This window comes from Siniperca chuatsi, linkage group LG8, assembly GCF_020085105.1.
Source record: "Siniperca chuatsi isolate FFG_IHB_CAS linkage group LG8, ASM2008510v1, whole genome shotgun sequence".
NCBI classification, from domain to species: domain Eukaryota; kingdom Metazoa; phylum Chordata; class Actinopteri; order Centrarchiformes; family Sinipercidae; genus Siniperca; species Siniperca chuatsi.
The window spans coordinates 22,381,914-22,637,920 of NC_058049.1; the positions used below are offsets into that span (position 1 = coordinate 22,381,914).

Here is a 256,007-nt window from a genome sequence, read left to right on the forward strand (position 1 = left end):
TGACTATACTGAATCATGTTCAGCGGTATAAAAGGTGATGTGTTCACTTGCTGAAGTGCTTTTGAACAGTGATGCAACCGCTTAGCTTAGAAAAAAAGTGAACTAAGTAGTCGTTGTCTATGAATCTTTGAACTGAACTGAAAGAAATGATTTGACTCAGCAAAGTGATTCGTAATGTACACCTCTAATCCTTGCATCTAAAATAACACCAGAGGCCTTATTTTCTTAGAGGACTGTCTCACTTGGCTTCCTCACACATTTTCCCACGCCACACCACAGCAGTGCTAAAAAGAGGCCTGTAGTAACCCTGCAGGTTCAGAGTTAATATAACTGGCCCCTCTAAAAGAACAGCTGGCCCCGTTTTTTTAAATGGGCCAGAATCACCACCACTGGTAGCTAACTAAAAAGACCTGCATGTTTGCAATGTTTTCATTTGCCAGGTTGACAGAGGATTAGTATATCTATCACCAGTGACTCCCTGTCCATGTGATATCTTGCCAAAATATCACCCACATTAACTCTGACACCTTCACACGGAGATCTGTAGTCCTTTAATAGACAAATTAAAAAGAAAGAGAAAACGGGCAACATAAAAATATTCTGAATGCTTGCTTGCCTTGCTTAGAAATGTACATTAGCTGTTAGAGTATAATAGAAGACATATGTTGCTGCTGCTGACAGTATAAATCACATGTACGCTTTTTATCTGGAACAAACCATCTTATCTAGTTTGCCAGAAAGGAAAGCCTTTAATGAAAGAGTTTCTCTGAGATGTGTGTGTGTGCGGCGGAAGTCACACGGGGCACCTCCGAGTGTACGGGGGTTAGCACAACAGCTCAAACCCCCTGCACTCTTTCATCTGGCTGTTTCAACATCCCTCCATCCCCTCCACCCTTTCCACTCCACTCTCTTAAACAAATCCTCTTCTTTCTGACAATCTAATACACGCACATGCACACACACACACACGCGGACACACACACACACAAAGAGCCCTGGAGCAGAACTGTGACCTATCCAGACTTTGACCTGTGTGGGTGAAACAGTCAAAGTCCTCGTGGACCCAGATGTCCTCTTGGCTTTTAAAACTGCACAGTCTCTCCTTTACTTACTTTTCTCCTCTTCCTTGCTCTCGCTCCTTTCCCTCCAGCTCCTCTGGAGACTCAGTGATAACCAGGGTAGACGGGAGGAGGAAGGGAGCGGAGGAAAGAGGGATGAAGGGGTGGGTGGGTGGCGGGGTGAGAGGGAGTTGTGATGTCCCGACTCAGGGATATTTAATCCTCTCTGTGAGGGGCGAGCGTCTCTCTCCCTCTGTTTGGCTTTGCGAGATCAAAGAGGCAGTTCAGATCCTGGCGAGATCGCTCGCTCTCTCCTCCTGAGTGGACCAGAGACTCACTCACACACACACACACACACACACACACACACACACACACACACACACACACTTAAGTACTTGGGCTGACTGGCAAGGACGTCGGTGGTGGTGGTGGTAATGAGGCAGTGATTGATGGGACTTTATGCTTCTTTACTGCAGTGTCTTAAACCACCAGTATATATGAGTACACTCCAAATAAAATCAAATCTGTGTGCAGAAGAAAAATGGCTGGTTAAGACAGAAAAGAAGACCCACATTTGGCTTCTATAAACAATATCATGTGATTTTCTTTGGGGTTGAATTTTAGCTTTACCTCCATAGAGTTACACTAGCTTAAAAGTTAACGTCTTGCTTTGAGAATCTTTGTTCTCCAGTATGCTCCCACTGTAACTCACAAAGCTTCTTCTTTTGGCATGGACACGATAAAACAAACACACCTGGAGTATACTGATGGCTTCAGGCCATAACCATAACGCTAATGTGGATACATTTGAAAAACCATCCTTTTTTTTTGCTTTGGCCGTCCACCCACACTAAGTTGATAATTCATCCACCAGAAACAGATAGTTTTGAGAGTGTTCTCCAAAATGAAAACATTAGCAAATTCTGGAATTACAGTGTAATGTCTAAGGGGAAAGTTGAGTTTTCTGAGAACACTGATGTGTGACTGTCACATGGTTTCAGGCATCTTATTGTCATGTGGTTCACTTTTGAGAAATCTGACATTCTGGTGCACTCCAATGCCATAAAATGGGGGTGTCCCTTCTTTGGCCTAATGGTCTAAGAAGTGGTAATCACAACATCATCAATTCGATTTTGGTGGCAAGCTCTGATGCATATCTTGCTCTCTTTTTGCTCTCTTCCCAATGTTTCTTGCCTATGTGTAATGACAATGCCCCCCCCCAAAAAAAATACATGGCATAAAGCTGCTGGAACACAGGGGCATGATTGAATAATTGTAAGCATTTTTCCATTGTTTGTCATTTCAGTGTGGATGTTAAACCACGAGGAGAGTTTTTCAGACTGAAATATCTCAACAACCACTATATGGATTGCGATGAAATTCTCTACACATTCATGGTTCCCAGACAATGAAGCTGTCTGACTTTGGCGATCTTCTTACTTTTCCTCACAACATTTGTGATTTTGAGTAAAACAACTACCTGATGGATTGCCATGAAATTTATTACAAACATTTCTTCCCCTCGTGATTTGTGATCACTTTGGTGATCCCTTAACTTTTCATCTAGTGCCATCATCAGGTCAAAATTTCACTTTGTCCTTTGGTTTATGAACAAATATCTGCAAAACTAATGACATTCCCATCAGCCTCAGCTGTACTTTGTGTTTATTGCTAATTAGCAATAGTTAGCATGCTAACATGCTAAACTAAGATAGTGAAAATGGTAAACATTATACCTGCTAAACATCAGCATGTTAGTTTTGTCACTGTGAGCATGTTAGCATACTGATGTTAGCATTTGGTTCAAAGCACAGCTGTGCCTAAGTGCAGCCTCACAGAGCTAGCGTGGCTGTAGACTCTTGAAAGCATGAACCTGTTCGGTTGACATGGTTGTAAATGGTCCTCTGTGTCTTAGGGTTCCCTGCATGGTAATATTTAGCTTAAATGAAATAAGGTAGAACAATTTTTATTAATTTCTATGTCAGAGAGAAATGTTCGCTGCAACACTATCACCAAGAACGTCAATACTGGACATTTAGCAAAACCTCGAACTACATATAATTTTTATATCCAATGCCAACATTTTAAACAACAATACAAATATCTGCGGGATTTAAGGCTGATCATTTTTATACATATAGTTACAGGTATAGGTGGTGGTCTACAACATCAGGTGTTATCCCTGGAAATTCCTACAGACTTGGCTCAGAATTAAACATGTTAAACAACTCTGTGAATGTACTCATCAGAGGCAGAGCGATTTATTGTTGGATGCAATAATGTTTTTCTCATCTAATGCCTGAAATGAGTTTCACACCCTTGCCAAGTGTTTATAATATTACCTAAAAGATATTCTCTGAATCATGAAGTGAGTACATTTTAGTGTTTTCTGTTTCATCACCCTGGAGGAGTTTAACAGTGGGCGCTAAAAACCATATAGCTGGCGATAACAAAAGTGATGATTCCAATGTTTCCTTTCTATTTGTATTTTAATTTTATACCAATCCCCTGAAACACACACACACACAGACTCATGCACTTACACACATTCACACACATACTCACACAAATGTAAACCCACGGCTCCCCTGCCACTCGGCTTCTGAGGTTTGCAGGTCTCTGATAGGAAGCCTCTGAAATGGAAAACAGATAAGAGTAAATAAACAAACAAATACAATAAAACCGAATTTGTGCTGGTTCAGTGCACACAGAGGGAGAGGGGGAGAGGGAAATGGAGGGAGTGCGCCCTGCAAGGCCTGGCGACAAACCTCACAAAGATGCATTCTCAATAAAGCAAAGCAAGGTAAATACCTAAGTGAATTCATGCAACTTCCATTTATTCAGTGAAATCTGTTGAGACTGTGCACTGATAGAGAGAGACACCATTTGGCTCTCTAACAATGGAGCTATCAGTTACTGCCTCTGTGTTCCCTCGATATGATCTCCGTCCATTTTATACAACTGAATTGCTCCAAAAAAAAAGGCATTTTATTTCCATCACAATAATGTCATTCGGTGTTGTCAGCTAATTCTCAATGGCACAACAAGCTTTCTTTCAGCCCATGTCGATACCTTAGCAGAGGAACCGTGCTAAACCAAATGTTCCGCACAGCCAGTCTGGCTTTAAAGCAGTGCCACAGGCTTTGATGTGCGCCCACACCAACACAGCACTCCAGCAGCCTTTCTTCTCAGATGTTGCTTAATTACACTATCATAGTCTGTTAATTACCTTATCAGTGCTGCATAATCCCATGGTCAGTGTCTGAACGCCATGTATCAAAGCAAAGCGACTCTCTTTCATGTGGCCTTTTTGGTCCTGATTAGTGAATTCAGTGGCACCAAACAGAACTGTAAAGACGACAAGTTGCTGTTTTAGGCAGGGTTTCGAGTTGAGGCTATTTTTTGATGAATAACAGTTTCCCGTCCACTATTTCAGTGCAGCAACTCTCTGTGCGAAACCTACCGACCTCACAGTGACAATAAGACTCAGAATAGCTGTGTGTGGTCACTGCGGCCGGCTGTTGCTAGCAAAGAAATAATTACCGCACTAAACTACCCTGTAACAACATAAATAGTCGTTTTTACATTTCCTTTTGTGTATGATTTAAACAAAGATATAATGTGCTAATTACTGGGCTATTGTTAACTTTGTTTTCTTTTTCAATTTAACTTCAAAAAGAGCCAGGCTAGCTCCTTGCTTCCAGTTGTTATGCTAACCTGGTTAACCCTTCCTTACCACAGTTCTGTACTTGTTGCACAGACATGAGATTTATCTTTATATTATCTTTAATCCTTACGTCTTGGAAAGAAAACCCTTTTCAACAAGGCGCAGGCAAGGCTAGAGGAGGTGGAGGAAGAGTTATCTCCTGACTCATCTGCTGTAGCAGCAGATGAGTCAGGATGTGAGAGTGCCACTGCCTCATCTACAAGCTAAGGTTGGTGAAGAAGAGGGGTCTTTAGCTAGCTAGCTAGTCTAGCTCAGTGGTTCTCAAACGTTTTTGTCACAAGGCACACCATTTATGAAAACAAGTATTTCCAAGGCACAGCTTTACATATGATTATAGCTATGTAAACCATCAGAATTAAGACTAATTACAATGCACACCTGGCCAGCTCCAAGGCACACTGATTTTGTGATTGACACATGAATTCCACTCAGAAGGGAAGCTAGCTAGGTAGCTACCAGGCTATCATAGTTCATTTTCAATAGCAAGTTGAACTGTTATTTTTGTCATGAGTACTTATACACGGCAAAAAAAGTTACATAATTTTTTTTTTTCGGAAAAAGACTGATTTTTCTGAGCTTTTGTACCGTGAATAAAGGCATCGACCAATCACGTTGTGTGGAATGGACGTCACATCACAACTCCTAATGACAATGGCGGACCTGTTAATTTGTTTTTGTCCAAAGAAGCACAGACAGACATTAATGATCAAGAGAAGATTTCTGCAGCAGCGTGGTGAAAGCCTGATCCTCTTGAGAGAGAGAGAGATTCCACCTGGATGTCTATGATGTTGTGACAGCTCAGACAGGCAGAAGTCTGTCATAGAGGTGGTGCTGCTGACCATCCTGTCCTGAGTGTCTGTGTGGGCAGAGCATGGATGCGGCAGAGGTGAAGATCATATTACACAGACGCACCGTCTACTGGAACAGCTCCAACCCCAAGTGAGTTTTAGTACGAGCTGGCGCGAATCTTTTATTGAGCAAGTGTCGCAATTGTCGCAAATTCGGATCACTGCTGGAATGAATAGTTTTGATGCAGAATATATTCGCAAATTTAGCATTTTTGTGCCCTTTATTCGTCACATCTAAAGATTTCTGGGCTATGCCCCCAATGTTTCAAGATCCTAACAACGCCTCTGGTTTGGAATCATGATTTGACTGTAAACACTTCTTGACTGGCATCTGTATGTTTACCTTGAGTGCATCTGATGTGTTGCATAAGTGTGGATTTTATCTCCACACAACTCTGTTTTGTTTTGGAGACGTTAATGAAGAAATAATTGGAGGGGCAAGAGAAATGTTTCTCAAGCGTGGAAGATGCATGCCTAAATGTTAATTCCACTCAGAATATGTTAACGTATGCACAGATGTTAATGTAGACTCCACGCTGGGCTCTTGTTGTGCACCTCAGTGCTTTCCCTGCTCGCATGTGTTCTTCCCCTCAGCTCTGCCAGCAGCCTACTGGATCTGTCAACTTGGGGAAAATTTCCATTTTGCAGCTAACTCTGCAGCCTTTTGATGGATATGTCTTGCCGACTTTTATCTCTCAGCGCGTCTGCAAACTAATTAATATTTTTTTTCTCTCACTCTCTCTCTCTCCCCTTCAGGCAAATATTTGTTTCCTCAGAAGTGAGCGTGGGCAAACCTTCCTCACAGCTCCATATGCTGCCAGCTGCCAATCAAGTGGGCTGGAACCCTGAAACTAATCGCAACCCCCTCTTCCTCTCTCCTCTTTCTCCTTTTGCTCTCCTTCAGCATAAATGAAAGAAGTTGTGTATGTGTGTGTGTGTGTGTGTGTGTGTGTGTGTGTGTGTGTGTGTGTGTGTGTGTGTGTGTGTGTGTGTGTGTAGGGGGATGTTTAAAGAAAATAAAGACATACAGTAGAGAAGAAGAAAGAGAATGGTTGAGACACAAGCCCAAAGCAATGTCTCCTCTGTTCTTCCTGTCCACTCAGAGCTCTTCCTGCTTGTCGCTAAGCTCTTTGTTTTTATTTTACTGTATTGTATTTATATATTTGTTGTTCAAATGGATTGTACTGTATCTGTACTGGATTTGGTTTGTTTGCCAGACAGCTCCAAGAGTGAACAGTGTGTGTGCACAGGGATTTGTGTGTGCCAGGGCCAAAACACAAACACAGACCGGGCAAAAACAGCATTACATTCCCCTACAGATCAGCAGCAGGTGACTTAAGAAGGCAGCGGCAACAAAAATGATTAATGTTGTGTTATATCAGTCACGCTGCTGTATTTACTGGAGAGTTTGCCTCTTAATCTGCCAGCTCTGTCATAGCAGCTGACCTCTGGACCCCAACACAAACACATACACATGCACTCTGTGTTGGCTTGGGGCATTTTGGGGGACATTTAGTTCCTGGGCACTTAACCTAACTTAGCTGACACATAGTTTTAGTTTTACATAATGTTTACACTAGACCTAGTGTCATTTTGAGACATTAAATTGTCATGGGTGGTCCTAAACTGCACTTTGTTGCAAGATAATTGGTGTTCTTGGTAAATATAGCACTAGAGTGGGCAAAATGGGGAGAAATGTTTGCCTTTATTAGATATTGTCAGTACAGAGCTGTCAGGGAACAAGAGGACATATGGGGGACAACACGCAACTAACACTGGGACTTGAACCGTGGACTCAGCTACCACAAGGTCAGCGTCTTAATCATCAGGTCCACCAGGACCCTCCAAGCAAAACGCTTTAGAGGGACTTTTTAGACATGGCTGAGTTTTCCATCAGTGGCATATAGCTTGTAAGTTAGTTTGACTGCTTTGTCATTTTTGTTTGTCCTCAAAAATGGCAACAGAGATAAGTTTTTACGTGGGATAGTCAACCAGTGAGAGCAGCACTTCCTCTCAGTGTGTGAGTGCCAATAAATTCAAATACAGAGCAGCACCTTGCCAGTGCTTCAGCCCTTTTCTTTGGCATTGCTGCTATCTAAACCTCGCCTCACCAGTCTATAGCATTTCCGTGCCAAATGAAAAGACAGGCTGTTTCCATTTACTTTACATCCAGTATTTCTTTTCTTAAGACTACACTCAACAGAACCGTGATTTTTTTTTATTTCTTGACTGTTAATTAGCAGCAAAAACAACATCTGCTGACTGTGCTGTAACTTTTGAAAACACATTGTGTTCAGTAGTTTGAACAAGGTGGGCGATACACTGGAATGTTTGCACAAGACATAGTATACAACATAATGTCCTTCACTAATAAGTTGACTATTGTATCATGCCTTACTATGTAGTAGAGCCTGCCTGTTGTATACAGTAGATATAGCAGCCATTCAGACACACACACACACACACACACACACACCTCTTTACTTTTTCCCTCCTGCTATCATCAGATGTGTGTGTAAGTGATCCTGTCTTTGTGAGGTTAATTGAAGGCAGGAGCTCTGACTGTCTGAGACATAATCTGTCTGCATGAACAGTGTGTGTACGTGTGTGTGTGTGTGTGGGGTTGAGGGGAGGGATGTCTTTAATAAGACCACACTAGTTATTTATACAAAAATAGAAAAAAGAAACACACACAGGAACTCTTCTTTATCCCTCCACCTGCTCCCTCTCTACCTCAACTACCCCCCAATACAGATTAGCAGTGTGTGTGTGTGTGTGTGTGTGTGTGTGTGTGTGTGTGTTAGGTGGGCGAGAGGGTGGGGCTTTTCCTGGGGATTTGGGGTGTACAAAAGAAACAAAAAAAGTGTGATGCCATAAGGCTTGCTATTCTCTCATATCAGCTCTTATTATCAGTCATTTTTGACAGGAGAAAAACCTTTATCTGGGAGAAAATGTATCCACCCGGCCCTGCCCATAAGCACACACTCATGAGCGCGCGCACACACACACACACACTAAAAAGCCATGCTCGGGGGCCTAGTGGGCTGGGGTCACACACACAGAGCAGGTAATCGGCTCACTAGTAGAGTTAGGGGGTTAGAGAAAGGAAGGAAAGAGCTCTCACTAAGTGTATCCCCCTGTTTGACTGGATTAGAGCCCACCAGTATTTAGTCCAGGTGCTCTGGTGGACAGAGGGGTGAGGGGTCCACGTAGGGTTAATTTTCCCTAGTGTGAGACCACATCCTGCTGTTTGCTGTCTGACACATCACTTATATGGGACCTTTAGCAAAAACTGGAAAATTAGCAGCGAATTATGCTGCCATGCCTGAACATATACAGATCCATGCATTGTACATCAACACATACACACACATACAATACACACTCATTACCCCTAATCAACAAGACGTATGTTCTTTGGGTTCCTTGGGTCTGTTGGGGTTAATTTGCAAACCATTTATTCCTTTATTATCATGTCATGTCTTAATTCATGTGATGCTCGCTATGTCATACGCATAATATTATAACGCCATAATTGCTGACACTTCAAGTGCAAGATTATTTCTTCCTTAAATGAAGTGATAGTGTTTCCATTGTTGTGGATGACAGGGGAGGAGACGTAAGAGTTAATTAACTATGATTAGGAAGAGCTACAGTCACTGAACAAGCCAGGGTTCTAGCTCAATACTCTGCTCAGTAATTGCTTCCTTTCCTTTCCTTTCCTTCACTTTCCTTTCCTTTCCACTCACTGCTCCCTCATATTTTCCCCTTCTGTCCATCCAGGCATGGGAGATTTTCCCTTTAAAGAGGAGAGCTGGAGAGCCCTCTGCTGGCTGAGTGTGGTAATTCAACCACAGCCATGAATTAAGTGAAGATGAGGACCAGTTGCCAACTATTAATAGGCTGTGGATAGTAGCTCATTACTAGTTTGAATGTGAAAAAGAACAGAACAAGTAATTTGTCATCAATCCATCTTCCAGATTTTAAGTTGTTGTGGGTTTGTTATCCAGATAACAAAGATTATCCATTAAAGCATGCCTATTGGAACATGCTGGGGCCTGGAGCGTGACCTTCTTTTTACACTGGTATCAGATTATGGCCATATTCAAAACAAGACAGAAGTCAGAAACAGAAACACTCTCTTCATCTTTGTGATTAAAATGAGAATTTTTCATCCAGTGCCACCTTCAGTGCAAACTACATTGTAGCCCCATTACTGGTAAGGCTCTAAGAATAGCTAATTCATAACTGCAGCCGCGGTTCTCGGCAATTGCAAGAGCCAACGTTGCTTTGGGATTTGTACACCGATAAACTTCCCATCTCTGTTAAAGAGCAATGCATAGCTGCTTCCCTAAACTTTGCAATTGGAAGCATCCAGGACTGTCTGCCATGCAATGGTTAAGATAGTCCCAACTAGGCTTGTGAGTTACTAGGAATGCCAGTGACAAGCACACCCCTGGCATCTCATTTACCACCGCTGGCTTTCACTTTGTGGCTGCCAGCCACTGCCAGTAGTCCTATTTTGGCAGTCGTACGGGTTCATAAAGAGAAAAAGAAAACTCTACACAGAAAGGACCAGAGCTCCTACAGCACCTCTGCTGAGGCAATGGTGCTAACCACTGAGCCACTGATGCGGCCAGTGTGTGTTGCACTAAAGAGTACCACCTGCATTTCATTGCTCACACTTACTGCGTTTTCTTCTTTTTTCACTGATACATTTCCACTGCCACTTCATATCCTTTCAGTGCTTGCACCTCAACGGAAATTTCCGCCTCCCTTTTCAGTGTCTCAACTGACACTTCAACTCCTTTTAGTATTCATAATTCAACTGACACTATAACTCCTTTCGGAGCTTATACTTCAACTGACACTTTTAAGTCCTTTTAGTGCTTCAACCTTAAGATTTTAAACTGTAATTTTCCAGCTGAAGCAACCCCAAGTACACTTCAATCAAGAAAATGTAGCCTTTTCTAGTTGTTGTTGCTCCATCTCTTACTTTTTTGTATAATATGATCCTATGAATAATCTTTTTTTACTGTTCAGGCAGAAGCTATTGATTACAACTTAAAGCAAAAAAAGTGTTCTGACTTAACCTTAGCGGTATCTAGGCATCGAAATAGTTTCAACTTTAAGTGCAGAGGTTTTGACACCTCTGCAGCCACCTCAAAACAATAGAGGTAAATTAAATTTTTATTCAAAGCATCGAACAATATGAAACAGTGGTTTGTTTTTCTATAAACAATGTTCTGGTTACTCAGAATAATCCAGATCTTAACTGGTAAGAGGTAGACATGCTGCTGCTGAATTTTTAAATGTAATTTAAATGAACCACAAACCACATTTCATTTAACTCCATTGTTTTGGGATGGTGGCAGAATACAGAATACGATATTAAAAAATATATATATATATAATGCTCTGTATTGTGCTGATTTTTCCCCTTATGTTCTTTATCTTTAAATTGCACACATTCATCTCTCCATCAGCTCTGCTAAATTGCACACCTCAGATTCTTCAGATGTGTGTTTTCTTCTGTTTCTCTCTTTATTTTCTCTTCCTTTTTTTTCTTACTGTCTTAAGGCTTCTTCTTCAGGAGTGGAGTGTTATCTGGTGGTTAAAATGCTGTCAGATTAAAACTGAACTCAGACATGAGAATTCCCTGCTTATAAGGCCTAATACTTTGTGATGTCACAGAGGAGATGAGATATTTACTTTTTTGTTTTGTTTTATTGAAACACTTTTATTTAAAAACTTACAAACAATTAAAGCATTATTTACCATGAAAGCTTCATTGAGATTAAAACAGTTCTTCCAAAGTTTCCTAGCCAAGCAAGGCAGCAATCATGCTGTTGCAGACAAATTACACAGACTATTCTATATATCATATAGCTGTCATGTTTATCAGAAATTATCATCACAGACTTAAATAAAATCACGTGTTGAATAACCAGTAACAATCATGTAAAAGACCACAACCACGATGTACCAAAATTAGAGGGTATCCTCTGACATCACAGGCAACACAGTAAACTCCTGACCTATAGCATTTGATGGCTATGGTGTAATATTACAGCATTACACTCACTCAGTACACTTTCTTACACAAGTCAGATCTAGGATCCGCTGTGTATGTGCAGTTAAAAAATGCAATTTCTTTCAATAATTAACATTGGTGTGTTCTGGACAGTTTGATCACAGCATGTGTGTGTGTGTGTGTGTGTTATTGAACGGGTAGTTTTATGTGTTTGATCAGTGAGTTCTTTGAAGCAAACATCCCCCACCCCACCACCTCCACTCCTGCTCCTCAGTAGAACAGATGAAAGCTGATATGTGTGATTGAGAGTCCACCCGCTTGTTTCCACACGCTGCCCATTCAGACCAATGAAAGAGTAGGATGATCTAATATTGTGGTAGTTATGATACAATCACAAGTGCTGTGCTTCCCATTTGGATAAGACTGAGGAAAAGAAAGAACAGTGGGCCATGTTGTCTGTGTGTGCAATGGATGTGTGTCAGTAGATTAGATCTTTTAGAGGCAAGGGTTTCTGAATTTTAGGGGTAGGGGTAATAATAAATGTAAATATGTAGGGTGGGACAGAGAAATATAACAGTGTGAGTCAGAAAAGAGAGAGCATAAGGATTTCAGTGAGGGAGTGAAATGTGATTGGGGTGAAGGGGGCAGGTGGCCAGCCTGCTGTATACCAACCAAACCCACAAACAGCTGTTCATTTCTCAAAGCCCCCTTGTGCCCCCCTACAAGCATCAATTCTTTCTCTATCCGCCCTATATCCATCCCTCTCCTGCTCCACCCCCACCCCCACCCTCTATCCAAAGCTACCGTTTCTGTCCCCAGTTCATCCAACCATTCCTCCCTTACTTTGATCGTGTGCCAAAATCAGGATGGGGGACACAGCTGGTTCACCCATACATTTCTCACCTATAATATTATTACTCATGCAATATTGTTTAGGAAAAAAAACAGTCTTGGCACATCATATATTGCTCACTGTCATATTCTTATCACACTATATTAATCAAAATGTAACAATGACTTATTCTGGTATTATTATACTATAATACTTACTGATTTTTTTATAGAAAACCAGTTATAGAAAACTGATACACCAAATCAGTATCTCTGACTGCATGCTACTTGACATCCAAAGGGTGGTGCTGTAATATTGGTCATGTCTTTCCAGCCAGTATTTACATCCCACAAGTGTTCTGCTGAGTCCCAGTTGCAGGACGTAAAAAGGTCAGTCCTTTCTTCCCCTACAGGCCAGATGGCAAGCTCACTTGCTGGCATGCAGCGCACGGCCCACCAGCATGAAGATCAACCCAGAGATGAGCTCCAGAGGCACGCCGGCAGCCGCCACCATGAACGACAGGCCATACAGTACTGAAACCTGTGCATGTGGACATGCCTCTCCTCTCTCCTGCAGCATGTAGCGCTTCACCTCCACCACCTCCATCCACAGTACGTAGAGCAGCAGCATGAACAGGAACAAGCAGGCTGGGGAGTGATTTAAAGAGTATCAGAAAGACAGGGAGACACAGATAGAGGCTGTCACTGCTAACACCAGAGGAATGCTGCTCCTACTAATCTCTACTGTTACCACGGTAGCAGTGTTTAAACCTGCTGTTGTTATAGCGACATGTTCTGCAGAGTGACATCTGCTGCTCTGTGTGTTGGGTATGTGGTTGTCATGTGACAGGTATGAGCAGCTGACAGCAGCAATGGCTGCAACATGTGTTTGTGTCTGTACATTCACCTATTCCCCTGGCAGCATATTTCACATTGCAGATAAATGCTATGGTTATGAACTCCACACATGCACATAGAAAATAGAATATTTTACCAGCAGTGATGAGGAAAGCGCCGCCCAGCTTGTACAGTTTGTGGCTGATGAAGGGAACACCACAGACCAAGAGGAAGCCTCCAGTTAGAGCTGCGACCAGGCCAAGGATTATCAGCACGGTCCAGAAACCCCGAAACACTGCAAGTACAATCAGGACACCATCAGAGCAGTCACCTATCTGTGTTTGCATTATTCTCAGTATTTTTTCTGCAACCTGAGGGGTATGACATTCTAAAATTAAAGAAATAGTTTGACATTTTGTGAAACATGCTTATTAGCTTTTTTGCCGAGAATTAGATGAAAAGATTCATAGCCTACCTCTCTCATATCTGTCCATCAAAAACTGTATGAAGCTACAACTGAGAGATGGCTAGCATAGCATAAAGACTGGAAACACCAAGCCTGAATCTGTCTAAAGGTAAAAAGATCTGCCTACCAGCACCTCTAATGAATACGTTATATCTCATTTGTTTAATCCATACAAAAACTGAAGTGTTAAAACAACAATTTGTCAAGGGGGTTATATGCTGGACTATTTCTTGGCTGGGTGCAGTGACTTAATCAGTGAGCGGATTTTATCACTTTTGGGCAGAGCCAGGCTAGCTGTTTCCCCTTGTTTGCCATCTTTATGCTAAGCTAAGCCAACCTCCTCCTGGCTATAGCTTCATATTTAACGGACAGATATGAGTATTTCAGTATTTTTAGACTAATTTGACTACTTTTGGGCCAATACATAAATAAAGGATTCAGTATTTCTCTACCAAACTTTTATTTGTTTTGTTTGTTTGGGGGGGGGGGGGGGGGGTTACATTGAACACTGAAGCCACAGCCCTAGCTTCTCACTGTTACTGTGTAATGTTAAAGACATGCTTGTGTGCCTGTGTGTGTATACACAGAAGAGAGAAGAAAAAATCTGCATGGAGTGTCTTAGTAAGGTGTTAAGCCCAGACGAACCTTCAGAACAGCTTCAGTGCTGTTTGGCATAGAATATACAAGTCTGTGGAACTATTAGAGAGATGAAACACCATTCTTCTAAAAGAAGATTTCATACTCATCAAACCATTCAGCAAGCCCTCATGCCCTGTATGGAAGCATCTGCATTCACTATTTCACTTTAACTTATTTGTTCAGTTTTTTCCTTGAGTTTGTCACCTGTCTGTAAGTACATGTGGGAGTGCGTTACCTGCTGTAGCATCATAACTTGGATGAGGCACCTGTCCAAGTGCAACAGGCAGAGGGAAGAGGTAACCCTGAACACAGACCTTGGATTCTGGCTGGTTTGCTACATGGAAAGATGAGGTAAAAACAAGTATTTTAAAGCTCAAAATAAACTACAGAGTCAAAAAAACAAAACATAATGTGGTTCTAAAAAGGAGACATGTACTGTATGTAATAAAATACAGGAGAAAATAAGAAATACCACACGAGAGAAAAGCCAAAAACACCCCATATACTGAAGTGAATGCCAACACATTCTTCTTGCTCTCCTCCTGTATGTCAAATATCCAAATTATAGACATTGTTCTTTCCTGCACTTGTTACCATGTCAAGCAGACCACACAGCTGAGCATGAGACGTGCAACCACATTGGACAAGCCCCAACAAAAATGTTTTGCCGCCTCAGAAGGCCTACATACTGAAGAGAGTGGCCAGGACTGCATGTGCTGTGGGCTCCACCTGAAACACACATCGCCAGAAGAAGCCCTCGTGGTGCAGAGTGAGAGATGGAGGAGAAACAGTGACAGCTTCCACTAACTGGATCTAAATGAGAAAAAGAGACAGACTGACATCAGCAGACAAACAGAGAGATGGACGCTCAAATGTCGGAAGATGGATGAACCTTAATTTCTGTCGGCTTTGTCAACACGTCTCCGTTAGCCGCTCTGTGTGATTCTGAACTTCAGTGGTGCCACGGCATCAAACGTGGTTCTGATTATGGCCTGCTCGTCTGTGAGGTTTTCAAGGGGAACTCATGAAACACGCATGAGCGATACTCTCCATTTGCTTGTCAAAAATATGATTGATGGTGCTGAATAACACACAGCAACTTTAATCATCCTCTTTTATTGAAAATGAAAGACTTTGTTGTGCTGTGATGTTAGGGAGGAGTTCACCGGGGGATTAGCTTTTATAAATGTATCCCTTACTTTGCATTTTGTGAACTTTCTCACAAATGTGGCATGGAAGAATAAACTGGAAAATTAAAGGGGCACTCCAATGAGTTTACACATGAAGACCAGTTGACTTGTGGAGTACTACACTGCCTGTGAAAACAGTTGTATGATGGCTCTGGAGGAGCTTTGTCAAGTCTGAGAAAATAACTCTGATGAGATCACTGAAGAATTTATGAACCACACAGGAGTTGCAAGAAGTTGGTCGGTAGGTTAGGGAAAGATTGCGCTTAAATGCTGATGAACACGTGTCTCGAGTCACTTTGGACTTTTTCTGTTTTAAACCGATCACGACCATCTTTCCCTAACCAAGAGCTGCCAGTGCCTAAACCTAACCATGAAAAAGTTTCATAATGCGATAATCACTACAAGCGGATATTGTATTGCAAGACTGAATATTTTGGAAAACAAATTTTTTTTTTTTTTTAAAAAGTAAAACATTTTACTTTTTATATTTTTGCAACTTTCCAGATAGGGTAATTAACAACATTTCCTCATTATGTTAATATAAAAACGTAATCCGGTCGGCATTACGTTTCCCACTAAATGTTTCTAGGAGACAGGGTTGGGAATGCACGTTAATAACCACCAGACTACCAGTGTACTCGGAGGCTACACATTTCTAGCCATGCTAGTGGCATGGCTCTGGGATTGCAATGTCTGGTCAGCCAGTTGGTCCACCACTTTGGTCCAGACTGAAATATCTCAACAACTATTAGATGGATTCCTATTAAATTTTGTATAGACATCCATGGCTCCCATGGTTTAAACTAATGACATTCCCATCAGCCTCAGCTGTACTTTGTATTTAGTGATAATTAGCAAATGTTAGCATGCTAACCCACTACACTAACATGCTGAACAAGGTAATCATTATACATTCATAGCATCTGCGTGTTTGCATTTTCATTGTTTGCATGTTAGCATGCTGACATTAGCACAGCAAAAGAAAAGCCTTATATAGAGCATGGCTGTAGACTCTTAGTCTTGTTTACAGGGGGGCATGACATTTGAAAGACGGGCGTTTACCACAAACAGAGGGTCTGACAAAAGGATTCTAATGGCTGCATTATGAGAAGCGCAGGATCCAGTGTTTTCGGAGCTTGACCCATACTAAAAGTCATTAAAGTCAAACTAAAAGTCAGGATGTATTCACCTCTGTCGCACTGATTTGATCCATTCTCTTTTAAATCCATGTCACTTCCCCCAACTTTATATAAGTGCAAGATTAAAGTATTTTGGTACCTCTTTAAATATCCTATAGTGGCATAGCGTGCACACCACTGTCTACACAGCATCTGATCAAGTCACACTGGTATTTTTGTGGTTCTTACATGTGATGTTTCAGTGATGAAAATAATGTACTGCTGTGGCTATTATTATATACATTTGTTTAGCTGGAGGTCACTGACCAATTCTGACAGCATGCAGTAAGGTTCAATTCACTGTATGTATTTGTGTGAATATCGCCAATTACGTGCACAGGTGTCTGTCCTACCTCAGTTCCATTGGCATCTTTTTCTCCTGTCAGTGTTGTTTGTGTCGACCATGTATACGGTCCACAGTCGTCACTGGCTACAAGCCAGTAGTCTGTACCAAAGGCTAGGAAGAAACACAAAGTCCCAACTACCCCAAATATCCCCCCAGCCAAAGTCACAGCTCCCACCCTCATAACTCCAGCCTAAATCCTCCTTCACTGTAATCTTTCTCCTCAGCTTTCAGTCTTCAGGTCAATTACTCTTCAGCTCTTCACTGGTGTCCACTCTGCAACTCTCTGCCCAGCCCCAGTCCTAAAGAAAACAGCCTGGCTCTCCCTGCCACTCCCTGGCATGCTGGGAGCTGTGGGGAAAAGAAGCTTCAGTAACTGAGGGGGTCAGGCGGGGGGAAAGGAGTTATTTTAGGAAAGCAGTGAGCCTGTCCTCGTCAAATTACCGGTGGGTGTGCAGTGCATTTATAAAGGAAACAAGGAGAGGCAGGATTGGTTTGTGTGTCTGCTTATAATGTGGACAGCAAGTATCAGTATTTATGACTGCAAGGTATTTCTAAGGTAGGTGTTACACTTGGAGCGCCACTTTGAAAATGAATTAGACTAGAGATGCAAATGACCCTCCAACCTTCACTGAAGGTGTTCAAGAGGTGAATCATGGAGCTAAGGAAAGCTTTATTATAGCTGGCAAACACTCAAAATGATAAAACCAGAAGTTGAATTATTTAATCCTTTTTAATTAATTTTAATATTGGAAGATACCCTTGAAATTGTTAAAAAACCTTTCATCAACCCAGAATTGAAACCCACAACTCTATGGCTAAATAAATATGAGGTACTTATCACTTTATGGAGCCATTTTGAAATTACTGAACACACTGAATTCATTGGTTTACATTTCTTTTCCTGTCTTTCTGTCTTTCTCACAGTCTGTCTTCACTGCTGCTTCTCATTCTCCAAAACAAAGCTAAGTTGTTTCTTAGGGGCTCTTCCCGCAGGTGCTTGGTGTTGTGGAGAGATCTGGTCCTTTCTGGCAGCTGAAGAGTTTGGATCCACTGGCCCTGTCTGAGCTGAGGCTGCTGGGACTGATGAGTCCTGGAGGACGGGCCTCGGGCTTATGGAGCACACTGCCAAGAGAGGCTACAGTGAGTTCAAGACCCACAAAGTCAGAATTGTCACACCACAGTTGTCAGGGTCAAAGGTCAGGAGGTGGAGAGAGACGAGGGACAATCTGATGATACATCTCTATATTCTCAGCCAGTGGATTTTAGTGAATTCTGAAAGCTTGAGAGAAAGCAGAGGAGTGGAGAGACAAAACTAGAAATGTGTATAGATAAAAACGGTTACTTCCTGAAACATAATTTTAGTAAAAACAGTCTTTCTGGTGAACTTCCTGTCATCCATTTACCAGTGATTGTCCTTTTCCATAGTGGTATCTTAGATACAGACACACAAAGAAACATAACATACGTAATTACATACATATCCTTGGGAAGCTGGGATAGAGGAAACTTGCATATTTTGTCTAATATGTGGCTTTTGTATATTTATATGTCTTGAATTGTCTTTCACTTTACCTGTGTGAGACCTGCTGAGTCCTGCTCTCACTCTCCGTGAGCCATTGAACTCTTCATCCTCCCCCTGTCACAATAGAAGTATGCAGTAAAACATACTGCAGGCTGGAGGACAATCTTATATTAAATCATATTAAGTCTTAATATTCTGTTTTAAGTCATTTGAACTAAATCAGTTTGATGAATAAATTAAACTCAGTCAAGCTCATTGACCATTTTTGAGTAAAGTGGCATTTTCTTGACACAAATAATGATCTATGTCAAAATAGTGACACTTGCTTCAAATTTTATCACAAATAAATGTCAATCTCTTTTCATTTCCATGAAGTGCTTTCATGAAAAGTGCGCACATACAGTGATTGGTTAGTTTTGAAATATATCTTTAAGGCATTTGCTTATAAAAAAAAGACATTTTTGAGGATAAAATAATTTATGTTTTTCAGTTGCCTGATGAATTTTACCCTGAGAATGGTAACAGTATGTAGCATTTTGGAGTTGAACCCCTCCAGAATCAGAAAACGTGAGAGTGAATGACTTGCAAATGTGCACTTGTGAGTTTACATGGATACAGTACCTGTGGCCAGTGTGTGATTGTATTATATGTGTATCTCTCTCCGAGACTCTGGTGTCTGTGAAGCGGCTTCCTTGTTCTGTCCATGGTGGCGTCCTGGTGCAAAGTGTGTCTGCTGTAGGCTGGTGTCTGCTGGAGTGCCAACACGCACATGAACCCAAATATTAGATAAATAGCACATACCTGTAGTGCACGTTCAGTGATTCCTTAATCAAAACAGAGGTACACAAACCAAAGCTGTGAATTTACCTTGTTGTTGAAGTTTTGAAGGTTTCTGGAGAGAATACGCCTGATGCTGTCCATCTCCTCTGGTAAGAGGGGACGGCTGTGGGAGCGAGGGTCCACTCTAAAAGTGAGGCGTGAATATTCACATCAATTTAGCCAACACAACTGTGTTGTGAAGACTGACATATTTAATCAGTTTTCAGTGGCATGATTGGCGTTTTACGTAGGAAGAACCCTCAAAATTGACAAGGTAGGTGGAGATATTCTGTAACTTTTGACTTTCAAAAAGATGCAAATATTGCTGTAAGGGATTCTCATGAACTTGTTGTGATGAGGATAATGGATTTTTTAAGATTTGAATTGGCACAGATAGCCACGATGGCCTTTCCTTAGTTTTTTAGGAACCTGTGGGACTCCTTCAATGAAGTCCTGGAGATCCCTGAGCCCTACTACGGGAGACGTTGACATAAAGTTAAAAAAATGTTTCCTCACAGTGGTGGCGCCTCCTCGTCTCTCCTCTGCTCCCTTCTCTCCAGCTCCTGGTAAACTCTGAGGATGCTGGAGCGAGCCTGGTGATCCTCACGGATCAGGAAACGACGAAGGTACTTCTTGTTGAACTGCTCAAACCTCACACACACACACACATAAAATACATTACAGTAACCAGTCCTGACTGTGGAAAATGATGCAAAGAACTTTTGCATGTGGTATTTGCTGCCACCTATTGGTAATTTCAGGTTCTTTTTTATGGCCATGCAAACACTTTCAGGGGAAACACAAGCAGAAGGTGAAGTAAAAGTAAAACAAGAAAAACTAACTTGTCTTTCCAGTAGTGCTGCCCCCAGTAGCCAACCACGTCCTCTATTCCTGCTAGCAGGTGATCAATGAGCTAAGAGGAGACATGATGTAAGTATATCATTCATAGATTTGTTTTGCCTCCATATATCATTTTCCATAGATTATGATGCATGTGTGTCATGGTCTGTGTTTCCAAGTGGGTGTCCATCTCTGCATGCTGCATATCTATTAAGAAAGTATAATCAGAAAACAGATTGCACTTTCTATGCTGAACTGTCACTATTATTTTCATTTTCACAGATGAAAGGAAAAAAGTCACAAAAGCAGAAGATCTGTGTTCACACACAGAGGCCATGACACCAGTGCAACATGAAAGACTCGTTTCTAAACAACTGAATCAACCGGAGAACCAACGCTCATCACTGTGGCATCTTTACTTCCAACTAAGATTTTGCACTTAGATACTGTACGATGAACCAAAACAGCAAGAAAAGTCTTTGAAGAAGGTTACATTTGAAGCTACATGACCTTCTACATTCTGTCATATCTGGTCATTAACACCAAATTAATCCTCCTTCTTTTTGAAGATCATTTTCTTTGATAAATGCATTGTGTGACAGCATGATTCCAAAAGTAAAAAAATCAAGAATACAGAGAAGTATAAGAATAGTAAGAAGAATAGTAAGCACTTTTAAATGAAAAAAAACAAAACAGCGATAGATCATGTTGGTTAGTCAACATTTTTAACCTTGTTATACTAAGATAATGTCATATAAATGAAAAATATTGTATCAGTAAATCTCACTGCGTAATCTTTATTACTAAAAACAGCTGAGATGTTAAGGATGTGCACCTGAATGAATGATGTACTGAGCAGACCTCAATTATTTTGGTGTACACATTCCTATCACTAAAAAGATAAGATGACTAACACCTGGAATACACCATACTAATAATACATAATGTATATATGTATATGTATTCCTAAAAGACCATATTGCAGGCCCAGCACCTCGCTGTCATTTCTCACCCTGCTGTGGATTTCCTCACTGACAGTAGGCAGCGCTCTCTTCTTCCTCTTCACATCCAGCAGCTCTACTAGAGGCTTAATGGTCATCCCCTGGAAACCAGACAAAACCAAACTCAACAAATAGAGCCAAACAAGTACTCCATGAAGCCAAGCAAATGCAATGCAAAGAAGAAAAAATCCTATCTGAAAATACAGGAACTGGTCTTTCATCAAAATCTCCCACCTGTACAAAGACAGTGAAGAGGATGACCACAATGGTTGTTGTGATAAAGAGTCTTTTCTTTGGGAAGTCATCAATCAGGAAGACGAGGGAGAAACAGATTGCCCCTCTCAGGCCTCCGTAGACAATGATGAACTGATCTCGAAAGGTCACGGTGTTCCTCCGGAGCTTGTTTACCACAGCAGTCAACAGGAGAACACCTTCAGAGGAGGGGAAATGTGTTGATTCCGCTGTTTTCGCAACTGTTTATCAAGCTCCTGGTCAGAGCATCATTGTCAGCTTTTTTAAAGTTCAGCAAAGATTTTTTAAAGCTACCTGTGGCCCTCCAGACGAGGCAGAGCAGCAGTGTGGAGCAGACAAAGGGCCAGCTCCACATGTGGACATCCTGTATTGTGGACACGCCCAGGAAGATGAAGATTAAGGTTTCACTCACGCTGCTCCACATCTTCAGGAAGTACTGGATGCTGGTTTTGCTGCGCTCAGACACATTAGCCTCCACATACTGCTTCATGGTCACAGCACAGGTCACAATGCTGCAAAAACAGTTAAAAACAAAATTATAGGACATAATCAGATTTTACCAAGCTAAACATTTACAAAAGGAGATCTTTGAGTTTCAGTTGATGCTCAGCAGCACTCACGCCATGATACCAGAGAGGTGAAGCATCTCTGAGGTCAGGTAGGACAAGTAGGAGTAGAGGAAGACAAAGAGTGGGGCAATGACCTGGGCTCTGGAGGTGAACCGTGAAGTGAGGGCCGCCACCAGGCCAAAGAAGAGGCCCACACACAGGCCGCCGAGGCCCACTACCACCACCCTGCACCCCCCAAGCAACACATCCAGCCCCGACACTGACGGCAGACGGAGGAAGGACTCGAACAGCTTGTAGAGCACCTGAGAGGAAGAGAGATGTATTATGCACAGAATAAGATATTTTATTATATTTTGAGATCACCTGGTGACCACCTCTCCCCTCACCACAGTAACCGCGTCATTGAGCAGTGACTCTCCAAACACCAAGATATGCAGCTGTTCGTTAACATGCATCTCCTGGAAGACAGAGAGCACGGCCACGGGGTCGACAGCAGCGATCAGAGAGCCAAACAGCAGGCAGTGGAGCAGAGAGACATCTCCCAGAGAGCTCTGGGCCAGCAGACACACACCGTACAGAGACAGCCCGATGCCCAGCACATTCCATAAGGTTCCCAGCACCGCATACCTGGTGATAGAATCAGCAGTTTTACAGGAAACAGGAATGATACTGCATGGCAAGGTTCTCAAGATAACGTCAAAGAATACTTAACACCACTTGAAGCCAGGTGTCCCCAATATAACTCTTAAATTTTCCCTTAAACCTGCATTAATTGATTTTTTTGGTCACTTAAGCACAACAAGCTGTAAACGCAACTCTGATATATTTTCACCTTAGTTGATATGGCATTGACATTTGGAGTCGTGTTTCTGGCAACCTGATGAATGTTAGTCCAGTAGCCTACTTACTCCATTTTAACTGATGGGGATGCCACAAGTTTTTCAAATATCTGGTCATAAACCAAAATATTAGACACATTGTGACCTGGCGGTGGCACTAGATCAGAAGTTTTCTAAGTCTGAGACTGTGGGCCTCCCCTCAGACAAAGCTTGGAAAAAGGCGGCCCCTCACGCCCCCTTAGTTTACTTGTTTAGTTTTGCTCAATAGCTGGATGCCTATGGAATCATGATTATGTTATTTGATCCCATAGACACTATTGAGCCAAGATAGCCTAACATTGCTGTTTGACATAACTTCAGACTACACCAAATTCCTTAAAAAGGTCTGTCCTTAAGGCATTTGTTAGTTTCTGACTCTGGGAAAGTGGGAAAAACAAAAATTCCTCAAAGCTACTGTATCTCTGAACTATCTCTTAAACCAGATCACGCACATTTAGGCTATTCTATGTGATCTCCTTTTGATAACTAATGTAATAACTAATGTAATGTTTTTTCACTTCCATTCACTGAGCCTCCCCAGAAACTGTCTGGAGCCCCTCTGGGGAGGCTCGCCTCCCACTTTGAAAACCTCTGCACTAGATGTCAGGGGATCACCAAAGTCAGTATCCTCTGGAATATTTGAATGTCCCCACAAGATTTCATGGCAATTCATCAAACAGATGTTGAGAAATCTTAGTCTGGACCGAAGTGGTGGACTGACCAACAAAGTTGCCATCTCTAGAGCCACACTGCTAGCGTGGCTAAAAATATTGATGTTAGCAGCTTTAAACAGATATTATATATTATATTTTCCCTCCTGTTTGACAAGAATGTTTATTTTTATCTGCTTGTTTCAGGGATTCATTGATGCTATATACTGTATATACAGTATGTATATATACATACATATAAGTTGGGTGGAAAATGTGAGATGTATGTGCATTTTATATATATTTTATATATATTTCCCTGTAATTAAGACATATTTGGCACATTTGAAAACTTATTCCCAACTGGGGAATTGAATTTTGAATTTAAAATAAATCTCTGTCTACTAGTATGTTCAAAAGGTATAAGAAAAGTGTATTCAATAGTTTTTGCACACAGACCCACACAAGCATACACACACACACACACAAAACATTGTCCGTGTACCAACCAGAGGATGGTGCCAAGGTTTTCAAAGAACAGTCTCCCTGGCAGGAAGTATCCTGCGTCCAAGACGATGGGCGGGAGCAGAAAGAGGAAGAAAGCATCAGCGCTGAGAGTCGGGGGAGCGGAGTGGCGAACACCATAGATAACCCCTCCAACCAGGAGGCCCACCATGATGAGGAGACAGCTCTCTGGGACAACTGCTGGGACTCGACCTGACCAGTGGAAACCTGGAGGTTAAAGACAGAAAATATAAAGGGGGCATCATGCTAATTGGATTCAACAATATTGTGACTTTTTGAGCTGCAACAATTTTTACTCTGTCACTCTGACTGAAAGCACAAAATTGGAACTACACCAATGGCTCATACACATATAATATGCACAAACAGTAATGGGATGCTTTTATTGGCTTTATATATTCTAAATATAAAGACAATTTCAATACATTCTCTTAACATCTTGGGAAGAATGATACATTTTTGAATGGGAATACTTTTTAAAGTAAAATTCAGAAATTCATAAAGCCAGGGATAGTGGGATGTGTTCCAGTTCTTTTAAAAATGCAGATTTTTTTTCCCTGTGTGCCTTTATATTGTAAATATCTAAATAAGAAAAATGAAAATAATAATGATTTGGTGAACCACTTGGATGACGTTACTCATCCAGTAGTTGATAAAGTAACTCGTAACTACCGTAACATAACAAATCCTAAAGCATTTTCAGTTAACTTTAGAATTTAACCCTCTAATAAGATCTAACTACCTCCAATAGCATCCTAATGTTGGCTTTTCATGTATGACCAGAAAACCAATTGAAGCTTACCCAGCTTGGCTAGTGAGGCCAGCATGATCCACAGCACAATCTCAAAGGGAGCCTGCACATGGTTATAGTCCACACTGAAAACCCTCAGAGCCATGGGCAGATCCACAGACAGGCTGCCATCGCTGCTGTTGAAGCCTAGCAAGGGGGGCAGGTTGTGGGGCTGAGGGAGCTCAGCAGTGGGGGTCAGAGCCAAACATGCAGGCCAGAACAGGCAGGCAGAGAGCAGCAGAGAGAGAGTCCACCGAGCAGCCATTCTGCAGCCATGCTGGGACAACAGGAGAGAGAGACAGGGAGAGAATAGGCCAGGGGTTATGGAGATAGGGGGAGGGCGAGCAGCACATATTCATACACGCACACACACACAAAACAACCTGACCGCAACTCATGCAGCCACTAATGTGCACAGGAATCCCTGAGCTAGCAATGATATCCAAACAGCAGTACAGAGCTCAACACACACACACACACACACACACACACACACACTTAGGCAAACTTTGGGGACACATGTAAAAACTACTCCTCTTCGAGGACACCACTTTCTGAGTGGTTTAGAAGGAAGATTAACAGCTCAACAGATTACAAATGACACCCACATAATGAAAATCACTTCATATTTCAGATACAACATTCTTTTGCTCCATGTGAAATTATACCTTCAGTTTGGGGACAAGTATCATTTAACCAACCTGCAAGGTCACATGGTACACGCCAAACCTACTTTAGGAGAACACTTCATGTCCTTTTTTTAACCATTAAAGGCTGTCATTAGGTCTGCCAGTAACAGTTATCAATTAATCTATTGATTATTTTCTTTTGCATTTAACTTATTATGTCTTTGGCCTGTGAAATGTAAACCATGATGACAAGTGCTCATCACAAATTTGCAATATGATGTCTTCAAATTGCTTATTTTGTCTTGACAGACAAAAACCTAAGAGAAACAATGACCTGATCTTTATAAATGACTAAGATAAGAAAAGATCAACTTTATTGATATCACACAGAGAAATTGAAGAAAGGAGTGCGACAAGGAAGGAGTAATGGGACTGATGTGATTATCTGATTATCAATATTGTCATGGATTGGTTTATTGACTAATGTTTCAGATCTTAATGCCTCTCACCCCAGGGCCACGATTATAATAACATTAACACTAATTGTATTTTCCACAAATTGTTTATTGCTCATAAACACCAGCTCAACCTTAAACCTTAAGAAGGGTCAGTAGTAAAAATATTTAACTTTTAAATAAAACAAATCATCATGTTAAGAGCCAACACAACACTTGATTTTTAAGTATTTATAAGGGTTTACAAGTTCAAGAAAATTATGTCCAATATTCAAATAACCATATTCAAGTTGCTTAAATTTTATTTTCAGATCTAAAAATTCAAGTCAAGTCAAAAAATCTAGTTGCTCAAATTGGATTGGTTAAATTTAGAACCAAAATTTCAAGATGAAAAATTTCAAGCATAAGCAATCCTATCAGGTTAGGTTCTCTGGAAGACTAAAATGACTTAGATACATACATAAATGAAATAAATACCGAAATAAATGTCTTTATTTATTTCTACATTTCTGCCCTCTACATATATCTACCATATTTATTTTCATACTTCTACTTTTTATTTCTTCTATAACACCCAGCCCTTTTGCACTTTGCACTGCTGAAGCAAAAAAGCAGGTCCTTAGTCACATGCCTGCATTATTTTTCTCAGTAGAATCTTTCATTAGGCTTGTGTCTTTTTCTGTCATTGTGCATTAATGCTGGAGCGTAACAATCTGTCTAAGGGAGGACATCATTATGTCATTATCTGACAGCCTACAGTGGACGTGTCACTTGTCACTGTCATTCTGTACAGTCCAAGTGTGAGCTTTCTTCTCTGTGCACAAACCTTTAATTGAGCATTACACAGAACATTTCACATTTTATTTTCATATGATTTAAATAAGCATAAGATAAAAAACCTTAATGTCAATATGACAAACAACTTATCTCAGTTGTGACTGGACAATACTTTGTTGCATTCTTTAATACACAAATGTACTGATAGCAAAACTAGATTCGTTAATGGATTTGGATTATTATTTCCTCATAAGAATTATTAATTTCGGTTTACTTATCCATGTTTGAGTGTGACTATCGCTTCATACTATATAAGAGGGAAATTGTATCATTATGTACTTGTCACAACCTCTGCCTCTCTGCTGGTTCCTGTGTTTTGACCTGTTGCCTGTTCCTGACCTGCTCACCTGTCGTGTCCCTCTGGATTTGGTTGTTCGGACTGCCACCTGTAAGCCTGTTCCTTACCATCGCCTTGAGTAAATATCTCTTTATTCTTCCTGCTTTCCTGAAGTGTATTTGTCTGCGTTCCTCCCTTTGTTTGCTGGAATTCACTGGTCGTGTCAGTATTAGCGAACGGGGGTCTCCTGTCAATCTGTGCAATAAAAGTGTTGATCTCTTTTTTCCGTTGTGTGCATCAACAAGCAAATTGCATTCCTATATGGAGTAGATTGAGGATACAAGTACATTTCAAAATTGACTGAAATCCTGTGCTTGTGGTGTGCTGGTCGGGGTAGTTTTTTGGGGGACTGAACAATTTTAAAGGTCTAGTAAAAGTCTGATGTTAGATGTTTTTTGAGTCATTCCTTTAAATGAACAGAAATGTTAATTTAAAATAAATAAATAAATACTGTTCAGAAGAATGAACACGTATCTACTCTCGTGGAAACAAGCGTATTTGCAGCCAAGACAATATCTTTCCCTTCCAGTGTCTTATTCTTAAATTGAGGGGTTTTTCATCTTTCCACATAGTCCTTATTTAATTTAAATGTGCTTGCAGTATAGTCAGTTTTATGGCCAACATAAGGGCAAGTATCAGAATAAGGCTTCTACTGTATAATTACCCAAAATAAAGCGAGGGCTTACTTGTACTGGTCAGTTACACACACAAAAATAGCTGTTAATACTAAAAATGTGTTGCATGTGCAAGCTTGTGTGACTCGTTCCCTTTTTCCAGAATTTCAAACAGATGGCATGTGAAAATATTTATTTTTCTTCAGTTTCTTCAGCTTTTAGAAAAGTTGTTGCATGTTCTGCTCTAGTCCAAGAGAACAGCTTGAACCTGAGTTTGTCTTTTTCTAAAATCTGTTTTTATAATAAATCAAGAATGAAACAATAACCTGGTTAAGTTTGCCGGAGCACCACGTTTTCATTTGTTCACTGTGTAACTGTAAGTGTGCCTATATGTTTACAGTGAAAACTCACATGTATAAACAGTAACATATTAGAAAGTGTTGATAATCAGTCTACACCACACTTCTAAACACTGGAATTTGAAGTTGTGCAGCCTCTACAATTGATAGCTTTGACTGAGATGGAAGTGCTTTCTGCTTTCCTTCAGCCCAGTTAGTGGACACTTTAAGGTCACACTGACTGTGACTGTCTCCATGTGTGAAGCCCTCTGCAAAGCTAGCATAAAGTTAGCTTGGCTCTCCATGGGTCCTCATTTAAACCCTTTCCGTTCAGTTCACTTTCTGATTTAAGTTCACTGCAAGTGGCAGGAAAGCTCATAGTTGAATTTAATCTCTTTTTCTGATGTTGAGTCTCTTCAGCATCTTTTTTTTGTGTTTTCTTGCCATCTCTTCAACAGAAGATGTAAACTTACTAGTGTTTTTTTCCAGTTTCACCATTTGGTTTTGTGTGTTTCATTTATCGGAAGTCATTCTCAGTTGATTCACAATTGAGAATGACTTCCGGATGGGAGCCGAAACGATTGATTCTGAAAACAGTGTCCAGATGACTACGACTGAAACCTTTTCTACAATAGAACACTCCTGGACGAATGAGGAACTACACCGTCTGTGTTTCATTTAAGTAATTTGTGTAGTTTTCATTCAATTATTTTGCTTTTAAATTGCATTTAAAATACTTTTTAGCCTGTAAATTACTTTTATTTTTGTTGTTTTGTTTTAATTTTGTTTTTTTTATAATAATTATAATTGTGTTTTCACCTATGTTGCCTAATTAGAACTCTTCTCAGGACTGAGGGCTTGTAAAAACTGTGCTCCATAGGCCTTTCTCACAGCAGACATTTGACTTAAAAGCAAAAGCACAGGTGTTACTAATAAAATTAACAACGATCTCCATTCAAGTGTCCCAGTAAGTCATGACAGTGTGACAGTGAGCCAGCATGCACAGGAGCAGGACCTTGAAACCAAAGCAGCCAAATGGAATTCAGCCATAATTGTTAATTAATTAATTATACCTGTGTCTTTCATACTGTGACATGTCAAAATATCTTAAGTGAAAAAGTGGCCTATTGACATCTCCCTCACTTTCCTTTTAGTTATGAGCCACCTGTTAGCCACCTCCCACCTTATTACAATAGTAAATGGACTTTGGTGACCCAATTCCCCACACAGCCACACCCAACTTCAACCTGAGCAGAGGTGTAACTAGCCAGCTGAAAGCACCTGTGTAAGCACACAGGACAGGGCCTTTAAGTTGTCCTGTGTAACAGTACTAACAGTAGTAACTGACAGAATCAAGCAGTCTCTACCTGCCCACACAGTCCTGAGAAGAGTTCTAATCAGGTGACCTAAGTGAAAACACCTATGAGGGCTTGTTTCTGTTGGCCCTCTAATACAAATATAGGTACAATATTATCAAAGTGATGGAGGGTAATCTTTTTGTTGCTGTAAATTTGGGTATTATCGTGTTGTTACAGCTGCATTTTAAAGTAAAACGTTTGTTTTATAATCATGTTACTGAAGCATTTTTAGTCTTCACCCTATGACTATTGAGGACTCCATTGATTTTTAATGTTCAAAAGCAGCTTCTCAGCATGAAAAGTACAAGATCATAGTTCCCCCGTAGCTCCAAGGGGTTTCAACTTTGATTCATACATCTCCCAAAGGTAAAATCTCCTTTTCCCTCCTCTTCTTGTTTGTATTTAATTTTTAGATTAGCAGTTGTAAATTACCTGGAAATAAAATAAATAAATACCATAATCTCTAGAAAGAGGCTGTATGTAACAAAGCCTGATTAGATACTGTCTACTCAAAATCTGTTAAACCTTATTGAATTTCTGTTTTCTATCTTTTTGTACAGATCAGTGAATCAGCTCGTGTTTCCAAAAAAGCCCACTGTGTCAGTGCATGTTGATAGATCATCATTACCTTCACTGTGGGTACAAAGGGAGCCCAGCTGTGAGGATTTATCCTTCACAGGTCACAAATCAACCTTAAACAGGTAAATGCAGCATAAATCTTAGGGCTATTGTTTTGTCAGTTCATTCTGGACCACACTGTGATGTGCAGGTGCTTTTAGGAATACTGATTACTCCAGCCGAAGAGACTACATGGTCAAAATTTGGAGTCTGCCAGGATGTGATGCACAGCTCCTCATTAAAGCACACCATAATAATGCCTCCACTTGGATATTTTAGCAGGAATTTATTGGGTAAGAACTGTCAATTTTTATTCATTCAAAACTTCTACCATTTAGAGTATTTATAGTGTACTTACAGTGTTACAGTGATGTGGACACTTTGGACAGGTCTCCAGTCCTTCACAGGTTAGGGTTAGTAAGGTAAGTGACGTTAGTGAGGTAACACAAAAAGGCCTGGTAGTAACTACTGGCTTCATCATATTGCCTCACATCAAAGGGAAAAAAAACACCCTGAAACAGAATTAACATTGTGCTATTCTAATTATACTTGACATATATATGTGCGTGTTTTGTTGTTAAATAAACCTTTAACAGTATAAGAACACTTAGATTTTGTTGTTATCTATAGTTAATGAGTGTGTTAAAAGACAATTAAGCTAATTTGAGAGTGATATCAGTCTTAAATTGAGATATGTGATGTGGCAACACTTTAAACATCATTTACCTTTGTGCTTTAGCTCACATTTTAACATATTTTTCTGCTGTGTCCTGTTTGGCACACCAAATGGACTTCTGTCCTTATCAGAGGAGTCACCTATATTTAATTTAACAGCCTGAATAAGGCTGTTTAATGCTGGTTTTTCTATGATGGGCTGCAGGAAGGCCTTCTGTCATTATGTTGTACGTTGAGTATGATCACACAGACTCCTGACTAATAAAGTACTCTTACCATTGCTTTATGCACACCGTAATGTCGCAAACCATATGTCATTTTTAAAGTTCAATTTGTAGTTATTATGTTTCCAACCCTGATATAATATAACATAACAGAAACACCTTAAGAGACAACAACAAAACAAACTACATCCCAAAATACCCTAAAATTACACTCTGACAGTCGCACAAAAGCCTAATGTTGTTATGTTGTTGTATTACATTGCCCCTGTTTGTCTGAACTGATCTGGGGACATAAAATGAAAAAGAAGCATCCACTTCCAGTCCTCTAGGAAATCATTTCAAGAAAGTAACTGGCTTGCATTGTAAATGTAAGTGCCTTAATTATCTCATATTAAACTCATCATATGAATTATGCAGTCAACCCACTTTACTTTAACCATTCAATATATTTCATGTATTTCTTTCATTATTGAAAGCAAAACAAGTCATGGGTGCACAATATTGAATTTAAAAATTTCTTGAAGAACTGAATTCCCTTCTCTTGATAAATACAGAATATAAGACCGAATAGAACACTTAGCAGCAAGTATATACAGTACAATTAAATTCAAAAATAAAAATAGACTATTGTTTGTTGACCCGAATCCTGATTTAATGAATATTTTATTTTTATTTTTTTAGACCATATGGATTAATTTACACTAGGTTACATCTCTATTCACTAAGCTTACACTGGATCACAATTTGCTTCAATATAATACATACCTTACACACACCCACTGATAATGTCAATAAAATAAATTCTCATGCATGTCAGGTAAATTCAGGATGGTGTGGTACTAAAATCTAACAGCAGATGGCACATGGGAGCAGGTACATTTGAGGCATCATTTTATCAAGCAAGTAAACAAAGACATTGTGTAAATACAGGTAAACAAAAATAAAAGCATGCATCGATTTACTGAATTGCACTTGTTTTCATGTCTCAGTTGCATGCAGGTATGTGTCAACTTGGAAGTGTAGAAGTGCAGAAGCAAAACACATAGTTGAGCATCACATTTAATACTTTTGCAGAGTGTCTGCATGATTACATTCATTACAGATGAGTATTGTCAGCCTCTGAAATCCTCAGCACAGGGGAGCTGAAGTTGGATGAACAGGGAAGTAAGTTCTGGGTGCTCAGATAACTAATCTTCTTGCCGTTGTCCCCTCCTGACGCTTCTTCCAGACTGGCCTCCAGTGAGTCGGGCCCCTGCAGCTGGCTGCTAGGCTGCGGCGGAGGCACCAGGCCGTGCAGGAGGCTGTTCCCCAGGTCGGAGTTACATCGAGCCAAGTTGTCAGTCAGATGCTGCATGTACACCTCCTCCAGTTGTTTGTCCAGCAGCCCATTCAGCACAGAGTTAGACATAGGCTCCAAACCTGATCCAGGTAGATCCATGCTGATATTCACACTGGCCCCCATAACCAGATAACCCTGGTCGGGTACAGATGAAACAGTCTCACCTTGCTGCACCTGTTGGACTGCCCATTCTGGTTGACACCATGCGTTAGAGACAAGACCGGGCTGGGTGATGGTGGCTCTCAGTAGGTTGTGTGAGATGCAGCCTGAGTCAGCCACCTGCAGGTCAGGATACTGTTGCAGGAGGCTACAATTGTCTAAGCAAACTGTAAAGTCAGGGTCCAGGGTGAGGACAGGTGGACACCCAGGGATTGAGAGGCCTACTGAACCTTGAGGCATCACTTTCAGTCCCTGGAATTGGGTTGGGTCTAGTTCTTCCTTGTTTGAAACTGATTACAGAGAATAAACTGGTTATTTAGAGGTTTTCAGTTTCATTTAGTTTGTTTAACATTTTTGCTATTTGGCATGAATTCATCAGCAAGATTATATCTGACAAAGGAAGAACATTTTAGTTAAAGGGAGGAGACTGTGTAAAGTTAACGTTAGTACATGAAACCAGTATAGAAAGCTAAACTTATCACTACATCAGGCAGTTTGTATGTTACAACATTTTATAAGGCTGTTTACCTGCTTCAGCTGAATCTGTCTGTAGGTCTGTAGAGTTTGAGTCGGAGAGAATACAGTTGAACGGATTCGTACAATGAGTGTGTGTCTGCGATCTCTTTAGCTTGGAAGCAGAGGCAAACTTTCTCTCCTCCCTGTAACGCAGCACTCTGAGAAAACCTTCAGCCAACATGGCACAGAATGACTGTCCTCTTCTTTTCTGTCTCTTTTTACCCCCTTTTGCTTCTTATGATTGTCAGTCTTAAGCCCAAATGTGAGGCACAGAGTGAGTATGTCTGTAACTGTAAAGTTCTACTGGCCTGTTTCACTTCTGCAACTGGCCACTCCACGCCCACCACATACTTCCTTTATTAGTCTGTAACTGAAAATCACAGTTGAGAGAAAAGAGAACTGTACATTTATACACAAGCTGAGAAAACATATTATGGTGAGAGGGGCAAAAGTCTTCAGATCCTTTACTGAAATGAAAGTACCAATACAACAATCCAAAAATACTCCATTATAAGTAAAAGTCCTGCAGTAAGAATCCTACTTAAGTAAAAGTATGGAAGTATTATCAGCAAAAGTCATTTAAAGTATCAAAAGAAAAAGTACTCATTCTGCATAATGCCTGTGAGTGTTATATTACGATATATTACATTATTAGATTGTTAATGTGTAAACTGCATATTATGGTTGTAAGCTGGTTAAGTTGGAGCTACTTCATGTACAGTTAGTTAGTTTAGTTTAGGTTCCCAACTTAATCCAAAGATGAATCTGAATGATTACGAAAGAGGGAAAGAAGAAGAAAAAGTTTAATCTATTTGGGCCTCAAAAAGTTAATTAAATGAAGCCATCTGAAAAGTTTAGAGAGGAAATCACTCTTTGGTGGAACTGCGGACAACTCACTGACATCTGAAACAAGACAAGAGGCCTCCACCAGACGGTACTTTTTATAGAGGTTTTATATTAATCTTCAAATGGTAAATGGACTGTACTTATACAGCGCCTTTCTAGTCTTTCTGACTACTCACACACATTAATACACCAATGGCAGAACTGCTTCACACCCTCAGGAGCAATTTGGGGTTCAGTGTCTTGCCCACTTCGACATATGGGCTGGGGGAAGCCGGGATCCGATTGGTAGACGACCCGCTCCACCACTAAACCACAGTCGCCCCCAACTTTAATGAGTTAGTAGTTGTGTGCGCATCCACAAAACCTCAGGTGGGATCAATATAATCACAATGCAAGGAGTACCTACACACTAGAATCACAGCTCCTGTTAATTTTATTAGCGCCGTTTCGGTTTCAGTATACAGGAGTAATCATCTTCACTATATTCAAAAATCTTGCTCACAGTAGACGTGGCATTCTCTGCCATAGTGTCAATAGTGAAGCGGAGTCAGGAGAGGAGAGCTATCATGAAAAATCTGAGTAGTCATGTGGGTATCCACAAATCCTCGGTGGGATAGGTAGCGGATACAAAGGGAGCTGTGATTCCAGTGTATGGGGTTCTCCTTGTATTGCAATTTTATTCTTTAATATTGCGTAAGCTTATCATGTTATTTATATTTTTTAAATCTTAACCTGAAAAGTAAGTAGTTACAGCTGTCACAAAAATGTAGTATGAAGTACAACACTTGCCTCTGAAATGAAAGAGTAGAGTACTGGTGAGTAGAAATATAAAATAGCATAACATGGAAATACTCAAGAAAAGTACAAATACCTAAAACTTGTATGACAATAAATGTTCTTTGTTACTTTCCACCACTGCCAAGAAGCACTTTGAGAAGTTGGATAACGTTCTGGGGAATATCTGTAGAATTCTGCAAATCAGAAATATCAGTAACTCAAGGAGGAGTGATGTCCTCTTCATGACACATCATACTGTCTCTTTCACAATGTTTATATTTCAAAACCAATGAAATCCCCCACTCGAAATGCTTGAATGCCTGCTTATCACAGCACACAATGTCAAGCCATGTTCAATGAAAGATTAGTCGCATTCTGTAAACTTAAAATTATTTATTGTGCATAAAAATAAGAGTTATAAGAAGGCAGAATTTATTTCAAATTTGTCTGTGTCATTATTGAAACCTATTTCATGACAACCACCAAGGAGTACTGAGAGTCAGGCTTGCAGTTTTACTTGCAGTCTTATTTTTATTTTATTTTAGGGAACATATCAACTTATGTAAGACAGGAATTACCAACACAATGTGAAACAGAATGCTTATAACGAAATGAAACAGCTCCCCTAAAAACAATAACAGCAAATAAAAAAAAAACAACTAAATTTCACGTCCCTCTGTGACTTGTAATTTTGGCATGTATTGTCATTTTTAAACATATATCATCTTGTAAAAAAACGTTTGCTATCAAAACAGCATTAAGACAATATAAAGTAAATAAAGACAGAGAATGTTTGTTATTGATTATGATTGTTACAGAGAACGTTTACAGAAGGTGCTGCAGTTTTGGCGATGACATGACTGGCAGGAGTACAACATTTGACTTAATGTTTCCAGGATTCAACAGATAAGACTTGTACTAATTAAACCTGTCAAGTTAAATAAATGATGATAATGTTTTATGGTCTAATGTTAACATGGACGACATTCTGTCGGCCAAGTGAAGAATCTCTGTTACAATTTTCAAAGTGTGTACATTTTGTTTTGTCTGATGATTTGTTCTCAGACTGCAAGCTACACAATAATGCTAATGGTTGATTGACATGTCATTAGGCCAATAGGGTTAACAGGCTGAGGTTAATGGGAGGAAGCAGAGCTGTTTGTAGATACCCATAAAGCTCTGCTTTAGTACCTCCCTTCACTACGGCTGACAAGGCACAGCTGAACACAGATTAATAAAAAAAAAAAAAACATACTGAAAAGAGTAAATCAAAACCGTCCACATATTTATAAGCTGAGTGAAATGTTGCTTCTTTTTTTTCCTGGATCAGTTCCAGGTCAGTCTGGGTCCAGGTCTGGGATTTATGTCTAGGCCTGAGGTCTCAGGTAAGGAAGGGTGGAAAGCTGCTACTGCTGTGCTTTCTTGGCTAGAGCCTCGGCCTCCTGCAGAGAAACAGAGACAGAAACAGAGCGGGAGAAAGGAGGAGAAGAGGGAGAGTGTGTTATTTTAAAATGGAGGATATTGGTTTATATATCCCCTGCCACAGCACAGAGGAAAACCCCTCTGTTTCTATGGTAACTGGCACACCTCCCTGCAGTTCCTGTTGTGGCAGAGAGGAGGCGCCAGCGTGCAGGAGTGAAAGGACAAGGAGAAGAGGCCTGCATGGCTGTAAGGATATCATGAACAGATGTATTACGTAATCTGTGTGTTTTCTGTATGGAAATCACACTGTGAGGATATATATATATTTTTAGGCACATAAGCTGGTGTTACAGGAATTATGGTTAGGCTGTAGGAATGCAGTTCAATGAAAGGACAGATATCAGTGTGTTTTTGTGTTCATGAGCTTACCTTTGAGCCCGGGGGAGCAGTCAGACCCAGAAATGCATACACAGCGTTGTCCTCTCTGGCATCGAAGAAGGCCTCGTAGTTCTGAGAAAGAAGAAGACACAGAGAGAACTTTAGATGCAGATCGATCAGAGCAGATCAGCTCATCTAAACCTGAGGAATGATAATGTGAGACAGACTTTGGATCAGTGCCTGAGGGCGACAATCTGAGCGGCAACACCACATGGAGAACTCTTTGTGAGAAACAGTCGAGGTTGTGTTATTTGTCCAGGGACAGGCCTCGGTAGTCAATCTGATAGGGGGGTATTGTCTTTAAGAATGTAACCCAGAGTAAACAAGCTAACACATTCACCCATTTACTGTTTAGTTGTCTGCAGTCTCTTTCATTCTTGATCCCTCACTCCTTCTCATTCCTTTGTTTTCCCTCGATTTTCTCCCACACACACATACCGGTACACAGACAAACAGCTGCAAGTATCCTGAGAAATGCTGTTCTCTTTGTCTGTGACATTCAATACAGCCCATCCTGCATGTGCAACTTCACTTCCAGCCATCCATTAGCTGCAAAGCTTGACGCCTCAGTGCGCCCAGGCTAAAGGCCCTGTGTCTTTCGAATGGGTGTAAACTAGCATCTGCTCACACAGGACAGAAGGCTGGCACATGGGTACACGATAGATCTGAACAGGGTTGTTGCCAGGACATGAGAAATACAGCAACCCGCTCCCTCTAATACGTTTCTGAGAAGCTGTCCAAAAGCTGTGGGATTTTCTGATTCTTTTATTTTTTCTCATTTTATTAATTCATTAAACTGGTCAGTTCTGTAAATGTTAACTCCACACGTTTAAAGGAATAGTTTGACATTTTGAGAATTATTCACTTTCTGGCAAGAGTTAGATGAGAAGATCAATACCAGTCTTTTATCTGTCCATTAAATATGAAGCTGGAGCAAGGTGACTTAAGCTAGGTTAACCACAAAGTTTAGCATAAAGACTAAAGCAGGGGGAAACAGTTAGCCTTGATCTGTCCAAAAGTAAAAAACAATCTGCCTACCAGCAGCTCTAAAGCTCACTAATTAACAAGTGTTAATTTGTGAGCTTTTTGTTTAATCAGTACAAAAACGTGAAAGAACGACAAATTGCAGTTTTATGAGGGGTTATGTGCCTATTTCTTGTTGCTTTTTTATTTTGTTTTTTGTACAGATTAAAACAAACGAGATATAATGTGAGCTTTAGGTGGAATTTCTTACCTTTGGACAGAGCCAGATTGGCTGTTTCCCTCTGTTTCCAGTATTCATGCTAAGCTAAGCTAACCAGCTTCTGGCTCCAGGTTCATATTTAATGGACAGATATAAGAGTGGTATTGATCTTCACATCTATTACACGCTTTTCCCAAAATGTTGAACTATTCCTTTAAATGCTGTTTCGAAGCCTTCTTCCAGGATACATTTCTGGTAGAGAAATTCTAAATCTCTTATATTTTAATTCAATTAAATAATATTTGAAATTCAAAGCAGCCGTAATTATTATTTTTTGGCCACTTGGGGGCAACAAAACAAGCTAACATTGACATATTATCTTATGGCTAACGTGTTAGCAAAGAGTTTCCTTTTTACAAAATCCAGCAGATACAGAGCAACATTAGCATTCTGTTTCTGTCCACCTGTTGAATGTAAATCCAATATTCACTCTCCTTTTAGCTCTTTTTACATCTCCACCAACTCCTGAAGGATATATCTGGCTTGTTGGCTACTAAATTCTCCACTATGTTTGCTGCTAGTTGCTAAATGTGTCTCTTCACACTGGTGCTGGACAGATAGAAAACATCTGGGCTGTAAAACCAAAACAATGGGCTGAAAGACATTAAAATGCGCTTTACAGCTGAGGGAAACTGCACAGTCAGGTGATAATTCTCTGTGGTTTCATCACTACGAGTGACACCTTTCACATTACAGATAGTAATTTGATCTATTGTTAATATAAAAACGTAGCTGCAGTGCAGCTTTAAACACTTTTAGGCATCAGAATCAGCATTCAATACCTACCATGCATGACTTGTGTGTACTGAGAACATAAGCTTGATGTCCTCAATGGTAGCTACAGCTCTGTATGTGACCTATCAGAATAGTACTGTAACTACATGAACAATTATGTGGCAATAATTAAGAGAATCTGTGTGCATGTGTGCCTCACCCCGCAATATCCGCTTTCGTTAAATATCTGTGGGGGGAGAGGGTTCCCCGTGGCCGGCCTGGACTCCTCCGGAACATTCTCTCTCATCCACTTCCTGTTGGCCTCATTGGCCGCAATGTCACACTCCTCGAATTCGATCTTATTGGCAGCCAGGAAGCCCATCACATCCTGCTGCTGCTTTTTAATCTGCGTGCGGGGGAGATGAGAGAGGGTGACAGAGGGGAAGTTGTCAGTTAGACATGTGTTAACTTCAGCCTTATGAGGAAACGTAAGGGCCTCGGTTCACCATAGTGTCATCAGTCTGCTGCAAAAATAAGAATACTTCCTCTCTGCTGTGAGAAATGATGCCACAGAGATCACTGGCTTACCACTCGTTTTACTGGCAAGTGAATGAAGTGACACAAGAGTATTAAAGAGGGTGAACTCAGGCAAGGATACGCAGGGGCGGATTGTGTTTTCTCTGCATAGAAAATGCCAGATAGTGAGGAAGACGGCAACTCCCAAGACTGGACTCCCGTCATCCTCCAATAAATTGAGCATATTCCCCACAAAGAAAGATTGTGTTGGCAGTCCACACATGAGAGTTTTTGCCTTTCTCATTATCTGGCATTTTCATGCAGATGTGATTATTTTTGACAGGCGCCCCATTCTCACAAAAGGCTGTTGCTTTGGCACAGCACTGTATTTAATACTTTTAAAAAAAAGTCCATCCTGCACGATGCAAAACCACAAGCTTTTCATCTTATCTCATCTCATCTCTTTTCATAAGAGAATGCAAATAACCAAGTCTGCAACTCAACAGGAGTGTATCAAGAATGACATGGTGACATCCTATGGGATCTCACCTCTTAGTAGTAGTAGTAAAGTATCCTATCAGGTGTGTCCCAAATACAGTCACAAAAAAACAGATAATAAAGAAGTTACAGAATGGATAGAAATGTATGCTTGTCTGGATGTGTTATTTCTTCTTCTGCCTCTATCTACTGTACATGGATGTGTGTGTGATTTAGTGTATGAAATTGTGGTCCAATGAGGTCTCAGTGCGTGTGTGTAAGAAGGAGGATGGCCCTACAAGGCCAGACGGAAACAAGAGCTCCTCTGGGACTCGAGAGGAGGTAACTGGTCAAACGCGAGCCAAATAAGGCCTGCTGCAAGGAGACACACACCCAGTCTCAGCTGCACACACACACTCTTTCACACACCTAAAATCAAACTAAGCCAGCTTCAGGGTAAAAACACTACAATGTTGTATGGATGATTATGAATTTATTGTGTTCCTGTCAGTCCAGACACCTCCATGTGAGGGCTCCTCCCAGCTTTATGGCGTGCAGACGAGGCAGGTGGATTATTTAACAGCCGTCTGCTGAAACAACACTGAGGCATGGAAATGAGGGAGCTGACAGTGCTGGCAGATTAGCCGTGGTGTAGTTTGAATCATTTAATGGCTGTTGCACTACCGAGGCCAAAGTCCTAAAACCAGCTCTTTCCCCACCTGCTGTGGAAACCAGCACAGGATGAAGTAATGGAGTGGAACACCATGAGCTCAAACTCACTTTAACTCACTGTGTCTCTAAACACAGACAGTCCTCTCTCTGATGGAACAATCTGCACAGCCTCCTCTTTCTCCCTTTTGACTTACATTAGCATAGTACACAATAAGCTGGTAACTCTAATCACAATAAACTAACTTCAACCTAAATTACTACAATGACAAGTTTAACAGAAGGATCCACATTCTCCTCTTGTCTCCTTTCATTTGGTGCACTCTGGCCATTCCCCCAGCAAGTCTGCATTGTACTGTTGCCAAGCAAAATTAATTTGTAGGGCAAACTGGCCCCGTGCCATCTGCCCCTAACTCTAATTGCACAGTGACAGTTCCCAGCTCTGCCCCTTTTAGCCCTTTGCATTGCTGATTTGTGTCTTGAGTGGCGCTCCTGGTGATTTTTATATGGAAAAAACAGACTGTCCCTGGCTTTGGGAGCGGTAATAAACAACTACTCTGTTACCCTGTTGCCTTGTATTATTCACTCCTTATCTATCTCTCTGGAATGATAGAAAATTACTCCTCAGTCCTTACAATAAAGAGAGTGAGAGAGATCCAGAGAGCCAGTGTCAGGCCTGCAGACAGTAAACAGGAAGAACCTGTAGGCCACAAGTCCTGATATCCATAACCCATGCTTCCTCTCACAATACCTAAATAATTTGCCTTGGTATGCAAATATAAAATGCCATTAGACTTAACAAAATGCAAAAGCAGGAGAGACATAGTCTCTGTGTTGTTTGTTTTGTCTAGACATGGATCAGGAAGTAACTCGCAGGTGTTTTTAGTCATGCTAGCAGCCTGGCTCTACTGTATGGATGGCAATATTGGTTGGTTGGGCCACCACTTTGGTCCAGACTGAAATATCTCAACAACTATTGTATAGATTGCCATGAAATTTAGACCAGACATGGCTTTGGTGTTTCCTTGACTTTTCCTCTAGCACCATCAAGTTGACATTTTTGTTTTTTAGTGAAATATTTTTAAAAATATTGGATGAGTTACCACAACATTTTGTACAGAGGAGGAATCCAGATAACTTTGGTGATCCCCTGACTTTTTCTGTAGCACCACCAGCAGGTCAATGTTTTCACTTATCCTGTGAAATAACTCATATACTAGATGGAATGGCATTCATGACATTCATGGTTCCCAGATGATGTACCCTAATGACTTTGGTGATCCCCTGACTTTTCCTCTGGCGCCACCATGAGGTTGACATTTTTCGATTTGGGGGAAATTTATGGACATTGAATGGATTGCCATGAAATGTGGTACAAACATTTATGTCAACCTCAGGATGGAATTATAATAACTTCAGTGATCCCTAGACTACTACTCTAGAGCCATCATCAGGTCAAGTTTTAATTTGTCCAAAACTAATGACATCAGCCTCAGCTGTACTTTGTGTTTAGTGCTAATTAGCAAATGTTAGCATGCTAAATTGCTACGATGTTGGCACTAAGATCGTTAACTCGTTAATTTTATACCTGCTAAATATCAGCATGTTCGCATTGTCATTGTGAGCATGTTAGCATGCTGATATTAGCATTTAGCTCAAAGCACCACTACACAGCCCTCACAGAGCTCCTAGCATGGCTGTAGACAGTCATATTTAATGAATTAGGATCATGAAAATATTAGGAGTTACTAAACTGATTTCAAATGTTTTTAGTACACTGATACAGAAACTGCATGAAACAAACACTTGTAAACACTATTTGACACTAATCTGTTTTTTACTACACACATACCAATTTTATCAGCACTGACCTGGCACTCTACTTATGTGTTATCACATTCCCAAGACAGTCCATGTACACACCCATGGAAGGACTAAAGCAATCATTAGATGATTCAGTGTGTCCACAAAAGTAAGTAAGTCTGAAATGACCAAAACTGCATTTGGGTATACATGCAACAATGAGTGGTCATCAGCACCCTAAAAAGTTTCTGATTCATGCAATAGCTGTTATTTTTTAATTCAATTTCAAACAACAATTAATTTACAATGTATTTACTATAGAAAATAAGAGGAAATAAAGCAATACATCTAAGACATGTTACAGAGAAACATGTCTATTGTTGCATGGATCAAGCAGAACCTAAGAAAACCACAGATGTAGAGAAGGAATCTGAACCATATGCTCTTTGGTTTACATTCCACATCATCATCATCATCATGTGAAAGTTGTAGCAGGGCAATGAGATCAGATCCAGACCTGATCAATCCCTGAAAAAGGGCAGAACCCTGGCAGACAATGGCAGGCATTGATTGGATGCACTGTATCCACAACACAGGCTTGGATCAATATGGTGGAGACTGATTCAATCAGTTATGTCAACTCGGGGTTGGTGTCAATTCATGTTCAATTCACTCAGACTGAAGGAAAAGACATTTAAACTGAATTTGTCAAAACTTCTTCATAGATAAGACTAAATCTAATGGCTTTGAATGCAGGAAAATCCACTGTCTGGACTACAGGAAACATGAATCAACCCCAGCCCTGTGCGTTTGTAAAGGGACACAGGTTTTGTCTTGATTAGATCAAGTCTGATTTGTCCTGAAAACAGACGCTTACTGGAATTTTAGATCCAGCAACAGAAGTCTCCACCCAATCCCGAGCTCAGTCAGCATTACAACATTGTTACAAAAGAGCCCTACACTGCTGCTCTGGCTTTGTTCCCTCACTGCTGCCTAAAGGTGAAACAACAGCAAAAGGCCAAAAAACAACCTGTTATACAAACTAACTGACTCACTGTAGCAGATGTACACCTCAAGCCTGACCTATAGACCCCAATGTCCAACCTACAGTGGCAGAAGAGCAGAAGACATACACTGTTCACACCGAACAAATAAGTTATCACAGATTCTTAATACATTTATTGTGGCAAGAATTAAATTGTACAATAGTGTGGCAGCAGTGCATAAAAGGAACTGAGGCAGTAAATGTGCTGTGGTGCAGGCCAATGTTTTTGGCTCTTTCCACAGACTTACTTTCAGTTTTAAGTTGGCCTAGTGCTCCAGTCTGGATACATGGTGTGTGTGTATTTACATGTGTATTTAAAAGAAAATCCTAGTTTGGTATTCAAATTTGGCCTAAATGTAACCTAAGAACCAAGTAAAACAAGAAGAGGTGGTACTATTCTCTCAATGATACTTTATGTACAAATATAATGTATTTATTGTTTACCTTTTTGTCACAGATAAGGTTAATATAAGGATATGGGTACGTAGTATGACCTAATCTTTAATCTTTAATCTAAGTCTCTCTGGAGAATTCACAGCGAGTCACAGCACCATTTCTTCAGGTGACTCAAACACTCTGCTTCTCAAAAATATGTGGAAATATGATGATGTCAGCTCTCGTTCAGTTTGTGAATCACTGTGGCAGGGAGCATACCTGAATTAATAATTTTTTGTATCTTATAATGTTCCTTTTTTCCTTCAGAAAGGTGTTGATTCCACATAATGATAATATGTGAGACTGTAGTTTGTGGTGTTTTGCTAAATAGCATTATATTATAAGGCATTTATGTTATATTCTTCTTCAAACTACAGCATCAAAGTTTCACAAAGATAACATTTATTCCAGGACTAATATATTGGACTGCAATATGTATACCCTTGTATCTATTGAGCCAATTGACACACACACACAAACCCAACCTAATCTATTCACCATTCATGCAGATGGGTTGTTGTGGACAAATCATGGTGACACAGCTTGCCTCAGTTCTTGATTATCTGTAATTCCTGTACTGTACTTCTCTGTAACTGACCTTTGTGCATTATTACACATCTTTTGTCAATCAGCTGTGGTTGTCTTATATTAGAAATTGAAGAGTTCAGTCCATTAAACCTTAAAACACAAGGTTCTTGTTTACCTGCCTTGGTGCTGCATAGAACCATTTCTGATAACTTCCGACTGTCATATGGATCAGATTCTGCATAAAATCAAAAGGCGTTAAACGCTATAAATGTGTTCTAACATGGAACAGAACTTTATGTCTTTAGAAAATACATCTACCTGAAAAATCTTGACTGTTGAAGCTTGTCAAGCACTGAATCTGATACATCCCTCTGGCTGATTTTACACTGACCTGCAATCGTTTCCTCAGTAGAGCAAAAGCTTAAAACGTTGTTTTTGAAATACTCCTACTTGTCTCCCTGTTCTTGGCTGTTGCTCCATCACATGCTGAACTAGATTGGAGTGCAGCAGACACAGCTGGATAGTGGAATGCAATCACATTGTTTTGTAGTCACTGATGCTATCGATCTGCAAGCTTGGTAAGGGCAGAGGGTTTCCATCGCAATTTGTCACTCAGCAGCTTTTTACTGGTCTGAATGTCTTTTCTTAATGGTATTACTATAAATGCTGTATAAATCAGACGTGGAGCAAGTCCTATAAACTTGGTAATGTGAATGGTAAATAAATCCAAAGAAATGAGTTACCATAGCAGAGCAGATAAAGATAAAACAGACATGTTTTATGGCACTTTAGTCAGTAACACTGATGCTTTTCTTCCTACTCTAAGAAAAGATGTTAATATGAATGTATCTGTGCAGCATTTAAGAGGACATAAGCTTGTCCACTTGTTCTAGCAGACTCTACTAAAGGCAGATCAATGAGAGGTAATGCATTTTCCCAGACAGGCTCCAGCACAGTGATGGCATCACTGGCTCTAAACTGCGACCGCTCTGATTTTACAGGAAGCTCCCGTCCTGTAAGACTTGCTGCTGATCTTTTGCAAATGTCATTTACTGTTCGGGCAATAAAGTTACTCAGCGCTGTCCAGCTGAAAAGAGGCTCTGTGCTTGATCACTTCCTCTGCATGTGAGCAGTGAAAACAAGCTGCTCAATGAGGATAAGTCACCCTGAATGTGATCTAAACCACATGACATGACAAGGGACTTCAATTTCTACTGGGTATTTTTATGTACAGGGCTGGCTTTACTGGCTTTTTGTATAATTTCCATTAGAACACTTTCAAATTTGCACAGTTGAACATTTTAAAAACAATTCAGACCATGAGAGACCCTAAGTGAATGCTAGTAATATTTTACATCTGTGCTTGGACCGATTCTATTCACCTTATATATGCTTCCTTTAGGCAATATTATTAGGAAACACTCCATAAACTTTCATTGTTATGTGGATGATACCCTATTATATCTATCGATCAAGCCAAATGAAACTAATCAGTTAGCCATACTTCAAGCATGCCTTAAGGACATAAAAACCTGGATAACCTGCAATTTTCTGATGTTAAACTCTGACAAAACTGAAGTTATTGGACTTGGCCCCAAACACCTCCGAGACACATTATCTAAAGATATAGTTACTCTAGATGGCATTGCCCTGGCCTCCAGCACCACTGTAAGGAACCTCGGAGTTATCTTTGATCAGGATTTATCCTTTAACTCCCACATGAAACAAACTTCAAGGACTACCTTCTTTCACCTATGTAACGTTGCAAAAATCAGGCACATCCTGTCTCAAAATGATGCCGAAAAACTAGTCCATGCATTTGTTACTTCTAGGCTGGATTATTGCAATTCCTTATTATCCGGCTGCCCGAATAAGTCCCTTAAGACTTTCCAGTTGATCCAGAATGCTGCGGCATGTGTACTGACAAGAACTAGGAAAAGAGATCATATTTCTCCAATATTAGCTTCTCTGCACTGGCTCCCTGTAAAATCCAGAATAGAATTTAAAATCCTTCACCTCACCTACAAAGCTCTTAATGGTCAGGCACCATCGTATCTTAAAGAGCTTATAATACCTTATTACCCGACTAGAACACTGCGCTCCCAGGATGCAGGGTTACTTGTGGTTCCTAGAGTCTCCAAAAGTAGACTGGGAGCCAGAGCCATCAGTTATTAAGCTCCTCTACTGTGGAATCAGATCCCAGTTTGGGTTTTCGAGGCAGACACCATCTCCACATTTAAGAGTAGGCTTAAGACGTTTAAGACGTATAGTTAGGGCTGGCTTGGATGAGCCCTAAACCATCCCTTATTTATGCTGCTATAGGCCTGGACTGCCGGGAGACTTAATTGATGCACTGAGCACCTCTCTTCTCCTCTCCGTCTCCATTTGTATACATTTTTATCCCATAAATGCATGTTACTAACTCGACATCTCTCTCCCGTGGTTTTGTGCTTTCTCATCTCTCTCCTGTCTCCTTCTGTCACTTTCAGCAGGTATTTCTGCCTCCAGAGCTGGAGAGTCTGTATCTGTGATTGCGGGCCACCTGCTGCCCCCGTGTTCCTGCTCGACAACTGCTACTACAATTGTTATTATTAGTCTTATTACTATTATTATCATTTTTATTCCTGTCACTATCATTCCTATTATTATTATATTAATATTAGCACTACCATTACATTATTATTATTTTAAAATTCTAGGTGGAATTTGCATTGTGCTTCTCTTTCTCTCGCTTTCTCAACCCAACCTGCAGCGGCAGATGGCCGCCCACCCTGAGTCTGGTTCTGCCCGAGGTTTCTGCCTCTTCCTCGACGTTTTTCCTTGCCACTGTCGCCAAATGCTTGCTCATGGTGGGAATTGTTGGGTCTCTGTGAATAATATTATAAAGAGTACAGTCTAAACCTGCTCTATAGGAAAAGTGCAATGAGATAACTTCTGTTATGAATTGGTGCTATATAAATAAAACTGAACTGAATTGAATTGATTATGTTGAGAATTTTGCAGTAGCTGTAAGCAAAACTGTATATCCCTACAATTCCAGACCTCCAACAAGTCAGAGCATAAGTGTTCCAGGGCTGCAGCTGCAGGTCTAAAAAGGGTCCCTGGAGAATTGCATCACCATCATTCCCTCTACACTCTGGAAGAAACTGGCAAGAATGAATGCTGAAGGCTGCAAAACAGTGAAGGCAACACTCAAGACTCTGCTTACTAGAGCAAGTCAGATATGTCCCCCTATCAAACACGCAGACTGTGAACCACCCTATCCTGGCATCAGATGACAGATAAGACTATTCTAAGCGCATTTATGGATTTTACTGAACGCCTTTCCTGTTGTTCAGCCTGGTTTAAGCTGCAAAAACACTAAACTATCGTGCCAGGAAACACTGTGACAAACCACAGCTGAGAGAGAGATGTGTGTGCCCTACCTACTCAGTTACCAGCCTCTAACTTCCTGTCTCCTTCTTTGTGACAAAGTTAAAGGCAAAGACAGAGAGGAAAAGACATTGAGAGACCCCATATGTGCCCAAAGTCTTGAGGAGGGCAGAGCAGCATGCTTACTGATGAGTCAGACCACTCCGCATTGAGGGGATGACAGGCGGATGGACATCAGTTAGTGAGTTCAATAAAAGTTCAACTGCCTTTCTATTGCCTAACAACCGCTGGATGCTGCAGATGAATCCAGCTAAAACCTCACATATAAAAGCAATGCCATTCGTTTATCCCTTACCGAAGTGGATCCAGAGGACGATGCTATGTACACTTTGATCACCATGTTAAATCCCTGATGCTGACACGAGTCCGGTAAGCAGCGGTCGGTTGCCCTGCTCCTTGCAGACACTTTGCAGGCGGATTGCTCGGCAGCGGGACAAAAGGCAACAAAAACAAACTTCCCCGGCTGAAACGCTGTGTGTCTGTTGAAGGCAGCGCAGACTATCTGCGCAAATGCTCCTGTTCTCAGCACTGGATGGAGCTTTGCATTCCTCCTCCGCCTCTACTCTGCCTCCCCGCCCCTTCTGGGCCCCCCTCACCCCCCTTTCTCTGTAGAGCAGGAGCACACGGAGACACGTACAATCACGCGCAGAGAGGCAATAGGGCCATCATGATAGAAAGACAACAGGGTTATATTGTCTAAATATTTCAGCATCGACCCCATTGTCTGCAAGCCAGGCACTTGGCTAGGCACAGGCTATTGTTCTTTTAACCTTGCAAATGTGCACTGTTGCAGGTTTTCTAGAAAACTGGTGTTTTATGGTAAGTGAATGTGGTGGCGGGGTGAAAAAAAACCCAATCCGCTGTAATTTTGAACACTTCTCGGCGCTTTTGTGTAACAGCGCAACCTCGGAAGCGCCAGCCACATCATTACACGGGCTTTGTGGGCCCCCTGCAGGCGTCTGGGGCAGACGACGCAAGGCTTTTCCCCTGAAACGAATTTAGGAAAGCCGACTGACAAACAAAAAAAAAAATGTGTCGGAGAGGAGTGGGCGCCATATTGGACTCAAACACGAAGTGTATTTATGGTGAAATTTCTCCTTGCTGGCCGCTGCAGATGTGAGCTCTGGTTTTTAGACAAGCCAGCGAGGATGCAAGGCTTTACACTCGGGCATGTTGCCTGCCGCCGCGGCCTGTACAGCGGTGCATACAGGCCAGCCGCGCGGCCTCTCTCTCTCACTGTAATTGAACACACTGGTATGAAGGCAATATGTCCTCGAATGCAATCCTTTCATTCTTGCAGGCTTCCTCCCATCTCGCCCTGCAAGAAGCCATTCGCGCAGACCCCAGATCATCACCGGCTCCAAAATTCCAAGTGTTCTGCAGCCCCGAATGTCGTCACCTGATTGGCTGAGCGCCTATCAATCATGCCTTTAGCCGCACCCCTCCCCCCATTCAACCACTCGCCTCTCTGTTCCAGTGTGTTTACTACACTGCCGAGCATAAGGGAGACACTCGTCTTCACATGCACTGAACCCACTGAGAAAAACTGTTTTTAGTTGTATTTGTAAGAAAACCTCCAAGAGATCAACATGCCCAAGAGAAAGGTACGTATTCTCAAAATACTAAAACTAGTTTGAAGGGGATATCAGCTATTAATGCAATGCAAGAGATTGTGAAGACATCCCTCTGAGACATTACTTAATTATAACGCAATGTATAACCGTTATTTATGGCTGGTAATTTTTGCCTATTTTCTAGATATAATGTACATTTTTTATGTGTTAGAATGAATATTTTCCTGCTCGGACGCGGCTTATAAAACGCGTTTTCTTCCGAGAGCCGCTGTCCTTTGGAGAGTCAGAAGTCTCTTTCGGTCTCCATGCAGTTAAAGCACAAGCAGCAGCCATGCTTTGCAGCTCTTGTCCACCTTCGTCGCCGACCTACCGAGAACAACAGCTTCACTTATCGCTAATTCGCCACCAAACCGGCTAAAAGTGCCACTAGAAAATGCTTTAGTGCCTTTACTTTGCATTTTGGCCGCAAAAACAAACATTCGCCGTCGCGTTTCGATAAAATTGTATATTTTCTCTCTTTGTTCATAGTCCCAAATGGCTGCGATGGCGTGGCTCTGCCGCCGGGTGGCGCGCGTGAGCCGTGGCAGGTCCCTCCCCCTTCTCAAAGACTCCCGCGCCAGCTTTCAAATCTGAGCTTCATGCATTGAATGAGAGAAAGAGATGGGGGAGTGAAAGGGAAAAGCAGGGCCTGGGCCCTCAAAATATGGCTCCAGAGGCCCACATGGCTGAGCTCTCACAGCCTATTACTGAAATCATGCATTACCCCAACATTTCTGGCCTGTAATCCTTTAAAATGACCTGTATTTCTAATAAATTTTAGTTTTCACCTGAAACAGAAAAGTTTTTTCAGCAGGTCTGTAATTATTCGTAATATCCACCTGAAGCATTTAGCAACTGTTTCCTGTTAATATAAACACTATTTAACCTCTTAGTAATGCTATTTTTTAATTTTTTCTGTTTTAACCTGTTATATTTGTGTTTTTCAGTCACAGGGAACAGAAGGAGGAGAAAAGGAGGAGGTAAGAGGGGGGGCACGTTAAGTAACACCTCATACATGTGATTAAAATTACATTTATGTGGGATATGTGATGGCGTTATCAGGAAGAAAGTACTTTTAGTATTGAATTCAAATGTGTGTTTCCTGAATACAGTCCCAGTCAAAATAAATGCCCAGTGATAACAGTCTTTGTTCTGTTTCAGCCCCAGAGGAGATCAGCTCGGTTATCAGCGGTAAGAAGATGCACATACAAACTCAACCAACTCATTTACATGAACAGATTCAGTTTAAAAAAAACATGTAAATCATGGTAGAATGCTTAAAAGTAGTCACACGAATGTAACTAATTAGATAAACCAATACTTTGCTTTTAGAGAAGTAAAAACAGGTATAGAAATAGGCTTTCTGTTTATAAAATACTTAAATTTGATTCCTAGCAGTACAAAACCTCAAAAGGCGTCATTTTTACATTATTAAGCTTAAGAATTAGTTAACATTATTTAAGTAGTGAATTGGGTTGTAATTAAGTTGACAGAAATACTTTAAAGCTAATATAATGCATTATTACACAAATAAAACGTGATTTAAAAAGGTTTTTGCAAGTAAAAAGCACAGGGCTGGTCCATTACATACTAAATACCAACAGCGGACATAATAGAGGCTCTCAGGATTACTACTTTTAGTATCTTAATATTGTCTAAATTTCTTAATTAACCCAGTTAGGGTTAGTGATATTAATGTTATAAACCCTCAAACAATGTCTGTATTAAAAGAAGTTTCCTTGTAGGGAACATTTTAGAGTTTGATTCTTTGTCGCCCATTTAAAAGTGCCTTATGGGAGCCAAAGTCTTCTAGTACCTTCAGAAAAACAAGAAAAAATGTAAATTAGCAAAGAAAATACTATTGCATTTAAATGTAGCCGTTCCTTGATCCCGATCCCTTTCTTTTCACAGAAACCGGCCCAGCCCAAGCCGGAACCAAAGGCCAAGAAGGCAGCAAAGGTAGGAGACAGAGGCCCCGATTCTGAACAAACTTGCATCACAAAGCAGAAGACACAGGTAGCGTGTGAATATTCAGTCTGCTTAACAGCCTGTTTTGTGGCCACTGCAGAAAGAAAAGGCTGTGAATGATAAGAAGGAAGACAAGAAGACCAAGAAGGCGAAGGAGAACGCAGAGGCAGAGGCAAACGAGGAAAACCACTCTGAGAACGGAGAGGCCAAGACCAACGAGGTGGGCAGACTCAAAAACAAAAAGGTTCTTAACCGCAGGAGAAGTTGGTTGTTTTAGACTTCTCGTGTACAGATTCAACTTAAAAATGGTTCAAAGTTTTGACCTTGGCCTTGTCTGCTCCGTCCCCCAGGTGGAGGCAGCCCCCGAGGAGGCCAAGGAGGAGGCCAAGTCCGAGTAGCACCACTGCCCAAGCTTCCTCCTCCTCTACAATCCCGCCCCAAACCCCCCACCCCACCCCACCTGAACCCCCAGCCAGCCAGCCAGCCCCCCCAAGTCTCTCACATGGTTTCCCTCCAAGGCGTATTGTTAACAGAGGAATATTTTTATCAATGATTTTATAAGTATCCGTACAGATTTTTAGCACAAAAAGCAAAGCTGATTATGGAGCGCCTTGCAGATTTGCAGTGGTCATATCAAGTGTCTGCAAGCAAGATGAACACACTAAAATCTTTTTTAAATGGCATTTCATGATTGTTGAAGGCTTGTGTGGTGTAGAAAGTGCGTCCCTGCCGGATTGGCTATGTTGTGAGTTGTGTATTCCTGTGTTTTTCCTCCTTCCCCGATCTCCCCCCTCCTCCCCTCTTCTTCCTCCACAGATTAGACCTTCCTCCCCCCTACAGTTCAGCCTTTATCCATGTTTTATTAACGGTTCAGCCATGTTAATGTGGGTGATTCTTTTAGACCTCTAAATGTGCAGTGAGTTCCCTTTGCTTCTGTCTCTTTTTTTTTTTTTTTTTTTCATTGAAATCGTGTTTTAAAAAAAAAGCGTGTTGAAGTGTGTTGTCTATAAGAAAGAGGAAGACGAACATGTGAAACATTCCGGGAACAGCGATTGCCTCCGACCTGTCTCCTAGACGACCCTGCGTGTAAAACAGCTCCTGCTCCATCCACGCTGTCACGTCAGCTTTTCTAAACACTCTGGTTTTTTTAAAACAATTGAATTTGGAAACCTTCTCTGACAAATGCAGGTGTCTGATCCCTCTCTTATGTTCTGAAATTCTCTTAATAAAAAGAAGTCCTGGGAATTTTCCTCGAATCGGTGTCTCCAGTTTGTTTCTTTAAGAGATATGAAGTGAAAACTGTGTGTTAACTTTGTAACCATGGATCTACAACCACAGTCAACTTCAGTAATTGCACAGCTTTTCGGTGTTGTTCTGTTTAGGAATCTGTACAGATTCTTAACAGAGGCGATTCATCCTATTTCTCCTATTTGCTTTGTCTAAGTAAAGTTTGTTGATCCTCTAAACTTACCGTAGGTCGGTTCTCATTAGCCGAGGATTGAAACCAACGTGACTTATCCTACAGATCTGTTTCTACAGATCCACAGGGAGGGGGGGTCGGCAAAAGGTCAGCCATGGTTGGGACACTATTCTAAGATCCCCCTGTTAAAGAGTGTGTGTCTTACTGGGAGACGTTTGCCTCTTCATCCTTCATCCTTAAAGAATGATTCATCCTTGTTGTGAATCACTAAACTATTCAAGTAAAGGACGTTATACTCAACAAGTGAATAAAGGCCTCTACTGAAGCCTGTGGCTTTAATGGCCCTGTCCTGTAGCAATCACAGGAACAGAGGGAAGTTATAGTGCTCTGTATATGTTTTCCTACAGAGGCCTGTACCACTGAAGGAGCAGACAGTGTCTATCCGCCCTGCATCTTTATTCCCCTGTAGGCTTCACACACTCAGATTTAACTCTACGTGAACTCAAGGCTGAGTGCTGTGACCCACATTCACCTCAACCCTCCAACAAATGACAGATATTACTTAGCAACATCATATAGAGAGAGCTCCATATTCAGTTTATGCATACAAAGCTGATTGCATCCATTCATGTTTGAAGCCTGGCAGGAGTAGGCATGAGAAAATGCATGTAGTCTATTAAGTAAACACAGTATGAACAGGCTACTTTTTCTGAGCTGTGTGTGTGTGTGTGTGTGTGTGTGTGCATTTGCCTCCAGCATTGACAGTGTGTGAATGTTAATGCCTATGCATGTCTGCTGTATTCTTCCAAGCCCAGCCATCACTTTGCTGTGCGTTAAAATATGCGAGTGAAGATTTTTTTTTTTTTTTTTGGATTATATGGTGCAAACGATTTGCAATGCCCTCTATAAAAAAGATTAAATAAGATCTCATCAGCTGCAACTGACTGCAGCAGGCCTTCTTCCTTCAAGACTACAGCTCTTGCGAGTGTTCATTTAACTATGAATCACTGCCTGCATTTTCCACAGAATATGACGCTATGATGTTTTTCTTCCACTGTTTTGTGCAGCGGTTGCAGCCCCTCTGACCTGCATTGTCATGGCCGTGCACCGGGCTCCATTTTGTCGATATTTTGTTGTGTGCAGAGCGTTGTTGCAACGGGCAACCACTAGATGGCAGCCTTGTCTTATCTATATTCCTGCAAACACAGGGGCGCTTTGCTCATGGCGAGCTTTGATTAACCTTACATCTGATCAACTGATGTATTAAAAGGTGTTATTATTGTCCCTGAGGCATATTACTGGGAATATTTGAATAATAGGAGACAGATCGTAGCCTACATTTCATCATGAAAAAGATCTGCAGGCTTTCAAAAAAATCTCCATCTCCACTTTCATTCAGATCTCTCCTCATACTTTCTTTTAATCATCTGTCAGCATTATGTTCATGTTTGTTTACTTTCCTGTTTAACCTGTATTCAACCAGACGGTTCAATTAAGAGCAAATTCTCAAGCCCAGGCTGTGAATTCAGCATCCTCTGTGTGAGATCTGTTGGTGAAGTGCACTGACGTGAGGGGGAAATAAAAGGAAATACATTATTGATCAGACAGAAAGTTTCTGATCTCAGCCACGGTGGTCTCTCTTTTCCGCGCCACCTTCTTTCATGCTTGCAGTCCTTGTGATATTCCTCGGCTCCTACACCTTCATTGATCCGTCCATTCATCCTGTCTCCTGTGATCAGCCCTCTGACTCGTTAACGGCTTGATGCAGACACACATACACGCGCAGACACAGAGCCCTCTCCCGAGGCATTCTGACATCAAAGAGCTAATTACTCCAATGTTGTTTTATCTTTCGTCTGTGCATGCTTGCTGCCTGGCCTGCCTGAACCGAATGTTTGTCTGCCTGCTTAAATGTCTGTCTGACCATCTGCCAGTCTGTCTGCTTGTCTGCAGTTCATCCTCTTCTGTCTCTTTTCACTGTTTAGTAACCACAAGGGAGATGCGCCCTAGCCTTGCTCAAACCCCCAGCGTGCACTCTCATTCTGTCCTCTCTAACTCTCTCTGGGTTGATGGGTTATGATTTGTTGACTAAAATAGCTCCCTTTCCCTTTTTAAACATGTGCATTTCCTATTCTGTCATCCCACGCGTTTCCCCTGTCTCCTCCCCACACTCATCTATTCGCATCCACTGTCCGCATCATTCTGGTCAGGGTCTCGCACGCACGATGGGCTGAATGAGTGTGTGCGTGCGTGCGTGTGTAGTAGCAGCTAAGAAAAGGTAGTGTGGAGAAAGGGGGGGTGGAAGGAAATTCTCTGCGTAAAGGATGAGGATGACCTTTTACGAGGAAGGGATTTAAATGATGTCCTGGCGTCACCAGGGATACCAGTGTGTAAATGTGGATGAGCATTTGTTGTGGAAAGAACGTCACACTTTTGCACATGGTTACACACACACACACACACACACACACAATAGTAAGAGGACAGTATGCGCACACACACGTTGCCAACAGGTACCAGGTACACATTGACATTTTGTGTGGAAAAAGCCTGAGTCAAATGTTCTCCCTCCAGACCGGACCTTAGTGTTGCTTGAAATGAACAGATGTTTAGTGGCGGTTCACTAATATGCTACTCTGAGAGGATGATGCTGTCTGGTTGTCTGAAATTGTTTGTGTTCGACTGTCTTGTTTATCTGCGGGGCTGGCTGCACTCTACGGGGGTGGCATGTACAAGAGCGAGTGAATGGGAAGAGGCAGGGAGAGAAGGAGAGGAAGAGAAAGTACCGGGGGGGGCAAAGAGAGGAGAGGAAGTGTGCAGGGGGAGAAGAGTTGGATGCAGATGGGGATCTATTCTCCCCGCGCATGCAGACAAGATGGAAATGAGTGGGCGTCTGTGACGTCAATCAGTGTACACACACACACACACACATACAGACAAACAGTGAGACACTCCCCTCCTCCTCCAGTCCCATGCTAATACATGCTTCACTGCAAACAGCAGCAGTGCTATGGATCACAGGCATAAACATCAGCACACACAAACAGCCCCCCCCCCCAGCTTTCATTTATCCCATTCATACCATACCATAGGCAGAATTAGTAACCAGAGAATGGCAGTCTCAAAAGTTTTCACATAAAGGCAAACATGTAGCATCGTTACATGGGTAAAGGCAGTCAACAACAACAGTGTAAAAATACCCAAATTCCAAGTCCTGCATTCAAAATCATACTTTAGTAAAAAAAAAAAAACAAACAGGAGTATTATCAGAAAAATGTATCAGAAAAGTATCAAAAGTAAAAGTGCTAGTTCTGGACGGCCCCTGCTAATTTATAGTTTATTATTATGACGTTATTAGATTGTTAATACTCATGCAATACTGTGTAAATAGCATTTTGTTGTTGTAGTTGGTTGAGGTAGAGCTGCTTTGAACTTCTTTATAATCAGTTCAGTCCAGTTGTTCCCAACCTAGGGGTTGGGCTCCCTCCGAAGGGTCACAAGATGAATTATGGGGGTTGTGAGATGATTAATGGGGTAAGAAAGAAGAAAAAATAAAGTTCTGCTACACAAATCTGTATTAATGTTTAGGATTTTTCTCGAATCTTTGCGTTTTTAATTAAATATTGGATAAATGTATCTATTCTGGCATCAAACAGCTGAGGATGTCAAAAAGCCATCTGAGAAGTTTAGAGCGGACACCTCTCTTTTTGGTGGAACTGCTAACAACTCATAGATATGTTGAATGTGACAAGAAGCCCCAACTACATTCTGATTTTTTTCAGGAGTTACAAGCCTAAAAGATTTGGAACCAGTGGTTTAATCTTTGCTAATGTATTATATTTTATATATTCATTGCTTATCACATGTTTTCAATGTCAAATATTAATCTTAAAAGTCACTGCAGTGACTGCAGTAGTGAAATGTAAAAAGTACAATATTTCTCTCTGAAGTGTAGTGAGTAGAAGTATGCATGACATATACTCAAATAAAGTACAAGTACCTTAAAATTGAGTAAATGTGCTTACTTACTTACTTTCCACCGCTGTTAACACCATTGTACCAAGATTAAAGGGGTATTTCAGCAATTTAATATTGCACCTCCATACATTTTGGGAACTTGAGAAAGAATGGTCAAAATAGAAGCAGCAGAGGCAGAGATATTCTGACTTTTAGTTTCTAGAATGGGTCAAGCAGCTGGATCCTACATTTCCCATAAGGCAACTGGATAACATCTTTGATTGGAGCCTATCTACCTGGTAAACACCACCATCTTTCAAACGGCACACCTGCAGTTTGTTATGCAGGCTTTCTGTCAAAAACTTGCAGTCTCCAGCACAAACTTAGAGACCTCTGATGACATCACTATGACATCATCAGGAGTTTTTTTTGCAAGCTCCTCTAGAGCCACTGAAGACAACTGTTTTTACAGGTTCAGTAGTTATTCTCATGACAAATAAACAGATTTGTATGTGCAAAATATTTTTATATTATATTATCGTATACTATATATATATATCTTACACAGTGGCACATGTGCTGCTGTGTGAGGTAAGATAATAGGTAAACTTCTACACCTGCCAGCTGTGCTGCCTTTCTCAGTAAATTGTACCCCTCATGTTGTTGTAAATCTGCCTTTCTGTCCGCCTGATAGATTAGCTGTTATGTAAGTTTGTGTTTTTGTCACACGGCTGACATTAAGATCCATTATGCTGCAATTAGTTTGTGTGATCCACAGGTTCCTGAATGGATTTGATGCCTAAGAGACAAGCAGACAGGAGGCACAGACACCATACAGGAAACATAATCCTCTCCCACTATATTCTGCATCACTGCACGATTTGGACTGATGTAAGAGGAGTTAAAGTAATGATGGTACAGCCTGAAAATAGCACAGATGGATTGAAGTCGTAAGTGGAATAACAAAATAATATGATGGACAGGTTTGATTCCTCAAGGTTTTCTGATTCAGGCTCCATGTATGGCATGTATTTGGCAAGTTCGCCTTTAAGAAATCATCCATCCATGTCACAGAGTTGTGACGACACAGGCTTCTATCTAGAGAAATGAAAAACTATTTTTGAAACACTCTTCCCTGCCTTCCCGATTTTGCTGTTAAGGATGAATTAGCTGATAAAGTAAAAGTGAATTAATTTCAATGTGGGGGCGGTGTGTGTGTGTGTGTGTGTGTGGTGTGTGTGTGTGTGTGGCGGGTGGCATTAGAACTAAAGATGCAGCAGCCACTTGCCTTGCCAATTGCTCTATTTCTTTGAGTAAAATGGTTTTCTTGGCTGTTTTTCATCAAGGTTTTTATCCTCTTGTACCCTTAGCTGGAAGAGGACTGAGTCATAGCAGTCAAGGAAGGAGGTGGGTGGGAGGCGCGCAGTAGGTGGGGGTGGGGGTTACAGGTTAAGGGGGAGAGAGGTTGTAGTGAATGAAAAAAATTATGAATGGTGAATACTATGGATCCATTTTATCACCTGGTTTTCATCAGTTACAGAAACAACAATTATTTCTGCAAGGGAGCATAAAACCCTCACAAATGATTATGGTTTCTATTAGTTATGTGCCACTAAGTGTTTTATAATAGCAGGTTCAGTGGTGACTATCGTGCCATTCAATAAACACTACTCTCACATGAGACTTTAAAGGGGCTGGTAATTGAAAGTTACAGAGGAATTCATTGGACAAGATGAAGGGAGATCCAAAAAAGTTGGCGTAATTATCTCGATTCACGCTTTACTGTAGATAGAGCAACTTGATGCTTTTGTTTTCATTTATACTGCAGAGGCTGCATGTGCCCACAAACCATTCCTATTTTAACTCTGAGGTATGAAAAGATTTGGAAATGTGAACAAAATGAACAGCCTTTTACTTGTTTGTCAAACCTGTATGAGAGATTATAAAATGATACTGAGAAGACAAATCAAATGTATTGGCCAGAGCATGTGAGAGACAGAAAGAAAGATGTGTGGGTGATGTTCTCTTTTTGTCTCAATGAGTTTGAAACAGTTTGTTGAGGGTGGATGGGTGGGCAGGCCATTAGGAAAATTGATGTGCATGCATGCATGTGTATGTGCGCGCGCTCGTACATATGCGTGCGCTCCTGCTTGAACATCACTGCTGCCGTCACTGCAGCCACCTCACAGTGACTCCCCTGTGACTGAAGGCCTGACAGCCTCCCACACTCTCCCCATCAACTCCCCTGCTCCTGCTCCTCTCGCCTCGCTTTATCTGTAACCTCACCCTGCACTCACTCTCTGTCCTTTGTTTTCTGTCTCCCCCTCAACTCTATTTTCTCATCCACCCATCTCTCTGTCCACTATCTCTCTTTTATTTCACCCACCTTTTTTCTTTTTGCTTGTTTTCATCTCTCACCCCCTCATTTGGTGTGTGGGTCTTCCCTGTCTTCCATCATGCTCTCTGCACCCACCGTGCTGCCTGTCTCTGTCTCTATGGAAACCCCGAGTGGACAAGAGTGGCTCAGAGGTCTGTGAGACAGACTGATACAGACCCTATTAGATCACACGCTCTCTTTATCTCCCAGAGAGCCACATGCTTGCAACCTTGTACACACAAGCCTATACTGTGTGTAAATTGATGTTGTGTGACCGTCCCACTAGCTGCCATCACACACACACATGCCCCATCTCCCCTTGTGCCCATGACGTATCAGTGGTGTGAAGTGGGAGGAAAGAATTGAGGCAATGAGGGAATAAGGAGCGAGCCCTATTGTTTCATTATACTGTAGGTCTCTTCAATTACTAGGTGGAGAAGGGGACCACCTGATGCCACCTCTGCACATATATTCCCATCTAAAGCACACACACGCACAAAAAGACACACACGTATACACACACTCTCAGGCCCCCTCCTCTCCTGTCTCCCTTTTCAGTCTCACGCCTCACAAACCATATTCTCCTCACATTTACACATTGTTGAGCCTGCTGTGTTGCGTAGACTGTGCGTCATTCGTGTCCAAACACATTTAAAGGACAGGTGATTTGTGATAAGAGGCCTCAGACAGACAGAATTTCACAGCTTTGGGTCGCTCTCCTGGGCACCATCGTGATTTGACGGTCACGCTTAAGTGGATCATTGCAGAGTGCAATCATGGGGAGGATACGTAAGCTGTACAGCATGTCGTTTAGGGGAAAAGTGAAAGGGGTGGGGAGGGGTGGATGAGACTGGCGCAAAAAGACAAGAAAGAAGTGATGTTGGAATTCCTTTTCTCTTTAAAGTCAAGGCTTTTGAAAGAATTCAAATTCTCTCACATCTTAAGGTTTGTTGAGTTTCCCCTTTATTTTTTTTATCAAAATGTACATGAATAAACTACAACAAAGGACTACATTAAAGAAGACATCAAAACAGGCAGCAATAACAGGGGTCAACAACTGAACACACACCCAACCCAGCCCCTGGCCCACCCCATTAACACCCCCAGTGCAGTGAGATAAAGACATGCCAATGATGTCTCACATTTAGGCACTTGATTTCCCAACCAAACCATCTTTGGTCATAGTTGCTGTTGGACATCTTTGAACTTATATTCAGACAGGTTTGAGGTGGATTTGAACTTGTTTCATGTTGATCTGTGAATTAGAGGATGCTGATTCATGCTGAGAGGAGTCACACAACTTTGAATGTAATTCCTTCGGTTTACACAGATCTGCATCTGCCATGTTTAGAGATGACCCAAAGATGGTTATAACCTGACCACCTCCACAGAGTAAACTTTAGCATTAAATAAATCAACACTAGATGGTACAGTACTTCACATGATTACAGAAAGGACTCCACAAGGAAAAGGAATCAAGCACTACATCTTAACACAATTTACCTGAAAACAATGCAGTGTGTCCGCACACGATAAACTGTAATCAATACGCTGTACAGCCTATTGCAAAGGCATGGTTGTTGGCATTTTTCTGTAGGAACTAACCAGTCTGTTTACCACTGAGGATTATCTTGGAAAGTCTTGCAAAAATAGATCAATTTTTATTAAATTAAAAGCCTTTGCTTTGATGTGATGTCTATATATTTAGCTACTCATGCAGTCTAACTTTGTGTGCATACAGTATACTGTATGCATGTTTGCGTGTATGTATGTGTGTACATCTTTGTGTGTATGTGTGGTGCATGCATGTCTGTGTTCGGATGAAAGTACTGTACACACTGGTAGACTTGTCCCTCAGTATTTTTTAGAATACACCCCTTCAGTAAAGGATTAACAAAGATACATTAAACTGTTCAAGAAGCATAGTAGTCACACAGTATTTGGCAGTGAGAGAACAGTCCTAATTTATCCATGCACAATATCAACCACAGGCAAGGTCCACATTCTGAACAAACCCATTAAGAACAACACAGTAAGAACATGAAAAGAGTGTACAAGAATTCAAGAACCTGGAAGTGTGTGTTTTGTGTGTGTGTGTGTGTGTGTGTCCGTGCATGTGTGTGAATGTCAACAGCACAGTTGGTTCCCCAGGGAGACCAAAGGGCTATGACTCATGCAGTGCATACAGCATTTTCTGGAATTTTAACAATATCGGAAGAATTATTATTTTCCCACAAAGCCCGGATAATTACATATAATCATGTTAGAACCTTACAGAGTACTCAGGGAGTTTACTGTAAAAACCCACTCAATCCCACCCCCATAGGTCTATTATAGACCAAACAGTTTATCCCTGGATTATATTTCCATTCTTCAGCTCTTTCTTCATGGCAAGCACCTTTCCCTTGCTCGACTGTGTGTTTTGTGTAATTATGTGTGTGTTTGTGTGTGTTTTAGACTAGTCCAGTCTGTGTGTGCAGGTGCAAGGGATACGGTTGGTAAAGCAGAGTTGATCCCCCTTGGGGTATGTAGTAGCTGCAGTAGCTGGGTTCTGCTAAATAGGGTGCACTGTGCTCGGCAAGGTATGGGGCAGGCTGGTAGAAGCATGTCACATGGTCTGTGTTGGGAATAATGTTCTGCTCTCCTAGAACCTTCAGTGCTAGCACTGTGATCATGTTCAGCGTCTGACGCCTCTCATGTCCCATCAGACACACTGTGCTGTCGTCTACCACACGACGCAGCGTCATCAGGTACTGGTACTTGCTTCTCTCCTCGCCGATAAAGTGGTTCTTCAAGTAGGACAGGATCTTCCGCTGCTGCTCCTGCACATCAGGGAAATCGATGAAAAAGCGCGAGCACATGTAGCGCTCCAGTGTCTTTATCTGAGTCTCGCTGGCCGGTCGGTAGTCCCTGACCAACAGGTTGCTGTATTTTAACAAGCCACCACCTCGAATCTCCTCAGGATTCCTTGTAGCGATTAGGCGGTAGCGCAGGTGGTCCATGGCTGCCTCAAAGTCACCATACATGCTCTCTGCCAGAACCTCGACAGTATGGACCGAGCCAGATGCCTGTGGAGCGTTGCTCTGTTCAGGCATTTCTGTGGTTACCTTAGGGGCCTCTTTGTTCTCAGGCACAGAGTTGGATGCCTCATCGGCTTTTGGAGGGGCAGATTCCCCTGGGCCTCCAGACTGAGAGTGAGGCAGCACATGTGAGGTTGAGCTCGGGATTGTGATTGGAAAAGAGACAGGCTCTGCAACCCGAGGCAACGATGAGATATAATCTTGTTCCTTTTTATCCTCCAACTGTAGGAGAGGAATTCCTGGCTGAGGGGAGGACTCTTTAATCTGTTCCTCGCTGTCTGTGTTCAGTATCAAAGGCTCCATGTCTGAAGATACCTGAGGTACAAGGTCCTCTGACTCCACTGGTGGAGTGAGGCAGAGGAGGGGAGGGCTGAGGCAGGGGGAAGGGGGGCTATAACAGAGTGGAGGAGGGCTGAGGCTAAGCATAGGAGGGGTAAGGTAAGGAGGTGAGCTGAGGCAGGATGAGGTAGGGCTGCAACTCAGGGGTGGAGAGCTAAAGCTGGTAGCAGGGCTGTTGGTGCTCAGCATCGGAGATGGGAGGCAGTGAGAGGGTGGGGTCAGACATGGGGGAGGGCTGAGGCTGGGGGGTGAGGGAGTAAAACAGGGAGGGGAAAGACTGAGTACGGGAGTGGTGAGACAGGAAACAGGAGGGGTGACACAGTGAGAAGAAGAGGGTGAACTAAGTGCGGTCTCTTGTAGGCTGCCGTTTGGCGGATTCAAGTCCATCTTTTTGGTCGGTAGTTCTCTGTTTTCATCTTCATCACTGAGCTCAACTTCTGAGGTATGTACAGGTTCTTGGGTGTTTGAGCCGGACGTATCAGTGTGTGAAACTAACGTGTCCACTGAGTCAAGAGGCTCTGACTGTTTGGGTGTAGGGACAGTTTCTCTAGGGGAGGACTCACTTTGCTTATCAAACGCCACATGTGTAGATGGTGTTTCTTTTAGACTCTGAATACTTGTATCACATGAACTCTCTGTGATTTGCTCAGAGGATAGTGGCTCTTGAAGTAAAGCAGGCATGGGATCCACAGCAGAGATGGAGATTATTTCAGGGGCTGGATCAGGAGCTGAGGTAAGGTCTAGGTTTGAAGCTAGGTTACTGGAAGGGTTGGGTTCAGGCCCAGGGTTTGTTTTAGTAGAGATACTGGTTGTTGGGGTAGTTGTAGGGTCTGAACTGGGAGCTGTTGGCTTTTGGTTAAAGGCTATCTCAGGTTCAGGGCTAGGGCAGGGATTTGGATCTAGACAGAGTGCTATGACAGGTTCGCTTTCTGAGACTGGACTGGGGTAAGGATTGGGGGTAACCTTCCTACACATCCTCCGAGGGGGTTTGGGAGAGGTGTGTTTGAGCACCACCATGTGAAATAGTCTATCTGAGGCCTTACAAGAGGGGGACGAGGAGGTCTTTTTGTCAGAAACAAGGCTGGGTGGTGCAGGTAAAATATCCTGAGTATCCGGAGGGCTGACGGCATCAAGTGTGTTAGGTGCGTTATCTGTGTGTAGTGTGCTGTGCATCTCCAGTGTATCCTGTGTGCCAGTAGGCTGTGTGTCGTGAAGTGTAAGAGATATGGAAGAGGTGGAGGAGGAACAATCAATACCCTGTGTGTCTTCTAGGTTTTTTGCTTCTGATGCTAAAATCTCTTCCGTCATTTCACTTATTTCTGTGTCATTTTCCCTCTCTGCTTCCTCTCTTGTCTCTGTTTCTACTTTTCTTTCATCTGCTAACTGTGTCTCAATCTTTGCATGTGAAGATGTGCTAGACTCTGGAGCAGACACATGTTGTGTTTTATCATTCTCGTTGCTTCTCTTATCCTCACTGAAACACTTAGAGAAGTCTGTACTGTGCCATTCTTCTGCCAGATTTAGAGACTCTGTCTTGGTTTTGTTTGAGGTTTTTGGCGGCTCGGCCTGTCCCTTCTGCTCTGTGAGTTCTTTCTGTTCATCAGGGGGTTTCGTGTGGTTAGATTGTTCTTTCTGGACAGAGAGTTCCTTGTGATTTGAATGTGCTGGTTGTTGGCCATCACAGGGCTGGGTTTGCTCTGACTGTTCTACCTTCGTTGAGCATTTGGTCTTGTCCGAGAGCTCTGGCTCATGTCTGAGTTCAATCTGAGTTGGTGATTCAGTTTTCTCAGATGTTTGTTTCTTTTCTGACAAAAGGTTTAGAGATGTCTGGTCAGAGAAGTCTGTCTCATTGACGTTTTCTCTGTGTTCTGATGCTTCTTTCAGCTCTGCTGGTGTTTTCTCTTTGTTGTCTTTTTCAACTTTGGAGGGTTTTGTCTGGTTTGAATGTTCAGTTTGTTGTGAGAATTCTATCTGGGACTCCTTTTGATGTACCTCATCTCTCTGTTGTATCTGGCTGATGTGAGCCCCATCATTGCTGGATAAGTCTCTGCCAGTGGACTTCTCTGTTTCTGGAGCAGTGGCCTGTTTGAGCAGAGAGGGAGAGTCTTTATTCTGATTCTCTGCAGGCTGGTCCTTAAGATCAACGGTATTATTTTTCCGCGACTCCTGCTGCATGTAGGACTCCAGGAGACGATCCAGAATGATCTGGAAGGAGTCAACGCTAAACTCAAACTGCCGCCTCAGTGTGCTCACAAATTTGAGCTCCAGGTTTTTGCCACTGTTGTTTGAGAGTGAGATGAGGCTCCAGCGGTCGTGTTCATTGAAGACCTTGACCATTTTCTGGACGTAGGCATCCTTCATTGTAGCACTGCTGATCCGCTCTCTGTTGACCCCAGCAGGTAGGCAGTCCAGCAAGCAGCCCAGCACTGACTCTTTGATCACCTGGGAGGAGAAGAGGTCAACAACATGACAGCTACAACTAATGACAATGGCAATCTGACGGCAATTTTGCTTCTATCATTGACTGAATATTGTGACACTCTTGTGGTTTAGTTTTCTGTATAATGCAGTTAAAAATATTAAAAATCACTACTGATTCAGCCTTATTGTAAAATAATAACATCATTATCAGTATATCACCACAAAAATCTTTACTGCAACACACTAGAGATAGTGGACATTCAGCGCTGTGCTCAAGGATAATACAGCAATGATTGCAGGTTAATTCAGGGGATTAAACCCCAATGCTGAACTCTTACATTGGTCATTACATTGACCTGCTTCCTTTTCCTAACCAAGCAGTACAGTAATCATACCTGGAACTCCTCCTGACTGGGCAACTCCACTCCAAAGATGATGTCCAGGTCCTTGTAGCTTGTTCCGTTGTCTCGGACGAGGACGTGGCTGGCCGTGGAGCCGTTCAGACGAACATCTCTTACTGTGATTCCCTGCTTCTGCAGCCTAGCCCGCACAGCTATGATGATGTCTCGAGGACGCAGCTCCAATGTGGGAAAGTTCCCGCGGCCGTGGATTGGAACCACTTCCGACAAAACCTGATGGAGAACTTCCACCTGCTCAGCATTCAGGCTGTGGAACCGCTGACTGGATTTGGTTTCAGACATGCTGCTGCCCTGAAGGGAGGGAAGGAGGTTGACAATGAGAGTTTATTACAACTCCTCAACAAAATGTGCTATGTGTTTAACTCTCTTGCTCTCTCTGTCTCACACACACACACACACACACTTAGCACACTCACTCAAACTCATATGCACACTCCCTGCCAGTCTGCTGTCTGCAAGTCACAGCTTGGCTGACAGCTTTTCCACAATGCTAATGTAACTGCTGTGTTGACAAGCCGACACATGGAGCGATCCACATAGATGTGCTTTGCATAAATATTCTTCCACTGCTCAACCAGATCACAACAAATTAAGAGGGCGTGTTTGACTGGAATCACAGAATCTGAAACACATTACAGTATTTACTACCCAAGGCTTCTATCACATCAATTAGTCCCTTTACTCATACAGTACACAATACATAGCATATCTGGTTCAGTTCTTTTAAAAACATTACACAGAATAACACTGAAAATGGACAACAATAATAATAATAATAATAACTAAACTAAATATAAACTAAATCTTTGTTTATTGATTGTTTCCACCAGAGGAGCAAGGGTTAAGCTGAATGAGTCATCACCAGCAGACTGCATTAATCACACCAACGTCACTAATTAAAGACACACATCTGTTTTTGTGTCCGTGTGTGCACCACATGATGTGTATACAGTACAAACAATGATTCCCACACACATTCATGTGAGTGCACACAAGCTTTTGTAGAACACCTTTTGTAAATTGGAACACAAATTGGAACAAAGTGGGATTTAATATCAGCCAATTATTTTTGTTTGGCTTTCACATGTGTAATCCTCCTGGCAGTTACGCAGGCAGCCTCTGCATCCATCAAGTCCATCAATCAATCTCTACAAACTAGACATATTTTTCAATAAACCAAACAACATTTGCCTAACCAAGTCAGTCAGAAGAGTCTCTGTTATGGGATTGAGTGTGTGATTGCGGGTGCATGTAAAAGGGAATGAGTGCTCGTGTTTGAGTGTGCAAATGTGGTTCATAGCAGCCCATTATGATCTATTGTTTGCTTTAATCAATAGATGCCACTCAGTGCTACAGCTGAATGCTGCTGATTGCTATGATTTGTCAATACTAGTAGGGTAAACATTGGGATACTAATGAGCAGTAATGGGATGCTTTCTGGTAGCAGTTTGTCAGACATCAGAGGGCTATAGTCTGTAACAACCACAAACAATCTATTATAGTAAGTGTTTATAAATCCTCTAATTCATGTTGCACACATTTCAACAAACACTAAATAAGGGTACTTTACTTCATTGCATCTGTAAAGCTACAAAAGGCAAACTCTCTGCTCATTTAAGAAGAACTGAGTATGCTTACCCGAAGACAAAGAAGTTGAGTCTGAGAACACAAAGCTCCTAAACAGTTGTTGTGGATGACACATCTGTTTGTACCTTTTAAATATGGTGAACTTCAAGTTGCAAAAAATAGAAATCATACATACAGAGGCGATAAATCCAGTTCCAGATGTTGACACTGATCATATATACAATGATACAATGTGTTGAGGAGGCAGAGAGGCACTGTGGGACTGTTTTCCAGCTAGCCACTGTATCTCTCCCCCCACTCTTCTGCAAACTTGCAGTCTGAGTGACTCATCCAGGCGTATCGGCTCAGCTTGCATATAATCTATGGCCATTGAACACCCAACAAATCAAAGGGTCTCATATACACAGGACAAAATCTAAAACAAACACAAACAATAATGCTCTGTAAACTTAGGTCGCTGTCTCCAGTATAAAATCTATAAAGTAGTATATAAGAAAAACAAAAACAAAAAACAAATCTGTCCTGTGTATAGAAAACTCATAAAGCCAGAATAGCTCTAGACTGTTTTAAATTATAGTGATCTTGTATGTATCTAAATATCCATTTTTCTCTTCCATCCACTTAAACAACTATGATCCCATGAACTATGGTTTAACAACTCACTATTTGTTGTGTTACCCTGAAAAATGTAATTGCAATATCTACTAGAAATTGTATAGAAAACATATCGAGTATAGGATCTTGTGAAATGTTACTGCTAAACTTATACAATACTTTTCTAAAAAATAATGGGAGTTGTTTCCCCATAACCAACTGGAGGTTATAATTTATCTTCTGTACTGTTTCACAGTCCATCACTACTGGAACTGATCCAGAGCCCTGCTGAATTTCACTCTGCCCTGCTGGTCTTCACTCTAATCACCTAAGCACGCACTTACTTACTCCTAAGATACCAGGTGAAGGCAATTAACCGCAATTAAGTGCCTGCCAGGATAAAGGGCAGATGTAGTTCTGAGTACCAGAATTAAAAACACATCAGATACCGGTATGTATGAGTGAATTATCCAACTTTACAGAGCTGAAGGGTCTTACCTGTTGCTGTGGCATTTGAGGGAGCGACTGGCTCCTGGCTTTACAGTAGAAGGAAACCTTGAGTATCCACCGAGCTTCGGGTCCGGAGCGTATCTGTCTCTTGTACGTGGGTTTGTTTTCCCCTACCCACTCCGGTTAGACTTGGTGCTGATGCGGCTCTGTCCCTTATAAGGCATATGAGACTAGAATCGGTGCGCGAGTTAATTCGGGCGCTGTCCAGGAGCTCGCGTGGTGCTGAAATGAAGACTGAAATGAGTCCTCGCGCTCTTGTTTTCTCCTCCGGCCGCCCGGAGCGTAACGCAGTTTCCATAGCGACCTGCCGTCATTCAGTTATGACTGGGAAGTGTGTGTGTATGTGTGTGCACACACACCGGTCTACGGTCACAACAATGATGGTGGAGTTGTGCTGGTGGCGCGGGGGGCGTTAACAGGTGTAATATAATTCGAATATGTGTGCCAGCTCCATGTGTGTCCGTCTTAAAAATAAAAGTTTAAAATACGAGCTAAATTCAGAACAGAGAGAAGGAACCTTTAGCTAAAGCAAACTCGCAGGGTAATTACCCTAAGTAAGCTGGCTGAATGGAGAAGCACTTTATTGTGTGCCTGTTCTGGTTGTAAATACGGGGAGTTATAAGGGACTGAAACCACAGTGCCACCTCAAATGTTACCCCATGGCTGTGCTGGGGTTAAGGCCAAGACTTCTATGTTTGGGTTAAGGCCAAGACTTCTATGTTTGGGTTATGCAGCTAGCGACAACCTCGGAGGACCCTGCTATTAAGCCGCCAGCTGAACGGATAGTTTTGAAGAACATTTTTGAAACACCTCTCATTCAATTCTTTACTCTCCCGCACGCACCCATTTATATCTAGTGATGTGTCCATTCAGAGTATCAGCAGATACAGTATGAGTCATCCATGCTGCTCCCTCCCCCTGACCCAGCCGTTAATCCCCCTACCCCAGCCCCCTTCGGCTGGCAGGTGCACGCACGCACCGGAACCTTTTTTCTCTCCGGACAACCAATGATCCCGTTTCTCCTCATGCTGCATTTTCTTGCCGTCTGTTCCATCTCTGTAGCACCAACTAGCCTAAATCCCTCTATGTTCCCGTCTGTGTCCCCGTCAGCTCACAGACCAGTCCAGACTACCATTCTCTCCATGCAAAACAACGCAAACAACGGTTACAGATGTTACATAGCCTACTCGTTGATGCATCAAAAATAAAGTGAAAGAAACATGATTGAACGCGTTAAAGCAAACGAGTGGCTCTGTAGAAAAGGTCAATTTACTCCTTCACCGAAAATGCACAAATGACGTCACTAGACGTGTATACCACAACCTACCAATACCGGGTACAAACTATTTTTAGCCTGGATGGAACTTGTCTGCTTTGGACACGCGCGCCCGTCCACTTCTCGAACAGCCGTGACGTAGGAGGCGCGAGCACGCCATGCAAAATCGTGACTGGGTGTGACGACGGTGAAAGGTAGACAGATAAGGATAAGTCAAGATAGTTCATATATCATGGTCTAGCCACATGTCTGTGGGTCCAACCATCATTCCAGCGAATCGATGCAGTTATCCAGTAGAAGCGACAATTTATATCCCACAATGACCCGTATGTCTAATATTACGTTATTTATTTTTAATTAACCCATAGGCTAGGTATATAATACAAACAGTTAAGATATGAAGGGAAATAGTCAGTTAGACTTAAACGTCACTATGCTGCGCATGCGTCACATGAGAGCGTCTAATTTTCAACGTTTAATAAGCGGTTTACGTTTTTTCTTACCTGAATAAATGATAACAGCTCTACCGAAGGGAAAAATATTTTTCAACAATTACGAGACAGTCGTTTTGACTGCAAGATAAATGCGGAACTACCACTCTGCCTAACTGATTTTAAGCAAATGCGGAAGTACGTATAAAGTGAAGCCTCTTGCCTCGCTACAGTGACGAACGTACGCTAGCTTGAAAAAATCAAAACAAACAATTCTGGAAAATAAGTGAGTGGCTGGATGTTACTTTGTATCTGTACATAACCATATTGAGTATTTGTCTCTTAAAGAGACCTTCATCATGTCGAATATGGAGAGTATCCTTTCACGTGAAGTCTGACATGCATAACGGTTACCTAGCAGTATCTAGACAAATGTAAACTGGGTTTGGTAGCTAGTCCTCTTATGCAATAGCTTGTAAGTTCTGCCCAGTCATTCAACGATGAAGGGAAACAATGGTATGCTAGCTAGCTCGCCTAACTAATTTGATGACTTTGGTTACATTTTTACTTGTTTACGAAAAACTATTTGTCTTGCCTGCATTGAGTTGGGTTGAATTAGCTCAATGTCTTTGGGTGCTTCAGTTTATATTCAATAACGTTATATGTTTAATAATTCTAATTTGTTACCATTACTAAAATTAACCGTCCCTTGACTAGCCATACAGAACACTTGTTCAACCTCAAGTTTGCTGCCAAGGAGCTACAGCGCAACTCCAAGAAATGTGACAAAGAGGAAAAGGCAGAAAAAGCTAAAGTGAAACAGGTTGGCTTGTTAAATTTGGATTTACTAGAGACCAGGATCCAGGGACAAGCTCAGCAAATAGTGCTGCTATAGACTGTATTATGTTTGTGTATGTACTCCTCTTTCAATTGTTTCTCAGGCCATCCACAAGGGTAATATGGAGGCAGCCAGGATCCATGCAGAGAATGCCATCCGTCAGAAGCATCAGTCCATTAATTTCTTGAGGATGAGTGCACGTGTGGATGCTGTGGCTTCTAGGGTCCAGACTGCTGTCACTATGAACCAGGTCAGGATTGCCGGTCAATAGTTTGTAGAAGACTTGCCTTGCTTTTGATGTTATGTAAAGCAGTTAAATGACAACATACCTAATCCTTTTGCTGCAGTCACCCATCCATTTTTCAAGATAACCTCTTATTCAGAGTATTGCCAGATAATTTTAAAGTAGAGAAAATGCAAAGGTTTGTAATGTCTGCTGTAGTGAAAAATCAACTCCACCACAAATGATAATTCCATCATGTTTCCTGCATTAAAGGTGGGGTATGTGATTCTAATCCAATACACGTCTTTTTGTCAAATTCAGCAAATATCTCTTCACGGTCCGCTAGCTGTCTGTTCAATGTGTGCGCTGAAAAACCCCCCCTGTGTTTGTACACAGCCGTGGCTCTGTAAATGAAAAATAAACGAAGTGGCTCGGACCGAGCCACACAACGCTATTCCAGCCATGATTTGTGTGTCAGGTAACGTTAAATGACTTGCTCATGAACATTCAGCTTACTTTCTAGTTTGCCAAGATATGCTTTTGTTGTGATGTTAGCTATAGTAGCAGGAGAGTTGTGAGTATCGCTGTCTAGAGCTGGTGTGCTGGCTCTGGGAAACGTCTCGTCCTCTCTGGCTGTTAGCTACGCAGCAACCGTAGGGACAGTTTGCTAACCCACAGCCTAGCTAAGCTAACCCACAAACTAGCTAACTTTAGTTACACGACTTGCTGTCGTTGTTTACTCTATATCATGGTATTTGTCATGGTATTGGATTTCTCCAGAATGGCATACCCCACCTTTTTAATGTGGTTGTACTTTACCTTTAATATCACTTGCCTTGTCAACATTCTAACTTCTTTATTGTTGTTATTAATTTTGGGGGCATTTTCTGCCTTCATTCGATTGCAGTAGTAGAAAGAGATGAATAGAAAAGAGGCAACGCCAACATTGCAACGTCTGAAAACAGCAGACCCAGTAGCCACCCACTTTGTTAACCCACTTTGGGTTTGGGATGTGTAGATATCTTAAGAATGACCCCCTTTATTCACTGACAAAGATGTAGAAATCACATGGCTTTTACCTCATAGTAGTTATTTTGGCATACATACATACATACATACATACATACATACATACATACATACATACGTATAAACATACATACATACATATGTAGATACATCTTTCAGAAGGTGAAGAACTGCAGAGTGTAACCATTTCAGGGTAAAACTTCCAAAGTTGTCTGATTCACTCAGTCAAAAGTCCTACACAAAGGAAACAGAGGGAGTGAGAGCGAGCAAGGCTAGCAGACATGCAAACAAAAAGCCACCAATTACATAATGTCATTAGATGTGCTTCAGACTTCAGGCTTTTAGCTTCTCGCTCTTATGAGAGTGACAGCCTCTTTAAATTGCTTTAATTCAGGTTGACTGTAGGACAGGCATTATTTCATAGAATAGAACTTAATAGTGTCTTTAGAAATGGCAGCACAGTGTGAGATGATATAGCTGAAGTACACCTCTTAGAACCTTTGTATGTTGTTGTAATACTGCTGCCGGTCTCATAAAACATTAACACAAAAGCATTAATGATAAACCCCTTTACCATAATTTGGACAACTACTGGTAGGTTGGTTTTAACAAGATTAATCCTTGAAATATTAGGGATGCTTTTAGGATGAGAGGTAGTCATGACAAAGTATCTGGTTAAAAAGGTAAAAGTGACACCTAGTGGAAATATAAGGATACATCACTCTAAGCTTTGCCATGTCAACAGCCATCTCCCTGTCTGTCTTCAAAAAATAATAAAGTGAGAAGACAACAGAGGCTTCAACACTTTATTTTATGTGTTTTTTGCGCAGGTATCTAAGTCCATGTCGGGAGTAGTCAAGTCTATGGATGCTACACTGAAAAGCATGAACTTGGAGAAGGTAAAAAGCTAACACGAGCGCAGACAGACACAAAGTGAAACAAAAAAAGTTCATAAGATTTCTGAATGTTGTTTTCTGTATCGATCTTTCTTTACAGATTTCTGCATTAATGGACAAGTTTGAAAACCAATTTGAAACTCTGGATGTGCAAACAGCTCAAATGGAAGACACAATGGGCAACACCACTACTCTGACCACACCTCAGGTAGCTGTCCTCTTACAGCCAGGGAAAACTATGCTCCTGCGGCCTCTTATGAAGGCAGGCTAAACGCCAGCAATAATTCAAACATTGAATCCTCTAAACAAATATTTTTGAAATTATCTTTTGCTTGGTCCTTAGAATGAAGTGGACCTGCTGTTGCATGAGATGGCTGATGAAGCAGGGTGAGTATGGGCCATACCTCCAAACATAAGTAACAGTTTATTTATACTTTATTTAAAGGACATTCCTTGTAGTACAAACAGCCCATTAAGATGATTGCTACGATTTTAAAGAAGCTGTGTTGTGAGGTCAGAGTGACTTTAATAGCCTCCATTTTGTTGATTTTCTTTAAGAGCTAAGCAGCCAAGCAGAAATTGTGGTGAAACTGTTCCTGCCCCCCCCCCCTTTTTTTTTTTCTTTTTTTTTTTTTAGGTTGGATCTTAACCTGGAGCTTCCTGCAGGCCAGACTTCCTCACTGGCTTCATCTGTGGCATCAACAGAGCAGGTAACACATCCACTTTTATCATTATGCTCTTGCCATTTTTTATTTTTTTTACATCCCAGAAACAGAATTCACACTTTCTTTATTGTCGTTGGCAGTCTCATTGTTACACAAGTAAGTCATACTCCACTGAAGCACTCACTTGAATTGAAGTATGTAGGTTCTGACAAGTTTTCACAATGAACAAAAATATTAAAATATCCATATAAAGTTCTGAAAACACTCCTGCAGCTCAGTACACGCTGCTCAACATGTTTAAAAACAATAATTGTTTTCCCAAGAATGGCTAAAAGACACGGCCTCTGGTAGAGCTTTGGAACTTCATGGAGAGTGATGGCGTGACACAGGCTCCTTTTTTCACCTAAACAATGACTGTTTGGAACATTCGGATCAACAGCGGAATGGTGGATTATTTGGCAGGAAGTGTTTGAGTCATTCCTTAAGATGTTTTGATACGTTTTCCATTATGACAACTCACCTGTGGAATCCACTGTAACAAAATAATTCAAGCTGACCATGGCCGCTGTTTGTGAGGGACATAACTACAAACTTTATGCCTTCACCTTTCAAGCCTACAAGGGTTGAGTGATACTCTGAGAAGTATCACTTTAAGTGCAATTTCTCGAGCTGCCCTATTGACAAATGTTCTCTTTTTTTGTTTTGTTTTTAAAAGTGACTGACTTAGAGAGGAAAATATTTGTCTCAAAATATTGTACTGCTGGTGTTTTGTAAGACCAATACAATTTTACATTTGTTTACATCTTCCCTTTTACTGTTTTACCTGTTTTGTGTTGTTATCAGGATGAGCTCTCCCAGAGGCTGTCCAGACTGCGAGACCAGGTGTCATAATGTAGAAAATGACAAGATCAGGAGAAGGGAGAAGAGCAGGAGAAGCTAGAACTGACAGGGAGTGAAAAAGTGGAGAATAAACAAAAAAAGGTGCCATGTGCCTGCAAGCTCTGTGCCCTCCTCTGTGTTCCAGGTTTGTTCTTTCGTGAGAAATAAAGAAGGCGTCTAACAGCAGAAGAGGACCGAGATGGGAAAAAACAGGATATATACAGTCCTTCATTGGCACACTTATATTTAACATATATTCTGATTATTTATTAGCTCAGCAATAGGACACTACTGTGCTGGTATGTATTTTATTTAATTTATTTTTTTCAGGCACACCTTGGATATATTCTTGAATGGGATTTTTTTGCGCTTATTGTTGAGGAAAAAAAAGTGTATTGTTTAATAGCTAATACCTCATTCTTAACTGGTTATACACTATGTATAAAATGCAAAGAGCAAGCAATATATTTATTTATTTATGTGTGTGTGTGTATTTATTTATTTACTGACTGACTGGGTATTGCGAAGAGCATGCTTGTAACTGTTATGTCCTACCTGCATGACTGAGGATGTAGGGACCTCTAGTATTGTTGCCTTGTCCGTTTCTGTTTCGCTCCAAATTTTGGCTGTAGTGCTGAAACTCAAACTTGTTATATTTTTTATATTTTATCCAAAAAGAGGGCTCGTTGTAAATGTTTGACATGCTTCGGAGAAGGCTGGAATATTAATATAATAAGGCTGATTTTCTGCATGTAACGGTAACCACTCTAGTGGCTCACCACGCACTTACATGACAGTCATTAAAAGCGTTTTTAACACGTTTTACGCGTCACATTTTTTGTCAGTTTATTGCTGCGTTTTGGGCAAAGTATGCATCCCTGCATGCCTCTCTTCCATCTCCTCTTTCTCTCCTCCAACAGGGAACAGATGAGAGGTCAAAGGTGTCACCTGTAGAGGAAGTGGCCTTCTGCCGCTCGCATGCCAGTGCCTCATTACACACACACACACACACACACACACACACACACAGTTAACCATATCCCAGGGGGGAGACTCAGCTGGGAGCCATTACAGGTGCTGTCCAAGCACATACAAATATCTATACATGAACACACCCGCAGCCCTGTAGCTGATGGGAGTCTTCCAGAGTGACACTCAGCCACCTCTGACCCCTTTTGTGTCCTTCCTAATCATCATCAGCACACACTTAACTACATTCACAATCATCATCAGTGCCCCCAGACTGACACAAGTCTCTATTTTGCCTATTACACACATATTTCTTCAAGTCATCAGTCGTTATAGTTATCCGAAAAACACTGGCCCCAGTGATCCAACAGCTGTCAGTCATTTCTGCCAGGAGTTAGATCACCTGAAATTAAAATTCCATGTCCCTCTGTTGTCAGAGCCATAAAATCAATTTGGTAAGTTTTGTTCTAAATCTATTTTTAACCTTCAGTGGCCATGTCTTTAAGTATGATTAAAGCCTAGAGAGTCTTTCATGGCCTATTTTTTCTCTGCTTTGTGCATCTCAACATATGTGCAGGGATGCTTCTTCCAGATGTGCTGGAGACAGCTCCTGCATGAGCACTGCTCTGGGGGAAACCTGTGTTTGTATATGTGTGTGGGTGTCAGGTGTTGATACCTAGTGGCTTTCTTCTCTATTCCTAGAGGAGTGGTACTTGCTGACAGGCAGGGATCCGGTGGGCCGGTGGTCTTGTCCCCGTGGCCGACCTGCCTGCTTCTGCACGGGTGGGGGGGTGTACTGCTCAGAGCCACACACACACTGGCTTGGTGAAGAAGCTCTAATTACAACAAGAGGGATTGGTTAGACTACTGCATGATTCACACACAGGATATGAAATAGTATGTCCAGACAGAAGTTAGTCATGAGCTGGGATTCAGCAAGAAAAGATACATGTTGTTTTTTTATCCCGACATTAAAATTTTATGTAACGCTATTTTACAGGTCTGTAATTTCTGAATAATTTCCAAGAGGTTTTCTAGAAACAACTACGTAATTTGATGCTTATAGGAAAATAGAGACAGTGTTCACCAGAAAAACGTGCCATTGTTTATTTCAAATTAATTGGTGAGTCTTTTGGTCAGTGCACACAGCAGGTTAGCTGGACATTGAAACATTTGAAATTTGTCTATGGGCAAGCACACAGTTACACATACAGTATATTAGGAATAAAGTTTCCAATCAACGAATAAAGAATGAAAGAATATTTGTCTGCGTTTTCGATCTGAAACAATAAATCAATTAGTTGATTGACAGAAAAGTCATTGGCAACTGTTTTGATAACTGAATAACCGTTTCAGTATTTTTTCAAGCAAAATTGAAAAATTCAAGAAAAACATCTGCTGGCTCCAGCTTCTCACACGAGACTTGCTGCTTTTATTTGACTTACATCATTGTAAACTGCATGTCTTCTTCTGCGTTTTGGACTTCTGGTCAGACAGACTAAGACATTTGAAGATGTCACCTTTGGCTCTGGCAAGTTGTGATGACATTTCATAGACTAAATGATTAATCGGAAAAAGAATCTGCAGAATTATCAATATCAGCCCTACTTGCTTAAATTGAGCACTTCTTTCTACAAAATTCCCATTTTCCTAGAATTAGTACCAAATTACATAGTTCTTTCCAGGAAACTTTAAAATTATCAAGATATATTTTTAGAAAATGACTGACCTGAAAAATAGTTTTACCAGATGTCCTTATGTGAACTTAAAGTCAAATCTTAATGCTGCATATTTATAGTACATATTATAGGTTTCACTTTCCTGGAATAAGAATTTTAAGAACATTTAACAAGAACACGTGCATATTGCTTGTTTTTGTTGTTTATTCTTTTTATGTTATACCTTATAAAGTTGTTTTATGGTCACAATTCTTTCGTTACAGTGTATCATCAGTTGTGAGTGTAGCCGGTAAAGAGACTCAGCATCTATTTATTTCATAGAATGAGGTAGCATAGACTCCTTTTTCCTCTTTTCCTCTCCTTGTCTTCTTTCTCTTCCTCAGCCTCCCATTTGAAATATTCTATTACAATGCGTGAAGGGTCAGGTCAAACACAGGAAGCCAAGCTGATTGGTTCTACTCAGATATCGACGGGCATGTGTGACCAATCGCTGCTGCCCAGGGCTTTCCCCAGTCTCCATCTGCTGCTGCTGCTGCCGCTAAGTGTGTGTCTAATCGCTCCAACCCAAGGCTCTCCCCAGTTTCCACTCACCTCTTGACCATTGCTTCCTGTCAGATGTGTAAACGCTGCTTTTAATCAGTTTTACTGTCTTGTGCACACATACACACACACATGCGCTGATACAGCTGGCCCTATCCATCCCTGCTCTCCAGAGCACGCTTCATTAAGATTTCACCTCTCCCATCACCCACCCTGATATCTCTTACAGTCAAACAACCCGTGAACATGGACATGTAGCCTTGTCTTTTACTCTTTATTGAGGCTATCTGCACAAAGACTGGCATTATGGAATGTGTGCCACGCTTCATTTATTATAGTTCATCACCTCACTGAGGCAACTGTCGCCTCAGGCTAAATCAAACAATTAAAGAGTTCTCATTTACCCTCTGTGCTTCAGAACTGTAAAACACTTCATGCCTTTTCTTCTTTTCCTGGTTTGGCTCTCTGGAGTGCTTTTTTGGCCGAGCTAGCAGCGCAGCAAAAAAGAGTTGTCTCGACTACTATTGGATGGATTGTCATAAGTTTGGTTCAGACATTCATGTTCCCCTCAAGATGAACAGGGATGACTTTGGTGGTCAAAAATTAAAAACAATAAAAACTTTGGTGTTAATTAGAAAATGTTAGCATGCTAACACACTAAAGTAAGGTGGTAAACACATGGGGTATACATTATACCTGCTAAACATCAGACTTGCATTGTCTGTGAGTACAGCCTCACGGAGCTGCCAGCATGGCTGTAGACACTTAGTCTTGTTTATATGTCTTTGTGAATATAGTGTGCTACTTCAAAACAATGAAGTCTTTAACATAAATGTAATCTTTAACATGTGATATCTTGTTTTATTTTTCTTGAAAAAAAAGTCCACAGAATGTTAAAATGCAATTCAAATTAGAAATAATGATAGTTAAATGATTTGTGGTTGTATTCACTCTGCTGTTGTAACCTACAAAGTTTCACAAAGCTTTTTTCAGATTGAACATGCTGTGTGTTAGTTGATTCTGGGTTAGGCAGTGAAGTTGAAGGGGTTAATAAGGTGTTACTCTGCAGTTGTTGACAAGATGACTGTCTCCTGATAATGAGAGAAACAGGAAGAGAGGAGATCTATTAATAGGATTTATACCTCTGGAATTACATTATTATTGTACCAGTGGATATGACCGTTAAGAGTGTGTGTGTGTGTGTGTGTGTGTGTGTGTGTGTGTGTGTGTGTGTGTGTGTGTGTGTGTGTGGTGCATATGGTAAAACACTCTGCAGGTCTGCTGTTAGTCACACTCCCGCGTCTCAAATTGAATTAGCGTTGACAGCACACAGCGCCAGCCGCGTGTATGTGTGTGTGCAGTGGGGGCACTAGCTGTTGGCAAGCTGTCTGTGTGTGTGTGTGTGTGAAACAGAAGAGAAAGAGGGCCTTCCCCCCTGAAATCAATTAAGCGAGTATAGGTCTGTAGATGTGGGGGCGAGGGGGGCACATCCTGTAGAGGGCAGCCCAGATAGACAGCACCATCTGGGGCAGCAAGCGGGTCGACCCTGGGTTGAGACATGAAAGAAGCAAGGCAGGGATAAGAGGAGAGGAGAGTACAGACCAGCATTAAATCACTCTTTTCTCTCCAGCCCGTACCCTCACCCCAGCCCCTCATCTGCCATCCGATACATCAGCCAAGGAGCATCATTCTCACTCAATCACTCTCCATCTCTTTCCTTATTTTCCCCTCTCTCTCCCTGTATCTGTCCCAGGAGTGATAACCTGTCATATACAGGAAGCAAAAAGAGGTACGAACGATCTATCCTTCTGTCAGAGATAGGGGCAAAGAGAAAAAGAATAGCTCACATCTCTTGTTCCAAAAGGGTTGATTTATAGGTCTGTATTAAATAAAAACACTGCCAGAGAGTGCACCCCCCCCTCTCTCTCTCACACACACACACATGCACCTGTAGTATCCTCCTCAGGTCCATCAGACAGGGAAGGAATTAGCACACACACACTCTCTTTTAGGGGGAGGCATGGCCTCGTGTGACGGACAGCCAGGGTCAGTGTGTGTCAGGGTGTGCGTTGTGTTTGTTGGTCATGAGCTGAGTGCTGACAGCCCTCTTCCAGCCACCCTGCACCAAAACACACAGCTCCACTGATGACAAAACAGTCGGCTGGAAAAACGGGTAAAGATATTAAACTGTTCTAAGAGGCCATGGTAAAACATGATCATTCATGTGACTGTGACTGTTATAAAGTAAAACCTGTGGTGGGTTTAGCATATGCAGGAGCATATACAGTATGCAGCACTAAATGCTCAAGTTAATATGGCAGTGATGGAAAAAGCAATCAGATCCTTTAATCAAGTAAAAGTAGCAACACCACCATGTAAAATACGAAAGAGTGTTTAAGTATTATCAGCAAAAATGTACTCATCAAAAGCAAAACTATGCAGGCAAAATGGCCTCTGTCATAGTTATATTATTACTACAGATGTATTAACATGTAAAAAGGATTTTAATTTACACTTCTTAAGCTAAATAAACCATGTAAAAACCCAGCTGAAAACAAGGCTGTTTTTCTTTGACCATGGAAAGCTCTCATGCAGAATGCCCCCTGCCAGTGTTGTATTATTATTACTTTGGATCATTATTATTGATGCATTAACATGTAAGCAGTACTTTAATATTGTAGTTGGTCGATATGTTCTGCATGCAAACTCTTAATCTGAAAAGTAACTAGTAACTATAGGTGTTAAATAAAAGTAGTGAAGTTAAAGCGTGCAATATTTCCCTCTGAAATGTAGTGAAGTAGAAGTATAAAGTATCATAGCATTGAAGAAACTCCAAATTGTTCTTAAGTACATGAACGGAGTAAAGGTTCACAGTTGCTTTCTGCCACTGTAGTACAGCAGTGCTTTGTTTTGAATCTATTACACAAATCAGAGACGTGCCTGTAAAGTGTTCACTTCACAGAAATGAGAAAGGTGAAAACAGAGAGGTGTGAGGGAAAGTGCAAGAGCTGTTTGGATCATTAACACTTTCACTGATAATGGCATGAGTGTGACGCCCAGATGGAGCACTCAGAGGAAACCCCAACACACACACACACACACACACACACACACACACACACACACAAACTTGCAGACCAGGTGCCAGGCCACATGTTAAAGCAGTTTGTCCTCCACTGATCTAACCTCTGCTCCTGTAAGACAGGGGCCTGTCAGGGAGCACATGCCTATGCAATGCCCCAGTGACCTGTGTCTACACACACTTGTGGCCATACTGCAAGCAGTATGCATACACACACACACACACACACAAATCCACAGATGCTCCTGGTTCTGTCAGCACTTCTATAATCTAATGCTGCAGGACTTCTGATCACAACAGAAGAGGATCTCAGAGTCTTGGTCCATATTTAAAACTAACTTGTTGATGTTTCCAGCAACAAAGGGCGTCTTTGAGATGAAAAAGGAAACAGTGGTGGGATGAGAGGAGAGGAATTTCACTATCCAGGAGGCAAAATGTAGTTTGATTGAGCAGCGTATGCCTGCGTGATAGGGCAGTAGAAGAGCGCTTAATAACTGTTAAACTGCCCTTGCTTTTCACATTACTCACTCAGTGTAATTCAATTTCAGCCACAGCTGGTTTCACTTTCAACTTTACAGCTGAGCTCAGTCACGTCCCATAATCTGACCTGATAAATAACCAGCTTTTATTGAGTTCGCAGAGAAAATAGCGTCCAGTATAAACCTTCACAAGAGACCCACCGAGCCAAATACGAGCGAGGCTGGAGGGCAAAAAGCTGACTGGGCAAAGGACTGTGTGTATGTACGTGTGTGTAGGTACATCTGCGTGCTTGTAAGCGAGTGTATGGCAGCTATTATTAGGAGACAACTGACGTATGTGTGTTTGTGCTCTGTGTGTGTGTGTGTGTGTGTGTGTGTGCCGTGTATGTTAATCTAATGAAGGCAGAGTATATTTACACGTCCCGACTCTCTGCCGAGCTTCTCTCCTGTTTCAGGATGCCATTTCACATGATTGGAAACAAATGACTTCAGGGTCAAATTTCTCCCTCTTTACTGCCTGTCAATCACTCCGGAACGGCCCAGAAACTTTCCTCCTTGTGTTATTACAGAGTCGAATCAGCACAGTTTCCATGTTATTCCAGCCACCACCTTCAAGAGGATTATGTTGACACATTATCAAGCAAATTAACAATGTGGGGGGACAAACAGTGTGGTAAATCATCGACAGGCTGATAAAAGGTTAACTTGTGGTTTTCAATAATAATGGGAGTTTCTTCTCATCTAACTCTCAGCAAGAGAGCGAAAAAAGGTATTTCCCATAATGTCAAACTATTTCTTTTACTAAAAAGGCTGTGGAGTGCCTCATATATTGTTACTCACTGTTTCATCAAGCACCATTTGCACTGTTGCAAAATGTATGCATAGCAGTATTTAGACACTAATAATGACATGCTCTCGTCTCAATCTATGTAATGTGTGTTTCTGTATTACTCTATTGGAGAGCGGCAGGTGCAGACTTCAGCTCTACTGGTATGAAAGCAATTTGTCTAATTGAAAGATCTGGAATTAGTTGGGAGTTTAAAATGATTGTCCTACATAGCCAAACATGGAAATGACAGACAGTATCAAATAACCAGCACAGATTATGTCTGTCTGCAGACAAAGGGCAGGCTGTTTGATAGCAGCGCACCTGACCGCGCGGTGAAACCCGGGCCATCCCCTGCCTGAGTTCCTCAATTAACTCCTTCCTGCTATTTCCATGTCCAGCGCGCATTAGCTCACTGCCTTGCTTGGCCATGACAAGTAAATTGCTGTTTGGTTATGACCGTTTGTCGGGAAACAGGCCATTTCCCCCGTTTTGCCTAAACCGCTGTTCCTAGCTCTGCTGAGAGGGAGGGAGGGAGGGATGGTGCAGGGTTTTGAGTCTGAGCTGAAGGCAGGAATTATCACATCAGCGGCTGAACGGGCGTGCCCCCTTTGGTATGGACAAAAAACACAGCATTATGTTGGCCCACAGTAGTGAGAGGTTTTCATTCAGCACACTAGAATTCCCACAGCAGTATTGATTTACTGTTGATCCTGGAACAATGTTACGACAATGACTACAATAAGGATGACACGGCTGCTTAAGCACATTTTAGAGGGCGAGTAGCCTTATTGCAGTCTTGTTATAGACTGCCTAATAAAGGCCTGTATAGAATAACCCTTTCACCCCCATGCGTCTCTGATTAGTCCTGTTATTGGTAATACAGTACAGGAATGGAAACTGGCGAGCTGTATGCTGGCAGCTGTTGTTCTTCCCCTAAAATCACAGAGACCTGATGAGCTCATGTTATTAGTCAGGGGTGGTCAGAGCTTTGAAAAACACAAAACACGCTTTTGTTTCATTTCTCATTCAAAATCACTTCCTGTCGCAAAATAGCACAAATGTGTTTCTGTTTGACTTTGAAATACACTTTATATTCATGTGAATACAACTGAAAAAAACATGGAAAGGGTGTTTACACTTTCACTTTGTTTATTCACACTGTATGTAGGGAAAAAAAACGTTTTGAATGCATGTGTATGATCTGAACAAAAAATGTGAAAAATACTTTAATGGGCACTTATGGTCAGTTTAACAATCATTCTGTTCATGTTCAATGTTCATTAATATTTATATTACATACCTCAGGTCCTATTGCAGATGCTCTTTGGTAACACCACTACAGCATGTGAAGTAGTTAAGGCGGGAAAAGAGGTTCTGCCCTGCTTTCCGTCCCAAATGAAAAATCTACATCCTGTCTACATTTCTGTTCAGTCTTTTTTGGCTCTAGTTGAGTGTGTACAGTGAAGAGGAGCAGCTCATGATCTGCTTCAGGATCAGTTTTTGTGCTGGTAAATCCAACACAGCGTACAAAACAGTTTTTAAATACAAAAAAAAACCCATCACCACAGCCACAGTTCTGTCTTTATTGCTCCTTTGAGTCTTGCTCGAATAGAGAATCAGCCCTCTCTGTTTTGTTGCAATAAGCTTTGGCTTGTTACACTCAATGGGCCGGAGCCTAAAAGTGCGGTCCAGCTGTCAGAGGCAGTGGTTGGTGGTCGGGTGCCACGGAGACTGGCGCAGCAGACAGTCTGTGGTGTCTTCGGCTAGTTTGGCGTGCCGGGAAGTAGCTGTGAGTTGGGGGTTGAGGGGGAAGCTGTAGCGGTAAAGACAGTAGGGGCCCACAGTATCAGAGAGATGAGGGAGGAGAGAAGGCCCCTGAGGGCTGAGGGGGCTGTGGAGGGGAAAGAGGCAGGGGGAACTCCCCGGAGACCCGTGAAGACATGGGTCCCTACAGTGGGGAGGTTTCTTTGCCTGCAGCGCAGAGAGGAGCGGGAGGTCTGTTAGCGGGGACAGCGTGGGCAGGCCTCTCAGTCTGTCTGCTCCCAGAGAGGAGAAGGCTCTGCTGGGCAGCGGGGAGGCGGGTGAGGTGGTGGAGGCCTTGCCATAGAGAGGAAAGGCGAGTGTGTGGAGAGCAGCGTCCTGGCAGGAGAGCGCGGAGACAGAGAACGGGTGAAGGGATGAAGAAGAGGAGAGAGGGAGGAGACTCTTCACACTGCTGGTCGGCGACCCTGAGCTCCCTGTTAGAAAAAGAGACGTCAGAAACTTGAATCACAAAGACAAAAACAGCTTGGAGCAGAGACGTAATAAGAGCTGGAGCACAGTACCTTGGAGCTGTATGGCGAATGGCTTAAAGTCCAAGCTGAGAGGGCCTCTCCAGGGATATGACTCCAACAAGCCATCCAACACTCCCCTACACGCACACAAACACACAAGCATATACTGTAGCACTGAAAAATGTTATTCCAGGTATTTAAATATTGATTCTGAGAGGTGTGAAATTCTGCACTATACAGTTCAACTTCATTTGAAAGTTTTACGTGGTGTCAAATGTCAGTGGTTGAACCTTAAATCCCTCTTGGGTCCTTTAGCGGAGTACTTTCTGAGCTGAAACAAGTGTCAATGTTTGGTGAGGTTTTCTGTACCTATTCCTTCCTGGATCTCTGAAGCCCTTGGCGAACGGGTTCCTGTCGATCTTTAGTTTCGTGATCTTGCCCAGGAGAGAGGAACAGACATGGGTTAGAGTGGACATGTCAACCGCTGATGTGTTAAACTAACAATGAGCTCAGCTTTACAACAGTATGGAGAGTGGCAGAGCTCTCCCTTAGGGACAGCTTCTCCCAGCAGCACCCAGGGCGATCGGCCATGTCAAACAGGGTTCTCGGAGGTCGTACAGTTTTATTTGGTGCTTTAATGGGCTGCGGACTCCAGCAGTCGGCCCAGTCACAGATCGTTACTGAGTTTCTGTAATAATACGTTCGCTGATCGTAAAATGAGCCCTGATGAAAAGAGCTGGCAGTCTCTGCGGACAGCTCTGTTACTGGAGGAATGGTAGCCAACAGTGGGGTCAGCTCCCCCGCACAGGAACACACACACCCGCTCTGAGCAACTGGCCTGGCAGAAACTCAGGACACTGCAATTTATGATTTTGCTGAGACCGCAGAGAAGTGGGCCTCATCACCTTCATGATGTTCAGATTTAAGCTTTTTTGAGCTGGTGATTGGATCAATGAGGAATATTACAGTCACTGTGTGCATGAGCTTTGAAAAGATTTGATGTTTGCTTTCTTAATATTTCTGGAACATGAAAGGATGGAGAATGTAAATACGTAAAATCAGTAGTTTTTTAACAGAAACAACAATTCAGTTGTTTAACAGCAAATAACCAAACGTGTTGAATATATCGCAGTCTTCTGTGTTTCATAAAATTGTGTGTTTCAGTGCAAAAATCTCCAAACCCGTCGGTCATATCCATTGTGTGTGATCATGTTACAAAGTATTTTACTGCTCTACAGGACCAGTTAAAGTTTCAGTGAGCGTTACCTGTTGATTCTGATAGGCTGTGACTGTGGTGAACTCAGTTTCTGGGAAGGAGAAGCTGTGCACTCCTTCAGCAGGCAGCGACTGGATCTGTGACAAGTCCATCCGAGGGTCGTGCCGGATGATGTGCACACGTGGCTTGTATTTATGCATCGACTGAAGGATAATCTGGATGAAGAGATGAAGAGGATAGTTTAAGTTGTACAAGCTGAACCTTAGTTATATCATTGTCTTTAAGTTGAACTGCGGAAACAAACATATAGGGCTGTAACTATGGTTTAATGTCATTATCAATTCATCTGAAGATTTATTTATTTTTTCAATTAACTGATTAATTGTTTGGTACAGTAGTGAAAACAATTTCCTAAAGCTCAAGGTGACGTCATCAAATTGCTTCTTTTGTCCAAACCCCAAGGATATCCAATATCCTTTCAGATAACACAAAGAGAAGCAACAAATCCTCGTAGGTCTGAAGTTGGAGTCAGAGAACGTTTGGCATGTTTGCTTGGAAAAATAAACAATTTTTAACTCTATGAACTCTATAAAAAGTATATTATCCAAGCGGTTGCCATTATTTTTTCTGTTGATTAACTAATTGATTAATCGTTATTGTTTCAGCTCTACAGTGTACGGTTAGCTGCCCAGTAGTTTGTGGATGTTGCTAAAACTTAAAGTTTCCAATCATTTAAAAGATATAAACATTTAAAAACACATTGTTCTGAATGCAAATCATTTCAGTTGTACAAATTAACTACAATAGGTGATATATTAAGGTAATATGATAATAGAACGAAATATATATTTACAGTAACGTCACAACAGGCATCATAATTTATGACAACACAATAATACAAGTATTGTATAGTATTACATAGCCTGTTATGTACATTAAAACTAATATAGATTTAGCTAAAATGTGCCATTCAACAAAACAACAAATACCATTAAATTTTCCATAATAAGGTTAGTTAACTAATAGTAATATTAATTAACTAACCTTTTCATGGTTTTAATTTGACATCTCTAAAAAAATGAAACAGTCACGTTTCATGTTTGCTTGAGGGGCTTAATACTGCTAAAAGAAGTTCATCCGAGTAAAAAAATTGAAGTTTAATTTGCAGTAGTGCAGCTTGGTGTGTTTAATTTTGCATATTTGGTTTTATATACCGTTCAGTAGTAATTTATGAAATAAACAGCCAAAGGAAAATATTATATTAAAATGAACAGCTTGACCGCTTTAGAGTTTTCCTTTTTACCTGTTAAGGCAGAAGCCAAATAAAAAAAATATATATGGTGATATAATATATATATATATATATATATATAAGGTTTTATAATAGAAAGAATTTTTTTCTAAACTACACAAAGAAGCTTGACTGCCAAATTTAATGCTAAACAGCAATATGTGTCAACTTCAAAAAAGGTAAGACAACCAATGCTTCTTCATTAGTGCTGAAACCAAAATGAACAAAATAACAGAGTTCCAGGTGGTGAACTGACCGCAGCAACATCAGGGATTAGCAGGCTGTTTTAGAGAGCCAAGTTGTGCAAACACAGTTTCTTCATTATTTCATTGTATACCAGAATAATGAATCCTGCATGCAAACTAATTCCAGCATGGTTTTATAAACACTAGGATCAAGTGAAAAGCCCCCTGTAGCCTCCCCAATCACCACATCTGTCACATCTGTACATCACTGAACCTTTACAGGAAGTACTGGAACTGAGAAGGATTTCCTCTTCCACTATCCCTAAAAGACATACAGGCTTTCCTTCCTGAAGTAGCGTCCAGTATTAGACTAGACATGGTTCAATGTGTGTGTGAGACAGCTGTCCAAGCAGGACTGAACTGACTGTCTCAGCTGCTCCTTTACCATTATACATACCATTATCAAATTAACCAAAGTCACACTAAGAAATATATAGAAATAATCATGTTATAAGTCAAGACATTAAAATACACAAGAGTAAGAAACAACAAATTTAGCTCCCACCATTTTCACTAGAAATGTCTCACCTGTAGGCCTACTGCACACATGATCACTGTATTATCAACTGGACATAGAGGAAGAGGCCGAAGCTCGTGCACAGATGGGTTACCTACATGTCCCTTATCGTCCATCTCGTTGTTGGTGAGCTTGACCCGGTCAAAGCTGATCACCTGACGCATCCACGTCTCTCCTGCGCACGGCGAGTCCGGGTGCACGTAGAGCCTGGGAGAGATGCAGGAGTGGTCCGTGTTTCCAGCCACCATCCACTGCGAGCTGTGGTACACATACCTGCGGGAGAATATACATGGAAGTAAATAAACTAATAGATAAATAGGGAGTTTGATTATTTTAACACACACACACACACACACACACACACACCTGTAGCGTTTTGAGTCCACTGGCATGACGTCCATTGCGATGTAATACTGCTGGCACGGGTCCAGATTGCGCACTTTGACGCGCACAGAGGGAAACATTCTCCTAACGAGAGGAAGAAGAAGAAGAAAATTCACCATGAATTGGAAATGCCTCATTTTTTATCCCTTTTTAATTAAATCTCTTTTAAACCTTTCTTAAAATGGGTAAAAGTGTGTTTAGCCGGCATGGATTTTTACATCATAAAACCGCACAGAAGGAGATCAGGAACTCCAGCATCAGGCAGAAACTTTCCTGCCTGTGGCGGCCAAGTTCAGAGGAAAGTATACAGGGACCTCGAGGGGCCTTGGGGGCATCTTCACTGCCGAGATTTATAGTGTGTGTTCTCCGTAATTGAATAAACGGAACCTAGATTTCAGCAAGTAGCTATGTCCCAATAACTCATTTCTGGAACAAAAATAAAAGAAGACGCACGTGGCTGCCTATCAGACCAGAAATGAATTTCTTTGAAACTGAAAGTAATAGACCAAGAATATCTCTGTGTCACAAGGTGTCATTATGTCGGCCTAATTGATAGTCCTGGGTCATATATTCTTTTAAATTCAGTCTGGATACTAGAGTTTAATTCAGATCGACAAAATGAAATGATTCGCTAAGTTTCAGTTACCTTCAACAAAAGGTACACTATTGTGCACTATTTCATTTTTAATTCCAAAATATCAAAACAAAAACAAAAAAAACGTATAGTCCATTAAATTCTAACTATTTTTTCCCACATGTTAACCCAATAGGACAAAGTAAATATAACACTAAAACCGTACAGTTTCTCGTCTATAGTCTATATTTTATTAACAGATAACTCCCGAGTTCAGCTACGTTTTTAGAAAGTGTAAAAGTGACAGTTCTGCTGCTCACTTCTGATTAGCTGCAGCGCGTTCAGAGCCGTTTCACACCTGATAAACGCGCACCTGTGACTGCAGAACGGTTCATGCAAATATCATATCGTTCATACCACTCCATCTTGTATTTGATTCATAACAGACACTCGAACGCGGATACTAACACGTAATTGAAAACCAAAGACTGCTTGGACCCTTTTTTTTTGGTCGTCACTGTTGTGAGGCCCGGGCTGCAGGGCATGGGGCCTGCTCTTATTTCTGTGTGATTAAACTGACTTTTTTTTTTATTTTTACAGTTTATTCATATTGAGATTTTTTTTAAGAGTAAAGGACCCAATCCTATATCTCAACAAATTAGTTGGGACTTTTGTTTCGTTTTAGCTGATGTGTGTAGTTTTTTCACTCAAAAATAATTAAGCACAGACAGACCAAATAATGTTATGAATAGACCCAGTAACTGTCTGTGCAACAGTTAGTGTTCCTCTTGCCTCCAGATATATAGGGCAAATACGTTTGGAGTTTGAAAAGAAACAATGCATAAAGTCGGTAAAGGGCACCTAAAGGCCAGGGTTTGCAACAGTGTAAGCCACTCCATAACTGCTATAGCTCACTGTAAAATCGGTCTTTCTTATCCAGATTTTGTACCTGCCAGCTTTGGTGATGATCATCTCGGTGCCGATCTCATAGAATCTCTTCCACAGCTCGGAGCCCTGCAGATCTACTCGGACCTCTCTGTCCGGGCAGCAGTCGCTCTCCTTCGGCTTGTTCTCCTCTCCGCTGGGGTCAGCCTCTTCAGCCCTTGAGCTGACAGTCTGGCTGTCCGGGTCACAGGACGTTTCCTCTGTCCTCCTCGGTGTCGAACCTGCTTTCTTCGTCTGGCTGACTGGATATTCGTTCAGGCCTATAAAGGGGCAAAGACTGGAATGAGAATAGAAGCCTATGCAAAAATGTAACATTTTGTTTTCCAAAATCATTTACAAGTTGGCTGCAACTTTAACTTTTTTGATTTGAAGAAGTAGATATCACCAATGTATAATCTTATAAAAAAAAAAGAACGCGCAGAAAGTTGCTCCAGTTTGCCAACTAACATGGAGAATAATTGCATTCATTTGTTTGTTTTTTTCTCGAAAATGATTTGATCTTTTTTTTAACTGATGAAATATAGATACAAGTTAAATTGTGAAAATGTAATAAATTAATGAAATTATAGGTCTAATGAAGCAAAATAACTTGCAAACTGCCGATTGTGTAATGGGTTTTGTTGTTCCATCTTGTGCGTAAAATTCGTAAAGCAATGAGATGTTCTCGAAAATCCAGCAGTCCTTCTCTCTCACCGGTGAAGATGTTCGTATCGCTGCCGGTGTCTCCAGCTGAACTTGAGTCGTGTCCCTCCGACACTTTCATCCTCTTGCAGGGTTTCCCGACCAGCGCCTCCACCGAAAACGCGTGAGCCCGGGAACTCAGACCCTGCATCTTGGCGAAAGATCCCGTCTTTCTGCGAGTCGTATATCCGTCCTAATTCTGACTTTGTCCCTCACAAGATTCAGTGTCCCAGCTCATTCAGGACAGGACGGGGCAGAACAGGCAGCAGCAGCAGCAGCACCTCAGGGAGCCCCTCTTCTCTCGCGGCGGCTCCGTGACGCTGTGTAATTGATCCGGTGCGTTCCCATGTGTTCTCCAAGACGCGCGCCCTAATCCAAAATCCTTGATTACTGGCACGCCTCTCCTCCTCACTACAATATTTCCCTCTCTCCCCCTTTATCCGTTTCTGTGTCTCCCCTTTCCTCTCTGTCTCACAGAGGGCTTGTTCCTCCGGTTCCTCTCTGCGCGTCACAGAGAGGGAGGGAAGAGCTCAGCGTGCATTCCTCCACATGGACCTGCGCTGCAAAAAATATCCATCCTGATCCTAATCCCGGCCTTCAGTCCTGGTTTCCTGAGAGAAATGAGAAATATATGTTACTGCAAAGGTGAAATAAAAAAAAAATCTCTCTAAAGTAATTACATTTGTTTTTCCTTGGAAATGTCACGACTTTGAATCGATGCAAAATGAAGCAGATTACTATCAGTATCAACAGGTGTAATGTGATTCCAGACAGCTCTTGAATTCAGTTCAAGTTAGATTAGCCAATCAATTGCCACTTTTCTATTAGTTGAAGAAAACTAATGAGACTCAGTAAATATCAGGTATTTTTTGCAGTGTTCGCTTGGTTTCAATGGCCTTTGAGCATCCAGGACCTGCAGCAGCATCTTTACGCGCGGTGCCACTGTAGGATGATGATACCGTTCAGGTAGAACAGGAAAAGTTCGACTTTTTAAAAAATGTTTTAGATTTGTGGCATTTTGTGATACAATGTAGGTTCAGTGGATTCTAAAATAAGATGTGAGAGTAGTAGGCCGTAAAATAAAATAATAATAATAATAATAATAAAGTCAGATAACTAAATGATGAAACATCATGAGGCCGATGCAGTAATTTAGGCAGGATTTAAGTCTCCAATGTGATTTACTTAAAATTAGTGAAACTCATTTTCTCTCATTTTTTGAGCACAAGGGAGCTTTTTGGTTGACCTGCGTGTTTTCCATGTTGCTTCCCTCCATTTAGACATCCGATAGATAAATAGAATGAACATTTTAGAGCACTGGAGGGGGAGTCTAGGCACAAATATTTAAGTCTTTTAATTCAGACCATCTGGAAGGTAAAATATCTCCACGAAACTCGCTGCATTTCTGTTGAAGCTAACATTTCCTATATTAATTTGAAGGCTTTTCTTAAAGCGGTCTCTTGTCTCCCGTCCCTCCGGTATAGAAGAGAGGTTGTTTTTTTCTTTCTTTGCGGTGCCCGGTGAGGGTGTGCGCCAGTCTGGTTCTCATAAGTGCGGAGATCAGATGGAGTTCGGCGCACAGGGGGAAACTGGGCCGTAATGACAGCTCGGGATTATTACATTACTGCTTGACATGAAATAGATCCGCTTTACACAAATAAAACTCAGCGAAGGCTCTATTTAAAATGTTTTTTAATCACATGATATGATTGCTGTGAGGAGAAAACAAATGAGGGCTGTGTTTACGGCACGGTTGGTTTGGTTGGTGATGGAAATCTCTGACAACAGCCGGGAAATGGAGAACTATGACCAACCGGAATCACATGCTCTCTGTCATCATAACCTGTTTCAGGACTGCGGCCTGGATTTATGTTTATTCTTTCCCAACTTGTCGCTTTCTTCCAATACTGTAGCAAAAGTGCATCCCAAACACGCGGCCTTGTGGAAAAAGTGCAACAGAAAAAAACCGGCTGTCTGTTTCTGTGCGCACAGGCACTGCCGCTGCGTCTTATTGAAATAAAAGACGCAAGGAACCGATAGAAGTCGCCTGTGTAGTTTCTTCCCACTCAAGCTTGAGAGATTATTTTTCCATGTTGTCTTCAGCAGTCAGGTCATAAATCTTCGTCATGGGATTATGGGATGTCAGCCGAGTGATGACGGGCGCGCAGGCAAGTGATGCCAGGCTCCGCTGAACACAACAGGAAGCTGCTTCTCGTTGTTTTATGATTCTGGATCCAGTGCAAATCTGGATTTGTCCCATTCAGGGATGTTTGGCACACATGTTTCCTCTTATTAAGCACAACACGCACGCTTGGCGGAAACAAGACACTGAAATCCAATTTAGCATTGGCCTCAGGTTTCCATTAATGCGGAAGTCTGATGACCAGCTGCAATTTGGCTTTCCGATCATTTTGCGCCTTCAGGCCCGCTCGCATGCTGTTGATTTGCTTAGAACACGGCCTAATTAATACTCATGGGTGAATAATTGGTTTGCAATTGAAACTAGCACCCACAAACTGCGGGCTTAAGTGGCAAAACAACAATCATGAAGGTAACTTAAACTTTAGTTGGTTAAAGGGACATTTTGCTGTTTATAACATATGGCTTTTATGAATAAAATCGGTTGTCTCCCTCTGTTTCAACACAAATGCTTTGTTTCATGACATTCACCGTGTCATGTTTTCACTATGACTTGATGACTGCCACTTAGGCTGAAGTTTCTGTGCGTGTGTGTGTGTGTGTGTGTGTGTGTAGCTGAAGGCTGGTGCCCAAAGAGTAATCACGACCAGACCTTACACTCGTGGTAGGCATCTGTTGGTACTGTATATGTGCACATGCTCACAAATTAATGCATGTGTGTGTGTGTGTGTGTGTGTGTGTGTGTGTGTGTGTGTGTTTATAAACAGGCCTGTCTGTCTGTTGCTCAGTGCTGAGTGGATGTGACGGGCCCCCCTGATGGTTTGTTTTAAGTTGGATCCTGATGCTGAGCAGTTAATGTGTGTTTGTGTGTGTGTGTGTGTGTTTTCATGTGTGTATGTCTGTGTGTGTGTGTCTGTGTGTGTGTGAGAGTTATTCTGGGCATGGGTTGCTGGAGTGGATGCCCACTCACTGCCAAACGTCAAACTTCCACCACCCGTCCACTGTGACATATGTGGAGTGTTTGAATATAGAACGCTGTACACACTTAGTGTGTTGTGACACTAATGGGATGTGAGTTCTCTGCAGTGGACATGAATGAAGGCTCACCTGGAAACACACTCCATACTGAGACAATGGCGTGCTAATTGTTTCCAACACTGGTTACATACATTGGATCTTGAAAGCCTCATCTTTAGTGAGGATTTCAAGTAGCATATGGGCTGTTTGTTATTTACACATGTTGTTACTGGCTGCTTCCACCATTTCTACTTTAAATAGACTGCAGCAAGACATCCTGAGCTGATGTGAACGAAAGACGAAGAAGAAGAAGACGAGAGCAGAAACAGAACGAAGGCAACCAGTCAAAGCTTTTTACAACATGACAGATTAGAGAGTGACAAATTCCTTTGACCCTGACATGTCATCAGCTCCATGGTGTGTGTCTGTGTGTGTGTGTGTGTGTTTGTGTGTGTGTGTGTAGTGTCACATCTGCTACTCATAACCTCCTTCTTGTCCCTCTCTCAGGGGGTACAGCTGTCTGAGGTCCAGAGCGTCTCTCAGAGTGTCGAGTCCCTGCAGGGATCCTCTCGGTGCAGAAACAAAGTGTCCTCGTGCCTTCTGCTTCTCCAGCAGCTCTAATGGGAGTCAGTGAGACGCTGATTACATCCTCTGCCTATACGAGTTAATTGACTATGTCTGTCCACACAGTTGGATCTTGCTCCTTGATTTGCAGTTGAAAAGCATCCAAAATGATCTCCTCCATGATCTCCTCTAATCAGCTGTTACAGAGAAAAATTTGTGTTTAATTTAATTTGGCTGCTGATGACACAGAGGAAAATCTCACCTTGTGAACCACATGAGAGACAATAGTTTGAGCTGGCTGCTGCAGTGTGATCACGCTATAATCAATTTAAAGAAAATGCGCTGCTTTATCACCTCAGTCAATCAAACAGTATGGCATCTTTCATGCAGGTTAGTGCAGTTCAAAGTGCTTCACAGGTGACTGACAAATGAGACAGTAAAAATAAGAACAGTAAAACAATAGAGACTAATGCGCCCAAACAGAGATATAAGATTCAAATGTGAATAAAAACACATTTTAACAACAAAAATAAAAACACTTAAAAAAGATAAGACAACAAAAACATTAAAAGAGATCAAATAAATCAGAATATATTCTAATAAGAGCCAAGATGTTAAGCTTACATTAAAGGATAAGGCTGATGATATTCTATATTTTATTCTTGTAAACAAATCCTATAATAATTAAACTGATCCTACTAACAACTTTCTGTGTCTGATATATCTTATTCCTCTGTGCTAGAGCTCCATTGTTGTCCTTTATACTGCCAGAAATACACCAAACCTGCGGCTGAAAATCATCCCCAACAAATGCACTATGTACTCCTTTTTGAGAAACGTTTGCTCAAACAAACTACAGTGCCCAACTGTTTTAGGAAATTACGCAGCGTTTTTTTAACGAACGAAGGTATGTATTTTTGACCTGACTTTGAAGATTTACATCTTTGGTAGGAACGAATGGGCTTGGAGCTGAGACCCACAAACTTGATCAGAAAGTATTAAGAGACAGCTGTTGGTTTTGGTCTTTTCATGGGATTCTTTGAGTGTATGAAAAATATAGAACATTGCCCGCCTCATCCTTCCTTCTGTCCTCAGGCAGGCCCTTCCAGTGTAGCTCTCCTTCTCTCTCTGGTCCAAATTTCTGAATTATTTGCAGCCAATTTATAACTCGATGACCATTACAATAGTCAAGCCTGAAAGAGATGAAAATGTAGTTTGTTTTTCTGTGTTGCTATCTGTTCCTTTCCCTCTGTGCAGCACCTTTGCACTCTGCACTCTGGGTCTCTGGGTCTCTGGGCTGGCAGCGTTTGAGGAGCCTGGGCATGAGGCCTGGTACTACCGCCTTCCCCCCTGCCCACAGTGTAGGAAGATTTAATGGCTCATGTGCCACGGCATCCAGCCTTCACTGGCTCCTTCTGCCTCAGCCTGGCCCGGGTGGGTAACGAGGGATGAGGGCAAGGGGAAAAGAGGAGAGGAGAGTCACATCTCTGCCAAGACGCAGCCTCCTCCTCTCACCGCAAGTGTGTTGTGAATTATCTTCTCCCTCTCCCACTTTCTTTCTCTCTTTCTCTTCCTAAGCCTTTCGTTATCCCTTGCTACTCACCCTCTTCCTATTAAATACATATAGATCTTCATCTGTCCACAACACTTTCATGAGGCCCGCTGTGAATCCAGCTCTATGGCACATTCATCTCACTTGTTTGGATAGCTAATTCTTTTTGATGAAAATTGCCTCTCTCTCTCTCTCTCTCTCTCTCTCTCTCTCTCTGTCTTCCTTTCTCTCTCTCCCTGACTGCCAGTAACTGTGTGGTTAATGGTTGCGGTAAAAGGAAACAAAAACAGCCGTAATTGATAATGAGAGTCAGACTCTGCATGTGAGGATCTCAGTCGAACGCCTTTTCTCTCCTCTCCGTCTCGTCAGCTCCTCGGAGTGACGGCTCAGACGGGCGGCTCTGCCAAGCAGGACTCTTCCCAGAAGGATGTCAAAGGGTGGAAAACTAATCTGCAGGGTGTTAGAGTGTAATTTCCTAATACCATAATGTGTAACTAGCACATTATGTTGGACTGTTTGGATAAAAGAATGCATAAAAGTGTGAACAATGCCATCAGATTGTTTGCTGACTTAAGCGAGCATTTGAAATGTGTTGAGGGCTCCTTTTGGTGTTGTTAACATGCATGGTGAGGGGAAGTAGTAATTATTTAGGGGGAAACCATCGTTTTGTGCGTGTATGTGGTGGGAGGTTGTTGAGGAACCCCACGGTCACACACGTCTTTATCTGTTTTTGTCCCAGTGAGCGCAATCATTCTGAACACAAATATTTTTTTTTTTATCAAAGCCTCGCCACAGTGGAGGGGAATTATTTTTAGATTGCCCTGAAAAATGAGGGGTTTCATATATCTGGATGTGGTCGGGGGGGAAGAAGAGTGAAAATGTAGGAGAAAAGAGAGAAGGAGTTGGGGAAAAAAAATCTGGCAGAGCCACAAAAGCTTTTAAAACAACACGTGAAAAATCTGCAGTTCTTTAACAGTTAGCTTGTCATTTTTATTTGCCTCTTCAGATGGTGGCAGCGGTTGTCTTTCAGGCCGTGCCAGCTGGGATTGGCTGCTGGCTGGAAGGCGCAGGCCTGGCCCCGGGTAGCACTCTTATTATCATCACCGCACACTGTAATTCTCATGTCAATCACAGCACAGAGCAGTGCAGGGCCGAGGGGAGAGGGGCTGGTTAGAAGGGGCCGCCGACTGGGGTGATGGGCCGGGTGGGGCGGGGGCTGAATACTTCCAGCAGGCCCTAATCGAACCTTTCATCCCTCATCTCTGCAGAATTGGCCTGGATGGAGGAATGATGGGTTATAGGCCTACAGGGCTGGCCTGTGCTGAAGCAGGAGGCTGTGCTGGACTGGCTGCTGCAAGAATAGGAGCGACCTCTGAGGAAGGTTAAACTGTCAGAGTTTGGCCGGTCTGGCCTGGCTCGAGTTAGACTCTAGCTGGGGTAGACAGGATGAACTGAGCAAAGAATGAGAATAGAGGAAACAGTGTTAATCTAGCAAGAATTCTGCATTTTTAAGCCAACAGTCACAAAAATGAAAATGTCTGTATAGGCTGAAGAACAATTGGTCGTAGTGTACATGCTTTGTTTTAAGATAAAGACTGTGTATCCACTTTAAATGCTTTGGTTTGAATGAGAACTGTTGATTTTGCGTTAGAGTTTTGTCTCCATGGAAACCCTGTGACCTACTCCAGGTTGGAGGGGGTTGCACCAGTTTCTCCTAAATTCAAACTTAGCCTAGTTATAGCCTAACTTAGTGGAGATTTACACCTCATTAAACAGGTTTCACCTCACAAACTTGTTCTTATTTATATTTGAGTTGCCACTTAATATTTGCACCCATTAACTGCCAGGTGTAACTATTACGCAGCTATCCTAATTAACTGTCAAAACTAACGTTAGCTTGCTAGTACATGAACCTGTTTGGTGTGAAGAGTAAAAGAGGTCATGCAGAATATGGTCAACACTTCTGACCTGACACTTGATAAAATACTGTTTAATAATAATATAAACTGGGAAGATTTTAAGTTACATTTCCCATAATAACACAACATAGGCTGCCTAAAATTACAAAAAGTTATGGTAATAATGTTTTGCTAAATGATCAGGTTAGTATAAGCGATTGACTCATTCTAAACTGCATGAACACGAACTTACTAATTCTGAAACACACGTATTCCTCCATTTATCCATTTATAAAAAAGAAAACAAATTAGAAGTTAAGTTTCAAATATTGTTTGTCCCCTTAAAAGTCTTACATTTGGAAGTTATGTTACAGCTTTTGATACTATAATGACCTTTTGTTTACATTGAATGCTTTTGATTGGACAGCACTGCATTAGCCAGTTACACCAGCTATTCTTAAATTCAAACTTAGCCTAGTTATAACACAAGCGTTCACTAAGTGGAGATTTATGCATCACTAAATTAAAACAGGTTGAACAACACACAAACTAGTTCTTATGTAGAGATTGGTTGTTACTAATTGTTTACATGTACTTACTGCCAGGTAGCCTAACTGTTGCGTATATCTAATTGACAGAAGTTAAGCTAACGTTAGCTTACTAATACAGTGTGAGTCGTTTAGAATAAAAGAGGTAATGGTCGACATATGACCTGACACTTGATTAAAATTCTTTTATTAATGACAAACTGAGAAGACTTTAAATTACATTTCACAAAAATAACATAACATAACTAAAATTACAAAACATTATGCCATGCTTTGCTGAATGACTTGGCTAATAATGCTACCTAGATTAACATAATCTGATATTTTCCGTTTATTCTAAACTGTCCCAGTTTAGAATAATACTGAATACTACTAACGCTGAAACACATATATTTCTCCATCTATGCATATATAAATAAAACCTACATTAACAAAGGGTTGGCAGTTAAGTTTGAAGTATTGTTTGCCCCCTAAAACTGTAATTTTTGGAAGTTAGATGGCGCTACAGATGTTTCAACCGATTTACACATTACTAGTCTTTACTAGCTAAGACATTCCTTACATTTTAATGGTACAACACAATTTAGTTCATCTCTAGTTTGAAACTAGCTAGCAACACTTACTTACTAAGAACTTAGGAAGGACGTTACACACAAACTTAGTAATGGATTTAGGAGTAGCTGGTGGAACCCAGGCCCATTGCAGTTACACTGAATGCCATCACCAGTGATACACAGTGACACAACACCTGTGGACATGAAAATCCGCATACATGTCAATGGTTTTGACACTCACATGTAAGCTCTTGAAACTAATTAATCCTGCAACTGCACCACTGAAGTCAATCTTCAGAAGAAAAATCAGAGTCATTCAACATCTCTTTAGTCATATCCAGATTTTCCCCACATGTATAGAAATGCATTTTCCTTTTTCTGACTTTATTCCCGCCCCAAGAGACTTTCTGCAGCCCCGTAGAGACACTATAATTTAAACGCTGCCGAAATGGGAACTCAAAAGACAACATGCTATTTCAATCAAAAGTGCAGTTCGAGCCCCATCATCCTGTCTGCCAAAGCGTGGTGTAACTCTCTCTCTCACACACACACACCAACACACACACAGAGAGCTCGCCTGCCAATGTTTGTGGTTTGCATTCACGATGCCTTAATGCCTTGTGGTTAGTGCTCTATCAGGGCCATGAGAAATGATTTATTAGTGGCTCCCGCCTGTATTTATAGATAATGAGCCTCCGTCAGTGTTAATAAAGAGATCCATTCTCAGTCTGGAGACGCAGTACCTCTTTAAGGGATTACCGTCACTGCTAAACAATAGCTCGTCCTCCAAATATAGCCTTGTAGTGTGTGTATTTAGCAGTGTGTAAAAGTGGATCCATGTTTGTTGTGGGAGGAGGGTTAAAATAGCGACAGGCTAGAGCCGAAGAAACAATCCGTCCGTCCTTCTTAACACAGGCTCATTCAAGACACATTTATCCTCACACAAACTAAATTTCCCATTGTTGTATCAACCATTTCAAGTCAAAGCTTTTCTCTTCAGGCTCTCCACTTATCCATTTTTATAGAAGCTGGTGTTGGCAACAACCGTTCCTCATTCGCTGGGGAGAAGAGCGAAGCAGCATGAATAAGTGTTTCCCCTGTAGGCCTACTTTTTCACTTTTATCTGTCTATATGTCAGTCAAAGGGTGTGTGTGTGTGTGTGTGTGTGTGTGTGTGTGTGTGTGTGTGTGTGTGTGTGTGTGTGTGTGTGTGTGTGTGTGATGAGGATAAAAGGGAGACATGGAGACACATGAGCACTCTGGCAGCAAAGTGGTTGAGTGACATCATTCTGTCTCCCTCTGGTTCCAATCAGCCCATCCTCCCCTGTTAATGACACCTGATAGATTAATGACTGATAAAGTGTGTGTGTGTGTGTGTGTGTGTGTGTGTGTGTGTGTGTGTGTGTGTGTGTGTGTGTGTGTGTGTGTGTGTGTGTGTGTGTGTGTGTGTGTGTGTGCGTGTGTGTGTTTGGTAGGGGCCCACACAAAAGCCCGCAATCAGACAGCTCTCAAATTAGCGCTCCATAACTACATCCTGACCAAGGCTTAGACTTTTGAAAAGCAGGAAAGTCCTTCTAGACAATCAAACACACACACCCCCACACACACGCAAGCTATCACTTTCATCCACAGTATATCACATCACATTTGTCTTCTTTCTAGCATGGTGAACTTTGACATGGTGAGAAACAGGGGTGGTGTTGGGGATGTCATCAATTTTAGCAGCTTACTCTCATATCCTCCAACCCTCCCCCTCTGTCAAACATGCACACACAGCATAACTATACCAATATACAATGATGCTTTTAGGTATCATGGGTCATATGAAACCACACATAGGACCACACATTTATTATAGCAGAGTTGCAAATTTTACAACTTTTTGTTTGACCGACCTCAGATTAGTTTATTTTTTAGTAGTAGTAATAATAATAATAATAGTAATGTTTATTTTATATAGAATTCATGGAAGCCAAGGATTACAAAGTCCTTTACAAAAAGGAAAAACATAAAACAACTTACAGACAGGCAAAACATAAAAATTATTAAATGAGTGAAAATAGTCCTGTGTAAATATTAAACATTAAGATCAAATAGCGAGAATAAAAATGGAAAAAATATGATTACATACAATGACCAAAACATACAAATACAAATATATTTATACACTTTAAGAAAAACAAATATTTGCAAGATATATAAGTGCCATTTAATAAGGCATCCTTTGCACAGAGTTAAAGTTGTGACTAATATCTGTATTAATTGTTAATAAATAATTTAGTCATTAGCCATTACTGTAATAAAGTCCTGCTTGTGAAGAATCCCTTTGACTGGTGTATATCCTCCTCAGCCATTACACGCCTGTTTTTAATGGCTTATTACTGATTTGTAAAACCTTAATGAATTACTTACTAACCATGAATAAAACAAATAGTTCCTTTATGAGTTTTTGTCTACTTTTGGTAGAAAGAATGGTCTTTGGCCAATAAATAATAGTTTAATTTAGAATCAAGTTGAAGTGAGAGGAATGAAGAATGGTTCTGCATTGACAGATGTTTACTCTCTGTTTTCCTTCTGTAGTATCAACTTTCATCCACAGAGTGTTCTTGCTGTATTCCACTGCTTCACCCATATTCACACCTGGGAGCTTTCCAGAACGCTCAGTCTTCTCCTCTTGGAGCAGTTGGTAGTAATGTAGTAGTGTATTGCTCAATGGCACTTCAACAGTACTGCTGAAGGAAAGGGGGGGTGTACATTTTCCCATATTATCCCAGCCTGGGATATGAACCGATGGCCTTACTACAGCCTCTTCCCTAACCTCCGCAGGCTACTAAACCTTATTACTGGCCTTTTAGACTCCAAGGGGGACTGTAGCCTCATGGCTTTCAGCCATAAGAGTTTCAGTCTGTCAGTCCTCTGCTGTACCCGCTGTGTGATGGGAAGATAGTTTCTCTCTGAGTTCAATAAAGAAGCCGGAATAAAAAGTCGAAACAACCTCTGTGTCATAATTGAAGAAAAAATACAGATCAGTGTATCGTCCTCCAGTGGAAAGGTGCTGTGTGTGTGTGTGTGTGTGTGTGTGTGTGTGCTTTCTGCTCCTCCTGTGAACCTGACAAAGGTGACGTCACTGAATCTGGAAATGATTCGACCAGGCTATGATGCTATTGGCCATGATTCAGAAGAGGGTGTGTGTGTGTGTGTGTGTGTGTGTGTGTGTGTGTGTTCTACCGATGCAAAGTCAACATGGCCGAAGCGTACATGTAGCGCTCTGGAGCAGTCTCAGGATGATGAGGTAATTTCCCCAGAGTTTAACCCTCAGGAACATAACAGACATGCGTCCATTTCCATCTTTCCATTCTTCTCTGTGCCCTTTCATCCTTTTTCATCCTATTTGATTCTTCCACTTTTCCCTTTCTACCTGAGCCAGTTGCTTACCTTGAGTTGTCCTTCATCACATACATGTGTGACCCATCTCTTTCCTTTCTTCCAGTCATACCTTTTGTCCTCTCCTTCACTGTCATGCTTCAAAAATCCTTCCATAGTCTTCTTCTTTTTTTTGTCTTTTCACCACTTCTTTGCTACTTCAAACAGACAGACAGCAACATGTTGAGAGAAAAACACCCATTCCTCATATATTCATATATTATTTTAGCCTCAATAAATTACTCCAAAAGCGTGTTCAAATGCAATGTGTTTGTGAGAAGAAGTGAAAGAGTGTGTATCAAAGAGTAGTTTTAATCAAGATGAACTTTTCAGGTTCGTTCTTCACTGGTTGCACCAGCTCTTCGTAAGTTCAAACTTATCCTAGCTATAACGTCAGAGTTTACTAAGTGGAGATTTAGGTATCACTGAATTAAAACAAGTTGTACCACACAAGTAGAGAAGAGCTCTTGCTAATTATTTACGCCCAGTAACAGCCGTATGTAACTTTTATGTAGCTAACTGATCCTCCTGACAAAGCTAACGTTATATATGTCCCTTTTAGAGTGAAGAGTAAAAGAGGCAAGCTAATATGAATATGTGGCTGATAAATCTGAACCAACACTTGATAAAATGTAGTTTAATAAGAATCTAAACTGGAAAAATTTTATGCCAGTAACATTTTGCTAAGTAACCAAATAGTACTAAGAACATGGGAAAGGATTTACGCACAAACTTATATAGCTGGTGCAACCCAATCCTGATCTTTATTGTGACGTTACCCCACACACACACACACACACCCCCCCCACAACCGCCCCACCAGAGCTCCTTCAGCATGAAATTATTACATTTCCCTGAGGTGAGGCAGGCTGAGAGGATGAAGACAGGCAGACAGGCAGTGCTATGGGAGAGTGAAGGTAGCTTTAGAAGCTGATACTTACAGGAAAGACTCATTTGTCACCCTTGTCTCAAAGCCACATGTGATTGCCAAAAGCGTGTGTGTGGTGGGGCAAGGATCATGAGAGTGTGATGCACGCTGATTTGTCACATGTCTACCCGTGAGATCTGCTCTTCTGTTTCTCTCTTGTATTGCCTCCATCTCTGTCTGCTCTCTCTCTCTCTCTCTCTCTCTCTCTCTCTCTCTCTCTCTGTGACCACTAAATGTTCTCCCACTCAAGGCACATGGTGATTATGGTGGGTCCACATGAAGACATGTCAGTGACGTTATGAAGCACTGAGCAGTGTCTAACTTTTTTGGTTCAACACAACTCTGTGGCCAGCTGTTACCATAGCAGTTTTGGGGCTGTATATGTGTGTGTGCCTGCACTATATGTATGGCTTGGGAGCAGTGAAAGGGACAAAGTCATTTGTCACTTGCGGCTTCACATGTCTGGTATTGAAATTGATGACAAATCTATGAGGTGTGTGTCTGTGTGAATGTTCATATTTGTTGGCTTGCGCACTGGTGATGTCATGCATGAGAGCTTCTTTTTTTTTCTCACACTTTGTGAAGCCAGCTATGCCCCTGCAGACTTTCACAGTTTGCTGACAGTGCAGGCAAGGAGTGTGTGTTTGTGTATACATCTGCATGTAGTGTGTGTATTGTTATTGCTTTTATTGGATGTTTGCTGCAGACCACAGGGAAACATTGGCACTCAGACTCCATCATACACGCCTGCCATCCACCATTATGAGGCCCGCTGCCTCTGCACAAAAACATGGGTGTCCATTTGTGTTTTGTTTTGGTCTTTTAGGTCTGAGAGGCACAGAAATTCTACCTAGCAGGCGTGTTAGAAAGTTTGAGACATAAACTGGATGGACGGCGAGTTTAATCTGCCGTTAATCAGCTCCTCGGAAAACTCACTCAAGCATCAGACACTGCAGATTGCTCTCCCTCTCCCTGTAACTCCTTCTCTGTGTTTTTCCCAGTCATCACTTTACTCTCCCCCAGAATCACTCCATTTCACCCCCACCTGCCTCCACGCTTCTCCCCCCAATCATCCACTGTTTCCCCTCTGGAACGAGAGTGCGGTCGCCTCCTCGTTCCCTCCGCTGCTTTTTTCTCTTCCTCTGTTGTGTGAGATGCCGAGAAGCCCTTAGGATTAAATCTAAGTCATTTGTTTATCATCTCAGCTATTACTGCTAATGCTGGCTCTCCCTCTCTCTCGTTGCGTGTGTATGTGTGTGTGTGTGTGTGTGTGTGTGTGTGTGTGTGTGTGTCCACGCATGCATGTGTGGGCAAGCTCTCAGATCAAACACAGCGTAAGACGAGCCCATAAACAAGCCTTCAGGACCACTTAGGATTTTCAGGGAGAGTTCGTTTGGGGGGTGCGCGGAGGGGGAGTTAGGTACAGAAATCAGCTGCTCTGTTTATGTACCTTTCAGTGGTGATTACCGGTCCAATCTGTCTGTTTAACAGAGGAAATATCATAGCCTTGCAGAGTGCGTGCGTGCTTATGCGTGTGTTTGTGAGACTGGGAGATGCATATGGCACAGTTGCAGTGCAGAGGCCTGGAGAGATGCCATGGAGTTGCATGGAATTAGAGCGCTGGTGCAGCAGTAAGTGTTTATTTACTCATACGTTCAACCTTAACTTAGTCAGGAGAGTGAAAGCAGAGGAAGCAGAGGACCACCGCAGACCAGAGGATTGAGGATATGTGTCAGACTTACAGTATAGCCTTGGCACTGGCCTGTGTTTCCACACAGTGCAGTGAAGGCTGGGTACTGTGTGTGTCAGTGTGAGTGGGCAGACACACTGGCAGGTAGTACCCAGCCTGTAGGAGGGAATATATTTACAGAGTCCGTTTACAGAGTGGAATATTCACAGGGATGAATAGGGTACTTTATTCACTCAAAACATGACTTTCATTACATTACAGTGCAGTCAGTGCAAAATGTAATATTTTCTGTGTCATGTACTGTTCAGAATATAGCAGGTAAAGGGAGACACGTTTAACTGAAAGTGTAACTCAAGTCTTGTGGTATTAGGTTCAATGTAATGAGTGGAAGCTGAGTTTTCCTGATAGGGAGCAATTTCATTGGAGGAAAATGTGGGTAGTTTCCACCTGCGGCCACTAGATGGCCCCAGCGCTACAAAAATGAACTCTTAAGAGAGAAAGCTGGGGCAATAAATGATGCAATAAATGGTTTCAGTGGTCACTGTCAAACCAGCAGTAACCGTCGTCTAAATTATGTCAGGCGTCAGCTGTGTATGCATGTTATGTACCTTGAAGTTAAAGTAGTCTCTCTAGCTTCCGTTTCGGACGTCATCTTAATCCCCTCCAACCACCGGAAACGCTGGATAAAGCCGAGGTTGCAAAGTGCGTCACAACGCGGAGCGGCTGCGAGTAAACGGAACCTACAGTCCAGCACCGAGAGGCACAAGAAACCCGAGCTGACGTTTCCACTCCAGCATGGTGAAGATTGCTTTTAACGCGGCTCTGGCGCAGAAGGCGCTGGGCAAAGAGGTGCCAGCCGGCGTGAAGGTGAGCTAACGGGCTTCAAGTGCGGTGTTTGAGCCCGGCGACTGTTTTTAGCCTGGTAGCGGGCCTGCACCGACCGCAAGCACTCAGCTGTGACCGTGGGCTTCATCTGTGTGTATTTTATATGGTCGTTATGTATTCTCTTGCATTTAGCAAATTTGATATTAAAAGGTTTGCAGTGTTTTTCGCCAAACGCATGGCGAGCCTCATTGCACCTGATGCAGCACTCAGTGGGACCGCCCATCTTCTGAACAGCTGTTCTGCAGAGGCCAAACGCTCGTGGATTACAGACCGCTGAGTCCAAGTTGTATGCGTTATGTTGATATTTAGTGCATGTAATATTGTGATTCACTGTAGAATTGCTGACAGTATTGCGTACGTGTGTGTGTGTGTGCGCGCGCGCGCGCGTGTGCGTGTGTTTAGGATCCTGAGCTGGCCTCTGTTCCAGTGGGCAACGAGGGCTCCACAGGTCGCTGCCTTCTCACCCTGCTGGGCATCGCCTTCATCCTCAGCGGGCTCATCGTTGGGGGAGCATGTCTCTATCGATATTTCACCCCGAAGGTAAATATGTGTGTGTGTGTTTGTGCATATTGTTATTACTGGTGGTATTAGTATTGCCATTGTTATTAGAGTTGTCTATATTTTTATACGTGTTTTACTGTTCTAAGATTCACTGGCGCAGTCTCCCTGACATGTGTAAACTTTGTCAAACAGCAACACCCCATGTGCCACAGGGGATCTGACTCCAATATACTATTTACACAATCAGAAAGCACCTGTCCAGGCTGCATAGTGGTTTAAATATGCTGTGTTAGCATTATAAAATGCTTAATCTGCATTTCAGTCAGCATCAGAATACACCAAGATGGGCAATCATGGGATACATTTGCCCAGTCTTTTTCATTGAAGTGCAGAGGTTCAGCTAAATTGGGTGGTGTAGTGGTTAGGATACATGTCACTGCAATGTGCAGGGTTTGATTCCAGCTGGGGACCTTTGTTCTCATACCCGTCTCTCTCGTCCTGTGTTTCCTGTCTGTATTTACGCTGTCACTATCTAATAAAGGCAAAATGCCAAAAAGTAATCTTAAGAAAAGCGCCCGGTCTTGCGATGCTAAGAAATACTTTGTTTCTTTAAATTCCTAGATCTGCACCTCAATAGCAATTTGATTTCACTGCTGAAGGGACATTCTCGGCTTGGTGGGAAACTAGAGTGCTGACTCTCGCTCACTTCTGTCTTCTGTGAAAGTGCAGACTTCACCGTTTCGATTAAGCTGTGTTGTCAGTGGGAGGGTCTCACATTCAGTATAGTATCTCTGTGCTCACAGGGGTTCGTCTCTTATGTAAATGAAGCAAAGCTTAAAATGTCTTACCAATGCTAACTTTATATATAAAAAAGTAAAAAATTAAATGGCGTATTGAGTGAATTTTATGCCCTCTGGTGGTCAAAAATCATTTAATGCAGCTTTAAGCTTCATCAACTTTTCTTTTCAAACCAAGTTTTGCCTCTTCCATGTTTCATGATTCAGTTCAGACATGTGGCAATGAACTGTTGCCACTCATGAGCAGACTGTACTGTACCCAAACTAAACCCAGCATGTGCTTTGGCAGCCTCAGGTTCTTAAGCTACTGCAGTATGTTATTTCTTAAGTAAGGCTGGCGCAGTTTGTTAAACTTAAGATAGTGGCAGAGCAGACAGGTAGACACTGCAGAGAAACCACTGACTGCGTAGATGTAAGATCCGTTGGGGCACTTGTGGTTTCAGAGGCAAAGACATGCCTCATCACTTTGGCACTTTTGTTTTTTTTTTTTTTTTTTTTTTTTTTTTTTTCACTTTTTATTTATATAGCGCCAAATCATAACAGAAGTTATCTCAGGGCCCTTGTCATTAGGGTTCCTGTGTATTAACGACAAAATGTTGCAGTGTGACACCTCAACCGAATACTTCTAGTGCAGCTGGATCATGCTGATTTTCTGGAGGATGAAATACAAGTAGATGAAGTTAAGAAAGTGGGGACATTAAAAGAAGTCCATGAAAACATTTCATCATCAAAGTAACACTTTGTTAATGAAACAAATTGTTAATCATAAACTCCTCATATCTAAACATTTTAAACATCCGGGAGTGTGTTTTTTCTTCAGCTGACTAGCTAAATCTGGGCACCAAGGTGTTTTCTGCCTGTATTTGTCTTTGTGTGCATCAAAGTGATTTACCTCGCTCTTCCTTGGCATGTGTCCTCCAGAGGCTGTATCACGGTGCGATGCAGTTCACTGACGTGTCAGCCGGAGCTGGAGGAGAGAACCAGCCATACTACCTGCCACGGGTGGAGGAGGAGGTGGAGATCTCTGACAGCATGGCCGTCATCAGCGTCCCACCTCCCCGCTTCAGACCAGGGGACCCTGCTTACATCCTCCATGACTTCAACAGGGTAACACTCACACACATACAGTACTGTAGTTGCTGACACGCTCCTGTTAATGTGGTTTAAATTCTTTCCTGATTACTTCGTGTGTGTGTGTGTGAGTAGAAGCTGACGGCATATCTGGACCTGACTCTGAGGACCTGCTTTGTGATCCCTCTGAACACCTCGGTGGTGCTCCCCCCTCAGGACCTCATCGACCTCTTCTCACAGCTGATGGTGAGTAGTGATCAGCTTGTGTCCTCAGGATGCAGCTGCCAATAGAAGAGAGCTAGCTTGGATGATACAGGAAAAACTAACACAGCACTCTCACTCAAGCTCATGCATAAGCCCTAATATTAAGGACTAAATATTACCTGTGGAAATCCAGGGATTTATAATAATTCCAGAGGTTGTCTGTGCTTTAATCCTGTGCAAATCTGACATGTCTATAATTTGTAAAGTAAAAATTTCCAGCACATATCACCTTCCCCTATCCCAGACAGTCTGGGATATTAGTAACTCTGTATGAATCTCCACCCAAATGTAATACACTCATCTGTAGTGGAAAGCTTTAAATGTGTTTTTTGCATAAGAGCCAAGTTTTCTTCGCTAAATCATAAAGATAATAAGACAAAAAAAGGCTACAGCCATGTTAGCACCTCTGTGAGGCAACTTAGGCACAGCGGTGCTTTGAGCTAAATGCTAACGTCAGCAATGACAATGCTAACATGCTGGTGTTTAGCAGGTATGTTTACAATGTTCACCAACTTTGTGAACTATTTGTTTGCAAAAGAAACCTTTGACCTGCAGATGGCGCCAGATGAAAAGTTAAAGGATCAGTCATTTGCCATCCCTAGAGCCATGATGCTAGTGCGGCTAAAAAAGATCAAACTTAGATTGTTATTTCTTGGTATCAAAAAAACAAATTAAAGAAAAGTACTCCTGGTGTTTAAACTATGTATTTTTATTTTAAAAATGTTGTGCTGGTTTCCGATTTTTGTCACGTACATGATCAGGTTCATGTTTGTTTTAGTGAGTTTTAGCGAGAGTGGAACAAGACCAAGTTTGAGAACAGTCAGTCCCAAGACTGTATATAGGCACTGAGAGTTTAGTTTCAAAAAAATATTTTCACGGAGTTCTCCACCACGATGAGGTTGTACAGCATTTGGCGTTTGGTAGGTGGTGGTGGTGCAATCAGCGAATTTCATTATCATTGAAAGAGTTTCACAACATGCAGAAGTTGGGGGATGATTCATTAATTAGACAAATTCCTTCCCACTCTTTGCTTTCACACTTTGCTGCAGTGAACACTCGTGTTCACTGAGCTGCTTTTCTAAAAGCGGTTTAAAGATGTATTATGATTCCTTCATTATCCCTTCTTTTTGTCCTAGTCTGGCTCTTACCGCAGCTACTTGGTGCACGAGGACCTGGTGGTGACGGAGCGTATTGATGATATCAAGCCTCTGGGCTTCTACATCCGTCGGCTGTGTGATGGAAAGGAAACATACAGAATGCAACGCCGCTCCAGCCTGCCAGGTCTGGGTGTGCTGTACAGCTAAAACTGACATTTTGTCATGTTTTAAGCTTCATTCAAAAGTACCAGCATGTGTCATCATTTTATGCTTCCATCATTTTGTACTAGTAGATGCACTTTTCAGATGGCGGATAATTCATTTTTTATGATAACGATACTGCTGCTATTGTTCAAAAGAGGATAAAACCATTTTTGGACATATCTGTGGACACGGCGTCTAAGCTTCAAGCCTCTGGGGTGGCTGTTGCCATGGCAGCGGGCTCGCATCAGACAGCCGACATTGCTAGTTTACACAATAAAATCCATTATTAACACAAATACACTCGACTCAGCTTATTTAAAAGGAGCTATACACAGACTATTACATGATTTTCAGGGTATGATAAATTGTAAACTTAAAAGTAACTAGTAATTAAAGCTGACAGACAAATGGAGTGGAGTAAAAAGTACAATATTTGCCTCTGAGATGTAGTCGAGTAGAAGTATAAAGCTGCATAAAATAGAAATACTCACTACATCGAATTTGTGCTTAAGTACAGTACTTAGGTATAAGTAATAAATGTACTTAGGTACATTCCACCACTGGCAAACATTAAAAATACATATACTAATTTGTCAGCAAAAAATAATTTTAATTTCAGTTTGACTTGTAAAGGAAATGTATCAAACATGCAGTCACTTCAATATTTAGGACTAATGTTTGTGTATCTTTGTGTCTGTCAGGTGGAGGCATCCAGAAGCGCTCTGCAGACGAATGTTTCACCATCCACCACTTTGAGAACAAGTTTGTGACGGAGACCAGGATCTGCAAGGCTTGATGGGAAAGCATGAGCATAGGTCAGAGAGAGAGTGAGAGAGAGAGAGAGAAAGAGAGAGAGAAAGAGAGAGAAGGTGGGGGTAGGCGAAGGAGGGAACAACTTTTAGCAGAAAGTTACTTTTGTATAAAACTCGTAACTCCAGTTTTTGCCTCCCCTGCTTTAACCTCAGTGATAAGTGAATTTAAGTTACAGCGTTATATAGCCTAACCCCCCTCCTCTGCTGTATTCCCCTGAACCTGTATAAGTCATAGCAAATATTCACTAATTCGTCTTGTACTGATAACCAGCGTCAGCCTGCTTACTAAGGAGTTACTAAGTTTCATTTGTTATGTTGGTTTTTGTTCTGTTGCTGTAGCTTCCTGCAGACTCATCGTTGTAACTGTATTACAACATCCAGTCACCTCCAGACGAGAGTTGTTAGTCCTTCTACTGAATATCCTAGTGATACTGAGAAGTCATTCATATCAGACCTGTCTGTGTGTCAGCCTACTGGTCCCACTAGAGCAGCCTTGACAAGATCTACTATGTTATAGTGTCATATAGCACAAGTCACCCTGGAAATGTAAGGTAGCGTACCGTTACAGTACACATGTAACATGGTTGTCAGTGTCTTGTATGGATGGTAGCAGAGATGCTCAAGCCCAGAGCTCTCAGCCACCGTTTTTGTAGATATTTCCCAGAGTGCCCCGCTGCTCCCAGAGGCCTCTGCCGTCCTGCTGTGTGATGATTTTATGTGATTGATGGTGTCATAACTGACGGTGAACAGTCTAGCACTCTATATGACCAGTGTTTATGTTTGTGTAGAAACCTCATTTGTGACAATAAACTTGAAGGAAGGTTGATGAGCTAAAGGAGTGAATAAGATAAAGGGAAATTGCACCAAATTTGACTTTGAAAACACTCATTCTTTCTGTCAGCATTTTTGAATTCTTATCCATGAACTAGTAGTCCCATAACATGTGATTACCCTTATTGAGATAGCTGTAATACATAGTTTACTGTATGTGGCTACAAGTTTTGCAAAACACTATATATTTAAAAAGGCAAATTGCAACAACAACAATTTGTTTGTAGAAATCCTTCAGTGAATCTGCATAAAACGCTTGTCCTTGCTTTTGAAAGCCCTTAAGGATAAGCTTGAAAGTATGAAAAAATGGCCTTTTGCCACATAACGTCAAGTTATTTTCAATGGTTTCCCACTCAATGCCTGCACAGAAAGACAATCAGACAAAAAGTGTGCTTGTAAAAATGTGTTTCTGTCTCAGCTTTTTAACAATACTTGAAGATCAGATTTAAAGAAAACAATGTTGTGCGCAGCTACTGAATGAACTTCACTTTGTTGTTGAATAAAGTTGCATTTCTTTACCTACTGAATATTTTTGCTGGTTGCTTATTGTTATAGCGTCAATGACAGCAGCACATCGGAAAGCTAACACTAATCCTTTTATCATCCTCTGCGAGCTGCTAGCTTATCATGAAGTTGGATCTAGAGGAAAAGTGAAGTTGGGTTAAGGTTTTGCCTGTATTCTGTATTTTCCAGTGCTTATTAGACATGTTGGCACAGATGACAAGTTCCTCCTTCGTACAGGAACAGCTCACACTTATCACTGGGGGCGTCATACAAATTTTAAGACACACCTTTTATTGAAATATAAATAGAACAAATTCACATTTTGAAACTTGGTCCCATATTTTCACATCCTATTTTCACATGAATTATATTTCCCTATTTTTTTAGGAATGCATAGACTTCATTTCAGGGTTTAGTGGTAAATTTTAAACTGTTGGTCCTTCAACAAGAGAGACGAGACTAGTCTAGTCATCCTCTAAGTCCTGTCCTCCAGTTATACAGGACAGGCGCCTGCTAAAAATCATGCTATCTGGTATTTCTGGCTTGCTCAGTCGCCTCCAGAATTCACGAGTTGTGAAATAGTACATAAGTGGGTCCAGGCTGCAGTTCAGGCTGGCCAGGCAGAGCGTGACAGGGTGACATCTCAGAATTAGGTCCCTGAAGGCGCAGCTGCTTAAGGCATTGGCTTTAACCAGGAAGTCCAGGGGCATAGTGATATGGTACGGAGCAAAGCACACTAGGAAGACCACAGCACAGCTTAGCACCATCCTTAACGCCCTCCGCTTCTCCCCTCGGTCATGAATCGCCCCCTCTGTCGGCTCCCGAAGGCTCGCGGCAGTCAGACAGGTGCAGGCTAATACCAGGATGAGGGGGATGATGAAGCCCAACAGCTCCGCTATGATCAGGAGGGCCCAGGCTGCAGGAATACTGACAGACCTCATGGGCAGCTCTGAGAAACACACCAAGTTAGGTCCGGTGAGGGTGGCACTGGCCTCTGAGGTGTGGGAACTTGAATCAGAGTTTAGTTCGCTGCTGGGGTTCCTCAGCAGAGGGAAGGGCAGGCAGCCCAGGCCGACTAACAGCCAGCCTAGGGCACATATAAACACGTCTCTTCTTCGCCTGGTTGAGTTGTACTTCAGCGGGCACATGATGAGCTCACAGCGACGCACGCTGACACACACCAGGAAGTAGATGGAGGCGTACATGTTGACATACTTAAGATAGAAGCAGATCATGCAGAGAGGATGACCAAAGGGCCAGGTGTTGTTCAGGTAATAGTAGATCCGCAGAGGCAGAGAGAGCACCTGAGGAGATCAAAGAGTGTCACGATGGTTGCAGAAGAACTACAAACAATAGCAAAAAAAAAGAAAGAAAACACTGTTATCTTTAGATAATGTGCTCTTATTGTGATGACAGATCGAGCTATTCAGCAGCCCATTCACAGTTGTGATATTGTCCACCACTTTTCGAATTTGTGATCATTTAAACAGTAACACTTTATTTTAACCCCCTATATAAACCGAATATAAAGAGGTTTAGAACATACTATAACACACTTGATTGTAGTTGTATGCTGGTATAAGGACATTTTTAAGTGTTTATTGTATGTATGTACCTATAACTCCTCCCATGAAGCATCCTAACTGGAGTTTAAACAAATAATGAATGATTTACAATATAATACAGTTGTAATATGAAATTTAACCCTTTATTATATCCATTAGTTGTATTTATTAATTAAGTTCTCATTATAATTATATGTATTGTATTTCTTAATCTAGCATTAATTTATTCATAAATACTTCTTTTTTTTTACTCTCCATGACAACTGAGCAAATTCCATCTGCTAATGAAGTCCATGAGATGTGGCTGAAAGCTCTGTCAGAAATCTAGTATGTGGACCTTGGGTTACAGAATTTTTCATACTGAGGTCAAGAATGAACTTTCAAGCTCAACATAATCTCTATAAACAGATTTCTCTATCAGAATGCAGACGTCGTCAGACGATAGCCGATGGGTTCCGAGATTGAGCTCAACATGTCTTGATCACATACGTGAACAGTTGATAGATGTATTATTACACATAAAGATCTCTTTGTGTGTTTGTTCATATATCATTAAATGTCATTACAGCTGAATTATACTGAGTTATCAATCATTCATGAACTATTTATACACCAGTTATAGATCTTCATAGGGGAAGTTATAATTGTTGACAAATAAATTAATAAACACTTTAAATGTTCTTATATCTGCTAACAACTACATTATAGTGTGTTATAAACAATCTACTTATAAGTGCTTATTAGCAGCTTAAAATAAAGTGTTACCTGTTAAACGGTTAATTGAAAAAAAAATCATAGATTCATCGGTAATGAAAAAAATCATTACTCGCAGCTCTACCATACACAAAGAAGAGAATTTATCTAAACAGGAAATATCAATGATGAAAAGTTATCTCTAGTCAAATTAGATTTGATGAGTTGAAACAAACTGACAAATAGATAAATACATAAACATATGTACAGATATAAGGAATCAGATGAATGAAAACCTAATAAAAAAATCAAATAGGAAGTACAAAAGACATAGAGGGATTCTTACCTGCATCAGGTCGGCCACAGCCAGATTCATCATGAACACCACAGCCTTCTTGGTTTCTCTGATATAAGCCCTGAACACCCAAATCGCCAGCACGTTACCCAGCAGGCCTGGTGCTAAGATCACACTGTACACCACTGCATACACATGGTGCTGGTACGTGCGGACATCTTCACTGCTTTTACAGCTGTGGTTGGCAAAGTTCATCTTAAGCCAAGGGCTGTTTACCATTAACTGTTAAAACAAGCTGCCTTGTGAACCAACATCAGGAACCAACCATCAGGAAAGCTGCATGTAATCTGGGGACGGATGTGTTTGAGCATCCATGCTGTCCATTATGGCGAAGAGGAGTCCATTCTTCTTTTAGTGAAGATAAAGCGTGTCGAGCGCTGATAAACAGTTGATTTTTCAGACAGCATTCAATCCCAATCCCCAATCTCTTGCCCAGTGCATAATGGGATATGTGAAAGCAGGTATCTGTAGAAAACAGGATGATAGCTGTAAATCAGCTTCTGATGGCAGCACGTTTTGCATGTTGCAAAGATAGCTATTAGGTTTTTAGAATCAGACACATATCACATTGTACACCACTCAGTCACAAACATAAACGTATGCAAAAACACACACACGCCTGTCAACTTGAGTTCAGTTTGTTATACCAAGTGTTTTGACGTGCATAACATAATACTGTATTTGTGTGCAGATTTTGCTGTGCCATTTACAGTAAATATGCAAACCCACAGAGAAGAGAAGTTGATGCTACAATCTCCCACGTACTGTTCACTGTTGAGCACCTCCAACTGCAGAGAGCCTACATTAAACCGGTGTGAAACCCCTCACAGCGAGGCATCAGTGAAACTCCCGTAGTTAGCAAGTCAGACCAGGCGTGTGGTTAACAGGTCAGACCAAGACAAAGAGCTCTCTGTGCTTAGATATGAGGAACAACTGTTTCTGTGGTGAATCCACCGTTTTAGAATAAGTGACACCTAAATTGTGCTTTTTGATATGCAGCACAAAATGAAAGTACTTTCAGAAGATTTGAAAAACTTTTAGGTAACCTTAAACCCTGATAAACTTCAGATATTGATTTCAACTTAACAAATGGAAACATTTAGTGATGTCGGGACCTGAACTTCCAGCTTGTAGGCGTGATCCGCCTACTGCTGTTAACATTAGTAGGTGTACAGCGGCTTTGCTTCAACCCACGTAAACTGCTTAAGAATACACAACATGAGCTATGAAGATTCATCCTTTTTTCATACAGCTGTGTCTCTTTTATTGTCTGATTTGACTTATGTGAAAGTAAAAGTATGAATTGTTAGGCTTGACAGGCGGAGATACTTGCACTAAACTGATCCTAGCTAATTATGGAACAGAACAAAAGAAGTAGTTTTGTTTTCATGGTTCTGGTCTTTCAAACATACAGTATCTTTAGAGATGAGACTTCATTTATCACATTGTTCAAAAGTTACTGTAACATTTTAACTATTCAGAACATCAAGGAGGTTTGACAAGCAGCAAGAAAACAATGTGACATACAGTAAATAATACTGATGATGGTTTAACACATGTGAGAATGTTACTGCTTTTATTATTGTAAGGGAAATGACATTGACTACACTCAAGATGAAGTAGCCTTTATTATTATGTATGCCTTTATTAACTGTCAGACAAGCTTCTCAGCAGTGGTGCAATTAGTACACAGATCCTTTACTTAAGTGAAAGTACCAGTACAACAAAAATACTCTGTTACAAGTAAAAGCATTCAAGATCTTTCTGAAGTAAAAGTACAAAGTATTATCAGCAAAATGTACTTATTTTTATCGAAGTAAAAGTAATCGTTCTTCAGTGCTGTAGTATTATATACTACATTATTAGATTAATATTGATGCATCAATATGTAAGTAGCATTTTACTGTTGTAGCTGGTGGCCTAACTACCTCATAGACTGTTAAGTAAGTCCAGTGGTTCCCAACCTAGAGGTCCGGCAAAGGGTCACAAGATAAATCTTTTGGCTCGTGAGATGATTAATGGGAGAGGAAAGAAGAAAAACAAAGCTCTGCTACAGAAATTTATATTTATTTTTTGGGACTTTTGACATGACAAGGAGCCCCAACTAGAGAAACCACTGGTTTAATCTAAACAGTGTGTTGTAGCTTGTGTTTTATAAGCTTATCATGTGTTTTAATGTAAAATCTTAATCTGAAAAGTAACTTTAGCTGTAAAATAAATGTAGTGGAGTCAGAAGTCCAATATTTCCCTCTGAAATATAGTGGAATAGAAGTATAAAGTATTGGAAATAGTCAAGTAAAGTACAATTACCTCACAATTGTAAATAAGTACAGCACAGTACTGTACTTTCCCGGGGAGGATATTAATGAGCAGAGGAATTTTGGATAAGTAAAGAGAGGGTGTTATAAACTCTTCCACAGCTGACCTCTGCCTCTGCGCTCTGACTGCCTTTTTATCTGACTTCACAGCACTCAGAAAGATCTCCCAGTGGACCCTCAGTCCTTAGTCTTCCTTTTAGCTTCACAGACCTTTGACCTGTGTGTGACTGTTCTAGTGTGATTCTTCTCTCGTTACTTTCACTTTTGCACGTACAGTTTGCTTCTGTTAGAGGCTGTCTGTTATGATCTCAAAGGACTTTGTAGGGATGACCAATAACAGTTCTTTCATTTCCTCCTTGGCGGCCTATGCCAGTAGTCTTATGTGTACAATGACGACCTATCGAGGCCAGCCCTTATGTAATGTCCAGTAGCTACATGTCATCTTATTGTGATGGAAACATCACTGTATGTCTTTGGATCTTGTTGATATTTGGATACAATGGGTTAGGGGTATACGAAGAGTTAGAGTTATATGAAATTTCTCTGAGCTGCACCCCTACCTTAGGATTCAGCAGTTTAAGTCCTCTGATCTTGCCAACGGAAACGCATTATTTCATCCACTGTGATTCATCTGTCTGTGGGTTGTTGGCGCGTTAGTGCTTTTCCACTCAGACACGACGTCTGGCCTCGTGTATCAGCACCCAAAATGTTGGCAGCGAGCACCCAGGTCCCTCCACGTGTGCTGTTCCAACACACAAAACATGTCATGATCACCATCCCAGACACTATACACAGACAGATAAAGGAACACACACTCTGACACTGGCCTACAGACACTCATTCACACCCTCAACATAACAGACATTCCTCACATTGGAGAAACATGCGAGATCCCCCATGAGGCATGACTCCACACTGAAAGCATCCAGCTGTTACAGCCTCTCGCACAAAAGCTTAAACCCACAGTTTTTTTTTAACAATCTATTATAAATTGACAGTTGATTTCTCACCTTTGTCTTCACACCTGAAAATGTGTCGCATCGAAAAGCAGAGGGATAAAGCATCAGCCAACACACATGCCATCCCCTCCCTCCTCCCCCTTAGATACTATTCAATTTCTCTGTCCCAACCTCTCTCTTTCTCACTCTTTTCTCTCACATTATCTCTTGTTCTGCCTCTTCATTTTCTACTGTCTTTTTCTTGTTATCTAATGTTATTTCCTGTTTTGAAATCTCACCGCGTTCCCTCTATATCTCTATCTGTCTTGCTCTCTCTGTGTCGCTGCTGTACTATGGTTTTTAGCACACAGAGGGCTTCCTGTGAGTGTGGGGGTGTGGTTTACAAGCATTTTTGACACCATGACTTCTGCTATTGCTATGGCTACTTTTTTCCTTGTGGACGACATCTATTCGCCGTGTGTGTCCTTTTGATGACAGATGAAAACATTGTAATATATCAGGACTGAGAATCAATACTAAAACTAGAAACTGAAAAAGTTTTTTTTTTTTTTTTAACTGCTTTTGGTTTCTTTCTCTCACATATTTCATAACATGGTATGTTCAGTTACTAAATAGCAGATCAAATTTGATGCAATGCTGGAGTATGACAGCAAAAAGATAAGCAGTGGGTGCATTTTGGTGGGTGAATCAGACACCTGGCAGATTTTCCAAAGGTGGGCTGCATACATCTGCCGGGGGTTGGGGGTAGCCTCAGTGTTGACTCAGACTTGGGTTAAGCAGATGCAAGAGGAGGTGGGGGGTTACTGAGTTTAAAAGCCGACCTCAGAGACTGGCAGTTACCGGTTTTTCAGAGCTGCTGCAACTCCTGCCAACTGTCTTCACCACTTTGCATTGTGAGAGGAAGTACAGCAAAAAATGAGTTGGCACCTGTTTTGTTATGCTGTAACCCAGAGGAAACCTCAGCATGAAAGAACCTTGGCTACAAAACAGAGACAAATATCACAGCATCACATAAGACATAAAGCACAGACTTGCTTTTATTTACAGTACATTCACATGCATTTACATACAGCTTTGACATTTACGATATAGCTTATTTTCAGTTGTTGCATTTTTACTAAAGATAAACAACAAGCTATAGGTTACGTATATTATGTATAACTACGATGATTTTCACATAGATGTTATGTGCACACTCATCATGAAACACAGATGTACATCATTTCAGCGGCTGATTGAAGATTTGTTTGCTCTAAAGTCAGGGGTTTTGAAAGTCAGGGCGGCTCAAAACAGTTTCAGGGGAGGCTCAGAATAGAATAGCCTAAATGTGTGTGATTTGGTTAAAAAGATAGTTCAGAGATACAGTAGTTTTGGGGAATTTTACTATTTTTTATATTTATATTATTTATATTTATATTCCCACTTTCCCAGAGTCAGAAACTAATAAATGCCTTGGGGCAGACCTTTTTTATGTATTTGCTGTAGTATGAAGTTATGTCAAACAGCAATATTAAGCTATCTTGGCTCAATCGTTGAGTGTCTATGGGATCAAATAACATAATCATGATCCCATGAGGCATCCAGGAATTGAGCGAAACTAAGCAAGTAAACTAAGGGGGGGTGAGGGGCCGCCTTTTTCCAAGCTTTGTCTGAGGGGAGGCCCACAGTGTCAAATCTAAAATGATGTCCTCCGGGAGGTTCTTCACATTTGGGTCAGTTTGTATTCAGACAGCTGCGACATGTGAAATCATCTCTTTGTCCAACTTGGATCATGTCTGTTTTCAAGTTCAACAGAATGCATTATGGAGATGCATCTGTTTCATCATGTTTAGCTGTGTCATTCCTTGTGGAAAAAAACTAATCTGAATAATGCTACTCCCTGTCTGAGCAGCTACTTTCCATGCTCGTCAGTCTGTGCTGCGCAGGACGCTGGGTCGGGGAGCTGATAGGGGAGGAGAGGAGTGAAGTGGTGAAGGAGGAAGTGCGCCTGGTGAGGTGCAATCTGAACTCGGCTGTTAGAAAGTAATAAAGCACAGGGTTGAGGCAGCAGCTTAGGCTCGCCAGGCACAGGGACACCGGGTGAAACTGACGCACAGCCAGCTGCGTCGCACAGTGGGACACTATATTCTGCGATACCATCAGGTAGAGCAGGAAGCTGAGGTGGTAGGGGGCAAAGCAGAACAAGAAGAGGGCAAAGCAGCTCAGCACCAACCGTAGAGCGCGCCGCTTCTCACCGTTCATCTGCTTCTCATGATATTTATCTGTCTGAGAGTTGGAGGTGACTGACTGGAGTCGGCTGCGTCCTGAGGCGTTGAGTGCGGACGAGTTTTGCTGATCCTGGGTCGGTCTTTGGTTGAGGGACTGGGTGATGCGGATGGAGCTGTAACTGATGCAGGCCAAAGGAATCAAGAAACCAAACAGCTCAGCAAAAGCCATCATGGTGACCGACAGAGAGAGGGGCAGAGGACGCATGGGCAAGTCCTTAAAACAGCCTTGTCTGGAGACTAGCTCCAAACTGCTGGGGCTTGTACTCGCGTAAAGCTTGGTGTAACCTGAGGGGTGTTGTGTAGAAGTGGCATCCAGAGAATAGGACATGTTATAGACTGTCTTAGTGGCAGTGATGGTGCCACTGCTACTGCTGCTGCGCATCAGAATGAAAGGCGAGCAGCCCAGACCCACCACCACCCACACTATAATGCTGATCAACAGGTCATAGCGTCGCCTCCACCGGCGAGCAGCAAACGGATCGAGCATGAAGACACACCTCTGCACGCTGATACACACCTGGAAACAGAAAAAATAGTGAAATGAAAATTATCAACCAGGTTTGGAGCCACAGGAAGTAAATTTCTTCTAAGAAATGAGGAGAAGGGATTCACGGGCTTAGACCTGAATGACTTCCTGTTATTCCCAAAGTTATGCGTTGACATTTAAATCCTTTTAAATAGATGAGAAATTGCTAAGCTGTCATTTGAGTTCCCTCATTCCTTCTAGTATCTTCAGAGTATTCCAGGATTATCTTCACTTTACTGCCTGCTTACCAGGAACACTATAGCGGCGTACATGTTGAGGTATTTGAGGTAGAAGCAGAACAAGCAGATGCCTTGTCCAAAGGGCCACTCATGTGTGAAGTAATAATAAATCCTGAGGGGCAGAGAGAGGATGTGGGCCAGGTCTGCTAACGCCAGGTTTATCATGTAGATCACCGCCTTGGTCTTCTTACTGTGGGGCAACATGCAGAAGAAGAAGTTAGCCATGTCCAAGAACGTGCTTGAGGCTTTACATGTGTGTGTTTGTACGTGTACCTAATATGTCTGCAGAGGACCCAGAGAGCGATGGTATTGAGCAGCAGCCCGGGGATGAAGAGCAGCAGGTAGAAGTAGGTGTACATCTTATCCATGCACTGGTTCCAGCCGGTCATATTGTAGTCACATCCTGAGGAGGAGTTGGCCAGGGACTCCCCAGACCATCCAGACGTATTCACAGTCATCCTCTCGCTCTCAAATAGACATAATTCAACTTTCCTTTTGGTCAATCCTTCATCTTTTTACTCAGACACCCTGAACACCTGAAAGAGAAAAAGGAGAGTTGAATGTTATGTAACAAACACTCCAAACAATATGTGATACATTTCTAAAATAACTTGTGCAAAACAGAATATTTAATTTGTTGTCTTATCTGTTGCCAATAAATTGGTAACAGATAAGACAACAAATTAAATATTCAATTCCTGTAAATCATAAATGTAACAAGGAATGTGCAGTAAGCTGCCAGAAAATTATGTGTTATTATTGTGTATCATCTTGCTAAATCATAGCTTTCTTAAGGTATGAAAATGTTTGGAGTGTTTTTGTGTTTTTGCTGGATGCTATATTAAACAAGTTTATGAAAATACTGATAGAAAGTGCAGTAAATCAGAGATGTCTCTGTGTGTCTACTCTGCTTATCACTGAAGCATCACCCTTCCTTCTGCCATCAAGATGAGACCGCACCCTTCCTCTGCTGTCGCCAGAGGGGGAAAAGAGAGACAGCGACAGGGTTTTGGTGCTTTACTGTTATTTTTGATCAGATTTGACTCTTGCTCCTATTGGCCGTTTGGGCTATCAGTTAGCCACAGTCAGCCAACTGATGCCCTCACGTTACCTGTTCCGTTAAGAGTTGTGCAACAGTATGTCCTAAGCCTTGAGTTTAAGGAAGTGATACGCAAGTCAACTTTTGTGGGAACTTATGAGGATAAATTGCCGAATTGTTCTTCTCAGCATTGTTGAGAAGAAAACGTGTCACTTTGAAAACACATTTGAACAGTTTCTCCAACTATGTCTTATGTTTCAGTCTTAAAATCAAATCACTGATGACATTTCAAAAGTTACATCAAATATTGCTGCAGTGATATAATTAAGCCTTTTTTTACTTTAATAGCGCCTGTAACACGAAAGAGGATTCAATAACAAACCTCCTATCATCAGCAAAATGTGAAGCGTGACTTTGACCACAAATGTTCAGACAAAGCACAGCAATGTGACGGCCTCACAGACAGTATTAATATATTAATAATATAAAAACAGTGGCCTTACCTTGTGCTTCTCCCTATATGATCAGCATGGAGGGGAGAGGTCAGAGCCAGGAGTGAGCACCAGTGGTTGCATGCTCCAGCAGCTTCACACTCCTCTGTAAACAGCAGGCTGACGCACAAACACACTCTCCTCCTCGAGCTGTACCGTAGCAAATGGGGTCAGCAGCAAACCTTCTCACCGCACTTTAGCAGCAGAGAGAAAAACCTGTCCGTGTGTGCTTGTGAAGTCAGCAATAACCCGCCAATGATGTGGTTTCTGTTTGAAAGTGTAGTTGCGTGAGGTGACGAAGTTTGGTGTGGGCTGTTGTCAGAGTCAACTCTTGGTTTCTTAGGTACTGTGATGAGGGGAAGAGGAAGCTCTGCCCTCATGCATGTGTCTACTGTTTGCTACGTCAGTAAGTCCCCAGCAACACAGCCAAAATTTAAGATGCACACAGTATTGGGCACGCAGATAGTGTGAGTGTGTGGTTAAGAAAAAAAAAGACAGCACTATATTAATCTAAAAGAAGACAGACAGATGGGGAGGGAGATGTTAGTTCCTCTTACATAAATTAACCTAAAATTACCTCAAAAAAGTTCCTAGATTTTGAAGATATCTAAAGCAGGTGATCTGGTCAGTGGACATAGCAGAGTCTGTGGGCACCTACTGCTTTTCATGCAGTTTGTATGTACACATCTACACTACTATACTGTTTTGCAGTGTAAATGTTGTCTCATCTCAAGAGTTGCATCTTGCAACGTTTGGAGATGTTTGGTGACAAAAATGCAAGCGCCCATCCGCTTCCCCTATCAGAGACTACACTTCCTTTTTTTATAACTGTTTATCAAAGCACTAATTTTGTGAGGTAGCTTTGTGTGTACAGGTTAGACTTTTCATGTGTGCTTTAGTCCTCTAAATCTTTAAAAATGACTTGATTTGATTTCATCTGTGATTACTAATACTGAAAAATGGTTATTTGCCCTTTTGCAATATGGTTACAGTTGTGTGGTATCTAGAGAAAAAAGGTTTTCACATTGTCTCTAGTAATGCACAGCCAAGGTTCAGCAAAATGGCAGCGGTTTCATCCATCCTGTTAGTTTCACACCACTGGGTGCACGTGAAGTCACACTTGTTGACAGGCTGTAGCATGCACCTGCATGGCATGTGTGAAGCGCGATAGTGTCGTTCCACCTCAACACACACAGGTAAATATAGAGCCAGGACAGGCTGACTGTCAGCAAACATGTTGGAACACACAGAAACACATGATAATTATTGTTTTTTTTGGTGACTGAAATAATTGTTCTTACTTATGTAAACTTATGGCCACTAGAGGTCAGAACAGGCCAAAACTCACAGTTTTCTGAGCTACAATATGCAGTTTCTTCCTTCTGCAATCAGAAGAGCGGATTGCTCCTTTAAAGGACTCATTTGAAGAGTTGAGTGTCTTCTGTTGTAATATTTCAGCACATTCTTTGTATGAACCACTAAAGGGGTAAAGGCCAGTTCATGCACATTTTTCTACACTCCCACTCTTTTTATTCCCTGCTCTACAGTTTTTCTCTCCACTCCAGAATATTAGTCCTCCTCTCTGCTACCCATGACCCCAGATCCCTGAATCCATCTACTGTTGTCTCTCTGTCTCTGCTGCTGGATGCACATGGTCACATCACTCACACTACCAGAGAGGCCTACTAAGATTAGTTTTTTTCTCTCTTTCTCTCACTGTACATACCACTGCTGCAGGTATAGTGGCCTATTATACGGCAGCTGACAAGGGCAAACACATGGCAACTTAAGAAAACACATGCAAATTAAGAAAGCATCTTCATTAATTTTACAGCACATGCACAGCATTTAGAAAATGCTGCAAATACACAAACATGCAGCAAATATACACACAACACAACCAAATAAACAAATGCGCTGAAAATAAACAAAACGACAATGGAAGTGTTTCCAGGGGACACTAAAAAAGTGCTGAACACAGCTTTGGTATGCTTGTTGCCACGGTTTAAGTCGGGTCTGTGTATCATTCGTTTATGTTGTGGGGTTTTGACTTCTGCTACTGCTCTACTCTGCGTATTCGCTGAAAGTGGCCAGTGCATGTACCTCACAAGACCTCACCTCAAAAAGTGGAATTCTCTCAGTAATTTTAATGATTTGTGAGGAGATTTAGTGTTCATGACAGATATTAACCTTTTCTATCCTACCACCAATGTTTACAGATGGCATGTAGCCTGCATGATCAGTGCGCATGCGCCAGCCCGCATGCTGCCTGTTGCCGTAGCTCCGTCTCGTCGTCTTACTTTTTCCAACTTTTAACTTTCCTTTTTTCTTCCAAACTTGAATAACTGATACTTAATTTATTTCTGACCTGTTTTATAGTGTTTATAGTGTATCATATCGTTTTCTAGTACTTTCTCCTGTGTGCACTGACGTAAAGACGAGCTACTGTAACAAAGAGTTTCCCTACGGGGATCAATAAAGTATTTCTGATTCTGATTCTGATGATAATTATATAGGCATTATTAGACCCAAAATATCGCGAGGTATAGGCTACAGAAGGCCAAGCATTGTAATGACAGCGATAACCTCAGCCTCGATGTTTAAACAGTTACCTATCACACGGTATCACATTTTTTAAGGGGGAGATTTTTTTACTTGACCTGACCAGTATTGGGGTTTTGGTGGTGATAAGGGACTCTGGGTGTCACAAATAGAATTGATTCACCAAAATTTGACAGACTATGTTTTGGAAAGACATACAGGTCACTATACTCTCTCACCAAGTCATGCAGTAATTATCTTAAAGGTATGAAATTACTAATGAAGCTGCATTGATGACTGTGGCCACAAGATGCCGCTGTACGACCTGAGCATGTCAAATCAAAGAGCTTTATTGTCTCCTCATAGTGCATCACAGGGTAACTGTCTAAACTCCCATGCTAATGCAGGAAACCATGCACGCTATTTATATGCACTTGGTCACTTCAACGTCATTGCTGATTAGCCTGGTTATTATCTCTGATTAACAGTAGTTTTCCAAAAAATAGTTTCAGAAATGCTTTACAGACGTCTTTGAATCTGCGTGCTCCTGCGAGGTAAGTGCACGCTGCAGATCAGACTGCGCATGCGGAAAGTGGAGAAACAGAAAAAAAACAGAAAAGCAACGAACAGATGATACAGACCCGACTTCATGAGTCACAAACCTTTTTAGTGTTCTCTGGAAACATTGTCGCTTTGTGTATTTGCAGCGCATTTGGGTATTTGCAGTGTGTTTTCTAAATGCTGCGCATGTGTTATCAAATTGATGAAAATGTTTTTTTAATTTGCTTGTGTTTTGTCTATTTGCATGTGTTTTCTCAAAGTTCCACTCCAGACACGTTTTAAAGTATGTACAAATACTCTGTTATGATTAATATTTTGTTTAACACGGATATCCCACATAAAAAGTAAAAAAAAATGAAGCAGGAAGCACATCTACTCTTTCTCCCTCACTGAGAAATTCTGGCTCTATGAATGCCCCGCCCACCACCACTGCATGTTAGGTTGACCAGTGCAGGTGAGAGCATGGATGTGGGTGAGAGACATACATCAATGGTGAGAGAGCGGTGCAGGTCAAGATGGCTAATGATAGAGAAAACATCAGAGAGATTCAGCCGTACATGTTTGAGCCTCAGTCAGACCCAGATGAGGAGCCTGTTGTGCACCAAAATCTGCAAGTAGCAGACGTATCAGAACGGTAAGAGTAGTTAGCATCTTTTATTTGATTATGTTGTTTGTTAGCTTGTAACTGACAGTGGCTAACACAGCGTTAGTGGTTGTGAAACATATATCTGCTAAAAAAACAAACAACATTTTTGAGTGGAGGGGTACTTTAAGTTGTTGTGCGTTTGCCCTTGTCGGCCACCGTACTATTACATTCCCAAGTACGGCCTTGAATCTCTGACTCTGCATGGCTCTATGAAAGAATGGATAAACAACTTGTACTAGCATCGTATAATGTCCCAGACCCATGTCCCAAATTGGTTCCTCTCTCCAGCAGAAGCCTGTAGTATGCATACAGAAACATATATAGACGACCCTGCTGCTGGTCCTTACAGTAGGTCAATGCACTGTCACTGTTAAAGGCTAGCAAGGCTAGTTAGCAAGCTTGTTAGCTCGGTCACTAACAGGAAAGTTCATAGTTTAAACAAAAAAAGTATTTGTACCATTGACTCCTATCTCACAAATGTCTGTCTGCAAACACTTGCTCTTTTGTGGCGCGGGTTACAGTCTGAATGATGCAACACAGCTAATAAGCTACGAAAGCTTCCGCCATTTTGGATGCTCTAGCTCTCCGTTTCCTCAAAGCGCAGTCAAGATGGTTTGCTTTTGGTCCACAATGCAAATTTGTGTGAGTTCACCAAAGTTGAACTAGAATCAAGAGCAAAGACAGATTCACCTTGCCCATTACAATGAATTTGACTTCACTGCGATTTGGCCGTTTGCTGTCCCCACTGCAGTCCTGCGTGATAAAAGTTTATGTTCTGATGGCATACTCAAGGCCTTTTAGATAAAAGTATTCACCAAATGGCTCACTAATTCATACACGCAAACAACTGGATCTGCTGACTAATTCCATTACTGTTTTGCGCTTTGTGCAGTGTAACGCAATGATTTGGGGTATTTAGTCAACAGTGGTCACCCGTACTCTGTGTGTGCACATTGCTGTGTGTATGAGACTTTGAACAGATCAGCAGTCTAAGGCCAGATTAAGACAGAGAGACCTCATTCAGAAGCAAACAATGGACCATTGCTCCAGTCATAATAAGCATTTGGCCTGAGACACAGCACACAGTCCAAGGTCCTTGACTGGATCAGAACTGCCCTCTGCTCCAAGAACAAGAATCGGCTGCTTGATGGAAATGAGGAGCCAGAGTAGAAAAACTCCTCCATGAGTTCAAACCTACAGTCATGCTGACAAAGGCCGGTTCAGAAAATGTCTGACCGAACCAACAGGCACGAGGCGGGGGACAGGAATAATAAATTCAGCCACGAAAGCAATTCAAAACAGACATTTAATGGCCTCAAACTTCAACATGAGACACATTTAACTCAGCAGGTCAGCGCGCTGCTGTGTTACAATAACAACGGTTCTCACCACACTAAAGAGTGTCATAACATTAATATCTAAAATGATATAAAGTACTGTGAAAGCTTGAACTTTATAACAATAAAACGTAAGGGCTCTGTGTGTTACAAAAGTACTAAACAGCATATTTCAACAATGTGGATGTAAATCTCCATTTTATCCACAATCCAGTGCATTTGTGAGTGTTTGTGTTAAGCCTGAGTGATGATGTGTTGGAGTCTCTTTTAGAGGCTCTGCGTGTCTCTGGACAATAGACCCGGTGTGGCTGGGTTTCTGGTCCCCGTAGTGTTCTTTCATAATAAACACATACAGATACATTCCTCTGCTTTCCATTGGTGGATTAATCTGTAAAGCCCAGGCCATACCTCAGGACTTACCTCAGGCCTTAACTAATCTGCTGAGTTATGCGTTTGTCACTTCCAGGACCAAACAGCTGATTGCTTTATTTGTCAAAAAATTCAGGGCTCCTGTCGAACCCACCCTGTCCTTCTTTACCTTCCTTCTTCCCTGCTGAGTCAGAACTGGCTCTCAGACATCTTTGAGTCTTTTCCATTGCTGGCCGGAGTGTGTGTGTCTCTGGGGAGAGTGTTTGCTGTGTCCTGGGTCTCAGTGTCGCTACGGGGGATACTCTCGGGCCGGGAGCCGGACCCTTTGCCTCCCATTGTCAAGCTTTTCTGGAAGCTCTCTGAGGTGAAGTAGTAGACCACAGGGTCCAGGCAGCAGTTGAGGCTGGCCAGGCACAGAGTGATAGGGTAAAGAGTTCGAGCAAAGCGCTCCACTGCGCAGTTAGCCAGGGCCTGGGTCCGCACCAGGGCGTACAGGAAGAGGATAGAGTTATAAGGGACGAAGCAGATGATGAAGATACCCAGATGGACCAAAATCATCCGTAGGACACGTCTCTTGCTGTCACAACCACGACCAACAGTCACTGGACGCCTCAGCGTCCGCAGAACAAGCGAGGAACATACCAAGTTGGCCAGAAGGGGGAGAAGGAAGCCCACAATCTGGGAAATAAATAAGAAGCATAACAAAACTTTGTGTAAAAGAGCAACATCACTGCTATGTCTCTGGTTAGCCTAATTAAAAAAGTGACACTAAAAAAGTGTATAAATGGTGTGTGTGTTAATATGTATGAATCTCTCCTCACTCACCTCGATGAAGATGGTGATTTTGGACAGGTAGGTCCTCCAGGTGCTCTTGGAGAAGCCCTCAAAGCATGTGGTGGCTCTGTTTGTGCTGTTAATGGTGGAGAAGAAGGTCACGGATATTCCTCCTCCTACGATGGTCAGCCACACGGCGGCACACACCAGCGCCGCGTTCCTGCGCGTGCGGATGGAGCGGGAGCGGAAAGGGTAGACTATTGCCAGGAAACGGTCTACACTGATGCAGGTGAGGAAGAGCATGCTGCCGTAGATGTTGGTGATGAAGGCTGTTCCTGATACCTTACACAGTCCATCTCCAAATGGCCAATGGCGGTTAACATTGTAGAAGACCTTGAATGGCAGCGTAAAAACAAATACTAAATCGGATAACGCTAAATTAGTCATAAACATTGTGGTCTCGTTGCGCATCTTCATCCGGAAGCAGAATACAAAGAGGGCAGCACAGTTGGTGATCAGGCCTAAGACAAAGACCACACTGTAAATCACAGAGTACAAGTTGTACTTGAAGGAGTCGTCAATGCCGCAGTCTTCCATTCCAGTCTCGTTGAGCACCAGGCTAGCCATGGTGACAACTTAAACAGGGAGGGGGGCTCCACAAAAAAAGGTTACACCAAAGCCGTCAGGAAAGGGGGTAGTTGGGACGGATATCTGTGGATCGGAGGTGTCAGCAGGGGATCCACCAATCAAGTCCTCTCCAAGTCATCGTGGACATTCAGACACACAAATGGAGGCAGAGGCAGTCAGGATGCACGCCTGCAGGGCTGGTCAGTCATCCTGTGGAGAGAAAAGGAAAAGCACTGAGCCACTTCCTCACTATAAAAGTTACAGACCAAGAGGCAAACAACTCCAGTTCTCCATAAGATGAAGCATATAGCATACCTTTTATTCTGTGTTACACAAATGTGAATTTTAAACAAGTGAATCTTGAATGTACAATTTTGTGAAAGTTACCATATACTGTAGGAGTCAGAGTTGTAGGATATTTTCTGATAAGACACCTGGCAAACATTAGATTTGATTATACCATTAAACTTTAAACTCTTGATTTGGACCAACACCAACACAGGTGGCATCACTTACAAACAGTTGACAAAGATATACTACTGTCATGTTATTTTTGTAACATTAATCAATGTGTCTTACACCCTTCACAGTAAAGCAAAGTAACGGTGTACAATCTAAAACGTTTGCAGCGAAGGAATTAGAAATGCTTAAAAATCTACTTTATAACTTGTTCTTAGTCCATTTTCAGTGTTGATATAGCTGTAACATTCAGTTTATTTGCATGTTTGTCAGTGTGTGTGGGCCATTATGCAGCTCATGTGTTATCAGTCAGTATAAATAAAGTCTCATCTGTCCACAGCGTTTTAGTTCACATGACAGTGTGGCATGCGCAACACTCAGGCTGTCATCAGGACTGAGAGGTAGAAACATGCACTGTAGATTAGGAAGCACTTGAGTTACATTCATTCCTGAGCCAATGTTAAAGAGCCCAAAGTATAATCCAAGTACAGAAAGTATCTAAGGCTGAGCTCCAACTGGAGGAAGTAAATAAGGCAGCATGATGCAGTGCAATGCAGAGCTGCTCCCACCATCACAGAGCAGCGTTGTCAAGAAACACAATAGTTTTGTTATCAAACATGAACAATTAAAATTATTTGACATTGTGAAAGACAATGCATTTTCTAGTCATTTACTTGTGTGTGAGTGTGTGATGTCAGAACAGGAACTAGATTGTTGGGAATGTGTTGAGTTTGTACAGCGCTAACTATCGTATCTCTATCACAGTGCTCTCATCATAAAAATGTACATTTTATGTTGTGTAATGACCAATTCTTCAATGATTCAAATAATCACATCTTTACTTTTCTAATTTGTTGACTAGTTGCTACAAAAAACATTTGTTTGGATTCAGTCAAAGACTTCAACTAAATGGAATGAGAGAATACACATTTCCTTGTAACGCAATATATATTACACCAACTAAGATTTGTGTTTTTATAGGACAGCAGCCCCTATGTGTAGACTTTTTATGATTATAGCATTAAATTATTCTAATGGCATAATTGTGTGGTGAAAATTGTTAGACTGTGTGGCCAAGTCAGAAACAACTCTGAATCACAAAGGCATGTGCCAGACATGTTGATACAGTATTGGACTGAATATTTAAATGACTCTCAGCCAAAACAGAGGCGGAGGTAATTTTCCTCTCTAACTTCACCTCTTTCTCAATCTAAAAAGGAAACTCCACAGATCAATTTCAGTTTAATAGTCATGAGAAGTACTAAACAGCATGTCAAAACAGTTGTATAATGTCTTCTGTGCCTTTGGAGGGAGCTCGCTAAAATCTGGAAAAAATAACCCTAGTGATGTCATCATCATCATCCTGTGTTAAAAACAGAAGGTGTAGTGTTTGAAAGAGATGGCTGTTGATTAAGCAGGGAGGATCTCAGGAAAGACGTTATCCAGTTGCATTATGGGTAATGTAGGATCCAGCGTTTTTGGAGCTTGACTTACATTATGGACTAAAACTTCAGGACATCTCAACCTCTGCTGTATTGATTTTGACCATTCTTTTATCAATTCAATTCAATTCAATGGCTTTATTGGCATGAAAGTTTTGAAAACCTATTTTGCCATTGCATCCAAATACAAATTTGTCCAATATTCTTTTATCTTTCTTTACTAAAATCTCTCTCCCAAATCCTCTAACTTTATGGGAGTGCAATTCCAAATCGCTACAGCACCCGATTTAACAAGCAAAACTCCGCTTATCTTGTGTTATGCAACAGAGCCAAAGCAGCAGTGAGGTGGTCTGCCTTTGGCATCGCATGTAAAAAATCCTGAGTGTCTCTGGATAAGATTCACTCTGTCTTTTCACCACACACACACACACACACACAAAGGCAACACTGTGAGTGTAAGCAGTCCATCAGCCCTGTCCTGTGCCAGCTGCAGTGTGACATCTTTACTGCGTTTTCACACGCCTCCCAGAAAGTCTCCACCGGCCCTCACAATGCCCTCACTGTACCCATCTGCACCAAACACACACTTACATATGCGCAAGTCTCCACACGTGCATACACAAGCAGGCAAACACTTACATGTGCCAGTCCTCACACACACACACACACACACACACACACACACACTCTGTAGGGTTCTGTGTACTGTGGCTCAGGCCCAGGACCTCTGACAGTGACTGGCTTCATATTCAGTGGATGCTGTTAGTCTATAGAACATTTTTTGCTGCTATGCACTTTATGTTTGAAAGACACAAGAACCATCTCTACTTCAGACCTGCAGCAGAGACACATTTAAGCATGTTGTAGGAGTCCTGCCGAGGGATTTCAAACCTGTGTGTGTGTGTGTGTGCATGGATTTCATGTACAGGTTGAGGACAGCTGCACAGTTAAAGGGTTTCCCCCCGCAGTCGGCCGTGGCAGTGACAGAAACAGGCCTCTGGGACCCGCTGATCTGAACGGATCGAGTTCACGCTCAGCTCACATCCAGCTGTTCCTTTCTCTCACATGCTAAGAGGAAGGAGGCAGGGAGAGTTGAAGGTGGAGGACAACCAGGCGTACAGTAGACATCTTCCCTGCTTACAGCCTGTACAGCTTATGGAGTTAGTATACAGTGTGTTTTTGATCAGAAAGGTCTTGTTAGAATTATATCTCAAGTTACACTCCACCTATATCATGAATACATGAATATGAAGTCCTCCAAATACTACTTTATAGGGTTTCTAATGTTCAATTTTTATTAGAGCTGAAACAGTTGGTCAATTAACCAAATTGTCAATTAATAATTTAGATCATTTTCATGTCCTGGTTTCTGCTTCACAAATGTGAATATTTGCTGGTTTTCTTAGTCTTTATTTGGACTGTTGGGCAAAAAAACAAGAAGTATAAAGATGTCACCTTGGGATCTGGGAAAATGTGATTTTTAATAATTTTTTTTACATTTTAGAGACCAATCACCACCCTGTATTGAAAGATGCGTGTGTTATCTGTACCTTAAACCACAACTGTTCAAAGGCTTGTCATACACAGTAAATCTAAGCTCTCTACAGCCTGTAAATTGTATTTTGTTAGCTCTAAACAACTGGTATAAAAGTGCAAAACGTGTGGCTAAACCAGTACACACGTTCTCTTATGTGGAAAGCAGCTGCTCCAAAGTTTTCCTCCCCTAAAGACAAAACATGTTTTTGTCAACTATACACAAAAATGTTATTGTCTGAAGACAAAGCAGAGCAGACTTACTGGCAGCTGAATGGATGGTGACAGCTCACCTCCTGGTCACTGATGTTTGTCAGTCTGGCAGCGGCGCAGCTGTCAAAAGGAAACCTCCATATTTTCGCACTCAAATGTTTTCTGCCTGGCTTGGAGTTTCGCCAACTCTCCTACTGTACAGTCAGCTGTGTCAAACTGTACCTAAATATCCCGCAGAAGTCATGAAACCACTTTAAAGCTAGTTAGCGACAACAAATCCTGCGGGTGTGAGTTCTTCCATTAGTCCTGACGACCTGCTCTGTCCGTCCGCTAGAAATGGGACCGCATCACATCCCACCGCGCCTGCTCACCCGGGGTGTGTGTGTGTGTGTGTGTGTGTGTGTGTGTTGTTGGGGCACGGCCACAGGAAACGAGACAATAGCACCTCGGCTGGGTTAGTGGTGGTGGTGGTGGGGCGCTAGTCTTCCTGTGCTATACTTGATTATTTCCATTATATTACTTTACAATTCAGAGGGGGTTGCTATTACTATTATTTTTATTACACTACATTTATTTGAGAGCTTTAGTTACAATTCACTTTGCAGATTCAGATTTTCTTTATATACTGTATTATATCGGTTTTATATGCAGTACAAAACTATTGATCAACAAATAAAATATGATGTATTGTTATAGATTAAGTTACAAAGCAGCATTGGTAGCGCCACCTCAACCAGATACATTAAAATGCTGCTAAACACCCTGAAAGAGCTGGTTCTGTATTATAGCTCCTTTTACTTTTAAAGTATATTTGCTTCATAATATGCTATGTGATTTTACTGAAGTGAAATATTAGATGCTGGCCTTGTAACAGAGCATTACATTGTGGTCTACTTTTATTGAAGTAAAGGATCTGGGTACTTTTTGTTAAACCACTGTCAGTGGGAAATAAAACGGTGTGAAACAATCAAAGAAACTCCAGTAATCCAAAAATAAAATAGCACTTGTATAATTTTTATATGTTACATGTTTTATATGTTTGCTGAGACACATATCTTCAAATAACTTACATTCACTTTCTGTAACAAAGTCTAATCCGCTACAAAGCCTACAACATTTATATTACATGCCTTTTGCAGTGTAAACGTAGACGCTTATATCAGCCTTGAAGGGTTCATAAACTCTATTTGACTTGTGTACGTCAGAGAATAACTGAACTTCCCATGGTGAGAGACTGTCCTTACACCAACAAGTGACTTGCATCAGACCATATGTGTACAAACTATAGGTATAATATTTTACCTGCAGTGCAATAAAAGAAAAGGACAGTATAATTAATGTTAAAAACGGGGATGATATCTTCAAAATCTCTTAATTTCACACAAACCAAGTACATTGTTAACAATGATGTGTGATACTTCAGAATAACAGCATAGTGCTATTTTGGCTGATCAAAGTCCTGCCAAATCATTGTTACAATACAATCCTCATGTCTGAGGCTACCAAAATAGTTATTTTTAGCCAGGTGACAGGGCGGTGTTGGACAGGTTCCCATTGTGTTCAGGCTGGCATGGGGCTATGTGTGTGTGTGTGTGTGTGTGTGTGTGTGTGTGTGTGTGTGTGTGTGTGTGTGTGTGAGAGAGAGAGAGAGAGAGAGAGAGAGAGAGAGAGAGAGAGCGACAGAGAGGCACTTGACAGAGGGGAAGTGGTCTTTGGGGGTAGCGTCTGGCAGGCTGACTACTGCACAATAGCAGCATGGAAGAGCAGGACATCCTGCTTTGCTGCATAAGCTAAACTCAAACACGCATGTGTTTAACATGCACACATGATTACAATACACACCACTAGATGTCTTTAACCTCTTGATTGTTAAAGTGCATGCGTTTAAAGAAGTATGGGTCACACATTGTGACAAAAACATGTTTCCTTAATGACGTTTCATAACATGATTCCAGCATTTTGCTTGAAATGTCAATGGGGTAGAGGGTAAAAAACAATAATCAGATTGTATTCTCCTGACATCGGTCATATCCAAAAATGAGACAATATTTCCCTTTCATACCCCATGAAAAGGCTCTAGTTTCATCATTTTCTATGGAATTTATTAGTATTTTCCTCACAAAACTAAAATTGTCATGACACCTGTTTGGTTTAGTTTCTGGTCACTTCTTTGACTTATGGATTATGATGTGGATTTGCTTATGTAAACCATCCTGTTGTGTTTTTACACATATCTTGCGAATAACAGATCTTTTTGTAAAAATGTGTACAAATTTCTTGTGAGTTTGTGGTCTTCAGATGACTAGTCTACTGCCATGCTAGCGGCTCTATGAGGCTGCATGTATTTAGTCACAGTGTTGCTTTAAGCTAAATGCTAACATCAGAATGCTAGCATGCTCACAATGACAATGCCAACATGTTGATGTTTTGCAGGTATGATGTTTACCATGTTCACCGTCGTAGTTTAGCCTGTTAGCATGCTAACATTTGCTAATTAGCACTAAACACAAAGTTAATCTGAGGCTGATGGGAATGTCATTAGTTTTGCACGTAATTGGTCAAAGTTATTTGGTATTGAACAAACTGAATGACAACCATTTTAGGTCAGTGTTGCTTAACACCTTAACCCTACAAGTTTTCATACATGTAGTAACAGATGTTTTTGTACTGTACCAATTTCTGGTGAGTGGTGTAATCAAAGCTGAGATACTGCAAAGATCAGTTGCATCAGTTACTCCTAAAGTTACGTTGTGTAACTCCGCCATAACCAAGTCTGACAAGGTGATTGTACAACTATAGCGTAATGCTGGTTGCCTGTGATGTACTGACAGTAAAAGCAGCCAACTGGGGCCAAGAAACAAAACTGATTAATGCGAAGGCTGAGGAGCAAAAGGCTGTGTTGAAATGTCATGATTGGATGAACCAAAAGACATGTAAGGTTTGATTGGGCTGCAGAACCCCCGTCCATACACACACACACACACACACACAAACTCACTCCTCCCTCCTTATTCTCTGTGTTTGGTAACGGTAACTAAGCTGTGCTGCCCCGGCCAAGGCTTTGTGAGTCACACCAACCAGAACAAAGACCCCATTACTGCACCCCCACACCCCCACCCCCACCCCACCCTCTCTACCTCCCTCCCTCCATCTCCTCTCTTCTTCGACCTCTCTGTCCTGCTCTCCTTTAATGCGATGATGAGTGTATTTCCTTTGCTCTCCTCACATTGCCTCAGTCCATCCTCTCATTCATTGGCTCCAGGAGGGTTTAGGGGCAGCCCTGTCGTGCCATACATACCTCTGCCCTGACAACCGAGCCAGACAAAGGCAGAGAGGCAGTACAACACAGGAATCTTGAGCTTTATGGGCTTTATGGACTGATATTAACATGACTGCAGTGGGGTGTCCTAAGTGTGTATGTATGTTTGTCTATAGCTGACCTTAGCCCCAGTGATCCAGCTCTGACCTGATTAGAGACCAGCTCATCCACAGCAGAGCGGAGCCTGGATCAATGCTGCTGGCTGTGACTGAGGCCGCAGAGGGAGACCACAGCTACAGCCGAGATCGAGCAACGGCTTTTTACCCCACAGCACTGATAGGTGCAGCATGAGCAGCCAAGCTCGTTCTCCAGACGGAGAGACGAGGCAGACAGGCTGACTAGACTGACTGTGCAGAAAGAGCCGACTGTTTGTCTCTGTGATATAATAGGCTGATGTACCTGATGTACCTCGGGGTACATACAGTAAAAAGTCAACTGCCAAGCATTTGATCAGTTAATTTCCAAACATGGTCTTCTTGGCAATATTTATTTGTATAGCACCTTTCAACAACTAGGCAAGTGCTTTACATAAGACATAAAAAGCATTAAGAAAACTAACACAAGGCAATATAAAAGACACATGATTTTACTGGATTTTAAAGGGTAAAATAAAATAGAAGATTTATTTTTTTAAAAAGCTAATACAATAAAACAGAGGAATAATAAATTATAATTCAGTATGAATAAATAGTCCCAAATGAAATTCTATAAAAGGCAGTGGCAAACAGAAAAGTATTCAGCTTTGATTTGAAAGAACTGTTACTAAGAGTTGCTTAAAGTTGATTTAATTCAAGACCTTAACAAGAGCAGTCTCAGTGCTGTGGTGTGGTCGAAATCCTGACTGGAAAACATCAAAACAACTGTTTAGGGCCAGGACGATGTTCAGTTGTTGAAAACCAGCCCTTTTCAGGGCCTGTGGGAAACAGGCTTTTTAAAGAGTTTGCAGGGAGAATATCCAGGCAGCAACAAGAGGATGTTGCACAACTTCTTCCAAGGTTTCATAACTGACTGGATCAAATTGTGTCATGCTAATTGAATTGGTTTGAATTGGACGCAATAAAGAACAGATACCTGATATAACGGACAGCTTGTCTAATTTTCTGAATTTTGTCAGTGAATGTGAATGAGGCACATTCATGGCATTACTTAGTAGATAGAAGTTCAGGGGCTACTGACACAGGGGGGTTGGTCAGCCTGTCAACAATCCAAATAAGGCACGTGCATTATTATTGTTGTTGATGTCATTGAAGATGGACTGCCTACACAGTCAGAGTCAATGCAGAAGATAGCAGTTCAGCAAAGTCATCAATAAAGTTTGCACAGTATTTAGGTGACCTATAGATGCTTAATGCTAAATTTCCATAACACATCTGCTTGCATTGGAAAGAATTATTAAACAAATTGGCAACTCCACCTCCTTTCTTAACTTTGCTAGAAGCTGACTCAATAAGAACTGCAGCACTGTTGTCTTGGTCTAACCAAGTTTCAGTGAAAAACATAAAATCAAGATTGTGTTTGATAATTAAATCATTAATTCCTAACGGATTTGATGATTGAATGGAGTGCACACTTCTTTTTCTATTTCTATAACTGACCTCTCCAGCTACCAGTCTACCACCGTATGGACTGGTCCATGCTGTACTCGAACCAGCTACCCTCCGGTTCCCAAGCCGAGCCCTAATGGACGGAGCTGAATTCCATTTAGCTGCTTCACCTTCAGGGTCCTGGTATTGTGCATGCTGGCTCTCTGTCACACCATCATGACTTAGTGGAACGCTGGAATAGAACAGAACCATTGGTAATGTTATTGTGCTTTTCCTACTATGACAAGTCAAAATGTCTGCTGTGAAAAATGCCTATATCAGAAATAATGCAGTATGTAAAAGTGACAAAAAGTAAACACACTGGGATGTTGGTTATCATCCATCCATCATCTGGAAACATGGATTTTGACAAAATAGTGCATCTCACCACTGCATACCAACACTGACACATTTACAAAGTCCAAAGGGGGGTGCTAGAACTGCATGTCAAAGCAAGAGGACATTTTGTACAGTATGTTAATGATTGGCCAAAAGATGAGCTGCAGTGTTTCATTCATGGGGAACAACATGTTGGTGATTAGTCTAATAGTTTTGTGCTATCCTCTCATATATTATTTAATTCGTACATTTTACATAACACAGATTTCTTGATTGAGGAAGTCTCCTCACCTTCGTTATTTTTGTAACTAATTATCACAACGCAAGGTTCCTTTCCTCTGGTCCTTCAAAGCCTGCAGTGCACAAATGAACATTGACTTGTTGAGGAGGACAAACAGGATCTATTGTTATTTTTAAAAGTCTGACCTCTCACATTGTTTACTCGTGACTGACAGTCCCAGTGCCAAAGTACACTATGCAGGCCTACCACTGCCAAACAGAGAGCATCATGGGAAGAAAGCTACCACCAATGTTCCTCACTTCTCTTCACCCTGTTGTTTTCAGCCTTAATTGATTAGTTCCAGGAACACTTGAAGTTGCAGCTACACAAACATTCGTACAAACCAACACACACTGAAGCAGCCATTCTAATTAGCTTGGTGTAGTAGCCGAGTCCCTCCATCCTCTTCAGCCTTTTGCACTTTGTCAAGGGCTCCTTACAGACAACAGAATATGTCAAAAGCAGACTCAACTGCTCTGTGCTTCTCTCTGCTGGACACAGCTCACACTACAACAATAACTTTCTGAATTACTCACAAGTAAAATGAAGCTGTTACTCACCGGAGTAGTACAGGAGGAAGCTGGAGTGGAAACTCCAGCAGAACAACATGAGAGAGGTCTGGAGCGACATGAAGAGCATCACTGGCTTCAGACCGACTGGCAGCAGAGGAGTTGAAGGCAGCTTGGACAGGGCCAACAAACTTAATCTGTTCTTTAACACATTCAACACACTGGCTCCTGCTCATCCCCCCCTAACTCAGCTGCTGTCGGCCCTCAGACTCATATGTGTCCACTGCTCCCCCCTCCTCCATCTTCCTGGGAGAGTCCTACTCCCCCCTTAACTGGCTCTCAGGCTAACGGTCCTCTCATGACTGATGACTCCCCCCCTCACCTGTAACTTCTGCTGTGTGCCTGACTGCTGACCAGGTGAGAGGACAGCTGATGAAACTCCACTCAAACAAGGCTGTAGGCCCCGATGGAGTTAGCCCCGGGGTGCTAAAAGCCTGTGCCCCCCAGCTATGCGTAGTCCTTCATCATGTCTTCAACCTGAGCCTGAGTCTTCAAAGGGTCCCTGTTCTGTGCAAGACATCTTGCCTCGTTCCTGTGCCGAAGACGCCGCGTCCCAGTGGTTCCAAGGAATACAGACCGGTGGCACTGACCTCCCACATAATGAAGACCGTGGAGAGACTGGTGCTGGAACAGCTGCGGCCCATGGTCAGATCCCTCCTGGACCCCCTTCAGTTCGCCTACCAGCCCTGGCTGGGAGTTGAGGTCGCCATTATCTTCCTGCTGAACCGCATCTACACCCACCTGGACAAGCCGGCAAAAGCACAGTGAGGATCATGTTTTTTGACTTCTCCAGTGCTTTCAACATCATCCGGCCAGCCCTGCTGGGTGAGAAGCTGGCAGCAATGCGGGTGGATGCCCCCCTCGTGTCCTGGATTGTCGACTACCTGACTGGCAGACAACAGAATGTGCGTCTGCAGCACTGTGTGTCAGACAGCGTGGTCAGCAACACTGGGGCCCCTCAGAGGACTGTCCTCTCTCCCTTCTTCTTCACCATCTACACCATGGACTTCAGCTACCACACAGAGTCCTGCCACCTTCAGAAGTTTTCTGATGACTCTGCTGTGGTGGGATGTATCAGCGGTGGTGAGGAGTCTGAGTACAGGGCTGTGGTGGGGAACTTTGTCTCATGGTGTGAGCAGAACCATCTGCAGCTTTATGCGACAAAGTTCTAAGGAGCTGGTTGTAGACCTACGAAGGGCCAAGCGGACGCTAACAGACTCAACAAACTGATCCGTAAGGCCAGTGACATTGCGGGGGTGGAGCTGGACTCTCTGTCGGTGGTGTCAAAGAGGAAGATGCTGGCCAAACTACATGCCATCTTGGACAGTGTCTCCCACCCACTTCATGATGTGCTGGTCAAACAAAGGAGTACCTTCAGCGAAAGACTCACCCCCCCAAAATGCACCACAGAGCACCACAGGAAGTCATTCCTGCCTGTGGCCATCAAACTCTTTAACTCCTCCCTCTAAGTGTCAGTCTATATGAGCCTAAGTCATTAAACTGGACATTGATCATTAATCACTGCAATACTTGACATAATTGTGCAATATTCTCTGTTTAATACTCCTGTGCAATACACTCTGTTTTCAGCTTAATTTATTGATATTTATTCATACTTCTATTACTGCTGTGCAATATCCACCGTCTCATAATAATCTTAAGAAGCTACACTTAACTTGACAGTACATGCACTATTACTTATTACTTACATTATTACATTGTATTATTATACCGTACATACTTATCATCAACCGGTAAATCCACTCCTTTACACTTATTTTAATTGTATACTTATATTATTATATTATATCCACTTTGTACTTAATTTATCTTGCCTGTATTATAGTGTATTATATGTTGATTTGCTTAGAACTTCTATTCCAGTGTGCACTGACGTGATAGTGAGCAGCTGTAATGAAAAGGTTTCCCCTCGGGGATCAATAAAGTATTTCTGATTCTGATTCTGATTCTGACATGAACCACCAACCAATGTGTCTACTATAACTCCATATTAGGAAGGGTTTTTTTGCTTCCTTGGTCATATCCTTTGCATCATGGTCAAAGCAGATGTTTCTCAGCAGTGACTGTGGTGTGTGATCTGGGTGATGTCACAGATTCCCCCCAAACATCACAAATGTAAACACTTTACTCAGAAGATGTACATCTTTGATCTTTCACGTCCTCAGCGACATATTTGTGTAATGCAAGGATGGTTGTAGTGGTATCTGAGCTAAATCCACAGCCTCATGTCCTGTGTTTGTGGCACTTATCAGCTTGACCTACATTTGACTCGTATACACATAAAATGCTTGTCCACTGTGTGTGTGTGGGTGGGTGTGTGTTGTCTGTACAGTAGCTAGCTGAGTAATTGGATGGATGGCAGACATTAAACAAGTTAAGCTGAAGCCGTTTCCAAAATCTTACTGAACCATCCCAGTTTGTGTTTAGTGCTCTGCATCAGTTTTGCTATACAAATGATACGCTACAGAATGTAAACACAGACATTTGTGAACTATTGGTCAGCAAAAGAGACATGCTATACAAACAGAACACACCTTTAAACATGAATTAGAGACTGTGAAGAGCAGCATTAAAAAGAATTCCACTCAAGATGTGCCGTGTGCTGACACACTGCAAATATTTGATGCATTTTCTTCTCTTTTTTGGGCTGTCTGCCACATCAAATAGTTGAGAGGCTGCAGGATGAAATCATTATCTCTCTCTGTTAAAATGTGAGATCAGCTTACTTCACAAGCAACTCAAATGTAAATGGAGGAAACCTTTTGTTATCCCACATAAAGTCATATTTCATAATATCTATGTGTCTACTCTATAATGTATAGATCATACTACATGTTAATATATGTTTTTAATACAGACTTCAGTTCATGTTTTTATGTTACATGATTTTAAACACAGGATGTATTTCATGGAATGGCCTCTTCACTAAAGTGGAGACTATGTAACTATTTAAAACTTTCATATAATATATAATATCAATTTATATCGTTTATAATAGATTATCAGGGCGTTTTCTTGCCAGATTTGCTGGCTGCACGCAAAAAAAATAGACCAGATGCCGAAACTATCGCTGCTGAGCGTGAGCTGATCGCAGCGCGCTCTGTCTGAGTTCTGTGTCTGTGTTCCCGCCGTTACTTGGTCTGGTATGACCAGTAGCTTATGGTGACTGGTGTTGGCTAGTTTTAGCAAACTTTAGTTGGATACATAGTCTCGCTTTAAGGCCCATTTAGACATTTTACTCAGAATATCTACTACACATGCTAAATACAGTTTTATTATATAAATAAAATAAAATAAAAATGGCAAGGAATAGACAATAGTTTTGGTTGAATTCATGGTATTTTAAGCTTTTAGTGAAAGAAGCTCTTTCTCCTCTGTGGTTTGCTATGAAGGACAGCATAATGCAACCATAAATTCACCAGCCATAATGTCCTCCTCAGGCAGGAGGAGAAAGCTGAAAGGGAGGGAAGAGGCACCAAGCCCAGAGAGGAAGTTTGAGAGTTTTGTAGTGTTGAGGAATAAGTCTGGGGTCGGAAGTCCTGCAAAAGTTGAAAGTGGATCGAGAACATCAGTTCTAGCAGTACAAGTATCTGGACCAAGCTGCAGCTGAGCTGCGCCCAGCGAGAAGTCCTGAATCTCAGAGTCTGCTGAGGCCAGCGTGACACCAGCGTGGCCTCCAGTCCCAGCATCCCCAGCAGGAGCAGAGAGGCCAGGTGGTGAGCATCAAGCAGCTGCTGACAGAGCAAGCTCACAGCTTCCTTCCACCAAACTGACTCCCCTTCCTTCATGAAGCCTAACTTAATCTCACAGCCCACCTCCTCAATCCACCAGACCAGTATCGCTCCCAGATGAACCATCCAGTGCAGCAGCACAAGACTGTCTGTAAGAGCCAGCTGGCACAGGAACACAGTGGAGGGCTTGGTCGAGATGTGAGGGGAGCGGAGCAGCAACAGGGCCTGCAGGCTGAACATACAGCCCACCAGCAGAGGGAGGCCTGCTCTGTGGGGGAACAGCAGAACCATCACCAGCTTCAGCAGTAAGAACCGACGCAGCCATCCTCTAGAGGGCGAGAGTCCTCCTTCTGTGACTGAACCAGGCCAGCACCAAGAGCTTATCTCCCAGACTGATTTTAAAACTTGGTTTGACCTGCAGAGAGTTCAACACACAGAGGTTAGCTCTGTTAGCTTGTTTTGGACCATCTCTTCAGTATAAATATTCAGCATGTCTCTCTGCTTCACCCATTCAAAAGTGCAAACAAACACACACACACAGGTGGTACATCTCTTCCACATAATTCTCTTTACACTTTTCTCCTTTTTATGACTATGCCACAGTGTTGTGTAAGTTGGCAGAGGCCCAGGCAAGCAAACAAGCCATCAATAAATGATAAAGAAGTATCGTATGGCACACTGTGACACCTTTATCATTAAGTAAAGCATAATTCAGTTTATGGATGGCAACGGTCAAAAAAGAGCATTTTATATCAGGCAACATGATGTATAACATTTACCAAACGCATTGCTTTACACAAATGCTATGGATATTTCATTGAATTTGATACATTTAACTCTCATTAATCTGTCCATTGGACATATTATCATATTTTAAATCCAAGTATGCATCTTATCAGCTCTCTCCACCACACTGCCCTCAGCTCCAATGATGGCCTCTTTATTATTCCTCCTAATATCTAAAGGGGTTCTTCATATCCCAAAACTTCACAGCTGATTCAACAAATTAAACAAATAATTGAATCTTGTTTGTGTGGGACTCACCTGTGTATTGGCAGTAAGTTGAGATTGAAAGTCATTGTCCTGTTTCACCTGGATGTGGGCTGAAAGCTTTCCCCACCACCCCCCATGTCAGCCGCTCTTCTGAGAGCTGAGTGAGAGTGTGCGAGGAGTCCTTTATCTCTTCTCTTTATCAACACTGGTTGCTTCAACTTAACTGGATCAGCCTGGAAATGTCATCATGTCTCGTCTGGACAGCCAGATTTGCATCTGACTCATGAAGGTGGAGAATCTCTGCCTGAGGGCTTTCCTTGCATTGCTGAAATCAGTGTAAACTTGTACATATGTGTCTTTCCATGCAACACAGAGCCAAAAAAGGAGCTTTGTATGGGAAAGCTGGTGCCAGGGAGTGAGTTGCCAAGATGCCTTGCGTACATTCAGACAAGGATCAAGGAACCGCTGGCAAAGAACCTTTCATGCTGACTAATATCAAATAAATATAGATTCCAAAAACTATATAGCTCATTATAAACACAGAGGGAATGTAAGAAATGTTTTCACAGCTTGTTATCAGTTATTGAATGATTTGTGTTGCTGTTTCAGCATAGGTGTATGTGTATTTTGGATGTTGTTTTGGTACAGCAGGTAGGGTGAAACACACAACTGTATCCACAACAACTAGGGTGTGATCACCATGATAACTGGCCTTTGTTATCGCTGCCAAACAATTTGACTCCTCTAAACTGACTAATTACCTGACTCACCCTGGCATTACAGTTTGCATTGCTTAATTCATTAGTTTGCTGCACTTCTCTGATAGTTGACTGGGAACAGGTGGTTTTAGTTTTAATTTGGTGCACATAACACATACACATGATGGTGTTTAACAGCCCAGGTATATGTTTTTAACACAGACTTTAGTTCATATTATTATGTTATATGTTTTTAAAAGGAGGATGCATTCCCTGGAATGGCCTCTTCATTAAAGTGGAGACTATGGAACGTTTGAAAGAAGAAACAACACAATCTTCCTTTTACAAATGAAAAGTCTAGCAATAAAACCTTTATCTGTTTGAGACTTTCAGGGGTTTTGCTCCTACAGCTTACAACTTCAAGCTTTGTATGTGTTTCTGTGGGCGTTGCTTCTTCTGCAACGATTAAGTTAGAAGGATCGCATTGTGTGATGATCTGTGGGGAGTGGCACACACACACACACCATGGGCGGGGCAAGGCAGTTTGGCAGCAAATGTAAACATTTTCGGTTGCACTTCATTTTACTGTACACTAATAAGACTTAATAAGCCATACTTTGTATCAAATTAGACTGAAACTAGAAATAATGTGTTCTTTATTAGTCAGTAAACAAACACAGTTATACCCTAATTAGACACCATACACCTAAATTATGCTGTAATTAGAAACCACGTATAATGCCGTATTAGACACTATTATACCAAATTATACTCTAATTAGAAACCAAATAGGAGATCCTAATACACAATTAGACACCATTTTACAAGATCATAGTCTAATTAAATCAAATACAATACTATATCACATCTAAAATATGTTACAGTTAGACGCTATTCTACCCTTACTACCAAATTATGCTATATTAGACACCATATTTAATGCTGCCAACATGGGCCTATGAAAGCTTCATTAGACAACACAGGCTGTAATTAGACAAATTTAATGAGGGCCTTTTTGGGAAGATTATAAGGAACTGCAATAATCCAGCCTAGAAATAACAAATGCATGGACTAGTTTGTCTGCATAAAGCTTTACAAAAAGAGATAATATTAATAATGATAGTATTTAGAGATGATGACTGAAGATGATGAATATGCCCGTTCATTTATATAGACTACGCCCACGATGCCTCATATTACTACTGCATGGACTCAACACAGATGACTTCCGACAACCGTTGAAAGATTCAAAGACTTCCTTATGACTCACGACCCGACCACAAGAAGTGACAACTTCCACAAAAATGGTCTTGGATTACTCTTTTCTAACTTAAATAAAATGGCGAGCGCTGCATAGAGTGCACATCATCAGATAAACAATAAAGGGAAGCTTCCTCAAGATCTACTCTCAGGGAAGATAAGTATATTTCTCCTCTTTCTTTATCACACAAATAGATTTAAGTGTGTGTGTGTGTGTGTGTGTGTGTGTGTGTGTGTGTGTGTGTGTGTCTGTGTTTGCACGCAGTCAAACTATTTCGTGATTCATTCTGGATAAGGTGTGGGAGGTTATCTAAATAAGGCCTGAAGCCATTCATTTGGTGAATGGAAATATGAAGCATTACAGCACACCTGGGCCTCATACAACCACCTGTAGCAGCAAAGGATCATTTGAATATACTGTGTCTTTCCATGTACAAGGATGCTTTGCCATGACTGAATTGTGACTTAATTCTTTATGTTTTGTGAAATGAACCAATAAAATGCTATTCTGTTAAATATAATAATTACTTTGTACATGTGCAGTACGTGGTTCCTAAATAGTCAGATGTACCGCTCTTTCCACTGACCTGAAGCATCCAGGATGTGTAAAACAATGTCTGTACATCAGCTAACAGACAATCTGTTTTGCTTCATGTACAACGTCAGCAACTAGTAAACCACAAATGTTTTATATGTTGTATTTTAGGTCCCCTGTCTCCAACCACTACTTTGTGAAACACCAAACTGCTGAGATGAGCAGTACATTTCAGAGATAAAGTGACCTACATAAACATCCTAATCTGCAGGGTTTTACTGGCAGTTCTGTCACAGCAACAAAAAGGGCTGTTTGAATTACAATGGATCGCAGTGTAAGCAGACCACACAGGAATTACTAAGCCTGCCTTTTGTTTTATCTCAACTCCATAAAACATAAATCATGATAAATATAAAATAAGTAAGGCAAGTAGTTGAGGTGAACAGTGTTGGGGAGCTTAATAACTTCCCAGCAGTTTAAAAACATATTTAAAAATTATTAAATTAATCACTCAGTCATAATTGATGTGTGTTAGCTCAAGGGAAACACTTGGTCTCACTTCCATGAAAGGAGTGGCGCTGCAGCAAAGGCGGAGGAGCTGTTGGGCCTCGGTCAAATATGCAGGGTGTCTGTATCCAGTAAACAGAAGTTTACAAGTGTTCATACCTAAATGACATCACAAGTGGTTAGTCAGTATCTTCCAAAACAACTCATACAGTATGAGTGCTTCCTGATCTACCACCTCTATGGTTAAGATACATCAAGTTAGAGCCCCAGAAAATGCAGTTTTAAATTTCAGGTATTTCTCTATGACATTAGAGCTGCTTAAATCAATATTTTTTTATATGAACAGTGTCTCAAATTACTATGTGTAATGTGAAAGGGGTCACTCAAACCTACATATTATTATCACCCGACTCTGAGTTTCCCCTCAGCTCCAACAAGCGTATTAGCGTTTTTCAGCTCATTGTTTTGATTTTCAGATCCACTACTATACGGTATTGTTTTTGTTCCCTCTCACCATCAGCTTTATTTCCAACAACATGTTCCCTTTTATTTTTCAAATTCCCCCCTTTTCTCACTTCTTGGAAAGGTTCCCACGGTTGCCAGTGCAGTGCAGGGCAAGCCCAGTATACCTAGTTATTACGTTCATTGGCAATGCAGGAAGTGGTGTGCCATTAGGGAGGCAGAGAGTCAGGGTGGTGGATTTGCATGTAACATATCTGAGACCGTCATGGAGCAGACCGGAGTTGGCATCTCAAAACAGCCCTGCAATTAATGTTTGCCCTTTTATCAACCATAACAGCGATCTTTCCCTAACCTCAACCAAGTGTTTTAGTTGCCTGACCCTAACCACACCTTAACCATAGTTTATTTGCAATAACCACAATCTTTCCCCAGCCTTAATCAGAATCAGAAATACTTTATGTATGCCATTTCAGAAAGCAAGAATTTCAAGAACATTTTCACTGAAGATAATCTGGTGTTTTGCAAAATTATCCAATAATGATGTTCTTTTTTGACGATGGCAGAGCCGTGTGTCTCCTCCAGTACACTGTGTTTGAGGTGTCTCACATGACCAACCAACCAACCATCCAACCATCCAACCAACCAACCGGAAGGAGTCTTCAATGCAACAACAAGGGCATGATTCCTCACTGGCTTCCCACCCACATACTGCCAATTGTTCTTTCTCACAGCTGCACAGATATTTGACTTGAGTAAATTCTGTAACCATGGAAACACAAATCACAATACATCTTGACAAAAAGAAAAAATATCACATTTGACCCATTTTACAAACAGTAGGAAATGTCCTGGAAATGCTGAGGTGAGTTCATAAAAAACAATATAAACAGGCCTTCGTGGTCAGTTTGGTCACTTACTGTAAAATCCAGAGTGAATAGAGTAAATACACTCACAAATAAAAATTGGATGATGTCCGGGAGGATGCACTTAGTGTATTAAGAATTTTAACTTCCCACTCACATTATTGGATTTTGCAGATCATTGCAATTATGATCCACACAGCAACCGCAGCAGCTCATGAAACTGAACTCAACTCAATCACCATTTGTTGCCTACCACCTCTAGATGCAGACAGTCAGTATTTTTAGTTGTAATCTGTCCACCTATATTTGAATGTGCTGCTTATGTCGAATTTGATTCACTTGTTGATAAAGGCAGTTTCCTTAGCATGTTTGATGTATTATTAAGTGCCGTGATTGTGGAAAGTATGTCTTGCAGAAACAATAAGACGTCAATCACTGTGCAATCAATAAACAGTTAAGTGGCTCCAGGCATTGGCTGGCTACTTCAGAGAATTTAAGATGGGAATACTCAGAAACTACAAATGCACTTTCAATATCTCTCAGACGGGTCAAAATACTTATTGCAGCTTTCTGCCACTGCAATTATTCTGGCACTTAATGCGCCATCAAGCTAATACAGTAATAATTCTCTGATCATGTAGTCAGTGGTGTTGATACAGACAGCTCCTGAGTGCAATCGAGGCTAAACTTTTGTCTAACCACTAAATGAGTTACAGATGAATTATCCTGCCCTTCCACCGCACAGGGCTTTCAACTGCAAAAATGAGTATGCCCATTTCCACTGCAGTATCCGCACTCCATTTACAAACTATAAATCACACTCATTAGCAACATACACAGGAAATGTTCTGGAATCAACCAAAATCCTCCATCATCAGTCAAGAGGGATGGCGTTGGTTGACCCATGTATCTTTATATGTCTCTTTGCTTTAACACCTTCTACCATCTGATCTCCGGTTGTTCCTGACTTGTTTCTACAGAACAGCTGCACCAAACTAAACAAATTGCTTAACAAGGCTGCAACTTAAATGACACATTCAATAAAGTGATCTGGTCCTGCAAGACTCCACACCTCACTTATTAAAGTGTTCCTCCATGTAAACCCATGTCAAAAGGTACAAGATTGTTGACAAGTACTTCTCAGGTTCCAGTATACACATGCGGTTAGAGTAGAACAGGTTCTGTATTTGTGTATTTGCAGGTAGAATAAGCAATTACACGCAACTGGGACAGAAGTATGAGATGAGATGACAGGTCTGTAGGTGCCTGCAAAATTGAGAGTAAGAGTAGGACTAAGATGAATTCAGGCAAATGTTTTAATCCATATTAATGATGTCCAGAACAACCAGATAACAAGAGCACAACTTTCAGTGTTGATGCACCTCTCTTTTCTTTACCCTCACTTTTCCTTCATGTACTGTAAATGTGCGGCTGCGTGGTTGATGATGTCATTGGGCTTGATGCTGTTGCACTGCACAGTAGACGAGAAAGACCAGTCCTACTTTGAAAAGCCTCCCAACAACTAAGGGGCTGAGGAGGCAGCCACCTGCCACAGTGTCGTCCCACTTCTGCTGTGACATCTGGCAGACGAGGCAGAGAGGCGGAGGAGACAAACACTGACTGAGGCAGCGCTGCTGTTGTGCACACCTACCAGGAGAGAAGATCAATAGACTGGCCGCACTACTCTGACACCACACAGGAATTTAGTGGTAAGGACAACTTCCTCGAGCCTGATTTTATCACATTGAAAGTTTTACTTTTGCTAAATAAGAGATGTTTTCACTTTTGTTAGGGAGAAGTAACTGACAGCATGTAACTATAATATAACATCTTAAATCCAGTGTTTGCGCAACAAATGTCAACATTCTCAGTTTGTGCAGTAGACTCTATGCTCTATGGAGTATGCTTGAACAAATGAATGTATGATTTGATAACATTCATCTATGTTAGTCAGCACACAAACTGTTCAATACAAAGTGCATCAGAGCTATACACATAAACAGGTTTATGCATGACACGCTGAATCACTGGATGCAGTTTACATTAATGGCAGTGAGAAAAAGGTCTCTACAAATTGCCTTTGTATTTTCAATTGAGGGTGCCTCTTAATGTAACAAGTATGCAAGTGACTTAATTATTTATCACCCAATGTATAGATATATAGATGGTAAAATAAACTTTTTGGCATCATTATGCTACAGGTCTCTTTCAGTACAGTATAATTCATCAGAATGTAATCCATCTAGGGGATTTCCTCAGAGTTGGTTGCAACTCTGTCTGAATTCGTCATGAACAATATAATAGCATGTCTCAAAAAACGTCTTGTACAGCAGAAACAGAAATGACTGGTTTACCTTTTTTTACCCAGACAAAAGCAAAACCTTTCTCATGTGACAGGATAAAAGGTCTAAAACGTATGTGTACTTTCTGAGTTTCCTCTGCACAGCAGCAGAAAATATCTCTGAAACAATCTGCCACATCACAGTCATCGCACTCTGCAGGGCTCTTTGTTTTGCACATATGGTGTTTTTTGGGGGTTGACCCGCCAGCAGTTTCTTTCATTTCCATTCTTTTTTGCACACATCTTTGTGTTGTTTTTCTCTGCCTCAGCAGCTACAGGTGTGACCACAAATGGAGCAAGTGAATCTGACATACAGCGTAGAAAGCAACTCTACTGACTGTCCGTCCATTGATGACTTCCGTAACCAGGTTTACTCCACATCCTACTCCCTCATCACTGTGTTAGGCTTGGTTGGGAATGGCTTCGCTCTGGTGGTGCTGATCAGAACGCATCGCCAGAGCTCACCCTTTCATGTCTACATGCTGAACCTGGCTGTTTCTGATCTGCTGTGTGTCATGACGCTGCCACTGCGCGTTCTCTACTACGTCAACAAGGGCCAGTGGAACCAGGGGGATTTCCTCTGTCGTATCAGCTCCTACGCCCTCTATGTAAACCTCTACTGCAGTATTTACTTCATGGCTGTCATGTCCATCACACGTTTCTTGGCCATCGTTTTCCCTGTGCAGAACATGCGGCTGGTGACAGAGAACCGTGCTCGCCTGGGGTGTGTCGGTGTCTGGGTGTTTATCTGTCTTTCATCCTCACCATTCCTGATGTCTGGCCAGTATTTTGACCCCATAACAAATAAAACCAAGTGCTTTGAGCCTCCAGAAAGAGACAGCGATTTGCAGAAACTAATCATACTGAACTATTTGTCTCTGGTGCTGGGCTTTCTCCTGCCTTTCCTGGTCATCCTGCTCTGCTACGCTGGCATAGTCCACACCCTGCTGTCCCGCACCCATGCTGCCCGACGCCAGCGGGGCACAGGTACCAGAGCCATCCGAATGATTGTCATCGTCCTGCTGACCTTCCTAATCAGCTTCATGCCATACCACGTGCAGCGCACCATCCACCTGAGCTCCCTGTCCCATAATGGCACCTGCTCAGAGCGGGTTGCCATGCAGAAGTCTGTGGTGGTGACACTGTGCCTGGCTGCTTCCAATTCATGCTTTGATCCACTGCTTTATTTTTTCTCTGGAGAGGGTTTCCGCAGTCGCTTGTCCTCTCTGCGCCGGTCAATGACAAACAGCACCGCCATTGACCGCCGCAGGGAGCCTGCAGCCAGGCTGAGGCCCATCACAGGCTCAGAGTGTGTGGAAAACCACCAGCTGAAGGCCAGTTAATTTACACCAGGCATGAGGGTCATCAAACAAGCAGCTTAGGATATGTTTTAAGAGCTTTGGATGGCTTGTGCCCTCATTAACAAACAGGGAAGGAGTTGAGAGAAACATAAGAAGAAGATGAGAGGCAGAAGAAAAGTTTTACAACGGAGGGTGATATGAAGTATGTAAGTATTTAAACATTTAAGTTACAAGTCTCAGGAGGATGTTTTCCATTAAAATTGCTATTTATTATTCTAAAGAGTGAATATTGCTCAATACTTAAGTGATGTTGTTCTGTATTATTATTATGACAGTAACAAGTAGCCTATTGTGTCCCAAAAGTTACTGTGGAAACTGTGGAATTACGAGTACAAATACACAGTATATCAATGTATGAATGTATTGTAGATAATGTTGAGCTATGTATTTTTATGTGGCTTGTCTTCAAGAAGCTTGAGTCTTGTATCGCACAACCTGCATAAGTGTTTATCAAGAAGGGCTAAACTCTGCTGACTACTATAGACCTGTACTTATCTTGACTATATTCTTCTCCTTATTTTTTTATCGCTGATATTTTTAGCATTTTTGTGGCAATGTTAATGTTGCAATGGCTATAACCTTTTTTCATTATTCATTGGATTCATATTTGTTGTTTTTGTGTTATTGATTTTTCTCTGTGTATGTTTTGTGTAGTAAATAAGAATGTTTATTTGTTCATTTTTTACCTTTTACCATGTCGAAGATACACTTCCTGATTTTCTGTACTGTAATCTGAGTTTCAAAACATCAACAGTTAGCTGGAAGGAAATTCTGGGATTCGGGAGTGTACCTTTAAAGCAGTAGTTTGACATTTTGTGAAATACGCATATTCGCTTTCTTGCGAAGAGTTAGATGATAAGATCAATGCCATTCATATTTGTACGGTAAATATGAAGCTACAGCCGGCTTAGCTTAGCTTAGCACAATGGCTAAATAAATAAGGGGAAACAGTTTGCCTGGCTCTGTCCAAAGGAAACAATATCTGCTACAAGCACCTCTAAAGCTCACAAAACGTTGTATGTAGTTTGTTTAATCCGTACAGTTTGTGGTTTGTTTCCATGGTTTCCAGTCTTTATGCTAAGCTAAGATGCTGGCTGTAGCTTCATATTTACTGTACAGACGTGAGAGTGGTGTCGATGTTCTAATCTAATTCTTAGCAAGCATATTTCGCAAAATGTCAAACCATTCCTTTTAAACACCTGAAATGTTTCTACTGTATTCCTGTTGTATGGAAACTATATTTCATGTTATGTATGATAACTCCATTAATAAATCATCCAGTATGTGTCAGTTCAGTATGATCACATGTAATCCTTACTGTCATGAAAATCCACTACAGTTCACACTGACTGCATGAAGAGTTACAAACTCTGTCCACTGCGTGTCGCACCAGCACACATATTGTTGTAGTCCTTCTCTAGGAGATTCAATACTGCTCATTTTCTCTATTGCTTTTCAATTATTTATCTCTATTTCTTTAAGACGAGAAAACAATGAGCTGTCGTTTCTGTTTCTAGGGCAGCACTTCAAGAGGAATTGTGGTGTACTTTTACAAATTGATTTTGTGCCAAATGTTTAAGTCATAAAACTGTCTGTATAGTACAAAAATGTATTAACTGAAGCTATAAAACAATGTTACATTTCTAGAAAAGGGTAAAGAGCATATCAATATAGCTTCCCTGTTAATCAGAAATACAAAACATCACAGAGACCAGACTGCTGAGGCCGACCCTGCTGATTAGAACATAGAAGGCCACTGTATTACCACTTCATAAACAGATTATATCAAGCACATGATCAGCTCCGTCCTCCATTTGCACAAAAAGATGGTTGTTTCAGTCTGCCAAGCAGGGCTGTCTTAGAGATGGGACTCTGTGGTTGCAGTGTTAGTGTACCTCGTGCCGGAGATACTCGCCATACAGGAAGTAAGGAAAGTCCCTGCTAAATTCCTACTCATTTGTTTCTAAAGAGGCAACAGTGTGCCCCATTCCATTGCAGGAAATCACTGATATCGTTTTATTTCTTTCATCTGGGCTCCAGGTTTACTGCCCCTTAAGTGATTTGGCCTTAGCATTGATTATTTGTTGGGAAAAGTTAAGAATAAAACTTGTTTGTCTTGAGGGGGAGCAGACTCGATTTTGCAACGTGTGTTAATGCCCACCATGTGAGCTCAGAAACAGTTGGAGGAGCTCTCCAGGAGAGCTGCTTTTATTGTAGGCATTCAGCCATTCTGTCATGTTTTTAAATCCATACTGTAGCCTATATACTTTGAAAAGCTGACTTAAGTTTTTTTTCTTTTCCTTTTCACATGGGAATTACAATGGCAAATATGGCAAAAATGGCAATGGTATTATTTATTTATTTATGGTTTACTTGAGAGGGACAGATACACATAGACAAACTGAAAATATCTATCTGATGCAAGTATCTTAGTGTTTAAAGCAGATGCTAATTTGTAACACGCGTCCCTAGAGGGGCTTTTATGAAAATAAGGGATTAAAACAGTGAAGTAAACAGAAGGTAAATTGAATACAGCAAGATACAATAAAGCACACATTTAAAAACTAGACATGAGTAAAGGTCTGCTGCTGACTTAACCAGGATTTGGTAGCCCTCTTGAAAGTGATGAAGTTTGCAGCAAGTTTCTAATGATCAGGTAGCAGGTTCCAGGACATCTTTTCACAGAGAAAACTGTCTGAGCAAAAGATGTTTAGTAGAATGTAACTTTTGCAGCTTGAAGCTGCTCTGATGGACCAGCAGCTGCAGCAGATTGCTGTATTTACAGAAAGGCGGAGGAGCAAGTCCACAAGTTTTACATAAAGAAAATCAATCAAATTTGCAAAACTTAAAATCTTGTTTTTAAAGTGTGGCAATGATGGTACCTTATTTGCTTTTTGTCTAAGATTTTCAAAGCCCAATTGTAAGGACACTCTATGGATTAAATTACAGACTGGTTGACATGGGATCAGGAAGTTAAACCATAGGACAGATGTGAGAATATCATTGAATTTGGAAACTGCAAAGTCAAATGTCAAGCAATTTCTTATCATCTTAGTTATGGTTAACCTAATTGTTTTACAAATCTTTTTAGAATCAGAATTAGAATCAGAATCAGGTACATTTACTTGAGGGATTCCTGTTTCAGTTTTGTAAAAAACAGACTTGATGTTATAAATTACAACACACTGTTCACAACCCTTTAAATATGAGTCAAACTTAGACATTGAGAGTTTTAAAATTAAGATGTTGTGATTTAAGGTATTCAAGACAACGGACTGGTCAACTTCCCTGATCTCAAGTGAGTTGACATCATCTTCCTCAGAAGCTATAACATTCCTATTAGTATCAATATGGGGGAAGTTTGTGGCAAAATATTTAACAGACTGAATGAAGAAATCATTAAATTTGTCAGCAACTTATACAGGATCAGAGATAATGTCTTACCCGACTTTAAGTTAATATTTGTTGACCTTCGGTTTTATTAAACTATTTAGTTGTTTCCTTTCAGCCCCGTTGCCTGAAATTTTTTTATCAATTGTACGTATCTGTGAGATCATCCGTTTTTATGGTGACAAAACCAGATGTTTTTAGTGAGGTGTCGAGACATTTTCGGCTGGGTATTTTAACCAAAATCATGATCTTTTCCTAATCCTATCCAAGTGGTTTTGTGCCTAAACCTAACCAGACTTTGACCACAGCGTGTGAAACGTAGAGATTAAATGTTTGAAATGCACAAATTGCACATATCTGTGGTTTGTAGAAACGTACAATTGATCCATTTTATTCTGGCGATTGGGTTGTTCCTTGAGCCTCTAGGACTTGAATGTAATAATTTGCTTTTGAAATGTGCAGTTCCTTATCTACCCGATTTCTCAGCCCTTTGAATAATTGCAAGTCAATGTCATTTCTAGTTTTGAGGAAGTTCTTTAGGGCATAATCTCTTTGCTTCAAATTTGTTATATCTATACCAAGATTGACCCAAGTGATGTCACTTGGGTTATTTTTAGTTTAAACTTGACAAAGCATCTCCAGAGCCCAAAAAGATATCATACAACTGTGTCACAGGTTGTGTACTATTCTGCATGGCTAACAAATTGACTTTGAGTGCCCCTTTAATAAGATACATCAAGAGTGGTTCACTCTTTCCTTAAGAGTGCATGAATTGATTTGTTGGCTGCTTGTGAGCAGCACAACAAGCTGTCAACACAACACTGCCATATTATCACCTTATAAAGTGCGTTGATATGGGGAACGTGTTAGCAAACAGTTGCCTTTTTACACATCCAACAGACACAGAGCAACATTAGCATTCATGTGGAGTCACATTTCTAGCAACCCAACAAATGTAAGTCCAGTTCTCACTCTCCTTTTAGCTCTGTTTTGGTCTCCACCAACACCTGACGGGAAAATGGTGCTGCTGGGCAGGAAATGTAGACTCAGTATTTAGAGCTTCTTCACAGAAAACAGCTGCCTGCTGTTACTTGTTGCTGCTACCAAAATCCTGAGCTGAAAGATGCTAAAAAGTTCCATAGAGCTGATTAGATTAGAGCAGCTTTAACCATCAAAACTATTCAAGTCTCCACTTATTATCATGATCTCATATACTTCAGAAGATACTTGCTAATAGAAACAATTTTCTCCTAAAAGGAAACAGAGGAAAATTCCATAAAATTGTCCATTTCGTGCTTGTCACAGTTCATGGCTGGTCTGCAGTTAAGCTCTACTACGAACCCGATATTTGGTGCAATCAGACTTGATTTGCCACACAATCCGGCCACCCCCACCTTGTTGATGAGAGTTCGAGGGAAGCAGCAAGTGGCCAACAAACCAGCGTGCCTAGGCCCGAAACTATGTTGGTATGTGGACACAGTATAAATCAAAACTGTCTGCTCAACAGCAGAGAAAGCAGAATCCCCAACATTAGGTCTGGTCCCTTTAGTTTCCTTAGGTATAAAGCAATCAGAGGTTACTTAGGTCAGTAAACATAACCCTGCCTTGTACAGTTACTGATGTCACATCATCACATGATTCATGTGTACTGAAGCTCAGATTTTTCAGTAAGTTGCCTCATAAACCTCTAAAACGTGTAAAGTCACTGAAGGACACGAGCTGAGCCCTGCTGTTGCTAATGAGTGCATGCATACTGTGTGTGCACATTTGTTTGTTTGTGTGTGTGTGTGTGTGTGTGTGTGTGTGCATACCTGCGCATATCATCATGTGACACATACACTTTCAATATGGCCCCTCAACACACATCCAAGGCCTCATGCAGGTTGCACTTTCTTCTTCTGCTTCCAGCGTGCAAGGTTAAAGGCAAAGCTGATGGGTTATGGGTTAGGAAAGTGAGGAAGACAAACAGCTCAGAGACGGGTTAATAGCAGTCTGGAGCCTGAAGCACCACTGGAGTCAAGCTATGTCAGGCTATTACTCAGACTTCTGTCAATCATTTGTCCATTACATATTAAAAACTGACAATAACACTGTCAGACTGCCCACTCTATCACATCACGTGTCATCAAACACACCAAATCCCTGCCATTTTATCCCAAACTTACTCACCCTACAGACAAGGGCCCCCCTCTGCTTATAGAGTGTTTTGTTGCTCTAAAGGGAAGCTTGTGAACAGTACAACAGTGTCCATGACAGTGATTGTCTCTTCCACTGAAAGTATTTTGAGCCACCAGTGTGTTTTTGTCAGTGCTGCGATGCACACAGAGAGAAAGGCCCCTCAGTTTGCTTTGTCTTTTAAAACGTTTTCACTGCATCACTTCTCCAAATCATATAAGGCCTTCTGGCATTCGTAAAAACTACGTTTTTGTCTTTAAAAGGGATTCCGAATTAAAATGGAGGTCGTTACTGTTTTTGTTTATAATACAATCGTTTTGGAAGTTTGATGTGTTATTAATCAACAGAGATTAACTGAGGTGACATCAAGAAAATGAAAAAACAAATCTGATGTTTCATACTATAGACACAAGAAGCAAAATGTATATATGTATCGGTGTGCAAAAGAAATAAAACCCCACTATCAATCCTGGAAATATGTTATAACACTACGCTGTAAACTATGCTAATGAGAGCTGTGAGAGTGAACCGAAACATAAGTTGCAGGCTATAAAACCAAAATCCTGAGCTGAAAGATGCTAAAAAGTTCCATAGAGCTGATTAGATTAGAGCAGCTTTAACCATCAAAACTATTCAAGTCTCCACTTATTATCATGATCTCATATACTTCAGAAGATACTTGCAAATAGAAACAATTTTCTCCTAAAAGGAAACAGAGGAAAATTCCATAAAATTGTCCATTTCTTCATGCTTGTCACAGTTCATGGCTGGTCTGCAGTTAAGCTCTACTACGAACCTGATATTTGGTGCAATCAGACTTGATTTGCCACACAATCCGGCCACCCCCACCTTGTTGATGAGAGTTCGAGGGAAGCAGCAAGTGGCCAACAAACCAGCGTGCCTAGGCCCGAAACTATGTTGGTATGTGGACACAGTATAAATCAAAACTGTCTGCTCAACAGCAGAGAAAGCAGAATCCCCAACATTAGGTCTGGTCCCTTTAGTTTCCTTAGGTATAAAGCAATCAGAGGTTACTTAGGTCAGTAAACATAACCCTGCCTTGTACAGTTACTGATGTCACATCATCACATGATTCATGTGTACTGAAGCTCAGATTTTTCAGTAAGTTGCCTCATAAACCTCTAAAACGTGTAAAGTCACTGAAGGACACGAGCTGAGCCCTGCTGTTGCTAATGAGTGCATGCATACTGTGTGTGCACATTTGTTTGTTTGTGTGTGTGTGTGTGTGTGTGTGTGTGTGTGTGTGTGTGTGTGTGTGTGTGTGTGCGTGTGTGTGTGTGTGTGTGTGTGTGTGTGCATACCTGCGCATATCATCATGTGACACATACACTTTCAATATGGCCCCTCAACACACATCCAAGGCCTCATGCAGGTTGCACTTTCTTCTTCTGCTTCCAGCGTGCAAGGTTAAAGGCAAAGCTGATGGGTTATGGGTTAGGAAAGTGAGGAAGACAAACAGCTCAGAGACGGGTTAATAGCAGTCTGGAGCCTGAAGCACCACTGGAGTCAAGCTATGTCAGGCTATTACTAAGACTTCTGTCAATCATTTGTCCATTACATATTAAAAACTGACAATAACACTGACAGACTGCCCACTCTATCACATCACGTGTCATCAAACACACCAAATCCCTGCCATTTTACTCACCCTACATTTTTCTCTGTACAAAAGATCATTTCTAGCCTTCATTAGTCCACTGACACCTTTATCTGTCTCCTGCTAAAGTGAATCCTTCCCTGCATACTTAGTTATTTTTTCATAACTCGATGCAATATTTCTAATTAATTAAAGCTCTTAATACACTGTATCCTTTGGTAACAGGGCAGCTGTTCATAACGGCAGCCACAGTTGTCATTCTTCTTTTCAACCATCTTGCCAGAGGCACAACTTACGAAGGCTTTTCTTCTCTAAACAAAACGACCAAAGAGAGCTGAATAGAAACTTCACGGAAATTTCTACAGAAAAGCTCTGCAGCATGTCTGTAGCAACTCTGCTCTCGACCAAGCCTAAATTTAGTTCTGTGTATTCAAACACAAAGATCAGAAATCTTTTCAAAGACCAGGAGAGTCATTGACTTGCAGATGCTTTATGAAGAAAGAATTCTGCTTCTTTCACTCATTTCCTTCGTGATTTAGCTATCCAAGTCGATATAATCTAAGTCAGTTTAATCTTAGCAAAAAAAGAGTCCACAGCTGTGGTGTTTATCTCTCCAGCCACTAGATCCGCAGTAGGAGAGGAGTTTAACGCCAAAACTGCAAATGGATGTTTGGCAAAAACTTGAGTTTGGAAATGATCATTCAAACAGAAAGCTCTTTGTTCAGGGTCAAAAGAAACAATTGCTTTGCGGCTCTCAGTTTGAGTCTCTCTGACAACGGAGGCAGAAAACTTCTTTGTAAATCAATGAGGTGAAAAAAAGAGGATTCAGAGGTTTACTGAAGCAGTGAGCATGGAAATTAAAGAGAGGGAAACGGTGATACAGCTTTCACCAACACACTGTAACAAGTCCAGTGACGTGCAGTGAAAGTGGATCATTCTAGTAATACCCCAGTTAGACTCCCAGTCAGTTTTTCTGCTTCATATACATTCTTCACTGCCTCCAGTGAAATGTATTGGGCTGCTTGAAGGCTCTTTTTGTCCCATGATAAATTGGTTAGGAGCTGTACATATGCACCGTGTCTGAGAAGGTTGTCACAGTTTATCCAGACCAAATAGACCACTGTAAACAAATATTGTCTCCAGAGGGAGTAAAGTTGAGGTTTTGCTCTGAAACCACATGGTGGCAAATCAAAACCAACAAAAAACGGTAAACATTGGAAAACACAATTTGTCTTAATTTAGTGTATATTCAACAAGTCATTTAAATTAATTATTGTGTTATTTCTTAGGAATAATTGAGTTATCAGCTGATTCATTATTTATAATGCAAGCATGTCATCATTGTCCAATGAAATCATCCATCCATCCATTTTCTACCGCTTGGTCCCGTTAGGGGTCGCGGGTGACTGGAGCCTATCCCAGTGACTTTGGGCCTTAGGCAGGGTACACCCTGGACAGTGGCCAACTCGTCGCAGGGCTAACACAGACACAGACAAGGACAGACAACCATTCACTCTCACATTCATTCAATACGGGCAATTTAGAGTTATCAATTAACCTACACATGCATGTCTTTGGACGGTGGGAGGAAAAACTGAGAAAAAAGTAGTAAAAGGTTACTAGAAGAGTCAAAAATATAACTGAATATATCAATCAACAATGATATTACTTAAATAATTGAAGTGTAAAAAGAAAGACAAAGCTTTATTCTTTAACTTCCAGTCAGTTGGTTAAAAAAAAAGTCTTGTTGATCAAACGAGAGAATTGAGAGAGCTGTGTGGCTAGCTAGCTATAAAAACAATGAGCATGGGCCTTTCCAGCTAGCTACCTAGCTGAAGCTAACTCTTATCATATTCAGTACAGTAACTACACAAGCGCAGGTAATTGTAATCATCCATATACTGTGCACTGCTGAGACAACTTTAGAGAGCCAAACTGAAACCAGAACTTTAGGATTCTGTTTCAAACATCCAGAGTCTGAAAGTGTACATTTATTTTTATCAATGTTATGGAGGTAAAAAATACTGATTGGAGGTTAAAGGAAGCTTTATATTTCTTCTTACAGTCTATTTTAATTATTTAACTTTGGAAATAGTATTATTTATTGATGTATTCAGTTATATTTTTGACTCATCAGGTAACTTTTTGTCAGTTGCCTATCATTGAACTGCATTTATATGAACATGTATTTAGCCTTTTTTTGGCATCATATGTGTGACTTTGTCACTTTTTTTGCCCAAAGGTACAAACAGCGACTGTTGAAAACTCTCCTTGCTTGAGCAATTTGAAAGACGGCACAACATCTGAGTTTAAAAAGCTGCTTACCAGCAACTTAATTAATGTGAGAAACCCCTAAATTCACATTTTTATTTTCACAATGTCTTTTATAATATTGTTTATCTTCTGGGTCTGATTTCCACACCATAGCTCAGAAATTTAAAGATGTTCTCAAATAGCTATCGGATGCTGGAGTGTCCTTGAATGTAACAACAAAGAGTGTTTCTTAAACACGCTTGCATGTGTTACCTAGCAATGGTAAATAAATAAAAAATGATACATTGTTGTATAAATGTGATCCACTTTACTTCATATCTCTTGTTGGTATTGTTTACAATTCAAACAGCTTTTTGAAACAAAAGTCTGATAGAATACAATAACCACACTATGTTTTGCATTTCCTCTAAGGCCTTTGGAAATAACTATCAGGTCCTTTGTGATGTCAGAGGGAGGCAGTGGGGTTAAGTACAGTATAATGCTGTAAACTGAAGATGGCTGTCATCGTAAACACACTATCTATGAAGTGACTAATGTTCACTTAAATTCAATTTAATTCGATAGAATTCATCTCTTACTGAGCAGCTCAAGGCAAGTCATTCTGTGGAGAAGAAACCACAACATGTAGAACTAGAAGCGCACTCAGAGAGTGCCGACTTCCGCCAAGGTCAACAGTCCAGTCTTCTATGCCAGTAGTTTTTCCGTAATCCTGCAGAACAAACAAACAGGTTTGCATATGCGCAAAAAAATTCATTTAATTTTGCCATAGACTACAAGTGACCTATCTCGCAATTCAGAGCCGCTCCAAAATTTAATAGGTTCTTCCTTGGCCCATGCTACACCCTTCCAACAAGTTTCATGAAAATTCAGGCCAGCAGTCTAGTTTTTCTGTAATCCTGCTGACAGACAAACAAACAGCACCAAAAAAGATATTTCCAGAATCTTCAAACATTCTTCTAACAATCTGACCATCATAAAAAACTAATTCTGCTGCAAGATAAAAAAGATTTTTAGATTTTTTTCCTGATCCAAACAAAGATGGTAGCTGGAAATGACATATGATCATGCTTACTTTGAACAAAGTGAACCTGAATAAGAAATTTCGCTATTAGTTGGGTATTTAAAAAACGACCTACTGGCTTTTTTTAAAGATTGCTGGGTATTTTGCTTTACAGAAAATCGGATGCCTAGCTCTGTTACTCAAAAGTAAGAAAGAGGTAGAAAAACATCATGTTATAAAGCCAAATATTGTTCAAACCCACAGACCTTTTATTTAAAATTCTAGAGGAGAACCCAAAGTTTCTGGACATGCGCGTAGTTGCCACAGGGGACTGGGTGACACGTCCCTCCCAATGTACGAAAGATGAAAATGTGACTCCCCCCCCCCCCAAAAAAAAATTGTCATCCATTGATCCTCCATATCGTTAGCTGTTGTCCTGAGGCCTCTGTCTCTCTTTGGGTTACTTGCTTCACTAGAACTAACATCACTCACTCAATCCCCACCCCCACTCCCCAAAGTCTGAGTCAGGGTTTCGCCCTTATATCTGGAATATTGGGTTTGAATATTTCACTCTGTGTAAACATCCTATAGCATCACTGAAGCCTGATGTTAAGGGGTTAAAGCAAATGGGAATGTCAGTACAGTAATGTATGCACACTGATGATTTAAGAGAAAACCCTAGATTGAAATGATAGGTATATGGGTAATCCTGTGTTTTGGAGTGACAGGGTGGAGTTCTACATGCTCAGTAGGATTTAAACGAAACGTAAACACAGCAGGCTGTAGAAAGCTCCTTAAGGGTTGTGTGTGACCGTGTGGGTGGGTGAGGGGTCACTGCAGCGGGCTGGATGCAGAAGAAGATACCAACAGGGGTTAATGTTGTTTACTTTCTTTTTTTTCAAGTGGCCATTGTGTTCGCTTCCACCCATCACATGACACCTGGTCACAGTCTCCTCGACCCTCCACTCCCACCATCACAAAGACACACACACACACACACACACACACACACACACACACACACACACACACACACAATGGGCCGCTTGTTATCCCCACTGAGTGTACAGGAAGCCTCCCCAGATTTGAGTTGACTGAAGAGGGCCCACATATAGATAGTGACATGGTCCCGCATGAGCCCCTCGCTGACCTCAAATCCTCATCAGTACAGGCCACTCAACACTGAGTCAGTCGCTTTCGCTACGCTTTAATGTGTTTGTATAATTTGCGATTCATATGTCGTTAACTAAAACAGTTGCTGCTATAAACATGAGACAATAGCTGTTACTGTGGGACATAAAAATGCACGATAAGGCTCAGAACCTCACGCTCTCATTTGACATTTCCAGATAAAAAATGTTATAATTAAATTCTATTTTCCTCAAACAATTCAGAAGTTTCAGTTCAGAAGAAACTTGTCACAGCTGCCAGGTTTTATAGAATTCAGATGCAGGTTTATACAACATGAGAAAATATTAGATTTGTTGAAGTTGAGTATTTGTCAAAGGACAGGAGACACTGAGTCTGAAAGTTAAATGACATCTTGTTGTTTCAGAAATGTCATCCAGCAGTGATGTCTTTTTGAAGTTAGTTCTGCTCGGTGCTCCCACTGTAAAGCTCATGTGGGAATTTAGCATTGGCTAGGGAACAAGAACTGATGATATGCTCACATTTTGTTCAACAAGATTAATTCTTACACTTGAGACATTAAGGGGTGTAATTAATGTCACACAACAAACATTTTTGGCTCATGAGGACCACAGAAAAACATTTCCTACATACATTTAAAAAAAAAAACCTGTGTGAAATATGCCAAAGGAACCCTCAACTCAAAGTCTTCCTGTACGCCTTCTCCTCTTCTGTCCCTTATGATGGTACACACTGTTTTCAGAGACCTCCAGTCAGGGGAGCAAAGAGGGCGGAAAGAAAAATGTAAAGCAGATGTCCAGCTGGGTTTGTAAGCACTGCCAAAACCCCACCACAGCATACATGTTGAGAAGCGAGAACATAAATTCTGATGGGATGATGTTCTGTCAAATCAGCATCTCAAAGCAAATATTTGTATAGCTTTTGGGTGAATGTGAAATCATGTAAAACAGTTCAAATCAGACTCAGATGTTTTTATTCAACCATCATCCTCCTCTCTTTGCCTTTCCTGAGGATAGCCTCCTTGTTCGTAGTATAAAAGAATCAGGCACTGTAAAAATGTCTTACTTGCAGATGTACGATGCATACTTCTGACCGAAAAACAACTGGCGGCTTTGTGGCCCCAATTACGCTGTCTGCCAGCCATTAATGGGACACATGAGACGTACAGACCATAATGACCTGGAGATTTGCATGCGTACACAAACACTGCAAAACACTGCAGACAAATGACTCTTGGGCAGAGAAATGCTCAGTATATCTCACACACACCAGGGTGACCTTTCAACCGGAGGACACACAACTTGTGCATTTGTCTGCAAGCATCTGTTGAAAATGTCCTTGAGCACTGAACACTGACTAAAGCCGGATTTATGCTTGATGCAAGGGGTCAACAGGAGTCCAATCCGGTTTTCCATTCAATTGGGCTACTTTGGCTATTTTGGCTATTTTTTATTTAATTGGGGGGTTAAAAATGGTTTTGGGCGGATTGTGAAAATTTGTACCATTTGGGTGGTTTCCACCAACAAAAGGTTAGGCTATATTCCAATAAATCGGCCTCTCCTCTCCTCTGAGGGGCATGATTGAGATGGACAGGGCACTGAGTTGAAAAGGTTCAGCTTGACATGTAATGACCAATAACTGATGACCGTCAAAACCAAATGTAATTTCAGTTTATTGTAAGTTGAAACCTTTTTTCTATCTTTTTGCCCAAATATACTGATAAAACAGAAGACTGGAGGTGACGTCCAGGCTAGCTTCTGTTCCACTAACTTCTGTAACTCCATGTCGGCCGAGCTTGCAACAGTCGCCGTTCAACAAAAGAGGATAGTGGAACTGATGGGAGAAGTTCAATGATTTAACAAAACAAACATGGAAAAGGAAAAAAAAGATTACACTTCTGGAGAATCGAGTGGCCGCTCTAGAGTAATACTCCCGGATGAACGATCTAATCATCATGCCAGGGAGGCTGCGGCCTCTGAGGATACCACCGCCGGGCGCGGGGGTCGATGCTTCCAAGTCTGAAAGACAAGTGCTAGAGTAAAAGGTAGTTGGCTTCCTGGACTGTAAGGGCATTTCTGTTGACAGTAGTGACATCAAAGCCTGTCACACCCTGCCCAGCAAAAACAAGGTGGGACACCAATCCACTTCACCAACAGAAAGAGAAAGTATGCACTCATCAGACAAGGAAGGAAACTAAAGGGGACTGACGTGTACATCAATGAACACCTCACTAAGAAGAATGTGGACATCGCCAGGCAAGCACGCATATCAACAAAACAAAACAAGATTCAGGCGACTTGGACTGCAAGCTGCAAAGTATTCATTAAGTGGAATGGATCGACACCAGAGACAGTGAAAGTTCTCGTTATCGGGGACATCAACGAACTGGATAGGTTCGATGAATAAATCACCTGCGGTGGTAGGATTATTCCATGTATCTCTTCTGTTGATGGACATTTTGGTGATAACCACACTGACAAAACTAACTAAACAAACTTATTGCCTATTACTTTCAATGATTTCTTTTAAACTGCTGAATGTCACTATTATATTTCATCACAACATCAAATGTAAAAACATATTTCAAATCATGCAATTCAACATGTTAACATCTCCTCCAAAGGCCCTTTTGATGGCTCATATAAATATCTGCAGTGTCAGAAATAAGGTACATGAACTGAACTCTTACTCAGGACAACACCATCCACATATTGGCTGTGTCTGAGGATGTTATCATTCAGAATGCAGAGGTCTTCATAGGTTGTTGCTACAGGCCTCTTGGAACTGATACACAATATCTGAATGACTTATGGGAGTTGAATGGCAGAGTTGCCGATGTGAATGGTGAAATTGTCTTGCTAGGAGACATTAAAAGTGACTGGCTTGCAAGTCAATGCCCAATGAAAGAGAAGATGGTATCATTAGTCAATGCTTGTAATCTGTCACAGACAATTTCCTCAAACCAACCAGAGTCTTTACTAACAGTGCTGGCCATACATCTGCTACATGCTTTGACTATATTTACACAAATGCTCCTGAGCACTGCACTAAACCAGACTCTCTACCTGTGGAGCTCAGTGACCTTAACATGATAGCAATTGCCAGGAAAACCAAAATCCCTAAATGTGGGGTCAAAATTATATGTAAGAGAATGCACAAGAAATTAATTTCTCAATGTTTTTTGGAAGATGTCAGAAATATAAACTGGGTTGATGTGTGTGCTACTCAGGAGCCAGAAGCCTCTTTACATATTTAAATTAACATCTTTGAGAATTGTTGACAAACAATGCTCCCATGAAGAAGTATACTGCCAAATCCAGACCAGCTTCATGGTTAAATGAGTCTTAAGACCTCGTGAAAAAGAGAAATGAAGCCAAATCTACATTAGAGTTAGGTTCTGTGGAAGACAGACTAAAATATTGTCAACTGAGAAACCAAGTGACCAAACTGAATAAAAGAATGAAAAAGCAATATTATTTAAAAAAAAATAAAAATAAAAAATATATATATATATATATATATATATATATATATATATATATATATATATATATAGGGTTGAGGGACAACAGAGCAAAGTACAGAGATGTCCTTAGTGGAAACCTGGTCCAGAGTGCTCAGGACCTCAGACTGGACCGAAAGATTCACCTCCAAACAGGACAATGACCCTAAGCACACAGCCAAGACAACGCAGGAGTGGCTTACGGACATCTCTGTGAATGTCCCTGAGAGGCCCAGCCAGAGCCCAGCCCAGATGTTCCCAATGGAACATTTCTGGAGAGATCTGAAAATGGCCGTCCACCGACAGTCCCCATCCAACCTGACAGAACTTCAGAGCATCTGCTGAGAAGAACAGCAGAAAATCCCCAAAGTGCAAATTGTCAAACCCAAGAAGACTCAAGGCTGTTATCACTGCCCAAGGTGCTTCAACTAAGTACCAAGTTAAGGGTCTGAATACTTATGTCAATGTGACATTTCGCTTTTGTCATTATAGGGTATTGAGTCTAGATTGATAGGGGAAGAAATAATTTAAACGATTTTAGCATAAGGCTGCAACTCAACAAAATTTGAAATAAAGCGAAGGGCTCTGAAAGGAAAAAATTGCCTTATTTTTATTTTTCTTAAAGGGCTACTTTGATGATGATGGGAGAGTTCTAGGCTCTGATTGGGCTACTATTTGTCAGTCCACTGACTGTGACAGAGCAATGACCACAGTGAGCAGAGGGTTTTCAGTGTAGATGGCTTTGCTAAATCTGTTTACTGAAAAGGAGAAGACTATTGAGTCTTCCCTTCTTCAACTTCCTTAATGTTCTGTTCACTATCAACAAGCTCCACTGGCATGAGAAAACAAGCAGACAATCAGTTCTTTTGGTCCCCAAGTGGGTGGGGGTGCGCATCAACTATGAAATAGCAGAGGCTGTAGGTACCTTAATACATAAGTAGCTTAATGGGTCATCATGCTAACTTTGCATTCTTCAGTTCCAGAGATTCAGGAAACATGACTCCGGAAAAGCAGTGCATATTGGGCCAAACGTTTCCTCAAACTCTCCAAATAAACTTCCATTTTACATAAATCATTTCAAACACCTGTCTCATAGTCCAAACAAAAGTTAACACAGAAAGTAATCCCTGGATTAGCTTTTGAAGCGGTCACTGTCGACGTGTGTAGCTAATGACGGAAGATTTGGAACTAAATCGAAGAGGAAAGACGAAGAACTGAGGCAAAAAGGCAGCAAGGGGACCCAAAATTAACTGGAAGAAAAGACACAGGTAGGCTGGACCATCTCTCCATGCAGTAAGCAACAGCGAAAACCATTTTTATATTAACTGTTTACCATTAGTAGAATCATGCCATATGTGAAACAATGAGAAATCTATGTTATTATTGCAGATTGTCACGACCCAGCTTTGAAGCCATGATAAAAGAAGGGAAATGCACATGGTTGAAAGGGTCAATCATATTTATTGATTAAATATATGAATCAATCAGTCAAAGGTCAATCAGTAGGTCAGTAGTGTTGGTGAGTGGATGTGTGAAAGTGTAGTGTTGTATGGTGTAAAATAAAGATAAGTGCAACTAAACCAAACCAAACAAAAGAAAGTATGTGGTCCAAGGGGGAGAGCCAGCAATGGAATGAGAGAGGGAAGGAATGATAATGATTAATCTTAAATGCATTCTGGATGGACTTCCAGGAGCACCCAGATGCACAAATCAAATCTCAGAAAACCAGGACCTGAGATGCAAAACACAGGCAGCAGCGCAGGCAAGACACAAACCTACAGGCCATGGCAGAGCAAGGGGACCGTCAAGCAGAAGTTCATTTGGACTAGGAGACAAGCTTTTGATTTAAAATTTAAGTTTGTTTGGAAAGTTTCAGGAGGCGCATGTTGCTTACCCCAATATATGCTGTCTTGCCAGAATCAGGGTCTGATTACAAAAAAATGCTTTTAAATGTTCAGATTTTCCAGAACACATGAAAAATCACAGCAGATGTTAACAGATGTATGGACAGAAAAGGCCCAACTGGCAAATGCAGCATGCCAATCAGCATCCTCGTGTTTCTTTTTTCAGACTGCAGAGTGAAGACAGACAGAGGTGGACAGGCTGCAGTGCACAGCGGAGTCAAACCAAAGAATTCATGATACAGGTTTTTGGGTTCCCTAAGACTGGGAACAAAATAGTAATAAATAAAAAAAGCACATGAGGACATTTTGTCAGCTGTGGATCAGCATGAAATCTTCAGTTGAGGGAATACAGCAGAAACTAAAACAGACAAAAACTCTTACAGCACCTGCACCGTGGCCAGCAGACTGTCTGCTCACAGGAGTACTGGACGACATAGCAGTGTCTCTGTTTTTCTGTCAAATTTTGGAGTTATTACTTATCCATTTCCAGTCTGTCATTCTCTCCTTCTTTCTCTAGCTCAGTCTCGCCTTTTCAGATTCTTGCTCTCCCTTTGTCAGCAACCACTGACCTTTGACTTTTAGGGTAAGCGCTGAAGAATGAAGAGAACAGTCAGACAATGAGATCTTTGTGTAAACAACATTCAATGAAAAAATGCACAGCATATAAGAGATACAACAACTGAAAACTAATATTGCCTTTAAGATACTGATTCTTAACCACAGATAATCACATTCCCAGCAATGGCAGAACACATGATCCTAAATGTATGGAAAAGAAATTTAATTGTAATTGTGTTTTGTAAGGTTTCAAGCCCTTGAATTTATCTCCCGCTGTCCAACCCTGCTGCTGTCTTTGTGTATCAGCAGTTTCCTGCACAGGGGCTTAGCGCAGAGGAAGTACCCACCTATCCTGACAGTGACACTAGCTGTCTTTTAATTTCATATTGTTGCTAAACAGGGAAAAAAGACCCTGACACTAACATTGTGCTCCTTGTAAACGTTGCTCGGCCAATAATAAACCGGATGTGTTTCAGGTTTCCAAGTTGTTGATGTTAGCCGGAAGTCACTGTTCCTGTTCCCAGGGTAGAACTGGGCAGTGCGGGTGGGAATTGTTACATTGTGGAGGGGGATAACGAGTGTGTGTATGTGTTTGCACATGTTTGGTGTTTCTATGTCGAAAGTTTAAGTGTTTTTAGGGTTACGACTAAAGGGGAAAGGTTGTCAAAAAAAAAAAAGAAAACCTCTGCACAAAGTGAGGTCACTTTATCCCTGCATCACTGACTGCAGCGCCAGCCCCCACAGCATCCATCAAACCTGAAAGGATTTTTTCAAATTACCCCAGACAAGTGTGGAAAGAGCAGTGAGGGGGAGGGGAATGTCAAAATGGATTTTCTTTTTTTCAGCACTGTCTTTCATAATAACCCCTGGAGTAACCCCTACTCTTCAACAGCAATAACATGGAGTCAACAAAACTACAACATGCCAGCAGATACACACACACACACATAGGTATACACCTATACACTAACATATTGCAGACTGAGCCAGGGTACAGATCGGTACCAGATGTCTCTTTGCTCCATACTAACGGGAGGATAATTTCCGACATTATTCAATTATCCTAAAGTGTAGTTTTCTGGGTCTGGCACAGACATCATTCATCAGTAAGTGCAACATATTCATTACAAATGGTTCAAGGTCATATCGTTAGGAAAATCCCCCATGACTGAGTAATCTAAATAATTATTTTTTTCAGTTTTACATGCTCTGGATGCTGGAAATACAGTATTTTCCTTATTTGAAACACTGAATCCACGTCAATGTCAATCACAGAATTGGATGCTTACATGTGTGCATCAAAAGATAAATTCCAACAGTCCCTAGTCGACACCTCCTCAAACAATACTCACACATCCTAAGCTCTGTGCAAAGGTTTCCTCTGCAATACCCCCAGTGTTTTTCTGCCTGCTGCCAAGTATTATGCTTTCAAATAGAGGCAGGAAGACAGAAAAATTATTAGAGCATTAATGGTGTTTCTTAGGCAGAATTATGATAATCCTCTATTTGCCTTTTTTTTCATCTTCACTTCAGCTCCAAAGCTCAGCTTCAAATCCACCAATAGAATCATTGGTCCATCCTTCTCCATTTATCCATTTTCTGTAAAGGTTTAGGGCTGGACTCCATCCCAGAATGATTGTTACATGCTGTAACTCTTCTTCACCGAAGTTCTCTATCACAGCTCTGCCAGCTCAGGAGGAAGCCTCCTGCCACAACACTGAAACAACAACATATGTTAAGCTGTGTTTTAGGTTAGCTCTAAGTGAGACGCCAATCTCCACCTATCCCAGCTGCAAAGCAGAAGAAGGAATGCCAACAATGCTGCAAGACACAAGCCTAATGAATGTCATCTGCTTGGCAATTCAACAAACGAACATAGTTTGCACAAGGTAGAGTGTAAGATTAAAAGCTTTACCATACTACAAAACAGCTAACTAGTATGCTACAACCTATAACCTTTCTAAACTGGTATATCCATCTTCTCTCAGAAGTCCTGGATCGAAAGTACATGACTCTAGGAATTTCAGAAAATGCACAAAATGAATGCCATGACCTTTGTTGCCTATCAATGTCAGAAGGCCATTGGACATGCATTGTGGAGGAAGTTTGTCCTTGGGGTTTGGCCTATGGATCTATCTACCTTGCTTCCACAAAATCCTGTGTGGCCCAAAAAGCATGTTCCCCATAGACTACCATTCAAAAAGAGCTGTCTGTAAAACTGTTGTCAGGACAACTCACTTGTCCTTCTAGCTTAGCAGAACGTGGTCAGCACCATATCCAACACAACCCCAGGAGTGACCTATGCATGACAACGACGCCTCCCAAAAAGATCCAGGTCTAGTCAAGGCTAAATAGTGCAAACTTTAAGAGCAGGCTCAGTAAAGACCGAAATGGAACACAGCTAGTCAGGGAAAAAAATGTCCAGTGGTCCACAAGAAGATAAGGCAGTATGGCAACAGCTGATTCCCCAAGACTTCATTTGACAAATGATGACTCATGCATACAGTTGGATAGTTGGTAAGGCAGATCCCTCTTCAGTAAAAGCACAGGAAATTGCGTGACTCCTTTTTCCTTGCGCCACATTTCAAAACAAGACCATTTCGCACATTCATGATGAACAGTCTACACCGGAGTATCTGACAATCCCACATGCACCAACCTGTTTCTTTTAGGATTTAATCCTTGAGAACTTGCTCTGCACTGGGCAACATGCCCATCCTGTCATCTTCTTAGGACAAAGCTTCCCAGTATTGGGTGACAGGTTAGCGCAGTGCCAGAAGCAGGTGAGTCCATGTGTTCCATAGTGCTGTTGGATCATGGATAATTGGCAGCTTACCATGTCTGAATCTCTCCAGCAAAGAGGAGATCTGACAAAGGAGAGGAAAGGAGCATGTACAGCACATGTGCAGACTTGACGTGTTAGTCCACATGCTGTGAAGGATTGGAATTTAGACTGTCTTGAGAAAATGGACCGACACAGGCTCTCTGTAGCTATTAACGTCAGTGATGGCTGAACGTCAGCCTGCTTGTTGATAAGCCACTGCGGTCCAGTTGTTTGCTTTTCAACCGTGGCTTGAAGTTCTGCAGGATTAACAATACTACTTTAATTTCCAGTAGCCTCATGTGGCAATGCTCCTGTGGAATCCAAACTCCATCTCCAAACCTATTTGACTTCATCACACAGGGTGCAGGGGGTATGGATGTATCCGAAATGTATATCCATTGTATTTATAGGCTACTGGCTGGCAAAGGGAATTTCTAATACCTGGAACATGAACTAAGTATCTTCCAGGTCTATGATAGTAAGACCTATAGCTGGACCAGATTCAATATTTCTCATAGCTAAAATGTGCCTGTTATCAGCTTTGCCAATTTCCAGACACTGATAAATGGGGCACAGAATTCCATATTGGTGAGAAAGGATGAGAGAACATTATCTTCTCAGCCATGCGGTATGAAATCAATGCCCAAAGGGATCAGAAGTAATGATGCTACACTCCACCTCTCAACACAGCACCAATAGAGGAAATCTTTGGAAGAAGATCCACTGTTGTGAAAAGAGTGCATACTGGCCAGTGCAGGAAGCTGGCAGTGCTTGATGGAGAATTGATGGTAGCAACTGAGCCGAAACAGGAACCGCAGAACTAAGTGCAGTCTCCTGATGCAGCCGTCCTTGGCCAGGCTGTTGTCATGGTTGTTGAAGAAACTATGAATGAGGAGTTCGAGGTCAGTGCTGCCCTATCAATATGTCATAGGGTTGGATGGGTTCATCCTGATTTGCTGAGCACATTTTCCTGATATTTCAGAGGTCAAATATGCGAGGGTGCATTTAAGGCCCCTGTATGAGCTACATTAATAGGCACAGATATATAGAGCAGCCGTCTTTGGCTTTGAGTATCAGACACACAGAATCACACACATAAACCACGGTATACACATTACAACATTAAGGCTTTGGTCCAATGGGACATCAGAAGCAAGAAGAAAACATCCAGACAGCTGCAGGGTTGCGTATATGTTGCAATGTTGGGGTGGGGTGGGGGGCAGAGCAGGAGGGGTGGTGTTGGTTTATGGAGTCACGGGACAGATGAAGAGGATTTTTGAATGCCTTTGCAAAATGTTTCTCCTCATTCTATTTGTTTTTGCTTTTTCTTGTTCGGTTTTTTGTTGTGAAAATCGATGACTGACAAAGTAGGAGATTTAATTATTCTGTGTGTGTGTGTGTGTGTGTGTGTGTGTGTGTGTGTGTGTGCGTGTGTGTGTTTGCATGCAAATCATTGCATGAGACCATTGAATTAACTAGCTCTTCCCCCATGTGTTGATCCCTCTGTTTTCAGAGTAAAAGAGTTCTGCAAGAAAAATCATGAACCAATGGGAGATGGTCATGTTTATTACCATTAAACCATTGCTCTTACCTGCTAGGATGAATGTTTGAGTTTGATCTGACTCATGTGTCTCTTCATATATGCTGCAATCATGCACAGGTTAAAACAAACGTCCTCCAAAGTGTTTCGTAGCCAGGCAATTACAATGCAGTTACCACCGAATCCACCTTGCAAGTGCAGCTTCAAGAATGTCATTTTAAACATTCATATTGCAGATCCTGTTCTTAAAGGGTTGCAGTAAGAGTTACTGGTTTTAGACATACATTTTAGATTTGCAGCCAACAGAAACATTTCCTTACACTTGTCTTCAGAGTCAGTAGGAAACATTCACTGCTCATCTGATTTATGTCAAAGCATATTTAACCTTGGAGTGCCTTTTAAAGGACTTCAGAATCGCTGAGATATGCTGAGATTTGTTCATAAATACGTATTCATATTTTCTTTTTCAAACATTCAGACAAAGAAAAAACTTGATGGGGGGGTGCACAAAACATTACATTTTTCTGTGATACAGTGTGGAATTTTTTTTTTAAGAAACTCAAAAGTTCAAGAGGTTGAGCTGATGTAAATAGATAATAAAGAAACAAGAAAAATTCTTTTGGTGACTTAAACTGAGTCTTGGTTAAAAGAAGGACATAGTGCGTTGAAATGTGATTTGTCAGATTACAACTAGCAGGAAGAATGAGTTGTGTGGTTGTGTGGTTTCCAGCAAAAATAGATCTAATGGGTTAAGTCACTGAGGAAGAAATGAATTGATAGAAAAGTTCTGGTAAAGTGAGGTTTTTTTAAACATTCCCAGAAAAATGACATTATATTACACAACAACATTGGAGGCTGGGGGTTTTTTGAAACAAAGACTCTTTACAAGTTTGAAGACGACATCTGTGTCCCCTAGGAGTCATGTGGTGCGGAGAGAAGCACCCTATCGTAGAAATGTTTGTCAGGTTCCTCCCTCTGGACATCAGAAGATGGAGCCTTCTTCTTCAGCGATTAGCTCAGTTCAAAGATATGGAGTGGGATCATCTGTCACAGTTTGTCTCTCTCTGTCAGCCTGTGTGTTTTTCAAGTCTCTGCCATGTTTTGGGTTAAAAAAAAAATCTTTTTCACATGGAGACTCTTCTCTATGCAGTGAAGTTCAAGACCACATAGGCTACGGAGACACAGAGCCAACAGCAAGTCCTCTCCACCCACCCACCCACACCCACAATGCAATACTGAGGAGGAGACATAATGCGTATAACCATGTGTATAATGGTGATAATGTCTGTTAATGTTTTAATAATATGAGACTGTGCTAATGACAATAATGATGCACCAGGAATAGTCACCTCCCAAAATAGAGTAGGAAATGGATGTCATTAAACAGACTCCACAGAAAGGTCCTTTGTGTGGTGTGTGTGTGTGTGTGTGTGTGTTTGTGTGTGTGTGTGTGTGTGTGTGTCATGTTCTTATATCCCAGTGGGGACTTTAACCTGAATGCACACTAACCCATGGGGACTGAAACAAATGTGTGTGTGCAAGAGTGTGTCACAAGAACTGACAAATGAAATGTTGTGAGTTGTATTGTATTATTGTTGTATATGTTGTATATCAAATTATTTAAGAATTGTTGATCTTTGCAGTATGTCTTCCATATTATATTCGTGCCATGTGGTGATTGCGACAGACCATCTGAAAGTGAATGTGGAGAACAACGTGCACACACATACACACATGCAAGCAGATAGTGTCTGTTTGTGGGATTGTGGGTGTGTTGCAACTTTTGAATAATCTGAACGTTACAGAAAAGTCAACAGTTGCACAACATTAAAGATAAAAAAACAAACGGGCTACCAGTAACTGCAACAGTTTTAGGCAGAAGTCATCGCAGCACCGCTGATATACAAAATAATTAGCAATGCCCTCACATTCTTTATTTAATCCAAAGTTGTGACACAGTCCCCGTTGATCATAGTGGGGAAACCCTGAAAAGTCCTGTATACATCATTCGCTGATCCAGCAGTATAAAGTAATTGGTAGACCTAGCAAAACTTGGATCACCTGCAACAATAAATCACTTGTTTCAGATTGATGTTTTCTTCATTTAAAGAAGGGGCTGTTCTTCACAATTAGCAATTTAAACACAGAAAGGCTTTACTTTCTGTCTACTTTTTTAAGTAACAGTGCAGCCATAATAACTAACTAATAATTATAAATGTGTTGCAATATTTTAGTCACAATGTGACTAAACTGAATTGGAGCCAACGACCTGAGATGTTTTGTACGTGCTGTAAGTGTCTTGTGTTTTGAAGTAAGATCCTGCAGGGGAGAAGCCTGGAGACTGAACCATTCCCATGACAGCAGTCCGCTATTGAAGCTTTACAGCACGTCAGAGAAGACAACTCCTCTTTCGTCTCCACTGTGCACCTACACTACACTGTATACGTCATCAGCCCAATAACCAAATAAGTATTTCATTGTTGTCAAAGAGCTGGAAAAACTGAAAGTGGAGAAGTGTTGCACATTTTCAAGAAAAGTATTTCCAAAAAGGTCATACGTGAATGTTAGTTTCGTCCTGACAGCGGAGAGGGAAGGATGCTCCTGTCTGTAATGTGACTGGCTGTCTGTGCAGCCTCCCGGCTTGTGGCTATAAAAATCCCTGCACCGTCCCTCGGTGCGTCAGAGCGCAGCCGGAGCAGGGAGTGGAGGACCCTGACGCACAGCGGGAAACACCGGACACACCGTGAACTATCACTGCTGGAACGCACCTAAGAAATCGTAATTATTCAAAAAAGCATCCGGCTAGTTAGCGGAACTCTGCTGGAATATCGATCAGAAAACTTTGGCCTTGACCACACCACAACACCGCGGTCCGGTAAGTTTAAACTGATAACGTGGTTGATCGTGATTTAATTAAATGCAGTGAGTTTACATGTAAGTAGTAATTAATGGTTTGACTCTACAACCACAACCACATGAGTTAAATTACTGCGCCTCTTTTGGTAAATTACTAGTGAACTGTACTGTAGTGGCGCAATGGTAAAAAACTTTTATTTTGTATGAAAAAGTTGATCTGTCTATCTATCGATGATCCATCTGTCCATCTTGTTTTTTGTGGAATCTGTCTGTGAATTTATTCAGCTACATTTATAAGGTTGGTGATTTTATTAACTGGTGTCCTTGCGTCTTCATGAAATATTTCACATTTTTAGGAATTGCATTCATAGCCTATATGTCTCATATTTACCACCATTAAAACGCATCCAGTCTTTAGTTCTGGACTTGTTGAATGTTTTATAACCCATTTAAAGCCGTGTGTTGGACTGGAGGGCCTCAGAGAAACCATGACGATATCGTTTTCATGCGGTTACGCAGGTGAAAATAGAAGACCAGCAGCTCGAATCATCACAGTCTGATAGCGCTGATCCATCCATACCAGTCACACAGTTTGCACACTTGCTCGATTTCGCCTGTGTTTATGTGTTGGCCTCATGCAGCTCCCCGAAGGTGCTATAAAATCTGGCACATGATGGCTGCCCTCATAATAACATAGATAAATCAAAAGAATGAAACTATGTTCAGTTCACTGGCCTTTTGTCCTACATAGACAGGATTTATTGGATCTTTTCACCGAGGAGACCACTAAAACTGGGAACTGGCACAAAAACTAGATTTCACACTTTGACAAAGAATCAAAAATGAGGCTATAAACTCGTATCCGTGTATTTAGATGCAGGGGAGCTGAAACTCAGATGGTGTTTGTTCATTCTGAGTTATCCATCTTTATCCTTACCCATCTTTAAAAACAACATTGTGAGGACATGTGGGGTGGGCACCTTGCAATGTCAATACAACACCAAAAACTACAAGCTCAAAAATGACCACAGAGTTGAATCACCATCTCTGTGACACAGTTTCACCAAAATCATTGAAAGCTTCACATATAGGATTTGTTGAATTTAAAAAAAAAAAAAGTTGTTGTCAGCTAAACCAAAAAGACATTAAATCTAAACCGGTTAAATTACTGTTTAAATGAAACCATGTGAGAAGTTTAAAGGGGACATTACTGAGTATACAGCCACACTAGCAGCTCTGTGAGGCTGTACTTATGAGCTAAATGCTATTACATCATAGTTTAGTGTGTTAGAATGCTACTAATTAGCACTAAACACAAAGTACAGCTGAGGCTGATGGGAATGTGATTAGTTTTGCAGGTATTTGGTCCAAAATAAAAACCTTGAAAACCAAAGTGTTGGACAAATGAACATTTTGACCTGATGGTGGCGCTAGATGAAAAGTCAGGGGATCACCAATATTTCACAATAAAAGCATACATTAGAGAAAAGTAAATGTAAATGTTTTCTTCTTTCCTCTTCCATTAATCATCTCACAGCCCCTCAGATTTATCTTGACCCTTTGGAACCACTGGACTAAACTAGCTAAATGTATATATAAGTAGTTATAACTAGCTTCACCTCACATTGGATACACATTGTTGCATCAGTATTAACAACCTAATAATGTCATATATAATAATCTGTCAAAGGGGACATTTTACTGCAGAACAAGCACTTTTACTTCAGTACATTTTGCTGTACTTTTACTTAAGGAGGATTTTAAATGCAGAACTTTTACTTGTAATGGAGTATTTTAACAATGTGGTATTGGTACTTTTATTTAGCTAAAGGATCCGAGTACTTCTTCCGTCATTGCAACTAAACACATGCAAGATTATGTTACATTTTGGTGCGGACAGCTTCAGAAAATCAATGTGGTTTTATAATCTTGCAATATGCTGAATTATGTTTTTACCTGGTTATTTAATACATCATCAAATTATCAAGCCACCTACCCAATATTAATAATAACATCAAGCCATTCTGTTTTAAAAGCTCAAGATCAAAGTCACATTTAGGTTTTTCTCACTTCATTTCATGGACATTTGTTCTTTGGTGTTTAGTTGATTCATAATATGAAAAAAATACTGGACACTTATTTCTCAATTTGTCCAAATTAAATAGAATCCATTTTGCAAATTCATCCACCCTCCCTGTCATCTTTGTCTTTAATAACTGCCCCTCTCCCGCCTTCAGGTCACTCTCATGACTCCTGCTCTCTCAGGCTTTGTACCTCAGCTCTCACTCTTTCCCCTCCTCTGACTTTGTCTTTCCTGTGCTTTCCTCTTCCTCCTATTGTTCTTCTAAATGGTACAGTAGATCAAACTGTCAGCTCAATCTTGGCCTCTTTTATTGCCATTCTGCTTCTGCATTTCTGTGTCGTCCCCCGTCCCCTACCACCACCACCACACACACACACACACACACACACACACACACACACACACACACTTTTTAAAACCTTTTTCTCACCTCTTCCTGCCCTCTCTTCCCACACACAAACACACATTTTTTCTGACCACCGCTAGTATCCGCTCCACTTTCACTCTGCTGGTTGCCAACTTTCCACCTCCTTCTTTCTAAGATGTGAAGCCAGCAGAGCTAAAGGTCAGAGATGGTTTCTAAAGTAAAATCTATTAGATTAAGAGGATGAGTGAGGATCAATGAGATCAGACAATCCTGCTCTAACATGGCCTAATGAGGTACCATGTTATACAGTACAAAGGTATTATTCAGATGATAGAGAGGATATGAACAATGGCCAAATGTTTCAAAAGTGATTTCTTGTGATATGTGTGTAAGTTCATCCATGTGATTTTGTGTCTTTGTGTGTGTGAACAGAATGGGGCTCTGTGTTTTTGAACCAAATACAGCTATGAATGCCAGTTGTGTTTGAGAGTGTGTGTGTGTGTGTGTGTGTGTGTCTGTGTGTCTGTGTGTGTGCATGAGTGTGTGTGCGTGTGTTTGTATAGTGTGAAAGTGGGTTTGCATGAAATTTTGTAAGTGTAAGCACAGTCTTAGATGTGATCATTAAAAAGTAAACGGAGCTTTTGTCCACAAACCTTTGTCTTTCCAAACCATGGTGCACATCCACTCAGTGATGGAGAGATTGTGTGTGTGTGTGTGTGTGTGTGTGTGTGTGTGTGTGTTTGTTTGTATATACAAAATATAAGATATATTTATTGATCATTTTACAACACAGGGTTGAATAATGAGATTTTGATTGTAGTTCCCTTTATGCCACTCAAAAAGAAATGATATACAAAAATGATACACAGTAAATTAGTGATATAGTTAATTATATAGTAATATATAATAAGTCATAGAAATAAAAGCTGTTTTACATGGTGGAGTGCTGTGGGTGGAAGCTGCTCTGTAGTATGGTGGTACGACAGCGGACACGTCTATGTCTCTTTCCAGCGTGTGTGTGATTGTGAGCCCTGATAGCGTGTCTCTACAGATATACCATTGTCAATAAGCCCATTTATCCCGAGAGACGCCTCAGGGCGTTCTGGCTGGTACACATGATTCTTGAGAGGCTCAGAGACTAGCTAGGGTCCTCTGTGAGAGAAAGAAAATATCTCTGTCAACACACACACACACACACACACACACACACACACACTGGACACACAGAAGCGCTGTTCCTCATCTAACCTATAACCTCAGTTATCTCTATTCCATTTGTCTGATTCAGGCCTAAACTGCTCATAAACAAGGATCAAGCTTGATCTGTTTGAATTATCGATACTTAAAGCTAGAGTAGGTAACGTTGGAGAAACTAGCAAGAGACAGAAAGATTTTGAAAGTATCCAAATAAAAAACCCCACCCCCTCCCTTCATGCCTCCCTCCAAAGTTACTCCCCCAAAACTCATTTTCATGTGCAATGAGTGCACTCAGGTAGACAGGTATGTATGTAGACAGGCAGGGAGGCTTATTACAGGATTGTGACAGCCACAGATAACAGCTTTTTTTCTCCTTTGATTTCCAGAGCATTCGATTTATTGATTGCTCTCGGGATGTAAAGACAATTTCAACAAATTTAACAAAACATGCTTCTGAAATACGTTACCTACCCTAGCTTTAAACCATGTATCCCCTTTGAACATTTACACGTAAGCTGCCTGACAAAGAGTGGGAACAATAACTAAATAAACAAGACAAAAAGCCATACTAAAAACCTGGAAAACCAAAGTGTTGGACAAATTAGTTTTGCAGGTATTTGGTCCAAAATAAAAACCTTGAAAACCAAAGTGTTGGACAAATGAACATTTTGACCTGATGGTGGCGCTAGATGAAAAGTCAGGGAATCACCAACAACATTACAATTCATCCTGAGGGAGACATGTAAGAGTGAACCAAATTTCATGGCAATCCATCCAGTAGCTGTTGATACATTTTCACTCAAAAGCATAATGGTGGCGCTAGAGGAAAAGCCAAAGGATCATGTCATTAGGATTCATCCTCTGGGGACCATGAATGTCTGTACAAAACTTTTTGTGTTTGTGTGTAATATGATGGTTCGTCTACTCTCTCTGCAGGACAAACAAGCACGGACTCAGACCCACGCTGCCAGACCTGGAGCACGGCTTAGTGTGTGGATGTGTGTGAGTGTGTGAATATGCGCGTGTGAGTGCCTTTGAGTGTGTATTTTTAGACTGCTGTGTGCCTCTGAGTGAGCGAACGTCTTGCTGTGTGAGTGCCAGGCTCGTGCGAGGATGAGGGCAGTCGCTCTGCTGTGTCTCCTGATGGTCGCTGGGATCGGAGCCTCTCGGTTCGTCCGCGACTCCCAGGGCGGCCCCGAGGCTGCAGAACCCTCTAAGAACAACGCCTCCGTCCCGCTTCAGGCCCTACAGCCGGCCCGGCCGCGGGGCTCCTTCCCGCCCATGTGCATAAAGCCCACAGAGATCACCCACACGTTCAAGTATGTGAACACCATCGTGTCCTGCCTGATCTTTGTGGTGGGGATCATCGGCAACTCATCCCTGCTCAGGATCATATATAAGAACAAGTGTATGAGGAACGGACCCAATGTCCTGATTGGCAGCCTGGCACTGGGGGACCTGCTTTATATTATCATCGCCATCCCCATCAATGTATTTAAGGTGCGTCTGTCTGCCTGTCTGTCTGCCTGTATTTGTTTCCAGTGTTTATTCTGTTTGTTGCATGTGACTGATGATCTCTGCCAGGCCTGTAGTCCAGAGACGCTCAGCTTTTTGGAACTGATGATGACATTTCATAGTTATATAGAGCCTTTAGATCAAATGAATTTTTCTGTTTGTTCAATATAAAATGATAAGATGCAGTTTTTGCACATGACATTAAATCTAAAATACAACAATTCAGGCATTTTGGACAATATACTAAAACATTACTTCAAATTAATTCAATTTAATACCCATCCCTGTGTCTGTGTCCAATTTAGTATGACAATTTAGCAATTTCTCTGCACCGCACTTTCAGTTATGAGTGAGCTGTTTGCAACGCCTTTCTTGACACATCCTGTGGTTAGCTGTGGTTTATTGCTGCAGTTTGTCTACATTCAGTGTGTTTGTTTGGTTTAGTTCATTTCCTTTTTCAGTAAAGACTCTGCAGACCTTTCCATCTAGATTACAAGGGATCATTCAAACTGAAAAACTAAATAAAAGCAGATGCGAGCCAACAGTTAGGGACAACCTGAGTGTTGGGATTTGAGGAAAAACTATGTCTTTGTTTTCCTCACTTGCCTTGTGAGTGTGAAGTGAAAACAAAGCCCAGGCTTGGGTACAAATGCAGTCACTGTCAAATGTGCAACTCATACTGTAACCACGACTGTGTGCCAGCCAGAAGATCCAAAAACAAAGCAGAAAACAATATGTGAAACTTGTTTTCTTTTCCAAAGTAATGGTGTGCTGCATTTTATCCAGGCAAATCTGAGTAATTCATTCTGATTTGTATTCTCTTTGCCTTAAAGGTCCTGCATTTCAGGCATTTGTGATAACCCAAACTGTAATGTTAAACATGATGAGAGTAAATGTTTTTTAAAGATGATAATGAGATTTAATGAGGAGCAGAGTCTTCTGAATTGATAACAAGTGTGGTTTTGAAAATTGGAAGGTCATACAACCTAGCGTTGCTGGCGACATCACTGTAGATTTCCATAAGTGGCCGACAAGTACAAAACGCTCCACAATAATCAAATGTGTAGCCTGATTTGTTGTTGGAGACACTGTCCTGATGCTAAACTGATTTTATAACCCTTGGGAGAAGGACTTCAGCAGTGAGGAGGAACAGTCTTGTTGATTTTGGCTTTAGCTGCTGCAGTGCTAATGGAAGACACAAGTAAGAAAGGACCCCTAGGTGAACCTCAAAGAGGTCTGTCCGTGTGTTTACACAGGTGACACTTCTTAAATTTCTCTCATTATAAATGTCTTTCCTTTCTGTCTGCATCCATTATTTTTCTCTGCAGCTAATAGCCGAGGACTGGCCATTCGGCGTGTACGTCTGTAAGTTGATGCCGTTCATCCAGAAAGCTTCAGTGGGAATCACCGTCCTCAGCCTGTGTGCCCTCAGTATTGATCGGTAAGTAGACTTCTTCTCTACACACACACACACACACAACGAACATAATTGCTGAAAGCAGCTAATATATCTGTATTTGTGTGTAGCTACCACGCAGTGACGTCATGGAGCAGGGTGAAGGGGATGGGGATCCCTCTGTGGAAAGCAGTGGAGGTGACTCTGATCTGGCTGGTTGCTGTGCTGCTCGCAGTCCCCGAGGCGCTGGCATTCGACATGTTGGAGATGCCGTACAGGGGCAGCAAGCTGCGCGTGTGTCTGCTGCATCCAGAACAGACCACCAGCTTTATGAAGGTAGGCACTTGATTAGATGTGTAACCGGTTAGCAGTGATGGAAGAAGTATTTACATTCCTTAGGTAAAGGTATTAAGTAAAAGTATTCCATTACAAATAAAAGTCATTCAAAATCTTAAGGAAGAGTACAAAAATATGCAGCACTATGCCCCCATCAGTGTTATATTATTATATATTATCTTATTGGATTATTATTTCTGATGCGTTAATGTGTAAGCAATGTGTAAGATTGGTGCTGTAGCTGGTCGTCATGGAGCTCATTATTTAGTGCTGGGTAGTTTAATCTAACTGTACATCATGTTTTATAACCTCATCATAGGTTTTGTACATAAAATGTTAAGCTCCAAAGTAACTCATAACTATATCTGTCAAACAAATGTAGTGGAATAAAAAGTACAATATTTGCTTCTGAAATGTTGTAGAAGTCTAAGCTTGCATACAATGGAAATACTCAAGTAAAGTACTTCAATAGCCTACTATACATAATATGGTACTTGAGTAAATGAACTTAGTTACATTCCAACACTACCTGTTTTTTTCCCTTTTGTTTTAATAAATAGCTGTGATTTATGTAATTTCCCCTTTGTGAAAGTGCAGAGGCCAGCAGGTGTCATGGGGGGAAAAGGCACACAAATTAGTATTTTTTATAATTTAGTACTCGCTGATTACTTAATTTGCACTTTCAAATTAATAATTTGTGCGCATGAATTAACAGAATATTACATTAAACAATATTGTTAATATCTTAACACAAAATCCAAAAATAAATGTATGCTTCTAAGGCACAGCGTTGCTTTGAGCTAAATGCTAATAACAGCATGCTAACGTGCTCACAATGACAATGTTAACATGCTGATGTTTAGCAGGTGTGACGTTAGGTATAAACTTATTAGTTTAGCCTGTTTGCTTGATAGCTTGATAACATTTGCTAATTATCACTTAGCACAACAAGCGAACATGCTTACAATGACAGCATGCTAATGTCTAGCAGGTATATCTTTACGCAGGTCATCATACTAGTTTAGTGTGCTAGCATGGTGCCATTTAATAATTAGCACAACTCAGCTGAGGCTGATGGGAATGTCATTAGTTTTGCAGGTATTTGGTGAAATTTTGACCTGATGATGGCACTAGAGGAAAAGTCAGAGGATCACCAAAGTCAGCCCCTGCTACCAAAAAATGACTCCTGACAGCTGCCGGGTTGTTGATCCAAAAATGAGAATCTAAGTTGAGGATGAAAATTCACATGGAAATATGTAAGAGAACAACTAAATGAATGACTTTAAAAACATAGTAAACTCATACAGCTGGATACTTCCATCTTCCTTTCACAGAAATGTGATCAGAATAACTTTAGCTTGGCAAAGATTGATGTATCACTTCAAAATGCACCGTGGCATGCATGTTATGTTATTATTTTCCCATAGACATATGGTCAAAATATCCTGCACACTGATTTAGATCTCTGTGTTAATTTAGGAAAAAAAAAACTCAAGGGTTTTGTTCAACCTGCACCTGATGTTACTTTCAAGTACAAACATCAACAGGATGGTTCACTTCAAAGCACAGCGCCTGAACAGCAACAATACAATTAGTGTTTCTTTAATCAAGATCTTTAATCTTTTTCCCTTTTTCATGCTCTGCCAACAAGTAATTAGTGATTCTAAAATGTAAAACAATACTTTTACGCTGCATGCAAATCATCTGAATATGACTCATCACATTCCCGGTACGATCATACAGCTGCGCAGCAAGACAGAAATTGCAAGGACATTTTCCAATATGTGAATCCTTGAAGCTTATTTAAACCAGAAGGGTCTGAAGGAATTGCAGGACACGGTGGAAAAAAAGTAAAAGTATAAAGTATAAAGTATAAAGCTGTCTTTTCATGTGTAACCTATCATTTAAAATCAGTGAATTGTAATTTGATATTTTGACTTGATTGAGGAAATGTCCTTAATTCACCCAAAACTAAATTTTCCACAAGCAAAAAATAGTACTACAAAAAGAAGAATTTGTGCCAAACCAAAACAAGTCTGAACCTAATTTAACATATTTACACCAAATTTCAAGTTCTGGAAGTGCGCTAACATCTCACTATATTCAATTTGGAACCACCTCACAATACGTCATGCCTTCACTAAAATCATGTTGCTTTTGAACAGATGGTGTGGCATTTTAAAACAAATCTTCAAAACAGAATTATATATACATATACACACAAATAAATAACAGTTTGCTTGTTGACCATTTAATTTTATGAATAAAATATTGTCCCAGTGAGATAAGATTGATGATGAAACATATGTCTGTATTATTATAAAAACAGAAGAGTGACTTTTTTGTTAGATTGAAGTTTGTCTATAGGAAGTCCTGTAGTTCAGTTTAAAAATCTCTGAGAGAAAAACACTTTCTGAATAAGTAATCAAATGTTTCGGAACAAGAGTTAGAGAAAATGCATGTATGTTTTGACAGGATTCTATGGATAAGTTTGTAACTTCAGTAACAATGTATTTGTTCATGCACTTTATTTGACTGGGTCTTTTTCTTTTTCAAGTTCTACCAGGATGTGAAAGACTGGTGGCTGTTTGGCTTCTATTTCTGCTTCCCGCTGGCCTGCACAGGAATCTTCTACACGCTCATGTCCTGTGAGATGCTCAGTCGCAAAAAAGGCATGCGCATCGCACTCAACGACCACATGAAACAGGTATACATGCAAATGATTGCCGAGCCATTCAGAACCACTATAACCATAAGACTCGGGACAACAGAGGCACTGAGTAGCACCAATATTTGTCTTTTTGTGTGTGTGTGTGTGTGTGTGTGCGTGTGTAGCGGAGGGAAGTAGCGAAGACAGTGTTCTGCCTCGTGTTGATTTTTGCTCTCTGCTGGCTGCCCCTTCATCTCAGCCGTATTCTGAAGAAAACTATCTACGACCAAAACGATCCCAACCGCTGTGAACTGTTAAGGTAGGCACGCAGATATAGTAGGTGACGCAAATGCACTGCAAGCCCATTGTTCTCTGCGACTTCCTGTAGTCTTTACTGTAAACTTTGCCCTTTTCCCTGCCAGCTTCCTGTTAGTGATGGATTACATCGGCATCAACATGGCCTCCCTAAACTCATGCATTAATCCGATTGCCCTGTACTTTGTCAGCCAGAAGTTTAAAAACTGCTTCCAGGTAAGAGGGCACACACTGGCACTGAAAATATGGTATCATTAGATACAGTCAACAAAAAGCTAATAACTGTGTGTGTGTGTGTGTGTGTTTGTCTCGTAGTCTTGCCTGTGCTGCTGGTGCTACAGAACGTTTCCCCTGGATGAACGAGGTTCAGGAGGACGCTGGAAGGGCTCTTGTCACGGGAACGGACTGGACCGCTCCAGCTCCAGTCATAAATACACAAGCTCTTCATAAACACACACACACACACACACACACGCACACACACATGCATGCACACGCACACACGCACTTACTCATCACACACCTCTGCTGCCAAACCCATGTTCCCATCAACCCGCATCACTGCCAATCAGATCCCAGTGAGGAGGGGGGGAAATGGAGCGAGGTAGAAGTCACTTCTACAGGACTCACAGCAGACTGATAAAAAAAAAAAAGGACCAACCCAACCTGATGAATGAAATAACAGGACTGTACCTGTTCAGGCTGTAATACTAAGTGCAAAAACTATGATGCAACCAAGGCTACATAAATCCGTTCATACTCCCACGCCGTGGCTTGTGTAGAGGACCAAAAGTCTCTCAGTGGATCAACATGGTAAATACATTTTTAAAGAACGTTTATTAAAGCCACATGTAAATGAATGTACAGGATTGTCTACATGCAGATTGCAGACCTATGATTATATCTAGCCTTAGTGCTTCATGTATGAATAACAGCACTGATGAGTACTACCTGTTGAAGCTTTAATACCTCGCGGGGAAAGATAGAGGGAAACAGTTCTTTTCCAAAAAGCCTCAAAAGGTGCAAGTCTTTTTTATGAACATGCACGAGAGAAATCAGTAGCTGATTATCTGACAATCAACTGCATGTTGTCACTGAGCCCCGGTGACATCATACCAGAGTAAAATGGGCCCCACTGTGTGCCTTACAGTCATGTGGAGAGTGGAGCATTCAACATCGGACATCTTTTATCTGGAAATTATCGCCGCTTTAAGTCATGTGGAGGGCAGCTGTTGTCCGAGAATGCTGACAAATACCAGATGATTCCCGCCACGCTTCACAGAAGAGGTCATTATTAGTACTATTATTATTGCAGTATTCATGCGGTTGTAAGTGTATAAAGCCTTTACCCGTCTCTTACAATGTAGCTTTTATTTTTCTAAGAAAATATCACAAAACACATTAAGCTTGTTTAATCTTCCAACATGAGCCATGTCCATTTAGTATTTCCAAATATTTCACCTCCATCAGTGAGCGGTCATGTTACAAAGATGTTCATGAGGCCGGAAATGTCTCTTTGCTTCTAAGAGCTGCTTGAGGAATACGTTTTCTAAGATTGACCCATTTAAAAGCTTTAGGAAGAAAAACGAAATCCCGTACAGCTGGATGTTTTTACAGCAGTGAATGTTTTTAGTGGAGATTAAATATGTAATGATCATAAAAATGATTTAGATGTATTAGTTCTTTCCATTAAATATAATCCTGGTAAAATTCAGGATCTCTAACTGATTTAATGTGTTTAACCAACATCAATTGTGAAGGAGAGATGCAAGAAGGATCTCATAATGAGAAAAGAAATATGTGGAGTGCAACACAGTAAGAGAAGAAGAGTTAGGACGTCTGTAGCTCGAGGTAGCTGCACATGCTGAGTAGTCACATACTTGTGACAAATCTTGTGATTCCAACTCATCAAGAAAGAAACTTTAAAAAGTCAGACGTGAGGAGAAGCTGCAGGTTGTGCTTGATAGTAAGTCTCCAAGCTTAATTCCATCAGAGGCAATACATGGATTGTGTGTTCTCAGTATTATCATCTGGGGAAAACCTGCTGCACGTTACAATTAGTTGTAAGCAAACATTAAATCTAAGTGAATCAAACACTGGCAGTAGTGAGAGCATATGCTGATGATACAAGCACAAGATGAATCCACTTTATCTGGTGCTCTTTTTTTGGGATCTCAGTACATGGTGTTGGAAATCCTTTTCTATATCAAACTAATAAGCAAATGTGTCCTCTTCCAAAACCACATTTGTGCTGAGAAACCAGACAAGGTGTTTGTTCACACTGAAGCATTTTATGTAATATAATATATAAATGTTGGAACAAAATATTTCCTTTGCCCCTGTATTAGAGTTTGCAATGGTGCTCACATCAGCTGCACATGCAGTTTGTGACTCATTCATTCATTATATGTATTTATGTCATCTTTGCCGTGCTTTTAGTACTGGGAGGTCTTATAGAGGGATCACCAAGCTAAGACATTTAGAAGTCATTTCAGGTTGAAAATAAAATGTAATGTGAATACTGTCCCTTTATACTGTACTTATATACCGAGTACGCTGTAATAAATATTATTTTATAGCATTTGTGTTGTTGTATCTGAATTATTTGCTGCACAATTAAAGCATAGTGCATGTATTTAGGGTCACTTCTGGTCACTAGTGATGCAGTCTCACAGTTGCCGACATAATATTTACACGTTGCACAACATATCTGCATATATTAAAGGTTCCCTGTGGAGTTTTTGACCTCTTGTAGCGCTATGAAGCTGTTTTTCTATGAGTGGGGCCCTGTTTTGTTTATCTCGCGCCAAGAGGACGCTCGCTCATGCGGGTGACGCAATACACATTGCTGCCAATGGTTTCACACTATTCCACTGACTGACATGTGATGGTAATGTGCCGAGATATGCAGCAATGTACCAGCAAAGGCAGAGAAGAAGAAGACAGCTAGCAAGTAAGCGTGGATGTAAACAATGCTGGACTTTGTTGGACCTCAAGTATACACACATTTTTGTGAGTAACACTGAATGTAAACATAACTGGTGTTTGTTTACAAGAAAACTCCACAGGTCGCCTTTAAGTGAGGTGTTTGGAAAGGATAAGTTATTTTAACAGTTTTTAGAGCTTGCTGACTTTTCCTGTAAATGTTTCATGTAATGTGCTTTACATCTCTTTTGTTATATCACTTAGATCATAAAAAGAAAGCATGTCAAATGTGTTACAAATGACCTTTTACAAGGCTTTTCCTGGTTTGAAATGAGACATTAGGCGCCAGGGGCCAGTTTGAAGAAGCAGGTTTACAGAGATAACTGACGACTAAATCTCAGAAAAGATCTTCTACATTAGTGCATGTTACAGTTTTGAATAGTTCTGTTTTTTTACTCAGTATAGCTGAAACAGCATCAAGTTCCACAAGGCAGGGAACCGTTATTAGTGGTTACTTTATTTTCTTATTTTGCCCCAGAGTAATTCATAAAGGTTTGCTTCTGAGGTCCAATGTCCATGTTAGAGAGAAAACTATTTAGCAATGGGGAAAGGGATTTTGTTGGGGTTTTTTTTTCTTTCACATCTCACAAACCACACAGAACTGGCTGTAGTATGTAGCTGAACCCTGAGGTCACAGACATGCGCTGCTGCATTAATAAACCTCAATGTAGGATAAACAAAAATCTAAAATAATGACATGAAATTTAATCCTTAAAGCAACAATTCTCTACAATTTTGCAAGTACTGCAATGTAGATATCTGAAAACTGAGAAAGAACTGAGAAAAGCTTATTGATATTAATTCAGTTCGAACTGGAAAACTAAACATACACTTGTGTCATCAGTAATATGTTTCAAATAAAACTTCAGAGCTTCATCCCTCATTAACTAAATTCTGAGCATGACAGTGCGACATTTTGAACAAAACCAATCATGCATGGCGCAACACTGAAAATTATTGTTTGCTAAGGGAATCATTCACAGCAGCCCTCGCTCTCCCTGTGCTGCTGTGGATGAATCATTTTCTGCACAAACAATATATTAAATCTTGTGCCCAACACTTGATGTGGTTTTGGACGTTTGGTGAGTTTTGTGAATTTCCCTTCTATCTGGGATTTGTTGGGTCTCTGTAAATAATATTATAAAGAGTAGAGACTGGACCTGCTCTATAGGAAAAGTGCAATGAGATAACTTCTGTTGTGAATTGGCGCGATATAAATAAAATTGAATTGAATACAGCCAGCACCTTAAACTGTGGTACAAAAGTTCAACTGATTTTGAAAACTAACATCAGGGCCGGAGCTAGCACATTCAGTGCCCGAGGAAAGCTTCCCCTAAAAATGAAAAAACCCCATCAGTTTAACACCTAACATGTTATATATCTTGTTTGTTTAATCCGCACAAAATCTGAACTGGAAAATCTTTGCGCCTGGCCGCGAAATAGTCCAGCGCATAACTCCCCTGTAAATCTACTATGTGGCATTTTTACACTTCAGTTTTTGTATCAAACAAACAAGATATAACGTGTTAATTAGTCAGCTTTCCATTTCCTGCCTTTGTGCTAAATTAAGCTAAGCTACGTATTTACCCTACAGACACCAGAGTGGTATTGATCTTTTCATCTAATTCTCAGCAAGAAAGCAAATAAGCATATTTCCCCAAAATGTCAAACTACTGATTTAAAAAAGGAAAGTCAACCGATTAGATCTTAAAAATAAAAAAATGGTCTAAGCCTAACTTTGTATTCTTGAATAGATATCATTATTTAATTTCCCCTACTGCACATATAGTTTGTCAAATTGGTGAGAGTGGTAATTAGTTGCTATTTTTCCTTCAAATTATGTTCCGTACCCACAGAGGCAGCCATGCATGAATGTGTGGCTGAGAGGGATACGATTAACCTCAAACAACTTTAACGTCATTATTTACACTTGTCTCCCCGCATTTTCCCTCTCTGTCTTACTGGCACTGCATGAAGTCCCTCGCACCACATTCCTCTGCTAATAAGGACATTCTAGCTTCCAATTCTTCCTTCACTCCTCAAACACGGCTTCAAAAGGACAGATGAGAGTAATTTGGCGTTTCAGAGACTCATCGCTTTAGGTTTGGATATCCTTCAAACGGTTACATGAGTAGTTGTGAAAATAAATATTACAGCACAAGTTCAATGGCTGAGAGTTATTCGTGTTAGAAATCTTTCCATGAAATACAAAAAAGAAAAAAGTCCTTGTTGACTTGACTTTTATGTCGTAAATTTCTTTCGCTTATCGTTCCAAAAACTCAGGAATGATGAACAGAGGGCACATTTATCATACACCATACACCAATTCCAACATAATACAAAAAGGGAAACTGTACAAATGTTTGAATGTGAGATGATCAAACTATTTTGAGGAGAACGTTTCATACTCTAACTAGTAGATATATAAAAAGGGACAAATAAAGGTAACATTTTTACAGTTTGTTTGTAGAAACTGTATCTGACAGCTTCATAGTCAAACATATGTGACGCTCTTCATTCCATGGGTTGCTCCTGCCTCTCTTTGAACTCATTAACTCTCGCCTGGAACAAAATAAAAGAACATGTAGTCAGAATTGGAGTCGAGACAGTGTGTTAAACTTAATCAGTGCTGGCTGACTTTCCTTTCACCATGGGACTAATATACAGAGCCAACCAGACAACAAGGCTTTTTTTTCCTGAAAATATTATTGTTCCATGTGTGGAAATTGAGGTTCACTTCTTGCTTGCCGCCCTCTGTAGAGAGGTCAGAGCACCGGGTCAGCTTATGTAAGAAGCCCTGTGGTGGGCAGAGATAAGGAGCCTTCTGCAGGGCAGGAGGTCCTGACAGCTGACACAGGAGGAGGAGGAGGAGGAGGAGGATGCTCCCCGCTCAGCACACACGCCAAAGGATCAGCTGCCGTCCGATTTTGGTCATGAGTCAACAGAAAATGTGAGCTTGTGAATTATCTGTAAACTGGCCAGATTTGTGTTGGACTGCGGCTCCTAACACTGCGACATGTTTAAGTATGTGCGGTAACTCATTTACCCATGTATTGACTTAAAAACAATCGATTCATTATTTTTCTATATGACCTGAAACAGCTAGCACGGAACTCAATTTCGAACCACTGCTGGTCAATATTTCTCAGTAAGCGACTGGTGATCAGTGTAACCAAAGGGACGCCCAGGCTTACCTGAAAGGTGTTGAGAACATGTTGACAAACATCACTGAGCTCATTCAGGCCCCTCCGCAGAGGCTCTGTGGCTGGAATTCCCCCTGGAACGGACAGTAGAAACCTCTGAAGAAAACCACCACCACTAACACAACCACGAATGACACATGCACTTCTTGGGTCAATCATCTCTCCAGGATTCAGCATAAAAGTTGGACAGACAATTTCACATTGTGACTTTTCAGCCTGCTCGCCAAACAGCTGTCGAAGCCCACGACGTTCACACTGTGTTTTTACATTTCACTGACGATGTAGGCAGCCACGATGAGAGCTGCCGGGGTTACCGGAGAAATCAAGAGGGAGATGCTGTTCGGGGGCCCACTTCACCAAATTTGCAACATGCAAGCTGCAATTTACAACATGGGATCGTTTTCTCTGTGATGTTGATAGGTTTCCAGTGTAGTGAGTGGGTCCCCTAATAAAAGCTGTTTTTTGACAAATTGTAGTGTTAAACTCGTGTTCGATGTTATATGGTTATACTTGTGGTTATTCACGTATGGTGAAAATGTATCTGAAAATTAAACACATAAAATCCCAAATCTGTAAAACACACTGCAGACACACAGCAGCTGACAGAAAGAGGAGGTCATATTACACAGAGAAATATTAGCTTTTTCTGGGGGGATAAATGTTAAAAAAAAAAAAAAAAAAAAAGGGGAAGCTAAAGGGCAACGAGAATGCTGATCTTTCAAAGTTTCATCAGGAGTCATAACACCATCAAGCACATCATCTTTAATTAGGAGAGCAGTTTAAAAACAGCACACAAAATGCAACCATTTACTGCATGATGCCTACTGAGTACAATTAGCTGATAATTTGCCTGAAGAGCCACCGCCAGCAATCAATACAAACACACATTATTAGACTGCAAACCATTAATCCAACCAATAAATAACAGCAGTCAACTTTAGACAACCTTATCATACTGTAGCAGTTACCTAGTGTTTCTGTAGTGGTGACAGAACATTAAAAAAAATGTATAGGCTACATACAGTATTAGCTGTTTGAATTAAACCGGGGAAAATATTACACCAAACTCCCTTTAAGAAATGACATATTAACAATTCCTTAAGTGTCCGCAAAAACACATGGCTCTATCAGCACAAAATTAAAGGCGTCATGTGTCGACAGTCTTCTTGTCAATTTGGCATCAATTTAATCCATAAAGTTGAACTGTATGTCCGCACTTACATACTTTCCTTACGTCACATTTTGGATGTTGTCGCCTCAACTCGCTTCAGTTGTTTAGCTGCGCTATTTTAGTGGGAGAAGACCGTGGGGAATGAGAGGCAAACGTTTCAAAAATGAAGATTTCTCACTAAAATACGTGCTGGTCGGTGGATCAGATACACGCCACATTAAAACACCGACTCATAGCACTGTTAATTCACCGCCTAACGTGTGTGAGACGGTACCTGAGGAGTTTTTTCGGTCGTTACAAAAGTAAACCTCCCCGGTTTGCTGCTGGAGAGAGACAGTAAACGCGCAGACTGTAAGAAATGTGTTGTTCGCAATGTAGCTTCATCAGGGGAAAATATGGTGCCCTGTGTGTAAATATGACGCTTCAACAGTGAGTTTACTGCGTCCTTTGGATTTTAACGCGTCAGAGATGCAGGAGCTAGCAACATCACTGTTTTCTCTCGCTCACTAATCAAAACAAATGACATATTTGCAACCCATGCATGTGCCTGCAGGAGCCCTGTAGGGCCCTCACATTTACCTACAATTTGCAAGGGACAATCATTTTTGAAACATCACACCGCCACTAACAGCAATCTGTGTGCAAGCACTGGTTCGCAGATCGCTTTTAAGCAAAGGGGCGCCAGTCCGATCAAGCACACAACCAAAGAAATACAGTAAATTAGCAAAGATAAAGTACAAACAAATATAAAAAAAAAACTTATTGAAACATAAATAACTCCAATAAAGACGGCGCTGAGAAAGTCTTTCACGGCACATTTAATTGATCAAAGCGATGAAAGACACTTCTGTCCTCTCCCTCAGAAAGATGACATTTTTACAATACAATTTTAATAAAATAGCAAATGCTGCAGCAGCTGATGACTGCTGATGACACAGCAGGTCGTCAGGAGATGAAGACGTAATGTGCCCCAAAAGTGATTACAACTGCACACAATTAAAAGTAGTTACTTGTTTTTTTCAGGCTCTTGTAATTAGAAAGGGAATACTTCTGCTTTATTGAATGTTGATTCAAACAGGCAAGCGGTTTTTAAACTCTCACTCTCTGCTCCACTGATTAATCAAGAAATGCGACACTGAAAACAAATGAATGAAAAGGACCGTTAGCTGCAGTCCTGGCCCTCTTCTCCCGATTGACATGAAGACTTCCACCCACCCATTTTCATTGTGGTCATGGTGGGGAATAATAATGACAGAAATAAATATAGAAGCGGCCATGAGGAAAGACCTTCCAGGCATCTTGAAACTCAGTTCAAGATCAAAAACAAGTTGTTTTCTCAGTCTTGCAGAGTAATTTCATGTGATGGAGCTGCTGTAGGCACTTTGTGCAAAGCAGATGACAGATGGCTTTTTGTATCAAGGCAAGTGGTTATAGTCCTCTGCGGGGGTGTATGTGCATGTGTGTATCTTAAAGTATGTGTGTGTGTATGTCTGTAACTTAAAGTACGTGTGTGTGTGTGTAACTTAAAGTCAGTCACTGGCCTTTCTTGTTCGACTGAGTGGACAGAGTGAATGCACCAGACTCCAATCGACGTGTTCACTCTGCAACACAGCCCAGAAATGTTTACTCTCTAGCTGTCCAACGCACGTCTGCACACCTAAACTAACCGGGACTGTAAGAAGTAGAAAAAGAGGATGAAGTGGGGGGGGGGGGTTAAGGCGTGTCTCTCACCTCGTGTTTGAATGCGAAAGTTGATCTTGCTCTCAGACGGATGGGTGATGGTGTAGCCACAAAACTCGACATCCGCACTGACAGAAAACAGGAAGATGAAAGCAAGATTTGTAGTCATTATCAATATTTTGCTTAAAATGGGTGGGGTAGGGTGGGGTGGGGGTTGGGGGTGTTGCAAACATGAAACACTATCAACTCGTCCCAGCTGACATGGACTGACTGAGAACAAAAACACTGGGAACAAAGAGGAATCACATACGCACTCAGAGATCATTCTGACAATTTATAATAATAATAACAAAAAGGGAGTTGTTGGGAAAATAACAGTCCCCTCCAGCTGAAGTCACATCACAAATGACACAAATTAAGTCATCAGTCATAATCTTTGTACTTCAAACATGCCGCAAGGAAGGGGGGGGGGGTTAAATGTTCTTAAAAGAAGACAGGGCAAACCTGTGACCATGACATGCTAAGTTTAAAGTAGCAGTTTGTTAAAAAAAAAAAAAAACAAACAAACAAAAAAAACTGACGTCTTCATGATCATATATCTGAGAGAGTTGCCCAGTGTATGGTCTTCATCATGCAACACAAATGTCACGCAGCCCTCATCAGCCCCATCAGCCTGGACCTAAAACACAGCAGAAATACTGATATTAAAACAGCACGCATCAAACTGTAAACAGAAACATTACCCAACTCCCTCCTTGGCGATTACTGAGTGGGAGAATCAGTAACATGGCGTGGGAACTATTATGCATTGCCAATACATTCAATACTTATTATCTCACAGATGCACAGTGACGAGCATCAGTTGAACATACTGAACAGCACAGACACACTGAGAGAAGGCTCGGGTCTGTTTAAATACTGCCTCCTAGTGGAGAAACTCAGAACCAAGCAAATGTAAAGTAGGCTAACGTTGGTGATTTACGTTCAGGTACGTGTCAGCTTTAGCATGACACCACTCGTTATTTGAGTCCAAAACTAAGGTTACATTAAAGTGAACGGCTTATAGTGTAGTTTGGGTTTCAGGTGGAGAAACTGTTTTCTCACTGCTAGCTTCTGTAGCTACCCACGTGAGGAGTTTACAGGCGGTCGAAAAGCTATCATTAGCTTCTTTAGTTGAATATGTTCTTACAGAGTTTAACAAAGGCAAACCCCTATAGCTGTAAACAATATCAAAAAGCAGAATGGCGTTTTGGCTTTTTACCATCTCCAGCACTGGTTTCTTTTCGCCTTCCCCGGCCATGCTTCACATTACGGCTCTGTCTGTTAATGCAGACTTCGTGTAGTTTCAGCCCTCACCATTGTCTGACCGGCAAGTGTCAGTAATGATGATAAATTTAAGTTACTGATATGAAACAAAAATGAGTTTGTAGTGGTCCTCTATAGGCTGAGGTATTCCCAAAAAAAAAAAACCCGCGATAATGTGGGTGTATGGTGGAGACAATGCTCTTTAAAGCATTTTAACATGAAATATTTTCTCTTCTAACTTTGCTGTCCCAGCTCACAGCTCTGCAGGTATCCCCTGCTAATGGCTGCCCTGACTGTTCTGTTCTTCCATTTAAAAGGATTTGTCTCAGTGGTTCAATGGGTCAACCATTTACACACTTGAATAGCAAGGCTGGGAGCCACACACACATTTGTACCTCCAGTAGACAAGCCACAGTAGAGGAGAACTGTATGGTGATGGAGAAGTTTAAAATTGTTGATGATGTTACAGGTACACTGTAAAGAACACATTTCATTTCAACATTTCAGCAATGTGCCAATAATGTATGACCATGTAATGCTGAGTGCTATAACTTTAACACATATTAGTGTTTAAGTACTGTAAACTGTGTGAGAAACTGATGTTTTAGGTGAGATATTCATTAACCTGGGCATCACAGCATATGACTGACATTCCATATGTTTACTTTAGTTGTTCTCTTCATTTTTTATTTATTATTATTATTATTTATTTTTTGCTGGCTGTCACGCGTGTTGTGATATAATGTAGTGACTTATGTTTATTAAGAACCCATCCCTGCACTGTTAGGTAGATAACAATAGAGTGAGTTATTCATAAATAGCGTGTAAGTTGCCTGTAAGACCTTAACAAGGGCTAAAATAACCACATGAACTACAAACTGTCGCCATAACGTGACGTAGGTATGAAAACATGTGACGATAACACTGCATAACAGGAAGTTAAAAAATGTAGTTGAAAAATCGAAACAATACAATTGAGTAGGTAGGCCAAGGAATGTGGTAAGAACTACATTACCTAGCAGGAGAGTGAATTCGTTTCTGGTCTGAGGGATTTTGCGAAGCAGAAGTCACTCGAAAGGGATTAGCTAGCTTGCTAGCAGATGCTGCTCTTTCGATGTTGGAATTTGCGCTAAATGCTACTTTGAAAAGCGCTGACACTTCAAGGTATTGGATTTGTTATTATATATCACTGTTAACTGCGTTAGCTCCGTAGCTAAAAACGATCATTGGTATTGTGATAAACCGTTAACTTGACGTTACCTGCCTAACGCCGTTATGTACATTGGTGAACAACCTTATTAGCTAGCTAGCCTGTTGTTTTGCAGCCACCGTTATTCTCGCTTTCGTTTTCATTTCTCGTGACAACCGGATCATGTGTAGTTAGTTTAGTGGCTACTAACGCTAGTGTTCATTCACACATACTTTCTTCTCCTGCATTTCTGTTCTACCTGTAACGTAACCCTCACACGTTTCACCAGAATCATTCTCTGTTAAGCAATCTCCTCTTTCCCCAGCCTCTAGCTCCACCAGTAACATCTCACTGCCCTTGTTTGTGTGTTGTCAGCGAGTAATAGAGCTGAAACCCCAGCTGTTGCCATGGCAATCCTGTTTGCTGTGGTGACTCGTGGAACCACCATCCTGGCAAAGCATGCATGGTGTGGCGGCAACTTCCTGGAAGTGACTGAACAGATTTTAGCCAAAATCCCATCAGAGAATAACAAATTGACCTATAGCCACGGCAGGTAGGACTAACACACACGTGCACACTTCCTTACACCTCATATGCTGTGGCTACATGGTCTGCATGCCGTTCCCAGTTTAGGAAAGTTCATATTCTACTAGTATGTACAAGTGGTAATGTGATCAGATAAACATATACCTTAATAGAAAGTGCATCATGGGTAAAAACAGTGGTAAACTTACCTGGAGTGCTGTATAAAATACCAATAAAATACCCATTGGTTCCCAGTGGTTTCTTCAGACAAGTCTAAACTTTGGCTATGCACACAACAACCACAAAACAAGCTATACTTGTCATCAGATCAATGCAAGATGTATTAGTGTGATTCATATAAAATACCAGTTTACATGCCATTTGGTCAGATTTTCCCACTTTGCCCTCTACAAAATATTGTTACATTATTTTCAGCCATGCACTATTTTAATGATGATCAGCAACGTGGAACAAATTTACTTGCAAATCACAACTTTAACAGCCACTTGGGTATTGCAATGTATTATTGCCAATAGGGGTTGATCCTCCAATATTATTATTCTCCAATGTGATGTTACTTTAATCATTCAGGGTCTTTTCATTTCACACCCTTGGGAAACCTTTAAGATGGGTTTTTGTGACCAAGTAATCGGGATTTTCAAGCAGAAATACAGCTGCGTTCACTGACTAGATGCAGCGTGGACTGTCGTATATTAGTATGTGACAAGCTCTAGATCAATAAAAGCTCAGATATCAGAGCTTACAGAAGGTGCACTGCAGGAAACCACATCCTGAAACAATAAAGTGGTATTACATGCCACAAAGGCACACCGCAATGTGTCCTCACTCAAAAATGATGTAGCGTGCTGTATTAAACTGTGCTTTCAACTGTATATCTGTAATGTTATCAAAATTTTGCCTTTTTTCTTTTTTTAGCTATCTCTTTCATTACATCTGCCATGACAGAATCATATACCTGTGTATCACTGATGATGTAAGTATATAATTGTGCAGGATGGGGCATGATGCACTTCATGTGAATAATGTAATATAAAGAAGAGTTAAGAAGTAAAGTTTAGGAACCCAGCCACTTTAAGAAACAGAAATAAAGTTATTGCACCCAAATATATCTCCAACCCATGTTTGTGAAGTATATATTGAGCCTATAACAACAGAAAGCAGAACAATACACTCAGATACAAGGGAACAATATAAAAAGCCATGTTTGTTCATTTCACTGGACCATTACTTAAAATAATAACTCTTATATTAAATTTTTTTTAAACCAAAGGACTTTGAGAGGTCACGTGCATTCAGCTTCCTCAGTGAAGTCAAGAAGCGCTTCCAGACAACGTACGGGTCGCGAGCTCAAACAGCCCTGCCTTATGCCATGAACAGTGAGTTCTCCTCAACACTGGCAGCTCAGATGGTGAGTATGACAAGCGCCTGAGCATATTGAGCAACATTATCTTGTGAGGGCTCTGTGACTGCTTCTTACTTCTGTAGTCTATAAAAAAACACACACAGATTTTGGAATCACAAAATACACTTTAGATCTCTTTTCCCCCTACCTTTCTCTGTCTTTATTTCTCTTTATAGAAACACCACTCAGACCCACGAGGATCAGATCGTGTCACTGAGACTCAGATGCAAGTGGACGACCTGAAGGGCATTATGGTCCGCAACATAGGTGAGCTGCTCATGAGTTCCCCCATGGCACAGTGATGCTGAAAGGACCTCTTTTTGAGGTGGGGTTATAAGATAATAATGGAATTAAATGTCCATTTAATTGAGTTCAGAAAAAGCTTGCTATGTGTGAGTGGCATTTTTTCACTTATAAATGAATGCAGTGTGTTGTGGATGCATCAGTGACCTCTTCATTATGCTGTGCCAGTGAAGCACTGGTATTTGTTGGCCTTCATGCCCAAAGCAAATGTTCTGGCCAAAATTTTACATAATACGTTAAATTCAGATTTCACCAACCATTTGTTCCGAATCTCATTTACACTAGACCTTTTGTGTCTCCCGAGTGAACTTTGGCTCTCTTTGTGTCTCTTTACAGACTTGGTAGCTCAGAGGGGAGAGAAGCTGGAGTTGCTGATTGACAAGACAGAAAATCTGGTTGATTCAGTGAGTTTAAGGACCAGTGGTTCTGCCCCGTTCGCCCTACTTGTTTTCTGATGCATGATATTTGGCTTTATACAAGTTTATATTTTGACAGTAATCTAGCAAGCTACTTATCCGCAAATATTGTCACTGATGTTACTTTGTTTCCCTACTCCATTTAGTCGGTCACATTCAAGACCACAAGTCGTAACCTGGCACGAGCCATGTGTATGAAGAACCTCAAACTGACTGTTGTCATTGTGCTGGTGTGTCTGGTGAGTACGGACAGAAATGGTAATTGGTCAGATGCTGGTTATTAGTGGGATTCAGTGATTACTTAGCTCTTACTGTTTTGATTTTCAGCTATAATGAGGCTCAGCTGTCCAGTAAAACTCCTGTAATTTACTTTACATTATTAACTTACCGAAAACACATTGCAGCATTGATCTTTCCTAAGAGGGCTCTTCAGCATTGTTTGACACATATGTTCTCACTGTGTGATTAATCCAACAGTGGCGCAGGAAGTGAACTTTGTGTCTGTGCTCTTTTCAGGTGGTCCTTTACATTATCGTTTCTGCTGCCTGTGGAGGCCTCAGCTGGCCCACTTGTGTCAAATAGTGAGAGGAGAGTGGGGTTTAAAGGAGAAAGGGAGAAGGGGAGAAGCGCCTGCCAACTCTGCCTGCCAATGGATGCAAAAGGAAACACAACTTTCCTTCCTTTACTCCTCTAGATTCAACATCCCCAGAAGACACATGCTGCTCCTCCACCTGCCTCCTTCCTCGCCCCCTCTTTGATAGTGTGCACACTGACTTGCCTTCTGGACAGGGAGTCCCACCTCATACCCACACTAATGGACAGCAGCCGTGTGGCCTAAAACTGATGTGGAACAATAATCCTGTCTTATACTAGTCTGGTACATTCATCCTGTCTCATGCACTTAGTGGCCTGATGTATCAGTTTGCGATACTGTCCTGCACCTATCTATGTAAATAATCCATTCAGACAGATACCAGAATGAACCACAAAGATAGCTTTGTTATTGTCCTGCTTTTCCTTTGCTGTCAACAGAGACATATGGATAGCATTTACAGTCTGGTTCTCTGAAAACTAATATTTGACAAAACAGATGCAGTATATAGTATGTCTCAAGTTACAAGTGTCTAACGAACCATGTTGGTGGTGTCTCATGAATGAGATGGTCCCTTTTTGCTCAGAAACAGATTTTCTGATTTCCTTCATGTTTTATCACCAAGCACATAGTATATTCTAAAATGGATGTTGTAAAATACGACATAATATCATACAAATAAATATTGTACATTTGATTGATGTGACTGATTCAAAAGACGTAATGTTTCTTTTAAATCGAGCCTGATTTTTGGGAGAATCCTTATCTCTTTCCCACCTTGATAGGAGACTTACTTTCACCCTTAACTCTGCTAGGATGTTCAGTGTGCCCATATGTTCTTTCTGTTAACACAATGCACTTTTTACATTGTACATAGATTTGCATCCTGGCATCATATGATTTCTAATTATGTAATTATTTAACTATTGTACATCTAGATTTGAAATAATAAAATCTGATGGTATCAAGTGGTTGATCTTTACAGATGCAAAACAGAAGAGTTGTTATGTGGCTTTCATTTTGAACATTTTGACCTGACTGATCTTCAGCTGAACTGATGGAGGCAATTATTCTTTCACTAGTTGATTAAAACGAATTGCCTATGGCTAACCGTTAGTTATACGGGGACGCCGACTCATCACACATTGTGTCAAAGTTCAAGCAAACAACGTCGCTTCTGCGGGACAACATGAGCTGAACTGCGGTATGAGCAGCCTGTTGTTTTGAATGAGAGCCGACAGTGTGAAGTTGGTCTGTTCAGGATGCTCTGAGAAAGGAAAACGACCAGGTGAAAGTAATTGTTCAATAGGACCTCGTCAGCGGCGCGCTCCCGTCAGTCCTGTGACAGGTACGTACCATCAATCTAGTGCTGTGTTTGGGGGGGGGGCGGTTATGTTTAACTATGTGCTTTTTATGAACTTAATTGACTACTGTATGTCTCAGCTGTTGGGCAGGTGGTAAGGCATTTTCTATGTTTTATCCCACATTATGTCCCTACTTTAGTTGTACACTTAAGGTAGCAAAAAGTTTAGCTTACCTCCTGTCAACAGAAATTAACGGTAGCGCCAAGCTCTGTTCTTGTTTGCTTGATACCTGGTTAACATTAAGCTAGTTAGCCCCTTTTTCTCTCCCGTCAACCGCTGTTGGCTCCGTTTTTGCTTTTCAACCGTAGAAATTCATGTCGTTTAAGACTGCTAACGTTTGCTAATACCAGGTCATTTGAACATAATTCTAGCTTATTCCCTAATATTTTAAAGTGTCCCAGGGGTGTTGTGTAGTCTACTGGGGTTTAAACCATTTATGGACTTGAAAGAGTATTTTCCTTTCTATTTGTAGCTACATACTATGTTTACTCCTGATCTAATTATAGACCAAACTGGCTGGAGGAGGCCTCACACAGGGATAATCTGTCAGTCAGGTGCAGGGGGCTAGTTGTTTTGATCAGAAAATGTTGTACCAATGCCCTCATGTGTCAGCCATGCAGGAATGAGGAACTACAAATACACCCAGCAAGATTCATTCATGTTATTCTGGCTTTATATACACACCTTTTAGACTAGGTGACAGTGAACTCCCTATGTATCTGCTTGCAATTTGATTCAACTGTGTTAACTTTAAAACCAATTTCAATATCCTTGTGGTGTTAATTACACCATATTGCATGGTGAAATTATTTTATTCAGCAGTGACACCTTATAAAACAGTGCTGTACAGTACAACACTACAAACACTGTTCTCAAAGGTTACTATAGAGTATAGATGAGTATCTGACACAATATTTTATGCTGAGCTTGAGGGTTCATTCTTGACCTTTGGAACAAGCAGCTTGTCAAAAAGATTCTTAACACAAGGTCCAATTTAACGTTTCTTCTTATTGTTTGTTGTTGTCCACCCCCTGGAAATGTGTGTTCAGTGTGAGCATCAAAGATTAGGCTAACTGAATGAAGAGCTAACCAGGAAACATTTGCACAGCTGCTGACACATCTGCCATGCCTCTGTTTTTCACTTGATGCCATTGGCCCACAGCTTGGTCTTGAAAGCCTTGTCCATTTCTTCTTGCTGGAGCAGAGTGACTAATCGTCTGACTGTTGATAGACAGTGCCACGCTATTCTTCTAACCAGGCTCATTGGTGTGGTTTTGTTCCCCTGTGCTTTACAGAGGGCCGCGTTGTCCCTGTGGTATGCAGGAATCCTCCAGCTTGACCTGCTGCCCTGCTGTAGTGTGGGGCAGCTCTGTGCCTGGGCTTTTGATGGCTGTCCCTGCTACTCATAACTGCTCACTGTATTATACTGATGTGTCCAGTCACCCATGCAAAGGCAAGGAAAGGCCATTTGAGGCTTTCTGCACAGTGCCTGAGGGAATTCAGAAATAGAGAAGCATTGTTCTGTTTATCACTCTCAGTTTTAAATGTATAATGCAATTTGAAGGCTAACTTGCATTGAATTTTTCAATGATAAACAGAGGTACTTAATGAGGCATCATATCAAACAGTAATGTTGATAATTAATGTGAGCCAATTACAAAATAACTCGATTTTATTGTTTGGCAAGGCAGAATGGTCCTGACTTTCAAAACACAGGCTCCAGTAGACCACACAGTAGTTGGCAGTTTACTGTGAGTCTCCGTTATCAGAGGGATTTTGGTTGGTCATCCCACTGTGTAGGTGGCAACATGCATCACCAAGGTTTTAGTTCTGATTCTTGGACTGGAGAGTCTAAAAGCTGCTTTAAATGAACATAAAATGCTTACATTACATTACTAGACATATTAAATAACAGATTTTACATGATATAAGACTGATTCTTGGAAGAGATAATAAGCTGACTCTATACCACGATTAACAGCTTGTCTTGTTAAGATTAGAGGGTAGTTCCCAGGGTCAGTGGCCTTAAGCAGAAATAATGTGGGTCTTAGGGGTGTTAGACTCTGGTGTCGCCCCACTGCTGTAATGTCAGGATCAAGTGTCGACCTGTTTGTGTACAACATGAGGCCGTGTCATTGAAGGACTTAAGAGAACATATCAGCTATAACAAACATTGTAAGGTGTCTTGCCATCTTGGAGTAAGTTTCCAAAGCACATTTTGGTTGGGATCTACCATTTAAAACATAGTCATAGTGCAACATTCTCCTGCACCTAGGCCTCCCGTCACTCTGCTCCCCTTTTCACTTATCCCTTACTAAAAAGCCGCCTGATCCATTCCCTCATAAAAGAGGGACTTTGGCTGCTAAGCAACAGTGAATGCCAACTGAGCCTGGCAGGCCATGGCCACTCCCCCTGCACTGGGCTCAGCATGGATAAGGTAACATGTTGCTTTCTTCCGCCTGCTCCCTTTGTAAACTTGGGAGTGGAGCTCTACACTGAGCACAGTGCGTAGCTGGACCTTGACATGCCTGCACTGAGGAGCAGTGTGCCAAGTCACTGATGGGGTCTGACACAATGGCTCGTTGGAGAGGTTGCTGATCCACTGCTGCAGTAGGCCTGCTGGACTGGAAGTCACGTTACCTCAGAGAGGGGAGGAAAGAACAGAATCTAACGCCTGCACAAGGGCCACGCTCGTTCAGGCTGTGATGTTACTGATGCACGGTTGACTCTGAACACGAGCAGGGAGGAGTTTTGGGACGGGGGTTGCTGGTGTCTGGCTGTAGCAGACTCACACACCACTGTCCGCCCAGTTGGCTGGATTTAGCGCTTTAGAAGGAAAGCAGTAATAGGATTGTCTCTGAGAGGGTGAAATGAGCCGGGTGAACCTGTAAAAACTGAGTGATACAGCAGCCAACACAGCTGACTATGGAGGCATTTTCTTCCCCACTGTTATCATTGAATGGAGAGGACAAGACTGGAGGTATTAAGTTAGTTCATATTATAGTTGATCAGTTTTTTTGTGAAAGCTAAGCGTTGTAGACCTGTTTAAAAATGTATTTTTTCCGCAGTGTTTCTTTCTGTTTATTGGCTCAGTGTCTTTTAGCTTGAATTTCGTGGATCTGTTTCTCCATAAACATTGTCAGGTCATTGTTTGTCTCAGGTGCAGTTGTACTTTACATAACAATGTAATGCCCAGTCACATTTTTAACCAGCAAAATCACTGTTATGCTGCATTATTCTGTGTGGGAAGATACTGCAGTGGCCTTGGAGAGGCTGTTCTTGCCAAGGTTCAATGTGCACAGCAGTTTGCCAGACAGTATATTTTATTTGATTGTACAGATTGTAATGTACAGTAAGGTGTGTTTGTTTCTCTGCCTGTTAAACATATTATTCATCCAGATTTGGACTGCTGGCCATGCTGATAAAAGCAGAGCTGCTGAGATATCTTATCAGCAGTTATGTGGAAAGTAAGGCATATTTAAATATTAACACCTAATCAGTATTGTGGCATATTTATATTTCTCCCAAATTTTGAATGTGTTGTGGTTGTTGTCTTTACAGACTGAGCAGTAGCCACAGACCCACATTGCTCTAAGGTCGAACATATTTCTAATTAACATTTTGACGTGTGTATGCTTGGAAGTGAGGCCAGAATGGTCCAGCCATCACTGGGACAACTAGTCTGGATTTTTATAAATGTTGTGTTTTTGAGGAAAATTTTCTACAAACTAGTTCACTTTTATAGTTGACCATGTGTTTTTGATTTCTTTTACAGTGTCTCATTTGAAGAAAAATGAATAAATTTGAGTTGACACTTGCTGAATTCTGAATGTGTAATTTGTAGGTTCTGTTGAAAATTCTGATTGAGTCAATGTGCTAGCAAAAATTGGTTTGTAAAGGTGGCTGATATTTTGGTTATGCGAAAGAACAGTCAATTTAATTATAATTTTGTGAACCTTAGGCAGCTAGCTCAAGTATTGTCTGGTGGTCTTTAGTGACTACAGGTGTCTATGACTGTTTAACTCTTTGGTTACGTCACTCACTTTAAGTAGATCCTTGTGACATAGGGAAAGGAAAGGCTTATTTTCACACCCAGACCATTCAACTGCTGGATTATGTTTTGATATTGCTACAAAAGAAATTTCTATCATAGCAGTAAAACACACAGACAAGCAGGCTGCCACTCAAGAATGGAAACACGAGGTTAACGTGCTGCGTATTATGAACTGAACCTTCTCTCCCATGACTGTTCTGTGTTTTTCTTTGTAGTGCTTTTAAAGTTGAATGTTCTGCTGACAACCAAGAGAAACTGAACTCTGAACTCAGGCTTTTCTTTAACTAAGTTATCTGTTTTCTGTATTCTGTTGTGTGTATCCTGGTAAAGTCACATAGCCATACTGATCCTTCCCCTTTTCTGCAGTTTACTCCCTGTCTCATTAAACTTGACAGTAGAAGTGCAGTAGACTATACACTTTCGCTCCCAATGATCAAGATATGTGTTGGTGTTTCATTCACTATTACGGGGTAATTTCAACCAGGGCTGATGGTGCTATAAAACCGTACAAGGTCAACCTTTTGCTATAGAAACATGTTAAGATTATTTATTATTCTGCTTAAGTTTACTTCAATTATTACATTTTCTTATATGCACCAGGATGTCTGAGGTCTGCATACTGGAACATTTTCAGGCTGTTGGTGACTTGATATCTTACTCTACCACAATGGTGCTTTTGTTGTAGTAGTGACTGGCAGGCTTAGCAGTCCAGTCAGCTTAAATAAACACAACAGTGCCCAACAAAGCAGTTAAGACTGCCATTTATTTCTCATGTCAAACGCATGTTGGCTCATTTCAGAGTAGAAACATGGCTCGTAACTGGTCCATCCTCACATTTAAGTTTTTATTAAACCATGATTCAGAAGAGACAGAAATTTTAGTAGTGGTAGTGATGTTTTCTACTCATTCTCACCTGGAATATAAAGTAAACCGCATAGGAAAAAGTAGTTTTTTTTCTTCATAGGTGCCTTGACATATGATGCTGTGACTAGTAAAACATATCTTTTCGAAAGGGTACAGATACTTGAGTAACCTGATATTCAACAATCTTGATGAAATTACAGCTTATAGCACAGCTAGGAGTTTATATAGACAGACTTGCACTACAGTATACCCTAAGCATGATCCTGATGACTTTTGCATTTTTCATTGAACTAAGTCATAAATAATTTGAGTATCCAGCTACTGTTACATTGACCATTGGCTACAAAGGCTTACCAGGGCCAGCCAAAGCTCAGTTTGGGGTGTTTCTGTTTGTGTGACGTTTTCCTCCTCTTTACAGATATTCATGCCTTATCAACAAATCAGATGGACTGCAGTGATGCTAACCGAATGTGAGGTTATTTAGAACTACAGAAGTTTTCAGAACTCCGACATGTCCACTGACCAAGATGAGCGCACAGTTCCTTTGCCCCACAGAGACCTGCAGCTGGTCCTCTCCCCTGAGAGTCATTACAGCAACTCGTCACTGTCCCCTCCACCTGACTCCAACAGTAGCATTTCCAACCTGAGTGACAGAGAAGCCAACAGCTCCCCTGACATCAACATGCTGGAGGGCTGTCTCAGCGACTGTACCCCTGTGGATAACCCCTACAACAACCCCTTGCCACAGGATAATGTGTTCTGTAGTGTAAGCATGAACCTGAACCAAACTTTTATTGCCACACCTGTTAATGGCAGTGTGAATTTCTGGAATGAAAACTTGAGTCTGATGAGCAACCATGAGACAGGATCAGAGAAGTACCAGACTTTTAGTAAAAACACAGAGGATGGAAGTAACTGTGCAGTGACGTCTCCAGACTCTGCTGGAGGGGAAAGCCACCGGAGTTCATGTGAGATCTCCTGTAGAGGATCCACTGAGAATGACTGCTATTCAGTGAGCTCTGAAGAAATGGTAATAAGGAGCAACAGTTTTTGCCTGGAGGACCAGTCACTCTTGGTAGTCTCTTCCCTGGAGGAGTCGTCAATCTCTCTAGCTGCGGGCCATTCAGCATTGCTTGCTGAATCTCACCTGCTGTCGCCCTCTCTGCTGGATGTCAGCGAAAAATCCACAGAGAGAGTCATTGAGGAGAACACAGGCCATCCGTGTCTTGGCATGACTTTCACTCAGGCAGAGCTCCCCTCGGAGGAAAATGATATGGCAACACCCAACTCTCTTGTAGCTTTGTCAAGTGAGAATGAAGGAGGTCTTTTGATTACCTTTGTCTGTGAAACATCTCCTGCAGACTGTGGAAAAGAGGCTCAGTTTGCTAGTGCTGAGGCAGAGCCCCATTTCCCTGGATCATTTACACCAGAACAAGGCAAGACCTTTGTGTCCACTCTGTCAGCTATGCAAGACACTGATAAGGATTTTCATACTTCCACTCCAGTACAAACCATTGGGAACATGATACCCAGCCTCCCATCCTTTTCAGAGTCTCCCTGCACTGGAAACGCAGGCAGCCCAGGACTCCACCCTGTTAAACGGCAGCAAATCTCTGTGACTCCTAAACAACATTTGGTTGCAGGACTGCTGCCTTCAGCCAGCAAAGTCAAGAAAATGGAAATTAAGAAGTTTTCCAAGTCAGGCTTCAGCAGTGTAAAATCTAAAGTTGTGACAAGAAATGTGCATCAAATGTCAGTGCCAGGTCCTGCTTCACAGCACAAACCATCACAAGTTAATGTGAACAATAAACACACTGAAGCACACAGAGGAGCAACAATCAGGATTAGTCCTGCCAAGGTAAGGAGTAGCACTGCAGTTGTCTCTACCACCGCTAAAATAGTCCATGATGCTCAGAGACGAGTGAATACAGGGGCTACTAATTTGGGCATGACAATGATACAGTCACCTGGGCATACTGCTGTGGATGGACAGGGCAAGAGTAGAGCATCCCCACCTTACCACCGCCCAGCTGCAAATAAACATGCCTCAGCAGTCCAATGCAGTAACGCCAGTTCTGAAACAGAGCAGGCTGGCAACCAGACCTTCTGCTTCTCATCCTTAGAAAAATCCCCTGATAGAAGTGGCCAAACAGATCCCAAACCAACTCCCAAGAAGGGTGTGTCGAACAAAATTGAGGCCAAGTCAGGCTCAGCATTAGGTCAGGACAAGCCTCCTGTCCTCAAGACGCGGCCTCGCTGCTCATCTGAGAGTTTATCATTGTCATCTAGGGTACCCAAGGAGAAGAGAACTACTCTTAGGTTCTCAACTAGCTTTACCATTCCTAAAGCTAACACCCACCTGGGCCACACCAAACCAGGGAATCTGAACTGCTCTTCCCAGAATAAACGGGCCATACAGGCTGAGGCCACAAATGGACCTGCTGAAAACTCCACAAGGGAGGTGAAGAAGATCAGCCTGGTGGTGAGTATCGACTTATAATGTGAACAATTTAAAAATTGAGCAAACAATTCATTGTTATTTTCAAGTACTGTTAATATTCATGTTCTTGCAGCGTTTTCTATAAGCCACATTAAATCCAAATATTTTGGAGGAAAGAGTTTTTAGAGTAGGTCACAGAAAGATTTGGTTGGAGCTGGCAGGGATCTTTGGGAAAATGTTTTCTTGTGTTGTGAACTATCAGGGCCAATTACATAAAACTGAGGGACTGAATGAGAAGTTGCTCTCTGTGCAGGTATGCAAACTGACAACAGCAGGAGCCTCATGGGATGAGAGTAAGAGTAGATTTCGAGCACGGCCATCTCTTAGACGTACAAGAGGAGCACCACTTTCACAACCTCTAACTGCCAGTCCCAGACCAGCCACTTTGTCAACCAGACAGAGGCAGGGGACCCTGGGGAGGGATGAATGCAGGACCTCCAAAGCTGTAGGGACACCACAATCCAAGCAGAAGAGCAGTACAGGTAACACTCATTTTATTATAATACTGTGCATGCTGTGTGTTTTTTGTTGTCCAGTTAAGCTGAGCCTGTGATAACATAGTGGGAGCCTTGAGAAAAGTTTAAAGTTGTCCTTCATTTGTTTCACAAAGGGAAAAGTTTACCTATATGTCAGGAAATAAACATTGACAGTAGGTCACAATCAGTACCTTCACAAATCTTATGACATGCCTTTGACTAAGCAGAGAGCAAATGATTTCCTAACTATATTTCCTCTGTTGTGTAAATAGAGGGAATTGTGTAATAGGTCTGTTTAACCCTGTGTATAACTGAAACAAGCACAGTAGAGAAGTTGGACTTGGACTGTACTATGTAGGATTGACAGCAGCACCAGAGGTACATGGTTTTGTGGGGGGGTTATGTACTTTAGCTGATACAGCATATCCTTCAAAGCAACACTGTAATGTTATAAGAGAGCGCTTTACACTCTTCAAATAAACATTTTTGACTTATTCACTAGCTTGCAGCCATCACTTCAGGAATAATGAAAATGACAGATACAAATAATAAATAACATTATTTAAGCTTTAATCTGCATAGCTCTGTTCTACGTAGACATGCTGTTGTAAACTAAAATTATTCAGATTGTAGTAAAGGAGTCTCCCCATCAGAGGGTGACTTTGAGCAGTTCCTCTAATAGACCTACTGTCGTCCTCCTGATGAGCTCAGCCATGTTCCACAGGAACAGTGTTGGATACAGATGTCACCTCCGGTCTCTTGTCCAGGTCTTGGGGATAAACAGCCAACTCCCTCTACCCTACTGCTCTTCATAGAAATTGGAGTCCTGGGGAAGGAGGGGGATTCTTCCTCTGATGGGAAGCCATCTGTACGAGTGGAAAAAGCAGGGGAAGGAAAGGGAGGTTTTGAGCTCACCAATAGTGTTAAAGTGAGAACACAATATTTGAAACAAGCGCCCTGAGCACAGTGAAAAAGCAGTAAGCCTCTCATGCTCCGGCTACAGGGACACTCCATAGGGATGCATTATTTTGCTTAAACTGCAACATTTTTTTAGCTTGTTGTTTCTTTGTAGTTGATAAAATTTGACATGTTTGCTGTAATGAGTAAGATAGGTAAGTTTTGTACAATTTTTATATTAAGTGTAACCATTAAGAAGTAGGTAAACTGTTAAGGATCATTTTTGTATGAATTAATATTTACATTGTTTCCCACACTTTTAAATTTACTTTTTAACTTTTTACTGGTGTTGCTTTCAGACAAACGTCTCTAAAGTATCCTGTGAAAAGGGCTCATTATACTATTACCTGCTATGAGAAAAAGATAGGCCTAATAATAAACCAGACAGTGTGGTAGCTCTGTGGACATTTTTACTGCCTGCATTTGTACTCATCGCCAGTGAGCTCAGTTTTGTGTATTTGTCCTTAATAAAGGGGTTCATGCTGCTGACCTCTGATGTTTATTTGTGCTCCATTGCGTCCCAGGCAGTCAGAGAGCGCAGGCAACAGGAGAACCATCCCTTGGAACTGGCTCAACAGCAAGTATCAAGCCCCAGCTGAATGGATCCCGACCTCCTCAGACTCCCACTCGCCCCTCTCTTATGGGCCCTCCTGCTACTCCTGCTTCTAGACTACCACGCAAGACCGTGGGGCCATCCAGGAGCCTTACTGAGACCAGTGTTCACACTGAGCTGAGTGAAGGTGCTGGGAGTACACAAGGTGAGCCTAACAAGGATTTACATTGTTTTTAGAAATAGGATGTTCAGTCCCTACAGGCTATTACATAAAGGTATGAAGTATTAGTTTTATGCAGGCTGTTTTCCAGGGTCAGGCCATGGTGTTCATAGTGCTTTTTAAGGACACATCTGGACATGGAGGGGAGGGGCTTCTGTTTTTAAATGTTGACCCACTTTAGGGCTGGGCTTGGATGTAAATCTCCCGGGGCAAATCGTTCTCTCATTTAATACGTCCACATCTGCCAAGATACAGGAGCTTGGCATCTTAAAAACATTGTGACATTTTTCAAATTTTTTTTATTTTAAGCTGTGTAAAAACATAGAACATCTTTCAAAGCTATCAAAAAATCTGTATGAATGAGCTAAACTCCAGCCCAGTGCCAGCAAATCATTCTGTGTTGCTGCTTTGAATGGTGAACTTTATAATGGTATTTTATTTTCTTATTGGTGTATTGCATAAAGAGAGGGTGCGCTGTTAGACAGTGGAATCTTTTCCTCCCAGCATCTTCAACAGCATGCAGGTCTATGATTGGCTGAGAGGACCTATTTTCCAATCTGGGGACCCCCCCCCCGCCCCCACCCTCCACCCCATGTGGTTGTCATGGCAACGGGTTCTATTCCACTCTAGTTCACACACAGTGTTGCCTGGAGGAAAGTGAGCAGACATACACAACAACTGATGTCGTCTGAGGTGCTGAAAAGGAGCAGTTTCCCTATTTTCCCTAAAAACCAATGGCTGGTTACACAGGACTTCGAAGCTGCACTTGGACTGAATTTCCAGCTCATGTTTTCAACAACTCCTCTTTAATGGCACAGGGCAGTGCAGCATCCAATTGTGATCTCACCCTCTTGACATGCCTGCTCATTGGATCCTATCGCTTTTGTATCATCCCTTTGTTAGCTGCATTTAATGGAAAAGATAGAAAGCTTTGGAGAAGTAAGTGAGACTGGAAGTTGAATCATAACTCTGGTATCCACGCTAAAGTGTTTAAAGAGCTTCTGCTTCTTCAATCAGTTTAGCTCCGAGGACATACACATTTGTTTTACATGCTGGATATTCATTCAGTCGTATTGTTTATACATTTTATTCTATATTTGCTATATCTTGCCATGGTAAATGTTGTCATAATGGTCAGATTAACATCACCTTTTATTGATCTCATTAATTTTCTTTTACCAGAATGGCTATATTACATTATTAAGATAACAAAGAAGAATTTTATTTACCTTGTTGCACTTGATGTTGTGCTTGTTATACCAGAAATGGTATGTTCACATCCTCTAAGTAGATTGATATGACTTTCTTACAAAGCTACATGACTACATGAGGTCAGTGGTGATTACAGCAGTGCTGTATTGAAAGCAGAGAGGTATTTAAATGCTCAGTTAATTTCAAATGCTTTTACAAAAACACATGCGATTTTCATTTTCGTTTAACCAGCACTTCTCTACTTGTTCAACAGTTTCTGGAGGAGCTGCACATAAACCAACCCCATTCAAAACAGTTGTGCTAAAAGCTAGACTCGTCACACCCCCTGGTAAAAACACTGGACCACGTGAGATCACATTTTTCCATACTTTTATTTTGGTTATGCATCTTTTCATTTTTATAATTTTAGTTTGAAGCCACTGAGCTTAAATTTTGATCGGATTTAAATCTCCCATTTGTAGAGTAAATGTGAGTGAGACCGCATTGATTTTTACACCTTTTTTATCAAATCCTCACGCTATGATAGGAAATAGCCCTGTTAATCTGATTTTAGGTTGAAAGGAATTAAACTCTCTCAAAACACTTAACTACACAGAAAGCTATTACTCAGTAAGGCTCCTGGATGGCCCCACGGTCTTGCGTGGTAGTCTAGAAGCAGGTGTAGCGGGAGGGCCCATAAGAGAGGGGCGAGTGGGAGTCTGAGGAGGTCGAGATCCATTCAGTTGGGGCTTGATACTTGCTGTTGAGCCAGTTCCAAGGGATGGTTCTCCTGTTGCCTGCGCTCTCTGAATGCCTGGGATGCAATGAAGCACAAATAAAGCTGTTACTTCCTGATGTTGTTTATATTGTGAGGTAACTGTATTTGATTAGGGCTTTTTGATCTTGATTTAATTAAATGTCTTTATTTTTCAATTGAACAGTATGTTTGATCAAACCTTAGTTTTGATATAAAAGCTACCTGCGGTTGTGGTCAGTTGCCAGTGTTCGTGCTACATTATGGTTCAGATTAACTCCAGCCTCGTGTCTCACCTGGATCTTCTGCTTGTAACAGCTTTGGCCACAGCAGCAAAACCTGCTGCTTCAATCAGCAAAGGAGTTTCAAATTCTACAGTCAGTCCACTGAAAAGGACTGCTTCTGCAAGACTCATTCGTCTAAATTCAAGTGGACCTGGTAAGAGTCTTTTCGTTATGTTTTCAACACAGCTTGAGCTCCTAATAAATTTGTATCCATTCAATTTATGTGTATTGTGTATTACCTGTGTTTTAACTTAATGTTTACATGACTTGTCAACAACGTGGGCTTGGTTTCTGAAGATATTGGTCACTGTGCTTTAAATGACATTTAAAAATGTTTTGTTAATTCACTTACCCTACTTAACATCATGTTTAGTTTTCTTAATAGAGACCTGATCCAAATATAACATTATCATAATATATTGACTACAAAGAGCACTGTCCTCTGCTGCCCTATATTTGATTGATGTTCAAGTCTAGCATCTCTTTACAAGAATATTAACTGTAAATACTTCTATTTTCATCTCTAACTATACACTGCCATAAGGCACTTGTGGTACTTTAGTAAATCAGATGTGGTTTGTGCTAATTTTGACCAGAACATTCTAGTTATGGTGTCTTTGGTGTTTATCAGTGACCATTCTTTTTTTCCTAGTCTTTTACATCTGTTTCCTGTAAACATAATCACACTAAAGCTGTAATTTGTGCTCTCTGTTTTATTTTCCTTTGTTGCTCTCTGCTGCTGACACACAATGCTTTAGGGTATTTTTGTGCTGTTGATGTATCTTCCTGTCTTACAGTGTCGTTACAGTCTGGTCAAGCTTAGTTTTGCAGAAGCTAGATGGAAAACACGCTGTTGCTAACATGCTAACACTCAGTTAGTCTGCACATTGTTTTGAGTCTTGGATTAAATATGTTTCACAGTCATAGCAGAGGACACATTTTCACAGAAAGCTGTGCCAGCCAAGCTGTTTACAGCTCAGCTCATCAGACAAAACCATGCCCTGAGAAGTCTGTCATCTCTTGTCCTCCCACTGGTGGTGACACAGGGAAAGAGAGTAAATGAGAGGAAGAGTGGGGGTCTAGATTAAATTCCCATTGGCTGCAGTTTCGCTGTTTGCTCCTCCCACTCCTTTCTCTGCCACCCCACCCCCTCTGCATCCTGGCTCTGCTTCAGCACCGCCATCATCCAGCTTGGAGATGCTGCTTTGCCTTGCTGTGAGAGATTCATGTATTTGGTGAATAGCTGAAGAGCTTTACCAAGAGGATTAAGGGATTTTTACATTTATTTTTTCCTGCTCCTATCACATCTATCAGGCTGTGCCACAAACCACTGGCCAGCCTTTAACCATTTCTGTATGTTCCATCCTTCACAGCATGGAATTAGATTTTGAGTTGGGAGACCTGCCATGCTGAACTGGGTGCCTTCACTTTTTTCAAGGCTGTCTCAGTGGTGTAACTCTTACTACTGTTTTTTATTGATTTATTTCTTTTCTGCCTGTCAGTGCTGCTTTCACCTGAGCCATGATACATTATACCATGGCATGTGGTTCATAGTCAGCATCAAGCTTCTGCATTTGGACACTTTTTTTTTTTTTTTTTTTTTTTTTTTAAAGTAATTTCTGCCTAAAACTGTGGCCGTCTTACTTTGTGTTTGAGAGATGTTATGGTCTCCGAAGCTCTCCCTGTCGAACATCCACGTGCGCCTGACAGCCAAGGGTTTACTCCGAAACATTCAGCTGCTGTCAGGGTGCAGGAAGAACACTGTGGTTTTCCAAGCAGGTTTGTCAGTTATATCAGTGTTTTTATTCTATATTTCTACTGACATGGTTTTTGGGTCTCTGTGCTATAATATTTAAGCCATGCCGATCAGTGTTTGCCTCTCGTGTAGAAATGTGCAGTTAGCTGTTTCTGAAATCTATTTTTAGTATGGCTGTTTACTAGCCGTCAAAGCAGGAGGTTCATCTTACATTTACCTACTCGTGTGACCCTGGGCAGAAGTATTTTAGCATACAAATCTTGAATTCAGGAACAGTTTTATTTAAACAAAAATCAGAATTATCTCCTATTGACATTTTAGGATGGCTTGCATTATTTTTGAGGCCTTTTATATGACTGTGTTAAAATGCACTATGTCTCGCTTTCTCGCTCACTGGGACACCCAGTACTCCTGTTTCACCCTGAGATATACCAAGGTTATTTTGGTTCTTGGTCTCTAGGTTGAACCATGGGGACCTTGTTGTGATTTGTTGAACAGGACATTATTTAAAGCATTCTTCTCCTGTTTTTGAAAGGCTATTACCAAATATGGTAACTTAGTTTTACAGTCTTAAGGGTTTTAATAACTCTGTTAGACAGGTGTCCAGTGAATGTTACACTGAGAAATATTGTCTGGTATTGTATCAACCAAGCACTATAACAAGTGCCTGATTGTGAGGGGGTCTCATCACAAATCATGCTTTGTGCTATGGTGTGATATCTCCTTCCAGGAGCAGAGCGCTATGCTGTGGAGTCACTAAATCACTCAGTATTTGGTGTTAAGTGTACTAGTTGAATTGGTACAAAATGATTTTGAGCCAGGGAGGAAGTATTAAATAAAGAGGGCAGCATGTGTCGTCAACTCTGTGTTCAGACACTTTGATAGAAATAGCTGCAGGTCCTCTGTTGCCATGGAACAGCAGTCAAATGGAGAAACAGCCTATGTGCTTATATTAAGTCAAATTCAAATGAAAGTGCACATTTGTGTGTTTTATGGAAAACAAAAGCCACATTACAGTTACAAATATGAGATCATAAAGCCTGGGATAAGACTAACTCCTATATGTTTGCTAATGTGTGAATATATATTTTCTGTTTGTGAGTCTAAATTAAGTAAATACAGGATTCTTTTTTCTAGCCTGAAAATCAGACTGAATTGCCATTTAATTCACTATTTAAATCTCCAAATCGTTGCCCACATCTCAGATTTTCTCAGAGGTCACCTCTTTAGACTGTTTTGAATTATTTAAAAAGGTGAGACTATGAATTTTTAAAATTCAGCTGCAATCTGTTGCATAATGTCCACTTCTGGTCTTGGAAAGAAGCACAATATAATAGCTGGGGGGGAAAAATAAACCTATATGGGGAGATTTCTTTCCACCAGTTACTCTTTATATGCACATGTTAAAAGTGGCATCAGCGAAAATGGCTATGATCCCACTTTTTTTCCCCTTGTTTTTGGTTTGTTTTGTTTTTATTGTCCCAGGAGGGCAAATAAAAAGGGACCAGCAATAACTACATTTTGCTTCAAGTTTAAAAAATTACATTTATGAAAATAAAATAAATTAACAATTGCATAGAATTACATTACAGAGGGATAAGAGATTCACATGCTACGAACACCTACTTATTTTTTTTACTAACATGTTGGTTACAGCATCACATAGACAAATGTGATATTTCTACACTATGATGTGAACTGATCTGCCACTCTGCAGTAGCTCACCTGAGTCTGTGATGGAGCTTGGCTTTATTCTGTATGCAGGCATGTTTGTGGTACATGTTGGCTGTGATATAACTTGACATGGTGTCTCTTTTTGCTCATTGCACAGCCAGCAGAGGGCATCCTAATTTAAAGGATTACACTTTAGATTTAGGGAGCTAAAACATCATCAAAATGATTAAAAGCTGAGCAGCACAGCTCAACTGTTTGTTTGGATCTGTGTCAGAAAAAGATTTTCTATTTTGACATTTCTCATGCCGCACTAATGTACTGAACAGGATGCAAAAATAAAGAAGCTATTTCTATATATAGTGTAAAAATCATTCTGCGTAGATCAGGATGCAGTCAGGACATTGAGATGGAAATCTGTTTATCTGGTCTTAAAGGATCTGCTTCCCCTATTTCAGTCTGAAGACTTCACACATAATATTAAAAGTACAACCTTGTTCTACAGTACAAGCTCAATAACATATATGTAAAAAATAAAAAAAATCTAAATTAACACATTAGATGTGACAAAATTCTGAAATTCACTTAAATGATATAGTAGGAGTGTGCCTTGTTTTGTAAGTTGTGCCATCCGCCCAGGTGCAGTATAATATTAATACTTTGTTTGTCTTAAAGGCTGTGCCTGTCTTTTATGATGAACCGTTTACTCTGGCTGTGAAAGATAGAGAGGCCACTGACAAACTAGTTTTGAGGTGAACTGCACATCCGGATACAGAGCTGTGTAAACTCAAGTCAGTCTGTGGCATGAATGCAGCATATAATTATTCAGATGAGATGGATCTGGTTTTTTACTAACCAGTTCTCACATAGGTTTTCGTTTTACTTCCGTGACTCCACAGTATGGTCTTTGAATCTGTTCCTGTTCCTGTTCCTCTTAGTCCATCCCAACAGTGCCCTCTCTGTTGGCCTGGCCAGCCTGGAGGGTTATTCTCTCTGCAGTATGATGTTGCCCCGAACAGGACAGGGTGCAGAGAGCTGTCGCTCTGCAGCTCCAGAATCAGCTGTCTACAGTAGGCAGGGAAGACACTTCCTCTTGTTAGATTGAATACCCTCTCTCCCCTGTCAATAGAAACTGCAGAATCTTATTTTCAAACGCATCCGAGTAAATGCAGCATTATTTTGCTTTGAAAGATGTCTATGTCCCGCAGTTACATGCTGGTGTTATTCTGGGATGTTATGATGTTCTAAAATGATACCATACTTGGAGCATATTCTAGTTAAATTTAGATGCACTATGATTATAAACTTCATGGGCAGGGGTTGTACCTACATAATATTAAGGGAGTACACTAGGGTGGATTCCACTATAGTAGCTTTAAAGTAGATTTCTCATTGGCTGTTCCAAATTCACTTACAACTATATCAATATTTGTTTTTTGCTTATTATAGCTGAGTGAGGCTACTCACAGGCCACTGGTGGTACAGTATATTCCACTCACTGGTATTCCCGATATGACTATGAGGCTGTCCTCACTGCTGTGTTACATAACGCTCACTGCAGTCTGCTCATGAACTGCTTTCAGAGAAACAGTTTTTACACAGGTGTCCAGTATCAAAGATAAGTCCTTTTTTTTTTTTTCCTTCTTCTCCACTGTAACATTCAGTGGTAGTACGTTTGTCAGTTTGGTGTTCCTCTATTCAGATATCTGCGTTGTAGCAAACAAAAGTGTTTGTAGTAAACAAAGTGTTCTTCATTAGTAGGATTGATGGTAGCTATTGTATGGGGGTGATGTATTTATAAAGCTGATGTAAATCAAAACTACAGTAGCACAGCCTTGCTAAAATACGTTGTCCTTGGTGACCAGTGTCTGCAGAGCACTAGATTAAATTAGAATATGGAACACTAATTGCATTCAGAGGATCCATTTTTATGTCGGTGCTGTCGGAGGAGCAGCACTGGGAATCATCAGACTGGCTGATTGGACAGAACAGTTCTGAACTGCAGAAATATCTAGGGCTTTGACACAGACGCTTGCTGCATCCATGACCCTGACAGAAGTGTATAGGGTTGGTGGTAGTGCTGTCAGAGCAGCTGCAGCGGCTATGGAGGAGGGTATGATGATGATCACTACACTCAACACATGTTCCTTTACAGTGGACAAGAACAAATCCAAGGCCAGCTCCCGCCAGCAACACCCGCAGCAGCAAGCATCCCAACCAAACCAGAGTAATGGACCTCCGGTTGCGGTACCAGCGACTGTCACCGAGAAAAAGGACCCGAGCATCCAGCAGCTCAGAGGACTCCTGGCAGCTACTAACTGCAGATTTGAGGCAGTCGCCATTGTCTTGCAGCGCACTTTGGCTGAGGTATGAACATTTTTATTTTTGAGGGGAAGTTAATTTTTTTAAATTTTATATTTGAACAACGTGGACTCTTTAAATCCTTATATAACAGATAGAAGATATGAATTTATCTTATGATTGATCACCTTGGTTTATGACCACAACATGAAGTCCTGTGTGTTGATACGAGTCAAACCAAATGGCATTTCTATTTATAGCACCAGCATGGGGAGCGATTGTGAGGGTATGAGGAGCTACACACACAGACATACTTGGAAACTGTCCAACACAAAACAGCCCTGTTGTTGTCATCTACTGAACAACTTAAGCAATTCTGGATCAAAGAGAAATTCTGTTCCACTGAACTTATTGTGGCCACTATCTAAATGCTCACCATGAGTCTTTCAGTCGTACTTACATGTGCCTTTCATAGATTCATAGGTTATTCAAGTAGGCAAGCATCACCCTGAGAGACTTTTAAAAAATGGATGTTTAAGCTTGCTGTTTGTTTTGGATCTGTTTTAATAGTGGTGCCATGTGATTGGCTTCCAGGAACTGTGTGTCCCAAAGGATTATTCTTCCCACAGTGCACTACAAACAGGCTTTATCCTATCAGCTACCCTCCACCCAAACCATCGTACTCCCTAATTTAGTTGTTGTGTCAAAGCAAAATTATGATGTGATGTTTGGACTCTAGTAAGTACATTTAGACAGTGTAATATGAGTGAATTATTAAATTAAATTAAATGGGCTTAATGTAGTAAGTAAAGATTTCTATCTACGTTTTCCTGTAAACCTATAGGAAACAAATCAGATACTGTTACTCTGCGTATATAAAATGTCATAAGCTATTTCATTCCCTCTGGTTAACTTTAGAAGTGTCCTTGTCAAATAGTTTCACACCATATGTGTTTATTGAGTGAAACAACTGGAATGTACCATCCAAATATAAATTGATTTAAGAAATAAGATGATATTTAGTGGTTCCCATTAAATTGTATGACCCTGTCTTTAACTTCATAGGATTATACCACTCAACCTTTTGATTCATCCAGATTTCATAAATACAGTACTTAGTGTGTCAGTGCTGAGCTGTTTCTGTCAAGTGACTTTGTCTTCTTCTTTATTTTATTAGGTTTTAGTCATTTCTTGTTTTGAATTCACAGATTTAAGTGAGAAAACACAAAACGCTACACTTAGCATGTATATAACAAATACTGAATCTTGTGGTTCAGTGCTGTTAATTAAAAACAGTGATAGTCTGACGTCCAGAGGGGATTCATGGCAGGTTGTCATATATATTGTTGTGATTGAGTTGTCATCTTTTTTTCCTTTCTTACTTTTTGTTAGTAAATAGGTTTTATGTCATTGTCAGATGAGGCCTGATTCAGTGGAACAAGGGGCAGACATCAGGTCTGCCAGGATTTTCCTCTTGAAGCCGCTGGGAACTTTCCATCATTCCTTTTGCAATGGCTCCACGGGACTTTATCGGACATTGTTGCTACGCTCTGACACATTAGCACAGGGTGTTGAGGCCAAATCCATTAAATGCGCATGTATGTGGTTATAAAAATAACCTGTATGAACACACAAATCTTTATTCAGTTTAGCATCCCTGTACTGCAGATATAGTAGACTTAAAGATTGTTTTGGTGTGAGTTGCCGAGTTTTGGAGATATCGGCTGTAGAGATGTCTGCATTTTTTTGGAATATAATGGGACTATATGGCCCTCGGCTTGTGGTGCTCAAAGCGGCAAAAAAAATAAATTAAAAAACTCAACAGCATTATCTTGAGTAACCGGGTAATGATTTCTGGAGAGACATTGCTGACGAGTTTTTCACTTTATTTTATTTTTTTGGCGCTTTGAGCACCACAAGCGCCATATAGTCCCACTATATTCAAAAAATGCAGACATCTCACGGCTGATATCTCCAAAACTCGGCAACTCGCACCAAAACAATGTAGATAGTTAAATTTCACTACGGGTAAGAGGAAATATATGTATTTCTGATTTTGGGGTGAACTGTCCCACCACCATGGTGGTGCAGAGCAAAAACACCACAGTAGTGACCCTATTTCAAACTGTACTGTAGCTGCGGTGCTTTAAGCTTAGTGGAGCGGCCCATCACACACACTTTAGCTGTGTCTGTGGGTGAGGGATCATATACTTGTTACTGCTGTAGTGACTCCTTCGGGTGGCTTCTGGTGTGAATCTCAATAAGCATTATGTGGTTCTGGTGAAGTTTGTTGTTTCCATGTGAGAAGAAACAGCTGGTTGACCCATCAATGTGTTCCAAGTGTGTGTGTGTGTGTGTGTGTGTGTGTGTGTGTGTGTGTGTGTGTGTGTAAGTATGAAATTCCTTCAATCTGATGTTGTTATATCTGAAATTGTTTGATGAGATTGTAGTCAGACTCAGAAGGAAAGTCTAGACCGTACTCTTTATAATAGCTGAGAACTACTTCAGAAAATTAAACCACTGCTTCTCTTAGTGGTAATACAGAAAGTCACTCATGCATTTATTTCCTTCGGCCTAGATTACAGCAACTCCCTTTACTCCTGCCTTACTCCAGAGTTTGACACCAGACAGATCCCTTGTGGCAGCTCTCTAAAGTTGCAGTTGTGAGTTCATATCAGTCCAATTTCAGCCTTAGTGAGCTTCAGCGAGTACTGTTGTTTCTTAATTTCTGCTGCCCCACTGATCAAAAAGGTGAAAAAATATAGGTATTCTGATTATGCAGTCAAGTGTCTTAAGTTATTTTGACATTTGCTCCTCAGGTGTTTAGAAGTCTTTTTGGGAACATTTCTGCCTGTTGTAACTTGAGTGCACATTCCAGGCATTCGAAAGCCAGTAGTTACTTATTTTTTGAGAATAGTGTGGAGAGTATGGATTGATGAATATATACCATCATACAAAACTGGAGAAAAATGTGTTTTTGTTATCAGATGCTGGCCCATGTAATGTGACAGCTGGTATTATTTGACTCATATCCCTCTGTTTGGTTGGCAGGGTTGTGAAACTGATTACATCAACAAATATTAAAAACACAACTTGTTTGTTCCTCTCTGATAGAAAAGCAGCTGTCTCAGCCTCAATGACTCAGCTTTAACTACAATGTCCTGCTTCTCTTCACCCCCTCCACTGGAACCAGTGAGTCCAGTGGACACCAATACCTGCAGTATCTAACACACATAACTTGCATTTGATATGAAAACATCAGTTCAATACACAAAAATAACAGATTTGCGTGTCCGGTGTATTAATGGACGAGTCTGTGTGCATGTAGTGTTCAATGGAATCTGGTGGCCACTCATCAGACCAAGAATAGGAGGCAGGTCCTTACCATCATAGTGTGAGAATGTCCCAGCTGTTGACTTGATATGGTTATGAACAGCAGCCAAACACTAAGCCAGGACTGTTTCTTATCATCTGTTTGGATGGAGTGTGTAAGCACTGGGCCTGGTGTGACATACCTTCTCTTAAAGAGAAAATGCTGTGACACAAGTTTCATTTCAGTGCAGGAATGCAAGCACATTCCCCAATAACCAGGAGATTTATAATCTCGCTTTACTTCACTTGCTTTCTGATATTCACAAAATTTCCAGTAAATTGTAACTTGATCTGAAGCAATTAGTCATTGATCTTAGTCTCGCATCAAGTGTTATTCTACACCTGACATGGTATCATACTGATATACACTGGGGACATGTCTAGTCTTTGCACCCAGCTCGATGTCCCTTAGCGTTACCGTACATGGGCTTTACCAACTGAGAAACTGGATCAAGTTAAAATGACAAACATGCGCAGCCAAACATAGAGGACTGTAATTGCGAATATTTTTAGAATAAAAGGATCTTGACAAAATTGACTGATAGAGGTTTTATGTGAGTATAGAGCTGCATGGTGGCAGTTATTTTGCTCAATATATATGCTCAAAAAAATGGATAATTAATCATAAATGATTTGGATATAAGTTGGGTTTTTTTAAATTCACATTCATTTAGTGCATATGGAGCAGTTGACGTGATCTCAGTTATGATACAATTTACTATACAGCCCTCCTTCAGTGACTGTTTAAGATGTGCTGTCTGAGGAATAATTCCCAAGGCATTTTGTGATTAGTCAACAAGTGACATATCATTTTCTTAAATTCTATACATTGGCTGTAAAGCTTCGTGCTCACACAGAAGTTGGAAATGTGATCTGTCTCAGCATTATATCATCTTGTAATGGAGAGACTGTACCCATGAAGCCTGTAGCTGCACAGCAGATTGTAAGATAATGGTGCAGAGGGGTGAGGGGATGATTTAATGTAGGTTTGGATGAGTAGTGGGGGATGGTGGTAATGAAGCCTCTCCATGTATCCCCTGGGAAGGTCACTACACAGCACAAGTCCTGCTCCATCAGTCTGATATCAGGCAGCTCTGTACAATTTATCTGTTTGCTCCACTCCAGCTGCCTTTAGTGCTGTCTTAAAGTGACCTCCCCTTAGTGGTGAGGAGGCTGTTCTTATGCACGCTGTAGCCTGCCCCTTTTGGGGTTTTTTTTAGGTGTAATACGGTAATGCACTCTGCAGTCACTCACCACAGCCAGTGAAGCGGCTTTTTCAGTCTTGCCTCAGATGTAGTCAGAGCAGTCTGGGAGGAGGTGGTGCGTCCACCTGGACCACTGTTTTGTCCTGGAGAACTGGGTCTCCATAGCTGGGGTGGGAGACTCCGGCACCCAAGCCTCAGACTGAGGCTGGATCATGGGCTGTTCAGGCAGCAGAGCGTGCCTTAGTGCTCCCTGCGCTGCAGAGAGGGTAACTGGCTTCTACATTGTTCTGCTCTGCAGTGAGGAATAGATGCAGATCTGGGGTAGCAGGGCAGGATAGACTGTATTTGCTTTTGTAAACACTGAAGTGATGTTTGGCTTGTCTTACTTTGCTGTTTTGTCTTAGGTTCATAATTGAATTATGCAGGCTGTGTCATGTACTGTTTAGTGTGTCAGGTTGTTTATGTGAATCAGCATATTAAGAGAACGGTAGTAAATGAGAGGTAAACAGTTTTTGGATCATCTATGCGTCAGTTTTAAGTCTGGAGGAGCACTGCAGCTACAGCGCAGCCTCCTCTTTACTGCAAAACTGAGTCAGAAAGGGAGAAGTAAAGGAGTTAGGCTGACAGAAGGATTGTGCTAAGACTGAAAACATTAGTTGAATGTCAAGTTTTACTCAGTCTCTCTCCACCTATCACTACTGACTTGCCCTTGTTAGCTGCTGCTGTGCTGTTAATGTATTTACTTTTGGCAAATACAATATCCTGGAAGGGAAAACTGCATTCATTAGATGGTTATGTGTCAGGGTGTTGCCCTGACAGAATCTTCCTTCTAATAGTGAATAACCTTTCATTTTCATAATGCTGGCATTGCACATTTGTGATCTTGACTGTGATGATATAAGCAGTTTGCTGTGTCAAATCAAAGACTCAAAAAAGTTAACCGACACCTTCATGAGCAGGTGCATGATTGATTATATTTTTTTCTCTGCAGCGTGATGAAGCCACACGGCAGCGCAGGGAGCTGTCCCAGGAGCTGGTCAACCTCCAAGGAAAGCTGGGTAAGTTAGGTCACCTTGGTCACATACCAGCAGTGTTTAAAGTTGTTATCACCAAAGTACACACTCCTGCTTCTGGGTCTGATTTTAGTGCCCCTTTCTGATGTGTGTTTGGCCTTTTAATTGTTTGCTTTATATGACAAGTCAGGAGACATTTTGGATCATGTTTGTATAGATAATGAGGACAGTATGGTTTTCATATGTTAACTATGTTTTTTTGTTGTTTTTTTTTCATCATGAGGATTTAGTTGTTTACTTGGTTCACTTATTTTGTTGCTGTGATCCAATGTAGTTATTGATCTGAGTCATTGGTGCTTTAATTTTGACGTTTATAGCATGTTAGACATTATTCTACATTGATGAATTTAGTCACCAATTACATTGCACAAATTCCTCCAGACTGACAGTCATGATGTTTTTATGAACAATGTAATCTTTATTTAATAATAATAAAATAGTTCCGTGCTGTGCTTTGAAGTGGTTTGTGCTGTGATGGGTTAACCTTTCTTATTTGATGGAACTGGTGTGTCAAAATAGTTTCATGAATTAAATATTACCATTTTTGTATGCATGGGGGATCTTAATTTTGGTTGCCTTTGCCCACCACATAGATATTCCCTGTGGTTCTTCCTCCACTTGTTAATTGTTTTGTCCTCCACTGAAAATCAGATGCCTGTTTGTCAAGACGTGTGTGTTTAAGCGTTGCTGTGTTAAAGTGGTGTCAGCCAGTTCCCCAGGGAGGGGCAGTCTGACCTCTGACCCCACACAGGAGGGGCTCCCAGTGGTGGAATGCCACACCGCTTGGGGACAATGACCCATGTTTAATGTCCAGCCTAAGTGCTGTTACACAGAATAGCCTTGCACGTACAGGCACACGCACGCTCAAACACGCGCTCACACACCAGCTTTCATCTCTCTTACTTAAGGCAGCAGTAGTGTTGTGGCTCCTCCCCTCCCTCACAGCCTCGGGACTTCCACATGACTGCTCTTATATGCTGAGCGCTGTTACAGCTGCGCTTTAACACATTCTTCACTTCAGGGAAGTCTTTGAGACTTACACTGACCTCACATGGACCTTTTTGTATTATGTGTAGTAAAAGATGTTTGGAAGTACAGAGGCATTTTTATACGTCTGCTTTTAGTTTAGTTCTTCCTCAGACTGTGTCCCTCCCTGCTTCCACACTGATCTCACTCCTCGTACAGCAATAAATTACAGTCTTGAGCTACAGCCAAACTTGTGATACAACCACACCCCCTTTGTTATCATTCCTCACACGTAAAATTACATCTAAGAGGGATCTGCCATTTTCAGCATCTGCATTTATCTGTGACACTTTGAAACCCCCATTACCCTGCTGACTGTGGGATTATGTGGGCCCTCCTCTCCTGCATGAGCCATGAGGTGTTTTTGCGGGGTGGATTTGGACTAGAAAGGCTCATATGACCAGATCTCTGTTACAAATGGGTGCAGAGTGCTGAGCTCCGTTTGTTGAGCTGTACATGCCAAAGCCTGATAGATAGTCCCTATGTTAGCTTGGCCTCTGTTCCTGGATCTGCTGCCATTATTCCACTCTTGGTAGGTGAATCTTCATGCACTGCAGTGTTATTCCTTCATACTGTAGCTCAGTTTTAGCTGTGCAAAAAAAAACAAACTCTGGGACTTAATTTACATCCAGATGGCAACGGGAATACACATTGTGATTAACAAGATTTGTCTGTATGTCAGCATGACTTAAATTGCAACCCTCAATAAAGATAAGTGTGAACCAGTAAATGCAGCATGTGGCCCTCGTGGCTAAAAGGGGGAATCTTCATATGTGCAAAAGATGCTAAAATGCCTTTCATGAGTCCTTTTTGGTAACCGTGTTAGCATTATACTGTGGTCACCAAATCAGTGTTTTAGAATGGGGTATCAAATTGTAAGATGACTTATTAGCGAATAGTGCATGTACCTGTATTGTGCCCTGATGGCGTGTGAGAGCAGTGAATAGGAAAATGTACCTGCCACACAGTTGTAGCATAGCAGAGCAACATCTGGGTTCAGTATTATTTTACACCCACTACTGAAGTTATAGTTTCAGGTTCCAAATAGTTGTGGTTTATTGCCATACCATGTGTTTGAGACCAAACCTTTGAAAGAAACTCACCTGCTTACCAAGACAGCAGCCCCTTCCTGTACCATCAGTGTGACTTTACTAGTGAGTTGAAGTTCACATCGACTGGCAACACTAGCTGCTTTGTATCAACAGTGTTTGAGCACAAGCACTTAAACTGGAGAAAGGTTATGGAGTTGGTCACAGTCACCCACTCCAGAGCACATATAAACACTTGGCGATGGAAACAGTTGGGAAATAGTGAGACTGGTTTACAGAACAAAAACAAAAGCCATCAATTGCACAAACTTAAAAATGGCAAATTACCAGCTGTGGAAGGAGAGACGAGCCTGATTTAAGAAATCTGTTACCTATGTTACCAATTTCAAGAGATTGTGAAAGCACTTAGAGACTTGTTACCATATCTTCATCTGCCTATAAATAACTGCAGTGTAGTTGGCATATGCAGTCAAGTGCAAGAGGAACCTCCCCTTGAAAGTCAGTTTTTCCATTACTTTGTGGAGCACATTTAGTGTCACACGTTAACACAAGGAGAACTTTGCTGAACAGAGGTTCCTCAGTGGACACATCATATTTCTTACACAAGCAGTCACTAATAAAATTTTTCCTCTACCCTATTTTAATGAATATTACAGTTTACACAGCTGCATAGAGTCACTGAACATCCTGCAAATGTCACCATTTTACCAAGATAAAATAGTATCTTTCTGTTTTTATTTCCAGTTTGCTCCGTCCATTCATCTGAACTTCTGGAGAAGGAGAAGGATGAGATGCGTGTTGCTCTGGAGGATGCACTGCAGAAACTGCACGAGCAGCACCAGAAGGACCTGGCCGAGCTGGAACAGAGACTACAGGCCTTCTACCAGGCTGAGTGGGACAAGGTCCACCTCACCTACCAGGAGGAGGCTGACAAGTGCAAGACTCTCATGCAACAGCAGGTTTGTCCCTACACCACCTTTTAATTATGATTTGTGTTAATGCAGGAAGATTTGCTATTGCGTCTGAGTATCCTACTGTATTTTCTTTTATAGGCTCTTCTATTATTAAATTAATTTAATGGAAAGCTGTTCTCTGTAAAGGCTCGGACACCAGTGGAGGGTGTTGTGTTCTTTGTTAACATTCTGTCATTGTAATCCTTGATGCCATACATTTTTAAAATGTCAGTTTGTTTGAACTTTTCTGTGCTTCAGGAGAAAATAACTGTGAAACATCTTAATGTAACTCAGTGCTTAGTAATGCCTTAGCATGATGCTGTGGTTCAGAATCAAGTCTATCCTGTGTTCTTTATAAAGATGGGAGAGCTTAAAGCCAATCACGAAGCCATGAAGCTGGAACTAGAGAGCAGCCATGCAGAGCAGCTGCAGTGTGTTAAACAGCAGTATGAAATGTCACTGGAAGGTAAGTGAACACTTATGGACCACATCATTAAAACTTCATCCTTTCTCTGAAGCTGCATTTTGTGAGTTGTTGAAGTTGAGAAAGTGTTGGGTGTATTTTAACTTTTGATATTCTACCTCAGTTAACAAATGCATGTATGAATATTTTTATTGCATCATAACATGGAATTGTGGTCAGCCTTGAGCTTTGTTGTACAGTTTGAGTTTTCTGAAACGTTTCTGATGCCATAACACCTGTAAACTCTTTAGAGCTCAGCAAAGCCCACAATCAGGAGCTGCAGTCTTTGGACAAAACTTTGAAAGATGCAGAAGCCGCTCTATCTGTAAGCCTGACTTTTTTTTTTCCCCCTTCATCAAAAACATTCACACAAACAATAGCATGTCTTGACATGAGGATAACTGATGGATTGGTGAACCACTGTGTATAAACTTTACTCAGTGACTTTGTTGTGCTGTGTACATCCACAGGGACAGATTGAAGAGCTGACCATGGAGAACAATGCCCTCATTGAGAAGCTAACTGCAGAGGAGAACAGGAGGAAACAGCTGGCCGAAAAGAGTCAGGTACTCTTATCTGTGTGCTTATTATAGCAGAGCTCCACTTTAGAAGCATCTCATGACTCCAGTGTTGCTTGCCTATAAGCATAAAAGGTGGGAAAACCATGAAGCCAATGATTACCAGAAAGATACATTACCAACAGAAACACAAATCAATACACATTTTCTTAAAAGACCTAATTTTTAAGATTTGTCTACCAGGTCAATTAACCATTAACCGTTCTTTACCATGTGAAATGGTGTGAACAGCAGTGGGTTCAACTCTGCTACATCCCTGTGTTAGTTACACCACTGCCCTCCATCTCTACCCAGAATGTAGGTTTTAATTTTCCCAGAGTGCTGTTGTACAGTGAGGCTGCCACTCCTCATCAGTGTTAAGTGGCCACCACATATACTCAGCATTCTGCCCTGGCACAGTAGAGCAATTAAGGTAACTAGCTCACATTAACCTGCCACTCCACATCTGCTATTAATAGATAAATAAGAGGAACAGGATTAGCAACAGCTCAATATTACATATTGACTACGTGTAGTTAAAAAAAAAAGTAGTTTAACCACTTACCTTCATGCAGAATACATTATTTGCATGTTTGTAATTTTTAAGTCATTGTGTTTTAAGTCACACCTCAACACTCATTGTTTCGTTGTCCCTGTGAACCCAGAGCAATTCATATTTGTAAGTGATGCATGGCGCCCTCTGTTGTGTGGTTCTGGATTTATGGCCACAAAACATTGAAGAGGCTGGCTGTACTCATTTTTGAAGTCTTAAACAGTCCCTTAACATCTTGGCACTACTTATTTGTCCCCCCAGAAGGACTCCCACACCCTGTATCTGGAGCAGGAGCTAGAAAGCCTCAAAGTGGTGCTGGATATCAAAAACAAACAGCTCCACCAGCAGGAAAAGAAGCTGATGGAGATCGACAAACTGGTGAGACCTGAGGCAGATGAAAATGATTGCTGGGCATCAAGACAAGCAATGCTACTGAATCCCTCAACCTTCATGTATTTATTTTTTTTCTTTCCAGAAAGAGAAAAATGTGAAGTTGGATGAGTGCCTCCAGAAGGTCCAGCAGGAGAATGAGGACCTCAAAGCCCGCATGGATAGACATGCTGCACTGTCAAGGTAAGAATTCACAAAATGAACTCATCATGTAGTGATGGAAACCAGACTTTGATGCATCTAACCACCCATTTCAGTTCAGAGTCCCTATGACTCATTGACTTATGACTGCATTCAATTAAGAGCATGCTCCTCTGTGCCATAGACCTTCATTATTTTCCAAAACATGCTCCTTCCTTACGATGATTATGGACACTGTTTTGACTCAATCCCACAAACGTCGTCCACGGCTGAAAATAGTCCCCAACAAATACAATATTTACTCCAGTTTGAGTAATGTTTGCTAAAAAACAGCACTTAGTCAAAAGCACAGTGCCCATCTGTTGATTACTGAGCCTTTTTTTCTTCAGTAGGAACCAATGGGTTTGCGAGACAGATTCATGTATTGTTGATTTGGGTCAACATTGGATTTTCACTGGATTTGTTGACAATAACAACAAAAACTGAATATCTCCAGTCTTATCCTTTTTTAGGCCTTCCAAAACAACCTCTGTAGGCATAATTTTATTTGAGATATTTATTTATTTGGCGTGGTTCATTTCTTACAGCAGTCTGACACCAAATAAATAAAAAAACTAGTATAGTTGTTTGATATATTCTGTAGGTGAGAGCTTCAGTTGACTGGTCTGTAAACATTTGTTCTCCAGAGCATTTCTAACTTGCCTGTTGTGTTGATGCATCACAGACAGCTGTCGACAGAGCAAGCAGTGCTGCAGGAATCCCTTCACAAGGAGTCCAAGGTGAACAAGCGTTTGTCGATGGAGAACGAGGAGCTGCTGTGGAAGCTCCATAACGGAGACCTGAGTAGCCCCCGCAAGGTGTCCCCCACCTCCACCTCCCCCTCCTTCAGCCTCCAATCACCTCGCAGCTCCGGCCTGTTCTCCAGCCCTCCTGTCTCACCCAGATAACGATGGGCCCATGCTTCCAGGAAGCAGAGCCTCTCTTTGGAGTTATCCCCCTGGAGTTAAGAGCCATGTTTGTTTCCTCTAAGCTTAGCAGCAGCCTGACCTTGGCTCCTACTGGACTGGATGAACTCTGAGACTTTCTGTACAGAGACGCTACAGCTACAAAAAAAAAAAGTTGCACAGAAGCACTTAATAAGCAAGGCCACCTTGTTCTTTGCCTTTCTCGTCTGATAGTATGGATGGGGGAAAAGGAAATCTCAGGACTTCTATGTAATGATACACTATTTTTGTCACTTGTTCTTGTTGGCAGAGGCTTGTCTTTCCTGATGTCCGACGCACGCACACATACAGTACATGCAGTATAAAATTCACACATGCATGCATATGACAACACATGTGCAGATACAGCCCTGCTGTGTGAGAGAGGTCTTCTTTGTGTGTCTGGAGACCACAGCCATGGAAAGTCTGAATTCGAAATATCGAATATATGGAATTGCTTCTGTTGCATCCCGTTGCTAGTCAGCACACCAGGGCTGAACAAATCTCAATCTATGTTCAGAATGTCTTTTATGTTATTTTTTGTAGACGTTGGGAATTTTTATGTTTAGGTCAGCAGGTTAAGTTTCAACTATGGCCTCAAACATGTTTTTGTTTTTCACATTTCTTTGTTTCTTTGACCATGGGACCACCTCTTTGTGCATGTGTTTGAGTCTTGTTAATCACCCCTTACTGAACCCTCCTAATGCAGCTTTAAAGTCAGGGTCTTTGCAAAGAGTTGTCCGGAAGAAGCTTTACTTGTACATGTCAGAGACACTGCCTCTTGGAAATGTCTCCAAAAAGAGTATTTTGTGTGGAATTGATATTATTGGTGTGTTGACCCTGTTTGAAATTTGCAATTAATAAAGTCTTGTATTAAATCTGATATACTTATTGTTACCGTTAAGATGTATATTATAGGAATTCAGTTTTTCCTGGGACTGGAAAACTAGAACTCAGCAGGTATCAGTCCAGCCTTGTGACGGTTGTTTGAGTCAAATATCCTTAAATGTTTTCTAAACCACAAACATTCATATTGTAAGCTAACTTATATTCCAAAATCATAACAACCAGCAACTATTGAGCAAAGTGGAAACTGCAGAAAGTGTTGCATTGGACCAAAATAAGTTCTGGGCCTGCAGATCACATTCCACATACGGAGTGCATTTAGGACATCAGCCTGGCACACAGCTACGCTTTAAACCAGATTCTCCTCTTCTCAACATGCTACAAAGCCAGAGCAAGTCTCTGATGGCTGCCGCTCTCTTTTCCAGCATCATTATTTAATTTAAATGCAGCGTAAAGGCTTACTTTCATTAGTCAGTGATGTTTGATTAGGTGTCCAACACAACAGAGTGCCAGGTTTTACAGCAGTCAGGTGTTGTCCCCATCATAGAGAGGCCCAAAACTCTGACTCCACTACCCAGAACTCGTTTCATTTGTTCAAATCTTGATATTTCATAAAAGTAGCACTTGCCTTAATTAAAGCTTTCTATTTGATATCCATTCTGCAATTTTACAGACTTTGAGACTCTATATTAAACCCACCCTACTGTGGAGCATCTCATGAAGTAGGTTATCAAACTGTTTTGGCTTTTAGACCTTTTTTTGACTTGAAAGTTAAACCTCACAAATACTTTTGCTTCGTTGTTTGACTGGTTGACTTTACGCATTGTTGCATTAATCTTTCACTCAGCCATGTAAGCTCTCCAGCCTCAAACATAGGGTTCCAGTTTTGATTAATCTGTAAAATCTCTAAAATGTTCTTAGTTTTCAACAGTGAAAAACTATTTTTTTTTTTTAAATCAGATTTTTAAAGAAGAAGAAGCACCAGGCATTCTTCAGTTGGCTTCAGAGGTCTTCAAATAGTGTGGTCCCTTCAAGTCTGCCTCTTCTTACTCTGGATGACGTCACTTGTTTTATGAAAATCTCTCCAGCAATGTTCTGCTCCTCTAATTTATCTCGAATCTGGTGCTTTTGAAATAAATATAAAAATAAACTCAACAAAAAGTGTAGTAAATCTTTATTATGTTATCACAATCTGCAATCTAAAAATACACACATTTTTATGTATATACATGTCGACTTCAGCTGGTCTCACTGGTCGGCGTTAGTTATATATCATAACAACACTCTCGCACAAAATATAACCATAACACAGGCTCCGTTGTGGGCTATTTGGAGATGATTTTGGTCGTCACAATTGTCTCACCATGCTGGTTCTTGGCTTTACAGATGTAGTTTCCAAAGTCGATGGTCTCCATGTCTTCTACAGTTATGACGCTCTGGGAGACCCGCGTGGTGTGGCTCATACCTCGGTTAACCAGCCTCCAGGAAGTTTGGATGTGAACGGGACGGTGGTCCTACGCAAGCCAGGAAAATTATTAATCTGTTATTCACCATGGTTTATCAACAAAAGGACCTTAAAGTCCACCTCCAATTAAAAATGTGTTTTACTTATTGTAGAAAAGGTTTCAGTCGTAGTCATCTGGACACTGTTTTCAGAATCAAGACGAAGTCATTGACAATTGTGAATGACTTCCGGATGGGAGCCGAAACGTCCACAATAGAACACTCCTGGACGAATGAGGGACTACACCGTCTGTTTTACTTATTATTACCTCACTTGACTGTTTGAGCTTCGCTGTGCAGAATGATGTATGTGCAGTGTCTGTTTTTTCGCATTAATCTGCTGAAGGGGGAAAGTTTCTCTGTGCTCGCCTTAAATCTGAGTTTAACATGTGGCTGTATCAGCAGGATTTTGTGACATCACAACTAGTTTGGAAGTCAAATATGCAACTTACACAAGTGTGATGTGGAAACCTGAAACCTCCCGTGCACATACATTTGCTTATTGCACTTCTGGTTAGACCTAAACTGCATTTTGTTGCCTTGTACTTGTACATGTGTAATGACAATAAAGTTGAATCTAATCTAAAAAAAAAAGTTTCAGTTAAGTATGAGACATCTTTTGTCCAACAGTTTTTGTTTAGTGAAAATATATTTGTATATTTATAGATTCTGAATTTTCCAATGAGGGAGAGGGAGTAGATGTAATTTTTAATGAAACTTTTTTGTGGAAAATCCATATCCATGTCTTAAAACATGGACGTTTAAGAACAGGACAGCACCTTGATGGTGTGGCTGGTTACCCTCCACTATGACAGATCAGGCACATCCTAAATTATTCTATTATTTTATATGCAGAGATATAAAGCAACTAAATTAAATAACATACAGTATCCAGTAGGCCTCTATGGAGTCTGGAGAGTGCCATCAAAATAGTAACACATATATAATTGTTTCAATGATTGATTGTCTTTTTATTTTGATAATGTCATTAATTGCATTTACTTCTCAATGATGCTATAAAAACAAATTAAAAACTGTATGAAATTACCATTAAATGTGCCACTTAATTATTTCATTACTCTCTCTTTAAATTGTGGTTTAATAAATCAGGTTTTAAATAGATTAGCAACATGTTTATATTTTACTTTTTGTTCCTACCATATTCCTTCTCACATTATTTATCTTCTGAATAATAATAAATACATTTTATTTAAAATGTATTTATTTCTTCATTTAAAGCCAGAATAATGCAATTAAGACAACAACTATCAATTGGTACATATAATCATTTTATTTATTTGATACCCTACTTTTTAAAAAATAATCTTTAACAGCATAATTTAATTGTATAAATTGTTTTAGAAATATTAACTGATTATTATTAACCACTGACAAAGTGTCACACTTGAGACTCCATAGCTCTACTGTCAGAATACTATGTGTGGAATATATTATCATTATTATTATTATTATTATTATTATTATTATATATTTTCAATTATTGCTGTGTGCATCTTCTTTGAATCATTGTTCTATAGCATATAGTTTTGTTTAATTACTCCTGGTTACAAATAAATGTCTCTGTCGGGACAATTTAATAGAATTGAACTGAGATGTATAAACACAGGCTGCTGGCTGATGTTTCTTCTCCTGAATCAGGTTTGACTTTTGGTTTCAAGCCCAGTATTCCTCTTACCTGACCAGGATAAGACCAGGTGAAGCTCACGTCCACCTCTGGCTCCCCCAGCACTGTGCAGGTTACATTGATGTTGTCGCCTCCTCTCACAGACTCCGCAGAGGCTTCAAGGCTCACAAATGGTGGCCCACTAGGAACTGTCAACAAGACACAGTAAACAATATGAATTACCAAATATCGGATTATGTCTGCCTATGCACTCTAAGAAGTCACTATACTGATATGAATTGGTGAAGGTAAGCAGTTTATGTACAAATTTATGAGCTTAGCAGTATTTAAACAGTTAAAGCTCCATCACCAGTCCAAACTTATTTCTCTCCACCTGCCAGTCAAACATGCCATGGCAGCTTCATTTTACCTAAACCACACACAATTTCCATTTCATAAATCCAGAGTGTGTTTCCATTTCAGTTGGCAAGCGTCCACATAAACCAGGCTCAGCAGTGAGGAGGCTTTTGACAACTCTTAACATACAACCTTTCCCTGGAAGCTGATAAAGCAAAGTAACCAACACTTGATTCATGACTTTGTGGAAATGCCTCTCACGGTGGTTCTTGGCACTTTTAATAAATAGGATGACAAGTAATATGGTTATGTTTGACAGTTAAAGGCACAGGAAAATGGTTACTGATCCTGCACTCGGAGCAGCATTAGCATATGTTACTGCATTTATGACCATATTGAAGTGTTTGCTGCGTCCCTACCCTCCACATAGAGCAGCTGGTACTTTGTGGAGATCTGAGGGGTGCCCTTGGTCACAGCCTTGCAGTAGAAGACCCCCTGATGCTCTGGGCTGGGGTTCTGCAAGACGAAGCCCTTGGTGGGGTCATAGGTCACCAGCGTCCTGTTGGCTGTGATCTCCTCTGGAGGGACTTCTCTGTGCAGGGACACCTTGGCCTGTGGGTTGGTCACACGACAGGGCACCACAGCGGGCCTGTTTGCACGCATGTACACGATCTCAAAGTGGATGGCAGAGGGGACGAAGAGATTGTCTTTGTCTGTTTAGAGGGACAGATGTGTGGCATCAAACAGTCAGTGTATTTCACTGCAAATAAGGTGCAGATGCGCATTTGTCCTTTATGACACTGGTGCAAAAATACACCTACATGAAAACAGTTCATCCTATCATAAAGTTGATCTATGTGTTTGATGGACAGCTGTGTATTTTTGAGGAAGACATTAAACCCCCACCAGCTCATAAATTATAAATCACAGCATTACCTTTCAATAACACATTGGGGGTTTTAAATTGTCACTAATGGCATTATTAATGGCTAAGTAGGCAGTAGGCAGAGCAAGCACTGAGGCTAAAAAGCAGTCAAGAAGAGTTATGTTTATGGCTTGATGGCTAATAATTGTTAGCTAAAAATACTACAAATTGCCTTTTAGCTTACATGTATAACTGCTGGATGAAATTGATGCAGATGGTTGGCCAACGTGTGCCATAGAGATCCAACAGTCTGTTTTCATTCCAACCAGAGATTCCAACCACTGATAAGCACTCCTTTAAAAGGATTTTTTGGCCACTTGGGGGCAGCAACTGTAAACAACACTGACATCTGATGACACTAAAGCTGATATGTGAACATGTTAGCAAAAAATTGCTTCTATATTGCCTATTTACACATTCAGTAGAGACAGAGCAACATTATCATTAATTTTTTTGGTGTTTCTGTCCACCTGGGAAATGTAAGTCCAATGTTCACTCTTCTTTTAGCTCTGTTTTGGTCTCCACCAACTCCTACGTTACTATACTCACAGCTAGTTGCTAACTTTGTCTGTCTGCCGTTTAGTGCTGTGCAGGTAGTGTACAGTGGGTTTATCAGAGCTTTTTTGTTGCAGAAAACAGCTGCCTGCTGTCACTGGATACAAGGTTGATGAGAGCGGTGAGAGTGAACCAAAAACGGTAAAGTTTCAGACTGTAAAACCAAAACAACGAGCTGAAAGACACTAAAACGGTCCACAGAGCTGAGGGGAACTGCATTATCAGGCGATAATTCTCTGTGGGTTCACCACTATGAGCGACACCTTTCACATTACACATAGTCTTTTGATCCATTGTTAATATAAAACTATTGATCAGTGCAGCGTTAAAGCTAATACAAAATAAGCAACGTTGGCAGAGGACAAACACCAACTAAAGGGATGCTTTACTTAAATGTGAGCTCTCGACTGGCAACCTAAAAGTTTGTTTCTACTTCTGCATTAAAATGCCTTATTACTAATAATAAAGCATTAATACATATTATATATATTATAATAAACTATTAACTATTAATTTAAGTCATAAGTGTTAACATGTACTCTTTGTAAATTTGCTTATTTGCTAATTTTAGAAAATGAAAAGTGCATGCATCCCATCTAATCACCTTCGAAATAGATGTATGAGACATAGTCGCGTTCGTGGTCCTTGTCACACTCTGTGCCATCACACACTATCACCCAGCAGCTGTAGGGCCCTGTGTCAGCAGCAGAGGGCGACGTCAGGATCAGCTGACTGTACTTGTCACTCTGCTTGATGCTGGAGGCGGGAAACAAAAATATAAGACTTTCACATTTGCATCAACTTATAGCATGACAAACTGCTGATGTCTGCTTCCAGCACCTGAGGCGTGAGTCGTTGAAGGTGTCCAGGTAGGTCGGGTATGACCATCCGATAGAATTGCCTTTGCAGCGCAGCTCCATGTTCTTCCCAGGAGACAGAGTTGTGCTCTGGCCCAGGCGCAGGAAGCGTCCCTTATCTAAAACCTGGGTCAACAAGGACTGGCCTTTCCCTCCTGCATCCTTCAGTTTGGGGTGTCGCATCTTCACTCGTTTCCCCCCTGGCCTGATGCGGTTCTCTCCTACATCTTTTTTCCGCTTGACTTGTTGGCAAGCACCTGGATACACAGAGGCACAGAGGAAGGAGGGTGGGTTAGAGGGTGGGGAGGAAAAATAATAAAGATTACAAAGATAAGTCACAAAATCATCAGTTACTGTACTATGACCTAATTCTTTACAGAAACAGTGTTCAGTATGCTCATCTGGAGAGCTACACTTTGTGTTTCCCCCAGCTGTGACAACAGTTGAACAGGAAGTGTAAAATCCTTATTACTGGCACAGAATGTCCAGAACCCAGCCTCTCCTTCAGCTGCATGCTCTGTATTTCTCAGTAGGCACAGAACATATAAACCATTAAAGACAAGAACAAAATGAACAGTCTGTAGTGTGGACTTTCAGGGTGGGTTGTTTTACTGTTCAGTGCAGCCTTAATGAGAGCTCTGAGGAAAGGTCAGCAGTTAAGGCCAGTTAATTAGAAACGCCTGTTGCATGCCTCAGAGGCAGCTGGTTTGAGTTGGTCTGCAGAAATACTTTGCAAAAACTCACACAACTTCATGCAACTCTTGTGCAAACTTTTACAATTTACATGCATTATATACAATTCATATATATCAGACTGGTTGCAGTGTATGCCTGAGGAAAGACAAAATGATTGACAAATGAATAAAAGTGTTTGTCTTTGCCATATGAGAATGAGATTTACCTCTTAGTGAATCCAGATCCCATTCTACTCTTATCACAGACTGGTGCCCCCAGCCAATATTTATACAACCTCAGATTATCTAATCCTCCCACTTCTTCCGGGTTACACTTACAAGTTCTCATGATGAAAATAAGTCATTTTTGCTTCACGCATAAATCTACGAGACATTTTACTCACCATTTTGGATCTCCACCCAGAGCAGTGCCAGGCAAAACACAACCCAGAGCTTCATACTGTGGTCAGAGGGGCGACTGCTCTGTCAGGGAGGTTTGGTGAGGGGCTCAGTAGGATAAGGAGGTCAGGCTCGGAGTTTCGCTGGAACTCTGCAGGCTCCAGCGCCCTGTTTAAATTTCCAGCTCCATCCTCTCACAGACTGAGAGGAAAAGGGGAAAAAACTCCAGAGCCCGTCTGTTTACTCCCTCTCCCCAAACCTGAGGAGCACAAACACGTACTCTGGAGCCCTCTGCTGGATCTGAGTGTGAAGTGCTTTTTAAAGGATAGCTTCACTTTTTTTCCAAGTACTTAATCTTAAAACATTACTTAGATGCCCATATGCATATTGTTACAGTTTTTGGTCTCTGTACTTGTTCCTCCTGACCAAAAACCCTTTCAATGGCATATGGGCATGTGAGTACTGTTTTTTAAAAGCCAGTCACTGAATCAGAAAACCACTGCTGTGCCGCTCTGGAGGGGCTCATAGTTTGTTGCATACTTGCAACATCCTAATTAGTGATGTCACAGCAGGTGTTTTGCCCTTGACTGCTCATAGTGCACACTTGCTGTGAGATCACTGAATGGGGTGTGGCCAGTGTTGCAACACAATTTCAGTGCAGAGTACAATGAAGCAGCAGTTTTCTGCCATTTGTAATTCACCCTTTAATTTACCCTCTATTTGGTTTTAGGTCCTGAATACTGCTGTAGTCATACCATATCAGCAGTTTATTTTAATCTATTTTGAATTTAGTTCAGATTTAGAAAAAAATTGCAAAGACCTCTGAGAACTTTGGTGCTCTCGTCAGCTTCATGACTCCGATAATTTACAGTGTTAGTCTGCTCCTTTCCCACAATCTCTATATACAGAAACGATATACTGTATAAAACTACAAAGCATAGCAATAACTGATGTTTTTATCTGCATCTGGTTCCAGATCTACATAAAAATACATACAGTGATAGAAAACAGTGCTATTTGAGTGATGGCGGCCACAGTTTTTGGCCCTACATCCAGGAATCAGAATACATGTTCATTGAGTTATGACTATTAAAATGTATTGTGTTTCTGTAATGCCTCATGATATGGGTTGATATGTGTACATGTCAACTAAATTTACACATTATGTTTAAGAGTTACGGCACTCTATGTCAAACAGGCCATGCCTACAAGAATTTGCCACCGGTTGTAGGAAAAAGGTGTGAAATATCAAAGAACAAATTCATATTTTTTAGACTTTGATTGAGTGGTGGCCTTTATGGATGCAGTGGTGGAAAGTAACTAAATACATTGACTTAAGTACAATTTTCGGCTACTTCTACTTCACATTTCAGAGGGAAATATTGTATTTATTACTCCACTACATGTATCTGACAGCTGCAGTTACTAGTTACTTTGCAAATGGAGAAATTTCTTAAAACATATGATAAGCATATAAATCACAATACATTGTTGATTAAATCAGTGGTTTGCAACTTTTTCGGCTTGTCACCTCTTACTAAAAAGTAGTTGAGACATTTCCCCTCTAAACTTCTCCAATGGTTTCATTTAAACAGTTAAAAATCATCCAATGTTTCACAAAAAACAGCAAAGGTTAGAATAAAGCCCAAAATATGAATATAAATTTGTGTAGCAGAACTTTATCTATTATGTTTGTTAATCATCTCATGACCCCTGAGATTTTTCTTGTGATCCTTTGAAGGGGGCCTAACCCTTAAGTTGGGAACCACCGAACTAAACATACTAACAGTGTAACAGTATACGTAGTTAAAACTAGCTCCACCTCGAGCAGCTACAACAGTAAAATGCTGCTTACACACTGATGCATCAGTAACAATATATTAATATTAATATGTCAGTCACAGGGGGCCATTTTTCCCAAACAAGTACTTTTACTTTCGAAACTGTAAGTATATTTTGCAGATAATACTTCTGTACTTAGGATTTTGAAAGCAGGACTTTTACTTGTAGTGGAGTATTTCTACAGTGTGGTATTGGTACTTGACTTGAGTTAAAGATCTGAGTACTTCTTCTTCCACCCCTGTATGGATGTATGTGTTGGGCCAAAAGGCATGCAGGAAAAAAAATGCTTCTGTGTCTCACAGTTCAGGAGTTAAGAGTGAAAACATGAAATGGCCACATGGTGCCGTCATCTACATTACAAATGAATCTAACCTTCCACCAGATTTCACTGAAATTAGTTCCTTAGTTTTTTCCTGCTAACTAACAGACAATAATAATAAAACACCAAACTCTGTCTTACTGGAAAATACATTTATTGTACTTGTCTGTGCAGTTGTTAACAAGTGATACTACATCATGACATCACTTGTATGTACTTTATCCTGCAACCTCACTGGAAGACTCTACACTGTTAATGTAGAGGTTCAGTATAGTAGAATACCTACATTACTCCTGCTGAGACTAGCTTCTGAATTTGTTCCACATTCACATTCAGTCAACCCGATCAATCAATCACCAACATACTACAGTCTCAGAATCTGACCTCTTGAAAAGTGTAGGATTTCTCCACATCACAACACCTGGCAGTACAGATGAAATCTCAGACAGCAAACACGTTTCTACTATAAACTAGAGCTCACTGAGCCTTACTGGATAATTCATAGTACAAGAAAAACAGGGTGGCCCCTCAAAGCCCAGAGGACACTATGTACTGAATCTTCATGCAGTTCAGCACAAAAAGTCTCTTCAAACCGGTTATAAAGCAACGCAGACTTCAGTCTTTGAAGTAAGACACTGAACACAAGAGAATAAACCTGTAAAAATGCCCAGTTCAGCTAAATTATGTGGCAAGACAGACATGCAGTTAATTGTTGTGCTTCTTGTTAGGTAGCAAGTACTCTGGTTAAGAGAGAATAATTTCGTGAAGGTTATATTAACAACATGTCTGCAACTGTATCAAAATAGCAGAAAAAAAAAGAAAATACACAGTGTCGAAATCAGATCAAGTGAAAAAAGAAACTACAAATACTTTTTGAGTAGAGTTCCATATAAAATAACAATCTTCATATTCAGATTGTAACAGTTCATAGATAAAACAGACCCAAGCAAAAATAAAAAAGTAAACCTGTGCTGAATAAAACCACTGTAACAGCTACAGATACCTCAATAACTACAGCACAGATTGATATGCTCTGTTACGTAATACCTACAGAAGCCTACTTTCAGGGCTCTGACATATAAATTGAGTCGAGTCATGACATGTTAAGTGCCTACAAAACTATTTGACATAGTGTACATTGGTCTAAATGTGGCAGTGTCTTTATGATCTTTTTATACAGATATCACAATTTCACATGTATGCATATAAAACATTTATGCACAAAATAGTTCTAAAATATATTTCAACCTAATGATTGACACACCTTTAATCTAATGTTGGTCCTTTCCCAGCGCTGTACACTTATGTCAAAGAACAATGAGTGCTTTCACTACAAACTAACATTACTTTTAATACTAGTGCATGATTGGTGTGTATTAAAATCTAATAATATCCATTCATTAAATGGATAACACAGATTTTACATTTAAAAACCCACCTGTACAAACCTGCTTAAAATGTCAAAATTAACAGAAAAGACTAAATGTGTCATGGACTAAAAACTCAAGTCTACAGTGAAACAGAAAAGCTTTGCTGCAGTCATGCATTGACTGATTCATTGTTAAAGGAAATAAACATCACTCTCCAGTGTGTTACCTGTCCTTTCAAATCTGCCTCCATGCTGTCCATAAAGCGCAAAGTGACCTACAGAATGTGGTTCCATCACAGTGATAGAGCGGCTCCCCATCATGTGACCGCTGATACAGAATACTGACGCTGCCTTTGTAGACTGAATGTGCTTGTGATTGAGGCACATGTGGTGAAGCTGTATAAACAGGTGCATCAAGGCAGAGCCGCTGTGTGCTTTTATGCATCTGTCGCCTCACAGTGTCTGGCAAACTTTAACACTGGCTGGTCTTTTCTGGGCAGATGAAACGCTCCTGGTCTTTTCCTACTGCACCCATACCGACTTGCTTCTCCCTGCTGGTCTTGTTGTGTTCCTGGGTGCTGCTGCTGTTTAAAGGACCCTGTAAATGGTGCTGGCGCTCCACACTGTGCCAAATGCCGTAGCCAAAGTAGATCAGGAAGCCTGAAAAAAGTGTCGGAAGAGATGAGACGCCAAAAAAAAAAAAAACACAGACTAAGTCTACAAGCTGCAGACAGTTAGCTTAGCTTAGCTTAGCATAAAGAATGGAAACAGGGAAAACAGCTAGCCTGGCTCTGTCCAAAAGACAAAATCCACCTTATTTGTTTAATCTGTACAAAAACAGTGTGAAAACATCATGTTGTGGTGTTACGGGGGGTTACATGCTGAACTATGTCTTGGCCGGGAGCAGTGACTTCTTGAAGTCTCCAACGGTTGCCTGGCAACATATGGTGACGACAAGATGACAGGAAGTCGCTGCTCCCGGCCAAGACAGAATACCTTTGGACAGAGCTGTTTCTCGCTGTTTCCAGTCATTTTGCTAAGCTAAGCTAACCATCTCCGCTCTAGCTTCATACATAGCATACACATGAGAGTGGTATCAATCTTCTCATCTAACTCTAGACAAAAAAGCAAATAAGTATATTTCCCAAAATGGCGATCTATTATTTTAAATATTCACAATGAGTCATGGCTGTTTGTAATTGTTTGGCCTGGCAGTAAAAAGGCACTCACCCACAGCCATCCACACAGAGAAACGAATCCATGTATCTCCGCTCAGCTGAACCATGAGGTAAATATTGACAAATACGCTCAGAATGGGCAGAAAAGGCAAAAGGGGAACCTGTGATGGCAACAAGCACAAAATCTACCATCAATTGATTTGTATTGGATTGGTCTCATTCCATAATGCAGGACTTGGTATGAGAACTGTGGACTTATTGAGCTGCCACGCACCATGAAGGAGACCTTCTTGCTAGTCTGAGGCTGCCTGCAGACCATGAAGACGCAGATGCTGAAGATGAGGAGACACACGGTCAGCAATGCCAGGATCCACACTTCCATACCAAGGATGGAGCCGATGTGGTACGTGGTGAGATAGCTGACCACACACACTACCAGCACTGTGGTTTGAAAGCACGCACTTAATTCAGACGTCCTTGGTTACGTCATAAGACATGATTTTAACCTGGCCTGCTTACCTAGCAAACAGATGGACATGTTGACCACACTAGAGGAATGCTCAGAGGGTGAGACGGGAGGGTGCAGGACAGTCTGCAGGGCGGAGCTGCCACCCTTTAGCATGTTAAGGTGGGACTCCGACTCTGTCAGGTCAGACTCACCCTCCTCAGAGGACAGGTAGTCCCTCTCACCGGTGCCTGCCCGCCGCCCTAGGGCTCCATCGGGCTGGTACCTGGACGACAGAGGCATACTACAGTTCAAAGACACACTGCTGCACTAGTAAAATGTACAGTGTTTTCAGTCTCTCGAAATACTAACTGTTCATATACAGTATATATACAGATACAAACCACTTTCATTGTGAAACAGTTTAAGGTCTTTGGTTTTACTTACTTTTACAAAACAAATGAGGCTCATAAATCCAGTTTAAACACTGTGTCTGTGTTTTCTGCAGCTGTGGTGATGAGTCACCTTGGTGCAACCAGCAGAGGTGTACAGCAGGTCCAGAGTTTAGCAAGTACAGAAACTTAAGTAAACACCTTCACTCAAGCAGCCACTTCACATTCATACAATGGGAGCATTCACAGCTCTTACATCACCAGTGTGATACAATAACATGAGGCGTATATTACACCAACGGGGTAAACATACCTGTGGGATTTTGGAAAAGCTATAAGGGAAGCTGTTTCACAATGTTGCACAAATAAGATGTCTTTCAAGCGATATTTTTTTGAGTTATTTATAAATGTACCCACCTGAGAATCAGTACACACACAGCAACCAGCGAGTAGGCCAGCAGAGTTCCAATAGACATCATGTCAACCAGCGCTTTGAGGTCAAACAGGAAAGCCATGATGGCTATAGCAAGCAAAAGAAATACAGTTAACACTTATAGGATCATTACGGATTACTGGAATAATCATTTTCACAAAATACACGACAACATTCATTTACACCCACATACAGTAGTGCAACAATGATATTCTTGCAATTATAAATGGGAAAGCTGTTTTCTTCAGATGCACCCTCCAACAAATGCACCTGAACATGAACAGATACAAATTAAATTTCATGCAGATGTTTTCACAATAAAAAGACACAAAAGAGCCAAGTGTTTCCCTGGACTGACAGCTGTGATCATCTCTATACCAAGTGTCGTTTGATGTGAGATACACTGTGGTGTTCCCTCTCTTGTATCTCAGCACCAGACTCCAGTATGGAGCTGATCTCAGCAGCACAGTCCAAACACAGAGTGGTGATATGTCCGCTGCTCCTCACAACATTACATTAAAACAAAAATATCAAAGAAAGCTCCCCTGCCCAGTTCTACCAGTTGCTCAGTACATGGTCTGCGCTCTGGCTCTGGGAGGGTTGGTGTGCTGGGTCCCTCCCAGGGTTTACATCTGCCTGTCACTTCACCAGGTCATTCACCTTACGGGTCTTAGCCCCAACACCTGAGCACAGTGAACATGATGCAGCCACATACCAGACCTGGATCCTACTGAGTAGGAAAGCTTTAGAAGTAGACATTAACACTGTATGCGCACCACACCAGTCCCCAAAGGCCAACTGTTTAGATTGCTTCTTTACTTTATCATTAGAAGTACAAGAATATCTAATTCAAGTATAAGCCACTTGACTTTAAGACTAACTTATCATTAGGCTGAAGAAGAAGTGTTTCACTGGTTGAAAGCTTCACTCCTGTTTCACTGTGTGGCCAGAATTGTACTCATTTGCAACTGTAACCACACCCAACAGTGATGTCACTGTGTACCCAACACACCCTGGAGTACACTTCGTCCTCACTGCAGCAAGGTGAGAAGTTAAACCACTGGAGGTCAGCAATAACAAAAATTAAAGGGGGTGTCAAGTTCTTCTGCTCTTTTAGTTGCAGAAACCTTAATTTCTGTTACATTTGATGATCGCGAAAAGGCTGATGTGGCGTCCTGACGTAATGATTTTAATATCAATACAACCACTAAGCAACACCTCTCTGGTTCAGTGATGCTCTCCAATGTTGTGACCATCTCTAAATATGAAAGCTTTGACGTGTAAAAATGAAACATTGTGGTTTTACTGGGGGTTATGTGCCGGCCTATTTCTTGGCCAGGAGCAGAGACTTCCTGGAGTCTTTTCGTTACTATGAGGTTGCAAAGCTGTAGCTTCATATTTTGCTTACACACATGAGAGTGGTATCAATCTTCTTATCTAATGCTCGGCAAGACAGCAAATAAAATGTTTACTTATTCATTTAAAGATGTCAGAATGCAGTCAATAAAATAAAAGCATATTAAAATCTACAGTACTTGTAGTTAGTTACTTTCCAATTCTTTCTTCTTCTTTTTGTTTTTACAAAAGCGACAAAAAGCCAGATGGACTGAAGTGGTGAACACAGATAATTCTTAAAAATAACAAAAAATGTCCATGAAATGATCAGCCTTAATGATGTGTGTAACGTTTTCTCACATGCTTTTGGAAACACCATCACCAAGTTTAACATGCAGTCACCATCACCACCACCACCATGTGCATAGATAAAAACCCCAAACAAGTCCACGATACAATCCCATGATAGACGAGTCCTCGTCTCAGGAGCTTACCCGCAGTGGTACCTGCCGCCATGGTGGCAGCCACGGGCGACTGCCGCTTACTCACTTTGGACATAAATTTGAACAGAATACCATCTCGTGCCATGGCAAAGAGAATGCGCGGCAGAGGGAACATGGAGCCCAACAGGCTAGGGAGAAGAGGGTTCATGGTTAAGTTGAGGGCATTCTGGAAAGAAAACATGACACCTGCACAACTGTGAAAGAACAACATGCGTGTATGGAGGGAAAACCTCCTAAAACTGGATACTTTAAAGCAGAAAGTAAAAGGGTGGGTCGAAGAAAACAGCCAAATGATTATCTGCTTCTTTGACTGTGTCTTTCACAGTTGATTGGTGGAGAAAGATTAGCAGGAGTGATTTCATTGGTCTCTCCCAGGCTCTCACCTGCTACTACACCGGAGGTCATAGTGGCAATAAGTGGGGTCTTCGTCTTAGGATTGATTTGGGCTAAGGCTTTGAAAAGCACCCCATCCTCTGCCATAGCATAGATTACACGAGGCATGGGGAAAATGGAGCCCAGCAAACTGCATGAGACAACGGAGACATGCAAGACCAACACGTTAGTCAAGAGCCCCAAACACACACACACACCCTTACACCTACAATCACATCATCAAAGCTTCAGAGCATGATTAAAGTCAGTGTCTTTCTTTCCTGTTGGCACTTATCCCATAGCATAACTTTCATTCATTTTCATCAACTTAAATGAATGGAATACAAGAGACTGAAGCTGCTTTTAAGGTAAAATTACATATCGCTAATGTCTTTAAACACAGTCAGATTTTTATATTTGAAAGTAGATTTTAGTTGTTGTTTCTCAGTTTTGGATTTAAAGGGGTTTCATGGGTCTTTGAGTAATTACATTTCCCAGGAGTGTAAACATTTAGTCCAAACATATAAAAGCACCACAATGTGTGTTAAAAGGGTTTTCACTGGTAGAAATTGTGAAAGCAACTGCCAAAAGGACAGACCCCAAAGTAACAGCCTTAACACCAATTGCAGGCGCTGACCAAAATTTAATTGCCTCAAGTCAAATTTGATAAGTTGGTGACTAACATTCACCAGGGAAGAAAGACAGAATTAAGTCACACCAATATATTGTTTTGAGAAAAACCTGCCCACCTTATTTATGATACTTTAATTATAAATACTATATTACAAAGACATGCAGGTATCTGAAAACAGAGAGAATTAAGCACTGTGCCCACTACATCCCATTAAGCAACAGGAATCAATCCAATAACAAGACATAGACAGAGATATGTGGTCAGATTTTTTTGACCAGATCTCATTCACCATTATCACCCATGTATAGTATGCACATCAATCAGAAATTAAAGTCATATTAATTGTCTGCTGAGACAAATACAGTAAATCTAAAATCTAAATGCTTTGGTCTACCATGAATATTGATATTTTGTCCTCAGATTATTATACAAAAGCAAATCCAGTGGTTACCTGGTAGAGAGGGCACACAGTGAACCCACAGCGACCACATATTTGGCAGGGCCCCAGCCCACATATTCAAAGGCCATGGGCAGAGGGCTCTTCTCATCCAGCAGGTAGTAGGGCATCATCAGCGTGAGCGCAGCTGACACACCAAAGTACGCCAGGAAACACACAGTCAGTGACACCACGATGCCGATGGGAATGGCTCTCTGAGGGTTCTTCACCTCCTCACCTGTCACACGCAGACACACAGGTACCTTTACATTTAGCTTTGATGAAATTAAACCACACTAAATCACCATTGATCAATGGCTCACCTGTAGTTGCAATGCAGTCAAATCCAACAAAAGCGTAAAAGCAGGTGGCAGCTCCAGCTAAGGTCCCACTGAAGCCGAAAGGCATAAACCCTCCAACTCCATAATCACTGCTCACGTTGGCCGCCACTGACAAGTTCCTGAAATATATAAATTGTCATTTCATAACAACATTTAGACTAAAAACGTAGGTGACACGAGGAAAAGTTTGCTGCCCTGCGTGTTTGATAGGGAGCGCTGCATGAACACAAACAAACCAGACCAACAGTAGTACTGACAGTAATGCTCTGTATGTTGTTTAGGGAACCCCTTTGCATTATTTGGCTATACAGTCATACAACGGTAATGGTTAACAAATGAATACATTACCTTGTAACTATGGTGACATTTATAAGGGATTCTTCAGATATCTTCCAGTTGTGTGTGTCTCCTTTGACGAAGCCGGAGATGATGACGAACAGAAGTACAAGCACGTTGATTGAAGTGAAGACTTTATTGACCCAGGCTGACTCCTTCACCCCAAACGACAGGAGTCCTAGGATGAGTGAAAAGGCAGCAGAGCTCAGTACAGTTCTGTGATGTTTGTTGTAGTTTAACTGAAATGCCAGCATTGATCCAATAAATATTTTATCTGTTAATACCCAGTAGTTACAATGTGTTTTTGCAGATATCATCATTATTATTAATTATTAATCATTATTATCAAGTTGTGTCACTTAACCCAAAATTACTTTTTCAGGAGTCCAACAGACACCACTTGCATATTTCAACAATTGAGCTTGCTGCTCATAAAAAACTGCCACTTGAGTCTACAGCCGTGCTAGCAGCTCTGAGAAGTTGTACTTAGGCACAGCGGCGCTTTGAGCTAAATGCTAACATCAGCATGCAAACATTCTGACGCTAAGCAGGTATAATGTTTACCATGGTCACCATCTCAGTTCAGCGTGTTAGCATGTTAACATTTGCTATATATATTTGTTAAGCCAGAGTAGCCCTTTTAATGTGAAGTGTTTAAAATCTGCATATCTGCAAGCAAATCTGTTGGGACTGTGTGTAATAAATACATTCATTAAAGAATTTGTTAAAAGAATAAATTACTCCATAAACTGTAGAGGGAATTATTTGGGGTGTTTCAGATGACAGCAAAAGAGGGGTAGTTACAAACCTCTATTTTTCTTTTAGTTTTCACAAAAATAGGAGCGTTTTTTTTTTTTTTTGATGAATAGATATTGCATAAGTTCTACATCTGTGGTTCTTAAAAACAACCAAACACTAGAGGACTGTTTCTGGGTCACACTGACTTAAATGTAATCATTGCATTGGCAGGTCAATGAGTTAAAACACATGATAAAGTTTTCAGTTTCAGCCTGAGGGTCATAAAAGTGGAATTTAACCAAAACATGTCCAGTTTGAATCCCTGGACTGCCATGAATCTGACCGCGGGAAATGAATATGGAGTACCCTCCAAGTCAAAAGCTACTGACGATATTGAACCCTGAGCTGCTACAGCGGAGCTTTAAAGAAACTGTACTTGTATTGGGCAGTTCCCAGCTGTGACTGTGTGTATCAGCACTTATCACACAATGTCCTGCCAGTCTCTTTATTGGATTATGCCAGCTGTGGCTCATGAAAGTTGGCTGTTGTACCAATGTACCAATCCTAAATTCCCTTCTTTCTCTGCAGCCCATGTACCAACATATTGACTTGAGTATTATGACTCTCAGCCTTTATTTGCTGCCTTACCAGAAAGTAGCAGTATCAGGCAGACGGCAAAGAAGTCAGGGTACTGAGCCAAACCAGGAGAGTTCATGCTGAAGTAGGTTTTACAGAATATCTCTATGTGTCCTCCTATCATTTCATCAAATGTGCCACTCCAAGCCCGGGCAACTGAGGAGGTACCTGTGAGAAAGCAAAAAACAGACACCATAAAGAATCAGTATCGTCTTTAAATAACAGGTAATTCAAAGATTGTCACTAACTCACCAATCACATAGGAGAGAATGAGGTTCCAACCAGTGATGAAGGCCCAGATCTCTCCTACAGTCACATAGCTATAAAGGTAAGCAGAGCCGGTCTTGGGGACGCGTGCGCCAAACTCAGCATAACACAGGCCGGCCATGACGGAGGCTAGGGCAGCAATTAGGAAGGAGATGACAATGCTGGGGCCTGAGTTGCTCTTGGCCACCTCGCCGGCCAGGACGTAGACGCCGGCGCCCAGAGTGCTGCCCACCCCCAGGGCGATGAGGTCGACGGTTCCCAGGCAGCGGCACAGTTTTGAGTCCTCCAGGCTGCTCAGGTCGACAATTTTCTTGCGCACCAGAGAGCGGCCGAATGACAGAACCTGCTCCAGCATGTTGATGCCTGCCGACAGAGGGAAAGAAGAAGAAAACTGAAAGACTGAAAACACCTGTGCAGTGTAGGTCTGGCCTACTTTACTGTGTGTAAAAGAACAGTTTTTTTGATTCGTTGTCCCCTTCGACATCAGAGACTTTTTACTCAGCCAGGCCATGAACTTAAATAACAATTTGAACTGGATTATCTGGTTAAATATGCATGTATTCATGCACTGCAGTATGAGTGGGTCATTTGATTGGATTAATCAAAATGTGTAGGTGTACACGCAGCATGAGGGCCTCTAAGGCACAAAGAGAAGAAATATTTGAAAAACCTCAACAAGTCACAGTGAATGGGGGGGGGGAGAATCAGCCAGTAGATCTCACCCAATCATTACTACTACTCTTTATCTTTCTCTGACATTCAATAGAAGGTTAAATAATTGTGAAACCAAAGGTCAGGTCTGTGAGCACAGTTTGATTTAACTCCACCTGCTTTACATTTTCAGCGGCTCTTGCGGCTTGTTCTCTTGAAAAAATGCTGAAAGGCCAGTTGCATAACAAGTGAGGATGAAACAAAGGTGGGGTTAGGACTGTTGAGAGGGATGTTAGACCTACAAACTAGGACATGCATTTTAGGAATGCTGCCAAGTGCTATAGCCTGGTAGTAGTTCATACAGTAGTGTCCCATTAAAACTTATTGTTTGGGGTTATGGTGCAGATCTAAGAACTCAAAGAGCTGCATTCATAAGAGGACCATGAATGCACCACTGTAACACAATAAAGACATTCCAGTATCTCTCTTTACTAATTACTTTAAAAACGCAAAGTCTTCTTTGTTTTCATTGTCTTGTGTCTAAAAATGTCCCTCTTCAATGTAAGCTTGCTGGGGACCCTGCCTAAAATATTTGCATGAATACAATATGATAAGTGAGGAATGCAATATGCCTTCTCTGCTCAGTGAATAGTTTCTAGCTTGCTTTTGAAGTTAAGGCTTCTTCTTTGAACCAACACTTTGATTATCTTGACCGTAAATTAACACTGACGACCGTCCAAATATGCATTGATCTCCATTTAAGCGTGTTTTTTTTAGACCAAGAGAAATGAGTTTTGGATGTGACAGCTCATTAACATTACAATGTGGACTCTATTACAGCGTCTCCAAGAATACAGTGGATGAAAAGTGAAGATCGTAGTCACCAAAATCACATTGTGACAAGTGAAAATTCAGTTTTGAAAAATGACATTACAAATATGTTGATGTTAACCTGCATCATTATTCCATACATGGCATAATGTGCATTTTACATTGTACAATGACAGCAATATCTAGGTCATATCTTAATCTGAACAAGTAGAATTTCTCTGCCGGTGACTATTAAATTCCAGCATTAGTTTTTCTGAATGTATGTTCAATAACTGTAGCAAACATTTAATTTTGAGACATGCACCTACCTGTTGGAATGACACTGTGTGGATATGACCGATCTAAGTTCAGACACAGAAAAGAAAAGACTGTTAGAAGTGTCTGTGTGTTTCTTCCAGCTTGCTTCTGCAGAGAGCCACAGCAGATGAGCTGCACATGAACCACAGGTAAAAGTCAAATTACATCCACTGATCCCATAAACTGCTGCCTCAAAACTCTGCTTCAGCCCTGTGCTCAACACTAATTCATATGCTGGCATGTACACTGTGCAGAGCAGTACTTTTACACCGCCCCTCTGTCCCTGGTGTTTCTTAATAGGATCTGCCCTCTAGACTCAGCCTCCAGTCCCGCCGCAGCCAAGGGAGTGACGTCCCCTGAGCAGGGAGGAAAGAGGGGAGGAGGGGACCCCAGGGAATTAGGGGGGGCTGGTTTCACCTCCATGCTTGAGGTTTGGGAGTAAAACTGTGTAGAGACAACATTGCACCATAAGCCCCCATCCTGGGATCACACAGCTGGACAGAGAAGAGAAAGGAAGGAATCTCGATGGTAGAATTTGTGATTTCTAATGCACACTCGAGCCATAGAGATCCCAGCTGCCCAGATGCTTACTGACTACTGATAAATGGTTAAGCAACTGGCGTTGACAAACATTGAGGCAGAGTGTTTACCCAGTGCAGCCCACAGGAGTGCTGCTAAAAGCATGTGTGCTGATTGGTCAATGAAGGGTGGACAAGCTACAGTACTGGGGGGTTAAGTCCTCCTAATGGAAGACGGGCATTGCTCAATGTTCCCTGATATTGGACCCATGGACATTACAAAATCAATAACACGGCTCACTATGGTACACCACCAAAAGCCTGGCATCTCCACAGCAACTTCAGTTACAAGCTTGAGCTCTTGGAGTTAAAAAAAAAAATAAAAATCACAATTTTCCATCGAACACTGCTGCGAATTACAACTAAGGTTTAGTTTGAAGTAGAGAGAATTTATGCCAAGACCAGCTCAAACCAGCTTGAGACCGTGGGACCAGTGGGAAGGTGGCAGCTGGTCGCTAGAAACTCCGTCCAACCCACAGACCTGAGACTCTGTGGCATGACAACAGCCAGCTCGCCCTCAGTTTGTCCATCCAGCCAAGCAGCCACATATCGTGGCCCATCTCCCACCAAACCTTGGCTGCAGGGGCTGATTATCTGACCTGCATGCTGATGGGAAAGCCAATCCTTTAGTTAGTGGTGGGCAGGCTGGAGACATTACTGTTAATGCTGGCACACACACACATTTATCTACAAAATGGACCTAAATAAATGTATCAGATTTAACACAAATACAGCCAAAGGTCTGCACTGACAGGACAATATGGTTCCCATCAAATGACTGAGGAGCATGAAATTGAGAACAAATTAAGGAATTTTCTAAAATGTCCTGTCCTTTGAGCATACTTCTCTATTCATGGTTTAACAAAGTGCTGTAGTGCGCTGAGGAACAAACTGCAGTAGATCAGTGAAGCTGGTGAATCAGATTGTTACACTAACATAAACAACATAATTAATATCATCAGTATCTTTATTGTATATCTATTGTCATATGAACACACTTTACACTATATCTGGAAGCACCTTTATATATATTATACATTTTTGGAGCACTTAAAAATGTAAAATGAATATTTTTGAGAAAATTCAGGATTACACATATGATTTGCATTGTTGGAATAATGCAATAACATCCTCCAGGACCACAAAAATACTTGCTTTTGGAATGAACATTAGGTTTTTTCACATGCAGGTAGTTACTGTAACCATGGAAAGGATGGAAAGGAGTCACTGGCTCACGTATCTCATTGTTGACATGCGCTAATTCTGTGAAGCCAATTGAATGCATTTGTCCACCAATGGCTGAGTGACCTAGCTTCAAAAACGTGGATATGGTCAACAGATTGAGTGGTGTTTGCCTTGCGGACACAGGGACTGCTCGCTCCAGTTAACACTGGTGTCACCAGGAAATGTTAGAGTGAACAATTACTGATAACGCAGACAACCGCTCTGAGTAGAATCAAGACAGCGAGAGCCACCTCCAGATTAAAAACAGCAGTCTTTGGGCCAGGAAACTTAGGATACTTAGATCTCAATTTGACAACAATATAACTAGTTTATATGGATGCACTTAAGTCAAATAAAAGACAAAACCACAGATAACTTGGGATAATGGCGAGGACATCCAATCCCTTTTGTGAACTATTAAGAAAATAAAGGCTAAATAAATATTAAAAAGGCAATAAATAACTACGTTTGATTCAAATAAAGGCCAAATGCCCCAATCCCATGTTAAGATATATAGACCTGAATCAGCTTTAACAACTTCATCTATTCCAGTGTAGCTTACTGGAAAAATGTAAAAACAAAGTCTAAAAATAGGTTAGAAACTTGTTTAGGAGGCCCGTATTAGCCAGAGTTTAGATGTTTAATTTAATGTAATGGCATAAAGCCTCTTCATATTACATCTTAAGAGCAGTCTGGGGACTGCAGCCTGAAGACACTACCTGTTTGACTTAATACTCTTTTTATTAGGTTGGAGTATGAAGTATTATCTATGGCTGCATTCATCCCGTCTCCCTACTCTGCTAAAAGTGATTTCCTGTCTCTTTCTAGGTCAGTGTACAGGCCTTGTACAGAACAGTACTTGCAGGTTTTTGTGTAGTAGTAGTGCAAAACAACATTTGCATAAATAGAAATGTAATACAAATGACCTTTCATGGTTTAGGAAACTACACTGGCCAAAGGTTTGGATGTGGGTCAAGGTACAATCTCAGAGTAGGATTGAATGTCATCAATCTTTTGTTTCGACACATTTGGATTGGCAACAGTAACCGATTCCTTTAAATATGATCTGTGATGTCCAAGAATCTTTTGGCCTGTGGGTTAATTGTGTCCTCAAGCTGACTTTACTCCAAGTCCCTCGGGATACATTGACTTCCAAAAATGAATTCCACACTGAGAAGGCTAAAACGTGGTTTACCATAAAACTAGCTGATATGCAAGGGGGATTTCACAGGTTTACAACCATAAATAAATATTTGGTAAATAAATATTTTTTGGCCTTTTATATGAAATAATTACTCCTACTAAACATGTGCCAGTGATAAAACACATATCAATCATGTTCAGTCATCAAGGCTGGGTTGTCTTAATTAGTATGCACATATTATGATTGCTCATCTAAACAGAGGTGAGTTATCTGATCTGTGTGATATCATCAGAACTGAATTGGTTTTTATAATCATTGGATAATCAAGCTTTTTTAGGTTCCTCATGCATGAATGCAGTGCAGAAGGAGAGGGCGTGCAGCAGGGCTGCCAGGCGTCAGTAAGTCAATCACTTCTGCTTAGTTTAACTAACTACTTTTATAGTTTTTTTTTTTCTGTCTACTGTCCTGCAACAGATGGCTCCACGGCTGACTGGTGTGCAAAATGCTGCTGAATATAAAATGACATCTAAAATTTGGTATGACTTGCCAAAACTATGAATATGTCAGAAGAACTTAATAAACTAAAACAGTTCATTGTGGGTGTACAGATAAAATGTTTATACACCCAGTTTAAATCATTGTATCCATCTGTGTTCGCACTGGGGAGCTTCTCAAAAGAGCTTCACGCTCTGTTTAACAACAATCACTTTGGCAAACTCTACATATTTTATGAACAGCGCCAGAATGTGCAATACTGTATCCCATAAATCTAGCCTTTAAATAACATTTTAAACTGTCTGCTGGCCTACTTTGTGTCACACACCTAAACAGCTGGGCTGGCTTCACAAATTATACCAGTTTTGACTTTGCTCTCAGACTAGTGTAGAGAAAATATGAAAGTTTTTTAAAAGTACAGATGGACTCATTGAAGGCCTAGAAATTGGCCAGCTATGCTATCTCAAAATTAAGAGCTGTGTCTCTGAATGCCTCCTGCTGACAGCTTACAAAAAAAGCTGTAGAGCTGGCAATGACCAGGGAAAGCAGTATC

At 41.2% G+C, this 256,007-nt stretch overlaps 19 protein-coding genes and 1 long non-coding RNA gene across 36 annotated transcripts; 8 read left to right on the top strand and 12 right to left on the bottom strand.

The window, feature by feature from the left end:
* Nucleotides 1-11,343: 11,343 nt before the first annotated feature.
* Nucleotides 11,344-17,611, bottom strand: LOC122880611 (transmembrane protein 182-like). Its single transcript, XM_044205912.1, has 5 exons — nt 17,165-17,611; nt 15,133-15,256; nt 14,679-14,777; nt 13,496-13,633; nt 11,344-13,149 (listed from the first exon to the last, which is right to left on the bottom strand). Exons 1-5 carry the CDS (start codon nt 17,336-17,338, stop codon nt 12,929-12,931), a joined length of 756 nt encoding a protein of 251 aa, XP_044061847.1. The 5' UTR covers nt 17,339-17,611; the 3' UTR covers nt 11,344-12,928.
* A 257-nt stretch (nt 17,612-17,868) lies between these two features.
* Nucleotides 17,869-25,531, bottom strand: LOC122880610 (sodium/hydrogen exchanger 2-like). 3 transcript variants are annotated; one of them, XM_044205908.1, is made up of 13 exons: nt 25,016-25,527; nt 24,198-24,420; nt 22,547-22,787; nt 22,212-22,462; nt 21,886-22,103; nt 21,574-21,770; nt 21,351-21,440; nt 20,341-20,411; nt 20,015-20,149; nt 19,547-19,643; nt 19,301-19,429; nt 18,730-18,793; nt 17,869-18,279 (listed from the first exon to the last, which is right to left on the bottom strand). In XM_044205908.1, the coding sequence occupies exons 1-13, from the start codon at nt 25,266-25,268 to the stop codon at nt 18,089-18,091; spliced, it is 2,160 nt and encodes a 719-aa protein (XP_044061843.1). In that variant the 5' UTR covers nt 25,269-25,527; the 3' UTR covers nt 17,869-18,088. The 3 variants fall into 3 exon arrangements, with proteins under 3 accessions (XP_044061843.1, XP_044061846.1, XP_044061844.1); XM_044205911.1 differs by having other exon boundaries at nt 18,142-18,436; nt 25,016-25,531; XM_044205909.1 differs by having other exon boundaries at nt 18,142-18,588; nt 25,016-25,531.
* LOC122880612 lies at nt 19,985-21,320 on the top strand. The gene is made up of 3 exons (XR_006378983.1): nt 19,985-20,124; nt 20,353-20,428; nt 20,621-21,320. It is a non-coding gene; the product is annotated as an uncharacterized LOC122880612 (long non-coding RNA).
* Nucleotides 25,532-31,732: 6,201 nt separating the features above from the next.
* Nucleotides 31,733-33,408, bottom strand: si:dkey-237j10.2 (uncharacterized protein LOC568721 homolog). The gene is made up of 2 exons (XM_044205991.1): nt 33,115-33,408; nt 31,733-32,876 (listed from the first exon to the last, which is right to left on the bottom strand). The coding sequence occupies exons 1-2, from the start codon at nt 33,281-33,283 to the stop codon at nt 32,185-32,187; spliced, it is 861 nt and encodes a 286-aa protein (XP_044061926.1). The 5' UTR covers nt 33,284-33,408; the 3' UTR covers nt 31,733-32,184.
* A 1,822-nt stretch (nt 33,409-35,230) lies between these two features.
* On the bottom strand, nt 35,231-48,094 carry sh3bgrl (SH3 domain binding glutamate-rich protein like). Its single transcript, XM_044204934.1, has 4 exons — nt 47,743-48,094; nt 38,763-38,948; nt 36,577-36,657; nt 35,231-36,167 (listed from the first exon to the last, which is right to left on the bottom strand). The coding sequence occupies exons 1-4, from the start codon at nt 47,785-47,787 to the stop codon at nt 36,132-36,134; spliced, it is 348 nt and encodes a 115-aa protein (XP_044060869.1). The 5' UTR covers nt 47,788-48,094; the 3' UTR covers nt 35,231-36,131.
* An 802-nt stretch (nt 48,095-48,896) lies between these two features.
* Nucleotides 48,897-52,284, top strand: hmgn6 (high mobility group nucleosome binding domain 6). Its single transcript, XM_044204935.1, has 6 exons — nt 48,897-49,051; nt 50,008-50,040; nt 50,222-50,251; nt 50,972-51,019; nt 51,129-51,248; nt 51,379-52,284. Exons 1-6 carry the CDS (start codon nt 49,037-49,039, stop codon nt 51,424-51,426), a joined length of 294 nt encoding a protein of 97 aa, XP_044060870.1. The 5' UTR covers nt 48,897-49,036; the 3' UTR covers nt 51,427-52,284.
* A 7,438-nt stretch (nt 52,285-59,722) lies between these two features.
* LOC122880456 (SH3 domain-containing protein C23A1.17) lies at nt 59,723-68,650 on the bottom strand. Of its 2 annotated transcripts, none has more exons than XM_044205602.1 (3): nt 67,721-68,650; nt 65,018-65,332; nt 59,723-64,643 (listed from the first exon to the last, which is right to left on the bottom strand). In XM_044205602.1, the coding sequence occupies exons 1-3, from the start codon at nt 67,733-67,735 to the stop codon at nt 61,236-61,238; spliced, it is 3,738 nt and encodes a 1,245-aa protein (XP_044061537.1). In that variant the 5' UTR covers nt 67,736-68,650; the 3' UTR covers nt 59,723-61,235. The 2 variants fall into 2 exon arrangements, with proteins under 2 accessions (XP_044061537.1, XP_044061538.1); XM_044205603.1 differs by lacking the exon at nt 67,721-68,650 and adding an exon at nt 66,804-67,657.
* Nucleotides 68,651-69,672: 1,022 nt separating this feature from the next.
* Nucleotides 69,673-74,790, top strand: LOC122880458 (charged multivesicular body protein 1b-like). Its single transcript, XM_044205604.1, has 8 exons — nt 69,673-69,814; nt 70,165-70,262; nt 70,381-70,527; nt 72,360-72,428; nt 72,526-72,633; nt 72,769-72,812; nt 73,063-73,135; nt 73,934-74,790. Exons 1-8 carry the CDS (start codon nt 69,799-69,801, stop codon nt 73,979-73,981), a joined length of 603 nt encoding a protein of 200 aa, XP_044061539.1. The 5' UTR covers nt 69,673-69,798; the 3' UTR covers nt 73,982-74,790.
* Nucleotides 74,791-82,678: 7,888 nt separating this feature from the next.
* Nucleotides 82,679-90,162, bottom strand: tbx22 (T-box transcription factor 22). Its single transcript, XM_044206008.1, has 8 exons — nt 89,686-90,162; nt 88,997-89,252; nt 87,456-87,557; nt 87,188-87,362; nt 85,087-85,251; nt 84,190-84,254; nt 83,872-83,957; nt 82,679-83,784 (listed from the first exon to the last, which is right to left on the bottom strand). The coding sequence occupies exons 1-8, from the start codon at nt 89,822-89,824 to the stop codon at nt 83,243-83,245; spliced, it is 1,530 nt and encodes a 509-aa protein (XP_044061943.1). The 5' UTR covers nt 89,825-90,162; the 3' UTR covers nt 82,679-83,242.
* Nucleotides 90,163-104,474: 14,312 nt separating this feature from the next.
* LOC122879954 (integral membrane protein 2A-like) lies at nt 104,475-110,974 on the top strand. Its single transcript, XM_044204621.1, has 6 exons — nt 104,475-104,852; nt 105,273-105,410; nt 107,090-107,275; nt 107,375-107,485; nt 108,640-108,784; nt 109,506-110,974. Exons 1-6 carry the CDS (start codon nt 104,781-104,783, stop codon nt 109,598-109,600), a joined length of 747 nt encoding a protein of 248 aa, XP_044060556.1. The 5' UTR covers nt 104,475-104,780; the 3' UTR covers nt 109,601-110,974.
* Nucleotides 110,975-111,221: 247 nt separating this feature from the next.
* gpr174 (G protein-coupled receptor 174) lies at nt 111,222-117,385 on the bottom strand. The gene is made up of 4 exons (XM_044204620.1): nt 116,893-117,385; nt 116,443-116,624; nt 113,556-114,029; nt 111,222-112,255 (listed from the first exon to the last, which is right to left on the bottom strand). Exons 3-4 carry the CDS (start codon nt 113,781-113,783, stop codon nt 111,416-111,418), a joined length of 1,068 nt encoding a protein of 355 aa, XP_044060555.1. The 5' UTR covers nt 113,784-114,029; nt 116,443-116,624; nt 116,893-117,385; the 3' UTR covers nt 111,222-111,415.
* Nucleotides 117,386-117,853: 468 nt separating this feature from the next.
* Nucleotides 117,854-121,904, bottom strand: p2ry10 (P2Y receptor family member 10). The gene is made up of 4 exons (XM_044204619.1): nt 121,416-121,904; nt 120,147-120,409; nt 119,883-120,063; nt 117,854-119,625 (listed from the first exon to the last, which is right to left on the bottom strand). Exons 2-4 carry the CDS (start codon nt 120,329-120,331, stop codon nt 118,714-118,716), a joined length of 1,278 nt encoding a protein of 425 aa, XP_044060554.1. The 5' UTR covers nt 120,332-120,409; nt 121,416-121,904; the 3' UTR covers nt 117,854-118,713.
* A 4,535-nt stretch (nt 121,905-126,439) lies between these two features.
* lpar4 (lysophosphatidic acid receptor 4) lies at nt 126,440-137,011 on the bottom strand. Of its 3 annotated transcripts, none has more exons than XM_044204355.1 (3): nt 136,820-137,011; nt 127,683-128,468; nt 126,440-127,535 (listed from the first exon to the last, which is right to left on the bottom strand). In XM_044204355.1, the coding sequence occupies exons 2-3, from the start codon at nt 128,256-128,258 to the stop codon at nt 127,047-127,049; spliced, it is 1,065 nt and encodes a 354-aa protein (XP_044060290.1). In that variant the 5' UTR covers nt 128,259-128,468; nt 136,820-137,011; the 3' UTR covers nt 126,440-127,046. The 3 variants fall into 3 exon arrangements, with proteins under 3 accessions (XP_044060290.1, XP_044060289.1, XP_044060288.1); XM_044204354.1 differs by lacking the exon at nt 136,820-137,011 and adding an exon at nt 131,986-132,279; XM_044204353.1 differs by lacking the exon at nt 136,820-137,011 and adding an exon at nt 131,957-132,279.
* Nucleotides 137,012-145,122: 8,111 nt separating this feature from the next.
* Nucleotides 145,123-152,065, top strand: cysltr1 (cysteinyl leukotriene receptor 1). 2 transcript variants are annotated; one of them, XM_044204356.1, is made up of 2 exons: nt 145,123-148,774; nt 149,676-152,065. In XM_044204356.1, the coding sequence occupies exon 2, from the start codon at nt 149,697-149,699 to the stop codon at nt 150,747-150,749; it is 1,053 nt and encodes a 350-aa protein (XP_044060291.1). In that variant the 5' UTR covers nt 145,123-148,774; nt 149,676-149,696; the 3' UTR covers nt 150,750-152,065. The 2 variants fall into 2 exon arrangements, with proteins under 2 accessions (XP_044060291.1, XP_044060292.1); XM_044204357.1 differs by having other exon boundaries at nt 148,552-148,774; nt 149,679-152,065.
* A 22,699-nt stretch (nt 152,066-174,764) lies between these two features.
* On the top strand, nt 174,765-187,997 carry LOC122879862 (endothelin receptor type B-like). Its single transcript, XM_044204352.1, has 8 exons — nt 174,765-175,576; nt 180,141-180,704; nt 182,048-182,160; nt 182,247-182,451; nt 185,009-185,158; nt 185,287-185,420; nt 185,524-185,632; nt 185,732-187,997. Exons 2-8 carry the CDS (start codon nt 180,318-180,320, stop codon nt 185,864-185,866), a joined length of 1,233 nt encoding a protein of 410 aa, XP_044060287.1. The 5' UTR covers nt 174,765-175,576; nt 180,141-180,317; the 3' UTR covers nt 185,867-187,997.
* A 137-nt stretch (nt 187,998-188,134) lies between these two features.
* sybl1 (synaptobrevin-like 1) lies at nt 188,135-201,176 on the top strand. 2 transcript variants are annotated; one of them, XM_044204358.1, is made up of 8 exons: nt 188,135-188,428; nt 197,325-197,502; nt 198,411-198,468; nt 198,766-198,903; nt 199,074-199,164; nt 199,537-199,604; nt 199,763-199,855; nt 200,133-201,176. In XM_044204358.1, the coding sequence occupies exons 1-8, from the start codon at nt 188,389-188,391 to the stop codon at nt 200,196-200,198; spliced, it is 732 nt and encodes a 243-aa protein (XP_044060293.1). In that variant the 5' UTR covers nt 188,135-188,388; the 3' UTR covers nt 200,199-201,176. The 2 variants fall into 2 exon arrangements, with proteins under 2 accessions (XP_044060293.1, XP_044060294.1); XM_044204359.1 differs by lacking the exon at nt 188,135-188,428 and adding an exon at nt 196,786-196,924.
* polr1d (RNA polymerase I and III subunit D) lies at nt 190,625-197,259 on the bottom strand. Of its 2 annotated transcripts, none has more exons than XM_044204361.1 (5): nt 197,209-197,259; nt 195,037-195,134; nt 194,507-194,583; nt 191,596-191,678; nt 190,625-190,963 (listed from the first exon to the last, which is right to left on the bottom strand). In XM_044204361.1, the coding sequence occupies exons 1-5, from the start codon at nt 197,242-197,244 to the stop codon at nt 190,916-190,918; spliced, it is 342 nt and encodes a 113-aa protein (XP_044060296.1). In that variant the 5' UTR covers nt 197,245-197,259; the 3' UTR covers nt 190,625-190,915. The 2 variants fall into 2 exon arrangements, with proteins under 2 accessions (XP_044060296.1, XP_044060295.1); XM_044204360.1 differs by lacking the exon at nt 197,209-197,259 and adding an exon at nt 195,717-195,871.
* A 219-nt stretch (nt 201,177-201,395) lies between the features above and the next one.
* On the top strand, nt 201,396-231,801 carry mtus1a (microtubule associated tumor suppressor 1a). 7 transcript variants are annotated; one of them, XM_044204230.1, is made up of 15 exons: nt 201,396-201,556; nt 206,909-208,972; nt 209,244-209,472; nt 210,948-211,181; nt 212,662-212,754; nt 213,460-213,579; nt 219,008-219,219; nt 224,722-224,788; nt 227,623-227,837; nt 228,192-228,297; nt 228,546-228,619; nt 228,765-228,860; nt 229,666-229,782; nt 229,880-229,977; nt 230,660-231,801. In XM_044204230.1, the coding sequence occupies exons 2-15, from the start codon at nt 207,002-207,004 to the stop codon at nt 230,880-230,882; spliced, it is 3,855 nt and encodes a 1,284-aa protein (XP_044060165.1). In that variant the 5' UTR covers nt 201,396-201,556; nt 206,909-207,001; the 3' UTR covers nt 230,883-231,801. The 7 variants fall into 7 exon arrangements, with proteins under 7 accessions (XP_044060165.1, XP_044060170.1, XP_044060171.1 ...); XM_044204235.1 differs by having other exon boundaries at nt 212,662-212,736; XM_044204232.1 differs by lacking the exon at nt 201,396-201,556 and adding an exon at nt 201,565-201,665.
* Nucleotides 231,802-232,921: 1,120 nt separating this feature from the next.
* On the bottom strand, nt 232,922-238,983 carry pdgfrl (platelet-derived growth factor receptor-like). Its single transcript, XM_044204238.1, has 6 exons — nt 238,664-238,983; nt 237,569-237,842; nt 237,333-237,484; nt 235,668-235,961; nt 234,964-235,100; nt 232,922-233,278 (listed from the first exon to the last, which is right to left on the bottom strand). The coding sequence occupies exons 1-6, from the start codon at nt 238,716-238,718 to the stop codon at nt 233,090-233,092; spliced, it is 1,101 nt and encodes a 366-aa protein (XP_044060173.1). The 5' UTR covers nt 238,719-238,983; the 3' UTR covers nt 232,922-233,089.
* A 1,973-nt stretch (nt 238,984-240,956) lies between these two features.
* On the bottom strand, nt 240,957-252,311 carry slc7a2 (solute carrier family 7 member 2). 3 transcript variants are annotated; one of them, XM_044204240.1, is made up of 12 exons: nt 252,025-252,305; nt 250,220-250,597; nt 249,980-250,135; nt 248,606-248,771; nt 248,240-248,376; nt 247,932-248,154; nt 246,466-246,602; nt 244,621-244,723; nt 243,886-244,097; nt 243,641-243,807; nt 243,419-243,527; nt 240,957-242,848 (listed from the first exon to the last, which is right to left on the bottom strand). In XM_044204240.1, exons 2-12 carry the CDS (start codon nt 250,587-250,589, stop codon nt 242,661-242,663), a joined length of 1,968 nt encoding a protein of 655 aa, XP_044060175.1. In that variant the 5' UTR covers nt 250,590-250,597; nt 252,025-252,305; the 3' UTR covers nt 240,957-242,660. The 3 variants fall into 3 exon arrangements, 2 of the variants coding, with proteins under 2 accessions (XP_044060175.1, XP_044060174.1); XM_044204239.1 differs by lacking the exon at nt 246,466-246,602 and adding an exon at nt 246,858-246,997; XR_006378792.1 differs by lacking the exon at nt 246,466-246,602 and adding an exon at nt 246,858-246,997 and having other exon boundaries at nt 242,711-242,848; nt 243,641-243,698; nt 252,025-252,311.
* Nucleotides 252,312-256,007: the final 3,696 nt, after the last annotated feature.

Excerpts from the sequence above, each read along its gene's own strand:
- LOC122880611 (XM_044205912.1), bottom strand. The coding sequence starts at position 17,338 with ATGAGGGTGGGAGCTGTGACTTTGGCTGGGGGGATATTTGGGGTAGTT. Across the intron at positions 15,257-17,164 it reads AAGATGCCAATGGAACTGAG|ATCCAGTTAGTGGAAGCTGT; the intron begins GTAGGACAGACA and ends TTTCTCATTTAG. Across the intron at positions 13,634-14,678 it reads AAGTTATGATGCTACAGCAG|TGTTTCGGGGTTTCTGGACC; the intron begins GTAACGCACTCC and ends TTGTACTTGCAG.
- LOC122880610 (XM_044205908.1), bottom strand. The coding sequence starts at position 25,268 with ATGGCTGCTCGGTGGACTCTCTCTCTGCTGCTCTCTGCCTGCCTGTTC. Across the intron at positions 22,463-22,546 it reads TCAATGACGCGGTTACTGTG|GTGCTCTACAAGCTGTTCGA; the intron begins GTGAGGGGAGAG and ends TCTTCCTCTCAG. Across the intron at positions 21,441-21,573 it reads TCTTCACTGTCTTTGTACAG|GGGATGACCATTAAGCCTCT; the intron begins GTGGGAGATTTT and ends TCTGGTTTCCAG.
- si:dkey-237j10.2 (XM_044205991.1), bottom strand. The coding sequence starts at position 33,283 with ATGTTGGCTGAAGGTTTTCTCAGAGTGCTGCGTTACAGGGAGGAGAGA. Across the intron at positions 32,877-33,114 it reads GACAGATTCAGCTGAAGCAG|TTTCAAACAAGGAAGAACTA; the intron begins GTAAACAGCCTT and ends CTCTGTAATCAG.
- sh3bgrl (XM_044204934.1), bottom strand. The coding sequence starts at position 47,787 with ATGGTGATCAAAGTGTACATAGCATCGTCCTCTGGATCCACTTCG. Across the intron at positions 38,949-47,742 it reads CGTCCTCTGGATCCACTTCG|ATTAAAAAGCAGCAGCAGGA; the intron begins GTAAGGGATAAA and ends CCCCGCACGCAG. Across the intron at positions 36,658-38,762 it reads ACGAAAGCGGATATTGCGGG|AACTACGAGGCCTTCTTCGA; the intron begins GTGAGGCACACA and ends CTTCTTTCTCAG.
- hmgn6 (XM_044204935.1), top strand. Across the intron at positions 51,020-51,128 it reads AGGCCAAGAAGGCAGCAAAG|AAAGAAAAGGCTGTGAATGA; the intron begins GTAGGAGACAGA and ends TGGCCACTGCAG. Across the intron at positions 51,249-51,378 it reads GAGAGGCCAAGACCAACGAG|GTGGAGGCAGCCCCCGAGGA; the intron begins GTGGGCAGACTC and ends TCCGTCCCCCAG.
- LOC122880456 (XM_044205602.1), bottom strand. Across the intron at positions 64,644-65,017 it reads CCAGTCAGGAGGAGTTCCAG|GTGATCAAAGAGTCAGTGCT; the intron begins GTATGATTACTG and ends TTCTCCTCCCAG.
- LOC122880458 (XM_044205604.1), top strand. Across the intron at positions 72,429-72,525 it reads AAAGCATGAACTTGGAGAAG|ATTTCTGCATTAATGGACAA; the intron begins GTAAAAAGCTAA and ends CTTTCTTTACAG. Across the intron at positions 72,634-72,768 it reads CTACTCTGACCACACCTCAG|AATGAAGTGGACCTGCTGTT; the intron begins GTAGCTGTCCTC and ends CTTGGTCCTTAG.
- tbx22 (XM_044206008.1), bottom strand. The coding sequence starts at position 89,824 with ATGCAGGGTCTGAGTTCCCGGGCTCACGCGTTTTCGGTGGAGGCGCTG. Across the intron at positions 85,252-87,187 it reads AGATGGACGATAAGGGACAT|ATTATCCTTCAGTCGATGCA; the intron begins GTAGGTAACCCA and ends CTCTTCATCCAG. Across the intron at positions 83,958-84,189 it reads AGAGATCCAGGAAGGAATAG|GGGAGTGTTGGATGGCTTGT; the intron begins GTACAGAAAACC and ends GTGTGCGTGTAG.
- LOC122879954 (XM_044204621.1), top strand. The coding sequence starts at position 104,781 with ATGGTGAAGATTGCTTTTAACGCGGCTCTGGCGCAGAAGGCGCTGGGC. Across the intron at positions 104,853-105,272 it reads AGGTGCCAGCCGGCGTGAAG|GATCCTGAGCTGGCCTCTGT; the intron begins GTGAGCTAACGG and ends GCGTGTGTTTAG. Across the intron at positions 107,276-107,374 it reads TCCTCCATGACTTCAACAGG|AAGCTGACGGCATATCTGGA; the intron begins GTAACACTCACA and ends GTGTGTGAGTAG.
- gpr174 (XM_044204620.1), bottom strand. The coding sequence starts at position 113,783 with ATGGTAAACAGCCCTTGGCTTAAGATGAACTTTGCCAACCACAGCTGT. Across the intron at positions 112,256-113,555 it reads CTGTGGCCGACCTGATGCAG|GTGCTCTCTCTGCCTCTGCG; the intron begins GTAAGAATCCCT and ends TGATCTCCTCAG.
- p2ry10 (XM_044204619.1), bottom strand. The coding sequence starts at position 120,331 with ATGACTGTGAATACGTCTGGATGGTCTGGGGAGTCCCTGGCCAACTCC. Across the intron at positions 120,064-120,146 it reads GTCCTCTGCAGACATATTAG|TAAGAAGACCAAGGCGGTGA; the intron begins GTACACGTACAA and ends GTTGCCCCACAG. Across the intron at positions 119,626-119,882 it reads ACGCCGCTATAGTGTTCCTG|GTGTGTATCAGCGTGCAGAG; the intron begins GTAAGCAGGCAG and ends TTCTGTTTCCAG.
- lpar4 (XM_044204355.1), bottom strand. The coding sequence starts at position 128,258 with ATGGCTAGCCTGGTGCTCAACGAGACTGGAATGGAAGACTGCGGCATT. Across the intron at positions 127,536-127,682 it reads AAATCACCATCTTCATCGAG|ATTGTGGGCTTCCTTCTCCC; the intron begins GTGAGTGAGGAG and ends TTTATTTCCCAG.
- cysltr1 (XM_044204356.1), top strand. The coding sequence starts at position 149,697 with ATGGAGCAAGTGAATCTGACATACAGCGTAGAAAGCAACTCTACTGAC.
- LOC122879862 (XM_044204352.1), top strand. The coding sequence starts at position 180,318 with ATGAGGGCAGTCGCTCTGCTGTGTCTCCTGATGGTCGCTGGGATCGGA. Across the intron at positions 182,452-185,008 it reads AGACCACCAGCTTTATGAAG|TTCTACCAGGATGTGAAAGA; the intron begins GTAGGCACTTGA and ends TTCTTTTTCAAG. Across the intron at positions 185,633-185,731 it reads AGTTTAAAAACTGCTTCCAG|TCTTGCCTGTGCTGCTGGTG; the intron begins GTAAGAGGGCAC and ends TTTGTCTCGTAG.
- sybl1 (XM_044204358.1), top strand. The coding sequence starts at position 188,389 with ATGCTGGACTTTGTTGGACCTCAAGTATACACACATTTTT. Across the intron at positions 197,503-198,410 it reads TTGACCTATAGCCACGGCAG|CTATCTCTTTCATTACATCT; the intron begins GTAGGACTAACA and ends TTCTTTTTTTAG. Across the intron at positions 199,605-199,762 it reads CAGAAAATCTGGTTGATTCA|TCGGTCACATTCAAGACCAC; the intron begins GTGAGTTTAAGG and ends TACTCCATTTAG.
- polr1d (XM_044204360.1), bottom strand. The coding sequence starts at position 195,755 with ATGGCCGGGGAAGGCGAAAAGAAACCAGTGCTGGAGATG. Across the intron at positions 191,679-194,506 it reads CTTTCGCATTCAAACACGAG|GGGGAATTCCAGCCACAGAG; the intron begins GTGAGAGACACG and ends TGTCCGTTCCAG. Across the intron at positions 190,964-191,595 it reads ATGTTCTCAACACCTTTCAG|GCGAGAGTTAATGAGTTCAA; the intron begins GTAAGCCTGGGC and ends ATTTTGTTCCAG.
- mtus1a (XM_044204230.1), top strand. The coding sequence starts at position 207,002 with ATGTCCACTGACCAAGATGAGCGCACAGTTCCTTTGCCCCACAGAGAC. Across the intron at positions 212,755-213,459 it reads TGGTAAAAACACTGGACCAC|CTTTGGCCACAGCAGCAAAA; the intron begins GTGAGATCACAT and ends TGCTTGTAACAG. Across the intron at positions 228,298-228,545 it reads GTATGAAATGTCACTGGAAG|AGCTCAGCAAAGCCCACAAT; the intron begins GTAAGTGAACAC and ends TAAACTCTTTAG.
- pdgfrl (XM_044204238.1), bottom strand. The coding sequence starts at position 238,718 with ATGAAGCTCTGGGTTGTGTTTTGCCTGGCACTGCTCTGGGTGGAGATC. Across the intron at positions 237,843-238,663 it reads CTGGGTGGAGATCCAAAATG|GTGCTTGCCAACAAGTCAAG; the intron begins GTGAGTAAAATG and ends CTGTGTATCCAG. Across the intron at positions 237,485-237,568 it reads TTCAACGACTCACGCCTCAG|CATCAAGCAGAGTGACAAGT; the intron begins GTGCTGGAAGCA and ends TCCCGCCTCCAG.
- slc7a2 (XM_044204239.1), bottom strand. The coding sequence starts at position 250,589 with ATGCTGGAGCAGGTTCTGTCATTCGGCCGCTCTCTGGTGCGCAAGAAA. Across the intron at positions 248,772-249,979 it reads CCTGATACTGCTACTTTCTG|GACTCCTGTCGTTTGGGGTG; the intron begins GTAAGGCAGCAA and ends CACTCATCCTAG. Across the intron at positions 244,724-246,857 it reads GACCTCCGGTGTAGTAGCAG|CCATCATGGCTTTCCTGTTT; the intron begins GTGAGAGCCTGG and ends TGCTTGCTATAG.